The sequence below is a fragment of the Phoca vitulina genome, unplaced genomic scaffold (assembly GCF_004348235.1).
Source record: "Phoca vitulina isolate PV1807 unplaced genomic scaffold, GSC_HSeal_1.0 scaffold11, whole genome shotgun sequence".
Lineage (NCBI taxonomy): Eukaryota > Metazoa > Chordata > Mammalia > Carnivora > Phocidae > Phoca > Phoca vitulina.
Window position 1 is genome coordinate 46,577,132 of NW_022589714.1, and position 214,360 is coordinate 46,791,491.

Genomic DNA, 214,360 nt, shown 5'->3' on the forward strand with positions numbered 1-214,360 from the left:
CAAAATGCTTATTTTCCAATTGTCAAAATGCTTATTTCAGTATCATATATTATGGCATTAGCTAGATCTCCCAGAACAATGTAAGTAATAATGGGCTGTCTTGTCTTACTCCTGAATTTTATGAGAAAAACTTCTTATGTATCTCTATTAAGGATAGTGGTAACTGTTGGCTTAAGATAGACATCATATTTATTCTGTTTTTATTTTTTTCATTTTTTTATTATGTTATGTTAATCACCATACATTACATCATTAGTTTTTGATGTAGTGTTCCATGATTCATTGTTTGCATATAACACCCAGTGCTCCATTCAGTATGTGCCCTCTTTAATACCCATCACCAGGCTAACCCAACCCCCCACCCCTCTCCCCTCTAGAACCCTCAGTTTGTTTCTCAGAGTCCATAGTGTCTCATGGTTCGTCTCCCCCACCGATTTCCCCCCCTTCATTTCTCTCTTCCTATTATCTTCTTCTTTTTTTTTTTAACATATAATGTATTATTTGTTTCAGAGGTATAGGTCTGTGATTCAACAGTCTTACACAATTCACAGCACTCACCATAGCACATACCCTCCCCAATGTCTATACTCTGTTTTTAAAAAGTATTTTTCTAGTTTACTAACATCCTTATCAGGACTTATATTAAGACTTGGTATTGAATATGTCAAAATTTTTTTCTGACATCTAAGCTAGGAAGCCTAAGAGAGGAGCAAATTCTACTTTGGATGTATTAAATTCAAGATGCCTGGTAAACATCCAAGTGGAGATGTCAGAATGGAAATGGGTATATGAACGAGCAGATCAGGGGAAGGGTTATAACCAAGAAGTCATTGGCACATAGATAATAATGAAAATATGGGACTAAATAAAATTGCCTATGAAGGAGTGTAGGTGCAGAAGTTCCCAGGATCGAGCCCTGGGGTTTACCAACATTTAGAAGTCCAAAAGAATTAGAGGAGACAACAAATAGACCAGAAAGAAGCAACCAGGAAGGAAGGAGGAAAAGCAAAAGAGTGTCATATGGCTGAAGAGAAAAAATTGTTTCAGAAGAGGTGAAAGTTGTTAATTCTATGGAATGCTTCTGCAAAGCTGATTCACCAAGCCTGTGGGGCATCTGCTATGTGACAGGCTCAGTGCCTGGTACTGGGGTTATCGAAAACCAGGCACTGCCTTACCTCAAGGAGCTTAGAGTCTAATAGGGGAAATAGATTTGTAAATAAATAAGGCAATACATTATTGGCACTGTGATAGAGGTGTGAGTGAGGTATAGTTGGAACGCAAAGGAAGCTATGATCCTGGTTGGTCATCTTTGATCTGAATTTGGAACGGTGAATAAGTGTATGTGGACAAGGTGGAGAAGGACAAGGCAGGCACAGGGAGCAGCATGAGCAAAGGTAAGCAGAAGTCAGACATCTTTGGTTATCTTTAAGGCTAGAGCAAAGGGTGGAGACTACAGATGTGGGTAAAGCTAAAGAAGATGGCAAGAGGCAAGGTCACAAAGGGCCTTACGTGCCCTGCCAAAATTACACTAGGGGTTGGAAAGACAAGTAAGATCAAGAAGACAAGATGTTTCAGAATGCTGCCAAGACCACTGCTGTTTTAATGGTTGACCATGAAATCCAGGCTAGCTAGGAGAGCCAAAGAAATCAGAAGTTATGATTAATAGAGCCTGAAGAATAGGGAGTAAACAAGGAACTGGCGGGTGCAAAGATGAAAAGCAGATGTGAGCCAGAAATATTTTCTACTTTGCCAGGAACTCATGATTTCTCGTATCTTAAGTCCTATTGTATTCTGAAATTCCTTGACTGTTCAAAAGTTAAATTTAATTGGAAATTTTAACCCATCTAATTGTGTGTATTTTAGAATGGAGAGTCAGGACATAAAATGAACCGCAGTCTTCTAGATGTCTCCAAAAACATAAATCCAGACTACACCATGGTTCAGGAACCAATAACAGGGGAGGAGTTGGAGCTAGACCTGGAGCTGGAGCCCACACTGGAGTCAGAACAAGAAGCTGGGCTGGACCTAGAGCTATACCTGGATCATGAGATGGAGCCTGAGTCAGAGTTAGAGCCTGAATCTGAGCTAGAGCCTGAATTGGAGCTCAAGCCTGAGTCTGAGTCCAAACCCAGACCAAGGGCTCATACTTATCCTCGGCAGCAGTACTGGCCTCTGTATCAGTCCATGCCTCCCAGCTCCCCAAGTCAGGATCGGCCTAGGACACAGTCATTGGAGAGGAGGCATCAACATAAGAATTCATATTCACCCAAGGGCAATAAAACTGTGGATCTTAGGAAATGAACTGGGAATAAGGAGTCAGATTCCCTTGGCAAATCCTCCTTGCCCGAATGGGTTCACTTGGTCAGAAAACCTAGCAATTCTTGTTTTGGGACCCTCCATCTGCTGGCTTCTTGCTTGCTCAGCACTGGGATCTCACTCCCAGATCACAATACTAAATACCAAGAATTATCTCTGAATTCCCTATCTAGGCTTACCTCATTTCACCTTCAGCAGATATTCTAGTGAAAGATTTCCTTCTTTGCATACCCCATACCTCTGGGGATATTGTCCAACCATCTCTAGCTTACTCCTTTCATCTGTTTCCCTTTCTCCAAAGAGATGAGGCTCAAATAAAATATATAAATCTACTTACATTTGGACCTTTCCTTCATCTTTTCCCTTCTTTGTATCCTGTATGCCTAAGGAAATATTGGGTGGGAGAAATTCCAGAAGTGGGTGGACATGGTGAAGAAGAGATGAGCAAGAAAAGGAAAAACTGGGTAGCACTTGTATTTTATATGCAACGTATCTTCACTGCACTGATGGTGGAAATGCAGAAATAGGTAGGTTAAGCTAGGCCAGCCCGTGAGGCTTGGAGCACAAAGAATTGTTAGGCTGAAAACAATTTTGCCATCACTCCAAAGTCAGGATCTTATCCAACCACTGTTTCAGAAGACCAGTCAAGCTGTACCAACTGATGAGAATGTTAGCTTATAGAAGTATTAGAGCTCTCTTTGGTATTCAGATTCACATTCACCACTGCTGCTTTCTTACAAGTTTTTAAGGTACAAGCAATCTAAAATCTGATTCTTGGTGGACCGAACTTAAAAGTCTGTGACAGACACAAACCTCTTAGGAATTGGAAAAGTCAGTCATTACTAGTTTGGTCCAAATCCATGCAAAAAAATTCCCACTCCCCTGTTAAAAAATATCTAGTATTAAGCTGTAAGCAGAAGAGAAATAATGGGCCCCTGGGCAAAGGTATATGGAATCCTGAATTTTATTTTCCGCTTGATAAACAAGATTCCTCTTGCTTGGGTACTCAATTTCTCTCATCTGTTAGGTAAAAGAAATTCTTGTTAAAATATAGGTGTCTCTTATCACAGAGATGACATGTGCAATCACTCATTCTACATTCACTAAGCATCTGCTCCATGCACACCCCAAACTGTGGGGTAGATAGAACGATATTAGCCCTACTTTACATGCTTAAACTGAGACTCAGATAAGTTTTGTAACTAGCTCAAGGTCATATACAATTGTACCCTAAAAGAGGTGGGAGCCCACATCACAAGCTTCATTTGTTCATGTTTACTCAATACATTTATTGAGTACTGTATGCCAGGTACTGTCCCAGGTGCTGAAGATACAAGATGAGCAGAATAGATGACAAAAATAATTATCAATTGTGGTAAGTACCTTGAAGGTAAAATATAGGAAAGTCTGAAGGCATACATCAGGAAGGCCTGAACCTATCTCGGGTGTCAAGGAAGTCCTCCCTATGGCAATGACCTATGACCTGGCACCCGAAGGATGAGTAGGAGTTAGGCCTAAACCAAGTTCCAATGACTGCTAGGAGGGCAGAGCCAAATGGGAGACCAAGAGTGGTGACCATGGGTAAGTACAAAAGCTAGGCACCCAGGAACACAGCCAGATGGTGGTAATTGCTCTGGCACCAAGGACTTAACCAGAAACTGGGTCGAACTCAGAATGAATTGTCAAGGTGGCAGGGACAGACATAGAAATTTGTCAAAACCAAGAAAATACTTCACACTTAAAACAGGAGACTAGAAAGTACATGGAGAGCCCGGTTTCTGTGGGCTGCCGCCCTCTCACACCAGCTGCCTTGTATTGTCACATTTCCATCAGAGGAAGGTCTTTAAACTTGGAATCAGTGGCTTCTGATACTTGGGCAGCAAGTGGTAGAGTTTAGACTCTGGTCCTTTCTGCTGCAACTGCACCAAATCTTGCCTTTGGTACGTGACCTCAGAAGGACCCAACGAGGTGCTTGGATTACAGTCTATCTTTCACATCCATCCTTTCCCAAAGTAGTAAGATAAATGAAAATGGTTAATTGATTGTAAATAGTACAGCATTAAAGAAAATGTAAACTGAGTAACAATTCAAAGGCTGAATCTTCTTCCAAAATGCAAATCACCTGCAATTCTAAGACATTTCAAACCTTATAAAATACTATGGTTCGGGTTGCTTAGCTCACTTTTCATACCATGGTCATCATTGCAGCTTTTTTAAAAAAATATTTATTTATTTAACAGAAAGATAGGGAGAGCAGGAACACAAGCAAGGGGAGTGGGATAGGGAGAAGCAGGCTTCCCGCTGAGCAGAGAGTCTGATGCGGGGCTCAATCCCAGGACCCTGGGATCATGACCTGAGCCGAAGGCAGACGCTTAACGACTGAGCCACCCAGGCAACCCCATCATTGCAGCTTTTATCTTCCAAGGAGAGACCAGAGAAAAACGCTAAAGACTGAAAAACCAGTACAGACTGGATGTGAAAGTTTAAGTGTCTTAGCACAAAGTTTTCTCCCCTACTGAAAAAAAATACCTCAAAGAAGCTTATGATCTACAGTAAATGGGGGTTGGGGTATGATTTTTAAATGTGAAGAACTAAGTGGAATCACTAGACCTGCAGAAAAGTAGGTCTGGAAAAGAAACTGGTCAAAATAGGTAACCTTAGGTAGCTGTGTCTAAATATGTTGAATATCACAAAGCCCAATGAATTGTAACAGGAAGTCTCACCCATATTTGATTTAGATGATACTTAGATGAGACTTTGGACTTAGACTTTTGAGTTGATGACATGTGAGAAGGACAGGAATTTTGGAGGGCAGGAGTAGAATGTTATGGTCTGAATGTATCCCTCCAAAATTGTATGTTTAAATCTTAACCCCCAAGGTGGTGGCATTAGAGGGTGGGGCCATTGGGAGGTGATTAGATCACCCTTATAATTATTAATGGGATTAGTGTCCTTATAAAAGAGGCCTCAGAGAGATCCCTCCTACTTTCCACTACCACCTCCCTTCCACAGCAAGAAGAGGGCCATCTATGAATCAGGAGGTGGGTTCTCACCAGACACCAAATCTGCCAGCACTCTGACCTTGGACTTCCCAGCCTCCAGAACTGGGAGAAATAAATTTCTGTTGTTTATAAGCTGGCAGCCTGTGGTATCTTGTTATAGCTGCCCAAATAGATGGGATACCATGGCATGAGGCTAAAAGGATGAATAAAGTATGATTTTTGCCCTCAAGGAGCTTCCAAACTACAAACAGGCATTGTGGGAGGGAGTGTCATGGACTCCTAAATGAAAAGGTGATGATGAGAGGTAAAGTACTATGGAAATAGAGATGGCAGGAGGGGTTAGAAAGAATGCAGATCAGGGAAAACTACTGAGAAGAAATGACATTTGAGCTGGGCATAAATATGTAGGAATTGTCAACTATACATCAATTAAAAAGTTTTTTTGAGAGGTGCTTGTGTGGCTCAGTCAGCTGGGCATCTGACTCTTGGTTTCAGTTCAGGTCATGATCTCATGGGTTGTGGGATTGAGCCCCGAGATGTGCTCCATGCGCAGCGCAGAGTCTGCTTGTCCCTCTCTCTTTGCCCCTCCCCCCTCTCAAATATCTTTTGAAAATACTTTTTTTGAAAAAAAAAATACATAGGAATTATATAATAAAAGAGGAAATACACAGTACAACCTATGAAATGATCTTGCCAAAAAAATTAAACCTGGATATTATCAATACTACAGATCTAACTGCCAGACTATAGGAAATACAGGGGGCAGAGGAATCTGTTAAATGATACTAAGTAGAGTCAATCAGTGGAATCCAAAAAAACTCAACAGGACAAATGAGCCAGTTTCTTCAACAAATAAATTGAAAAACAAAAACAAAGAAGGATGGAAAATCTATAAATTCAGAGTCTTAAAGATGGAATGTGTGGACCTTGTTCCCATCTTTATTTGAACTAACCAGAAAAGAACATGAGAAAACTTCTGTTTCAGAGTAAAATGTAGTGAGAAGTGACAGAGCATCCCTCCCTCAGTATCAAGAAAAAAATGAGGGGTGCTTGGGTGGCTCAGTCATTAAGTATCTGCCTTCGGCTTAGGTCATGATCCCGGGGTCCTGAGATCGAGCCCGGCATTGGGCTCCCTGCTCAGCGAGGAACCTGCTTCTCCCTCTCCCACTCCCCCTGCTTGTGTTCCCTCTCTTGCTGTGTCTCTCTCTGTCAAATAAATAAAATCTTTTTTTAAAAAAATGAACGAATTATGAAATAGTTCAAAAGATACTAGAAAGTTGTAGAAGCCAAGAAGAGTAAAAGAACTCAAAGTTAAGAGAGAAAAGACTCCTTCCTAGGTAAGTTGAGATTATTGGCCATTTTTTTCTTAAGGGTTATTTGCAGAATCTGGAATCAAGCTTTCCTTAGGCAGAGGGGCTCTGCCAGGAAAAAACAAAAGAAATGAAACTTTTGATGGCCACTTAAGTGGTTATGGCAAGTTGACTGGTTTCCTCTTTGAGACATTGGCTGAGTGCCAGGGCCACTCAGGGGACTAGGGATTGGCCTGCAAAGGCAAAATGAAATCTACCAAGTCTCACAGTACCTTTGTCTAGAAAACAAAGTCATTAGAGGAAGTGGCCTTTAATAAGCATACAAAAGATCTTGCCCTTGAGACATTTGAAGCCAGAGGTGGACTGAGTCTAACTAAAGCCATAACACAGCTCAATTTCTAATACAATTAGGATGATCAGTCCTCACTTTTTTTGCCTAATAAGAAGTATGTATCCTATGTGGGAAGAAATAACATTGACTTCAGTCTCTCTTTTTTGCACAACCTCCAGCATACACTTTTTTAAAACTGCAAGGCATTTGAAGAGGCAGGAAAAATGTCTGACAATTAAGGAGGAAAAAAAGTATAGGGGTGCCTGGGTAGCTCAGTTGGTTAAGCGTCTGACTCTTGATCTCAGCTCAGGTCTTGATCTTAGGGTCATGAGTTCAAGTCCCGCATTAGGCTCCATGCTGGTTGTGGAGCATACATAAGAAAAAAAAAAAAGGAAGAAAATAAAATATACAATTGAAGCAGTCCCACAGATGATCCAGGTGTCATAGTTAGTGGTGAAAGACTTCAAAATGACTATTACAAATAATCTAAGAAAGTGGAGTAAAAGATGGACAAAATGAATGAAAAAATGAGTAAAATGAGTATTTCAAAAGAGAATTATATATATATTTTAAAGATTTTATTTATTTATTTGAGAGAGAGAGCATGAGCAGGGGGAGGAACAGAGGGAGAAGCAGACTCCCCGCTGAGCAGGTCCCCGGGATCATGACCTGAGCCAAAGGCAGACGCTTAACCGAATGAGCCACCCAGGTGCCCCTCAAAAGAGAATTATAACTGATAGGAAAAGAATGAAATGGACATTCTAAGACTGGAAAATGAACACTCATTGGACATGTTTAACAACAGACTGGACATAGCACAAGATAGGACTATATCACTCAAAGATAGTAAACACAAGATATTCAAGATGAAGTACATGAGAAAAACAGAAGAGAACATTGAAGACATGTAACACATAGTCACATGGCCTAATATATGTGTTATAGTAGTCCAAGAAAGAGAGAAGAGAATGGGGGAAGTAACATTTGAAGACGTCATGACTCAGAATTTGCCCAAACATGAAAGATAACAACTTAAAAGATTCAAGAAGGTCAGCAAAGGGCGCCTGGGTGGCTCAGTTGGTTGGGCGACTGCCTTCGGCTCGGGTCATGATCCTGGAGTCCTGGGATCGAGTCCCGCATCAGGCTCCCTGCTCGGCAGGGAGTCTGCTTCTCCCTCTGACCCTCCCCCCTCTCATGCTCTGTCTATCTCATTCTCTCTCTCAAATAAATAAATAAAATCTTTAAAAAAAAAAAAAAGGTCAGCAAACTCTGAGCAAAATAGAAAGAAAACCAAGCACAGGCGTATCATAGTCAAATTGCTGAAAACCAAAGATGAACAGAAAATCTTAAAAGCAGCCAGAGAAAAGAGACACATACTTGTAGCAGTACAACAATAACACTTACTGCTGACTTTTTAACAGAACCCATGGAAAGCCAGAAGACCAAAGGATGACCTCTTTTAAGTTTTGAAAGAAATGAAAAATCTGCAGACCTAAAATTCTGTTCCCAGTGAAAATATCCTCCAAAAATGAAAATGAAATAAAGATTTTCTTAGACGAATAAATTGAGACAATTCATTACCTTCACTCTACAAAAAATATTAAAGTTCTTGAGACTGGGACACCTGGCTGGCTCAGTTGGTAGAGTATGCGACTCTTGATCTCGGGGTCATGAGTTCCAAACCACATGTTGGGTGTAGAGATTAGTTAAAAATAAAATCTTAAAAAAGATAGAAAAGAGAAAGTTCTTCAGGCTGAAGGCAAATTACTGCAGGGGGAAGCTCAGAGCTATAAAAAGGAATGAAGAGCATTGGAAGGGCTATATATGTGGATACATATAAAAGAGTATTGCTTGTGATTGTTTAAAGCAATAATAACTATATCATGTGCAGTTTATCACATGTAAAAGTATGCTATATAACTACAAAAATACAAAAGACAAGATGGTAAATGGAGGTAAGCAATTCACAAAGTGGTAAAGAACTAATTTAAGGTAGATTATAATAAGTTAAAGATGCATATTATTATGTCCAGGAAACTATTAAAATAATAATGCAAAAAAAGATATAATTAAAAATTAATAGAGAAGAGGGGCACCTGGGTGGCTCAGTCAGTTGGGTGTCTGACTCTTGGTTTCTGCTCAGGTCATGATCTCAGGGTCCTGGGATTGAGCCTCATGTCAGGCTCTGTGCTCAGCAGGGAGTCTGCTTGAGAATTCTCTCCCTCTCCCTCTACACCTCCCCACTCTCACATTCTCTCGAGCACTCTCTCTCTCTCAAAAAAAAAAATAATAAATCTTTTAAAAAATTAATAGAGAAGATAAATGGGATAATAAAAATACTTGATTAATCCAAAGGATCACTGGAATAAGAAAACAAAGAATGTATGGGACAAGAAGAAAAGAAATACCACAATGGTAGTCAAACTCAACTATATCCATAAACTAAATAAACTAAGTATTCTAATTAAGATACAGACTTTTTTGAATGGATACTTTAAAAAACCCAACTATATATATATATATATTTATGAGAGACACACTGTAAATATAAATATGCAAATATATACACAGTAGAAGGATCGAAAAAACATAACAAGCAAACAGTAACCAAAAGAAAGCTGGGGTGACAATGTTAATGTCAGACAGAGTATAAGACAGAAAGTATTCCTAAAGGTTAAAGGGGGCCATTGCACAGTGATGAAAGATGAAAGGGTCAATGAAACAGAACAACATAACAATCCTAATTTTGTGTGCACTTAATAACAGTTTCAAAATACATAAAGCTGGCTCAGTCGGTCAAGCATGTGACTCTTGATCTCCAGATTGTGAGTTCATGCCCCACTTTGGATGTAGAGCTTACTTAAAAATAAAATTAAAAATAAACAAAATATGGGACGCCTGGGTGGCTCAGTCGGTTAAGCATCTGCCTTCAGCTCAGGTCATGATCTCAGGGTCCTGAGATGGAGTCTGGCATCCAATATCCAGTTCCTTGCTCAGCAGGGAGCCTGCTTCTCCCTCTGCCTGCCACTCCCCCTGCTTGTGTACTCTCTCTCTCTCTCTCTCTGACAAATAAATAGATAAAATCTTAAAATAAATAAATAAATAAACAAAATATATAAAGCAAAATGACAAAAATAAGAGGAGAAATAGGCAAATCTCAGAGCACAGTTGGAGATTTTTAACACAATTCTCTCAGCACAGAAAGGATTCTGAAGTCCTTGTATTTTTCAGGAAGAGGATAGAGATGGTGATTAACACCATATTTCAGATTAAATATGTATAGCAATATTTTAAGGGTAACCACTAAAATAAAGTATGTAATTTTCAAACCAGTAAAGGGAAAAATGGGGGAGGAGGGACTCAATCAAAAAGGAGGGGAAAAGGAAAAGAGAAAAGAAAGGAGAAAAACATTTTTTAAACAACCAATATGTGAGTGGGACACCAAGAAAACTCTTGAGTTTTGCTATTCTTTTCTTGAGTAAATCTCAAGTTCCCAGCATACGGTAGGTGCTCAGAATATGTTTACTCAGGATGTTAAGCTTATTTATTCATTCATATACCCAGTCTTTTTTTCTCTTATTCATCCATGCATGCATGGATCAAACATTCAAGATAGTCCTTGCCCTCAAAGTATTTCTAATCTGAATGAGAATAAATAGAATAATAAATTACAACACTACAATGTGATATGTACAAACCAAAACTTTAAAAAAAAGAAAAGAGTAGACACAGAGGGAGGAAGGAGGAGAGAGACCAGGTTTTCCAGATTCCCATTCTTTTGGCTGCAGCCCATATTTTATATCACAACACAATACACATACACACATATAACTGAGACAAAAGTTCCAAGAGATAATACTTTCCCTCTTGTTACCTGATATTCTTCAATATTTTCTGTTCTATTTCTCTGAGTGTATGTGTGTTTTAATGGTCATGACCCATCACATTTATTTCATGACTCACTAACTTGATCAAGATCCATGGTTAGAAAAACTGTCCTTGTGGTAGCTAAGCCTGAACTGAGTTCTACTTTGCTGTTTAACTTTAAGGTAGTAAAAATAGGGGCACCTGGGTGGCTCAGTCAGTTAGGTGTCTGCCTTCAGCTTGGGTCATGATCTCAGGGTCCTGGAATAGAGGCCCACCTTAGGCTCCCTGCTCAGTAGGGAGTCTGCTTCTCCCTCTTCCTCTCCCTCTGCCCCTAACCCGGCTCATGCTCGCTCTCTCTCTCACTCTCTCTCAAATAAAATCTTTTTAAAAATTAAAAAAAATAAAACTACAATCTAGGGCTATTGTTTTAAAAAAATAAAATGGTAAAAATAGTTACATAGTTCAAAAAATAAGAACTACTCAAAAAGTTAAGTCAGTGAAAAATCTTGCTCCTAGCCCTGTTCCACACTCCCATTCCCAAATTCCTTTTTCCTTACCCCACCCAGATAACCACTATTATTACTTTCTTTTGTGTGCTTCCAGGTCCTTCTAATATGTCTTTATGCAAAAACAGCAAGTATGGCTATTTTTTATGCAAATAGGTGTAAGTATGAATATTTGAACATATAGTCTTATGTTCCCCTTTTCTTGCCCAAATGGTAATTAAATATATTGGACAACTTTCTTTTTTTAAAAAAACTATCTTGGAGATTTCTAATATCAATACTGTTCTGAAGGAGGGTTTTTTTGTTTGACTAATTTTTTTTGTGCTGGACTTCAGGTCAGTTTTTATTTTAAACAGCTTTATTGAGCCGTAACTGACATACAATAAATGACACATTTTTTAAGTGCCCAATTTGATGTTTTGACCTGTATATACACCCATGAAACCATCACCACAATCAAGATACGCATATTGGTCACCCCAAAAAACTTCCTCATGCCCATTTGTAAGCCCATGTTCCTGGCCCTCCCCTACCAAGTCTCCACTCCCAGACAACCACTGAACTGCTGTCACCATGCATTGGTTCTTATTTTCTGGACTTTGCATAAATGGAATAATACAATATGTGCTTTTTCTGGCAAGGTGGGTGAGCTGGGTTCTTTCACTCAGCATAATTACTTTAAGATTCATGCATGTTGCCGCATGAACCAAAGATTCATCTCTTTTTATTGTTAGTTTTCCATTGTAGAGATAACTCACATTCTGTTTATCCATTCATCTGCTTATGGACATGAGTTGTTTCCAATTGGGGCTATTACAAATAAGGTTGCTATAAACAATAATGCAGAAGTCTTTGTATGAACATATAGTTTCACTTGCCTTAGGAATAGAGTGGCTGAGTCATATGGTAAGTGTGTGATTAACATTTTAAGAATTTTCCAAAATGTTTGTACTATTTTATATTTCCACCAGCAGTGTATGAGAATTCAGTTGCTCCCTATCCTCATCAACACTAGTTATGTTCAGTCTTTTTAATTTAAGACTTTCTAATAGCTATCTAGTTACATCTCACTGTGCTTTTAATTTGCTTTTCTCTAATGACCAATAATGTTGAAAATTCTTTCATATGCTTGTTTTATATTCATGTATCTTTTAGTTTTATTGATTTGCTCTATGGTTTTTCTGTTTTTTATTTCATTGATTTCTACTCTGATCTTTATTTCTTTTCTTTGCTTATTTGGGGTCTCATTTGCCCTTCTTTTATTAGATTCTTTTTTTTTAATATTTTATTTATTTATTTGACAGAGGGAGACACAGTGAGAGAGGGAACACAAGCAGGGGGAGTGGGAGAGGGAGAAGCGGGCTTCCCGCGGAGCAGGGAGCCCAATGCGGGGCTTGATCCCAGGACCCCGGGATCATGACCTGAGCCGAAGGCAGATGCCCAACGACTGAGCCACCCAGGCGCCCCCTTTTATTAGATTCTTAATGTGGAAGCTGAGGTCATTGATTTGAGACCTTTCTTCTTTTTAATACTGGTGTTAGAATGCTATAAATTTCCATCTGCATACTGCTTTTGCGACATTCCACAAATTTTAATGTTATGTTTTTATTCAGTTCAAAATACTTTATGATTTCACTCTTGATTTCTCCTTTGACCCTGGATTATTTAGAAGTATGTTATTTAGTTTCCAGATATTTGGGGGATTTTCTAGATACCTTTATTTCTAACTTAATTCCTTTGTGGTGAGAGAACATACTTTGCATGTTTTGATTCCTTTAAAATTCTTTGAGACTTGTTCTATGATACAAAAAAGGTCCATCTTGGCAAATGGTCCAAGTGCACTTAAAAAGAATGTGTATTCTGCTGTTGTTGGGAAGTCTATTTTATAAATGTCAATAAGGTCAAGTTGGTTGATGGTGTTGTTCAAATCTTCTAAATCATTACTGATTTCCTGTCCACTTGTTCTATCAATATTAAGAGAGGGGTATTGAAAACTCCAACTACTGGGGCACCTGGCTGGCTCAGTTGGAAGAGCATTTGACTCTTGATCTCAGAGTTGTAAGTTCAAGCCCCACGTTGGATGTAGAGATTACTTAAAGTAATATAAATAAAATCTTAAAAAAAAAGACAAAGAAAACTCTGACTATAATTATAGGTTGGTCTATTTCTCTGCCTTCTGTTAATTTTGTTTAACATGTATTTTGACGCTCTATTCTTAGGGGCTTAATATTTAGCTTTGTTTGTTATGTCTTCTTGATGAATGGACCCATTCATTCCTTATGAAATGGCACTCTTTGTGCCTGGTGATATTTTTGCTCTGTAATTTACTTTGTCTAATATTATTATTGCCATTCCAGCTTTCTTTAGAATAGTGTTACCATGGTAAATCTTTTCTCTATCCTTATATTTTTAACATATTTGTATATTTAAATTTTTAAAGTGGATTTCTTGTCAGTGGCATATAATTTGGTCTTGTTCTTTTCTCTGTCTGAAAATCTTACATCTTTATTTGGGATATCTAGACTATTTGCATTTAATGTGATTATTGATATGGTTAGGTTTGAGTCTATCATCTTGCTATTTGTTTTTATTTGTATCATTTGTTCTTTTTTTTCCCCATTTTTCCTTTTTTCTGCTTTCTTCTGGATTAAGTGAATATTTTTATTGATTCAATTTTATCCTTTTTGTTGGGCTGTTAGCTACAACTCTTTGTTGGGTTGTTTTAGAAGTTGCTGTAAGGTTTATAGTATGCATATTTAACTTATCACAGTCTACCTTCAAGTAATACTGTGATTTCATCTATAAGAACCTTACAACTATATACTTCCATATCTTCCCTTCCAGGCTTCGTGCATTTTACTTCCATGTATGTTAGAAACCCCCAAATATATTGCTATTACTTTTACTTTAAACAGTCACTTATCTTTAAGAAGATTTAAATAAGAAAAAAAAAATTACCATTTACCCACATTGCATTCTATTGTTCTTCATTCCTAGGTATAGATCCATATTTCCACCTGGAATTGTTTTTCTTCTGCTTGAAGGATTTCCTTGAACACTTCTTGTTGTGCAGGTCTTTCAGATTTTTTATGTCCGAAGAAGTCTGTATTTCATCTTTGTGGTTGAAAGACAGTGTTACTAAGTAGAACCTAGGTTTGACAGTATTTTAAAGAGGTTGTTCCACTCTTCTGTGGCTTGAATGGTTTCTAAAGAGAAATCTGCTGTCATCTTTTCCTTGTTTCCCTGTATTTAATGTGTCTTTATCTCCCACTGCTTTTAAGATTTGTTCTTTTGTTTGTTTTCAAGGACTACCAGAACTTTTATTTTTGCTTTGTTTTATTAAGGATTTGTTCTTTATTGCTAGTTTTAAGCAATTTGATTATAATGTGCTTTGGAATAGTTTTTATGTTCTTTTTTTTTTAAAGATTTTATTTTTAAGTAATCTCTACACCCACTGTGGGCTTGAACTCACATCGCAGAGATCAAGAGTCACATGCTCTACCAACTGAGCCAGCCAGGCATCCCTGGTGTAGTTTTCTTCATGTTTTTTTCTGCTTGTGGTTCATTGAGCTTCAGGGATCTTTTGGTTTATAGTTTTCATCAAATTTATAAAATTTTTGCCATTCTTCTTCAAATATTTACTGTCCCTCTCCCTTCTTCTCCAGGAATTCCACTAACATGTGTTATTAGTCCACTTGAAGTCATCCTATAACAAACTGATACTCTAGATTTCTGGTTTTGGTTTTCCCCTTTTCTATTTATTTTCTTCATTCTTTCTTTCTGTGTTTCATTTTGGATAGCTTCTGTAGTTATATCTTTGGGTTCACAGTTTTTTTTTTTTCTTCTACAATGTTTACTCAGCTGTTAATCCCATACAGCAAATTTTTTCATCTCAGATATTGTTGTTTTCTTTTCTAGAATTTCAATGTTGGTCTTTTTCATATCTTCCACATCTCTACTTAACATATTTAACATTTCCTCTAGTGTCTTAAGCATACTGAATATAGTTATAGTTGTTTTTGTGTTCTTTTCTACTAATCCTATCAAGGAACTTTCTGGTTTGGTGTCAGTTGGTTGATTTTCCTTCTCATTAAGGGTCATATTTTTCTGCCTCTTTGCATATGAATTAACTTTTATTGGATAGTGGACTAATCATGTTAAATATTGTAAATTTTACCTTTTGGGACATGAGATGTAATTGTATTCCTCTAAATATTCTTGAGCTTTGTTCTGGGATGTGATTAAATGACTCAGAAACATTTTGATCACTTTAAGTATTACTTATTTATGCTTTGTTAGGTGAGACCAGAGCAGCATTTAGTCTAGGGCTAATTTTCCCCCTAATATGAGACAAAGTCTTTCTAAACATACCCAATGCTCTGAACATCGGATTTAACATAGTCAAAGGAGCCCCGTGCTTTAATTAATTTCTGTTATTTTATAAATCTGCAAATGGAGACTTTTTTGAGCTCATGATATAAGTTTGTTAAAATAAAGTTTTTCATTATAAGCATAATACTTACTTTTATTTTATTTTTAAAAAGATTTTATTTATTTATTTGACAGAGAGAGACACAGTGAGAGAGGGAATACAAGCAGGGGGAGTAGGAGAGGGAGAAGCAGGCTTCCCGCGGAGCAGGGAGCCCAATGTGGGGCTTGATCCCAGGACTCTGGGATCATGACCTGAGTCGAAGGCAGACACTTAATGACTGAGACACCCAGGTGCCCCCATATAATACTTACTTTTAAACAAAAATCTACAAAATACTGAAAAGCAGGAAAAAAAATCCTTTGGACTTCTACTCCCTAGAGATAAATTCTGTTAACATTCTGGGGTGCTTCCTTTTCTTTACTAGAGAGCTTGGGCATTCTCATGGTAATGGAAGGATTCTCCGCTCCCAAAGTTATAGAACTTTCTAAAATCTCAGCAAATTAGGGAGTACTTTGATTAAACCTAAAAGAGAATAACCCATGCTAACATGCATTTCTTGTTCTCAGGTTGGCTGATTGATAAACAACCTGGGAAGTGCTGCTGGCTGCCCACATCTGGCCCCAGCCCTCCAGGCAGCTCCCAGGCCTGCAAGTTTGTTTCTAGCTCCCTTTCTTCAGATTTAATAAGCTCAAGGAACTACCAGCCAGTAGACAGACACTATGACCATGACCATTCTCTGACTCTCTTTTTTAGGAAGCCTTGGGTCATGTCTGCTCCTCCAGTCTCAGGGCAAGTTGTCCTGGGCCAACCAGGGATGTCAGCAGTTTATCTCCAGATTTTTTTCACTTAGGGAACATTTGAGTGCTTGCCAATTGCTGAGCCTTATGCTTGTCTGGGTTTTTACAGAATGACTCTCTGCTCTGGAGGAAATCATAGGCGAAAGGAGAAGACAGCATATAACCCAAGGACTGTAACACTAAATACTCTGATACCCTGTTTGAAATTGCTGCTGGGCAAAGCATGAGGCAGGACTCTAAGTCGCCCTCTGCTGGGAGCATCGGGAAAGAATTTTAGTTTTGGTCGGTTGGTTGGTTTCTGTTTCTTACAAGAACACCAAACATACTTCACTGGTACAAAAGTACAGCCATTACAAGGCCCATTAAGTAGGAACATACATTAGCAGTGATAGAGTTAGTGTTATATACAAATATAGCTTTTCTCTTTTGTAGCCTTGGCAATAACCATAGGGATGTAAAATAACATTTTGCAGCAGCAAGTTAGGAAACTGAGAAGCACCCACCAGTGGTTTTGAGCACATTAACAAAAACACACAGGAATGGATTCAACAACTTCAGTGAAAAATGTCTAGGACAGAACTGTAAATTCAATTCAATACTAAGAAGCAAACACTAGAACTCGGTATTACTTCCAAAATAGCTCACTCAAGTAGTATTGCATACTATTCTAAGTGACAAAAATGTGCTAAGTAAACTAATTTACAGATACAATGACTATACAGTACCTTTTTTTTTTTAAGATTTTATTTATTTATTTGACAGAGAGAGCGATAATGAGAGCAGGAACACAAGCAGGGGCAATGGGAGAGGGAGAAGCAGACTTCCCACCTGAGCAGGGAGCCCGATGCGGGACTCGATCCCAGGGCCCTGGGACCATGACCTGAGCCGAAGGCAGACGCTTAACGACTGAGCCACCCAGGCACCCCTATACAGTACCTTTTAAATCTGCAATTTAGGTTTCAGATTTTCCGTGAAAAATTAACTGTACTGAAATTCTATAGATTGTACTTAAGCAACTCAGCTATGAGAGTTTACAAGCAAAGAGAAATACTGCCATCCAGATTATTAATTACAGTTTAACAATAATCTCAACATCAGTGGCCACTGTCGTTACTATTATCTGACTTGTTTGGGCATCTTCTAGTCTCACTTCCTTCATGGTTCACAAACTCATCATGGGAATAGGAGCTCAGCATGGGAATCAATGATTAGACTGCACATGTCAACTTAAAAGTCATACACCCGGAGCACCTGGGTGATACAGTCAATTGATCGTCTGACTCTCGATTTGGCTCAGGTCATGATCCCTGAGTCGGGCTCTGTGCTCAGTCGGGCTCTGTGCTCAGTCGGGCTCTGTGCTCAACGCAGAGTCTGCTTGTCCCTCTCCTTCTGTTCCTATCCCCCACTCCCGATCGCTCTCTCTCTCTCATAAATAAATACAATCTTAAAAAAAAAAATCACACACAGGATTACATTGCAGCAGCTATTCCAAATGTCTGGGTTTTTTGTGTGTTTTGTTGCTGTTGTTTAGTTTTTATTTCATAATCATAAACTTAACTCTATAATCCAGCTAGACTTGGAGGGGAGTAAGGAAAATATGGAACCCATAGAACTGCAGTGAGAGCACAAAGATTATAGGATATTTCAAGCAGATGGGGGTGAAGGGTGCTCTCCTGAGCTACAGAAGGAATGGTCTGGTAGTTAAGAGAAAACACAAGTCAAATGTATTAGATTTGTCCACAGTCTGCAATGGTGATCTTCTTGCTGGTCTTGCCATTCCTGGACCCAAAGCTCTCCATGGCTTCCACAATATTCATGCCCTCTTCCACCTTGCCAAAGATCACGCACTTGCCATCCAACCACTCAGTGTTGGCAGTGCAGATGAAAAACTGGGAAGCGTTTGTGTGGGGTCCAGCAATTGCCATGGACAAGATGCCAAGACCCATGTGCTTCGGGATGAAATTCTCATCATCAAATTTTCCCCCATATATGGACTCGCTGCCAGTGGCATGATGGCACGTGAAGTCACCACCCTGGCACGTAAATCCCAGAATAATCCTGTGAAAGCAGGAAACTTTATAACCAAATCCTTTCTCCCCAGTGCTCAGAGCATGAAAGTTCTCTGCTGTCTTTGGAACTTTGTCCCCCGACAGCTCAAAGGAGACGGGGCCCAAGGGCTCGCCCTCACCAGCGATGTCAAGGAACACCATGATGGGGTTGACGGAGGCCGGCTGGTGTGGGTGGCTCCGGGGCAGTAGCGTCTACAGGGCCCCAAACGTCTGTTTTAAGTTAAAGCACTCATTACACTCATTAATACCTAACCTATCAATAAAATTTTACTACCAACCTTTTAAATCTGGAATTTTAGAACTATTATTTATAAAACCTGGTTTACAAACAGTACCTTTTGCAGAAGAGACAAGGAGACTGAATATAAACTATATCAACACGTAAGGGAACGCCACTATGCCCTTGTGGCCAGAAAATTGCATTTTTTTTCTAAAAGGAAGATAGTCATTATTTTTTGGACTTTCAAATCTTAATTTACATAACTACAAGCATCGCTGCTTTCAGAAGTTCATAGAAAAATTCTTTAAAAAAAACTTAAATATTAAAGTTGAAATACTCATCCAATCTTAGTAATTCACTCTTCGGTAAGAAATAGAATTCTTCATAGCAAATGCCCCAGAGTTGTCTCACTCAATTACCGAAGACGTTAAAAACCAAATTGTCAGTTAAATCGGCAAAATATTTTTGTAGCCTTACCGAACACCTGTACCCGTAGCTTTATTCTCTGTATTCTCAATAGGCACCACACTTATGTAAGTAACCGCAGATCACATCTGACAGATACTATCACCAAGCTTATATATTGTACTGAAAAAAGCCTAAAGGGACATGTGTGCTTATTATAGGTGGACTCTCTGATGCACATAAAAGCAGATCTAGTTAATGCCCTTTGAGAACAGAAGAGTTCTCTCTTAACTTTTTGTTTATAATGATACCTTTTTTTTTTTTAAGATTTATTTATTTAAGAGTGAGCGCAAGCAGGGGAGGGGCACAGAGAGGGAGAGAGAATCCCCAGCAGACACCACACTCAGCTCAGAGCCTGACGTGGGGCTCAATCTCAGCACCCTGAGATCAGGACCTGAGCCAAAACCAAGAGTCTGACACCCAACCGACCAGGCCCCCCAGGCCCCCCATGTAATGATATTCTTTTAAAAAATTCTGTAACATTGATGGTAAAGGAAGTCCATCAATTCCATTTCATGTAGTGCATCTGCAGATTACTGCATGGCAGATACATTGCAGGCTAAAAGGGAAATTCCTGTGATATGGGAAGCAGTGGTTCAAAACACATGCAAGAACTGGGATTGTTTTAATGTTCCAAAAGTCCTGTTACAGCGGAGGAGTGAAATACACACAGGTCATGAACATCAAAACCAAGGTTGTGGTTCAGCTGTTCGGTTTGGGCATGCAGGGATCCGCTGTAGGGACAGAAGCTTACAGAGAAGAGGTAGTCCTCTTGTGCAGAGTCCCTGAGCAAAAATATGCCTGCAGCTTTCCCTTCAAGAGGGGCTTCTGCTCTGTAACGGCCCATCACTCCCCAGTAACAGGGATCACCTGTAATCCGAAGCAAGTCCGACATGAGGCAGTGTATGTAATCAATCTGTGGATAGACTTCCCAAGCTCCCAGTAGGTTAACGTGGGCACAGGTGCCTCCAGATACCTGACGTTGTTTCTGCCTACATGACCGCAAAACAGGGTGGTTGTGTCCTCTTCTGAGTCACAATTAGCTTGTGAAATGGCAAAATTGTCCCCACTTATTTCAGGCATTCCATGAGCTAACTTTGGTCCCAGTTAATATATTGAACTAACCTGTGCAATGGCTTCAGTGTATGTATTTGGGCATTGGGAGGGGTGTCAACCCCTTCCGTAATATTAGGCACCTTCTCTCTCTAAGCTTATCTTTATCCTCTGTAGAAGCCAAATATAGATCAAATGTTTCAAATAATGTTGAATGTGGTTTCATAGAGCCTTCATGCTACGTAATCAAATGCCATTTTGGAGCTAAATCTGAGCCAGCAGATTAATTCAGACAGGTGTATTTTTCTTTTACTAGAAAAGAAGGGCTTAAATTATGGAAAGAGCCAAGATGTCCATCAACAGATGAATGGATAAAGAAGATGTGGTGTATATATATACAATGGAATATTATGCAGCCATAAAAAAGAAATCCTGCCATTTGCAATGACATGGATGGAACTAGAGAGTATTATGCTAAGCAAAATAAGTCAATCAGAGAAAGACAAGTATCATATGATCTGATATGAGGAATTTGAGAAACAAGACAGAAGATCATAGGGAAAAGGAAGAAAAAATGAAACAAGATGAAACCAGAGAGCGAGACAAACCATAAGAGACTCTTAATCTCAGGAAATATACTGAGGGTTGCTGGAGTGGTGGGGGGTGGGAGGGATGGGGTGGCTGGGTGATGGACATTGGGGAGGGTGTGCGCTTGGGTGAGCGCTGTAATTTGTGAAAGCTTTTTAAATAACAACCTTACCCCCCAAAAAAAATAAACAATTTATGTTAAAAAAAAAAAAAAAAAAGAAGAAGATAGTAGGAAGAGAGAAATGAAGGGGGGAAATCGGAGGGGGAGATGAACCACGAGAGATTATGGACTCTGAGAAACAAACTGAGGGTTTTAGAGGGGAGGGGGGTGGGGGGATGTGTTGGCCTGGTGATGGGTATTAAGGAGGGCATGTATTGCATGGAGCACTGGGTATTATACGAAAACAATGAATCATGGAACACTACATCAAAAACTAATGATGTAATGTATGGTGACTAACATAACATAATAAAATAAAATTAAAAAAAGAAAAAGAAAAGAAGGGCTTTAACTATGTGTTGTAAATTCTCATGGAAAAACACAAGCCCATAGTATCTGGCAACTTTTGCCCCGAGACTGAATTCCTTTCAGGGGTCCAAACAAAGGGACATATTGAAATACTGGTGTCTGGATTGAGAAAGTAAATAACTTGAATGACTTGAATGAACACATCTTTTTGCAAGTCAGATGGTTTCCCATTATTTGATTTTGACAAAATTGAATAAGGACCTCCTGGAATCATCAGCTGATAAATGATTACAATAATCTGAGAATTATATTACTATAGCAAAACCCTTACTATTCCCATCTACTTGTTTTATATGGGCCAGTTTTCTTGGCCACTACTAAAAAAAATTAGAAATGGAATGACACAGGACTCTTTGAGAAAAATCACCTACCATTCTACTGAGATGCATTTGCAATAAAATTTCATTTATCAAAAAATGATGCTATACATTATTTTGATTAATCCTGCAATAAGAATACTTGTAACAACAGGTAAGAAAGTTTTTAGAAGATTATGATCTCAGGAAATGTGTTTTTTTTAAGATTTTATTTATTTATTTGCAGAGAGAGACACAGTGAGAGAGGGAACACAAGCAGGGGGAGCGGGAGAGGGAGAAGCAGGCTTCCCACTGGGACCCTGGGATCACCACCTGAGCCGAAGGCAGACGCTTAATGACCGAGCCACCCAGGCACCCAGAAAATGTTTTTAAATTAAATTTCAGGGGTGCCTGGGTGGCTCAGTAGGTTAAGTGTCCAACTCTTGGTTTCGGCTCAGGTCATGATCGCGAGGTTGTGGGATCAATCCTGCATCGGGCTCTGCACTCAGCGCAGAGTCTGCTTCAGATTCTCTCTTCCTCTCCCTCTTGCTCATGCTCTCTCTCTCTCTCTCTCAAATAAATAAATAAAATATTTTAAAATTTTTTTAAATTAAATTTCAATGTAAACGCACATTTATGTGGTAGAGAAGTATGATAGGATGATCAATAAAGACTTTTTTTCCCCATTGTAAATCATTTGGATTTTATTTCCAATTCCAGTATTTTGCAGTTATTTTCTTGCCCAGGTGAGATTTTATTCCTGTTTCATACCTCCTTTTTTTAAATTTAAATTCAATTAATTAACATACAGTTTTTTATTAGTTTAAGAAGTGGAGTTCAGTGATTCATCAGTCTTATATAATACCCAGTGTTCATTACATCACGTGCCCTCCTTAATGCCTATCACCCAGTTGCCCCATCCTCCCACCCACCACCCCTCCAGCAACCCAGTTTGGTCCCTATAGCTAAGAGTCTCTTATGGTTTGTCTCCCTCTCTGATTTCATCTTGTTTTATTTTTCCCTCCCTTCCCCTATGATCCTCGGCCTTGTTTCTTAAATTCTGCCTATGAGTGATATCATATGATAATTGTTTCTCTGATTGACTTATTTCACTTAGCATAATACCCTCTAGTTCCAGCCACATCGTTGCAAATGGCAAGATTTCATTTTTTTGATGGCTGAGTAGTATACCATTGTATATATATATATCACATCTTCTTTATCCATTCACCTGTTGATGGACATCTGGGCTCTTTCCATAGTTTGGCTATTGTGGACATTGCTGCTATAAACATTGGGGTGCAGGTACCCCTTCGGATCACTGCATTTGTATCTTTGGGGTAAATACCCAGTAGTGCAATTGCTGGGTCATAGGGTAGCTCGATTTTCAACTTTCAGTAAAGACTTTAAAGCATAACATTATATCACTTGAGGATAAATTTCTGTGACAGTAAAATGGACTAGAAACACAAGTTCAAGGAGAAAAAGGAGTAATGTAAACTTTCATGTAGTTAACAAAGTGATTTTACTTTTTTTTTTTTACATATATTAATGGATGATGGTGGGTATCAAATTGGCATTCAAAGCTGATGTAACACTTTTATTTCAAAGTGTCAATTTCCTTCCCAGTTTGTATGCTTTTATTTAATTTTCTTGCCTAGTGACCCTGGCTGGTATTTCCAGTACACTACTGAATAGAAGCAGTGAGAATGGACATCCTTGTCTTATCCCTGATTTAGGGGGAAGGCATTCAATCTCTTACCATTAAATATGATGTTAGCTGTCGGGTTTTCATAGATGCCCTTTGTCAGATTGATGAAGTACGCGTTTGCTTCTAGTTCGTTGAATGTTTTGCATGGTGGTAGTTTAAAAGTTATTTCAGCAGGTAAGGGAGCAAAATGTTGGAAGTTTCAAGTTCAAGCTCCTTAGATGCTCTAGCCCTGCTATAGTCCTGCACATAGAAGAGGCCCAACAAACACGTCAGGAGCCAACTCTCTCCCATCCACCCCCTTGCATTTTATTCTCCAGTGGTTCTGTGGTGCCTATGCCCTCCCCCGCCCCACTCCCCAGTACCATGCTGTCTTATCTGGCTGGCGTTTCCTTTCCACTCTCTTCTATTCCCAGCTCCCACCTCTTCATGCTTCCCAACGCTGTCCAGGTGTCATCTCATTCCAGAGAGACATCCTTCCTCAGATCCTGAGCTAAGTGGGCCTCTTTTTTGTGCTCCCATGGTACCTTGCGCTTCTACCATCATGCACTGTGTGAACTATTTATATGTCCATCCCCCACTAAACGAGATAGGTGATATGGTGTGTGGCCAAGAGTGTGGATTCAAGAGTCCGATGGCCCGGATTCAAAACCCTGCCTCTTACTAGCTTGGGTGACCTTGGTTGTGCCTCCGTTTCCTCATCTCTCAGAGATGATGATAATAGCACCAATTTGGTAGTGTTGTTTGACAGCTGAGGGACAACAGTGTCTAGTAAACAGTAATTATTATATGAGTTAGCTATTAAGTCCCATAGGGCAAAGCGTTGGTTTTTTCCCTCCTCCGCTTCTCACAGCCCTGGCCTGCAGCTGGATGCTCAATAAATGTTTGTCACGAGGGTAAGCATGGTGGAAAGTATCTGAAAGAAGGAAAAGTAAAATGGATTCAACATTGCGCAGCAGGTAGAAATCAGAATTCAAGTGCATAAGCCATTTCTATGTATTTCCTACCACTGTTTTTGCTCTGACCCTAAGATTGCCAAGCTGGAGAAATTAAATCCCTGACATTATGTACTTCCTCTACCTGGGGTCCCATGAGAGCCGGGGAGGTTTATGCACTGCTCAGAAAATAGGGAAAATACTTTTGATCTTCAGTCCATTATTTTTCTTGTCCAAGTCTGCACAGCCCCTTGAACATATTTAGTATAGCAGAACATCTTGGCCTGGCCTCCACCTCATGAAGTTTATAATTTGCCTTAAAATATTTTGGGATTCCCCCCTGGAATCAAGGTAAGATTGATCCTCTAGATCATTCTACAGATAGATCCTCTAGGTGAGGATGTTCTTCTGGTACTTACAGAATCTTAGAGAGGATTCGATGTGTCCTTGTTTTGGCAACTCATCTAGAGGGGATGTGCTATGAACTTTTTTAACCATTCCCCTAGTGTTGGACTCCTGTGTTTTTGTTTTTTTTTTTAATTGGCATTTTTCAAGAAACGAATCCACCTTTTCCAAAATAAAATACTTGGGCATATTAAAACTTCTGGCAAAGACCGGATAACATCTGTAGGTGCTCGTTACTTATACTTACACCCAGGTGCAGCTTACACTCTAATCTGTGATTCCCCTGCCAGGAGGGGCTTGCGAACATTCTAATCGGAAGGTGGCTTTGACAAAGGGCTTCAGAGTCATTGATTACCGCAAATTCTGCCAACGGCCACTTTTTTTTTTTTAAATAACATCCATTACACAAATTAATAGGCAACTCATTTCACGAGTCTGATGACACCTCGTGTTGATCAGGTTTGGAACAGCATAAGGAATTATAAAGGAGACTCCATCTCTGGTTCCCTGATGCTGCCTCTGTGGGTGACGGAGTCCTGCCTCTGTGATCTGTTACCCCACCTTGAGTAAAGCAGGAAAGCATTCACGCAGTGGCCAGAGTATCCAAAAGGACAGAGAGACCTCAAAGAACTTAGAGGCATAGGAATTGTTTTGTGCCCGCCTGCTAATGAATGCTTAACAAAGGTTGTTGGGGGGGGGGAGGGCAGATTTTAGTCTGCAACATTTTTCTTCATATTCTGGGAGTGAGGATGAGGAGCAGGCAACTCCTCACCGCTTCAAACTTCTCGGGCGGGTATGGTTACCAACAAAAAAGACGCAGAGTTGGACATGATCAGCTCATTTCAGTTTGCAACATCTTGCTATCTCCCCGAGCACTTGCAGGGAGCAGAGCAAGGGCTCTACCTGCCTCTGGAACCACCAACTTCTGTCACCTCCTCATTGCTAGAGAATCTCCTCTCCCCTCCAACTTTCCTGCTGTGGGCAGAGCACCCAAAAGGACAGAGTTGAGACCTCAAAGAACTTACTTAGTTTCCCATTCCACCAAGTCAAGGTTTTTATTCTTTTCCCTACCCTCCCCAACCCTTCACTCCAGCACAATTTCCTTGTGAAGCTTAAGCTTTTATAGAAAGAAAAAAAAAAAAGGCAGAAAGGGGGTTATCTCCGCGCAGCTTCTGTTCTCAAGCCTCTGCAGGGTCCAGGGAGCCCAAAAAGCTGACTTACTTGCTTGGAAAGTGCTAGGCACTTTGGGCGTATCCTCTAGACTGCCCAGACAGGCTGTGCTGGATATTGTTTGCCCCTCCAGATGAGCCCTCCACCCTTCTCCACCCTCTCTGTGCCCTGGGAGGCTGGCTTGCACTCTTGCCTTCTAACTTCCAGTTGGTTCAGTCAGTGGGAGGTGCTAGCCTGAGAGGATGAGGAGTAAGAAGTTGGGCATTGAATTCCCTGCTGGGCAGTGGTTATCCTTTTACCAAAGAGTACAGCTGCCCTCCGGCAGATCTTTCTTATCACTACAATTCTGATATGGGTTGAATTGTGTCCCCCCTCAAAAGAGAAGATATATTGGCGTCTTAACCCCCAGTACCTCAGAAAGTGATCTTATTTGGAGATGGGATCTTTACAGAGGTTAAAGTTAAAGAGGAGTTAGAAGTAAAGAGATCATTAGAATAAGTCCTAATCCAGTGTGACTGATGTCCTTATGAAAAGGGGAAATTTGGACACAGACTGAGACACCCATAGAAGGAAGAAAATATAAAGAGACACAGAATCCTCTACAAGCCAAGGATAGAGGACAGATCCTTCCCTCAGAGTCCCCAGAAGGAACCAACCCTGCTGACACCTGGATTTCTAGCCTCCAGAACGATGAGACAATACATTTCTGTTAAGCACCCAATTTGTGGTACTTTGTTATGGCAGCCCTAAGCAGACTAATATATAAGGGATTATTGGGTTCTGGTTAACACCTCCACCCCTTGTCCCTTCAGGCCTAGGGGTGGTGAAGACTCCCACTGTTGCTAGTCCTCGGATGCCTCACCATTCCCTCTTGGTTTCCCTTAACCCTACCCACACCTCAATCCTTTCATTCAATTCTCTTCAATTCTTCTGTTGAACGTGCCATGTGATTCCTGAAACTCCAGCCTAGAATATAATTATTTTCCCAATATACTTCACAAAACTATATAAAATTCTGTCGGGGTTCTCCAATTATGCAGACATCTACTGGGAATCTGCAAAATTAAGCATCTGATATATTCTCACTTTGTTCTGTTGTCCATTTCATCTCACAAGACAAAGGAGAAGCTATAAAGGGAAATGATATTTTGGATTTAATTCAGATCAACACTTTGGATAAAGTGTAGGAGTTTGTGGTAACCAAAGTAGGGAATGTTGGGTTTGATGAAATGTGTGTCCTAAACTTTACGTGATCACATTTCAAAAACTTCAAAGAAGCATTAGGGAAGATCCCAGGGAAGTCTTAATAAATTAGCTCACGGGGAATGGGATGTTTTCAGAAAATAAATTCTGACACTGCTCCTGAACAGTTCTCCGAATAATTCTACTTTTAAAAGAACTTGAGAAACACAGTTGTGCAAGAGGGGTATGCATGCAAGAATGCTGCCACTTGAAGAGGAAGGGTGAAATCCAGAATAGGACAAGCCCTGTGAAATTGGGGATGAGAGGGTGGGGAGAGATTTTTAAAGTTACATTTACAGCAAGAAGCACAAAAAAGGCACAAGCTTTATTTTTTTTTTTAATTTTTTCAAGTTTGTTTTTTTTTTAATTCCAGTTCATTAACATACAGTGTTATATCAGTTTCAGGTGTAGAATTCAGTGGTTCATCACTTACATACAACACCCAGTGCTCTTCACAAGTGCCCTTCTTATTACCCATCACCCACCTAATCCATCCCCCTGCCCACCTCCCCTTCAGTAACCTTGTTTGTTCTCTATAGTTAAGAGTCTGTTTCCTGGTTTGCCTTTCTTTCTTTTTTCCCCCTATGTTCATCTGTTTTGTTTCTTAAAGGCATAGGCTTTAGAAAGGGGGGAAACAAACTAGCTCATATGAACAACTATACAGATTTTAGAAAAAGTGTGGAGAACTGAACATGCTGAGAGAATGGGGGAAAAAAAGGGAGAAAGGGTCAATTCAGGGAACTCAATCCAGTGAACTTGACATTGACTCTGGAAAAATTCTCAAATGAGTTATTAAACAGTAAGCTCTTAGAGAAAGAAGCAGTATCAGTCAGAGCCAGAATAGGTGTGACAAAATCATGCTAAGTTAAACTTATTTCTTTTTTGATGAATCTGCAGTAACCCATTTGGGTGTTAGCACAGCTTCACATTGTCCCACTCAGTGTTTTCTCTCTCTCGTCCAGAATTTCTCATAAACTGCACATCATTTATTCTTTGATCAGACAATATTTAAGCACCTCCTAAGTGCTGGATACTATCCTAGGCACTGAGGACACCTCAAGGAAAATCCAAACAGGGTCCCTACCCTCATAGAGTTTACTTTCTGGTGGAAGAGTACTTTGCCAATTCTGGGACTTTTCATCAGCCACCACAGCTCTCCTGTCTTTTCTAAATCACGCGAGGTTTTCCTGAGCTAGTAGAATCCTCAGGCTCCAGGGCCTCACTATCTGTCCCAACTCTCCTTTTGTTCTCAAGTAGAGTGGGTAGGAAACTGGGACGCAGTTTTCCTTGGCCAACAGGTGCTGTCCTCTTTTGCAATATGTCCAGAAATGCTATCATTCAGGTTCCATGCAACAGATATTAATTATCTAAATTTCAAATTTGGCCAACCTGCATTTCTGGCCTCACGTTCCACTGGATCCACTTCAGTCATTACCAGCCCCCCCCCCACCCTTAAGTTTCCAACTCTGTGCCTTTTTGCTCAACTGATTTTCTCATTCAGGAATGCCTAACATCTCTTTCTCCACCTATGGGAACCCTACACATTTCCCAAGACCCAGTTCAAAAGCTGCCTCCTCCCTGGCTGAATTTAATTACTTACTTTGCTCAATAAAATCCCGCCCAATCCCCCCATGCTTCACTTGTGCAGTACTATTATACTTTCATTTTCCTTTCTCAGTCAATTAATTACTTGTCTGTCTTCCCCATAGAGTTTAACTTCTTTTAGGGAAAGGGTCTTCAAAGCTTACACCCTGTTCAGCTTTAGTACTTTACAACAGGGGTTGGCAGGGGCGCCTGGGTGGCTCAGTCGTTGGGCGTCTGCCTTCGGCTCAGGTCATGATCCCCGGGTCCTGGGATCGAGCCCCGCATCGGGCTCCCTGCTCCGCTGGAAGCCTGCTTCTCCCTCTCCCACTCCCCCTGCTTGTGTTCCCTCTCTCGCTGTGTCTCTCTCTGCCAAATAAATAAACAAAATCTTAAAAAAAAAAAAAAAAATACAACAGGGGTTGGCAAACTAAGGCCTGAGCCAAGAATGATTGAAATAGTTGAAAAAGATCAACAGAAGAATAGTATTTCATGACATGTGAAAACTACATGAAATGCAAATTTCAGGGACCATAAATAAAGCTTTATTGGAACACAACCCCTATTTTCTATTTTCCTTTTGAGCTCCAGGGGCAGAGCTGAAGAGCTGAGAGAGATCTTATGGCCCACAAGACTTAATGTTTACTATACGGTCCTTTACATAAAAACTTTGCTAACCTTGCTTTACAATATGGGTTTGATGATTGAATCATTGGATCAGGACACCCAAGATTGGGTACACATACACTCCAACTTCTAGTTTCTTTGTATAGTGGAGGTAATATTTTGCTTTAAGTTGTCATAAATATCAAATGAGATAATGCACTTCGAAAAGTATAAAAACATCCTACAAGACAACTATATTTATCACGTACTGAAAAGATGATAAAGTGGTAAAATGAAAAAACACTTTTTATTCTCCCCCTTCCTTCCTTTAGAGCCTTCATATAAACGTGAAATTTTAAGAGAAAATTCAGTTATAAGGTTTTTTTTTTTAATTGTTTCATTTATTTAAGGTTTTCACTTTTAGAGTGAGGATAAGGTCACAGGCTCCTTCTTTCCAGGCTTTCTTTTGTGCTGCTCCAACTTTCTTTTCTTTCTCACTTGTAATTTTCCCCGCCCGCCCTCATTTTCTTTCTATAGTATCTGAACTGACCCCCACAAGAGCTCAGCAAAGAAACTGGGACATGCCTGATTAAATCCACTTTACAGACCAGGAAACTGAGGCGGGCTCCTGTTGGCTGCGAAGCCCTGACTCAGCACACAGGGAACCCTCAAAGCCACGCTCTTCTCCTTTCCTTGGGCGCAAGAGCCCTGCAGAAAGAACGAACCTGACCGCGCCAGGCTTCCAAGCTGGTTCTCAGCACCTCTTTAGCATTCACACTCGGCGTTCTTTCCTCCTCCCATCCCCCGATTCTATACAGCCCCCCCTCTCCTGGCGAGCAGGTGGTAGGCTCCGCGCTCAACGCGCAGGCGCGCGCCGTCGTGGGGCGGGGGCGGGGCGGGAACTGGGGGGCGGGGTGTGCGCGGGCTTGGTTTTGGGCCGCGGCGGGAGCGGGAGTCACCGCCACTCGAGTGCGCAGGCGCCTGGCGGTTACCGGTCTCGCCATGGAGCGGAAAGGTGAGCGGTGGAGCGGCCTCCGCCACGAGGGGCAACGGCCGGCGGGGCGAGGCCCGGGTCAGCGCTGGAGCTTCGCCTAAGCGCCGCAGTCCGGTCCCCGGGCGTCCGGCGCCCCCCCCCTGAGGTGGCGCCGCCCCTCACCCCCCGCCTCTGGGCTGCGGGTCCGCGCCCCTCAGCCCGGGCGTCCTTCCGCGCCGGCAGTCATCGCCCCTTGTTCCCCGCCAGGCCGGCCCGCGCCTTGGGGCCGCTGCAGGGCCTGGCGCTCGGCGAACCAGACAGACCCCCGCCCGCCGGCCCCCTGACGCGGCCCGAGCCCCCGCCGGCGCACCCCGCCTGGGCGCTGCTCTGCGCCCCGTGGGCCGCCCGCCGCCCGGCCGGCCGCCTCGCCGAAGCCGCGGCGCTCGCCCCGGAGCCGCCCCTCAGGCAGGCCCCGCACCCGGGCCTCGCGCCCCTGCTGGGTCTCCACCCTCACCCTGGTTGCCTCCTTTCCTCCACATTCGCCCTTCATCCATCCCTCTCTCCTGCAGTGCTTGCGCTCCAGGCCCGAAAGAAAAGGACCAAGGCCAAGAAGGACAAAGCCCAAAGGAAGTGAGTCTTGTACCCCAACATCCCATTCTTTGGATTTCCTCCCGCACCTCCTCTCCTCCGGTTTCACCTCTTGAACGTGCGCCGGGTTTGGGCACCGCGCGGCCCCGGCCACATGGCCTCGGAGTGGCCTTGGAGGGTCGCACTCAATGAAGCATGTGGAACGGAGCCGATGTTGCCGAGGGCCAGGCCTGGGTCTTAGCAGCCCCGGGCCTGCTGGAAAGGGCTGTTGGCGGAGGACCAGCGCCCGTCCGGTACATTAGCTCCCCAACTCCGGAGAGGAGGCACCCCTCCCCGAGTGTGGGCCTCCGGGCGGAGCTGGTAGATCATGATCAGTTTGTGGACTGTTCCATACCTGCTTCCCCGAGTCCTAAGTGGACTCCTGCGTCGGCACGGTAGGCCGGCAGGGAGTTCTCAGATGAATTTTCCGCAGTTGGCTCTGCCAGCCCACACGCTCCCGTTCGTAAAGGAGGGCACGGAGCTTTCCCCGGGGTTAGTCAACTTCCTGAGCCTGCTCGGCGCGTCGCCTGCCCTGCAGTGTGCGGGCAGACCACTGTGTATGCAGCCGCCTTCTGCTACTGCTTCTCTTCTCTCGAAACCTCAAGTCCTCGCGCTCGGTGCAGGTACCTTCGGGAGCGGGCCTCTCGGTAGTGACGGGAGAGTTCTTGAGCCCCCACCGTTGGCGATTCTGGTTTGGTGTGTTCAGTGCCACATGTCCGGCTTTATCAGCAGGATGCATAACCGTGGTTTAGCGCTACTGTGGGAAACACAAAAGTTGGTCACATCTTAGAAACGCCCAGTAGAGGGCTTCTGCCAGTGAGGCTTAGTCTAAAGAACTTTTAGCTCCGGCTAACGTTTAATTGCACAGTGTCTTGGAAGTTGTCTTTTAGGCAATTTGTATTGAGAAAAACAAATGCATTATTTTCTTGACACTTTCCCATTTACTTGATGTTATGTGGAGTTGCATGCAGCCTCATTCTTCTTAGGCTGATAAAACGAGTATTTCTGAGGTTTTCTTAGGTTACTTTTCTGAATGATATTACCAGATGGGGTGTGTCTGTCTCGTTTTTGGTGGCTATCTAATGTTTGAGAAGAGCACATAATGACGTCTATCAATAGAGCTAAAGTGGTAGGTGACCTCACGTCTTGCTCCATTTCCATCAGCTGTCTTAGGAAGTTTTTTTATTTTGTAAAGTGCTTGGTAACCTATGCATTTAAATGTGAGTTTATCTATGTGTTTGTGTGTGTGTTTGCCTCTTGATTATCCATGTATGGATTATTTCAAAACCAGTTTTTAATCCCAGATTGGCTTAACGGAAACAGCCGAGGAGCTAACCTGGTTCTTGTCTGCAGTGGGAATTTAAATGTTACTCTTTTTTTGTATGTGCCTTAGTTTTGTTATTCCCTGTGGAGCTGATATGACTGTGTTATAAAACGTTATCTTTTCTGCTGATGTAGGGAGATGGTAATTTTATTATTTTATTATATAATAAAATTTATTTTATAATTTTATTATTACTGTATTCTGTCCTGGTCTCTCCACATGGAAATTAATTTTGTATCAACCTGAATAGCCTATAACTTGGGAAGAAAATATATATAGGTGATCTTATTTATTTATTTAGTTAGTTTTAAGTAGGCTCCACACCCTATGTGGGGCTTGAACTCACAACCCTGAGATCAAGAGTCGCATGCTCTACCGACTGAGCCAGCCAGGCACCCCAATCATATATTTTTATTTTTTATTTTTTAAAAAAATTTGTTTATTTTTAAAGATTTTATTTATTTATTTGACAGAGAGAGAGAGAGCACAAGCAGGGGGAGCAGGAGAGGGAGAAGCAGGCTCCCCTCCAAGTAGGGAGCCTGATGCGGGGCTTGATCCCAGGACCCTGGGATCATGACCTGAACCGAAGGCAGTCGCTTAACCAACTGAGCCACCCAGGCACCCCGGATCATATATTTTTAGCACTTTGCACATAGATATTCATTACTTTGGATTATGTATTTAGACCATGTGCTTTATTTCTAAAGCGGAATATATGTGCTTTGGATTATCTGTTACTCCTTCACTCACTGCTGGATAATTTGTATTCATTATTTACATACTTGCACAAAAGCAAATGAATAGCACAAGATAATCTAGCAGTTATTTTACTGTTTGATCTTGTACAGCTTTAACTCTTGAACTTTTATGTAAATGAGCCACCCTCATTTACTTGTGGTTTCAGAGGTGCTTTATTTTTGTTTTTGTCTGCAGTTAATAGTTTTTCTTGACAATTTTACCTTTCTTTTTTTTGTTTCTCCAGACTCCTTTTAAGTAGCTGAAATGTCTAATTAACTTGGTTAGAGTACTGTGTGAGAAGTTCAAGCCCCACCTGACTCAGGTAACTTGACTCTGCTCCATGACTCCTGACTGCACTCCTGATTTCCAGTTGTTTTGCAGAGGCACGCTGCTAGTTACCAGATTAGTCAGGGAGAAGGTCTGAAGAAGAAGCATGCCATAAAATTTGGTCTTCGGAGTGAGTCAAATCTGGTTTGAATTGTGATTTTGCCACTTTTAGCAATCTGACCTTGGATAATTTAGTTAAGGAAATGGTCCTATATATTGTTATGACTAGTAGCTTAGTCATGATGAAAACTGATTAAGAAGTTACAAAAATTAACCATTTAAATGAAAAATTTTGGAAACTTTTGGAAGTACAGCCATAACCGCATCTTAGTAATTTAGTCATGGTATAGTGGAGGTGGAAAGGATTTCAGTCCCCTAATTTTGTAGATCTTAAAACTAGAACCTACATACATGAAATATGTCCATGGAGCTGGAGCTGGTTGTAGCAGGGTCAAAACTGGGATCCAGGGCTCCTGCCTTCCAGCTCAGTGCTCTCTAGTATTTGTTTCCTTTGGGTTCTTTTGCTGTGCTGAAAGATTTGACTTTGGGGATTTTTAATTGTCTTATTTGAAGAATTTTGTCTCCATTTAACTTTTTCAGACACTGTACTCTTATTTACTAACATTAACTAGTGGATGATAATCTCTGTTTTACTTTACAGATAAAGAAATTGAGATTTTCCGGATTACTCCCATAGAAAATTGTAAAGCTAGGATTCGACCCCGGGTACGATAGACCCCAAAGCCCTCGGTACTAACCATTGCTGTCACCCAAATGACAGTTCTTCTGATGTGTCTGAGGACAAACAAGGTAGAAACTGAGCAAACTGAGGCTTCTGCTAAGGTACCTCAGGATGCCTGGGTTAAAATTTAAGTACCCTTTCATGGCCCACTGGCTGTATCTCTGAAAGGGCACAAATCTCTATCTTTCTTTCGTCATTCAGTTTTCAATATATATATCGATAGGTGTGCCTTTATCTGTTTGTCATAAGCTTTTATAATTTAACACTATGTTTGCTTTTGACGTTATTTCTGTGGAACATGATTCCAGAATGGATTTCATATCTAATAATTTTGTTACTTAGCTTAGGAAGTTAGTTGGGACAGTAATTTTTACTTTCTTTGAAGTTAAAGAACTTTATAAATTTGGTAGTAAAATTATTTGCACTGGAAAAGTGATTTTGCTCATTTTAGCACTCCCTGATCTATGGAGTTAAAGGAAAGATGGCTTTATTTCCTAATTTTCCAAAAAAATTGTTGTATTGAAAATTTAGAAGAAAAGATAGTTGAAAATTTCTAACATTTTTATCCAGTACAGAGTAGAGTACATAAACTTGAATTTTTTAATTAAATGGTATTGGATGCTTTTTACACTTAACAGTGTACCTTGGAAATTGATTCTGTATCAGTTCCTTATAGTGTAGCCTTACTATTTTTTTAGTATGCCTTTTTCACTAAGGCTTAGAAATGGTTCCGTAGCAGGGCACCTGAGTGGCTTAGCTGGTTAAGCATCCAACTCTTGATCTCAGCTCAGGTCTTGCAGGTCTTGATCTCAGGGTCATGAGTTCAAGCCCCGCATTGGGCTCCACACTGGGCATGGGACCTACTTAAAAAAAAAAGAAGAAGAAGAAATGGTTCCATATCAGGACACAGTGAGTAGCTTCATCTAGCATTCCATCATTCCATTAATTGGATGTATCATAATTAATATTTTAGTTCCTATTAAGCATATCTATATATACATCCAAAAGTGGAATCATTGGGTATACTTTTCCCCAGCTAACATTATCATGCATGTTTTTCATAGCATTAAGTATTCCATATCCTTTTCAGTGTTCAGTGTATGTTGTTTCCAGTTTTTCACAATTCACAGCTAAGATGAATAAGTTTTTGGATAACCATTGCTCACATCAGTGATTATTTACTTAGGATAAATTCTTAGAAGTGATATTACTGGTATGTACATTTTAAAGGTTTTTAAATTTGGGGCACCTGGGTGGCTCAGTCATTAAGTGTCTGCCTTTGGCTCTGGTCATAATCTTGGGGTCCTGGGATCGAGCCCCACATCGGGCTTCCTGCTCAGTGGGGAGTCTGCTTCTCCCTCTCCCTCTGACCCTCCCCCCCGCTTGTGCACGCACTTGCTCGCTCTCAAATGAATAAATAAAAATAAAGGTTTTTACATTCATGTTGTCAAAAGTTTTCTACAGAGACATTAACTAGTTTAATTAGGAATTAACTAGTTGCATTTTCCTATTCATTAAACAGATAATTTTTGAACACCTTTCATATCCCAGCAGTTTTCCATCCTCTGATACATCAGTGAAGGAAAACATCTTTGTCCTTGGGAACTTTATTTTCAGGGGGATGGGGGGCAGAGAATAAACGCACATAGTAAGTACATTATGTGGTATGTTGGGCGGTAAGTTGAAAAAATAGAGGAAGATAAGGGGAACTGAGAAGTGGGGATGGGGGTGCAGTTTTAAATAGGGTGATTGAAGCCATATTGAGAAAGTAACACTTGAAGGAGGGGAATGATGGAGGACTGCTCCAATCATAGTGTTGGAAGTGGGAATATTCTTGCACATCCTGCTTGGCCACCAGAACTGGGCAGTGTTACTTTAAAACCTTCCCAAATTTGGTAATCTATAATTGTAATTTTTTTGTGTTGATCTATAATCTATATACCTATAGATAGGTAATCTATAATTTTAATTTCTTTTGTTACCAATAAGGTCAACCATTTGTGGGATGTGTTTATTGGCCTGCTCCTGGCTTTTACCCATTTTTATATTGGATTGTTGATCATTTTTGTGATATTAAGAGCTATTTATTAAGAATATACCTTTGTCATGTGGCAGATTTATATTTCTCAAGCCTTTCTAATTTCATTTATAATGTGTTTTGACGAATTGATTTTTTTAAAATGTGGCAAATGTGTCTTTTCCTTTGCTTTTTATCTTTGAAATTTTCAGTGTCAATTGTCATCTTTAAAAAAGTTTTATATTTGTGATTCCATTAAAGTGCGGTTGCACAATTGCATTTCTAGAATTAGGGTTGTCAGAAATACTTTCTTGTCCTCTTTTCTTCCTCAGTTAGTTTATATTATGTTAGTAAATTTTGTTTACATGTCTTTCTGCTACAGTGAGGCCCAGAGGCTTGCCCCATTACTATGTTCCTCTAGATTACTTGAAACCACCAACTTATAGAAGTGCTGAAGTGGTGGTAGGTACTTAGGAACTCGTTTATCAAAAATGAAGAAAAGACAGGCTGGTCAACTAGATTCAGGTTTTACTATATTTTTACACCTGGCGGGATAACTGTGACAATCATCCCCCGCCCCCCATCTTAGGGAAACTTTTTGCTCCATGCTTCCCAGATCTTCTCGGTTACTGATGCTAGTTTAGGGGCTAATTTTATTCTTATATTGGCTAACGTATTATTTTAATGCTTCTCTCACTGTAACTGAATTAATTCCAAGCAAGTAAGAAAATTCAGATAGCCAAGAGGTTTTTTTGAATTCTTCGTTTCCGGTACAATGCAAATAATGATTTAGTTAAGGAGAGATAGATAACTAGATGTATTTAAAATCTTGCAGTTTTATTTCATTGAATTTGAGACACTATCGGTTTTAAATTACACCATCGTATATGTACCATGTAGAGAAAATACTACCAATTAAACTGATACACCATTTGCTGTAAGATGTGTCTTGATTTCAGAGATGTGGGAATGGTGGGAGACCCTTTTTGTGTTTGAATTTGTGAAATGCAGTAATTCCAGTGATGTGTGGAATTGGCAGCATTTTGTCTTTTTAAGCGTTATTGTGGAAAATTTCAAATATATACAGAAGAGAAAATGGCAAAATAAACTTGTGTATCCATCTCAACTTCAAAAATTATGGTTAATGTTTCATCTTTATTTCCTGCTTCTACTCCCCTCCCATCTTTTTTTAAAGCACACCGCAGACATCATATCATTATGTAAGAAATGGACTCTTAATTTTCTAAACATAGCTACAGTACTGTTATCACACTTAGAGATTTTTGAACCAAGACCTTAATATCAAATATCCAATCAGGGTTCAAATTTCCCTGCTAATTTTAAGTTTGTTTGAATCAGGATTCATAAGGTCATTATATGGCTAGTGTTTGAAAAGTCTCTCTGGTCTTTTTTTTTTTTTTTTTAAGATTTATTTATTTATTTATTTGACAGAGAGAGAGAGAGACACAGCGAGAGAGGGAACACAAGCAGGGGGAGTGGGAGAGGGAGAAGCAGGCCTCCCGCCGAGCAGGGAGCCCGATGCGGGACTCGATCCCAGCACCCTGGGATCATGACCTGAGCCGAAGGCAGACGCTTAACGACTGAGCCACCCAGGCGCCCCTCTGGTCTTTTTATCTATAGGTTCTTCAATCAAATTACTGAGTTTTTTCCCTGCAAATTTGTTTTTGCTAGACTGCTTCATAGGTGGTGGTGTATACTTCTACCAGGAGACGCCTACTGTCGAGTTAAATTTTTGTGATGTTAGTGGCCACTGATCATTGCCTAGATCCATTTTATTTAGGGTTGCAAAGTGGTAATATTCTGTTCTTTAATTTATTAATTGTTCTATAAAGAGAAACTTTACCTCATCTCTTTGGTTACCCAGAGAGACACTTCATATATGTAAGACACAGGATAAATACTTTCCAGTTTTCATATAATGAATTAGATTCCTAGCATCCTCCAAAATGACCAATAAAGATTCATTTTAATACAGCCTCACAGATATAAACATATTTGTGTTTCAGTCCTTTGTAGTTGGGTTTTTTTTTTTCTGTAGTACAGCTTTATGGAGGTATTATATACCATGAAATTTGCCTGTTTAATGTGTGTAATTCAGTGGTTTTTAGTATGCTCACAGAGTTGTGCCACCGTCACCGTGATCTAATAAGTTTGAAACATTTTCATCACCCCGAATAGAAACCCTGTACCCATTAGCAGTCACTCCTCATAACCCCCCAACAGTACCCCACCTCTAATCCTAGGCAATGACTAATCCACTTTTTTGTCTATCTGGACATTTCATACAATGGAATCATACAGTAAGTGGTCATTTGTGACCGGCTCTTTACCTTAGCATAATGTTTTCAATATTCATGCATTTTGTAGCATGTATAGTCTTTTTTTGTTTTTTTTTTTTTAGATTTTATTTATTTATTTGACAGAGAGAGCACAAGTAGGCAGAGAGGCAGGCAGAGAGAGAGGGAGACACAGGCTCTCCCGCTGAGCAGGGAGCCTGATGTGGGGCTTGATCCCAGGACCCTGCCAAAGGCAGCCGCTCAACCGACTGAGCCACCCAGGCGCCCTGTATAGTTATTTTTATTGATTGCTCCATCTTTGGCCAGTTGGAGTCCCTTCACAGTGGCCTGGCCCCAAAGTCCGTTTGACTTAATTTGAGGCATCTTTTATGGCTTTTTTGCTATCTGGTATGACAGTTTGTCCAGACTTACCTTGTGCATTTTCTGCCCAAATCAGGAAATAGGCCTTTCTCTAAGAAGCTTTTTAGTGGGAAATGGCATTTCAGGATCACAATCTAGGCACTTAAAGTGCTTATTCCTGCTGAGTTAGTCATTGTTTCTAGGCCTTGTCTGTGATTGGAGCTAGGCAGTAAGTTGTGTTTTTCCTTTTTAAAAAAAATCATGAGTTCGTGTTATACTTAAAAATCAAATTAGGGGCACCTGGGTGGCACAGTCGTTAAGCGTCTGCCTTCGGCTCAGGTCATGATCCCAGGGTCCTGGGATCGAGCCCCTCGTCGGGCTCCCTGCTCTGCAGGAAGCCTGCTTCTCCCTCTGCCCACTCCCCCTGCTTGTGTTCCCTCTCTGGCTGTCTTTCTGTCAAATAAAATCTTAAAAAAAAAAAAATCAAATTAAATGGGCAACCCTGTGGGAACCCCTCTCACTCTTGAGAGCTTTTTCTTTATCTTCACTTGATAAACTTCATCGCTTTACTCACAAAAAAAAGGGGGGGGGGAATCAAATGACTCAGGGACTTTTTCTTAAGCTTTGATTTTTCATCTCCCATCTCCTGTCTCCCATACTGGAAACCCCTTATTCTCAACAGCACCAACATGATTACTTGTTTTCCTTTTCCCACAGTATAAATACAAAATAGTCTCAGAATGATAATGCGAACACTACCACCAACATATGATTATCGAAGAAAGCTAATGATTTTTTTGTTGTTTTTAAACCTTAGGATATATTTCCCTAGGGATGTAGAGTCAAATTACTGAGTTTTGAAGTTACTTGGGCTAGTTTCTTGCTGTGTAATTATGTTACCCCCTGGTTAGCACAGATTCAGTTGTCATTTTGCTTTCATTTTACATCATCTTTGGCATTTTTCAAGATTCCAAATCTTACAGAATTTGGGTCACCTGTGTTTTTAATTTAAAGTGGATATTGTATGTAATTTGTGATTGTGTTGGTTTGTTTTTAGAATGTGGCTTATAAAGCATCCTCTGAGTAAGCCAAAAGGGAATAGTGATTATTAGAATGTGTGGAGTGGGCCTCCTTGTATCTGAAGAAGAAAAGACTTCTTAGCTCTCCCTCATTGTCCTGTGAGAAGATGAGTCCAGTGTAATCAGATCTTCAGATTTTTCAAGAGACCTTGGAAATCTTTGTTTTCCTGTAATTCTCCAGATTATTTGGTGTTCACAACTATTTTGATTTTTTTTTTCTTTTTCAACCATTGTAAACAAAAGTTTAGGGGCAGGATTTTGCTTACGGTCTGCAGTTTGTAATCTCTGCCATAGATTTTGAACAGGGTGAGGGTTAGGCATTAATAGCCTAATTAATTGGTTTAATACTATCTCAAGTACCCTTTCCTAAAGTTACAGTAAACACAGTTGTGGAAGAGCCCTGTGGTTCTGTGTACCTCTTATTGGAGAATTAACTTTGGGAATTTGGAAAAAAATATGAGATCAGCTATGAAGACTGGCGTATCCGGTTTTTCAACTCTTTTGACAAAGAATGATTTCAGAAAGTTATCAGAAGCCACAAAATAAGTTAAATATACTTTTTCATTTTCAGAGAAGTAGTACTGGACACAAAAGTCAGTTGGCAGGAGCTAGATAAATAAAAATCACGTTCATTTGTACCATGACAAACCTTCAGTTGTATAGATGAAGATTAAAGTCGGGGGTAATTTGTTGCTATTGGGTATTAAGTTTATTGGTGGCTTAAATGCCTTGGACAATGTGGATAGGTATTTTAGGATAGCTTATCAAGAAGTTTGAGAACCTTTAACACATACGTTTTTTAAAGATTTTGGTTTTTTTAAAGTAATCTCTGCACCCAACGTGTGGCTCAGACTTACAACCCTGAGATCAAGAGTTGCACGCCCAACCGACTGAGCCAGCCAGACGCCCCTTAAATACATATTTTAACTACCATATAAGAATTGTCACCAGTAGTGATGAACAAACATCAGTGTCATGAAGTTTGAATCACGTTGATGACCTTTGTATATTTGATTTACTCAAATTCTAAATTCTTAGTTCTGAGTGGCTAGGCATTTTTTAAAAGGCTGCCAGTACTTTTGGGGGTGATTTTGTGAACTTTTGTTTCTTGAAATACCAACGTAGTCTTTTTTTTTTTTTTTTAAAGATTTTATTTATTTATTTATTTGAGAGAGAGAGAGAGAAACAGCATGAGAGAGTATAGGGTCAGAGGGAGAAGCAGGCTCCCCGCTGAGCCGGGAGCCTGACGTGGGACTCGATCCCAGGACTCCGGGATCATGACCTGAGCCGAAGGCAGTCGCCCAACCAACTGAGCCCCCAACGTAGTCTTATTTTGTAACTGATTATAAATGTAATTTATGGCAACTGTATCTTCTCGTTGACTTTGTTTTTAATTATGGTGCTGCTCCAGTTTGTGAATGTTCTTGAATGTCCTTTTAACCAAGGAGTTTGATCCAAGATGTCAGGTTCTTTCTGCACATGAGCTTGGTGGCAAGCTCCCTTGATACTCCTTTTCTCTTCTACAACTCTGTATGCCTTTGAGAATAGATTTAACAGAAACTATTTTGCATTTTTCTTTGCTAATAGTAACAATATAATGTAATTAAATTAGTTAACTTGTGCTCATGGTTCTAGCTGGAAGGTTAGTATAGGTATATGCTTATATGCTGTTTACCAAAAAGAGCTTGTCCTTTTTAATCACACAGCCCCAGGTTCCTCCTTTTCTCCAGCACCATTGCTGGGTGAACTTGGACAATGTCATTTGACTTCCCTGAGTCTGACTTGGCTTATCTGTAGATGGTGAGATCCTGAGGGTGAATTTGCATGTGAGTGCCTAGGCTAGTTTAGCGTTAAGCCAGAGTAAAGTACTGGTTACTCCCTTCTTCGTGCTTTCTTACCTTAGATGGGTTTACCTTTGAGTTTTATGTGACATTTCTTATTATTATTCATGTATGAAACTAATTAATGGTTTTAACTTACCTGTTGGTGTTTCCTCTATATGAATCTGTACATGTAAAGTCTGATTTGGGGTATAATTGCCTAAAGGTAAGGGATAATTTACATTTAATTAACACCTGATAAATTTAGGCACTCAAACTTTTATTTTGATGGTGCCAAACCCTAGCTCCAGTTTAGGATTACTGAGTTGAGATTACTACTTGAGTATGTCTCAGAAGTTAAGTTTAGCTTGTCAGTTTGCAAAAGAAAGAAATACCTGTCAGGAAAAACATATATGGAAAAGTAGTGTAGTGGGAGAATCTGAGTACTTACTGAGCTCTACTGTGTGTAGGTGCTGGAACTTAAAATAGTATCTTACTAAATTTTTGCATCAGGGGCGCCTGGGTGGCTCAGCCGTTAAGCGTCTGCCTTCGGCTCAGGTCGTGATCTCAGGGTCCTGGGATCGAGCCCCACATCGGGCTCCCTGCTCGGCGGGAAGCCTGCTTCTCCCTCTCCCACTCCCCCTGCTTGTGTTCCCTCTCTCGCTGTGTCTCTCTCTGTCAAATAAATAAATAAAATCTTTAAAAAATAAAATAAAATAAAATAAAATAAATTTTTGCATCAGATCAGGTAACTTCAGAAGAGATGCAAAGATGATTTCAAGCATGGTCAGCTCTTCCCCTCAAGGGGCTTATGATCTATTAAGGGAGATGAGTATACAGATATGATTTTCTCTTTATCTGTATTAGTTTTCTAGGGTTACTGTAATAAAGTACCACAAACTGGGTGGCTTAACCCACAGAAATTTATTGTCTCACAGTTCTGGGGGCTGCAAGTCTGAAATCAAGGTATCAGCAGGGTTGGTTCCTTCTGAGGGCTGAGAAGAAAGACTCTGTTTCAGGCTTCTGCCCTTGTCTTCAAGATGGCCATCTTCTCCCTGTGTCTGTGCATCATCTTCCCTCTGTGTGTGTGTCTCAGTTTGTGTCCAGATTTTCCCCTTTTATAAGGATACTAGTAATTGGATTAGGGTTCATCCCAATGACCTCATCTTAACTTGTTCACCTCTATAAAGGTCCTGTCTCCAAATAAAGGCACTTTCTGAGATACTGGAGGCTAAGACTCCAGTGTATCTTTTGGTGGGGACAGGGCGGGGGGCAATACAGTTCAACCCGTAACACAGTCTCTAGACTGCATTAGGAGGAGATCCTACAACTCTTTGTCCCCCACAGTCAAAAGAAATGAAGACTTAAGTTTACAAGTATGTAACCTAGAGTTGCTAGGGTGCTTTGTCTAAGTCAGCTTTTAGTTTGTCTTTTGAAGCCAGAGCTAAATCATTTCTAAGACCCAAAACCCATCATCTTCAAATCAGTTCTTCCTCCTGGATTTCAGTTTTATTTTGAATCATTCCAGATTAAACTCCAGCATCTCTCATCTCTTTACTCAAATGTCACAACCCTATTTAAAATAACATCAGTATGGGGCACCTGGGTGGCTCTGTCGTTAGGCGTCTGCCTTCTGCTCAGATCATCATCCCAGAGCCCCACATCGGGCTCCCTGCTCAGCGGGAAGCCTGCTTCTCCCTCTCTCACTCCCCCTGCTTGTGTTCCCTCTCTCACTGTGTCTCTCTCTGTCAGATAAATAAATAAAATCTTTAAAAAATAAAATAAAATAACATTAGTGTACTCTGTCCCCTTACCTTAATTTTTCTTCATAGCCCTTCTTGTAGCCTGACATTATAGAACTTGTATCTCCTTGAGAGACATTGAGGTAGGACTTTGATGGGACTTTGCTGTCCCAGCTTTAGCTACTCACTGGCAAAAACTCAAGAACCAGATAGATTCAGATTATTTAGGGCTGTTTTTTGTAACCTCATGCTCAAATGTAAACATGATGAAGACCCTAGACTTTTTTTTTTTTTTTTTTTTTTGCTCCTGGCTGCATTTCCGGTGCCTAGAAAAGTGCCTGACACAAATACTTAGTAAAAATTAATTGACTAATGAACAGATAATTGCTTATTCCTTTTCCCTTATTTCCTACATGCAGTGCTACAATTTATGTATCAGGCCCTGTACTAAGCATAGGATAAGCATAATCTCTATAAGGTAGATTTTTATGCTGTCCTCTTTTTACACACTGGGCAGCAGAAGGACAAAGAGCTTCCTGAACTAACAGTTTATCCAAAATCATGGAGCTCTGGTAAACTATAGAGCCAGGATCAAATCTAAGTCTCATGGCATCAGAGGCCTTGCTTATAACTACTGCCTTTGCAATGTCTCCTGTATCTTTGCTTTCTGCTCCTGCTACCTTTTACCACCTTCTTGACAAAGGAATTTTTCTAAAGCGCTGTTTTTATAGGGTTACTTTGCTGCTTACATGTCTTGATGACTTCCACATAAAATAATTCAGTGCTTGACATTTAAGGCTCTTCACAGTCTCCTTCAGTTTGGGGACTGGTTTGGGGTGAGGGAGGTGTCATGGACAATCAAAGGATGGTGAGCACTAGCTAGGGATGAAAGAGAAGATACATGCCTCGTTATGTATTCCTTTTCGAAGCATTTGGGATACAGGCATTGAGCAAAATAAAGTTTGTCCTCATGAGACTTACATTCTGGGAGTGTGGAAAGGAAGACAAGAAAATGTCAAGTGCTGAAGAAAAATATAGCAGGGTAAGGGGGTGGAGGGAAGGCATGCAGCCACCTGCTCTTCTATATAGGAGTGTCAAGAAAGTTCTGAAAAGGCAACACTAAACACAGAACTAAAGAGATGTGGTCAGAGAGATGGGTTTGGGGGCCAGTGGAAAATTGGACCATGAAAGGCCTTGTAAGGCTTTTGTGAAAACATCTGTTTTGAGTCTAGTAGTTGCCTGGTATTGGTGCTTATTTAAAAATCAGTTGTGTTTTTGTTTTCTATGTATAATTAAGTCTAAAATGCTGCCTATGGAAACCTAGGCTGCTGAGATTGGGAGATCACAGAGTGCCATCTAGTGGCTGTTTATCATAAATGTGGGTGAGCCTTCCAGACTAAGAAGACTCTACAGTAGTTTGTTTTGCCGGCTCAGTCATATACGTGGAAAATGTGGCTGCCTGAAGAAAACCTTTGTTTATGAACTATTTGAGAGTAAGTTACAGACATTGTCCCTCGTACCCCTAAATACTTCATGTATTGCCTTAGAATAAGGACATTCCATTATATAACCAGAATTATTAAAATAAATAAAACATTGATACATTATTATTTAATATGGATTTTATTCAGTGTTGCCAACTGTCCCAATGTCTTTATAGAAAAACAGATTTTTTCTGGCTTGGTATCTAATCTAGGATCATTCATTGCATTTAGTTTTTATGTCTCTTAAATCTAGAACAGTTCCATATCCTACCTTTGTCTTTTCCTGACATTGATAGAGTAAAGTACTGGTTACTCCCTTCTTCATGCTTTCTTCCTTACCTTAGATGGGTTTTCCTTTGACTTTTATGTGACATTTCTTATTATTCATGTATCAAACTAATTAATGGTTTTAACTTACCTGTTGGTGTTGACATTGATATTTTTGAAGAATATAGGCCATTTATTTTCTAGAATGCCTTTCATTCGTGTTTGTCTGTTTCCTCATGATTCAGGTTTTGTGTGTTGGTACCACCTAAGTAAATTGTATCTTCCTTGGTGCATCACATCGTATCTGTCCCAGTATTGGTGGTGTTACCTTTGATTGCTTAATTAAGGTGGTGACTACCCAGTTTCTCCAGCATAATGTTATGTTTTTCTCCTTTGCAAATCGTAAGTTCTCTGTGGGGAGATACTTTGACCTGTGTAAATAACTTTTTCCTCATTGATATTTCACTGTTTTAGTTTCTATTGTTGATTCTTGCCTAAATCAGTTATTATTATGACAGTTGCAAATGGTGATTACCTAATTCTCCCATTTTCTGCTATAGTTATTGGTCAGCATTCTGTTAGAAAAAAACTTTCCCCTTTTCCCATTCATCATCATAGTCCTAATCATTGGTATGAACTTAGGGAGTCTGTTTTATTCAGTGAGTTTTAATCCATTACTCTCATTATTTGATGCTCATATTCTTTCACATTTGGCCAGTGTGAGCCCCTTCGAGCTGGCACCTTGTTTTTCGAGGAGTCTTCTGCATTCTTTGAGCACTATACTTTCTAGCACAACAGAATGTTCCAGGTTCATCTTGTACTTTGCCTGCTCCAACCGTGGGATCAATTCTTTCTCTAAGGAGCCCTGGTTCCTTCCTTTTAGTAAAGACTGGTATTTAGAAACCAAGATTTGGGTATCATTTTAAGGTCCAAAAAATTGTATGTTGGACAGTATGTTGGCATAGTAGGAGGTTTCTGTGACATCACAGTCCTTTATTTCCAGTGAAAATCTTAGGTGGCAGAACCTATGATAACCTCCTCACGCCTGTTCTTTTGCATTACCCTACACTGAGTAGGCTATTGGAGCTATGGTAATTAATGTTGTAGTAAAGCTCCATATTTCTATTCTTGAAACAATAACATTGTAGAATTTGTGATTAATAAGTCCCCTAAAATATTGAATACATGAAGACTCATTTAAATAATAATTAGTTCTCCCTAAATTAATACACAAGTGTCCTATCTAATAACAATATTCTGTTAAGAACTGAAGCAGAGGGGTGCCTGAGTGGCTCAGTCGTTAAGCGTCTGCCTTCGGCTCAGGTCGTGATCCCAGGATCCTAGGATCAAGCCCCGCATTGGGCTCCCTGCTCAGCCAGGAGCCTGCTTCTCCCTCTCCCACTCCCCCTGCTTGTGTTCCCACTCTAGCTGTCTCTGTCAAATAAATAAATAAATCTTAAAAAAAAAAAGAAAAAACTGAAGCAGATTTTAAATTTTATGGAAAAATACAAATGTAAAAGTAATAAAAATTGTGAAAAGTATAATAATAAGGATGGGATGGGAACTGTCCAGATATTTTAAATGCTGTGAAGTTATAATAATTAAAATTGCTTGATACTTATACTTGAATAAACAAGACAGTGGAACAGAATAGAGAATCCAAAAAGCAGTAAAGGCATGGGAACTTAACACCATAAAAGTTGTATTTCAAATGAATTCAGAAAAAAATGGATTCCAACTACTGTTGGAAGAACTGGGATTAAAAAAAATATTCTCGTCCTGTTCTTAACACAATTAATTAGAGGTGGATCAAAGATTTAAACATTAAAAAAGAAACTATGAACATATAAGAAAAAATGTGAAAATTAAAAGTGAAATAATCTTGGAGGAAGGCAGGCCTCCTAATAAGCATGACCAAAAGCTGTATCTAAAGATTGAAATATTTTATAAGAATAAAAAATGTATACATGACAAAAGGGAAAAAAAGGAGAGTCAAACCAAAAAACACTGGGGAAAAAGTACTTTTCAACCTGTGCTCAAAGTGTGATGTTCATTTGGCATGCTGTTAGGTTCATTTGTTAGTGTTTGCATTCCATTTTGGGTTCTCCGCACATCGTGGTTGGTTTTATTTTTTTATTTTAGGAGCCAAAGGACACATTACTGTGGTTCTGAAGAGTCAGAGCTATAGGAAAAGATATACTCAGAAGTGCACTTCCTCCTCATCCCGGCTACCCCCTTCCCCTCCTTTTCCACCTCTTTCCCACTTGCCCATTGTTGCTTTAGTTTCTCTATTCTTCCTGTGTTTCACTTTGCACAAATGAGCAGGTGCGTGTATTTTTTTTTAATATCCTCTTCTTTCTTCCGTGGAAGGTAGCATACTATAGCTACTCCTTTGCACTATGCTTTTTCCATTTAGCCATATGTCGTGGTTATCTATTACCCTATATCAGTTCATAAAGAACTTCCTCAGCCCTTTTTTTTTTCCTTTTTTGCAGCTGCGTAGTGCTCAATTGTGTGCACGTACCACACTGTATTCAGCAACTCCCATGTGTGGGCATTTAGGTTGTTTTCAGTATTTTGCAATTACAAACAAGGCTACAGTGAATAGCCTCCTGCAGACGTATTTCCAGTTTGTTGAAGGTGTATCTTTCAGGGTATATTCCTAGAAGTGGAATTGCTGAGTTGGAAGCCACGTAGATTTATCATTAAGTATTACCAGATTTCCTTTCAGCAGGATTGTGCTGTGTGCATTCTCACTAGCAGTGTATCAGAGTGCTCATCCTTCAACAGCTTCACCAACAGAATGTGTTGTTATTTTTTGGCAGTCTGATAGGTGAGAAATGGTATCTCGGTATTTAATTTACATTTCTCTTTCAGTGAGTTTGACCTTTTTTTTAATATGTGTGGAGCATCGTTTTTACCTCTTTTTGTGAATTGTCTGATCTCCATTCAGCTTTTTTTTTTTTAAGACTGTAGCAAAGTTGAAAAAAAATGGTATGATAACCTGTAATTGTCTTCTCCTGTGTTCACTAACTGCTGACATTTTGCCATATTTTCTTCCATCTTTCTATATCAAAGTACACAATTTGATGACTTTTGGCAGCTGTATGCATCCATGAAACCACCACCATAATCAAAGTACAAAAAATTTCGTTGTGCCCAGAAGTTTCCTCATGCTCCTTTGTAGTCCATTCCTTCCTATACCGCTGGCCCCAGGCAATGACTGATTATTCTCTGACACTACACATCAGTTTACATTTTCTAGAGTTTTATATAAATGTAAATACACAGCCTGTGTTCTTTTGTATTTGGCTTCTTTCATTCAGCCTAATGATTTTGAGATGCATCGATGTTTCGTGTGTATCAGTAGCTTATTTCTTTTTATTGCTGCATAATGTTCCAGTGTATGGATTTACCACAATTTGTTTATCCATTCACCTTTTGATGATCATCTGGGTGGTTTCCAGTTTCTGGCCTTTATGAAATAAAGCTGTCTACATGGTAATTTTGTTGCTGAACCATTTGAAAGTTGCAGGTCTCATGACACATTATCTGTAAATACTTCAAGATACATCTCCTAAGAATGACATTTCTTTTAATAAATGCAATAATGTTATTATACTGATATTGATCACACCTAAGAAAGTGAATATTCAATATCTTCTAATACTCTGACCATATTTAGATTTTCGTGTTATCTCAGATATGTCTTTTACACCTTTTTTTGGATCTAGAATTTAGTCAGGGTTCAAGCATTACATTTGGCTATGTCTCTTCAGCTTTAGTTATGTCTAGATTCTACATAAGGAGATACTCCAGGTTCCCTGTGCTTTCCCTTCCCCAGACTGGAATCATCCATTGCTCCAAAGAACCCCCTTGTGTTTTTTAGTGAGTAATTATATTTGGAAACCAAGGTCTAGGTGCTGGTCCTGCTCATTGCTGTTAGGGTTCTGTTGTTTCTAGGCCTTTTCTTTTCAGTGGGCATAGAGGGTAGAGCTAGGAAATATATTTAAATATATATTTTAATAATATATATATATTTCATGGTAGTTCCAATTCAAGTGTACTACGGGTTTTCTTTACTTTCTCTCATTCTATATTGGTATATCCCTTCTTTGTTCTCAATGAATTTGTATTATTCCTTTTTCTTTCCTCCAGTTATACACAAGTACTTTCAAGATTATGTGTCACTGTCAACTGCAAGGTTTCTTTGTAGTTCGTTAGGTCCTAACAATATATCCCACTTAAGTAAGGATGCATAGACAACTGTCCAAAATTAATTGAATTAACTTTTTCCTCTGTTTTATTAATTTAATATTCAGTTACATTTTTTTTCCATCTGTTTACATCCAAATTTAAGGTTTGCTTTTTTCATCATTTTTTTTCTTTCATTTCAGTAATTAAATTACTGTACATGGTTCAGGAAGTCAGTTCCCATCCATTTCCCCTTTTCCCTGTCCCCCCACCCCCCCACCTAAAGGTGACCATTTCATTCATTTTTTTTTTTTTTTAAGATTTTATTTTAGAGAGAGAATGTGTGCACATGGGGGGAGGGGCAGAGGGCGAGAATCTCAAGCAGACTCCACACTGAATGGGGAGCCTGACTCCGGGCTTGATCTCACAACCCTGAGATCATGACCTAAGGCAAAACCAAGAGTCAGATGCTTCATGGACTGAGCCACCCAGTGGCTTTTCTAATTTATCCCTTTTTGTAAAAACAAGCAAATATATATGGTGTTTTTTTTTTTCTCCTTAACAGTATATTTTGGAAGTAACTTCATACCAGTTCTTAGAGATCATCATTCTTTTTATGGATTCCCAAGTTTTTTCAAATTCTTACTTTACTTCAAAGAAACCTGAACTGGAAATTAGAGTCGATACATATGGGTGTGATGGTTGCAAGAAAGGTGACTAGGAACAGGAGTCAGTACACCTATATGCAAGAAATGGCCTGTTCGGGCGCCTGGGTGGCTCAGTTGGTTAAGCAACTGCCTTCGGCTCAGGTCATGATCCTGGAGTCCCGGGATCGAGTCCCGCATCGGGCTCCCTGCTCGGCAGGGAGTCTGCTTCTCCCTCTGACCCTCCCCCCTCTCATGTGCTTGCTCTCTCTCATTCTCTCTCTCTCAAATAAATAAATAAAAAAATCTTAAAAAAAAAAAAAAAAAAAAAGAAATGGCCTGTTCACTTACATGTTTTAGGTTATAATAACTATTTACAGTATATATATGATTCCCTTCTTTACCCAGTGTTTTCACTTAACACAACTACCAGTGTGATCAACTTGAATTATAGGGCTTTTACCATCCTTTGAGATTCTGTGTTTCCCCGTCAGGTTGGCAAAGAACAAAAAATAATATATGGTATTGAAAAGGAAATGAAGAGACACAGTCCTATGTTGCTAATGGGAGTGTAAATTGATATAGCATCTATGAAAGCCCATCGGCAGTATTATCAAAAAGTAATTTGCACATACCCTTTGACCTGAGATTTCCTCTTCTAGGAATTTGTTAAACTGATACAGATATACATGTGTAAAAAAGTATTAAATACAAGATTTAAAAGTTTGTGACGGTAGAGGGAAATGTCCACAGAAAGCATACTTTTTAAGAATTAGGGTATATCCTGCTTCCCTTAAAAATGAAGCACCTGCATCCCTACTTGAGGAATTATTCTAAAATGTTACTGAATGAAAAAAAGAATGCTTTGAACATTGTATTGTATGCTAACAATAGTTAAGAATATGTGTATATGTGCTTATATACCCATACATACATTTATTGTATAGAATGATATAGGAGAAACTGGCTTATCCTTTTGGAGAGGGGAAAAGCGGGATGGGGAAGCTGGAGTAAGAGAAAGATTTATTTTTTACAGTGAGTAACAAAAGATCCAAAGTAAATAAGTGGCTGAAACAAGATTATTTCTTCCCAAGGTAAAACTCTGGGGATGTGTCTTTAGCTGTTTACAGTGGCTCTGCTCCACGAAGTGTCGTGGACCCACAGACTCCTAGCTCACTTGTCCTGCCATCCTGGATTTTGGCCTTTGTGCTTAGGGGCCAAGGGAGCATCTTGTTTCAGTCATGGGAAGGGGCATAGGGTACTTACCAGTTTCTTGAGGGGAGTTTCCCTCTACGTGGCCCATTCTGCAAGGGAGACTGGGAAATGTGTCTCTCTCTGGTAGTCCATGTGTCCAGCTTAAAAACATAGTACTACTGTAGAAGAATGAAATGGAAAGTGGTACAGCAGTCTGTGCCATCATATATCCTATCGTAATAGTTTGAAGTTTTGTTGTGTAAGCGATCTAAGTTGGTCTGATAACCTAAACCTTTTTTTTTTTTTCCAGTCTGAAGGTTATTAAGCCACATGGCAAAATAGTTAACTAGTATAATAAAGCTTTTAGTTTACCCTGAAAATCCAGAATTACATTAGTTCCTTTGAATGGCTCCTGCTTGAATTCATTTGAGATCATAGAGGGATTTCAAGAGACTAAAGGACACTAAACTAAACTTTAGATTTCTAAAAAGTATTAGGTATGGAAACGTTTTCAAGTAGGTTTTATTAAAAGGAACCCCTGAGGTCATAGAAATTAAGTAGACTTCCAAATTTATGAATTTTTCCTAACTAAATTATGGGAAATCGTTCTGCGACGTATCCTCATGAAGGTCTGCACTTTAGCTGACCCACATTTTTGCTCCTACTTGTTTTTGTAGTTAGCATCCCATTCTTTGTGCTCTTTCAAGGGCCCTTGAAAATTAAGTGCTTGTCTCCAGATCTCCTGTTACTGCTTCCTTTGTCTCTATTGCTGCTCTTCTTGCTCTATTACAGGACCTTTCTTTATGAAGAGCTATTAGTTTGCCACCGTTGGCCAGATGGCAAGAACTCTGAATAAGCAAGGAGAATCTCAATTCCCTGGCTTTGTATTAATCCGGGGATAGCTTTAATTTCTATTAAAAACAGAAGGAAGGGAATACCATGGCTTATTTTAAAGTCCACTTTGTTGAGGTGTAATTTACAAACAATAAAATGAACCCATTTTTAAAGTTCAGTATATTTTGACAAACATATGCCTTATGTAATCACTCCCTCCCCATCCTGACCCTGGGCCAGGTCTTCCTTCTGTTACTGTAGATTAGTTTGGTCAACAAACTGAGATCAACGGAATCATGCAGGATGTATTCTTTAGTGTCTGTCTTCTTTTGATTAGCATAATGATTTTGACATTCACCCATGTTTGTTGCCCGTATTAATAGTTTGTTACTTTTTATTGCTGCATACTAATCTATTCTATGACTATACCTCAGTTTTTAATCTTTTCTCCATTGGTGGCCATTTGTGTTATTTTCTGTTTGGGCCTATTATGAATCAAGTTTCTATGAATTTGTGTATAAATCTTTGAACATATCTTTTCATTTCACTAGGATTGGACTTAGAAACATCAAAGTGTTTTCTTAACAAGAAAACATTCCTTTTCATGGAAATCAGTAGATAAAATGAAACCTTTCGTAAAATTGAAGGATGATTAAGTAAGATTTATTAACAGGGGCCAAAGAAATAAGTCTATTCAATTCAGTAAACTTGTGAATGCCTATGAAATGTTAGGGAGTATGTAAAACAAAAATGGGTAAGACACAGCCCCTGTCCTTGTGAAAATTACAGCCTAATTTCAGATTGGTTGAGGGCAAAGAAAAATTAATATATTTACACAGATATTCTACCTGCTGACTAACTGGTTAACCAGGTGTCAGAAAAAAACAGTTTTCATTGAGGCGCCTGGGTGGCTCAGTCAGTTTAGCGTCAGACTCTTGAGTTCAGCTCAGGTCATGATCTCAGGGTCATGAGATCAAGCCCTGAGTTGGGCCTGTGCTGAGTGTAGAGCCTGCTTGAGATTCTCTCTCTTTTTCTCTCTCTCTAAAGAAAACACACAAAAAACGTATTTTTAATAATTGAACAACTATCTGCTTTATAAAAGGAAATCTCTTCTTTGACACTCTGGTGGCTTACATAAATGGAATTCATAGTTTACATAAATAGAATTCATAACTATACCTGTACTAGATTTTTATAAGCCACAAGAAAATCATTTATTAGTTTATAGTTGTACTATGTCAAGAAAGTGGATTTAATGCTTTCCTGTGTACCCCATTTTTTTAAATGTTTGAAGTTGTTAATCACAGAAACCTAAATTTCCAATAAAGTAGAAATAACAATGCATCTGGGTGGAATATTAATGTTTTTAAACATAATGACTATAAAATGTTGAATAAAATACATACAAAGCATAAGAAAACAGTTTGATTCTATCCTAATCCTTTTTCTCTATTATGAGAAATTTCAAAAATCTAGAAAAGTTGAAAGACTAGCATAGTAAATACTTTGTATATTTATCTATCTAGGTGTATTAGATATATATATAAATACTTTTTTTTGACTGAACTGTTTGAAAGTAAGTTGCAGAATCTATGACACCATATCCCCAAATACTTCAGCTTGCTCCTCCTAAGAATAAGATGTTCTTTTATGTATTTGTCTTGGCTGTGGTAATGGTATTATGGTTAACAGTAATTCCTTAATATCGTGTCACAGCCAGTTTATAGTCATACTTCCCCAGTTGCCTTATAAATGTTTGCTGTTTAAGTCATGATTAAAACAAGGTTCACATATTTTGGGTGTGTACGTTTACCTCTTTTCATCTAAAACAGTCCCCCTGCCCACCACCACCCCAATAACTGATTTTTTTTTTTTCCACGAGATCAGGCCAGTTGTCTTGGAAAATATCCCACATTCTGGATTTGTTTAACTTGTTCCGCTCTCCCTTGTATTTCCTTAAAACTGGAAGTTCAGACTAAAAGATTTATTAGGTTTCAGTTAAACATTTTGATGAGAGTAGTCAAGATGATGCTGTATATTTCATATTGAATCATTATTTGTAATGAGAAGTTTGACCATATGGTTATTGGAATCTAGTTTTTGAATAATTTTTAAGGTAAAACCTTGTTACAGTGCAAATCCCCTTTGATTAATTAGAAAATGTTAATATTTGTGAATATATTGAACCTGATGGCTTTTTCTGTCCCCCAAATGGGAGAACAAGTTTTGATTTTGTTGCATGCTTTCTTCTCCTGGACTGCTATTTTCAGTAGTGCATAAAGAACTAGACAGGAAGTAATAGGCTTTATTTCTGGATCAGCGATGCAATTTTGTTCTGTATTCCCATGTACTTTGGTAAAATACTCAAAATAACTTTTCTTCATTATGTATATACCTATTACATAAAGCAGTGGTGGAGCTTAATATCCTTGTGTTTTGAATTAGACTGAAACAAGGAGGCTTGGTCTTTTTGGTATCACTAATTTGAAAAGTAGATGTGTGTGCAGCTTTAAAGTTGGTATTTTTGTTGTTTAAAACCTATTGCTTCTTCCCCAATGTCTATCACCCAGCCGCCCTATCCCTCCCACCCCCCACCACTCCAGCAACCCCATAGACATTGAGGAGGGGGTGTGCTATGGTGAGCGCTGTGAATTGTGCAAGACTGTTGAATCACAGATCTGTACCTCTGAAACAATAATACATTATATGTTTAAAAAAAAGAAGAAGAAGAAGATAGGAGGGGAAGAATGAAGGGGGGGAAATCGGAGGGGGAGATGAACCATGAGAGACGATGGACTCTGAAAAACAAACAGGGTTCTAGAGGGGAGGGGGGTGGGAGGATGGGTTAGCCTGGTGATGGGTATTAAAGAGGGCACGTTCTGCACGGAGCACTGGGTGTTATACGCAAATAATGAATCATGGAACACCATCAAAAACTAATGATGTAATGTATGGTGATTAATATAACAATAAAAGTAAATAAAACCTATTGCTGCTTTTAAATCTGATCCCTCTTTGAAGAGGGGAGATTTTAATGTGGTTTGTGAGTTGAAATTTTTTTTTTTTTTTAAGAGTTTATTTATTTGACAGAGACACAGCAAGAGAGGGAACACAAGCAGGGGGGAGTAAGAGAGGGAGAAGTAGGCTTCCCGCGGGGCTCCATCCCAGGACCCTGGGACCATGACCTGAGCCGAAGGCAGATGCTTAACAACTGAGCCACCCAGGCGCCCCTGAGTTGAAATTTCTAAACTGTATTCTTTTGGAGTGCAGAAACTGTCCTAGATGGGAGCTGTCACTTGCCTTTTTGATAAGGTTTTAGGTGAGGTGTAATAATTCGAAGTCGGGATATTTTAAGGTTATTGTACCAGCAAATAATTGCACAGCCATGAATGAGTTGACTGTTTCCAAATCAAATAATAAAGGGGAGGAAAATCATATAATAAGTTCAGACTTTTTTTCTTCCTGTTCTTTTTCTACTTTTAGTGAACAACTACACTTCCTTGAGAGAAGCAACAGAATTAATTGTGTTTGCTGGCATGTCGGTGTATGATAAGCATTAGGCACAAATAGATGAGCACAGCTGAGCAACTTCATAAAAGCTCCATCTCTCTCTCAGTGTCAGAGTGCTTTTCATGTACATTATTACACAAGAAGCTTTACTGAACTCAGATATTTTTTTTAAATGGCAAGCAACAAAATAAGACCCCTTATTTATTGATAGGGATAGGGATAGAATCAGTGCATCATGGCTTTAAGTATCCTAATAAGTGATGATTCAGCTATGACAAAAAATGCCACTCTAAAAAGGAAAAAAAAAAAAAAACTTCCATCTAACAAATATTTTCTAAGTCCAGATAGTATTTTTATCTCATAGTATCCTATCTTAAAATTAATTGTACTTAGGTTAAATGCAGGTACCTTTCTCCCAGAACTTTTAAGTTGCATTCCTCAGACTTGGCTGCCAGTGTTTGTTAATATCAAACTATCACAGAGAAAAGCTCCAGCCAGAGAGACCATCTGAATTTCTCTACTTGAAATAATAGTATTTATTGCCAGACACTATCCTAAGCCTTTTATAAGTACTACTAACTCATTTAATGCTCATAGCAACCTTATAAACTTAGTGCTTTTATTTTTATGACTTTATAGGTAAGGAAACAGAGACAGAGAAGTTAATTGCCTAAGATCACACAGGGAATAAATAGCAAAGCCAGGATTTGACTGTAGACAAGTTATGATGCACTCCATGCTCTTACACTCTGTGTTATAATGTCTTTCATGAGATATGATATATGTTTGGCATTGAGGTTCTGGAAGAGGGGGGACAGCAGGGCACGTATGTGTCTGCAGAATCAAAGGTCTTATGGTCAATTCATATAGAGGAAAATCTGTTTTCTTTTTCTACATAATCGGAATTGCCATGAATTCCCTGCTTATTGTCCCTTAATCTTACTGGGACTACGAAGATATAAGAATAATGCTAAACTCCTTTCCTTTTGGCAAGTGTTTGGTATAGAATGTTTCTGTTACCATTTTTGTTTTCTTTTGTTTTGTTTTGGAAAATCTGGACTGGAGCTGGAGGTCAGAGGGCTCTAAGAGGGAGGTCTTAGGGAAACACATAGACAGGAAGGTATGCTTGAGACACTGGAAGAATGTGACCGTATGATAAATTAGCTTTTTAAAAGAAGATAGTAATATATATACTTTAGAAGTTTGTTGCACAGAAACATTTTTAAAAATAGTAAACATTTAAAATGGAATGTATTGGTTAAAGGGTACAAATAGATAATCCTTTCAGCAATTATAATTTTTATGTTAAATGTACCAATTGGCAATCAAATTTTACATAAATCGTGATTTAAACAGCCAGTAAACTTACTTAGCCCTCTCTTGTTGGATGTTTAGGTTTCTAGTTTGTCCCATAAGGAATTATGTCTTTTGGTATTAAAAAAAAATAGAATGGAAGCCCTTTGAATAAAAGCTATACAGTCTTCTCTCCTGCTCTTTCCCCAGTTGTGGGCCTGCTTCCTTAAAGCAACTATTTTGACCTGTTTCTTTGTAGTTGGGTGTTCTGTTTTATTGAGATATAATTGATATGTAACATAATTCATTTCATATTCTTTTGTTTAGTGCATATCTCCATCATGCTTACTGCTATTTCTTGATTGATCGGCTTTAGCTATTACCATCAATTTGTGCTATGATTAAAGAAGATTTAATTCACTTATCCCACCTCCACTCTCCCCTTTCCTACAACAGAGTTGTACAGTCTTACCAATCTAAATTTAGAACATTTTCTCCACCTGCCACCTCCCCCCACCAAAAACAAACAAACAAACAAACAAACTCATTAGCATTATACCCTTCCATTATACTCCTTACCATTATACCCTTACCCCAGATTCTGGCAACTAACCTACTTTCTGTCTGTGAATTTGCCTATTCTGGACATTTCATGTAAAGGAAATAATATAATATTTGGTCTTTTGTGGCTGACTCCTTTCACTTAGTATATAATGTTTTTAAGGTTCATGTTGCAGGATGTGTCCGTACTTCATTTATTTTTTATGGCTGAATAATAATTCCATCACATGGATAAACTACCTTTTTATTTATCCACTCATCAGTTGATGGACATTTGGGTTGTCTCCACTTTTGGACTATTATGATTAATGCTGTTGTGAACCATTGTGTACAATTTTTTTGTGTGGGCACATGTTTTCATTTCTGTTGGATGTATACCTAGAAGTAGAATTATTGGGTCAATGGTAATTCTAATATTTCACATTTTGAGAAACTGACAAACTGTTTTCCAAAGTGTTTGCATTATTTCACATTTCCATGAGCAATGTATGAGTGTTCCAGTTTCTCCACATGCTCACCAACACTTACTTCTTGTCTTTTTAATACTAGCCTTCCTAACAGGTGTGAGGTGTTATCTCATTATGGTTTTGATTTGCATTTCCCTGATGTTGAGCACCTTTTCATGTATCTGTTGGCCATTGGTATGCTCTTCTTTGGGAAAATGTCTGTTCAGATTTTCTGCCCATTTTTAAACTGAATTTTGTTTTTTCCCTATTGGGTTGTATGAATTCTTTAATAGTTTGGATATTAGCCCCTTGTCAGATAAATGATTTCAAATTTTTCCTCCCATTCAATAGCTTACCTTTGATTTTCCTTCTCTCTGCAGTAGCTTTTTAGTGTATGATGTAGTCCCACTTATTTATTTTTAAAAAGCTTTTGTTGTATTTGCTTTGGGTGTCAAATTGAAAAAATCATCAAGACCTTTGTCGAGGAATTTACCACCTATGTTTTCTTTTAGGAGCTTCACTGTTTCTGGTCTTAATGTTTAAGTGTTTAATCCATTTGTGTATGGTGTAAGATAGTGGTCCAGTTTCATTCTTTCCCAGCACCATTTATTGAAGAGACTGTCCTTTCCCCATTGTATATTCATGGCTCCTTTGTCATGAATTATTGACCATATATGCATGGATTTATTTCTGTGTCCTCTATTCTCTTCCATTGATCTGTCTGTTTTCTAGTACCATACTGGTTTTTGTTTTTGTTTTGAGAAAGAGAGCGAGCAGGGGGAGCAGAGGGAGAAGGAGAGAGAATCTTAAGCAGATTCCATACTCAGTGCAGAGCCCAATGTGGGACTTGATCTCACAACCCTGAGATCATGACCTGAGCCAAAATCAAGAGTTGGACGCTTAACCAACTGAGTAACCCAGGCATCCCTAGTATGATACTGTTTGACTGCTATAGCTTTGTAATGTAGTTTAAAATCAGGGAGCATGATACCTCCAGCTTTGTTCTTCTTTCTCAAGATTGTTTGGTTATTTAGGTTTTTTTATGGTTCTGTGCAATTTGTAGGATTATTTGTTCTATTTCTTTGAAAAATGCTATTGGAATTTTCATGGGAATTACATTAAATGTGCAGATTGCTATAAGTAGTATGGACATTTTAATATTGATTCTTCCAGTCCATGAGCGTGGACTGTCTTTCCATTTATTTGTATGTTTTTCATTTTCTTTCATTAATGTTTTATAATATACAGGTGTTTCACCTCCTTGGTTTATTCCTAGGTATTTTATTCTTTTTGATACAGTTGTAAATGGCGTTATTTTCTTAATTTCTCTTTCTGATAGTTCATTAGTATATAGGAACACAACCAATTTTTTTTTTTTTTTAAAGATTTTATTTATTTGATGGAGAGAGACACAGCGAGAGAGGGAGTACAAGCAGGGAGAGTGGGAGGGGGAGAAGCAGGCTTCCCGCGGAGTAGGGAGCCCGATGCAGGGCTTGATCCCAGGACCCTGGGATCATGACCTGAGCCGAAGGCAGACACTTAACGACTGAGCCACCCAGGGGCCCCGAAACACACCCAATTTTTGTGTGTTGATTTTGTATTCTGCAGCTGAACTGAATTTATTAGTTCTAGCAGTTTTTTGGTAGAGTCTTTAGGTTTTTCTGTATATAATATCATGTCATCTGCAAATAGTGACAGTTTACTTATTCTTTTCCAGTTTGGATGCCTTTTATTTCTTTTTCTTGCCTAATTGCTCTGGCTAGGACTTCCAGTACTGTGTTGAATAGAAGCAGTGAGGTGAGCATCCTTGTCTTATTCCCGGTCTTAGAGAAAAGGCTTTCTCACTGTTGAATACAGTGTCACTGTGGGCTGTGTCATATATGGCCTTTATTATGTTAAGGTATTTTCTCTTTATACCTCCTTTGCTGAGAGTTTGTATCATAAATGGATGTTGAATTTTGTTAAATCTTTTTCTTTATCAAGATGATCATACGATTTTTAGCCTTCATTTTGTTAATGTGTATCATTTTGATTGATTTGCGAATGTTGAACCATCCTTGCATCCCTGGAATAAGTCCCACTTGATTGTAGGAATGATCCTTTATTGTTGAATTTGGTTTGCTAATATTTTGTTGAGGATTTTTGCATTTATCGGGGATATTAGCCTATAATTTTCCTTTCTTGTGGTATCCTTGTCTGGTTTTGTTACCAGGGTAAGTCTGGCCTCATAAAATGAATTCAGAAGAGTTCCCCCCCCTTCTGTTTTTTGGACGAATTTGAGAAGAATTGGTATTGCCTTTGACTTTTTGGTAGTATTTACCAGTGAACCCATTTGGTTTTTGTTTATTGGGAGATTTTTGATTACTAATTCAGTCTCCTTTCTAGTTATTGGTCTATTCAGGTTTTCTATTTCTTCATGATTCGGTATTGGTAGGTTGTACATTTCTAGCAATTTATCAGTTTCTTCTAGGTTTTCCAGTTTATTAGTATATAATTGTTCATAGTAGTCTCTTATGATCTTTTGTATTTTTGTAGCACAGTTGTAACATCTCCTCTTCCATTTCTGATTTTGAGTCATCTTTCTTTTTTTCTTAGTCTATTAAAAGTCGTGTCAGTTTTGTTTCTTTTCAAAGAATCAGCCCTTAGTTTCATTGATTTTCTTTGTTGTCTTTTTAGTCTCTATATATTTCTGCCCTAGTTTTTGTTATTTCCTTCCATGTACTAACTTTGGGCTTTGTTTTTCTTTTTCTAGTTCCTTGAAGTGTAAAGTTACGTTGTTTGTGACTTTTCTTGTTTCTTAAGGTAGGCATTTATCACTGTGACCTTCCCTCTTAGAAGTACTTTTGCTGCATCCCACAAATTTTGGTACATTTCAATTTTCATTTGTCTCAAGGTATTTTTTATTTCTCTTCGGTTTCTTTGATTCATTGGTTGTTCAGTAGCATGTTTAATCTCTATTTTCTAGTTTTCTTCTTGTAATTTATTTCTAGTTTCATACCATTGTGCTCAGAAAAGATGCTTGATATGATTTCAGGCTTTTTAAGTTTATTAATTTTTTTTTAAATATATGATCTATTTTGAAGAATGTTGCATGTATACTTGAGAAGAGTGTGTATTTTGTTGCCTTTGGGTGGGATATTCTGTATGTACCTGTTAAGTCCATCTTGTCTAATGAGTGATCTGTCCATTGATGTAAGTGGGATATTAAAATTCCCTATTATTATTGGTGTTTTTTTCTCCCTTGAAGTCTGTTAATATATTTAGGTGCTCCTATGTTAGGTGCATAAATATTTACAAATGTTATATCCTCTTGTTGGATTGACCCTTTATCATTTTATAATGCCATCTTTGTCTCTTATTATAGTCTTTGTTTTAAAGTCTATTTTTTTCTTTTTTTTTTTTTTTTTTTAACGATTTTATTTATTTATTTGAGAGAGAGAATGAGAGACAGAGAGCATGAGAGGGAGGGGGGTCAGAGGGAGAAGCAGACTCCCTGCCAAGCAGGGAGCCCGATGCGGGACTCGATCCCGGGACTCCAGGATCATGACCTGAGCCGAAGGCAGTTGCTTAACCAACTGAGCCACCCAGGCGCCCTAAAGTCTATTTTTTTCTGATAAAAGTGTAGCTACTCCAGCTTTCTTTTGGTTTCCATTTGCATGGAATACCTTTCCATACTTTCACTTCAGTCTGTATGTGTTCTTACATCTGAAGTGAGTCTCTTGTAGGCCACATATAGATGGGTCTTGTCTTTTTTATCCATTCAGCCATTGTGTCTTTTGATTGGAGCATTTACTCCATTTACATTTAAAGTAATTATTAGTAGGTATGTGCTTATTATGAATTGTTTACTGTCTGTTTTTGTAGTTCTCTCTGTTCTTTTCTTGCTGTCTTTGTGATTTGATGACTTTTTTTAGTGGTATAATTATATATTCCTTTCTCCTTACCTTGTTTGTATTCACTATAGATTTTTGTTTTGTGGTTACCATGAGGCTTACATATAACAACTTATGTCTAGTAATCTATTTTAAGTTACTGGCAGCTTAAGTTTGAGCCGATTCTAAAGCTTAAATTTTTACTCTCCCACCCCCATGTTTTGTTTTTGATGTCACATTTTATTATGTATCCCTTAACTAATCAATGCAATCAGTTAGTTTTACTGCTTTTGTCTTTTAACTTCCATCTAGCTTTATAGGTGATTAGTCCATTTTCTTTACAATATATTTACCTTTCCAGTGAGATATATTTTTTCATATGTTTACTTGTTACCAATTGGTGCCTTTTCTTTTCAGCTTAAAGAATTCCCTTTAACATTTCTTTTAAGGCTGGTTTAATTGTGATGAAATTTAGCTTTTGCTTATCTGGAAAACTATCTTTCCTTCAATATTGAATGATAACTGCTGGATAGGGTACTCTTGGCTGGAAGTTTTTTTCAGTACTTTGAGTATATTGTGCTACTTCTTTCTGGCCTGCAGAGTTTCTGCTGAACAGTCTGCTCATAGCTTTATGAGGCTTCTTTTGCACATAATTAGTTATTTTTCTCCTGCTGTTTTTAATTTTCTTGTCTTTGACTTTTGAGATTTTTTTTTAAAGATTTTATTTATTTGAGAGAGAGCATGAGAAGGGGAGCACCAGCTGGGTGAGGAGCAGAGGGTGAAGTAGACTCCCCACTCACTGAGTAGGGATCCTGACACAGGGCTCGATCCCAGGACCCTGGGATCATGACCTGAGCTGAAGACAGATGCTTAACTGACCGAGCCACCCAGGCGCCCCAGCTTTTGAGGTTTTAATTATGTGTCTTGGCGTGGCTCTCTTTGGATTCATCTTTTTTGGAACTCTGGGCTTCCTAGGTATGGATGTCTGTTTCCTCCCCCAGGTTAGGGAAGTTTTCAGCCATTATTTCTTCAAACAAGATATCTGCCTTTTTTTCTCTCTCTTCACCTTCTGGAACCCCTATAATGCAAATGTTAGTCCATTTGATGTTGTCCTATAAGCCCCTTAGGCTATCTTCACTTTTTTTTTCCTGCTCTTATTCATTGTATTACCTTTGAGTTGACGGATACTTTCTTCGGCTTCATCTAGTCTGCCTGTTGCATCTAGTGTATTTTTCAGTTCAGTTATTGTATTCTTCAGCTTCGTGACTTCTATTTGGTACTTTCTAGTATTTCCTATCTCTTTTAAACTTCTTACTGCGTTCATCCATTTTTCTCCCAAGGTTGGTGAGCATCTTTATGACCATTGTTTTGAACTTATCTCTGTTTCATTAAGCTTTATTTTTCTGAGGTTTTTATCTTGTTCTTTCATTTGGAACATATTCCTCTGTTTCATCATTTTGCTTGGCTCTCTGTTGGTTGGTTGGAAACAGCCACCTCTCCAAGTTTTGAAGGAGTGGCCTCATGGAGGATATGAACCTTGTTGTTTAACCCTGCCCCAACTCTTTGTTGTCTTTTAGACCTTTGTGGTTGTCCAAGCAGCCTATTATAATCTTAATAGATCCCAGTAGTTGAGGATATGCCAAACAATTTTTAATAGCTCCCAGTAGTTGAGGATAACCCTAAGGGGAGGATTTAAGCACCTAGAATCAGGCTCTTTGAAAGCCAGACCCTCAGACAGCAACTTCTAAATGTGTGCAGATGTATACATTTCCTTGGGACCACAGGCATAAGCCTCACTGGCCAGGCAATCTGGCAGTGTCCCCTGGGCAGCAGTTGAAAAATCAGGCCTCCAGATGAGTGTATAATCTCTTTTCTGGGAGATACTGACAAGCTGGAGCATGGCAGAAGAGTGCCAAGAGGTGTCCACAGCTGTCCTTGAGAGCAGCTACATAGTCTACTACATGTTTGCCAAACCTGAAACCTACCTCTCAGACGAAAGCTCCAGGACAAGCCAAGTGTCCTTCACAGAAAGACTGGGGGTTGTGCCTGATATGCAGTCTGCACAGTGCCCTGGAGGTAGCTTCCTACCAGGAACCATCTCTTTGATCCATGGGACCCAGGAATGCAAGCCCCACTGGCCACCAGAACCAGGTGATGATGGAGCATCCTCTGGGTGGCAGCTGCAAAAACCAGGGTGCGAATTGCATATAAAATTCCCCTCTAGGAGGTAGTGGTGCTCCAGAGCATGGCAGGAGAGTGCAAAGGTGTAATGCCCATCCTCTGAAGTCTCTGGGAAGGACGAGTCAGCCCCTAGATTCATGTTTAATTATGTTGGTTTTGAAAGTAGAAAATCAATAATCTATTAATGACTTATGTTACTTTAACTATTATGCCTGTAATTATATATACTTTTTTGTTTGGCTTCTGGTGGTTTTCTAGAATTTTTATTATTTTCGCCTTTGTGTCATCTCCTCTTATCATGTATCTCCCATGTTTCAAGTATACTTTCCTGTCTGTGTGTTTTCCCTGAAACCTCCCTCTTAGAGCCCTCCAGCCTCTGACCGTAGATTAATCTCAGAGTAAATGCATTTCCAGTATAGTTAACATACCCAGTGTGATTAGTTTCAGGTGTATGATACAGTGATACAGCAATTCCATACATGACCTATTGTTCATCACAAGTGCACTCCTTAGTCCCCATAGATTTTCTTTATAATTGTTCTCTTCGAACTTTTTTTTTTCCTGTCATCTGTTTTAGATTCACTGTTTACCTGGATCTCATGTCTTCTATCTTTAACCTTTTGTTTCCTGCCCTCAAGTAACTTCTTCAGAAAAGGTGAATGATAGATAAGTTCTATATCCCTCCATATTTAAAAGACTTTGCCCTCAGGGCGCCTGGGTGGCTCAGTCGTTAAGCAGCTGCCTTCGGCTCAGGTCATGATCCCAGGGTTCTGGGATCGAGCCCCACATTGGGCTCCCTGCTTCGTGGGAAGCCTTTTTCTCCCTCTTCCATTCCCCCTGCTTGTGTTCCCTCTCTCACTGTGTCTCTCTCTCTCAAATAAATAAATAAAATCTTTTAAAAATAAATAAATAAAAAATAAAAGACTCTGCTCTCAAATGCTATTCAGAGCTAGATTGGATTAAAAAAAAAAAAGGTTATTTTCCTCAGAATTTAGAAGTCATTGTCTCATGGTCTTTTCATATCCTGGATTTCTTTTTTTTTTTTTTTTTTTAATTTATTTATTTATTTGACAGAGAGAGACACAGCGAGAGAGGGAACACAAGCAGGGGGAGTGGGAGAGGGAGAAGCAGGCTTCCCGCGGAGCAGGGAGCCCGATGCGGGGCTCGATCCCAGGACCCTGGGATCATGACCTGAGCCGAAGGCAGACACTTAACGACTGAGCCACCCAGGCGCCCCCATATCCTGGATTTCTAATGAGACATTTGATGCCAGTGTGATTATTGCTCTTTTAAACCTTTTTTCCCCCTAGATGCTGTTAGGCTCTTAATACTGGATTCTAAAATTTCCCTAATAATATATCTATATGTAGGTGAAAATAATCCTGTTTAGCACCAGGAGGGCCATTTTGATTTAAATGGAAATTCCATTTAATCCCCAGACATTTCTTTTTTTTTTATTTCTTTTTTTAATTTTTATTTATTTATTTATTTTTAAAGATTTTATTTATTTATTTCACAGAGAGATAGCGAGAGCAGGAACACAAGCAGGGGGAGTGGGAGAGGGAGAAGCAGGCTTCCCACCGAGCAGGGAGCCCGATGTGGGGCTCGATCCCAGGACCCTGGGATCATGACCTGAGCCGAAGGCAGACACTTAACGACTGAGCCACCCAGGCGCCCCTCCCCAGACATTTCTTGTATTCCTTTAATAATATCCTCCCCTCCAAATCGAAAACTCTTGTTCTGCAACTCCCATTATTCAGATGTTGGACCTTCTGAATTGATTGTCTTTGTCTCTTATCTCTTTTTGGTGCATCTTTCATCTCCATAGGTGATTTTTCCCCCCACACTTAGAAGACTGTTTATATTACAAAGCTTCTTTCCCACATTACTTATCTTTTAGAGCACCTTATTCCATTTGGAAGTCAATATCATTTAAGATATTAAATCTCTCTATTCACATAAATTATGGTTGACCCTTAAAAAACAAAGGGGTTTGGGATGCCAACTCCAACACTGAAAAATCCATATGTGTTTTGACTCCCCAAAAATTCAGCTACTAAAAGCTTACTGAAGCCTCACCTTGCCAGTTACGTAGTTGACTAACACGTATTTTGTATGTTGTATGTGTTGTATACTGTATTCTTTTAATACAGTAAGCTGGAGAAAGGAAAATGTTACTAAGAAAACCGTAAGGAAGAGAAAATACATTTACAGGACTATACTGTATTTATCATAAAAAATTTGCATATAAGTAGTCCCGTGTAGTTCAAACGCATGTTGTTCAAGCGTCAACTGAGGTTTTTTTGGTTTGTTTTTAAGATTTTTATCTATTTATTTGAGAGAGAAAGAAAACGAGCAGGGAGGAAGGGCAGAGGGGGAGAGAGAGAGAAGCAGACTCCCTGCTGAGCAGGGAGCCTGACATGGGGCTCGATCCCAGGACCTGGAGATCATGATCTGAGCCAAAAGCAGACGCTTAACCAACTGAGCCACTTGGGCACCCCCAACTGTAGTTTTAAAAATTGTCCTGAGATCAAACCCTGTGTCGGGCTCCCAGCTCAGCAGAGTCTGCTTCCCCTCGCTCTCCCTCTGTCTCTTCCCCCACCCCCACCTAACCCCCTGCTCGTGCATTGTGCTCTTGCACACTCGCTCTCAGAATGAATGAATGAATGAATGAAAACCTTTTTTAAAAAAATCGTGTTCTTCCTGAATGCACTTCTCTCAGATCAGTTTTCCAATTATTTATCTTGGTCTCTATCTTTGGGGGTTGGAGGCTTTCCTCAAATGTTTACTAATACTTGGTCAGCTTGTCATATTTATGAGATGAGCCGTGAGAGAACTGATTGAAAGCCTTGTGTCCCCAGAAAGGATTTTTCTTTAAGGTGAATAAGTAGAGAGTCATCCGTGATGCTGGGCACCAGAATCTGGAGAACTTTACTCTGGAGTACCAGCATCCACACTGATAGTCTTTGTTATTCCATTTGTGTTCATTTTCTTTAGAGAATAGCCCTACAGGATAAATGCCCGGCTGTCTACTATGCTCTGTTAGGGTGTCAGTGTTATTTTACAAACCTTCAGTTAATTTCTTTCTTTATCCCTCATCTCATACCTGCATTCCATCATACCTATGTATTACAGGTTGGCTGTCTCCCTCCACCACTGTAGCTCATCCTACCTTTGTCTTTCTGGGTTACCAGGACATTGCTCTTTCTGTCTCCACATCGTTTTAGATTTATAACCTTATTCCTTTATTTTAGTTTTGTTGGCTTGGAGCAGGAAGATGATATAAATAGTTGTGCAATCCGTCATCTTAAAGTTTGTTTCTAGTTTTTGGCTATAATAAATGCTGTGATAACCATCATTATGTCCAAATCTTTGTGCATATCTTAATTTTTTCCACAAATTTTTAGAGCTTTTTAGATTTTAAAATAGGGGCGCCTGCGTGGCTCAGTCATTGGGCGTCTGCCTTTGGCTAGGGTCGTGGGATCGAGCCCCACATGGGGCTCCCTGCTCGGCGGGGAGCCTGCTTCTCCCTCTCCCACTCCCCCTGCTTGTGTTCCCTCTCTCACTGTCTCTCTGTCAAATAAATAAATAAAATCTTTTAAAATAAATTTTAAAATAATTGCAGATTCACAGGAAGTTGCAAATATAGGGAGGTTCCAGTTTCCCCCAATAGATTGCTGCTTTTTTTTTTTTTTAAAGATTTTATTTATTTATTTATTAGAGAGCGAGCGAGAGAGAAACAGCATGAGAGAGGAGAGGGTCAGAGGGAGAAGCAGGCTCCCCGCTGAGCCGGGAGCCCGATGTGGGACTCGATCCCATGACCCTGGGATCATGACCTGAGCCGAAGGCAGTCGCTTAACCAACTGAGCCACCCAGGCGCCCCCAATAGGTTGCTTCTTATGTAACTATTAACAAAACTAGGAAGTTGACATTGGTATAAAGTGTGTGTTTATCTTAATTTATAGGATAAATATTTAGAAGTGAAATAATTTAAAATTGTTGTGATTATTGTCTAATTATGTTTATGTGTCTTATTTAGAATGCTTCTTGTTATAAGTACCCAAATTCAAACTCACTTAGGCTATATCCAGAGGGATTAATAGGTAGGGAGTTGTCTGTGGACCCTGGAGATAGATTCAGTGCCTATTTTTCTCCACCACTAAGCCAATAAATATCTTAGCTTTATTTTTCTTTATTTTGACTTCATTCTCAGAATTCTCTGCCAGCTTGGCAGCAGTAATCATTTTGGACAACTCCTTGGTCCTTATTGCTTAAGATTTCAGAAATAGAGCTCCCAGCATCCATCATTTCCCCCTCAAAAGGATCCTAGATCTTGCTTGGATCATGCATCCACCCCTGTAGGGAGATAGGGTGGATAGGGCCATATAATTGCAGCCTTGGCAAATAGTAGAGGGTAATTTCCTGAAAGGAAGTGATGCTGGACAGATGAAGCAGAGTATGAAAGTAGCAATCTTGTCCCTGCACTCTTACCAACCTAACAATGAGTTGTATCTTTTTAATTTTATTTATTTTTTAAATGATGTGAATATTTCATGAGTAACAGCTTTTGTTTTATAATTGGTATATTCATGGTTACAAATTTTTCTCAAGTGAAACTATCACAGATTTTAACATGTAATATGGGGTGAGGGGCAGAGGGAGAAGCAGACTCCCCACTGAGCAGGGAGCCTGATGCAGGGCTCAATCCTGGAACTCAGGGATCATGACCTGAGCCGAAGACAGACGCTTAACCGACTGAGCCACCCAGGCGCCCCTACTTTGAAATTTTAAATTTCATTTCCTCTTTAAATCAAGATCTAAGATATTTTTATTGTGTTTTATGGTATGCCCAATTTGGGGATCTTTTTTTGGATGTGTTTGGGAAACTAAATATGAAGTTACACATAGAAGTATATCAATATAATGTATTAAATTATCATACAGTTGATGAGCATGTGTACTCCTCCTTGATCATATCCTTGTATTGTAGCTCCACTGTAAAATTTATAGTTACCCTGAATTTGTTTTTTTTATCTTGTTTTAATTACTTTTTTTCTCAGCTTTTTTTGAGATATAGTTGACATATAATATTGTGTAAATTTAAAGTGTAAAACATATTTACTTGATACATTTGTATTGCAGTATTATTGCCATTATAGCATTAGCTAACATCTGTTGTGTCACATAATTATCATTTCTTCTAGTGGTGGGAACAATTAAGATCTAGTCTCAGGGCACCTGGCTGGCTCAGTCCTAGAGCATGGGAATCTTGATCTCAGGGCCATGAGTTCAAGCCCCCATGCTGGGCTAGTTTACTTTAAAAGAAAAAAAAAGAGCAAAAGGGTACTTAAATGTTTTAAATTAAAAAAAAAAATTTTTTTTTTTTTAAAGATCTTGTCTCAAGGTGCCTGGGTGACTCAGTTGGTTAAGCTTCCAACTCTTGATTTTGGCTCAGGTCATGATCAGGGTCATGGGATTGAGCCCTGTGTCAGGCTTGGCACAGAGTCTGTTTGAGATTCTCTCCCTCTCCCTCTGCTCCTCGTCCCACTCATGCTCGCTTGCTCTCTCTCAAATAATAAATGGATAAATCTTTTAAAAAGAAAAAAGATCTAGTCTCTTAGAAAGTTTAATGTTTGGGGACACCTGGCTGGCTCAGTCAGAGCATGCAACTCTTGATCTCGGGGTGATGAGTTCAAGTCCCACATTGGCTGTAGATGTTACATGAATAATAAACTTTTTTTTTTTAAAGAAAGTTTAATGTGTGTAATACAGTTTTGTCTGTAATCACTCTAGTGTATATTAGATCTTTACTAGTTGCAGTTCTGTATTTCTTTATATTTTAACTATATATTGGCCATTTTGTGTGTGTTTTAAATTTGGTTAAAGTGATGTATATATTCTGCATCTTGCTATTTTCACTCCATCTTGTTTGTGCAATTCCTTCATGCTGTTTTATGCATGTAATTCATTCATTTTTTTGGATATAATATTTCATTATATCAAAATACCATGACTTACCCATTCTTTAAAAAAAAAAAAGATTTTATTTATTTATTTGACAGAGACACAGTGAGAGAGGGAACACAAGCAGGGGGAGTGGGAGAGGGAGAGGCAGGCTTCCTGTGGAGCAGGGAGCCGGATGAGGGGCTCGATCCCAGGACGCTGGGATCATGACCTGAGCTGAAGGCAGACACTTAACGACTGAGCCACCCAGGCACTCCTATCCATTCTCTTCTTGATGGAGATTTAGTTTCCTGCTTTGGGTAATTACGAACAGTGCTGCTGTAAACATGGTCACATGTGCTTCTTCTAGGGTGCTCATAGCAGTGTGACTCATAATAGCCAAAAAATGGGAACAACCCAAATGTCCATCAGTTGATGAATGGATAAATGAAATGCGGTCTAGCCATATAATGGAATATTATTCATAAAAAGTAATGATGTACTGATACATCCCGCAACATGGGTGAACCTAGAAAAACGTTATGCTATGTGAAAGAAGTCAGTTAGAAAAGACCATATATTGAGTCGTTCCACTTACATGAAATGTCCAGAAAAGTCAGATTCATAGAGACAGAAAGTAGAGTAGTGGTTACCAGAGTCTAAAGGAAGAGTAGAATGGTGAGTTACTGCTAATGGGATTGGGTTTTTTGTCGGAGTGATGAAAATTTTCTAAATTCAGATTGTGGTGAGATTGTACAACTCTGTAAATATACTAAAACCACTGAATTATATGCTTTAGATTGGTGAACTTATGGCATGTGAATTATATCTCTCTAAAGAAGTTAAAAATAATTTCTGGGACAGTGTTTTTCAAACCAACCCACTGGTAGGTTATAAACCAATTTAGTGGGTTAGTAATAGACTTGGTAAAAAAAAAAAAAGGCGGGGGGCAGTGGGAAGCTCATGTAGCTAATGTTAATATATAAATTCATGAAATGTATAAGTGAAAACTCACAAGTAGCATATTCTTTATGGCAATTATGAATATATAGTATTTGCTCACAAAAGACCGTAAATTTTTGTTTGGCACTTTGGTTTTACTATTTATTTGGGTGATTCAAGATTGGGGTAAAGGATGGTTAGGAATGAGGATTATACCAGAAATGGAATCTGAATTGAAAAGATCCTTGAAGTAAGGGGGAACACCCTGACTAATATGGTTTTTATCATTTGTCTGTTCTTACTCCTTCTGTGTCAAGTCTGGCTTGGAAATATGAGAGGAGCAAAACTGTCAAACTTTTCCACTACTTTCTGCCTTCCTCACAGATTTTTGCCTTGGCTTCATTCTGTACCCTAGCCAAGTATATTGCTATTTCTAACAGTACTGCTGTTTGGATCAGGTTATCTCTTTTGAAATCATACTGCTATTAAAATTTGATCCATTGTCCATTTCAACTAATATGAGATTTTGTAGATGTACTGGGTTAAATTTTATATGCTTTGAGAGCTTTAAAGTTCTTCAAAGTGCTGACATAATTTTTTTCTTCTGCACACGAATAGCAAAATTTGAGACCTGAAGTGTAGGTATGAGGAATTTAAAAGCACAGACTGAAACTATTTTAGAACTCCCCTTTTTTGTTCTAGGAGGAATGGGTTTTAGTTCCTAATATTAATAAGCTGAAATTTCTTTCTGTAGTATTACTCTTTATTCTTAACGCCCATCGTCAATGAAAGTTTCAGTGATTCTGAATTCTTTAATCATATCACCATATTGTCCTCATTATCTAATAGTAACTGTCTCTGTTTCCTCAAAATTTTTCTTTTGTTTTTGTCTTTTTATGACAGAGACTTTTTTCAGTTGTCTGATACTCCATGATGGACATCATTTACAAAAGTATGGCATTAGTAAAACATGGGTAGTTTGAGAAAGCCAAGATGATACAGGATCAGAAGGAAACATAAAACTATTAACTAGTATCCTTAAGGGAAAAGACAGTGCGTCATTGAAACTATGCAGGAGTCTGTGAAAAAGGAACATTCAGGAGCAAAAATGGGGTGCCTGGCTGGCTCAATTGGTAGAAATAGGATTTTTGATCTCAGGGTTGTGAGTTAAAGCCCCATGTTGGGCATAGAGTTTATTTTTTTAAAAAGTGTAGGAAATTAAAAATACGGTAGAAATGTAATAGACAACATAAGTTAGATAAATCTAGAAAGTAGAACAACAACACAATCTAAGGAGATAGAAAATGTAAGAAAATTAATGTGGTGAGTCAGAGGGTCCAGCGTCTGAGAAAACATGCTCCAGAGAGAATAGACAAAATGAAGAGGATTAAATTTACATTGAAATACAGGAAATTTTCTCAGAACTAAATCTCTGTCTTGCAAGTAATTACACAGAAAGTACTTTGCAAGCTGGATTTTTTAAAAGCCATTCAGGAAATTTCAGAACATGGGGATTAAAGAGAAACTCCTTAAAAAACAAACAAAAAACACCGAGGGAGGAAAACAAGTCCTGTTTGGAGACTCAAGAAATCAGAAGGCATTGGTTGGACTTGTCAACAGCACCACTGAAAGCTAGAAGGCAACAGAGCATTTATTTTATACCCAGACCAGCAATCAAGGGTGAGGATAAAATAATAAGAGAGATCTTAAACTTAACCTACCATGCGCTCATTCTCTAGAAGTTACTGATAAATGTGCACTATGAAATGAAGGAGTAAATCAAGAGAGGAAGACTGTGGGACTGAAGGGACGGGACATCACCACAGAGAGATGACTACATATTAAGACATTATATGTTTGAAATTAAAACTTAAATGTAAATTTAGTATATTTTTAAAATGACATTTAAAAGTTAAAAAATAGGATCCCCCCCCCCCCCAGCCTTAAGTAATCTTTCTCTATTGTTTTTAGAGTAAGGAGAGTTTCTTCTGTCCCAACACATGTCAGGGTAGAGACTTGTATTTCACATTGTGACTTGCAATTCGTAACTCTTGAACCTGGAATCCTTTAACTGGGAATTCTACTTATACTAAAATACTCTTCACAAATATTTGCTTCCAAGAATGTCCAAATCTTTTAAAAATAATTTTTTAACATTATGAATCCCATGATATTTGTAGGATTCTAATATTTCAGCATTTTTATGTCTGGTTTTCCTACTTATATTTCACTGCTTTTCAAAAGTTTCACAATTGTAGTTCTCATAAAATTGTAATTTTATTTTATTTTTTGTAATTTTAATTGTAAAAGGCACAATTTTGAAATCAGAGAATCTGTTTTAGAAATTCATCTTAATCTTAAATTTAGGAATATTCATTCAGACTCATTATTTCTACCTAGGAAAGTGGGCCAGTTAGTTCTTTACTAAATAAGTTTTCCAAAGACCTGTTTTCACTAAAAATGAACACATTTTGAATCGTGTGGTTGATAGCTACTTTTGCATTCCTGGAAGACAAAAAAGTACCAAGAATTGAGGCAGGTTGGAAAGGTCACCAAAAATCTAAATCTGAATCATTAGTTATGCTTGCCAAGGTATTTCTTATGTCTCAATAGCCCATATAACTGGTTTTGCTATTAAAAATTTTTTTAAGTTAAATTGTATCTTTTGAAAATCTGATGAAACAATGATGAAAAGGTAAAATATTGAAAAAATAGGGATTAAAATTCCTTTTCCTGCAACTACTAAAAGGAATGTTGTATACCCTGCTTATTTTGCTTAAAACTATAATTTATAAAGCAGGCAACTAATAAGTGTCAAACCTGAATACAAATCCAAGTCTTTCTGCCTCTGACCTTCGTAGTGCACAAAAATTTTGATACAACTAATTGATGGCATGTAGAGAAAGGAATTAGTAAAAATTTTTTATTCATTATAAAATGAGAAACCCATTTTTACCTATCAAATAAGCTAAGTTTCCCAAACCTGTTAGTACTGAAGTACCAAAAGCCCATATATGGCAGGAAATGTAACTCAGCTCTTTAGAAAAGTCATACTTACATAATAATTCTAAAAGCTGTTCATGGCCACAGGCTGGAAGGAAATAGTTTAAAATATTAATTTGTTCAGAATAGAAGTGTTTTAAAACAAAATAATTATTTTCCAAATTTTCTATATTTAACATGTTGTTTTTATAAATAAGGAGAATGTTTCTATCCTTACCTGGTGGTTTAACTTCAGGGAAGTAATTCTGAATGCAGAATAAAGATTATCCAAAAATACTCATCAGCTTTATTTTTAGTGGTAAAAAATTAGAAACAAGTTAAATGTCCATCTGAGCAGAATGTGCCAAAGTAAGTGGTGATACATCTAAGGAAAATATGTAAGATTTAAGAGATTGCATAGGAATGAGGAGAAAACTTTAAAATATAATAGGAAAAGCAGGATACCAATTTGTTTATATAGTATGTGATTACAGATACATATTTTCATAAAAATATAGGAAAATACTGAAAGAAAATATAATAGTTTATCAGCAATTTTGTTTGGATATTGAGTTTCAAGTAATTTTTTTCCCTTTGTGCTTTTATGTATTTCCCAGATTTTATTTAATCGTGTACTGATTTTTATTTATTTAGTTAGTTACTTACTTACTTATTTTTTAGTATTCTTTTCCTGGGGCATCTGGATGGTTGGTTAAGCGTCCAACTCTTGGTTTCGGCTTAGGTGATGATCTCAGGGTTGTGAGATCCAGCCCTGCGTCAGGCTCAATACAGAGTCTGCTTGAGATTCTCTCTCCCTCTCCCTCTGCCCCTCTCACTCGTGCGCACTCGCTCTCTCCCTCTCTCTTTCAAATCTTTTTTTTAAAAAATACTTTCCTAACATAAGATAAAGTGATAGCTAATATTTTCTTAGGCTACTTTATCTGTTAAGTGGGGAGACATTTTGATAATGACATTTTCTTAATGTCCTATTTTATTCTGCCCATATGGAATGAACATATTTGTATTATTTCTTAGATCTGAAACTCAGCACCGAGGCTCTGCTCCCCACTCTGAAAGTGATCTACCAGAGCAGGAAGAGGAGATTCTGGGGTCTGATGATGATGAGCAGGAAGATCCCAATGATTATTGTAAAGGTAAGGCTTTGATAAGGAGATACCAAGTAAGACATGATTCATGTATATATGTATAGTATATATATATTATCTCAATACAACACTTATTCTTATTCACTTGAATATTTGGTCTGTGAGTGTAAGCTGTTTTGATGTTTTCTGCTTTTTGCATCCTTTACTTGAAGTATAAGAAATAGTATTTCTTCTCACTTCAATTTAATTTAGTAAACCTTGGTTTTATATTAATCTATTTTTACCCTTTTTTCTACTTAAAAATGATAGTGCATATTTACCGTAGAAAATTTCAGAAATACATTAAACAAAAAGAAAATAAAAGCCATCTGTAACACTGTATCATCCAGAAGTAACCAATGATATTTGGTATATAGACTTTTCAGAAAACCTTTCATTACTTTTTTCTCATAGTGATGATTGCTAAGATAAGTTAAACGGGAATTATAGATACTTAATATTAATAGCAAGTGATACCAGAATGTATCTTACGATCTGGGAGAACCTGGTTTGTATTATTCTCAGCAAGCAAAGATGTAAAAATACCTTGATTCCTGCCACTGTTGGCAGCCTTTTCAGGCTTTCCTTGTTTTTGTTTTGTTGTGTTGTGTTTTAGAAAACAAACTATTTTCTTTTTTTTTTAAGTTAAATAAATGGAATTCATTTATCTCCCTCATAAAAATACATCCTGAGACTGCAACTATAAACAGATTTTATTTATAAACATTTGTATGTTTAGATAAATCTATTAAATTATTGAGGGGCAAGAATAATTGTGATACATAACCTTATTTTTGTTTGAGAATGACTTATTTCGGGATGCCTGGGTGGCTCAGTCAATTAAGCATCTGCCTTCGGCTCAGGTCATGATCCCAAGACCCTGGAATCGAGTCCTGTATCGGGCTCCTTGCTCATCGGGAGCCTGCTTCTCCCTCTGCCTGCCGCTCCCGCTGCTTGTGCACGCACTCTCTCTCTCTCTCTCTCTCTCTCTCTCTCTCTCATACACACACACAAATAAATAAAATCTTAAAAAAAAAAAAGACTTAATTTTTTAAGTAACTTGGTTGTTCAACAAAACATCACTTGCTTACTCTAAATCATTCTTATTCTCTAAGATTTTTTTTTTAAGATTTACTTATTTTTAAAAATGAAGATTTATTTAGAGAGAACACGAGCACACACGCACGCAGGGGGTGGGGCAGGGGCAGAGGGAGAGAGAATCTCCAGCGGACTTGCTGCTGAGCGCAGAGCCCAACGCAGGGCTCTGTCTCACAACCCCGAGATCATGACTGAGCTGAAATCAAGAATTGGGTGCTTAACCAACTGAGCCACCCAGGGGCCCCTAAGATTTTTTTTCATAACATGAGTTCAGTAATACTGTGTGGCTTACTTAAAATTTTTTTCTGTTCAATTGATTATGTAGAAGAAACCATTTTTATTTGATAAATGGTGTATAGATGTTGAAAAATGGAATGTGAGATATCTTTTCTTACTACTTAAGTGACTGTTTCCTTCTTGTTGTTTCTTCCAGGAGGTTATCATCTTGTGAAAATCGGAGATCTATTCAATGGGAGATATCATGTGATCCGAAAGTTGGGCTGGGGACACTTTTCAACAGTGTGGTTATCATGGGATATTCAGTAAGTTGTAGTGGTCCTGCAAAAGAATTAGTTAGGCAATGCCTAAGGGTTTTCATCTGATTTTCCAGAGATGATCTAGCCTTCAGTCTAGCTCTAGACCAATTTCTTGATCAGAATTTTGTTGTTGATGATCTTTATGTTCTTGAGCAAATTTGTCTTTCCTCTGGGGAAGAAGCGCCTCAGAGATAAAAGATTGATTAAATTAGTATCCATAAGGCACTTGGAACTCGGAAATTCAAAACATTACAAATATTCAATGGAAGTATGGTATGTAAATTCATAGGGTATTTTTGAGTTTTTTTAATTGGAGTAAAGTTTTAGATGATGTCTTATACCAACCTATGTGAAATTATTTTCTTGTAGTTTGTTCTGGTAAGAGATTTGCTCGACCATACAGTCTAAAATTTTTCCTACATAAAAATCACATAATGAACATGGGATGTTTACCTACAAGTGTACTGTCTGTCTTTGATGAGACAGTAATTGAGAACTATGCACTTTGTTTTTTATCAGTTTGGTTTCACCCCAAGTATTTCTTCTGGCCTCTTCTAAACTTTTAACCTTTTAGCTTTTGACATGCAGATGTACAGGACACTTCTGGTTTGATAAGGTTTTCCCCCTGTATTTATTACCATTTCATGGTTTTACTTGGATTCAGAGAGGCATTCAGAAGGTAGACTTTAACTCGGAGAAAATGTGTGCTGACTGAGATTACCCGAGAACAGATTTTCTTCCTCCTATAAATGAAATCTGGCCAGTTAGTACAGTTAACAGGTACACATGATTGCATAGAAATAGCCTATGTTTAAGAACAGGGATACATGGAATCAGTATTTGTACTTTTTGTCACTGCCTCCCAGTTATCACTAAATTTTACCTTCCTAAAGTGAGGATAGGGCATTAGTCTTAACTGCCTGTGTTTGTTTCTTAGGGGAAAGAAGTTTGTGGCAATGAAAGTAGTTAAAAGTGCTGAACATTATACTGAAACAGCACTAGATGAAATCCGGTTGCTGAAATCAGTGAGTATTAATTAGATCATATGTGTGAACGGAAAAACATCGTAAGTTTTACTGAATTAAGACATACCAAATGTAGACTCTTTGGCGTGACTAATTTTTATTGTAAAGTTCCAGTATCCTTAAAGAGATAGAGGAAGATAACAGTATTTTTTTTTAAAAAAAGATTTTGTGTATGTATGTATGTATTTGTCAGAGAGAGAGAGAGAGCACAAAGCAGGGGGAGGGGCAGGTAGGGGGAGAAGCAGGCTCCCTGCTGAGCAAGGAGCCTGATGTGGGACTTGATCCCAGGACCCTGGGATCATGACCTGAGCCGAAGGCAGATGCTTAACTGAGCCACCTAGGCGCCCTAGAAGATGACAATATTTATAAATTCTGTGCTTGTGGTAGGGGAAGTGGTGGATTCCCATCATAAACACTAAAAAAAACTTTCAAATAAGTGAAAATATTTATCGAGCATGTTTTATGTACCAGATAGCACAAAAAATGTTTTACTTTCCTACTATGGTTAAAAGTAAAGTTGTCTGACAATAGCCAAAATATCCAGATGTCCATTAACAGTTGAATGGATAAAGAAAATGTGAGATAGATAGATGGCTATAATGGAATATTACACAGCCATCAAAAAGAGTGAAATCTTGCCATTTGCAGTGACATGGATGGAACTAAAGGGTATTATGCTAAGCAGAATAAATCAGAGAAAGACAAATACCATATGATTTTAAGAAACAAAACAGATGAGCATAGGGGAAGGGAAGGAAAAATCAAATAAGATAAAAACAGAGAGGGTGGCAAACCATAAGAGGAAACAAACTGAGGGCTGCTGGAGGGGAGGTGGGTGGGGAGATGGGGTAACTGGGTGGTGGGCATTAAGGAGGGCTTAATGAGCCTCCTTGATGTGATGAGCACTGGGTATTACATGCAACTGATGAATCACTAAACTCTACTTCTGAAAACTAATGAAAAAAGTAAAGTGTGAATAAGCATATAACATCTTTTTTATGCTTTAAAATATTATAAAAATATATAACATAAAATAAGCACTGTTTAATTCCTTCTTTATATCTTAAAACTTAAATTTTAGAAAAACTTTTTGTTTTGTTAAAAATTAGGAAGTTATGGTAGGAGGAGCTTAAACTTAGAGTAAGAAAACCTGGGCTTTAAGACCAGCCCTAGTCCAGTGTATCCTCCAGCTCATCACTCCATTTCTTCTGAGCCCTTGAGTTTTCATTTGTAAAGTGAGGATGTTAGACCAGGAGAGCTCTTAAAGTAATTTTCAGAGTGCCAGTCGGACAAGATAGGAGCCTGTGCCAAAAGTTAAGTCAATACTGCTTGCTTCCTTCGTTGAGAAGGTTTTTTATGGAGGGGAAAAAAGTTTAGCTGAGTAAACTGTGATGAATGTTGGTTCAGTGGTTGTTTTGCATCCTATAAAAGCTCCTTAATTCCTCATGGTCTGGTAACCAGCAATTAATTTGAGAGTCACACTTTTAGTAGAAAAATGGTTGAATTAGAGCAATAGTCTTTGTCAGTTGTATTTCCTTTTGTGCACTGTTTATTTCTTTGCCTATTTGAGCTATTAAAATTTTAGTATGTTTTTCTCATAGATGTGTGTGAGCTCTTTCTTGGGAGTAATTAATCCTTTGTTACATATGCTGTAGGTTTTCCCTCCCCCACTATTTGGCTTATTTCTACGCTTTCCCTGTTGCTAAATACTGTCTCTTTCCCACTGTAGGTTCGTAATTCAGACCCTAATGATCCAAATAGAGAAATGGTCGTTCAACTACTAGATGACTTTAAAATATCAGGAGTTAACGGAACACGTATCCTTTTAAGAACTGTTTGAAAATCACGAAATAACCTTATCTCCAAGAGAGGAAACCAGATTTATATAAATAGCGTTTGGCTCTTTTCTCAAGGCAAAGTATAATGAAACTACTTTGGGTTATTGTAAACTTCTGAACACTAAGATGTGAATAGTGTTTATATGTTGTGACTTGTCAGGGGATTGCTTTAGGCTTTTTTTCCCCTTTCCAGGCAAATTAAACCAAAGTCAAAAGAAAATCTTTTTTTTTTAATTAGCCTTGTATTAGTAAAGGTTCTGTGATTTTTATCAATTAGCACAGAAATTTTAATGGAAGTAATTTTTCATGATAAACACTGGATAAAGAAAAATTTAACACAATGTGTTATCTACCGGCCTTCAACATTGAAGAGGCTGTGCATATAGATTATGCTTAGAATCTAAACAGGTGTGATTGTGTTCTATTAAGATGAAAAAACTGACTTGTTTAATGTTTTTATCTGGATTTTTAGAGTTTCTAGAGTTGAAAGGAACCTTACCTGATTTTTTTCATAAGTTAATATCAAAGTGACATGTGGTGAACTGATTAAGAGGTTGTTGCAACAGCCTTGCTTATGAAGGCTTATCAGACTTTTCAGAATAAAAGAGGAAGTAAAATCTCACTTGGATTGGAGAATCTAAAACCACCTGTTCATAAACTATTTAAAAATGTAAAAGGAAAGACATTTCATCTCTCATTCTACTTTTCCTGCATATTTAGCTTCTCTTAACACACACTGTTAATTGCCAATTATCTCTTTCTAAGGAGGTGGGCTACGTATGGTTCTGGCATCATGTGGACTATGGTAAGAGATTTGAATGGAGGAGAGAGAACAGGTGATAATGTGAAACGTTTTTATCTGTCATTCTGAATTTAGTTGCGAGTTATTTCCTTGGAGAAGTACAAATCACATATCCCTGATGTCTGAAGAAAACTGCTTCAAGAATCATCCATTTTAAAAGAGTCTTGTGACTATTGTGGTCACTTTGTAGGTGGCTTACTCTGTGTGTATATAATAAGGCTAATAACCAAGACATAAAAACATACATAGGATGCCATTAGATTCTGTTTCCCTGTTGTTTGATCTTGTAATGTTTGTCATGCCAACTCTCTCTGCTAATTTGGGAAAGTTACAAATAAAACTAGAAATATTCTAAATAATCTCCTCAGTAATGCTTGAGTACCTTTATTTGACTCTGATGAAGAAGGGTGGTTTTTTTTTTTAACTATTGAAATCTTAGTGGGTTTGAATTTCAAGTTCCAAGGTATTTTCCAAATATTACCAGGTGGTTTCTCTGTAGTTTTATCCACTGAGTTCCTCTTTGCCCTAAGCCCATTTCTCTCTGCTCTTCCTCCTACTTGTCTCCCAGCTGTCTTGGCTACTGCATTATTTGCTGCTACTAGAAATTGAAAAGGATAAAAGTCAGAGCACTGAGTTAAGGGTTAATGGATTATGCTATTCTCTTCTCACAACATAAGCATGTCTGCATGGAGCCATGTATCTGTATTTTTCTTTGTATCTGAGCATCTCCAGAGCACTGTCCTTCTCATACTGAAATATAAGGGGCCCTGAACTAGAAAGTTATGTAGACTTCAGTATACTTCAGTATAGTTGGTTCATTCTACTTCTATAGGTGGTAAGGGGTGGGGAGTGATTAAAGAAGGACAGCTGTTCTATATATACTATTGACATTAGCCAGTGAGTATTCTTTTCGGCCATCTATGTGACCACCTACTATGTCTTTAGGATACTTCTTATTTCTAGTATGTATTTTACCTCTTTTCCTAGCTCCTCTTACTTATAACGTGCTCTAAATGTGACCCTTATTAGTGTTCAGCCCTTTGTGTTTTTTCTTTACACCATCTACCCAAGAAAATTTTTTCATGTATCCTTTTATCCAGTTCTTTTTGTTTCTTAAGCTGCTAAATGCTTGGTCATTTTTATATCACTGCTTACAGATTAAAATACCATTGTCAAATTGTAATGCTTCTCTCAACAAATCAAAGATTGAAACTAGGAACATAATAGAGTAACTTAAAAATTCTGTTTTCTGGGTGTGTTTTTTTTTTTTTAAGCAATCTGCATTTTTTAAAATCCTGTTTTGGTATATTTCATGTATACAAAAGTAGAATAGTTTAGTGAATCTCCACAGACCCATTACACATTTTAGGATCTTGTTTAATCTTGTTTTGTCTCTACCTCCTGCTAATTTTGTGGGCAACCTTAGATATATTATTTCGCCCATAATTCTTTCAGATTGTATCTCCAAAAGACAAGGACTTTAAAATATAACCTCGGGGTGCCTGGGTGGCTCAGTCGTTACGCGGCTGCCTTCAGCTCAGGTCATGGTCCCAGGGTCCTGGGATCGAGCCCCGCATCGGGCTCCCTGCTCGGCAGGAAACCTACTTCTCCCTCTCCCACTCCCCCTGCTTGTGTTCCCTCTCTCGCTATGTATCTATCTGTCAAATAAATAAAATCTTTAAAAAAAATAAAATAAAATATAACCTCAATACAATTACCGTACCTAAAAAAAACTGGGACCAGTTTTTAGTCATCCAGTATCTAATCTGATAGTGTTTCAGTCTCCAAATGTCGCATACTTCTTTTTCTTTCAGTTTTTCATTCTTACTTGGGTGTTTTATAGATATATAGATGTATATATTTTCTGTGTCTCTACTTTTTAATATATGGACTATAGCTGTAACTGCTTAATTTCCTTGTCTGCTAATTCTGACATCTATGTCACTTCTGGTTTAGTTTTGAATGATTGATTATTGTAATTTTCAACTATGTTTTCGTGCATCTTTCCTGCCTGTAATCTTTGATAGATACATTGTGATTTTTCATTTGGCTGCTGGATATTTTGTATTCCCATAAGTCTTGAGTTTTGTTCTGGGATGCAGGTATATCACATGGAAACAGTTTGATCCTTTTCGGATTTTACATTTATGATTTATTAGGTAGATCCAGGGCAGTGTTCAGTTGAGGACTAATTATTGCCTGTACCGACGCAAGACCTTCCTGAATAATCTACCCAGACACCCCATGACTATGAATTCTTCTAGTCTTTATGTTTTTTTAATTGAGATAAAATTGACGTAGAACATTGCATTAGTTTTGGGTGTACACATATAAATGATTTGAAAAATGTGTACATTGCAAATGGTTACCACAGTAAGTTAACATCCATCACCACTCATAGTTACAGGTTTTCTTCTTGTGATGTGAACTTTTAAGATCTACTTTCTGAGCAACTATCAAATATACAGTTGGTATTGTTAACTGTAGTCACCATTCTGTACATTATATCCCCAAGACTTACTCATCTTAAACTGGAAGCTTATGCACACACACATCTTTATCCATTCTTCCATCGGTGGACTGTGTCTTGGCTGTTGTAAATGATGCTGTAATGAGCATGAGGATGCTGGTAACTTAATGAATTTGGGGTAACAATTTCATTTCTTTCAGATAAATACTCAGAAGTGGAATTGCTAGATTATATGGTAGTTCTATTTTTAATCTTTTGAGGAATGTTTGATACTATTTTCCATAGTTTTCTGCACCAACTTATGTTCCCACCAACAGCACACAAGGGTTCCCTTTTCTCCACAGCCTCACCAACACTTGTTATCTCTTGTCTTTTTGATAGTAACCATTCTAACAGGTGTGAGGTGATACTTTGTTGTGGTTTTGATTTCTGTTTCCCTGATTAGTGATGTTGAGCACCTTTTCATGTCCCTGTTGGCCATCTGTATGTCTTTGGAAAAATGTCTATTTACATCCTCTGCTCATTTTTTAATAAAATTTTTTCTGTTGAGTTGTGCAAATTCCTTATATATTAACCCCTTATCAGATATGTAGTTTGCAGATACTTTCTCCTATTCAGTACATTGCCTTTTCATTTTGTTAATGGTTTCTTTTGGTGTGCAGAACAGTTTTAGTTTGATTTAGTCCTATTTGTTCATTTCCGCTTTTGTTGCTTTTGCTTTCTTTTGGTGTCAGATCCAAAAAATCATTGCCAAGACGAGTGCCAAGGAGCTTACTGCCTATTGCCTATGTTTTTGTCTAGGAGTTTTATGGTTTCAGGTCTTAACATTCAAGTCTCCATTTTGAGTTGATTTTTGTATGTGGTGTAAGATAGTGGTCAAGTTTCATTCTTTTGCATGTGGCTGACTAGCTTTCCCAGCACCATTTATTGAAGAGACTTGTTCTTTCCCCAGTGTATATTTATGGTTCCTTTGTCATAAACGAATTGACTATATGATGGGTTTATTTCTGGTCCACGACTATGACTTTGAATTTGTCTAGCCTTTTTGATGAGAACAGACATTGTTGGAGCCCTTTGGGAATGCTGGCCACTATTCCCTCTAATCCCCTCAGATGATATTTTCCCCCTGCCTCCTTGTGTTTCCTTGTATACTTATGTTGGTTAGTACTCTGCTAAATTCTTGAGGGGATCCCTTTGCAGATCTCCAAAATTCTGTTTTTCTGTAGCTGCCTTGGTCTCCCAAGACTCTTAACTCCTCTTAAACAAGGAATCTGGAAAGTCTCAAGGCAGTAACATGGGGCAATCATAGGATTCAGCTCATTTGTTTCTCTTTTCTCAAGGACCACTGCCTTTATTGCCTGATGTCAGGGTCAATAAATCTGTTGTTTCATGTATTTTGTCTGCTTTTGTTGTTGTCATTTTAAGCACGAGGGTAAATGCATGCCCTGTTAACTCCATCTTGACAGAAGCAGAAGTTCCTAGGTATGTTTAACTTTGAGAAATTGCCAGCCAGTTTTCCAAAGTGGTTGTACCATTTTACACTTCTTTTTTTTTTTTTTTAAGATTTTATTTATTTATTTGACAGAGAGACAGCTAGAGAGGGAACACAAGCAGGGGGAGTGGGAGAGGGAGAAGCAGGCTCCTGCTGAGCAGGGAGCCCGATGCGGGGCTTGATCCCAGGACCCTGGGATCATGACCTGAGCCGAAGGCAGACGCTTAACGACTGAGCCACCCAGGCGCCCCCCATTTTACACTTCTATTAGCAAATATGAGAGTTCTAATTGCTCCATATCCTCCCCTACATTTGGTCATGTTAGTCTTTTTATTTTAGTCTAGTGAATTTGAAACGCTATCTTATTAAAATTTTGATTGTGTTTCCCTGAGGTAGTATGTCCCTTTAATGTTCTTTAATTTAGAACACGGCCTTCCTTTAATGGCATTGACTTTTTTTTTTTTTTTAAGAATCCAGAGCAGATATTTTGTCTCTTAATTTGGATTTGTCTAATGGTTTCCTGAAAATTAAATCCAGGATAATGATTTTTGTCAAGTATACTACATGGATGATGTTCTATTCTTCTCAGTGTATTACATCAGAGGGTACCTGACATTAGTATGTGCTTTATCATTAGTGGGTAATAAGTTGGATCACTAGATTAAGGCACAGTCTTCCAGATTTCTGTGTTTAGAAGTACCTTTTTCCTTTCATAATTAGTAAGCAGTCTGGGGTGATACTGTGACATTGTGATTTTATTCCCAACAATCTAACACAGTAGTTACGGTGTTCATTGATTCTTACTTGAATCCATTATTACTATAGTAAGTATAAAATGGTGATTTTCTATTTCTGTCTTTCTTTGTATATCTATTACTTGACTTTTTCTTTAAAAAGGATATTTCCAGGGGCACCTGGATGGCTCAGTCTCAGGGTCATGATTCTGAGCCCCATGTTGGGTGTAGAGATTACTTAAATTAAGATTAAAATCTTTAAAAAATTAAAAAGATTTTCCTATCCACACACATACTTTTTAAAGTATCTGTTTGGACTCATTCAGTTTTTATTTTTTATAAGTTAATTCATAACTTCATTTTTAAAAATGTTTTCAACTTGGCCAGTAACGTCCTCTCCAAACTGTTCCTCTTGACATGTTCCATTACTGTTCACACAGCACGGTTTCTAGGTTCATCTGGAATTTGGCCATTTCTTCAAGGAGTCCAGGTTTTCCTTTAGTGGCGAATCTTATTTAAAGGAAAAGTCTAGGGGCGCCTGGGTGGCTCAGTCGTTAAGTGTCTTCCTTCGGCTCAGGTCATGATCCCAGGGTCCTGGGATCGAGCCCCGCATCAGGCTCCCTGCTCCGCGGGAAGCCTGCTTCTCCCTCTCCCACTGCCCCTGCTTTTGTTCCCTCTCTCACTGTGTTTTTCTCTGTCAAATAAATAAAATCTTAAAAAAAAAAAAAAAAAAAGGAAAAGTCTGGGCACTAGGTCATTATTACATATGTATATCTCAACTTTCCCCCTATGTAGTAATTTCTGGAGGTGCAAGGTAGCAACATACAACTAAAATCCCAGCAGTGCCCTGCACACTCGTAGGCTCATAGAGTTATTCCTGCTTATGGTGATTGGGATGTTGATACAGAGAGAGAACACACGGTGGCACTAGAATCACGATTAGTTTTGTAAACTACAGAGCATAAAGCAAGTCATTTTCCTATTTTTAAAAAATGTTGGCCTTCACATTTTTTTAGGTTAAGTTTTGGTACATTATCTCCTGTAGTTAAAGCAGAAGTTATTTTTTTCTTGCTTTGAGACCATGAGAGTAGGAGTTGTTACCCTGAGCATTAGTTTTCCATCAGGGAAAAGTAATCAACAACTTAAGGCTAGTGCTTTCACTAATTGAATGTGCAGGTTTCACTTTTCTTTTACTACTGTTTTAATATGCATAGTTTTATCAGTAAACCGGCACCCCCGAATTTTCCATTTCTTGGGTGTTTTCAGTAACTTAAGCATTCTTTAACCTTTGGAATTCAGAATATTGACAGCTAGTTATTTTTTTAGTCATACTGTATAACTTTTTATAGTGAAAGAATAATACAGTAAATTTCATTGGGGTAGAACACATTTTATCTTGCCTCTTCTCTTGTGCCTCCTTTTTCCTTCCTTAACAAACTCCTAGATATCTGCATGGTGTTTGAAGTTTTGGGGCATCATCTGCTGAAGTGGATCATTAAGTCCAATTATCAAGGGCTTCCACTGCCTTGTGTCAAAAAAATTATCCAGCAAGTATGTATCCTAATATTTTCTCTGTGGTGATTGTTTTATATTCTTAAAATGTCAGGGGTTTCCTATATCAAATAGAATTTTTTTTTTTAACTAGAGATTTTTTTAATTGCTAAAATTAGGTGTTTTATTCAGTCCCTAGTGTTCATTCTGTCTTTAAGTGTTTTAGCAATAACCATTTTTCCCAGATTCATCTCCTGTAAGAATCATTAGAGGGGAAGATGTGTTCAGTGACTGGTGTTGGAAATTTGGAGCCCTTATCTGGAAGTTCTGGTTACAAATATTGATTATTAATAGAGAATTGCTATGTCAAATTACTACTGTCTCTTTATAGAACATTATTCAAGGGTATTTTCTAATATTCTAAATAGCTTTCAATATACAGTAAAGTTTACTCTCAGGAAAATATACTTCAAAGGGCAAATAACTTGTTTGGATAATGTGTTTTAGTGGAAAGAGCTCTAAACTGGGAATCTAGAGACCCAGTTCTTTATCAACAAGGAAATTTGAATTAAGAGATACTAAATCTCTTTCATCACCTATATTTCAACATTTAAAGAGCTTATTGACTTTTATTCTCGGCCTTTATGTTCTTCATTAAATATCTCCAAATACAATTAGCTTTTTAACTTTTTATTATAGGTAAACTCTTGCCTTTGCTCATAGTTTACAAGTAATCTTTCTGGGGAAGTTTCTTTGTGCCTTATCAAAAGTGCTTTATTCTCTGTTGAAAACTACCATATTGTTTTTATATTTTTATTTTGTAAAATGTTATATTGTGATTTTCTCCTTCTCCAGAAAGACTTGTATTCTGTGTTTGCAAATCTACTGCTCTATTCCTATCCAGGTGTTACAGGGTCTGGATTATTTACACACCAAGTGCCGTATCATCCACACTGACATTAAACCAGAAAACATCTTGTTGTCAGTGAACGAGCAGTATATCCGAAGACTGGCTGCAGAAGCAACAGAATGGCAGCGATCCGGAGCTCCTCCACCTTCTGGATCTGCAGGTATGTTTTCTTTGAGGACTTTGGTCTCATTAGAAGTTAAGAGAAGTTCCAGGGCACCTGGGTGGCTCGGTTGGTTAAGTGTCCGACTCTTGATTTCAGCTCAGGTCATGATCTCAGGGTCCTGGGATCAAGCCCTGTATCGGGCTCCCTGCTCTCTCTCTCAAATAAATAAATCTTTAAAAAACAAAAAAACCTGAGAAGTTCCTATTTTTATTCTATTACCAGGCAGTTAAGTAAAGCATACTCACTCATTTAACAATAAGATACAGTAAGTACTTATGTGTAAGAAATAGTCTCAGGCTTCAAGACTTTAATCTTCAGTATTGCTCTCCTGTAGAAAGAAGTCTAGAAATTGTGTCTTCTGGGTACAGATATTTTGTATACTATAAAAGCTGATTTATGTTCTTGTTTTAAAATATTTTCTCTTGTGATTCAATGGCCATCTTTGATGTGTTTACCTCTTACCATGATCATACATACATACATGCTTGCTTATAGATCAGTGTGATCTGTGCAGGGGCAAGATAACTTTGCTATCAAGAACTTGAGTTTAAGCACTGGAGTGGACAGAGCTGGTTTGAATCCTGGCTGCATCATTGGCTAGGTGTTTTTGAGCAAGTGCCTTGACTTCCTTTTCCCTCGTGCAGGAGTTCTTGGGATTAGTTCCATGTTAAAGCAGTTAATAGGTTGCCACATAGTATTATGTGGTACATAAATGATGGCTATGATTATGATGATTTTTTTTGCCATTTGGGGTATAGATTTTAATTTTAGTAGTTTTATTATATTTGAGGAACTTTTTTTTTTTTTGAGGGACTTTCTTGATCCTCAAGTTGAAATGTCAGTTATCATAGGCTTCCTTTAAAAAGGAAGACTAAAGAAGCAGGGGAAATGAGAAGTTGTTTAATGGGCATAGAGTTTCATTTTTCCAAAGTGAAAACATTCTAGAAATATTACACAACAATGTGAATATAAATAACACTGTTGAACTGTACACTTAATGGTTCAGAGGGAAATTTCACCTTGTGTGGGTTTTACCACAATTAAAAAAAATTTTTTTATGGAAGATTCTACCTCCCGCCTAATCTGTGCTATGCTATGATACAAATTACTGTATAACTCTTAATGCCATGCTCCTTTTAAAACTGACCAGTGCCAAGGGGAAGAATTAAGAGATGGGGGTTCTTGGGGGGTTGTTGCCTATCATTTTCTATTTTAAGCATACATGGGAATGAGATTTTTGCAGCATTAATAGTGGAAACCAGAAATGGGGACTTGGCTCCTTGCATATATGGATTTCATCTGGAGAAGAATTTAGTTTATTTAAATTTATTTTATGTTTGCCAACTTTTATATGCATTATTCTTTTTTAAAAGATGGTACTTCTACCAAAGTTGCTTTTAAAAACAGTAGTTTTCTCTATAACATAAACTTATATGGCTGCTGAATGCCAGGATTCTTACTTGGTTTTCTTTTCTTTTCAGTCAGTACTGCGCCCCAGCCTAAACCAGTAAGTATAAGGTTTCTATGTTTAATTCTGATCTGTGGGCAATGGGCAAGGGATTCTTCTGTTAGGGATCACAGTTTGTGTAGAGTTTGAAAACCAAAGAAAAAATATTCCTGCGCTTCTATATTTTCTCCTATAGATGCCCATGCATCTTTAACAAGTTTGTATTGGTGAGGCTTCTATAAACTTGAGTGTGTCTGAGAATACACCAGCCCCACAGAAGGCTCAGAGGACCAAAATTTATTGTTTGTTTCTATTTGGTTTCATAAGAGTATCCACATTGTTTAAGTTAATGAGAAACTTAAGTGCTATCTTAGGAAAAGAGTGAAATTTAATTAGGAAATATTAAAGTTAACAGTTATCTCCAACTGGGGGTAATGGATTAGCCACCTGAAGGCTTTATCTGTTTGTAATCTCCGCCCAGGCTGACAAAATGTCAAAGAATAAGAAGAAGAAATTGAAGAAGAAGCAGAAGCGCCAGGCAGAATTACTAGAGAAGCGAATGCAGGAAATTGAGGAAATGGAGAAAGAGTCGGGCCCTGGGCAAAAAAGACCAAACAAGCAAGAAGAATCAGAGAGTCCTGTTGAAAGACCCTTGAAAGAGAACCCACCTAATAAAATGACCCAAGAAAAACTTGGTATAAATAGAGCATACACAAAAATTTACTTTAACATTAATTTATCATTGTTCTATAATATAGTGGTTTCATGCATACAACACATCTCTGGGGGTGTCCTTATACAGTAAGAGTACAGAACCTTCATAAATGTCAGGCAGATAATAGTCAAATGTAATTTCTGACTTTTCTATGGAAATGCAACATAGACTTCATTTTGCACTTGAGTAAGGATAAGAAGATCTTTATCCTTCCATAAATAGGTCTTAGATGTTCAATCATGTTTTTATGTCACCCTGTATAAGTTCTAGAAAACGTTTTTAATCTTGTGGAGAAATTTTTTTGTTCTTTCACTCATACACATACACATACATCCTTTTTGTCTGTTTGTTCCTTAGAAGAGTCAAGTACCATTGACCAGGATCAAACACTTATGGAACGTGGTGTAGAGGGTGGTGCAGCAGAAATTAATTGCAATGGAGTAATTGAAATCGTTAATTATACTGAAAACAATAATAAAGAAACATTGAGGCTTAAAGAGGATCTACATAATGCTAATGACTGTGATGTCCAAAATTTGAAGCAGGAACCTAGTTTCCTAAGCTCCCAAAATGGAGACAGCAGCACATCTCAAGAAACAGACTCTTGTACACCTATAACCTCTGAGGTGTCAGATACCATGATGTGCCAGGCTTCACCAAATGTAGACCAGTCATTCAGTGAGCAGGACATCAGCCAACTTCAAGAAAGCATTCGGGCAGAGATACCCTGTGAAGATGAGCAAGAGCAAGAACAAAATGGACCATTGGACAACAAAGGTACTTAAACAGACATACTTCCCCAGTACTCCTTCCCTAAATAGCATATTCATGAATTTCTAGTCTAAATCTACCATTGTTTTTATAAATAAAGCTTCATAGCAGGTTTCCAAGTTACCTTCAATGTGTAAATTTTTAGCTAATTTTTTGAATTGTATTGGTCATGTAGTGGGTGCACAGCATTTCACTTGCTCTGAAGGCAGAAGTAGGTTTTATTGTGTAAACTGAAGGTATTGCTGTATTCTTTTTTTTTTTTTTTGGTACCCTCTTATCTTACAAAATTTAATGAAGTTTGCCAGTCGGAGGCCTGGGTATATTGCTTCAGAGAGTTTTATTAACCTTTAGGTATTTCTGTGTTCACTAAACAGTCTTATTAATGATACCCTTTGTCTATAGGAAAATCCACTGCTGGAAATTTTCTTGTTAATCCCCTTGAGCCAAAAAATGCAGAAAAGCTCCAAGTGAAGATTGCTGATCTTGGAAATGCCTGTTGGGTGGTAAGTTAAACTTAGCTTAGTGCTGTGTTATGAAGTGACTAGGAATGAATGAAAAGTTGAACTTTAATTGTGCTAAGGAAGAAATCATCTGCAGGTCTATACCTAGATTGCCAGTTAACATCTTTGAATATTTTTTCACTTTTTTCTTTGAATATTTTTTCACTTTTTTCTTAATCTTCTATTATAGAAAAGTTCAAATATACTTAGAAAAGTAGAGAGAGTGGTATAATAAAACAGCCCCCACTCCCACTCCAGGTACCTATCACCCAGATTCAGTAATGTTAACTCCTGGCCAATCTTGTTTTATCTGTATCCTAATTCACTTTCATACTCAATGATGCTTATGTTCATACTTCCCTGTTATTTTCAAAATTGGTATCTAACTTATTAATTGTAAACTTTTAACTCATTTAACATATTTTGGACACTTTTCTTTGTCAACCAGAAAGTTTTATCAAATTCAGTTGGTTATATAGTATTCCCTAATGTACTTAGTTTTTACACATTTTTGATAGCTCTTTGTGATGAGCATCTTTGCTCATGAATCTTTGTGTGGTTGTCCTTAGGACATGACCTATTGTGATGAGCATCTTTGCTCATGAATCTTTGTATGGTTGTCCTTAGGACATGACCTAAACATAGAATTCCTAAGTCAAAAGTTGGGTTCTTTTTTAAAATGGATTTTTGATGTATAGTGTCCTGTTGATACTGTTGCTTACCTAGCTAAGAATTTGGGGGAGGACATTATTTTTAATGGACACCTCAAAAATCTACAGTAGAATGATTTGCACATAAATGACACTACTCGGAGTCATATACTTTGTAAACAGGAATGTTGAAGATTGCTGAAGCAAAAACTATGCGTTATCGAAACTCCACTTTAATAGGTTTTACGTTTCTTTTTATACTTCAAATTCTCTATTCCGTATGGCATCCTGTACCTAATGGTTTATACTAGAAGGATCTCACTTCTAGGATATTGTGATAACCTTTTAGGAAAAAAAATGAAGTCAGAGCTTAGCACTGACTGGTAGGAATGGGGTAAAACTTTTCAAGTAATTAGAATTACTCTACCGTACCATGGTCTGGTCTAGGCCAGCCAGTCTTCACCTGGATGACTGCAGTAGCCTACTCAACTCTCTCCCTTCAGCTGCCCATGCCCCCTACAGACTGTTGTCAACACAGCTATCAGAGTGATCCTTTTAAGTGTGAGTCGCAGTGACTTCCCTCAAAATGAATGCCAAAGTCTTTACCATGTCCCACACACCACCAAGCAAATAGTGTCCTCCTTCTGCCTGGAATTCTCTTCCCAAGATAATGTGTACAACTCACTCATTTTCTTCAAGTTCCTATTCAGCTGTCATCAGGGAGATCTTCCCCTGAACACCTAACATAATTAGCAAACCACCACTCTCCAAACCCATGCACCTTTATTATATGCATTCATGTATTGTCTCTTTCTTCCTCTCCCCCCCTCAATTTTTTTTTCTCCATAGCACTTATCACAGTCTGATACTGTATAGTTGTTTGCTTACTATCCCTAAATGTATGTCCCATCACAACAAATTTTTTTGTTCACGGCTGTACCTACAGTACTTAGAACCCGGTACCTAGGAGGTGCTCAATAAATATTTAAGTAAATGAATTGTGAGAAACTCATTGGCTCTGTCACAGATATCACATGGTACAAACATCAAATGCTTCAAGCTTCTGGGCCTTTGTGTTTAGAACACCTTCCTCCATTATTTTCTTACCCAGTTGGCACACTTTTCTTTATTCTGCTACAATTTTTCATGTCACTTTTACTACCACAATTACTCTGTTTTTGTCCGCATGTCTCTTTTTATTTTATTTATTTATTTATTTTTTAAGATTTTATTTATTTATTTGACAGAGGGAGAGAGAGCACAAGTAGGCAGACAGGCAGGCAGTGGGAGAGGGAGAAGCAGGCTCCCTGCTGAGCACAGAGCCTGATGCGGGGCTCGATCCCAGGACACTGGGATCATGACCTGAGCCGAAGGCAGACGCCTAACCAACCGAGCCACCCAGGGGCCTCTCTTCTCTTTTTAAAAAATGTGCCCTATGCTAAAATGACTTTACTTTGTTTTCATTCATTCACTCCTTCAGCCAACATAGGCACATGCTCTGACCTTGGTACGAGGACACAGTGTGAACTAGACATCAGTGTCTTGTCCTGCTGGGTCCTAGTCAGGACTAAATGTCACATCTTACTGATCTCCGCAGCAGAACAGCATCTGGCATTCAGTAATAAAATTGTATATGATTTTCAGATTGCTTGATTTTTTAAAGTATTATATTCTTTTCAGTTATGCATGTATATAATTTATGTCGATTCAAAAATCTGTCCCCTCCCTTTGCCAATTTTTTTACTCCCCACACATCAGTATTTACGATCATATTGCTAATAAATAACTTGGCTATACTGCTCCCAATTTTTTTTTTTCCAATTTTAGGCATTTTACTACAGGATTTACGTACCATCACTGCATCCATCCCCCATGTTCCCAATTTAATATGATTTTGGCTACTTAATCATTCCGTGTTTGCATTATTGGGACCCAGTGCTATCTTGAGCATAAATTGTACTGATTCTTTTTCTGTTTCTGCCTAACACTGTGTTTCATTTGCTTAGTCATCTTTGTACTATTTATTAATTAATTCAATCCCACGCTTTCACCCAGTGGTATAAATACGTATACTTTAATGCATACAGCTACCTTGAGTACTCTTTCAACTTCTTCCCGAAGAGCTCTATCTGGAACCTGGAGTCTTCTAACCTGTGTTCGCCTGTTGGATCGCCCCGGAGGCCTGCGGCGTCACCGCCGTTCAGATTTCCTTTCACCATCATCCTGGAGATTATGTTTACTCTCGCTTTATATCCCCTACTTTCTGTCTCTTTGATCTTCTTTCTTGGTTTACTGTAAAATGATTGTTTTCTTTGTTTGTGGTTTTTGTTTTGTTTTGTTTTTTGTTTTGAAGTATATACAACTTGTAGTGGCTTCCTAAGAAGGGGTGTGTGAGACTGGGAGGGGGGCACCTTGCATGTCTGCTAATGTCTCTGTCCTACTTTCACACTCAGTTGGCTGCATGCAAAGTTTTAGGTTGAAAACAATTTTCCTTCAGAATGTTTGTCATTGCTCTATTATCTTCTAGTTCCCTGACTTGTTGCTGCTAAAGACCAGTGCCATTCTGATTCTTGATCCCTTGTATGCAGCCTTTTCCCCTCTGAAAGTCTCTAGGATCATTATTTCACAGTGCTATGCCTCACTTGAGTCTGTTTTTATCCATTAGATTAAGGACTTGGTGTGCACTTTTTTTTTAAGTTTATTTATTTATTTAAGCAATCTCTACACCCAACATGTGGCTTGAACTCACAACCCCAAGATCGAGAGTCAAGCTCTTGCATCTGAACCAGCCAGGCACCCCTGGTGTGCACTTTTAATTTTGAAACTCTAGTTCTTTGGTTTTGACTTTTTCTTTGTTGTTTGTTTGGTTGGTTGGTTGGTTTTTTGTTTTATTTTCTTTCTGTCCTCTAGCTCTGAAATCTCATTATTCAAATGTTAGACCTCCTGTGCAGGTATTATCTTACCTGTCTCCTATTTTCTGTCATTTTCTTTTTGCTTTATTTTCTGGGCTATTTCTTGACTAGTTATTATAAGCTTTATTTTTTCTCATTTCTCTTACTACATTTTTACTTTTCAAGAGTTCTTTGGTTCTCTGATTATCTCTCAGAGGCTATAATTTACTATCTCATTTTTGACATTTTTTCTTCCTATGTGATGTCAGTTGCCTTCTTTCTGCAGGAAAACAGGGTTCAACATGCAGTTACATAGTCACTTAACTTCCCTGTTTTCAAAATGGTACTCTCCCCTCAATTATGTGGCGCATCCTTCAGAGACCCAAGCTGTTAGATTGCATCATGCCCTGTGTTCTGGAGCCCTGTTTCTTTAAAAGATGTTGTTGTTGTAAAATGTTATTTAGTTGTTTTAAGATTTTATTTATTTACTTTAGAGAGCACGCTAGAGAGCACAAGGCGGGGGGGAGAGGGACAAGCAGACTCCCCGCTGACCTGGGGCTTGATCTCAGGGTTGTGAGATCGTGACCTGACTCGAAACCAAATCAGATGCTTAACTGATTGAGCCACCCAGGCATGCCATCTTTAAAAGATGTTTAAAGCAGTGTTTCTGGGTTAAATCCCACCCTCACTTGGCAGTGATAGCCGACACTGCCAAACCCCAAGCCCTGAGGCAAGGAGTACTATGGTTTACATCCCAGCGCTTCTCAGCTTTCACCAGTGGCGTATTCAGTTTTCCTGGATCCACTAAGATGTTTACCAGTGATCTGTTTTTCAACTTGTAAATTTTATTGCTCTAACTTCTTTGTCATTCTGTGTCAGTTTATGCTTTAAAAATTAACACTGAATTCTTACTAAGGTGGAGTTTTAGGAGTGAGTGTGTGTTTGTATCTGATCCACCTTCTTTACTTTTAGGATGTGTGTTTGTATCTGATCCACCTTCTTTACTTTTGCTGATTCTTGACCTCATCATTTACAGCATCTTTTTAAGGCAGTAGTGAGGCACAAGGAGTAAAGACAACTCCCTTGAACAGCATATCCATTTTTCTAAATGTATCACTGAAAAGGATGCCTGGATCCAGTTGTGTGTGTGTGTGTGTGTGTGTGAAGGCTTTCCCACACCAAGCAATTCTTGGACACTAGTCTGAGAATTCAACTCAATTCTGACATTATCTACCTGGAGAAAAATAAGATTCCACAGATAAAGGGCTCAGTCCCACAAGACCTCCCTCCACTTCAGATGCCAGTTGCAAGCCCAAGTTACCTTTGCTTTTGACCAACCAGCTATAAATTGGAGGTTCCAACAACCCCCTCCAATTCAGGATGCCAATCACATGTCCAGATTATCACCTGTACTTCTGACCAACTGGCTATAAATCAGATTCCACACCCCTTTCCTTGGGTCTGATTGATTTGCTAGAATGGCTAACAAAGCTCGGAAAAGCCCGTTTAATCACTACATTGCTGATTTATTACAAAGGATATTAAAGGGTACAAATCAATAGCCAGAGAAAGAGATACATAGGGTGAGGTCTCAAAGGAGCTTGTCCTCATGGAGCTTGCAAGGGCCTGTCCAGTGGCATGTGGAAGCATTCTGGTTCCCCAGTGTGGAAGCTTCCCAAACCCCCTCCTTTTGCGTTTTTATGGAGGCTTCATTACATAGGCATGATTGATTAACTGACTGACCATTAGTGATTATTCAATCTCTAGTCCCTCACCCCTCCCCTCCCCAGAAATCAGGGAGTAGGAATTTTCAGTCCCACCCTCTGTTCATGGTTAGTTCCTATAGCAACCAGCCCCCATCCTTAGGTGCTTTTCAGAGTCAGCTCATTAACATAAACTCGGTTGTGGTAGAAAGGGGCTTATGAATAATAAGACACCCTAAGTTTTACCTTTACAGCTCTGAACGATTTTCAGGAACCGAGGACAAGAGACCATATATACAAATATACTCCCTCATTTGCTCTTACTGCTCCAGAAATTCCAGGATTCCAGGGGTTTAGGGAGTTGTAGCCAAGAAGAGTGGATAAAGACCAAATACATATGGATATAGAAATGCATTTTGAATGACGCATACACCTGAATGTTGTATATGTGTTACAGTATCAGAATCCCCTGCAGTATATTTTCACTTCAAACTAAATATCCGAGCCCATTGTTTTCCTGTAAATCCACTTCCCTAAGTCTCTCACTCTCTGTTTTTGTCAGCAAACAGCTAACCCATTAGGCCTCTGCCACGGAGTTCCTTTTGGCTGTTCCTACCATCTCCCACATATAGCCATTGAATTTTTAAATTCTGCTTATTCTTTCTTGGCTCTCCTTGAGTTTACTCTTCCCTCTCCTATTTCCGCAGTCAGTGTTCAGATTTTCATTCCTGGCCACCAACCAGAAAATGACTGGAATGATGTTCTCAGATGTCTTGTCATTCTTCCTACAGCATACACTTCTGTGCATTAACATGGAGTGGTGCCGAATGAAATCCAGACTCTATCCTAGCAACTAGCTGTATGTGGCTTTAGCAGATGTCTTCTGGCCTTTGTTGGTGATGCTCTCTCTACCAGGAGTACAAAAGTGGTGCTTTTTGATCAGTCTTTGTCTCTTTGGAGCTCTGGTCAACACTGGTTTTCTACCTGAAGCTTTCTCTGCCTAATATCTCCTCTTCACAAATGTTCTTCCTTGGGGCGCCTGGCTGCTCAGTTGGAGGAAGATGCGACTCTTGATCTTGGGGTCATGAGTTTAAGCCCCACCTTGGGTATAGAGATCACTTAAATAAAACTTTAAAAACAAACAGAAACAGATGATCGTCCTTGTTTTTGAATTCCAGTAGGATTAGAGAATCATCCTCCACACTTTTTTGTTATACGTTTCTTAATATTATCTGGATTTTGTTTTGTGTCCATGACTCATTCTAAGCTTTTTTCTGCAATATTTTTTATTATGGCCAACTTCAAACCTATACCCAAGTAGAGAAAATAGAACCCTGAAACCCTGTGTCATTATACTAGCGCCACCCAGTTATTATCAACTCATTGCCAGTCTGTTTTCATCTATACCCCCCACTCTGCCACCCACTCCAGATTATCTTGAACTATATCCCAAGTATCTTATTTTCATTCCCAAATATGGCTTTCTAAAAGATGATTCTCTCAGGTAACCATGACACTGTTGCTATACCTAAAAAGTTGGCAATTCTCCGGTATCAAGTATTCAGTCTATTTTACCAGTTACCTTGTAAATATTCTTTTGTTTGTTTGAAACAGGATCCAAATAAAATCCATGAATGCAAAATCGGGTACTATGTCTCTTAAATTGCTTTTATTATAGTTTTCCGTTTTCTTCCCATACAGTTTTTGTGTTCAAGAGATTCCGATTGTTTTGCTGATTGCATTCCCATGGTACTTAACATGGTCTCTGTTTCGCCAAGAATCATGTTTGAGTTTTTTGGAGGAGTGAGGGGGATGGAGGAGAATGGGGCCAAGAATTCTTTATAGATGGTGCTTTTAAGTTTCTTGAAACTTGAAGCCTAATCTTTTATTTCTTCATAATGAGCACATAACAAGGAAAGTTTGAATTGAACGTAAATTGGTGTCATTTATTTGTTGACGCACTTAATAACTATAGACAAATGACCAGCTTAATTTTTGCTTGGGGTAATAGTTTTCCATTTCTTAAAAAGTGATTGTTATTCCCTAATCCGTGTATCTATATTAAGGTTAAATTTATATGTTTGCAAAAATAATTTGGAGTAGACAGCATATTAAAGCAAAGTACTGTTTGGAGCTAATAGCATCAAACTGATACTTTTAGGAAACTAGCTAAATGAAGACTGGTTTGAGGCAAACTTAAGAGACTTATTTTAATCTTTTTTTTCATGATTTGTTACTTTTTAGAATAAGTGATTTTTAAAATACTGTTTCCTTCTCCATTTACTCAGCACAAACATTTCACTGAAGATATTCAAACAAGGCAGTATCGCTCCTTGGAAGTTCTGATAGGATCTGGCTATAATACCCCTGCTGACATTTGGAGCACAGCATGCATGGTAATGTTTTTTCCCCCTTGACCTTCACTGTTCGCTAATTTCAGTAGACCAGCAAATTTACAAACAGGAAAAGAAATTTTTTTGTGATGTACCACTGGCACTCTAAATCTTATGTCTGGAGAGGTAGGAATATAAAAGCTAGTTAAAAACATCTGGCATTCTGTGGCACCTGGGTGGCTTAGTCGGTTAAGTGTCCAACTCTTTGATTTCGGCTCAGGTCATGATCTCAGCGTCGTGAGATCGAGCCCCCGGGTTGGGCTCCATTCTGGGCATGGAGCCTGCTTGAATTCTTTCTCTGTCTCAAAAACAAAAACATCTGGCATTCCATTTTGTTGTGCCAAATTGCTATTGGTTGAAGGCACCAAATGTTTCTTAGTACGGGCTTCAGTGGAGGGGATTAAAATAACTGCTCTAAGGTGATGCCACTTTTGATGTGGAGATTACCAGTACCCTTGCCCTTTCAGCTCTGATCTGTTTTCAGATTAGGAAAACCCCTGGAAACTACTTCATTCTGTATAGTTTGACAGTTCCTCAGGCATCTTTGCACCTCAAAAGATGTGAAAGAGTCTTAAATTGCTGCTTTGTCCCTGTCAAACAAGTACTCAAGTAGTCAGATTTAGTTGATATTGAACGATTTCCCACAAGTAGCCTTTGTTGGAATGTGTTATATTGTTTCCTGAAATGGAGTGTACTCTTCAATTTGTAATTGTGTGTTTCTTTACTTGTTTCTCTCCCACTAGGTTGTAAGTGCCATGCTGACAGGAACCATGTCTGTGAACTATAGCTAAGTGTCTGGGTCAGGGCCTGGCACAATCTGAGGGGTGCTTACAGGGCAATTCTAATGCTAACTACCCAGAGTTTTGGCAGACTTCACAGGTTAAGGGCATAGTTTCCCAGGAGCCCCCTCCCTTCAGACACCAGCTGCAAGCTCTGGAGTCCACAGGCCACCTGCATTTCTGACCACCTGGCTACAAGGGGGGTTCCATCATCCTTTCAGATTCAGTAACTTACTAGAATGACTCACAGAACTTGGGAAAGTGTTAAACTGCTATTGCAGTTTTGTCATAAATCAAAGAGTTGGACACTTAACTGACTGAGCCACCCAGGTGCCACAGAATGCCAGATGTTTTTAACTAGCTTTTTAATTCCTACATATCAGAACCAGTCAAATGAAAACATGCGTAGGGTGAGGCCTAAGAGGGTCACAAAGGTGAAGCTTCTGTGTCCTTAGGACATGTCACTTTCCCAGCACATCAGTATGTACCACCAGCCAGGGAAGTTCACATGGGCTTCAGGTGCCAATTTTTAATTGAGGTTTCATCACTTAGGTATGATTGAATGAATTGTTGCTCGTGTGGTTGAGCTCAGTCTCCAGCCCCCTCTCCTTCCCTGGAGGTTAGGATAACACTGGCTCAAAGCCCCAATCCTCACACAGTTGGGTCTTGTCCAATTAGAGGCATATCCAGCCCTCTTAAAACTCTCTAGGGAGCCCACCATGAGTCACCTCATCGGTGTAATGATAAGGCGGTAGGGGTCCAACGTGAATGACAAAAGACATCATCACTTGGAAATGCGAGGCTTTTAGAGTCTTCCTCTCAGGAAACAGGAACAAAGACCAAACAAATTCTTTATTATATAGCAGTACTTAATAAATTTTGGTGGACCATCAAGTGAGTAAACTAAACCAGAAACCTATTAAACTGTCATTTCAGTTAACATTTTTCACAGTCAACTTGGGGGAAAACTTGAGAAACTACAAATTAGAAACCCCAGCCTTTTTTAGGTCATAGATTTCTTGAGACCCACATTCCTAAAAAACTTTGTCTTCCAGAGGTAATAGAGTTAAAACCGTGTTAATATGGCATGACCTTGTAAATCATTGTGTTATGGCATATCAACAGTCTGTTAAGATGGTGGACTGTGTGAAATGTAAGGTTTGGTACTGTGTGCACAAGATGAAAGAACATTGGAATAAAATCTAAATTCTTTCTTGCCGTACTTTAAAGCTTTGTATTTTGAGGAATTAGATTTGCTAGAGAAAATAAGCAATAGAGATGCCACCAACTACAAAATATAACTAGTTTATAGATGACATCTGATTTATTATGATGTGGTTCTTAGTAGTGGGTTAATTGTTTGGGGGCAGTAGGTCCTGCTTGCTATTTAGTATATTAATACTAAGGCAAAAAGATAAAAGGGGAATTAACCTTGTCCCCTGTTTGGACCAGCTCACATGTAGGAATTTTCTTGACTGAGGGAGGGAAAGCACTTCTCTCGCATGAGACAATTATCATGAAAATTCGAACCCCCCTTTGTTCCCTTAAGTTTCTCTTACTTTGCTAATAGACATAGAAATGTTGCTTTCCATTTAGCCATAACCAGAAATAAAAATAAATCTGGAATATCAGAAGTGTCTGGAAATATGGATCATCCTGCATCCAATGCAATTAATTGATGGAAAGATTGGAGCCCTTTCTGAGAGAGAGAGAGATTGCCTGCCACCTTAGTGATTGAGACTACCAAGTTAGATGGCAGTTATAAAAAGGGAGGGTTCCATGAAGACCATTTTAGAGTGGATAAAGAATAGATGTTTTTAAATCCTCCATTCTATAGATTTTAACAAATGTATAATGACTTGTATCTAACCACTGTAGTATCATACAGAATAGTTTCACTGCCCTAAAAATCCTCCAAACTCTGCTTATTCATCCCTCCTTCTCTACCCCCAACACCTGGCCACCACTGATCTTTTTATTGTCTTCATAGCTTTGCCTGTTTCAGAATGTCATAGAGTTGGAATCATAAAGTATGTAGACTTTTCAATTGGCTTCTTTCACTTCATAATATTCATTTAAGGTATGTCTATGTCTTTTCATGACTTGATAGCTCTTTTGCATTTTTAGCACTAAATAACACTGTGTTGTCTGGATATGTACCAGCACACTGGATTTCATAACTGGTGTTGCCTCTGGTTGTCAGCATGACCCTGACTGTGGCAGAACAGGCTCTTTGGTCAGTGTGAGGCCAGCACAGGAGTGGGAATCAGGGACCCTGGATTCTAGGATGGGCTTCCTTGCCTGTCAGTTTGGGTTACAGTTTTCTCATCTATAAAGGGAAGGGTGTTCAACTAAGTGTTTTGTTTGTGACTAGAGCTTCTGCTAGTTTTCACTTCTGACATTGTGATTGTTTGGTTTGGTTTGTGTTTTTCTGCTGTTATCTTACTTATAAAATTGTAACTACTAGCAACTATCATATATGTTCCAAAAAATAAAGTTCTCTCAGAGAACTTGAGGTAACTAGTTATAAGCGTGTAGGTGAAAAAATTTAGAAAATAATTAAAATCTTAGAAAATTTTCTTTATTTCCTCAAATTTTAATTTCAGTGTTTTTACTGAACTCCCACTATGAGGCTTTGAAAAAGTACTGGTTTCAGAAGAGATTAACAAATTCTGATGAATGAGAATCACAGTTTGTTTCTTTTCTGCTTTGGGACTATAAGCCTCAGGACGATTAGAGGGTAGAGCAAGTACCAGCTTCAGTTCCGTAATGAACTGCTAGAATATAAAACCAGCTAGGCCTGGTCCGGGATAGTACCGTTCAGGTAATATAGTTTTGAGAAAAGCTGTCCTCTCGTGAAACTGCAGAAGCCGACTCTGGCAAGCCACTGAGACCTAAACCTAGGACTGAATTAGAGAGTGTGCTCCAGAATCCACCCCACAGTTCCTGAAATTGTCTGGACCATTGACTTAATCAAAATTGACCTGTGACTGGCACTTGACTAACAACTGTACTTTTATACCAATATGGTCCTTTATAAAATTGCTGTTACATTACTTTTTTTAAACCCATTTTTTAATCAGTGAAAGATTAATATAGCCCTGTCACTCAGATGCTGTCTTTCCATAATGCTTGGCACATATTCTAAAGGAAATCACTTTCTCATGCTTCTTGAACACTGTTTACAAGAGGTTTTCGTGTAGAAGACATGTGCCTTTCTTTTCCTGGTAGGTGAATGCCAAACCTGCCAGTCACATAAAACATGAATGGCTCTTGACTGCATTTACACTTAATCTTTTTCTGATTTTCCTATAGACCTAGGAATTGGGGATTCTACTGGAACAGTTTAGGGAGTGCTTCCCAAAGCAAAACTTAAAAATATACTTTTTGCCAAATAATTAAGTCATAGGTAGAGAGATGTCTGTCTTGAGTTTTTTGGTTTTGATTTTGTGTACAGAATCTTAATTTCTAGCCATGTAAAATTATAACAAGAAAATAAGACCTGCTCTTCTCACGAATAATTTAATAACTTAGAATCACCTTAATATCCACATGTGGCCCTCGCTAAGCAAAAAGAGAAATTCAAGAGCTGAATTGCTGATAGGGGGATGGAGTGGAAGAATCCATATGTTGATGTTAACAGTTTTTGCTGTTTTCCTGCTCCATTTTACTAAGAAACAGGTATGGAAGGAAAACTCCTTAGGAATAATTGCAGACATTTTTTTAAATGATCATCTGCAGCTTTTTCAAAGAAGAAAAAAATTACTTCATATTGAGCCACATAGTAAGCAATAAGCTTCCCAAAGGCTGCTTTTTTGTTTTTGTTTTGTTTTGTTTTGTTTTAATGCTTTCATGTGGTGTCCTCTTTTTCTTAGGCCTTTGAACTGGCCACAGGCGACTATTTGTTTGAACCTCATTCAGGGGAAGAGTACACTCGAGATGAAGGTGAGTCTCCTTAACCGAGGATCTCTGTGCATGGCAGTTACACTTTCCACGCGTGGCTAACACGGTTTGTTAGTACTGAAGAGCTTAGTCTTTTTAGTGTGCTAAGAATATATAAATCCCAGAAAAGATAGAAATATAGAATGTTTTATATTAAGTATTAGATACACTAGATATTTTATAATAGCTATTAAAGAACTATATGAGGATTAGAGAAAAGCCACAGTTGGTTAAACTAAAACTTGTATTTGCCGGGTAATTTCTTCTAAAACCTCTGGTTATCTTCCTTTCTATATAGATCAGTGCTTCATTCTTTACCCACTTTGAATTACCTGTTCATCAGCTTGTTGCTCAGTTAGGCCTGCAACTTTATTTGGAAATCAGTAATTTTATATGCAGACTACTTGAGTGGTGTTTGTGAATGCAGGCACTATATCCTATTTGTCTATATAAATTCTACAATTTTTAGCATTCTTTTTTCCCTTTCTAAAAATTAAAACCATACTCTTTTCCTTGTAAATGATACTTTTTTCTTTGTAAATGATTACATTTAGAATTCCATTTTAAAACAGTGTTATTGGGTCTCCTGGGTGGCTCAGTCGGTTAAGTGTCTGCCTTCAGCTCAGGTCATGATCCCAGGGTCCTGGGATCGAACCCCCGCATCAGGCTCCCTGCTCCATGGGGAGCCTGCTTCTCCCTCTGCCCCTCCCCCTGCTCGTGTTCTCTCGCGCTCTCTCTCTGTGTGTCTCTCTCTCTCTCAGATAAATTAAAAATCTTTAAAAAAATAAAACAGTGTTATTGATTTACATTCTGTGATAGCTGATGGGAAAGGCCCAAGCTGTCAGTTGCTCCATCTGAGAGGCTGTGAAAGCACACAACTGAATATGTGATTTTTTTTTTTATTATGGTGATGTCCAAATAACTTAGATAATAATGGGAATGAAAGAACAATTAAATGTTTTACCTTCTTTATTATACAGTTTCGGCAGGTTTTGCTTTCAGGATTAATGGGGATTGCTTTGAGAGAGCACTAGCAATGTACCCTCCCAATGTGGAAAATATGTCCTTTACTTTCTGTGCTTTCCTCAGTTCTTAGGGGAATCAGGTTGGTTCTGTGGAACCAAGAATGCTCTCCATTTCTTAAACCCCGGTCCCTTGGGATATTAATAGGCAATGTTAGTAGGGCCTGCCGATATTCCTAACACATACTGTTTGGAAAAAGTTACGCTAATTCCGATCACCAAATGCCTATTTCAGTGGGTACAGTTTGGATGTGTTTTCTATATAAGCCCTTTTAAGAATATATGTAATTACTATCTGTGTATACACTTAATTTTCCCTAACCTCTGCTTCTTTTTTTGCCAGTTATAAGTTTGGGGCTTTGAACTTTCTTAGAAATGCTCTACTATAACTGTTTGAGCAAGTAATTGATTTTTTTCTCTTTACTTTCCTAGACTCCCTGTAAATAGTGTGTGGTACAGAACACATATAGCAGCTGGAATTACACTCTGTAGGGTCTTATGCTACCAAAGTGTATATAAAAAGTCCCAAGTAAGGGGCAAGGGAGAATTGTCTATTCTAGATATTTAGATCCAAATTTTATTTCCTCCTATACTAGTCAGCACTAATAGTCCTTAGATGAAACTTCAGACTACTGCAGTTTGGCCCATAAGAGCAGAAAAAAAGCAAGCCCTTATCCCCTAGCTAGTATATGCATAGTTTGTTATAAGTCATGGTAGGGCTGGGGCCTACCTAAGAAGCATTTTTTCTGATGTTGTTGATGTTCTACAGCTCTAACTCGGAATAATACTTGATAATTTTGCCTATCAGGTATATCAGTCCTATGATTAATTGATAAGCCAGAGACAGGCTGCTGGAATTAAATGTAAAATAACACATTCAAGAGAAAAATAATTGGGGCGCCTGGGTGGCTCAGATGGTTAAGCATCTGCCGTCGGCTCGGGTCATGATCCCAGGGTCCTCGGATTGAGCCCCGCATCGGACTCCCTGCTCTGCAGGAAGCCTGCTTCTCCCTCTCCCACTCCCCCTGCTTGTGTTCCCTCTCTCGCTGTGTCTCTCTCTGTCAAATAAATAAATAAAATCTTTAGAAAAAGAAAAAAAAATAATTCCTTGGTATAGGAAAAATATTAAAAGAACCAATATTTCACTTGGAAGTTTACAGTAAGATAAACTGTAGTCTCATTTCTACAAAGACATTTATTTGCAGGTTTTGCCTAAAATGGGCAAAAATTTCATGGTGGCCAAGTCTTGTTAGAAAACCATAAATTCAGTCAAAACTGCCAGAAGGTTGTAGTGACTTGATGAACGTAAAGCTGTTTTAAAATGACAGCACTGAGTCCTTTACTTGAGAAACAGATAGGACCTGAGACCGTCACAAATTCCCAGATATATTAATGTCTCTGGCATATTATTATTATTCCCCTGTAAGATGATATTATTGGAAAGGTTATAGTCATTCCTTTTGACCTTAACGATTCTATAACTACAGGATTAAAGTCATTTATAAAGCTCTTTTGTGGCTAACAGCCATCGCTTTTTAAAATTTCTTCCTATTCTTAGTTGCTGTCACCTGCAGAGTAAAAAGCTAGTAGAGTTGCCTGTGAATGTGGATGCTGCCTGGTCCCAGGCTCCCCGCGTGGTGCACACTTCGCTGGCAGTGCTCATAGTCCGTATTCATGCAGTGACCGTTACAAGGCACTGCTATGATATGGGTATCTTTTAGTGGCCTACAGAAGTCAAGTAGCTGTATTTTAAAATGTCTGTGCCAATTTCTACTTTAAAAGTGTGATTTATTTTAAAACAAACACACAGCTCTCAACTACACATGATAAGATGTGGGTTCATTTTGAGTTCTAGCTCCTGGTTAGCCCTATACCTTCAAGTAGGCCATTTATTCTCTCTGAGGTTCTGTTTTCTGATCATTAAAATGGGGTATCTGTTAATTTTGACCTGTTCTACAGGGTGATTGTAAAAACTCAAATAATTGTATGTGAGTGCTTTAATTGTTGTGAACTTTGTTATATATAAAGTGATATTATTACTACTTGAAGCCCAGAGCAGTACCATAAATAAATAACAGTCTCTAAAGCATATTGGTACAGTTTTTTACCTTATCTGAAAAACCCACCTGAATCTAGATGTATAGACAAAATAGAAGTAAAGATATAGATAAGCCTCCAAACTCTAGAGTGGGACTTGCCAGCTACTATCAGGTGACCAACCACCTGAAATAATTCTTGACCTTCCCAGTCTCCCCTGGAGTATCCTTGGTTATATTTGTAGTTACTCTTAAACAGCTAGGCCTGAAAAAGCTATTCATTAAAAAAAAAAAACTTCTACAGCTTGTCCTTGATCCTGTTCTTCTTACCCTTCTATTTTAGACCACATTGCGCACATTATAGAGCTGATAGGCAGAATTCCAAGACGCTTTGCCCTCAGTGGGAAATATTCACAGGACTTCTTCAACCGCAGAGGTAGTATTATTAACACGAGTTTTCATCTAGGCCCCAGGGATACAACTTCAGGAAGCAGAGCATTCACACCAAGATTGTTTTTAGTTATCACTCAAGTCCCACTGGAGTGGGTGCCTGATTTTTTTATGGTTTTCTGGATTCTCCATTAGATGGATAGAGTCCTCTTCCTATTTAGGACAGAAAGTAAGGCTGAAATGTTTTACAAAGAGGTGTGCATGCTACTCTTTCTGCCATTGTCTAGAACTGCATTTGTTACTCCTGTTATGTATGTCTTTTTTTTCCCCTCTCCTGAAATGTTTGAAACATACAGATCACATTGCATTGATCATAGAACTTCTGGGGAAGGTGCCTCGCAAGCTCATTGTGGCAGGAAAATATTCCAAGGAATTTTTCACCAAAAAAGGTAAAATGAATGTGTTTGTTCCCAGCCATTAAGGGGGCAAAGTGTTTAAAAGTGAAGAGGTAAGTACAGCCAGGTACATGTTCCCAACACCTACAGAAGAATGGTCCTGCCTTGGATGCTGAGCTGTAACAGCAGAGAGGTGAAATAGTGTGGTCTAAAGCAGAGACTGGAGCCACCCTATCTGGGTTCAAATCCCAGCTGCTACACAACCTCAGTCTGCTGATTTCTAAATGGGGATTTTAAGTGTTTACTTAACACTAAATAAGTTGCTGTGTATGATAGTACCTGGCACATAATTGGTTGATTACTCCTACTTCTGAAAAATGGGCAGATTTTTGCTATCATTTGATCTAAGAACTGCCTCTGTCAAAGGGCAAGTAGTTTAGTTTAAGCTTCCTAAGGGCAGGACTCACTCATCTTGTAGCCCAGTGACACCTAAGATAGTCACTTAAGCACATCAGTCCTACAAATTAACTTTACCCTTTGCAGTTTTATAAGTTTATGTTATCACCGATTAGCGAAAGAAACAAAGATAATACTCTCACCTGAAATTTTGACTCGATAATATATGTTGGCATACTTAAGTGTGTATTTAAAAGCTGAAATTTGAAAACCTGACCTAGGAGGGACTAGAAAGGAGGGACCTTTTTTCCCTGTTAGCCATGGTTCCCTTTTTCCTTACGACCTCTACACTTGACAGCAAGCATCCTCAGAAGCATTTCTTAATGTTTCTTTTTGGCAGGAAAATAGTGAAGTGTTTCATAGGAGTTCCTCCTTGTGCAAAGACCAATTAATGGCATGTATATACCGAGTGGGTAATTAATCAGGCACTCGCTGCACACAGAAAGAGACTTCAAATAAGTGTTGTGTAAGTTAAAATGGTTATGTCAAAGAAGCAAGAATTAGAATGACATTTTAGAATAGTACAAAGTGTTGATGTAGCTATATCTGAAAGCTGTATGGGGTTTGTTGTTTTAGTCTTGTTGCTTTTATATAGGTTGGACATGGTCTTAGCTCTTTATTTTTAAATTACTGCCTTATTTGGAAGCAGCATTTACTAGAATGTTAAGCCAAAAAAAAAAAAAAAAATTGTTCTTGGTATGTGATGATAAACTGTCTTTGAACACCACATGAGACCATGTTGCATATATAGGCATTTAATATTCATTTTAGTGAATACCTAGTTCCTGCTAGGCCTATCCAATTTGACTGGGACAAAATATCCTAGAATGGTGGAGCAAACAAATCAAGATTTTAGGCCCTCATGGAAAATGGAGACACTTCCAAGGAATGTGTTAAAGAAGAGCTTTGTGAATAGAAAAGGATTAGATTCTGATGGCAAAATTTGGTTCTTTATAGAGCACCTGGATTAGTTCCTGGATTTCCACAAAAGGATCTTGTCACTTGTCAATGTCGGTCAGTTTCTTTTGTATTGTCTTTACTGTAGGTGACCTGAAGCACATCACGAAACTGAAACCCTGGGGCCTTTTTGAGGTTCTAGTGGAGAAGTATGAGTGGTCTCAGGAAGAGGCAGCTGGCTTCACGGATTTCTTACTGCCCATGTTGGAGCTGATACCCGAGAAGAGAGCCACTGCTGCCGATTGTCTCCGGCACCCTTGGCTCAACTCCTAAGCCCCAGCCCAGCGCCGCAGCAGAGATCACATGCTGACCCTTGCCCCTCCCTGCCAAGCATTTCCCTCTTCCCTTTTCAGGGTGAAGCTCTTCCTTCAAGGGTTTCCTAGGTTTTTTGTTATTGTGGGTTTTTTGTTTTGTTTTGTTTTTTTAATCCAACATGTTCATTTGGGTTTGCTTACTTGACCCTGTGGAGATTCCCCCACAGCCATTGGGCATCCTAGGTGAATTTGGCCTTGATTGGGCTCTGCCAAAGACTAATATACTAAGATGTGGAACAGCCTCTCACCCTGTACCCTTGTCTTTCCATTAAAACACGCTTTGAATTATAAGCATCCTTTTTAAAAAGAGCTATGAAGATGATGAGCTCATCCTTTTATTCATTGACTCTAAGAGTCAAATTTTCTAGTGCATCTCCTATTGCCAGCATAAGGATGAGAAGGGGAAAGGGTGTTACTTCTGTGTACAGCAGAGACATTAAACTTGCTGTGTCCAGGCTGCATCATCTTCCTGGATTGTTTCTGTTGTTCTCTATGTTCACATTTTGTCCCATGACTTTGAAGTGACTATCTTTTTAAATGAGCTGTATCAACACCAAATTTGGATACCATTTTATCACTGTTCAAAGCACTATCAAATTCCTTTCATCGTCCCATAACTCTAAGATCCTTGAATCTTTGGTCTGATTTTTGGTGGAAACAGACAACGGAACCATTGACTAGTGATTTCTTCAGAACTAGATGTTCTGCAAAAACAGTCCTTTCCTGTGTATCTTCTGTCACCCTAACTGCAGAGTTATTTTGATTGGCTGTTTTGGTTTTTGTTGTTTTAATCCCTGGCTGGCACTTTACTCATTGCACTTGAGTTTACTGCCCCATAACTAAAGAATTCAGGATGACTCCAGAAAGGAGATCTGGGTTTCAGAGATTTCCCCTCTAAGAAGAAAATTTCCTAGAATTCCCAGTTCTTTTCCAGTCAGTCCCCTACTTCTATTTACAGCTTTTTCTTTACCTTGTCCAAAATTTAACCTTGAAGCAGTTTTCCTCTGTGGCTTTACCATTCTCATTTTCTCAGAGGCTTCAGGTCTTAAATGAAATCCCAGCATAAAAGAGCCAAGGGAAAGGGTGGGGGGATGGCACTTTTGGGGTGGGGTGGTTTTTTTGGGGGGGGTTGGTTTTAACATTAGCCATTCTCTGCTGCTATTTCTTTGTATAATGTAAGTTTTTAACTGCAATTTTGAGATAATTGAGATGTACTTGAGGCTTTTTTTTTTTTTAATGAGGAAAGGCTTTGTGAATCTTATTTTAGAAGGGGCCTCTCCTAGACCTGCCCTAGACATTACATATTCCTCCAGTCATATTGAAAAGCAAAAGAGGGGCAGGTTTGGGGTCACAGCCACTTGTTCAGCACGGACCAAGTGGGCCTTGGGGATTACAGCATTCTGCGGAGACGGCTCCAGGACTGATCTACAGAAAGCCAAGGAAGTGCGACTTGAGGCTCTACTAGCCAAGCTGCTGATGAGACTTTCAGGTAGCTGACTCTCTGTATGGGAGATTGGAGTCCAGATTCTGCCATTTTTTCCACCAACAACAGCAAAGGAAAAAGTGGTGCAATTATGCAATCCATTTAACTCATAAACATAGAACCCTGTTGGCCAGCCATTCATCGGATCCTTGATTGGGTAGTCCTGAAATCAGACATGTTCCTGTAGAAAGAATTTTAAGTGAGGCTGTCTATGCACCTATCAAGAATAAAGAAAATAGATTGTATCCAACAACGGCAGGGAAAATCCTTCGGCAATTCTAATCCACTTTGGCTTTTCAGCTATATATATATATCTAAAGCAATAGCAGACTAGAACTGAATTCTTGTCTACACTGTAAAATAACAATTGCGCAATTACAGGAATTCTGGTGACGATATTAAAATGAAATAACCAAAACACAAATAGAAGGCCCCATTTTAACAACTGATGTGAGAAGAAATTTTAATAGAGAATCTTACAACTTCTTTCTGGAAACGTTTTCCCACCAAATAAGGGCTTTCCCCCCTATCATTTAAGGAGCCACATGAATTAGAAGCCGTAGAAAGAGGCAGCTATAGAATTTGATCTTCCAAGTACCCCATGTACCTTTATTGAACTTAATCATAATACTGTCAAATTGCCACGATCTCACTAAAGGATTTCTATCGCTGTCAGTTACAACCCCAAATGCATTTTTATTCTTTCTACTGGGTTCATTGTCTGTTTTCTTTATAAGTGCAGTACAATAAACAAATTATTTAATAACCTATGTGTCTCCAGAGCATTTCTGTTCCTTTAAAGGTTGCCCAAGTTGATCTGACCCAAGCTTCAGAATGGAGGGAAGGATTGGTTGAGTATGCTTTTTGAACTTAAATATGCAGTGAAACTGGCTGGCTGGAACACAAGCCACCACTTTATGGCATTTGTAGCTTTGCTTCTGTCCTTTAAATTGGGGGTAGGTGAGAATAACAGCACATTTCTTAGGAAAGTTGTCACTCCCTATATCTAGTAGTATTTTCCCAGAATATTTGTGGTGTGTCTTTTACCACTCCCCCCTCAGATTACAGTCACAGCACTGTAGGTGCAAAATGCCAAAGATTTGTGAACTCTGCCTAAGGCACCGGCATGACAAACCCTCGTACACAGGCTTTCATGGATTTGTCTGATTCGTTCCTTAGGATAAAGTCTTCGAAATAGAATGGCTGGGCCAGAAAGTAAGCACATTTTCATGGCTTGTAATAAATGTCAGGTAACTGATGTAGAGAACGGTTAGGGACTGTTTTTGCTGTGACCAGCAGTGCTTGAATGGGCCTGTTACAATCACACTCGTTTTATTCCCAATAGCCAGTTTGATTGCCAAAAAACAAGAGCGTCTTGTTTTAGTTTGCATATTGGATGAGTCGTGAAATCAGAAACTTGTTTCATGGGTTTTATTGGCCATTTGTATTTTCTGGTTATTTGCTACATTGCCCAGCTTTCTTTTGGTGTACTTCCCTATTTATTTGGTAAGGATTTGTTCTCTATTAAAGATAATGCATTTTTGTCGTTTTTCCATCATATATTTTCCAGTTTTTAATTTGCCTTTCATTTTTATTCGTGGTGTTTTTTAGTGTTATTCAGAGAAAGTCTTTCCCCACCCCTGAGCTACATAAACTCTTCTAGTTAATTGCATCATACTTAAGACATACGTAGTGTGTACATACTGTGGTGTTGACCAGAAGAAAATGTAACACCTTTATAAAAACAACCTAGGGGCGCCTGGGTGGCTCAGTTGGTTAAGTGTCTGCCTTCGGCTCAGGTCATGATCCCAGGGTCCTGGGATCGAGCCTCACATCATGCTCTCTGCTCAACTGGAAGCCCACTTCTCCCTCTCCCTCTGCCTGCCGCTCTCCCTGCTTGTGCTCTCTCCTGCTCTTTCTCTGTCAAATACATAAATTTTTTAAAAATTGCATGTACTCCAAAAATAAGGCCTAATGACACCAGAGGAGCTTGAATAGTCCTTTGTGTTTTGCCCACCAATTTGGTGCCTTTGGAGTTAGCAAGGCATTGGTAACTACTAGATCTCTTGCATAGTCTTCAGTATATGAAGATTAAATATATAAACTTTTATATATAGTCTATGAGCCTTGGAGACCTCCTGAGGAGGAAGTTTGTTTTTATGTCACTAAAGTCTTGGGGGTTTTTTTGTTTAAGATTTTGTCAGAGCGAGCACAAGTAGGCAGAGTGGCAGGCAGAAGGAGAGGGAGAAGCAGGCTCCCTCCCGAGCAGAGAGCCTGATGCGGGGCTCGATCCCAGGACCCCAGGATCATGACCTGAGCCGATGGCAGACGCTTAACCGACTGAGCCACCCAGGCACCCCTAAAGTCTTTTTAAAAGTTGGAATTTAGAAACTGCATGTATGATACACATTTGTCTTCAAGTCTCTGCACAGATACTAATCCACACCAAGTCCTTGTGACATCAGATATCCCAGTTAAAAAGCCAGAAAATTTGAGATCATTTTAAGTGTTTGGAAGTTTTAATTAAGCAAGTTTACATTAGTATGTCGTTGTGTTGCTGGCTGTACCTTCCTTATACGGGAGGAGGCTTTTTTATCACAATCTTTTGTCATTAATTCAGATCTAGTTTCTGCCCACTTTAACACAATAACAAGCCTTGCCCTGCACTTGACAGAACTGGACTGTTGTACAAGCGCACCAGTTGCCCGCAGCTGAGCTATGTCCTAGAAGTTGTGCCCCTAAGACCGTGCACTGGTTGCTTTGGATTTTGTAAATGTAGAGCAAAGTACCATCGCTGTGGGAAATTAGTAGACCCTACTACAAATCTTGAGGTTAGATAACAAAAGTGGGATGAGTTTCGAGGGTTAGGGCCCTTGTTTGATCTTTAGGCAAAAGTACCCCAGTGATTCCCGCCTGATACTAACACACTTGTATAATCCCCTCATCTTGAAGGTGGGCTGGACTTGCTGACTGTTCTAACAGATTAAGGCAGAAGTGACGGGTGTTACGTCTGAGGTTGGGTTACAAAGGGCTGTGGCTGCTGTCTTCTGTGCCCCCTCTCGCTCTTCTGGGGACGCAAGCCACCGTGTGAGTTGCCTTATGGGGAGGCCTGCAGCCCAACTGCCTGTGAGAAACTGCGTCCTGCAGACAACCACTGAGCTTGGAAGCAGATCAACACCTTAACTGCAGCCCTGTGAGAAACCTTGAGACAGAGGCACTTAACTACCCTCGCCAGATCCCTAACCTACAAAAACTAAAACGTTTTAAGCCACTGAGTTCTGTGGCAATGTGTTATGTATACAGCAATAGGTAACTAATACAGGGATGTAAGACAATGAAAGCATTTAAAATATCCTTCCCCTTCACCTCTCGGAAATGATTAATCCTCTCTTGACCATATCTGCTCAGGCCTAGTCATTGTTGGTAGAGTGTGGGCATCACAACCGTCCCAACAGCCCAGCCCAAGGCAGAGGCAAGCCAGAAGAGAGCAAGGAATAAGGCGACTTGGTTAGAGGAGTGCTGATTTTATTGATTTTCTATATACTTTCAAAGATGAGATTCCTGCCTTTAGGAATTTATGTAAAAGTAAAGCCACTTGAGCTGATAAACAGTTACTAGATAGCAACCAAAATCAATACTGTGATTGGAGAGGTTGAATTCTGAGTTTCTTTGAAGATAAAGCAAAAGGTCATCTGGGTCATCTGACTCATAAACAGATTTGCAGATCCTTCCCCAGCACCGGGTCATTGGTAAACCCACCCTAAGCGCTTTGGTGAAACATGCTATCCCTGGCAAGAGCAAGGTGCAGGCTGTCGGCAGATGCACCCTAAGTCCCCCAAAAGCTTCTGTGGAACACCATAGTTACTATTTTAGCGAGAGATCTTTAGAAGGTAGGACTTTTAGAAAAGTTACTTCTTATAAAAAGTAAAATTATGAGAAGTAAACAATTACAACTAGAAAAGGCACTAAGCTACAGAATTTGTCTGATTCTGTCATTCATCAGATTTGCATAAAGTAAGTGCTTGACTGAAATAATTTTATCAACACAAGAAAATATGAATGTAATTATTAAGTCCCATTCTAATAGTTCCTGTTACCAACAACAGGACAGTGTTGGGGTACTCATTCCTAATCCATCTGAACTGTACAAGAAACCACCCTCACTGGGCAGTTGGTCAAGGTATTGGTTAAAAACCATGCTCTACAGGGGCACCTGGCTGGCTCAGTCGGTAGAGAATACGACTCTCACCTAGGTTGTGAGTTCAAGCCCCATGTTGGGGATAGAGTTTCCTCTAAAGAAAAAAAAAAAGCATCCCTTACGGCCCAGGAATGAGAAACCTACTGTTTACTGTGTCAGTGACTACTCCTTGATCAAGTAACAAGATCCAATACATTTTTTTTTTGTATTTTTTTATTTTATTATGTTATGTTAATCACCATACATTACATCATTAGTTTTTGATGTAGTGTTCCATGATTCATTGTTTGCATATAACACCCAGTGCTCTATTCAGTACATGCCCTCTTTAATACCCATCGCCAGGCTAACCCATCCCCCCAACTCCCTCCCCTCTAGAACCCTCAGTTTGTTTCTCAGAGTCCATAGTCTCTCATGGTTCATCTCCCGCTCCGATTTCCCCCCCCTTCATTTCTCCCTTCCTACTTTTTTTTTTAACATATAATGTATTATTTGTTTCAGAGGTACAGGTCTGTGATTCAACAGTCTTACACAATTCACAGCGCTCACCATAGTACATACCCTCCCCAATGTCTATCACCCAGCCACCCCATCCCTCCCACCCCCCACCACTCCAGCAACCCTCAGTTTGATCCAGTACAGTTTTGTTCAGCGTTTACCTCCTCTCCTCTCTACCAGCACCCACTTTTTCTCTTCACTGGGTGAATGCACAAGACCAGGAGAAAAACACCTGTTCATCAGGTTTATCCACTGCGGATGATCAACAAAACCTGGTTTCTATGCACCATCCCCAGGCAGGAAGTAGCCTAAAGAACCTGTTTTTGTCTTGGCATTTGCTACAATGAGGTATCACCTAAACTGAGTTCCCCTCTGGAGGCTGGCAGAAGATGCACCATTTAGAGTGCCAAATCGCGAGTATTTTTTTTTTTACAAGAAATGTAATCTAACAAATTACTTGGACACAAGTAAATTTCTCAAGCCAGTGGCCAGTTCTGATTGGGTCAATGTAGGTACTAAGGGAATGTAATGTTGGGGTCCAAAGAAGAGAGAGTCAGTTTAGTCTCCTGAGTTTTTAGATCTTGTATTCACCCAATCTTTATAGGACTTCCTGAAGGATTCAGGTTCTGGTGGCCCCTCCATTCCTTACCCACCCCGATCATCAATAAGACAACAAAATGTGAGAAAGGAGAAACAAAGACCCCCAAACCTCCACTGAAATGGTCTAGCACGCTTACAACCCCTTCCTCAGCTGCCCCTTTAGAGCTGGGTGGCAGTTTCTAGTGTGCCTTCAGACAAATGTATCCTCAGGCAGGCAGGCTGTGGGAGACTCAGACCTGGGAGGTCCCAGACGTGGACTCATTAGCCCTCTCGTTTTACAGAGGAGAGGCCTCGAGAGGGTAAAGTGATCGCTGGTGTAAAGGGGATACAAAGAGACCTGGGGCCCCATCAGGAGAGTACCACCCGTGTCTCTCTGAATCTCTCTGATGTGGGTCACTGCAGTTCTGCTTCCCCTGAAAGTCTTCTGTATACAGTAGGAGGCCTTGTCTCAACGTCAGGTTCTAATCCTATAGTGAAAGGCTTCAGAACATCACATCTACAGTAGCCAGGGACAGAGAAGCATGGAAGGAACAAGTTTTTATCTTTGAAGAATTCGATTTCTTAATTTTCCATTGTCAGGGAAACAGTTGACCTGTGGTATTAAAAAAAAATTGCAAGAGTATAAAATCTGACATTTAAAAAAAGCCAATCAAACAAAAAAACCTTACCCATGTATGCCTCCATACGCTCTAACAGTTTGCTACTCAAAGTGCGACCATTATGAGAAGCAGGTTAGAAACACACGGTATTTCCCCCCACTCCAACTGAATCAAAATCTGCATTTTAACAAGATCCTCAGGTGGATTGTATGCATATTTGAGTTTGAGAATCATCTAATAAGTATGGGGGGGCAATGCTAATTTATAATTATTCAGAAAAGTGTATCTATGTGGTCAAAGATCGGATTAATTTTTACTTTGCAAAAATTAAAATAGTTGAAATGGAGATAATCCCTCCTCCCCACACAAAGTGCCTGGCCTGCTGGAGGTCCTCAATAAAAGGCAGCATTTTTTTTTTTTCATGTATTCCTTATTATTCTTGTCAAATCACATTTTGGAACTTAAAAGACAATAAGGAAATTGATATGTTATGCTTCCTTTTCAACCAGACATTAAAAGGGGTTACATCATATTTTTCTTTCTGCCTTGGCTATCAGGAAGCATAAAGCTAAATTTAATACTCAATACAGTATTATTATTAGCCTAGCTTTCTGGAATATTTGTTTTCCTCTCCGTGACTTTTATTTTTTTATTTTATTAAGTTCTCTATTATGTTTCTTACAAATCACTTAAAATCTTTCTGAAAATAAAGGCCCAAATTAGAATGCCAACTCGTAAACAGTCTGTTCTTGTTTGCCAGGCTCCAGAAAAAGATGGGTTTATGAAACCACCTGCCTGTTTTAAATTATTTCTTCCTGGTTTTTTTTCTACTTCTCAAGACAGAAGTAGAACTAGAGGGTCTCAGATGCCAGCTAGCTCCTGCCAGGGTCCTTGCTCCTCTTCCCAGGCCCCACCGCAGCCCCTACAGCCCACCCCCCGACCAGCCACTCAGCCCGATGAGTCAATAAGGAAACAGGGAGGCCACAGCCCTTCCAGAGGCACGCAGACCACCCAACAGTGCAATTACTTACCGAACTTCAGCTGCTTCAGACTTCCTCTGCAAGGAGAAAGAGAACACTATTTGTTTACAACCCAGCCTTGTTTTCAGGATAACCCCCTGCACACTACTCCCTCTTCAAACTAGATCAAATTTCTTTTATTCACTGTCAAGAAGGTTGTTTTTTTTCATAACGTTTATCAGCTTGTAATTCCATATTGCATGTGGCGTCCCTTATCAGGTGGTAAGTCCCAATGAGACTTCTTCCCTCACTGCTGTACCCCCCGTGCCATGTCTTTTGCACTGCTGTACCCCCTGGGTCGGTGGGCACGTGGAGCACAGGAGCTGTTACTGGGTGGGCAGGTGGATGATGTCAAAAGTTGGAGATCCTGGAAGGACAACAGGGTGAGGGAACTAAGAGTTAGTAATCAGCTGTCTAACGTGCACGCACTGTTACTGCCTTACACACACTACCTAATCATTCATACTATCTTTTATTTTTTTATTGAGGTATAATTCACTAACAAAATTTACTCATTTAAAGTATACAGCTTGGTGGGTTGTCAGTATAATCACTGGGTTGTGCAACCACCACTGCTATCCAATTCTAGAACATTTCCATCACCCCAAAAAGAAACCCTATGCCCATTATCAATCACTCTCAATTTCCCCCTCTTCACAGCCCCAGGCAACTGCTAAAATCTACATTCTGTCTCTATGGATTTGCCTCTCCTGAACATTTTATATAATTGGGATTGTACAACATATGGTCTTTTGTGCATGGCTCCTCTCACTTACAACATCTTCAAGGTTCATCCACATGGTAGCAATTATCAGTCCTTCATTCCTTTTTAGAGCTGAATCATATTCCTCTATATGGATATACACATATCATCTATCCAAGTCATCAGTTGATTCACATTTGGGTTGTTTCCACTTTTTGGCTATTATGAATAATGCTGCTATGAACATTTGTATACAAGTTGTTGTGCAAACATGTTTTCAGTTTTCTTACATACATACCTAGGAATAAATTGCTGAGCCACATGGTAACTGTATGTTTAACCATTTGAGGAACTGCCCTTCTGTTTTCCACAGCAACTGCATAATTTTGCATTTTCACTAGCAGCGTATGAGAGTTCCAATTTTTCCACGTGCTCACCAACACCTGTTACTGTTCATCATTTTTTTTTTTATCCTAGTGGCTGTGAAATAATAGCTCATTGTGGTTTTGATTTGCATTTTCCTAATCACTAATGATGATGACTATCTTTTCATGTGCTTATTGACCATTTGGATGTCTTCCTTGAAGAAATGTCTATTCAAATCCTTTGCCCAGGGGCGCCTGGATGGCTCAGTCGGTTAAGCATCTGCCTTCGGCTCAGGTCGTGGTTTGGGGGTCCTGGGATCAAGCCCCACATCGGGCTCCCTGTTCAGCGGGAAGCCTGCTTCTCCCTTTCCCACTCCCCCTGCTTGTGTTCCTGCTCTCACTATCTCTCTCTCTGTCAAATAAATAAATAAAATCTTAAAAAAAAAATCCTTTGCCCACTTTAAAAATTGGGTTATCTGGGGGCGCCTGGGTGGCTCAGTTGGTTAAGCGACTGCCTTCGGCTTAGGTCATGATCCTGGAGTCCCGGGATCGAGTCCCGCATCGGGCTCCCTGCTTAGCAGGGAGTCTGCTTCTCCCTCTGACCTTCACCCTTCTCCTTCTCTCTCTCTCTGTCATTCTTTCTCTCTCAAAAATAAATTTAAAAAATTAAAAAAAAAATTTGGGTTATCTGTATTTTTATTTGTTAAATTGTAGGAGTTCTTAATATATTCTGGATACTAGAATCATGATTTGCAAATATTTTCTCCCAATCTTTGCATTGTCTTTTCACTTTCTTGTTGATGTCCTTTGAAGCAGTTTTCATTTTTTATGAAATCCAATTTATATATTTTTTTCCTTTGGTTGCTTGTGTATTGGGCATCCCATCTAAGAAACCTCTGCTTAATCCAAGGTCACAAAGATTTTTTTTTTTTTAAAGATTTATTTATTTATTTATTTGACAGAGAGAGACACAGCGAAAGAGGGAACACAAGCAGGGGGAGTGGGAGAGGGAGAAGCAGGCTTCCTGTGGAGCAGGGAGCCTGATGCAGGGCTCAATCCCAGGACCCTGGGACCATGACCTGAGTCAAAGGCAGATGCTTAACCACTGAGCCACCCAGGCGGCCCGGTCACAAAGATTTATACCTATGTTTTCTTCTAAGATTTTTATAATTTTACATCATACATTTAGGTCTTTAATCCATTTTGAGTTAATTTTTGTATATGATGTGAGGTGAGTAATCCAACTTCATTCTTTTGCCTGTAGATATCTGGTTGTTCCAGCATCATTTATTGAGAAGACTATTCTTTCCCTCCACTGAATGGTCTTGGCACCCTTGTTGAAAATCAATTTGCCAGAGGCGCCTGGGTGGCTCAGTCAGCTGAGCATCTGCCTTCAGCTCAGGTCATGGTCCCGGGGTCCTGGGATTGAGCCCCATGTCCATCTGGCTCCCAGCTCAGCAGAGAGCCTGCTTCTCCCTCCCCCTCTGCCCTTCCCCCTCACTCGTGCTCTTTCTTTCTCTCAAAATAAATAAAATCTTTTTTTAAAAAAAAGGAAATCATTTGCCATAGATGCTTGGCTTTATTTTTGGACTCTCAATTTTATTCCATTGATCTGTATGTTTGTCCTCACACCAGTACCACACCATCTTGATTACTGTAGCTTTGTAGTAAGTTTCAAATCAGGACATGAGTGTCCTTCAATTTTGTTCTTCATGATTGTTTTGGCTATTCTGGGTCCCTTGCATTTCCATATGAATTTTAGAATCAGCTTATCAATCTCTGCAAAAAGCCAACTGGAATTTTGATAGGGATTGCACTGAATCTGTAGATCAGTTTGGGGAGCATTGCCATCTTAATATATTAAGTTTTCTGATCAATGAATATGGATGTTTCCATCTATTTAGGCCTTTAATATCTCTCAACAATGTTTTTTAATTTTCATGTACAAATCTTACACTTCTTTTGTTAAATTTATTTCTACGTATTTTATTCTTTTTGATGCTATTATAAATGAAATTGTTTTCTTAATGTCATTTTCCGATTGCTCATTGCTCGTGTATACAAATGCAATAAATTTTTGTATACTGCTTATATCCTACAACCTTGCTGATGTTGTACATTAGCTTTAATAGTTTTTTAGTGGATTATTTAGGATTTTCCATATGCAAATCATGTCATCTGCTAATAGAGATAGTTGTACATCTTCCTCTCCAAACTCGATTTCTTTTCTTTCTTTTTCTTGCTTAATTGCCCTGGCTATAACCTCCAGTACAATCTTCAACAGCAGTGACAAGAGCAGACATCCTCATCTTGTCGCTTAGCCTTATCTTGTTCACGATTTTTTGAAGTAGGTATTTTTTACAAATGAGAAACCTGCCACCTATCTCCATAAAAATGAGGCTCAGATGAGGAAACTGAGACTCAGAGAAGCTGAGTAATCTCTGCAAAGTCACGGCTAGATAACAATGGAGCCCAAATTTTATTTTTTTAATTTTTATTTAAATTCAATTAACATATAATGTATTATTGATTCCAGTGGTAGAGGTCAGTGATTCATCCGTCTTATATAATGCCCAGTGCTCATTACATCCCATGCCCTCCTTAATGTCCATCACCCAGTTACCCCATCCCCCCACCCTTCACCCCTCCGGCAACCTTCAATTTGTTTCCTATGCTTAAGAGTCCTTTATGGTTTGTCGGAGCCCAAATTTTAAACCTGGGTCTGAATCCAAAGCCCACTCATTCTCTGCCTCCTGAACCCTTAAGCAGTGGATCAACAACTATGTACTTGTGCAAGGTTTCATTTCTGCTTTCATAGTTTCGTTCATGCCACACAATAATGGAGGTGGCAGAGCAGGAGTCTCCCTTTTTACCTTGAAGAAAGTGACTTGAAAGAACTAGGACTCAACCTCTGCCCTCCTGATCCAATTCTGTGCTTTGACAGAGACAATAACTACTTCACTGAGTAGTTAGATGTATTCAGAAAGATTATGTGGGTGTTTTCTAACAGGTAATAAAAGGATGAACTAAATGCTGCATGATAGTGAAGGAACTAAAATATGGAGAGAAAAAATCTGAAAAGATTGAAGACAGGTGCATGGGATATGAAACGAGAAGGACAAGGAAGGAGAAGAGAGCCGATTGACATTTTGATTTGTAAAGAAAAGTGTCAAAGGGACAAAACCATCACTTCATAAGAAAGCACTTCCCTTTAGAATTATGTGGGGGCGCCTGGGTGGCTCAGTTGGTTAAGTGTCTGACTCTTGATCTCAGCTCAGTTCTTGATCTCAGGGTCGTGAGCCTTGGGCTCCATGCTAAGCGTGGAGCTTACTGAATGAATGAATGAATGAATGAATGAGTGATGTCAATAAAATTTCTTTCCAGCTGAAAGAATCCCTTCTGAAAAGGAAAGAATACAAATGAGTAATGTAAAAATATTCTCTGCATGTGTGCAGACAGATTTAAGGTTGGCCCTGTCTTGAGGCTGAGAGCTGAACAAAATGCTTCCAGCAACTCTGCTAAATGAAGCCTCCCTGAGAAACCCTCCATCACTGGAGAAAATGCTGGTCATACAAATTGCTGCTGGACTCCCCCATCTCCAACCTGCCCTCACAGGGTTGCTGTGCAGATTAAATAAAAATGGCTCCTATGAACAAAACTTACATCACTCCTGCGCATGGAAATGGCTCAGTAAATATTAGCTCCATTTCCCTTCCCTTTATGGGGTTTGCAAGGGACCCAGGCCTTAAGTGTTCTCAGAACCTAGAAGCTATAGGCCCCTCCTACAATGGAAAGATACCTCTGTCTTCTCTCCTCCTTGACCCAGCTCATTCTAGTAATTTGCTTTTCATAACTTAGGTGTGTGAGTCACTCTTCTTCCACTTCCAAAGAGGGCAAGATGTTTGATTACTTCCTTATGAAGAAGTGGGCCCTGGGCTGAGCCAGAGAAGACCAGAATTCCGGGTCCTCCTTGCCACCACCTTTTCGTGTACCTCTGGGTGGGTCTCCCTTCCAGGCTTCAAGTTCCTTATCTAAGAAAGGTCCTTGGTCACAGGGGGCAAGGGAGTTGACCTCTTTCTTCTAGTTCAGGTCAATGGGGTGAAGACAACTGTGGGGAAAGGTGACTGGAGACGTCTCTGAGGTGCAACAGGCCCCTCACAGTGGCCACCTGCTGGGTAGGCATTTTGGGATTCACAGTGGTGTGAGACAGGACTTGCCCTATGACTAGGAGATAAAATTTATGCCCCGAGAAAGCCCCTTAACACAGGGGAAGAGCCTAATGACAGAAAGGAGCAGAAACTACCCTGGGAGGAAAAAAGGTCAATGGGAAACAGTCAGAAAAGGCTGAAGGGTCTGCCTGGGCTTTGGGTCAGCTACATCTGACTCTTAAAACTCAGGGATAGGATTTGGGCCAAAGGAAATTGAAACAGGATGGCATACAAAGAACCCCAAGGCTCTCTCCCCAACTCAAGGGAGCACCCACCATCTGTACTCCAGGAGCTGTCACGTCTGCCCCCAACCTGCCTTTCTCCTCCTGCCCCAACAACTCAGCCCCTCTGCTAACCTGTTGTTCCTCTCTCCACCAAACAAACCCCCTGTGAACTTCCAGACCCAGCCTCAGTGCCACCTTCTATAGGAGGCCATCCCTAGCTCCCCAGGCTGGATCAGGGTTCTCTCCCCTGTAGACCCTGACAGGAGTGGGGGTTTGAGGGAGGCAAGAGGACACCCTTCTGTCACAGACAACCTCTGTCATTACCTCATCACCTGCTGGCTTGCAAAACCCCACTGGCCCTTGGCCTCTGGAATAAGGGCTGTGTCTAATTGGTCTTGATGTCCCCAACCCCTGGCCAGGGACCAATCCTCTGGTGACTGGCTGAGAGGAAGCCCCACCTCCCTGGGGGATGGCGAGTTACCTTTTCCATCTGCCTTGTAGTCATCAGGAAGGAGCTTGTCCTGCCGGTAGCCCAGCACAAAGGCCAAGAAGGAGAGGATGAGGGCGTCTCCGATGCTGAGGATGGCCAGCATGAAGGCCCAGCGGATGGTGCACTGACCCAGTGTGTACTTGCCCGTCTGCTCCCCACACATGCGCCGCACCTCACTTGAGTCCCAACCATCTGGGTAGACCAGGCAGCCGATCATCAGGCCTGTGGCTGAGGGGGTAGGAGGGGGTGCAGATGGAGTCAGGCTGGGTGTGCTCAGCCTTCTACCGCCCACCTTGCACTACTTCCGTCTTGTCACCTCCCTTCTCTTTGTGTTAACAGCCTTGAGAGGTATGGGGCAGCTCCTACCAACATTCTAGTAGAACCCAGGGGAGAAAATTGAGGATCCAAGAGCTAAAGCGACTTGCTCTTGGTCAGGAGTAGAGGCAGAAAGTGGAGCTCCTCAGCCCAGGGAATATTCTGCCATAGCACCAAGTGGTCCTACCAGGCCCTCAGCCTTGCCCCTCTCTGGCTTCAAACCCCTCCAAAATCTGATCCCAGCCCAGAGAACTCATCATTTCTAAGATGTACAATTATTCATACTCCAATATCTCTGAAATAAGTATAATAAGAAAGCTTCAGGCCATGGTTTGAGTAGAAGTATTTTTCCTAGGCGCCTGGGTGGCTCAGTTGGTTAAGTGTCTGACTCTTGATATCAGCTCAGGTCTTAATCTCAGGGTTGTGAGTTCAAGCCCCGCATTGGGCTACTTAAAAAAAAGAAAAAGTATTTTTCCTTTTTATAGCACATAGAATAATGGCATGTCCTACAACTTGGAATCTTAGATTTAATGAATACACAAAGTTTTCCAGCCCCATCTCTGGCTGCTTCCTTCATGAACCTTTCATTCAAGCAAATAGGTCTCTTCATCCTGAGCCAGTACAGGTCAGTGCAGTTGCTCACACTTCCCTGAATTTAAGAACCCCTAATATTTATTTAAAATACTGATTTCCAGGCCAGGGTTGGGCTCAGGAATCCCTGTTTTTAAAAACCTTCTTTCAGGTAATTCTCTCAATAGGAAAAGCTGGGAAACACTAGCACAGTCTGCCTGGATTTCAAGCCCAGCTCTTTGCTAACTGTGTGGCTCAGAGCAAGCCACTTAAGCTTCTTTGGCTTCAGTTTCCTCATCTATAAAGTGGGGATGTGAACAGTCCCTATCTGTCTGGATTGAAGTGAGGTTCAAATGGGTTAATACTGGAAAAGTGCCTGGCGCATACTTAGTACTTCATGAGTGTTAGCTACGATTATCCCATCCTGTGCTTTTATTGACTTAGTATTTACAGCCAAAAATGTCATTTTCCCTACCTTCTCCTCACTTCTCCCATGCCCTCCCACCAATGACCACCCCACCTTCGCTGCACAGATAGGTGACATAATCCTAGAATGTCACCAAGGCGACCCCAAGGACAACCACCATGTAGGCAGGGGGTACCTTCCATTATCTGTGCCACTTTCCCATTCCTCACCCTCCTTCCACAGGCCTGGAGGCTCTTTAGTTCCAAGACTCTGCCCCACCCAGGAGCACCTGAGAAGCACCTCACAGGACCCAGTTACCTACCTTGGGCTCAGCTTGCGCTTGCAAGGAAGGTCAGCAGATCAAATGAGCGCATAGAAAGTATAAAGATCAGGATCCCACCTCCCCACCTAAATATATCAACTCTCCTTTCATTTTATACAGGAGAAGATTATTTATATAGTTCTCTTATAGGTCACAAAATATTTCATGTACCATTTTTCTCTCGATCCCGACAACAGTTCTGTGAAGTAGGCCATGTATTAATATCCCATTTTACAGGTTAAAAAACTGAGGTCTCAGAGAAACCAAGTGAATTGCCCAGTCATCCAGCTACAGCAGAGCCAACACCTGGCTTCTGACTTTTTTGACCTCAAAGTTAATTCCCTCAACTCCCAGACACACCTCTCCAAAGAGCTGAATGTATTTAGTGCTGACATTTCAGACTTAGTGACAAAATGAGAAGTGTTTCAGGAAGATACTTAGGGGAGGGGAGCAGGAACCCTCCCAGAGCTTTTTGGTAAAACCTATGGCCTTCCCCAGTTGGTATAAGACCAGTACTTTGGTGCCTTAACCGTGGTGGGGGAGGGGAACAGTTCAATGTGGAAAGGAGCTGCCCTTTTGGACTTTCCATTCTCCCCATCTCCTCCCCTTGGCCCCATTCTCCTTCCATAGCATCTCTGGAAAATAGCCCAGGGCCTCTAACCTGGAAACAGGTTGTTACTACGGGTGCCACGGCCCTCTGTGAGCACCTGACCCAGGGGCCTGGGCACAGTGGGGGTCACCCCCATTGGTAGTATCTCAAGACTCTAAGGGGAGTTTACTTACCCTTTCTGACTTCCAGTCTCTCATCTGTAAAACAAGGATAACAATGCCTGACTCATAGCAGAGTTATGAGGATTAAGTGTGGTCAGGTAGAGAAAACGCTCACTGCAGCGTCTGGTTCATGGCAAGCAGCCAGTTACTGTCAGTTGTGATTATTATTATTGGCACTGAAGCCAATGGAAGCAACCTCAGTGGATGTGGGTGTCATTAGAGGTGTTCACAAATGTTTCAGGTACATAGTAGGATTATACTTCCTAGCTCTCCTCTTTTCAAGTTAGGCAAGGCCATAAGAGTTCCCTTAGAAAACAAAACGTGAGTGGAGGGGCGCCTGGGTGGCTCAGTTGTTAAGCATCCGCCTTCAGCTCAGGTCATGATCCCAGGGTCCTGGGATCGAGCCCCACATCGGGCTCCCTGCTCCGCGGGAAGCCTGCTTCTCCCTCTCACGCTCCCCCTGCTTGTGTTCCCTCTCTCGCTGTGTCTCTATCAAATAAATAAATAAAATCTTTAAAAAAAAAGAAAACAAAACGTGAGTGGAAATGTGTGCATTTCCAGACCAGAGCATTTAACTGCTAGGGAGAGAGCTTTCAGAGCTCCCTTTCACTCTGCCATGATGACAGCCAGAGGACAGCTGATGCTCCATCAGCCAGGGTTCCAGGAGGGAACAGTGAGAGCCAAGCCCCCCAGCTGATCCTCAATGAGCATGTACCACAAGCAAAAAATAAAGCTTTGCTTTAAGCCACTAAGATTTGGGAGTTATTTGTCACCTCACCCATCCTGACTGATAAAGTTGCCTTTGTGTTTTTCACATTAACTGAGCACCTACTATGTGTCAAGCACTGTAGAAGGTGTTTTATATGCATTAGACATCCTATCCTCACCAGAACTTTGTGATAGGATGTCCTGTTGCTACATTCTACAGATGAGGTTACCAAGACTCAGAGAGACAAGCAACTTGCCCTACCTGTGTTTCTAGGAGCTGGAACCACACACAGCTTACACCTGGCATCCAGAAGCTCAATTAACATTGTTAAATTACTGCCCCACACTGCCCCCATCATCAATCCTCTTTCCTTTCTTCTGCTCCCCTCCCTGGTCTCAGGCTTCTTGGCAAGGTTAAACTAACTGGTTTAAGCATCTTCAAATGGATGCATGTCCCAGCTGCTGTCTGCAGAGCACATAGCCCTCTTCATCCCTCCCTTTGGCTCATCTTCCATTCCCCTACACTAAAGAATGGAACATGACACCACCTTCACTCTCCCCCATCATAAATGTTTCATAGGGTGGCATCTGGCCACCTCTGCTATCAGTGTCTCCAGCTCCATGACCTGGAGTCTAATTCAAATGGCCTGCCGATGCTTACCCCACCCAGGCCTTCCCAAGCACTGCCTGTTCACCAAATGGTACCTGTTGCCAGAGGCTGTGGGAGGGGACAGTGTGGAGAATGAGAGGAGTGGTTGTGTTTCCAGCATTCCATAGCTCTGATATGGAGGACCAGCTGGTAAGCATGACAGGGTCCATTCTACTCCTCTTTGTCACAAAACTGCCAAATCTTCATTCCCCCTCCTACTCCCCACTGCTCACCAAGATTTACCTCAGCCTTGCCCCAGCCTCTCCCTCAATGTATAGAAAGACGAGAGGAGAGGGAGATGGTAGATGGATTGGGGAGGTAGCTCTGGAGCCAGGTGAGTGGCCTGAGTACAAGATTTTGAATCAAAGGTTCTGTCTATCACTACCTGTGCTAAAAGACAAGTTACCCACTAAGAGCCTTATCTATAAAATAAGAGTAATATCTCCCTTGCTAGGTAGGGATAGGGCTCCTCCAGATGATATATGTGAAAGTACTTTGTAAGTCATTATACTTACGTAAATGTGTGGCTCAATAAAAATGTCTTTGGAATACATCTAGTTTCTTGGAACCCACTGCCTTAATTCTCCTTGGTCCTTAGTTGCCAGTTGATTTGCTATAGCCTTGGTCAAGTCGTTCCCTCTTTCTCAGTCCCAGATTCCTCATCTGTAGTTGGCGGGGGTACTTACAGCTCTCTGGGGTCCCCCTCCAACTCTGACAGAGTGTTGAGTCTATGTGTTTGGTTGTCTGGGATTCTGATCCCTGCTCATTCCCCCTGTTATGGATAATACTTCTCATTTTAACCAATAATGTCAGGATGATTTTCTCTCTAGTCTGCAGTGCTAGCACTGCTCCTGGACATTTCCTAGTATGGACAGCCTGTGCATGGCCCTTGGGGTAGGAAGGGACCAAGGGCTGCTGGACAAGGCTTTAGAGAATAGGACCAGCTGGCTCAAGGACTGAGAGGCCTGCCTGGGCCAGGAGAAAGACAAAGGGACAGGGAAGGCCTTATTTCTGGGCACCATAAGTAGCCACCTACCCCACATAGTTTTAAAAGACCCTAGCCACCACCCTACTCCCCCACCACAAAATATCACTCCCATTTATTGCCTCAAGTATGGAAACCTGTAACTAGGGAACAAAGACTTTCACTCCACCATGAAAGAGGGAACTTAAATGCAAGTTTCTATGGGAAAGGTCACAGCATAGCACTCCAAATCAATGACCTGGGGTGGGAAGGAAGGAGTGAGGGCAGGGATCTGTGGATCCTTAAAGGAGAAAGAACAAATGCCTAGAAGTGGGAGATGGAGACATCTAGGATGTGCTTGACTATTTTGCCCCGGGTTGGATCCTATTCCCACAGGGCCAACAGTGGAGGTTTCCTTCTTTTTCCTTCCCAGAGCAACAACAACCTCTGATGTGGTGGCCTGGGAGTCAGGACACCTTCTATCAACTAGCTGTGTCCTCCTGGGCAAGTCACTTCCCCTCTCTGGACCTCAGTTCCCATCTGCAAGATGAGGGGGTTGAACAATTCGATCTCAATGATCCTTTAGGTCTCAGCCATTCTAAAATTCTCTACTCCTAGAAGCTTCTGCAGAGTACTAAGTAGGGCTGGGCTAAAGGAGAACAGCTGAGGGGCGCCTGGCTGGCTCAGTCGGTGAAGTGTGTAACTCTTGATCTTGGAGTTGTGAGTTCGAGCCCCATGTTGGGAGTAGAGATTACTTAAAAAATAAAATCTTTGAAAAAAATATAATGTAAAGGAGAGCGTCTGGGTAGGAGACCCAGAGCATCCACAGAGGGTGGAATGGTGCAGCTTCCCCTATGGCCTGGGGGGGTGGGGGTCCCTGCTTGTCTTCCCATTAATCCTGCTCACCTGCAGCCAGCTGCATCCATGCGCAGATCTTGTAGACAGTGGCCGTGTTGCAGACGAAGAAGAGGCTAAAGCAGATGATGGAGCCAATGATGAGGAACATGGCCAAGGCCACAAAAAACATGGCAGTCTTGAAGGCTCTAGAGGGAATGGAGGAGAAGTCCAGCGGGCCACCCTTGCAGATGAGTTCAGAGGATAGCACGTTGCCCACACAGTAGGAGAAAAGGCCAAAGTAGCCTGCCTGGGGTGTGTTAACACTGTCACCAATCCAGTAGGGCTGGATGAAGAGGGCCATGACCAGTACAGAGAAGCAGATGGTGAGCGTGCCCCACATCACACCCACAGCCCTCGAGTTGCGCACATAGTTGGTATGGTAGATCTTGGCTGCCTCCTGGGCAGGCAGCAACTTCACCATGGTGAGGATGTAGGCCCTGGGCTGGGGTCCTGTGGGCTGTAAGCCAGATGCTTTGCAGACAGAGGCCTAGGAGTGGGTCACTCCTTAGCCAGGTTTGGGGAGGAGGCTGAGGTAAGGGTACAAGGTGAGGGTCCCTCCAAGGTAGAAGAAAGAGGATTAATAAATAAGACCAGTAACACAACCTTGGTTTCTTCAGGGGAAGCTTGTCCAGATGCCTTTGTCCGCTCTAGCCAGGCTGTCTCCGGTCTCCTGCCTCCTCTCCAGCCTGCCAGGGTCTCAGGCCTACTGGCGCCGCCCTCCCCCTCCCCCCGTTTCCAGCTTAGAGCTCCAGAGAGCTCCGCCTCTTCGCCGCGGCCCGGCCCCTCCTTCCTCCCTCCTTCGAGAGCGCTGTTTCAGCACCGCGGCCAGCGCCTCGGGACTCCGGTCCGAAGAGGGAGTGGAAACTGAGACCCCGCCCGGGGAGGTGCGGGGAGCGCCCGGCCCGCCCACCGCGCACTCCCGCCATAGGGAACTGAGACCCGTCTTCACCCTCCTGAGCGCGAGGCGGGGGGGACGACAAAAATTGGAAGGCTGGGCCTGCGACTGTCGCTGTCACATTCCTCCCGCTCAATACCTGCCTCAAAACCAAAACCTCCTCCTGAGCACTGTCGTCCCCCCACCTCCAGCCTCAGCCTCAGCCTCACCCCCACCCTCACTCCCACCCCCACCCCCACCCCCACCCACACCCACACCCCGTCCCCATCCAACCCCTCCCTGGCTCCTTAGTCGCCCTCTCAGAACTCCCAACCCCCTGGAGTCCAGCAAAACCTTTTCTGATTGTGTCTTCCGGTCACCGGCTTCTCGTCTCTGTGGTTTCTCTCATTCCACAATTACTAAGAGAGTATTATGTCCTAAGCCCTATGTTGGAGGATATCTTCCCTAAGCAAAACCACAGAGATAAAAATGACAGGGCCCCTGCCCTCAAAGACAGTGAGATATTTACATATATGTATATGTGTATTTGCAATGCAGACTGATAGTGTGATAACAAACAACTACAAAGTACCGCAAAGGAAGCTCCCAGACCTTACACATGTTTTTGTTCAATACAGTATCTTTCTCCTGTTTATATGTTTTTGTTGCATATTTCTTTCTTAACACTCTTTTTCAAAATATGTATTTCTCCTGACTGCATAGGTAGATACATGTTTGATGTAGAAAGGACAATTCAGGAAAGTTACATAAAAGAATATAAATCACTCAGGGCGCCTGGGTGGCTCAGTTGGTTAAGCGACTGCCCTCGGCTCAGGTCATGATCCTGGAGTCCCGGGATCGAGTCCCACATCAGTCTCCCTGCTCAGCAGGGAGTCTGCTTCTCCCTCTGACCCTCCTCCCTCTCATGCTCTCTGTCTCTCATTCTCTCTCTCGCAAATGAATAAAATCTTAAAAAAAAAAAAAAAAAGAATATAAATCACTCATAGCCCCAACATTGGGAGCTCAGGAGAGCCAAGATCATCTTAAAAACACAGACTTTGGCTTTAGACCGATCTGGATTGCGTTAGCCACTTACTACCTATGTGACCATCCATGGAGTTAACCTACCCAAGCCTCAGTCTCTTCATCTATAAAATGGGGAGGATAGTATCTATCACAGGGTCTCCTGGGTAGCTCAGTCGGTGGTTGAGTATCTGACTCTTGGTTTCAGCTCAGTCCTGAGATCAAGCCCCATGTGGAGCTCCACACTCAGTGGCGAGTCTGCTTGTCCCTCTCCCTCTACTCCTCTCCTTCCCTCAAATAAATAAAATCTTTTAAAAAATAGTATCTATCACATAAGGGTTAGGTAAAATAATATATGTATTGGCCTCAAGGCCTCACATATAAAAGTACTCAAAATGTTTATTTGGTGTATTTCCCTCTTTCTGTATATACTGCTTTACACAGTTGGACAATTTAGTATCCAATTTTTTTCACTTAGTATTACACCACTAATATTTTCTCATATTACTATTTTTTCAAAAACCTGATTTTAATGCTTGTATATTGATACAGAGTATGTAATCATTTAATCATTTAATTATTTAATCATTTCCCTTTTTTTAGGGTATTTTAGCCGTTTCTGGTTTTTCACTACTAAAAAACCCCAAAACCCTGTCTTCTTTTTTTTTTTTCCAAAACCCTGTCTTGAACATATCTGTGCCATTACCTACATTTCCTCTTTCTCTTAAATCTCTTTAGTTTTGTAACTAGTCTTCCCATCAGACTGGAGGGTCATTGAGGGCACGGGCTGTGTCTCCACCATCGGACTGGCAGCTTCCCTAGAGCAGGGACCGTGTCTTTCCCCACTCAGAGAAGGCCAGAGGCTGGGGCCATATTTGGCCTGCCCAGCACAAGTTTCCCTGCCTCTGAGAGCAGCCTCTCCTGCTTCCTGAGGCTCTGGTGAGACAGCCAATCACAGGGCTTGCAGATTCTAGAGACAAGGATGGGTGGGTGACCCAAACTAGGCCATCTGTCTCTCCCTGGAGAATCTGAATTGGTGGTTAGACTGACAAAAGGAAAACAGCTATTGCTTAGTCAGGTCTTGGCAACATCCTTTTTTTTTTTTTTTTTAAAGATTTTATTTATTTTTGACAGAGAGAGAGAGTGTACAAGCAGGGGAAGAAGCAGGCAGAGGGAGAGGGAGAAGCAGATACCCCACCAAACAGGGAGCCCGATGCGGGGCTCGATCCCAGGACCCTGGGATCATGACCTGAGCCGAAGGCAGACGCCCAACCGTCTGAGCCACCCAGGCGCCCCAATCTTGGCAACATCCTTAACAAACGATCCATGAGCTCCTATTGTGGGAGCTTCAGAGCCACCCCGATTCCCACTCCAAGACAGGTTACCCTGTTCCTTCCTCAGCTCTGTGACCCACCCAATATCCTTCTATTTCCTTCTCTTTTTATTTCATTAGCCAGGGTAGGTTTTGGCTGTTGGCATCAAAGAGCCCTAACTGATCCAAGTATTGGCACCAGAAAGAGGGCTTCAGGCCCAGGCTTTAGGCAAAAGTTTCTGAGATTCCTGTTTATGGTCAGTATTGAGAAAACAGCATCCCACAGCACACAGAGGAGAAATAGCTAATAAAATTATCAGTGCGAACACCAGAGATCATGTGTCCTCTGAGGGTCAAGTTCTGGGAGCTGAGTGGCTTTGGTCAAAACAGATTTGAAGGGAATAAAGAAGGGGCTCCTGGCTGGCTCAGTCCATAGAGCATGTGACTCTTGGTCAAGGGGTTGTGAGTTCAAGCCCCATGCTGGGTGTAGAGCCTACTAAAAATAAATAAATTAAATAAATAAATAAATAAATAAATAAATAAAATAAGGGGAATGAAGAAATTAGGAACACAGAGTGGGGTGGCTGCTTATAATGGCATTGAATAATATCAAGCAAGGTAAACTTAAATAATCTAGATTATTGATTCAAGAAATAAAATAAGGGGTGCCTGGCTGGCTCAGTTGGAGGAATCTGCAACTCTTGTTCTCAGGGTTGTGAGTTTGAGCCCCACGTTGGGTGTACAGATTACTTAAAAATAGAATCTTAAAAAAAAAAAAGAAAGTCAAGACCTTTATGTGCTATAGCTCAAAGAATCTTTTAAGGTCTGTTGCTACAAGGCATAGGACCATTAAAATAAGATTCAGGGGGTGTGAGAGTACAGAACTGCAAGGCATGAAATCCATCCTATGTTCCTCAGGAACTGGTCAAATCCTCACCTGGGCCCCCTGACCCTTGAACTAAAGGTTAATGTACTAGGAAGAACTAAGTGAAAGTCCTTGGCTCCCTCTTACTCCCCAAATAATAAATCAAAAACAGTTTTATGTCCCAGGAGAACTGTAGAAATGAGTCACTATCCGTGACTCAAAAGATGCAGGCAGAGGTGGGGGGGACTCCTATCTCTAGTGGGCATCTGTCACATTGTTTATTTTTGGTTTTGGCCCACCAGCATCTTAACCCCCTTCCTATGTGGGGGTGATACCCTGCTGTTTGAGTCCTGGGAGACAGTGGAGCCTCTTCTCCCACTCCAGAGAGAGTTCTGATGGTGTGCTGGCCAGATGGCAGTGGCCTGCTGGGGCATGACAGCCTCACGCAGGACAGCCCTGGGGACAGCGAGGAAGGGAAACCTTCCTGGAAGGTAGAACTTCTAGTGCTATAATTATCTACCCCCAAAGAACCATATCCTAATGCCCAGAACCTGTGAAATTTACCTTATTTAGAAAAAGGTTCTTTGCAGGTATAATTAAATTAAGGATTTTGAGATAACGAGGTCCTACTAGATTATCTAGGCTGGCCCTAATTCCAATGACAAGTGTCCTTCTAAGAGACACACAGAGGTGACATAGCCATTGAGGTAGAGACTAGAATGATGTGGTTTCAGCCAAGGAAACTGGCAACCACCAGAAGCTAGAAGAGGCATGGAACGGACTCTCCCCTAGAGCTTCTGTAAAAAGCACAGCCCTGCTGACACCTTGATTTCAACTTTTGGCCTCCAGAATTGTAAGAGAACAAATTTCTGTTGTTTCAATCCACCAAGTGTGTAGCCATTTGTTATGGCAGTTTCAGAGAGTATACCACCTCTCCTGTAAGGAGAGAGACTCAGCGGGGAGTCTGCTTGAAGAGTCTCTGCCTCTGCGCCTCCCCCAACTCTCTCTCTCTTTCTCTCTCAAATAAAGAAATAAATCTTTAAAAAAATTTTTTAAAAGTCAAAACCAAAAAAGACAAAAAACAAAAAACAAAAAATCAGCAAAGCCAAGTGCTGGTGAGGATGTGGAAAGCAATTAGAACATTTTTACTTTGCTGGCAGGAATGCATATTGGTTCAGCCCCTTTGGAAAACAGTCTGACATATTTTGGAAATTAAAAAAACATTTGCCATGAGACTCAGCCATCTCACTCCTATTTGTCCCAGAGAAATGAAAACTTGCACACACACAGAAACCTACACATGAGTATTTACAACGGCTTTATTTTCTCTCTCTTTTTAAAGATTTATTCTATTTATTAGAGAGAGAAAGCGAGCATGAGGGGGAGGGGCAGAGGGAGAGAGAGAATCCCAAGCAGACTCCCTGCTGAGCGTGGAACCCTATGCAACACTTGATCCCACGACCCCGAGATCATGACCTGAGCCAAAATCAAGAGTCCAGTGCTCAACCGGATGAGCCACCCAGGTGCCCCTTTTTTGTTTTGTTTTTTTAAGTAGGCTCCACACCCAGTGTGGAGCCCAACACAGAGCTTGAACTCAAGACCCTGAGATCAAGACCTGAGCTGAGATCAAAAGTCAGATGCTTAAACCACTGAGCCATCCAGGCGCCCCTATGTATAACAGCTTTATTAATAATTGCCCAAAACTTTTCAGAAATAATCCAACTGTCCTTCAGCCTGGGAATGGATAAATGCACTGTGGTTCCATTCACACAACAGACTACTAGTCAGCAATATAAATGAACTCCCTAAACCTGCCACAGCATGCGTGAATCTCAAATGCGTTATGCTAGGAAGCCATGCCAAAAAAAAAAAAAAAAAATTTAAGTACATACTGTGTGATTTCATCTCTATTACATTATGGAAAAGGCAAAACTATAGAAAATAAAGCATATTTGCCTTTGCCAGCATGGCTCTGGCAGTCCAAGGAAATTTTTTAGGACAATGGAAGTGTTCTGTATCTTGGTTGTGGTGGTGGTGGTGACATGATGTATGCATTTGTCAAAACTCATAGAACTGTACACTGTAAAGGGTGAATTTTTCTGCGTTGATAATAATGTAATATTTTAAAAGAGATTACTACTTATGGTAGGGTGCTGAATCCTGACAAACCAGTGGGGGAGAGAGTGCTAATACACAGAGGGAGCAGAAGGAGTGCACGTAGAGCTCAGGAAATGCCTGGGCTGCCTCCTGTTACTGTCACATGCAGTTGTAAAAATTAATGGAAGTAAAGAACAAATTAATAAAGACTTCAGTAACCCAATACAGGGGCAGGCCCATCAAGACCCAGATATCTCAGGAATAGAAGGTCAGGGCCACCGTACAGCCCAAAGAACTCTAATCAGCAGAGATCCTGACCAAGAGCAAAAGGAACATGGGATCTGGGGCTCCTGACTGTCTCAGTAAGTTCCAGCCCCACCTTGGATTACTTGGATTACTCAGCCCCACCTTGGATTACTTGGATTACTCAGCCATCAAAAAGAATGAAATCTTGCCATTTGCAATGACATGGATGGAGCTAGAGTGTATTACGCTAAGCAAAATAAGTCAGTCAATGAAAGACAAATATCATATGATCTCAATCATGTGGAATTTAAGAAACAAAACAGATGAACATAGGGGAAGGGGTGGGGGGGGAGGGAGAGAGGGAAATAAACCATAAGAGACTTTTTTTTTAAGATTTTATTAATTTATATATTTGCGAGAGAGGGGTGGGGAGAAGCAGACTCTCTGCTGAGCAGGGAGCCCGATGTGGGGTTTGATCCCAGAACTCTGGGATCATGACCTGAGCAGAAGGCAGACGCTTAACCGACTGAGCCACCCAGGCGCTCCCATAAGACTTTTTTTTTAAGATTTTATTTATTTATTTGAGAGAAAGAGCCAGAGAGCACAAGCAGGGGGAGCAGCAGAGGGAGAGGGAGAAGCAGACTCCCCACTGAGCAGGGAGCCCAACTCAGGGCTCGATCCCAGGACCCCAGGATCACAACCCGAGCTGAAGGCAGCCCCTTAAGCGACTGAGCCACCCAGGCACCCCAAGAGACTTTTAACGATAGAGAACAAACTGAGGGTTGATGGAGGGAGGTGGCTGGGGGGTGGGCTAGATGGGTGATGGGTATTAAGGAGGGCACTTTTTGTGATGAGCACTGGGTGTTGTACATAAGTGATGAATCACTGAATTCTATTCCAGAAACCAATATTGCACTGTATGTTAACTGAGTAAAATTTAAATTAAATTAAATAAAAAATAAAATCTTAAAAAAAAGGAACATGGACTGGGGGATAGAGGATGAAAATCATGAGTATTATTTACAGCCACGTGGCGTCTGCAAAAAGGACTCTACTATCTACCCAGATTTTCTTCCTTGCTGTGTCACGTATATTTTTATATCTCTTACCAACAATCTTTTCTTTCTTCTTTGACGGTCACAAACTTTACAATTTAGTCCCGAAATTTCAAAATATCGAGATGTGATCATGACCAAACTAAAAGAGGGGTGACATCACACAGACATGCAGGACATAACGCTGGGGCAGTGGCTGGTGAGACCCCGGGGCCACCTCCCTAGCCACCTCCTAGGTCGGACACAGGAGAGTTGCAACGTTTGAAGGGAGCACTGGCAAGGGGTGGGGGTTATAAATATGGAAGAAAAAAAAAAGGAGTTCACATGGTTGTTGGCCAGACAAAGGGAGGGACTGTACTAAGAGAACAGATCACAAACTCAGCAGGACCAGAAAGATGAGATGGAACCAGAGATATGCTCATAGCAGCCACTGAGGGCCCAGATCATAGAGCCCCCTGCCTCTGCTTCCTTGAAGCCACCTAAGTTCCCTCTATTCTCCATCCCACCTTGGTCAGGAGAGAGGGATGGTGAGAGGAACCCTAGAGGCTGAGTATGGAATTAAAGAGATTGCCAACCTGACAGTCACTGCATGCCTCACTTCCTACCCTCACCTAAACATGATGGAGATTGGATAGCCAGAGAAAATTTGGAAGTCACAATTGTCACACACCCCAGTTGTAACTTGAATCTACTTCTTGGGATTATCTGTGGGCTAGGCAGCCACCAGTGGGATGGAGGGGGTATCTATTGTTCTGATTTGTCCAGAATCCTTCCCCTCTCTTTGGTAACAAAAACCCACTCTCTGTTTGGAGGATTGTCCCTCCCCATTTCATGAGGACCAGGTGGGGCTGTCCACCTTAGGGCTCTCCCCAGTGCAGATCATGCGTAGGGGGTTGGAGGACACAAGCTAAGTCTCTCAATGGGGAATTTGAATCTTGAGTGGATTGCACATCTGCTCCCTGCTCTGACCCCAGAGTTGTCGCACATCTGACCTTGATCCAGAGCTCTGAGCCCCTTCACAGAATTGAGTTGTCTGTGCTTGTGGCTTAAGCAAAGGGGATGTGTTACAGGAATACAGGGGAGTTTCAGGCCCCACAGGGGCAGGGATGCAGCCAGCCATGGAAATCCATCAGAAGTCAAGGTATGGCTGCCACCGCTTCTTCCTGAATGGCTGATCCATTCATCCACTCCTCTGCAGACCAGCTTTCTCCATTTCTTCATCAGCACATCAGAAAACTGCCTTCCTGGGCTTCACTAGTTTCATGTTCCAGATCAGCTTGAAGGCGAGCTATTGGATGCAAGTCTACATCCCAGGAGAGGCGCTTGGGTCAGGTGTCCATCCCTTGTACGGTCCACTATGGTGGAGAGCAAAGACGGGCTCATTTATTAGCATGGCTGCTAGAGACCCATCCTTGTGTGTCTGGGGAGATCTTGGAGAACGTAGAGCAGGTGACACCCAAGAGAAATTGGCCACATTTTTAGGTCTACAGCCACTGTGCCCCAACCCCACTCATCAGGAGGCATGACACCACCTCAACCCTCACCATCCACGTGGTAGGACTTGACCAGGGGGAATTCTCCTTTTTAAAAACATTGAGGTGTGGTATCTACATTACATACAGTAAAATACTCAAATCTTAAGTGAATCACTAGATGGATTTTTACATATGTGTTACCAACAACCCAAATCAAGATTTACAACAGTTCTAACATTCCAGAAGTCTTCCTCCTGCCCCCTCCCTGTCAACTGCCCTCCCCAGGGGTAGACCTGCAGACTCTCATCACCGAAGGATAGTTTTGCTTTTTTTTTTTTTTTTTTAGATTTTATTTATTTATGTGACAGAGAGAAGCAGACTCCCCATTGAGCAGGGAGCCCAATGCAGGACTGGAGCCCGATGCAGAACTCATGATCCCAGCTGGGATCATGACCTGAGTAGACGCTTAACCAACTGAGCCACCCAGGCACCCAGTTTTGCCTTTTCTTGAACCACATGTAAATGTAATACACAGTCTGTATGTTTTGTCTATGGCTTTCCTCACTCAACATTATGCCTCTGAAGTTAATCCATTGCATGTGGGGTTCCTTTCTGAAGGGGACAAACCCAAAGCACAACACTCTTTAGATTGGGAAAGGGGTGGTTAAACCTTCTTAGGTTTTGGTACAAAAAGCATCTAATTGGAGCACCTGGGTGGCTCCATCAGTTAAGTGTCCAACTCTTGATCTCAGCTCAGGTTTTGATCTCAGGGTCGTAAGTTCGGGGCCTGCGTGGCGCTCCACACTGGGCGCGGAGGCTCCTTAAAAAAAATCTAATTTTTGCTTATGTTTTGGAAGCACTAACATTGGTCAAAGTTCTCTTTGCTATACTCTTCCTTTAAAAGGGAAAAACCCACTCTTTCTCCTCTGGGAAGCTGACTGTGACCAGTTGGGGACAGGACTGATGCATTTTTCACAGCTCCCTTCACAGACGGAAATAGCTCCTCCAGTTCCTTCCCCAGCCTCCCGGCCTTGAACCTGTGAGAAGGAAAGCGTAATTACCCTCCCTGTGGCTCAGCTCACAGGGGTATTGGGGGGGGGTAGCGAAGAAGGGGCCAGAATGAGCTCATGGGGGAGAAGTGGTTTTAAACACTGAGATCCACAATATAAGAGAGAACAGTGTTTCTTTAATCAGTGGTATTTCTGTGTCTAGAATTGATGAGTTTCTCCCATTTTGAGGGTCTCCTGGCTGGTTCCTCGAGCTGCTCCCCTATATTCCACCCTCTCGTGGTGTAAGGGGGACGGGAGGGGGCTGGTATTACATGGGCGGAGCACCTACTACCCGCCAGGCACTCCCACATACATTGTTCAATCCTGACCTTACAGAGAAGGAGCCATCATCTTCCTTGGGTAGATGAGGTAACGGAGGCTCAGACTGCTTACAAATTAAAATGACTTGCCCAGGGCCACATAGCTTGTGAGTACTGAGTTTGGGAGCCAAGTCTGTCTGGATCAAAGCTTTGCTCTCAGCAACCCAATCTGGGGCCTGCGCAGTGGAGCGGTCTTCCACGCCCTGGGATGGGGCGGCGGGGGGAGCTCCTTGGCCACAATGACCAGTCCTCCAGGGAAAGCCGCTCTGGTCCCACACCTGAGCACACTCTGGCAGCTGCGCCCTTCCCAGCCTCCAGCCCGGGGCCACCTGAAGCTCACCAGACCTCCTCGTTCTCAGCCAGGACTGACTACTGTTCGTGCTCACATGTGGCCTTGGGTAGTGGACGGGGTGAGTGGAAGCCTTCACTGAAGGGGTGAGTCTTTAATTCTGGGATTGCAGATATTAAGGGAAGTGCAAAGGAAACAGGAAAGAATCGTTTGAGGAAGACTGTTCTAAGGGCCCCTGAGATCACTCATGGAGGCAGCCCCCTGGTTGAGGGCAGGAGGGAAGTACACCCAGAGTGAGATATATGTGTGTTAAGATATATCCAACATATTCATTCCCTCAGCCTCCCCCCTCCAACTCTTGAAATGATTCCCAGTTGACATAAGGAGAGACTGAGACTCAGAACAGATAGCTTGCCCAGCTTATAACTTATACAAGTAAAAGTGTTCCAGAGTCCACACACAACCACGATGCAGTATCACCCCCCACACACACACACAAAAGGTGCCAGGTGCTGCCCAGTCTCTTTATCACAGACACTCCCCCCAGGTGACTGGCCACAGCTGGGCCTCTGCTCACGTCAAGCCCTGTGGGATGGGGAAGGAGGGTCACATGTGGACAGGGCCCCTTTTATAGCCCCACCACCCTAGCTGGCTGTCTTCTGCCACCTGACCTGCCAGTGGCTCCCTTATCCAGCTGTGCCGTTCATCATGGAGAAGGTCCTTGCCCTGCTGCTCGTTGCCCTCGCCGTGGTCTACGCAGTTCCTGACCCTCGGGGGATCATTATCAACCTGGTAAGACGGACGTCAGGGGAGGAGTCATCTGAAGATCCAGGTGGGGATTTTTGAAACTTAGATCTTCACCTCTAATGTCTCCACCTGGGGCTGCCCGGAGGCTGAGAGGTGAGCATCTCTCCCGTTACTGCCCGTGTCTGCCCTGTGCCTCTTCCCTGCCCCCGGAGGTCCTCAGACAAGGCTGATCAGCCGGGAGTATGCGCAGAGCAGTGGTTTGACCTGGCTGAGGGAGGCTTCTAAAAATCCAGAGCCCTAGGCTCCTGCCCTGGAAACCTGGCTCCAGCAGTTTAAAAAGTTCCCCCAGTGATTCTGGCTTCTGACCTCGAGTGACACACAGACACAGCTCTAAATGCCTCAGGAACATTTACTCACTTGGTTCTCGTACCAACCACGTGAGACAGGTACCGTTAGCATCTAACCCGTATTCCGATGGAAAGCAGTTGTAGAGAAAGGTGAAGCCACCTGCCTGCCTGAGGTCACGCGGCTGGAAAGCATTGAGCGGGGATCGGAGCCCGGACTGGTGGCCCCAGAGCCGCGCTCTCCCACTGCCCCATGCCGCCTCTCTACCCAAAGGTTCTTAACTCAGGGCCTTGCAGGGCTCAGAGGGGCCAGGATCCGCCTGAGGTTCTAGGTACAAGTCTTCCAGGGAGGGAGGGAGTTTTCCAGGGAGATGGTGTCCACCTTCACAGGCTCCTCGGTGGACTGCGGCACCCAGAGACGTCTGGAGACCCTGTTCTGGGTCACCTGGGCACATTCCCAGGGACCACTGAGGCAGAGGGTGGGGCAGTGACTTGCCCGGGTCACCCCGGGAGTTGGTAGTGCGGCGGGTACTAGAACCGGTGTCCCGTCTCGCAGCCACGCCGCTCCCCGCGTCTCCCACGAGGGCGGGGGGCGGTGGGGGGAGGCAGACGGGCCGCCGGCCCCACGGGCTGGGTTCCCCTACACACGCCCGCGCCAGGGGACGCACTGTCAGCGGGAGACGGTGGCGGCGTGGGGGGGGGGGGGGGGGGAGCAGGGACCACGGGGAGGGGCCCCGGGCTAACCGGCTGCCGCGGCAGGAAAACGGCGAGCTCTGCCTGAACAGCGCCCAGTGTAAGAGCAAGTGCTGCCGCCACGACGCGTTGCTGAGCCTGGCCCGCTGCGAGCCCAAGGCCAGCGAGAACAGCGAGTGCTCTCCGAAGGTGGGTGCCGGCGGGAAGAGGGGCAGCTCGCAGGAGGAGGGCCCTCCGGCTTCGGGGGAGCATCAGGGAGGGAGGAGGGTCAGCCTGGACGCTGAACGCTGAGACTGAGACAGGGAGATTAACAGGCTGCACTTCCCCAGCCTCTCGTCTCTTTTGAGCCTCCCAACTGGCCAGTGAGATGGGTGCGGTCGGGGATTTGTCACCCCCATTGCGCGGATGGGTAAATAGAGGCTCTCCAGAGAGCTCTAGTTAGTAAGCGCAGATGAGGCTCAGAGTGGGAACCAGAACCTGGGTCCTCCAGGCCCACAGCGCCCCCTCGCGTGGGAGTCGGGAGGAGACAGACTGAAAAGAGAGACTGGCCTGGGGCTCTCTGGGTCGGGCCCGGGGGCAGGCTGTGCCCAAAGTGGCCCCCCACAGCCTGTGACTCCACTGGCTCTGTGTCTTTGCAGACGCTCTATGGGGTTTACAAAAAGTGTCCCTGTGAGCGGGGTCTGACCTGCGAGGGTGATAAGACCATCGTGGGCTCCATCACCAATACCAACTTCGGCATCTGCAACGATGCTGGACGCTCCAGGGAGTAAAACCCTGAAGGACGCTCCTCCTCCACCACCTCTCCCTGGCTGCCCGCCCCCCTTGACCAGCACCTGCCTTTTCTGATGGGATTCTCTGCAATTAAAGCTCTTCCTGCAACCTTCCCCCGGCTCCTGAATATTCTTGCTGAGTCAGTGTCTTCCTTGATGTCACATCAAGCCTTTGCCTCATCAAGGCAGTTGTCAAATAGGTCAGAGGAAGGACGGATGGGTCTGGGACCAGGTGGAATGAGACTGGGTAGCCTGGAGACAAGGTTGTGAAGCAGCCATGCTGGGAATCTCTCCATCTGGGGACCAATCACACCTTCCTGGGATGCCCTTCTTGGCCCTCAAATTCTCAGACAGGAGCATGTGCAGGCACACACATGCACACACTTCTAGTGGGGAGTTAGAACGGTCCATATTCCTGCCCTGCATCAAAACTTCCCAGTCCTTGTCCTGGGCTCATACCTTCGTTCTGGGCCCAATTCCCAGATGTGCCCCCCTAGCTGACACAACCCATGTGTTAAGGGCTCAGACCACTAACAATTGCTTCGGGCTGACTCTGTGCTAGCAAATTCTCACAATGATCCAGGAGGGAGAATTTATTTTCTTTATAGATGAACTATTGTTCAGAGAGGTTCAGTGACTTGCTCAATGTCACATAATTAGAAAAAGTTGGCTCTACACCCATCTAACTCCACCCCCCTACCCTTTCTACAATTCCTCGTTCTTTCCCAACTACTCAGACAAATGGGTGGAATTGTAGGGAATTTGGTTTTGGTTTAATACAAAAATGTTATACCCCCTGGAGCCACCAAACCTGGGTTGCCTTAGGCAGTACTGAGGTCCCCGTCACCGAGATATGCAAGTGGGGGTTCACTGACCCTCAGTGGGGATGCAGGAGAGAAGATTCACACAAAGAAGGAAGAGAGTGAACTAATTAAAACTGAGATGCTCTCCCAGCCCCAGGATTTTGTAGTTTGTGATCAATGAAGCCTCAGAGTAACCATTAGGTTTCTGAGTTAGGACTGGATTTACCTGAAAGGAACAAAAAATCCATGTCATTATGGCTTAAACGACTAGGGACACACATCTCTCACAAACCCAGAAGTCTGGAGATGGGAAGTGCTGGCGTCTGTTTGGATGCTGGCTGCCCTGCAGTTCTGGAACCTCCTCCCAACTGGCAGATGCCTTCACAGCAGCTCCTAACGTCATGTTCTCTCACCATATTCTAAGTTAGGAAGCATGGAGTAGAGGGTGGGTGCATAGGGGGGGTGAGGACAGAGTGTTTCTCCTAGCATGCCTTATCTCACCCGAAAGCCTCCAGGCTGACTTCTCCTTATCGCAATGGCTCCAACTGGGTCACATGACCAGCTCTGGCCACAAGGGAGGCTGGGAAAGCAAGTGCTGGGCATAAGGAATGGGATCGCCATGGATTGAGCCCTGTGTCAGCCTCCGAGCTGGGCATGGAGCCTGCTTAAGATTCTCTCCCCTCTCCCTCTGCCCCTCCCCCCCCCCCCCCACACCCCCACTCCCGCATGCTCACTCTCTCTCTCTCTAAAAAAAATGTCCCATAGGTTGTAGCCTTGCCATTGACATGTCCCACCTTAATATCCTAATAATCCTAATAATATCCTAATAATATCCTAATCCCAGGAGCTCCCCATCTTGCTGTAACTTTTTTCCTAGATCTGCTAGAAATTCAGCTATAGAAGCAGGCAGGGGTATTGGCAGGCTTGAATCCATAAAAAAATTCCTAACACTGGACCTTGTAGACATATGCTGTCTAATATGGTATCAATTAGCCACATATTGAGCCCTTGACGTATGGCTCACTTGAATTGGGGTAAGTGTAAAGTACAAACTGGATTTGGAAGACCTATTACCAAAAAAAGGACGTAAAATATCCCAAATGTTTTACGGGTTGAAATAACACTTTTGATTGGGTTATAATTAAATATATTATCCTACGACCCAGCAGTTGCACTACTAGGTTACAAACATAGTGATTTGAAGGGGCACACGCACCCCAGTGTTTATAGCAGCAATGTCCACAATAGCCAAAACAGGGAAAGAGCCCAGATGTCCATCGACAGATGAATGGATAAAGAAGATGTGGTGTACGTACACACACACACACACACACACACACACACACACACACAGGAATATTACTCAGCCATCAAAAGGAAAGAAATCTTGCCATTTGCAACGACATGGATGGGACTAGTGGGTATCATGCTAAGCGAAATAAGTCAGTCAAAGACAAATACCACATGATTTCACTCACATGTGGAATTTAAGAAACAAAACAGATGAACATAGGAAAAGGGAAGGAAAAATAAAATAAGATGTAAACAAAGAGGAAGACAAGCCATAAGAGATTCTTAACTATAGGAAACAAACTGAGGGTTGCTGGAGGGGAGGGGGGTGGGGGGATGGGGTAGCTGGATGATGGGTATTAAGAAGGGCACATGATGTGATGGGCACTGGGTGCCATATGCAACTGATGAATCACTAAATTCTACCCCTGAAACTGGTTTAATACAAAAATGTTATACCCCCTGGAGCCACCAAACCTGGGTTGCCTTAGGCAGTACTGAGGTCCCCGTCACCGAGATATGCAAGTGGGGGTTCACTGACCCTCAGTGGGGATGCAGGAGAGAAGAGGAGGCAGGGAGTCTACTTGTCTCCCTCTCCCTTTGCCCCTCCCTCTGCTCACTCTCTCTCTCACAAATAAATAAATCTTAAAAAAACCCACAAAAACCAAAAACATGTCTTTTCTTGTAGGATTAAATGAGATCATATATGTAAGCATCTAGCACTGCCCCTGGCATATAGATAAATAAATCTTAAAAAAACCCACAATAATACAGTATATGTTACCTAAATTGAACTTAAATAAAAGAATTGTTTTTAAGATTTTATTTATTTATTTGACAGAGAGAGAGAGACAGCTAGAGAGGCAACACAAGTGGGGGAGTGAGAGAGGGAGAAGCAGGCTTCCCGCTGAGCAGGGAGCCCAGACACAGGGCTCAATCTCAGGACCCTGGGATCACGACCTGAGCCGAAGGCAGCTGCTTAATGACTGAGCCACCCAGGCGCTCCTTAAATAAAGAATTTTTAAAAATAAATAAATAAAATATATTATCAAAATTGGTTCCACTTTTGAAATATGGCCATTAGAAAATATAAAATTACCTATGAGGCTCCCATTTCACTTCCACTGAATAGTGCTGCTATTTTAAAGCTGAAGGCATATTGAGAACAGGGTTTTTTTCTGAAGCCCCTTATCTGCCTAAAAGTAGAGCCTCCCAAAAGAACTCAACTCATAAATTCCCTCCTGGGGAGGTTTCTTGCAACCAGGAAAGATTGAATCTTATCACTGGAGTCTTACCATTGGAGAAGTCAGCACCACACCTAAATAGACATTGTCACAAAACTATCGTATCTGTTGTCATCTACTCTCCTAAGGGCCCATTTATCTTTCTTGAAAGTAATTCATTTTCCCCTAAGGGCCCTTTCTTCCCATCCCTCCCCCGCTTAAGAAGCCATTTTCCAAAGTGTCCTTTTCCCACTCGCCTTCTCCAGTTAAGATGGTATATATGCCCCAAATTCCAACTGCTTCATTGAGTCACTTTTTCTGTAAATTCCCCCCACATATGTATGTGAATAAAAATCTGTCTTAGGGCACCTGAGTGGCTCAGTCAGTTAAGCGTCCGACTCTTGATTTCAGCTCAGGTCATAATCTTGGGGTCCTGGGATCAAGCCCCACATCGGGCTTCCCGCTTGGCAGGGAGTCTACTTGTCTCCCTCTCCCTTTGCCCCTCCCTCTGCTCACTCTCTCTCTCACAAATAAATAAATCTTTTTTTTTTTTTTTTTTTTTTTTTTTTAAAGATTTTATTTATTTATTTGAGAGAGAGAGAATGAGAGAGAGAGCATGAGAGGGGGGAGGGTCAGAGGGAGAAGCAGACTCCCTGCCGAGCAGGGAGCCCGATGCGGGACTCGATCCAGGGACTCCAGGATCATGACCTGAGCCGAAGGCAGTCGCTTAACCAACTGAGCCACCCAGGCGCCCCACAAATAAATAAATCTTAAAAAAACCCACAAAAACCAAAAACATGTCTTTTCTCTTGCCAATCTGTCTTTTGTCAGTTTAATTTGCAGACCCCAAAAACTGAACCTAAGAGGGTGGAGGAAAAGTTTTCCTCCCTTGCATGAAACTAGTTGAATCATATCAGCGGCGTATCTTTCCCCTCCCCTTCTAAATTTGAAGACATTGGTATCCTTGGAGCCTGGGTTTCCAGCCTGCAATCTCTCCTTGCAAGGGCGTTTCATAGACTTTCTCCAAATAAGGGGAGCTCGTGTACCACGATGGACTGTAACCCTGTGTCTTTTTGATGTACACATAGCACCGAGTATCTGTCTGATACATCGAGTACAGGAGCAATTTCTACCAAGACATGGGTTACAGTGTCGCTATGACTTACAGGGGGTGCTCTAAGTAAACCTCAGCTTCCATCTCAACTCCCGAGCTCTTGCACCATGAGCCTGGCATCCTGGAGGGCACCCTTGGCTCAGGTCTGGGGCTCACTTAATCAGAAGTGTAGCCGAGTATGGAACTTTGGGTCCAAAATCTGAATTATTTATCTCCAAAATGTCACCCAAATAGAGCAGGGCTGCCTGAAGCCTGCTTCTGCTGAGAACTCACGACACAAACAGCCGGAGAGCTAGCATCTGGCTCGAAAAGCCTCACAGCCTGCCATACGACTTCCTGAAACTCCTCTTGATTCATTCTTTCCCCGCATATCCCCACAGCACAGCAGGTGCTCCAATCTTTCTTTTCCTCAAGCTCTTTCCTTGGCTTTCCTTTCTTTCTCATCCCTCCTTTCTCTTCTGCTTTCCCAGAAGAGTCCGATTCATCACTTTCAAGCTGTGTGACTGGGAGCAAGTTGTTCAATCCGTCTCGGGCTCCCCCTCCCCCCTGTAAAATAGGGGTGATAACCGTTCTAACCCCTCATAAGGTTTCTTGTAGGATTAAATGAGATCATATATGTAAGCATCTAGCACTGCCCCTGGCATATAGTAAATGCCCCATAAACACGGACAAATCTTTTTTTTTTTTAAAGTAATCTCTACACCTGATGTGGGGCTCGTACCCATGACCCGGAGATCAAGCGTTGCATGCTCTACTAACTGACACTGGCAATTCTTTATACACATTTGTCTTGTACATTTCCTTTCACATTTCTGATACTTAAGGTCAGGGGAACCAAGAGTTCAGGTATACACTGAACTTTTGGAGGGTGGATTATGGAATGGGCTGAAGCCCATTGGGATGGGGAGGGGAGCTCAAGTCTTCTTCTCTGGGGGACTTTCATTCATGCCCCAACAGGGGAAAAGCCCGAGCCTAAGCTCTCTGTCTCTCTGACCCTTTAGCCCCAGCAATCTGTGCCATACCCACTCCAGCCCGGCCTCCCCAGCCCCCAGCACCAGGGGCAGCAAACGTTGAAAACCATTTCAATGATGGTGCATCATCCCTCCATCCCACCCTTTCGTGCTGGTGGAGGCTCTGAGGGCCAGGGGCAAGAACATCGTTTTGGGTGGGCATGGGAGTGGATGGAGGAAGAGGGGGAGGCAGCAAAGAAGAGGGAGCATTAGAAGAAAATGTTCTTAGCTGACTTCTTTTTATCAATTTTCTTACAACGGCCATAGATGATTTTAAATGATTTCTCATTCTTCAGAAATACACAAGTCAGGTCCAGCAGACAGGAACAACTCAGTATACAGGTCCAGGAATGTCTGGGAAAGGGAGGACTTTGACCTTGACCTTGGGGGTTGCTTCGCCCTCAGCCCTAAGGAGCAGCCCCCACTCCCACGCGAGTCTAGCTCTGGGGCCCATCTGCTTGCACACAGCAGAGGAGCCTGGGCTGAAGGGAACCCGTCAGACACTGTTCAGTCTCTGCCTCTGGTTGCCTCCTCCAGACTGCCCCCTGGGATTGTTGGTACCCTCCTAGTTCAATCTCTGGCATCACCTTTCCTGTCATTAACCCAAGTGCCTCTCCTGAGTGACTAAACACCCACCCACAGGGGGCCTCCATCTTTTCTCCTTAAGTCCTTTCACGGGCAAACCAACTCCCCTGTCCTGCACACCCAGCTCAGAGGCTACCTCAGCCCACCCCCTCGGGCCAGGAACACCGGGAGCCACAGCAGAACCCCTGGTTGAGAAGGGTAGGCCGAAAACCATGATTAGGACCAGACCTTCCAGCTGTGCCCATTTACAATGCTACTTTCAAAGTTTGCTGAGCTGACCCCTCGAGAGCGGGTACTCATATTAGAAAGAAGCCTCGCCACGCCCCACGCCTCCCACCCGGGATTCCAAACCCTTGGGGTGGGGTGCCACCTTGGGTCGGTCCACGGGCTCCCCCAGGCGGCTGGGAGGTGCAGTCGCGGCAGACAATTCCCGGTTCCGCGTCGTTGCCGCCCACCTCCCGTCCGCTGCTCCCCCCAGGGCACCTCCTTTCCCGGGGGCCCTCCCCGCTCACCCCCCACCCCCACCCCCACCCCGGGCGCCGACACACCTGCGTGCGACACCCGCTGCCCTCGGACCCCTGGGCGGCGCAGTGCGACTCGGACGCCCGGCGGCCGCAACTGCTCTTGCACTTCTTGCTCCCCGGTGTCCTGCGGGGAGACGGCGCCCCCGGTCTTCCTACCTGCAGGCTCCCCCCCTCCCAATCCCTGCGCTGTGCCCTCACCACCGCCCCCACTCCCGCCAGGCCTGGCGGCCTGGAGCTGGGCACGCGGGATGTCCACGCGGGGGGCGCCGGCGGGACCTCCCCTGTGCCAGAAGGGGCTAAAGAGATTTTACAGGTTTGCCTTTAGTGTCCCCCAAATAGGTTACTTCTCTCGCACGCACCTGCTGACCCAGGCCTTCCTGCCTTTGCTCCGGCTGTTCATTCCGCTGCACAACCTTCTCTCTGCGAACGCCTACTTACCCTTAAAGCGGAGCTCGCCTGTCACCTACAGGCTCCCTCCTCCAGCACACACACACATCAGTGATCCCCAGTGCTGGGGCTTGGGACATTATACCATCTCTCACTGCCACCGTCATCTGTCAGACAAATTCTGTAGTCATTCAACAAGTGTTCAGTACTGAGCACCTGCTGTGTCCAGGCAGCGTTTCGGGCACTGGGAATACAGCGGAGAACGAAACAAACAGAAACGCCCAGAAATGCCATGTTCTGCCCTCCTGGAGCTGACGTTCCAGAGCAGCTGTCCCATAGAACTTTTGGCAATGACAAAAATGTGCTTTTTTCTGCATGTTCCAATTTGGTAATCACTGGCCACATATGGCTAATGAGCACTTGAAATGGGGCGAAGGGGACTGAGGAGCTGAATTTTCAATTTTCCTTAATTTTAATTAATTGTGACTTAAGTAACTCGTGGGACTCGTGACTATGCTATTGGACGAAGGCACGCGCAGCTCTAGGGGAGAAGACAGATAATAAAAAAGTGAAATAGATAGGGTGTCACAGACAAAACATTGAGCGAAGGAAACCATAAACAAAAAATACTGTGTGATTCCATTATATGAAGTTCAAAAACAAGAAAAACTAATCTACAACAAAAGAGGTCTGGAGAGTGTTACCTTTGGGACCTAGTGACTGGCAGTGAGTGTAGGGAGCCTTGTGGGGTGCTGGAAATATCTTGATCTGGGTGGTGGTTATGAGGGTGTTTGCATGGGTTTTAAATTCACTGATTTTAATGTGAAATCAAGATTTGGGCATTACGGGGCACCTGGGTGGCTCAGCCGTTAAGCGTCTGCCTTCGGTTCAGGTCATGATCTCAGGGTCCTGGGATCGAGCCCCACATCGGGCTCCCTGCTTGGTGGGAAGCCTGCTTCTCCCTCTCCCACTCCCCCTGCTTGTGTTCCCTCTCTCGCTGTGTCTCTCTCTCTGTCAAATAAATAAATAAAATCTTTAAAAAAAAAAAAAAAAGATTTGGGCATTTCACTGTACATAATTTTTACCTAACATATATGTGTTAGATAGTATTAATTAATAATTACTACTTATATATGTATGACCATATCTATTATGTTTGACTAAGTACTGTAAAGGAAATAAAGCAGGAGAGGACTGGATTGGCAATAGCCTCTTACTGGTCTCCCTGATTCCACTCTTCCTGGTACCCCAGCCCAGGGCTCCTCCACCTCGTAAGGGTCTCCCCCACCCCCACTTTCCCCAATTCTTCCCAGAACAGGAAGAATCTTTTTTTTTTTAAGTTTTTTTTTTATTTATTCATTCGAGATACAGAGAGAGAGAGAGAATATGAGCAGGGGGAGAAGTAGAGGGAAGGGGAGAAGCAGGCCCCCCGCTGAGCAGGGAGCCCGATGCAGGGCTCGATCCCAGGACCCTGGGATCCTGACCTGAGCCGAAGGCAGACGCTTAACCATCTGAGCCACCCAGGTGCCCCAGGAAGAATCTTTTTTAAAAGGTAAAACCCATCACATCATTCCCTTGCTTCAAAACCTCCAAGGACTTCCCAGGGCATTTAGATACCGAAATGCTTTATGGGACTTGCAGGGCTTCTTCATCCCAGGGCTGCCTGTCCATCACTAGCTCTCTTGCTGCCTCACCCCCAGCACACACACACACACACACACACACACACACACACACACACACACCCGGCAGCCACCACTGGGGCTCTGAATCCACCAGATTCACCTGGCCCCCGGCCATTTGCATTTGCTGGTCCTTCTGCCCAGAACACGCTGTCCTGTGAGCTCTGTCTGGCTATCTCCCCCTGAGGGCTCCCTGAACACCCAGCTACCACAGCCCCCATCAGCTGGCCTCACTATGTTCACAACACTAGGATTCTCTGAAATTATTTTCATTTTTCTCTCGCTCTCTTTTTTTTTTTTTAACTTTCTACCTCCTGCTAGAACTTCAGTTCCAGGGGGGCAAGGCTCTTTCCCTATTTTGTTCACTGCCATATTTCTTAGCCCCTAGGGCTAAAATCCTCACACACAGTAGGTGCTGAATGCATAAGTGCTGAATAAGTGAGAATATTATAATATTCTATACCTTTAGGTCTTTCTTGAAATTTCACTTGATCCGTAAGCACCGTGTTTCAAACTGCACCTTCTCCTTACACCCTGATACCTCATGGAGGGGGAAATCAACTCTCATCCCATATTGGTTTGGATGTTGGGACAGATCACGCACATACCAAGATCAAAGGAAAAGATTTATTACTCGAACACAGGAGGAGGTGCAAGGGGGTGTGAGCAGCAAGGATGAACGGGTGTGTGGCTTTGGTTTTTACTGTGGCTAGGCGATGGGGCCAGACTGAGGGTTCCCCTGAGCAGGCCGGGGGTTGTGTGGTCTGCACTGCCCAGCAGCGCCAAGGGAGGGGGCATGTGCTTTTCTATCGGCTTGCCTGGATGTGGCCAAGGGGCTAGAAAGCTGTCACTGGCCAGTCATCAAAACGGAATCTTCCTTTTTCTTGTGTCACACTTGGGCTTCTCTGCTTTGGCCCAGAAGTTACACCTGTCACTTCACTGGCTAGAAATGTTCACACAGCCCAAGCAACCTGCAGGAAAGCAATCCTTCTGGTGCCAAGGATGAAGAAAATGAAATGGGACTTGAATTCATAGCATTGTCTCTTGCCTTGTATTGGAAAAAAAAAAAAAAGAAGAAGAAGGAAACTATGTGGGGTAAAGACCTCATCTTAGAAATAAGGCTTCTGAGAGAGAGGATGAGAGCCCGTGTCTGGGCAGAGAAAAGGCTAATCAGATGGGAGGGAAAAGATGTGGTTATATGAAGGTGGCCGGGAGCTTTGCCTTTTCAGCATTAAGATTATTCCTCTAAAACCTCCATGTGAGGAACATGTTAATATTTGAATGTCCAGATGCAGAAAAACAATGCCTCTGATTCTGCATATTAACTCCTATAAGTCAACAAAGAAAAAAACAAAGGGGAGGTGGAGGAGGGGGGAGAAAGGAGAGGAAGAGGGGGAAAAGGGGGAGGAAGGGAGGAGAGCAGCAGATGGTGAGCAGGAAGATAGAAGGCAGTGGACTCAAGGACAACCTCACCCAGCAGAGCCCTCATCCACCAGCACGTGTGGGAGAAATCATCTACCTTGCTTGAGCTATCATTTCAGCAGGGTTTTGTTTCCTTAGCCAGAAACTTGTATCCTAAATGATTGGTTTGGATTTGGAAATGATCTTCATATCTACCCAGAGAGAAACGGTTGAGCAAGATATGGTCCACATAATACAATAAAATTAGGCAGTATTAATGTTTTAAAGAAGACTTCAGTGACATGGGGGAAATGATGGAGATAAAATAATATAGGAAAAAGCAAGTCCTGATTTCTGTGTGAGGCAAAGGATCTCTGAGCTACACTGTCCTTATGTCAAATGATAGATAGGTGGCGAGCGCGTCCGGGGCAGGGTGGCTCCCAGGACAAACTGAACTTGGGGGCGAGGCAGGGTCCCAGGGTTCCAGTCTCACCCCGGTGAGTGGGTCCAGACATCCAGAGCTGAGGCCAGGCATCTTCATCAGGATCTGCCAGGAACGGGGGTGGGGCTCCGAGTAGGTGCCCTCTCAGCTGTGGGGACACCAGGTAAAACCAGCACCCACCCCCATCAGAATATTCCCAGGGAGGCTGACTCCACCCCCCGCATGCAACCCAGGTGAAGCCTATCAGCTAATTCTCCCACAACGATTGGTTTAAGGGTGAACATGCGGACTGAGCCAATCCAGTCAGAATCAATCTCAGGTGGTTTGCTGCAAAAGTGTGGGACAGAGCTGTTTCCTTTCTCTGGAGGGCATGATGTGCATGTGAGGTGGATCTGTGATTAAGAGCCTGCCCTCTGGAGCAAGACAGCCTGGGTTCAAATCCCAGCCCCATCCCTTACTCTGAACCCCTGAGAAGGGTACTCAACACCCTATTTGTAAAATAGGTTTATTTATTTATTTCTTTTAGTGATCTTTACACCCAACATGGGGCTCCATCTCATGACCCTGAGATGAAGAGTCGTATGCTCTTCTGACTGAGACAGCCAGGCGCCCCCCTATTTGTAAAATAGGGATAATTATAGTACCTACTCTAAAGTTGTTGTAACAATAAAATGAGTTAATATAGATAAGAAAGCACTTTGCACAGTGTGTGGAACATAAGTGCTCAAGAAATCCTAGCTGTTATTGTTAGGAGACACCTGGAACTTTTGTAGCTACTGAGAAGGAATCCATCCTCAGGGCCATGGAGCTGCTGGATTCAGCCAGACCTGAGGCCCACATGCCATTGAACTCCCAGTTCTGACCACCGATGAATTTCCTGATCATCTAGACCAGTTTGGGTTGTTTTGGATACTTGCAGCAGAAAGACTCCTCATTGATTCCCCCATGGTGTGACCTTGAGAGTCATGTAGCTCTCTGAGCCTCAGTTTCTTTACCCATAAAATGGAACTGATAATATCTCAGAGAGTGGAGACCTCAGTGCACCAGGTCTTTCCTACCATAGGCATGAACATTTTTGCATTTATACTTTGCACACATTCTCATCAACATTCTCTCAATGATCTCCACCCTTGTGCTCCCCTTGGAAAGCATTTCAATATTCCCTTCCAGTCCTTTCTACCACATACTTATCCATGGGCACCCCACCATATTCCTCAACCCTGCCTTTCCCATACAGCCCTCCATGCCCTTCCTGGACCCAGCCTCTTCGCTCGCCTACCTCTACCCCATTGCCTTCCTGCAGTTCCGCCCTGAGACCACCCCACCTCCAGATAGAACTGAACTTTCCCGCCCCCAGACTGGAATAATCCCTACCAGGTTCCCTTTCCCAGAAAGTGCAGACAGAGGCCAGAGTCAGGAAGTGACTTTAATGTCTCAGGAGCTGGACTGTGAGCAAGATGGGGGCTCTTCAGGCCCCTGGCCCCGACGGAGGGAAGGGGGTCAGCAACCAGCCTGTGTCCGCCTCTAAATCAAATGGCACCGGCGGGAACAGACTGGGTCCTTGGATATGCAGCTCAAGCCGCTTTGGCAGGGGCATATGATATTGATGGCTCCCTTGGTCTGTGGGAAATGCGAACAAGAATTGGGAGGGACCAAGGTGCAGGGAACAAAGGGGTTGTCTCGGGGACAGAAGCACGAGTGAAGGGGTGAGCCGACCTGAGGTCTGTCAGCTCTACAGCAGATAGCTTTATGACCTTAGGCAGGTTAATGAGCTTCTTGGTTTCAGTTTCCTCATCTGTCGAATGGGGATAATAGTAGTAACCTGCCCCACAGGGTGACCATGAGGACTAAATAAAATAGAGCAAGGGCCCATAATGAAAAGACCCTCTGGCCACCCCCGCTGTAGAGTCAGGGCCCTGGTTGCTTCCCTGGGCATTGGCTGCTCCCCAGACAGGGACATGGAGGCCGAGCCCATTCTTCTAGAAAGGTCTGGGCCCAGGGCCAGATAAGAAATGACAAGCAGTCACAACATGTACGCTGCATTCTGCATCTCTGCCGGCTCATAACCAAGCTTGGATGAACACTGTCGTTGCCAGGACAACCCGGTGAGGTTGTCGCTTTAGCCCCATTTTACAGATGAGGAACCTAAGGCTCAGAGAGCAGAAGTGACCTGGCTGAGGTCACAAAGACAGGGAGTGGAAAACTCAGGATTTAAACTCAGATCCAGGGGCGCCTGGGTGGCTCAGTCGTTAAGCGTCTGCCTTCAGCTCGGGTCATGATCCCAGGTTCCTGGGATCGAGCCCCGCATCAGGCTCCCTGCTCAGCGGGGACCCTGCTTCTCTCTCTCCTTCTGCCTGCCGTTCCCCCTGCTTGTGCTCTCACATTTGCTCTCTCTCTCTCTCTCTGTCAAATAAATAAATAAATAAAATCTTAAAATAAATAAATAAGCCAAACTCAGGTCCCACTCCAAAGCTGTGGTCCAGCCACCACAGCGCCGTGCTCCTCTCAAAAAATTAGGGAGGTGGGGATTGGTAGGGAAAAGTCTCTTCCCATCTACTTTGCCTCAATGCATCAGAGTAGAGGTGTTCATTCAACAAACATTCGTTGAACACCTACTATGTGCAGATACTAAGTTGGGAGGTAGGGTGTTCAAAGATGAACATGCTGCAAGCCCACCCTGGAAGAGCTCCAGCCGGTGGTGGAGGCAGACAGAACACAAGGCAAACTGGGGGGAGATCCACACTGCGCTGAGGGTATGAGCTCAGGGGAGCTCCGAGGAGAGAAGGCTTCCCCGAGGAGGTGACTGGAGTTGGACTGCGGGACGAATAGGAGCTGGCCGGGTGGAGGAAGGGGTGAGGGCACTCCAAGCAGAGGGTGGGAAAGCAGGGCAGCCACGTGGGCTTCTGTAACCTCCCCGACCCTTCATGGCAGAGTTGGCCGCCCCCGCCCAGAGCCTCACCTGGAACAAGCACAGCATGGCGATTCTGGCCTTAGGGGCACAGAAGGCACCAGCACGGTCCAGGTCTATTAGGCAGCAGTCACTGGAACACTCAGAGTGGTGGGAGCACTCAGCCCCATTCACCTGTGGGGACAACTCTTGTGTCACCAGCTCTCTGGCTGTGTGGGAAGGGGAGGGAGGATGCGTGGTATCGCCAAGGCCCCAGGGGTCCAGGAAGAGAAGCCACGAGATGGTGACCACCAGGTGCCCACCCCCCTGCACCCGCCCCAGAGGAGCTTGAGAGGAGGGGGGGGTTAGTACTTCCTTCCCTGGGCCCCCCCCCGCCAACCTGTGCTAGGGGACACATGCTCCCAGATCACACTTTGGTGGGGTGGGTGGAAAGAAAGGGAGGGCGAGAGAGATGGGGAAGGGAAGGAACAGTGATTGTGCTCAGGAGAGGGGGGAGAGGGGATTAGGGTGGGTAAGGCACGGCTGGGGGGCCAGGTCTGAGACAGCGGTGTGGGGGGGGGCGTTGGCTGAGTGGGGAGGGCATGGTGCTGGTCATAAGACCACTTTCTTTTACCTCCAGGGCCATCAGGGAGGTGAAGCAGGGTTTTGAAGCCCTTTAGGGGGGACACATTAAGCTTCCAGCCCTGGGAACCAGTCCCCATTTGGGGATGGTATCCACACCCACCCCTTATTTGCTCTCCAAACCCGACTGGTGCCTCCTGGCTGCTCTATGATGCCGGGGCCATCACCCTCGACTACAGTGGAAGGTTCGAAATGCTCTTTTGGCTCACCTTCATGAACTTCTTTTTAAAGGGCAGGAACTCGCCCCAGCAAGGGAGCAGGACCCCCACGAGGAGCACGAAGGCTGTGGCCATGGGCCTGGGCATCAAGGTTCAGGTTCGAGGCTCTGCTGGGGATCCAGGGGCCCCAGTGATAAACCCCTTGCCGGGCACGTGACCCGGCGCCCCAGGGGCCCGCCCTGGGCCGCGGGTGGGGGGTGAAGAAGTTAATGGTCACAGGCTGCTCAGGAGTGGAGGCGGACTGAAGCCCTTTCCAGCACCGCCAAGGACTCTCTCAGGCCCTGGGAAGCAATGGAATAAGGAAAAGAGCTCCGGTGACACCCTGATTCAAGCCCTGGACAGGCTGGATTGTACATTTTAGGGGTCCTAGGGGCCTCCATGGGCATTACTTCCAAATTGAAAAAAAACCCACCTGTGAGGGACGCCTGGGTGGCTCAGTCAGTTAAGCGTCTGCCTTCAGCTCAGGTCATGATCCCACGGTCCTGGGATCGAGTCCCACATCGGGCTCCTTGCTCAGCGGGGAGCCTGCTTCTCCCTCTGCCTGCTGCTCCCCCTGCTTGTGCTCTTTCTGTCTCTCTCTCTCTGACAAATAAATAAATAAAATCTTTAAAAAAAAAAAGGAAAAAAAACACCTGTGAAAGAAAATTTTGTTTTGAAAAATTATGCAGTAGATATACTGAAATGAAATGAGCTTCCTTCCTAACAGTCTGACTCTCTCTTTCTCTTTGTCCTTGGTGCCCCCAATTGCCCCCCACCCTGTATCTTTTGGAGGAGCTAGTGCCGACTTCTGGTGCTTCTCACGCCCTCTCCAGGTCCAGTCTTGTTGTCAGTAAGAATCAGGAGGTAAGACGAGATGGCCTCCAAGACCTAGGACTTGTCGGTCTTGATGAGCCGAATAATTGTCTAAGAATTTGTTTGTGAAATGTATGAAAGTCAGGGCTGCAGACAAAATGGAGGGGAGGAGAGAGGAAGACTCAGAAGGAAGAGGGGGTTAAGGGACAGTGGAATGTAGCAATCAGTGGAACTGTGGGGGAGGTAGGCCTTCCTCAGGATGTCCCTCTCCATGAAAACCCCACCTCACCTCACCTTTGCCCGCTTCTGCTTTTAAAACTTTGCTCTTGGGGCGCCTGGGTGGCTCAGTGGGTTAGGCGTCCCACTCTTGATTTCAGCTCAGGTCGTGATCTCAGGGTCGTTAGATTGAGCCTCCCATCAGGCTCCGTGCTCAGCGGGGACTCTGCTTGACATTCTCTCTCTCCCTCTCCCTCTGCCCCTCCCCCTGCTTGCTCTCTCTCTCTGCCTCTCTCTAAAATAAATAAATAAATCGTTTAAAAAATTTGTTCTTAAGAAGAGATGTAAGCAGCCCTGGCTTAGTAGGGGGGCTACAGACTTAATTATGCCCCTCCCAAATTCATATGTTGAAGCCCTGCCCCCCAGTGTGATGATATAGGTGGAGATGGGGACTTTGGGAAGTGATTAGGTTTAGATGAGGTCATGGGGGTTCCCCCCTAAGGGGTTTAGTGCCCCCATAGGAAGAGACACCAGAGGGGCACCTGACTGGTTCACTTGATAGAGCATGCTACTCTTGATCTGGGGTCATGAGTTTGAGCCTCACATTGGTGGTAGAAATTACTTTAAAAAAAAAAAAAAAAGACACCAGAGAGCTTGCTGTCTCTTTCTCTCTGCTATTCGAGGACACGGCACAAAAATGCAGCCATCTGCAAGCCAGGAAGAGGGGTCTCACCAGAACCTGACCATGATGACACCCTGATTTAGGGGTTCTAGTTTTCAGAACTGTGAGAAATACATCTCTGTCATTTAAGCTACTCAGTCTATGATATTTGGTTATGGCAGCTGGGCTGACTAATATAGGGGTCTTAAGGCTTTTCTCTGAGAATAACAGCCTCCACTGTACTCAGAGGGTTTTGGATCCATAATCCCATTTAGCTCTCGCTGTTTCAGTCAGGGTAATTAATACTCGCTGTCACAACAGAGAGCTCCTGAAATTTCAGTGGCTTGGCACAATAATGTCTTATTTACCACCATGTAAAATCTGATATGGGACAGAAGACCTCTCTTCCGTCTTGTAGCTGCATCATCTGGAAGACTGGCCTCCAGGGTCATGCTAGAAGGTGGAAGAGAGAGATGGAGGAAGTACACGGACACTTAAATGCCTCAGCCGGGAGCGACACACACCTCTTCCACTCACAGACCCTTGGCCAGAACTAGTCACATGACCTCAGCCTTCTGCAGGGGAGGCTGGGAAATTCAAGGAAGTCCCGGAGTATTCAGTGTATTCTATCATTTCTGCTGCATAACTCTTATCCTCATTTTACAGACGAGGAACCCAAAAGTTCAAGGCACAATAACTTGCCCAAAGAACACAATTAAGTCACAGAGCCAGATATAAATGCAGGGCATTCTAGCTATTGAGCCCAAGCTCTTACCACTGTCCCACCCTGTGGTAGGTGGCCAGAAGGCTTTGTTCCCAATAAAGGGATTCCTGTCATTACTGTGTCCTCTCGCTCCAGGAGTCGTGATCTACAGCTCTCTTCAGACCCATAGTCTGCTGCTTGGGGCAGCTAGTTACCTATCCACGAAGCTCACCATCTCTCCCAGCCCCATTGTGAACTAGAGGGGATCCCCAGGCACTCATAATTCTTTGTACAGAGTTCCCTCCTTCCCTGAAGTATTTGGTCATGCCCTTGTGAGTGTTAGAAAACTGGAAAATACTTTTAACTGCTCAGAAAAGGGCAGATCTGGAGGCAAGAGGCCAGCCACTGTGTGTCAGAATTGGCAAGCTGGGATTCTTGATCTGGGGTCCAAGGGCCCCTGGGAAGTTCACTGAAGGCCCTGAGGGGATGGTGGAGCCCCTGAAATTCTATGTGCCTGGCTTAAAAAAAATTTTTAAGACAGAGAACCCCTGTTCTCTGTCCCTTCACCTTCCTTCCTCTGACATTCTCCAGTGTCTTTCTTCTTTCCTGCACCTTTCTAGTGGTTTCCATGACAATGTTGTCACTGGTCTACAGCAAAATGATGAAAATGAGGGTAATGTAGGGTTTTTTGTTAAAGATAAATTTAAAGAATGCTTCTGTGTTCTAAAATTATGCCCTTCCTACTTTTTTGGTGTTCAAATGTGTTTTTATGAAACAATGGCAATAATACAATGGTAGTTTTGTTTGATTTTCCCTGTTGTTACATGGTTGTTATATACACATTGTTAATGTGCAAAATCTGTCAACCCCCAAAGTTTTTTGGAAGTTTTTTTTTTTAAGATTTTATTTATTTATTTTATTTATTTGAGAGAGAGAGCTGGAGGGGAGAGAGAATCTGAAGCAGACTCCGAGCTGAGCGCAGAGCCTGACACGAGGTTGATCTCATGACCAAGAGATCATGACCTGAGCTGAAAACAAGAGTCGGAGGCTCAACTGACTGAGCCACCCAGGGGCCCCAGAAGTTTTATCAGTCTGTGAAAATCCAAAATAAAATTCTGGAAAAAACTGTAGTGGAAATTGTCTGTTACTCAATTCATTCCTGAAGGAACTCTTAAGGTAATCTGGGGAGAATGATGAATAAGGAGGTGCCCGAAAGAGTTTGAGATGTGGAGACAGCCCAGCCAAAGCTTCCTAGAGAAGATGGGCAGTGGGAAATATTTGGGGGTGAAGGGGTGGAGACACCAAGGTCCTATGTGGAATGCCCAGGACAGCCCTGGATGCCAGCAGGAGGGGGCAGTGCTCTTTTTCAAAGCCTTGAAGAGAGACTAGGATTTAGGCAAGCTGAGAATAAAGGCCTTCCAATCAGGGGTCCAGGGTGCGCAAAGATTTGGAGGTAAGAATGAGCACAGCACAGTGAAGACAGGCTGTCTGCTTGTGGAAGGACATGGTGCAGTCAGGGCAGTCAGTGCTTTGGGAAACTTGCAGGGCCATGAGGGTAACCCCAGTTGAGGTGGCTCCTCAATGGACACATGGGCTGGTGGTGGCAGTGGGGAGATGGGGAATTGCTGGTTCCTGACAAATGGGGATGGATGTTGGCAGGCAGAAACACAGATACCCAGAATAGCCCAAGTTGTGACACGTGAGGATTGCTCTAGATCCAGGAAATGCTCCCCCAGGGGCAGGAGTGAGTCATGGACATGTTCCTTTGGCCAGGGACAATGCCAAAGAAAGGTTGCGTAGAAACCTGTGCCCACTGCCTCGCATTCCCCAAAAGCATTAGGCTACAGTTCATAGACCAATGAATTTTGCTTTTTTTTTTTTACTAAAAGAGATACATTTTATACTGGTATTCAGACAACCAGTAGATATTGTTAACATCCATTCCAACCAGTTGATGTCTGTGTCATGCTGGTGGTTGAATATTTGGATTATCATCACTGTAAATGTGTGTGTATGTGTGTGTACACATATATGTGTGTATGTGTGTATGCAACTAAAGTTTCACAAAATAACACTTACATTTACTATATGTGATCTGTTCTGAGATTATTTATTCTATCCCATCTTTTAAAAATGTTGGTTAGGGGGCGCCTGGAAGGCTCAGTCAGTTTAGCATCTGACTCTTGGTTTCAGCTCAGGGTTGTGAGATGGAGGCTCCCCACTCAGTGTGGGCTCTGCTTGGGATACTTTCTCTCTCCCTGTCCTTCACCCTCTGCCCCTTCCCCCACTCGGGCTCTCTCTCTCTCTCTCTAAAATAAATAAAATCTTTAAAAATGTTGGTTAGAATCCACCAAATTGATTTCACCACTCTATTGAGTCCAGCTGATTTGACTGTAGACATCTCTCAGTCTCCATTTGCCCACTGATTCATTCATTCACCAAACACTTAGTGACACATGCTTTATGTTAAGCACGTTATCATCAGGCTTCAGTTGCAGCTAACAGACACCACTGTACCTGTTCTAAGCAGAAAGGGATGTAAGACAGATAATTGGGGACTTACAAGGTCACTGAAAGGACTGGAGAAGTGAGATCCAGACTGAGCCTCCAGGAATGAAACCCCCAAAACACTGCAGAACTGAGCTGCCAAGGAAGCTACTACCTCAGTCTCCATCAGGAAGGTAGGAGTCAGAAGGCCATCACTGCGACCGTCAGCACTAGGACCACACACCTTAGCTGTGATCTAGGGATCAGGGAGCGGCTGCCAAAAATGACTGCCTGTGTCATGTCTACGATATCTGCCCTAGCCAAAAAAAAGAATGCCTCCCACACAAACCCTTCTGCCCCACTTACCTCCGTGCACGTCAGTTCTTAGGCGGTGCATGTGATCAGTGACACCTAAATCACATCTGGAGTCCTGGGTGCGGTAGTCTAACGTTTCACTTTCCAGCCCAGCTATACAGGAAGTCACACCAGGAGGAGGTGAAACAGAAGCTAAACAAGCCAACTGACAGCAGCTCCGCCCCACCCCCCCAAGCCAGGGACAAAATGTCTGGAAGTGGTACAGGTTACCTGGTGTGAAGGTAGGTTTCTACTCCCTGTTGGAAAACTTCTCAAATTTTACAGCTGCATGTTGCTCTGAACACCAACCTATGCCTGATATTTCTATGCTTCTCTTTCATATGTATTTAATATGTTGGGTTTTTTAAAATCACAAATTTGTTGGTCAGGGTTTTTCCTCTCCTCCGGCAATTTGGTGAGGAAATCCCATGCCACACAGCCTTCCCCCTTACCAACTGCGCTGTTCTTATGCACCCATCCTGGTCCACTCTCTGGAAGGTCAGTGGAAGCTGCTTTGTCACTTTCTTCTAGCAGCCATCAAGAGGGAATGCTCCCTCTGCTCTGTGCCATCATCAGCTTTGCTCACTGTAACTTGAACTTGCTCCTCCCCTCTCGACTGCCATGGTAATCATAGTTCCTCTCCCTAAAAACAGTTGCTTCACGGACAAAAGATGATATCTGCCACTTGTGGAAACCAAGGCAAGAGATGGTCCTGGGAAAGACAGGCAGATAGATGAGCTCACCTCCCCTTTCTGTGTCCCTTGATGGACCAAACTCGCTCTCCCCTCTGGTACCCAGCTCTGTGCTCAGCTGCCAGCTCCTATTTAAGAGGATACAATAAGAGCACTCAGAGCTCAATCAATGTCTGTCTAATAAGTAAATTGTAAAACAAATCACTAATAATGTAATCTCATTTACCAAGACAGGGCTATAGGATATACCAATAGGTGTAGACATGGTAAAAGAAACTGCAAAATAAATGGCTTAATATAAGACAGAGATTTATTTCTCTTCCATGTAACATTCCAAGCATACATAGTCCAGGGCTGATATGGCAGCTCCAAAGCCTCAGTGGCCCAGGCTGCTCTGGCATCTATGAGTATTGTTTTAATCAGCAAGGTCCAAGATTGCTTATCAAGCTGTTCCTGTTTCAGGCAGCAGAATGGAGAATGGGGGAAGAAAGGGTTTGAATCCTGCCTTTAAGGACTCTTCCATTCCTTTGGCCAGTCATAGTCACATGGCCAAACCTAGCTGCAAGGGAAGCTTGGAAATGTAGTATCTATTCTAGGCAGCCATGTGCCCTGAAAAAAATGAGGCACGGCAGCAGTCTAGCAGTCTATGTCGTGTGTGTGTTTGCCAGGGGTATGCTTTCTAATCCCACAAGGTAATTCCCATTCGTGCCCAAGAGTCCTGTCTCTAATCTCCTTAATCATGCAATCTCCATACCACACCTTCTCTACCTCCTGGACTCACATTTGACTCCAGCATCCCCCAGCATACAAGCACCCAGTGTGATAGGAGAATGGAGAGGCCTTACAGTGAGGATTCATTTGCCTTTGTCATTGTGAGCTCAGACTGACAGGGCTGGGCCAAACACAGTACCCACATTTACACCCCTTGGAAACAACAAATATTTGCCAGCCATGTGCCCAGAAGATGGCACTGGAGCTCTGCACTTAGCCTTGATGGTTTCCAGCCTTAGGACACAGGATTCGTTACATAGTGCCTCTTCCCTGCCTTCCAATAATGTGACCTGGGGTACCTCCAGCCTCGGCGAATTTCCCCTGAGGTTCCACCCTGGGGTCAAATCTGAGGAATCTGTTAACTCTCGTGGAAGTAGCTGAGGTTCTCACACTTGCTCTGACCACTTGGACCTTCTGGTGCTCTCTGTAGAACACCAGGAAATGGCCAAAGATATAATCCAAGTTCATGAACTCCGCTCTCTTTCTCTGCCTTCCTTCCCTCTTCTCACTCTATTGTATGTATCTAGGTCACTGCTTCTCAGACAACAATACATAAACTATTTTAAGAAATCACATTTCTGTTCTTCTATTATTATTTGTTTGCTCTGTTCTCATTCATTTTGAAATCTCTTACTCATCAGCAGATAAGCTGTAGTAAGTGCCAAACATTTAGGAGAAAAATATCTATTCACTTACTTTTTCCTCCCAATTAAGGAAAGACATGCATCACTTAGCTTTGGCTATGGGACTTCCTGGCCCAACTCAAGGAAAAGAGGTGTTTTAAGGTGGCAATGACTGAGAAGCTCTGGGGCAGACGGTTAAGAGGAGGGGAAGACAGCAGAGAGGAAGGGGGACCTCCCAGGCTGGGGTGTTGATTTATCTTTTGACTTAGTGGGGCCAGGTGTCAGAGAGGAGGAAAGCTCTCTATCCACTCACTTCTTATTCCTCTCAAAGGAAACCATATCATGTTCCAGGACATTCAAATGGCTATAGTTTCTTGTGGGCAGGGATCACAGACATTAAGCTCCCACACTTGAGTGCACTGTTGCAGATTTTTTGTTCTCATTCTCGTTTTGAAAGAAGAGAACCGACCCAGTGACTGGACCCAGGCAACAATCATTTGTTATTTGTTACCTATCGTTGCATAATGAAATACCCCAAAGCTTAGTGGCTTAGCACATCATTTCTTATTTCACAGTCTCTGTGTGTCAGGAATCCAATCACAGTGTAGCTAGGTCCTGTGGCTCTGGGTCTCTCACAGGGTTGCTGTCAAGGTGTTAGCTGAGGCCGCCGTCATCTCCAGGCTTGAACGGGGTGGATCTGTTTCCAAGCTTCCTCAAGTGGTGGTTGGCAGGCTTTGGTTCCTTGCAGGCTGTTAGACTGACAGTCTCAGTTCTTCACAGGCTTTGGCCTGAGTCCTGCTCAGGTTCCTTGCCACATAGACCTCTCCATAGGGCAGCTTGTAGCATGGCAGCAGTCTTCATGAGCATGAGCAAGTGAAAGGCAAGACAGAATGGAAGCAAGATGGAAGTCATAGTCTTTTGTAATCTAATCTTAAAAGTAACAGTCTCGGGGCACCTGGGTGGCTCAGTTGGTTAAGCATCTGCCTTTGGCTCAGGTCATGATCCCAGAGTCCTGGGATTGAGCCCTGAGTCGGGCTCCCTGCTCAGCAGGGAGTCTGTTTCTCCCTCTCTCTATGCCCATCCCCCCGTTCGTGCTCTCTCTCTCTCTCAAATAAATAAAATCTTAAAAAAAAAAAGTCTCTTCCTTTGCCATCTTCTGTTGGTTAGAAGCAAGTCACTAGGTCCAGGTCACATTCAAGGGGAGCAGATTACACAAGGCATATTTGGGAAGTGGGGGTCACTGGGGTCATTTAGAAGGCTGTCTACCACACTTGCCATCTATTATTATTGGAGAGATATAAATGTTATATTTGCTGATGATTAAAGGATTCCTATTTCACAAAAGATAAATCAATCTCTCTCCTCTCTCTTGTTTCTTCACTCATAACAGCAACTCTGAAGTTCTTATTGCTTTGAGCTCAGGGAGCAGTTAGTGGTAACATGTGAGTTGAGAGAGAAGGAGAGGCTCTGCTTTAAGCCTTAGGACAAAGCCAGGGACCCCAGTCCGGTTTCCTTGAGAACACTGTGCCAAGATCCTGCTGGAAGTCATCTTGTGGGGACAGCTGAAGTTCCCTTGTCTTATAATTGGCAGTCTGGCTGGCTAACTGTCATCTACCAGCAAGCCAGCCCCTACCATAGTCCCATCTGAGGGAAACTGATTAGTTTCCTTTTTGGTAAAATTCTCTGCCTTCCTTCCCTCTTCTCACTCTATTGTATGTATCTAGGCCACTGCATCTCAAGCAACAATACATAAACTATTTTAAGAAATCACATTTCGGTTTTCTATTATTATTTGTTTGCTTCTTGCTCATTCATTTTGAAATCTGTTACTCATCGGCAGAGAAGTTGTAGTGAGTGCCAAAGTTTTCCCACCCTGGAGAACTCCCTCTCTTTCCTCTCCTCCCCCCTCCTCTTCAGAGATTCAATGCAAGCCCCTCTCTTCTATGAAGCCTTCTCAGAATCAACTGAAAAGATGGAAATTTCCTTGGAAATGTATTGCCTGAAGGTAAAAAAGGTAAAGAAAAAAGCTAACCATCTGAGAGGAAGCCTGAGGGAAGAGATATGATGGCAACTATCAGCTATGAAATTTCTCTTCTTTGAAAGCGAACTTCTGTAGGGGGAGATAGATGCATCTAGCTGCTAAGCACACAGTAGGTATTCCATTAGTCCTGGTTGATCGATGCCACCTGGGGTGGTTCTTAAATGTTCTTAAATGTTCACAAATTCTTTGCCACTCTTCCCTTCAAAAGGTAGAGCCTAGGGGCACCTGGGTGGCTCAGTCAGTTAAGTGTCTGACTCTAGATCTCAGCTCAGGTCTTGATCTCAGGGTAGTGAGTTCAAACCCCGTGTTGGGCTCCACATTGGGCATGGAGCCTACTTAAAAAAAAAAAAAAAAAAGATTAAAAAAATTTTAATGTAAAAAAAGAGCCTAATTCTCCCTTCCTTAAATGTGGGCTGTATCAGTGAATCACTTCTAATGAATAGAATGTAGTGGAGTGATAATGTACGACTCCTGAAGTTAAGTCAGAAAAATTATTGCAGCTTTTCCCCGCTTTCTCTTGGATGATTCACTTCTAGGGGAAGCCAGAAACTGAGGCCCCCTGCCAACAGCCAGCATCAACCTGCCAGCCAAATAAATGAGCCATCTTGAAAGTGGATCCTCCAGCCCCAGTCAAGCGTTTGGATAACTGCAGCCCCGGGCAAAAGTTTGACAACAACCATAGCTTGACCGAATCAGCAGCGCCCAGCTAAGATGCTTCTGGATTCCTGTGAGAGCTAACAAATGCTTACTGATCTTTTAAATTGCTAAGAGGAAGAGAGCTGGAGGGACATTGCAGGAGGAAAAGGTTTTTGCTTCCTGGTTCTAGTGTGTGTAATTGGCAAGCTCCTGCAGAGCAAGCACCTTCACCAGTGCCCAGTGCCTGGAGCGACCAGCAGCACCAGCAGCTAGCATCTTCTCCTGGCACTGCCCACCTTGGGCAGTCATGTAAGCAGAGTGCCTCCACCTCCTGCAGCGTTTGCAGCTTCTCCAGCACCCAGCACCTGCTGTATACTTGGCTTCTCCGGCATGAGGCTCCTGCAGCACTCACAAGGTCTTGAGCACCAGGCTTCTGCAGTACATAGAGGCCAGCAGCGCCCAGTGGGCAGCAGCTTCCTGGGTACCCTACTCAGGCAGTTTTCTAGACTTCTTTAAAAAAGATTTTTTAATTTATTCATTTCAGAGAGAGAGAGAAAGCATGTGCGTGTGAGCCAGAGAGCATGAGCAGGGGGAGGGGTGGAGGGAGAGGGAGAAGCAGACTCCCCCCTGAGCAGGGAGCCCGATGTGGGGCTCGATCCCAGGACTCTGAGATCATGACCCGAGCCGAAGGCAGACGCCCAACCATCTGAGCCACCCAGGAGCCCAGTTTTCTAGCCTTTGATTTGGCACCTCCTTGTGAAGAACTCCCTGGCATCCTAGAGGCCAGATTTCTGGCAAGTTCCACTCTCATGAGAGTACAGCGACTTTTCTGCCATCTGGTGAGCCATAGGCTATGTTCTCAACAAGGTCTGGATTTCAGCTTTAGTGGGGGTGAGGGGTGTCTCTCCCTTGGGTACCCTATCCTAAGCCTCAGCCCTGGGGGGTAGGGGCTACTCTGACATCTACTATTCATGTATTCTTTACTCCTTACTAACCAAGTTTTTTGTTACTCTAATCCCCTGTTGTCATAAATAATTATATTAAAATTTCCCTGTTCAAATCACTGTGTGGTTTCTTTCTCTTGATTGGACCCAGAGTGACACGCTAAATTTGGTCATAGTTTGTTATACAGCAACAAATAACCGAACCACCCCTCCCCATCTCATTGCCCACTGCCAACTCCCCTTTCATTACCATCAGCCAATTTTTACCATGTGCCTATGCAGAGCAGGTTCTTCCCTCAAGGCTTTTATAAGGAGTCAGATATGACCTACTACAAAAAGAACAAAGTTTATAAGATCAAAGATTTAATTTGCCAAACGCTAAATGAAAGGTTCAAGTATGAAGTGCTGCAGGAAGCAGCAAAGGCCGGTTGAAGAAGGCTCCAGGCTGCAGTAGGTCGTAATTCAACTCTGATGACACTATAGGACACAGCCCAGTGGAAAAGAGAGAAGGGCACTGTAGCCAGGGGGAACACTGTACCAAAGGCTTAGAGGCAAGACCACACGTGGTAGGATTAGGTCAGCAGGGACTACTAGTTCACTCCAGTTTGGCTGGAGAAGGGATTTTATATGGTAGGCTAGTGGCAAGCAATATGACCAGATCCTGAAGGGCCTTAAATACAAAGCTAATTCATTTGGTGCTATCATGTTAAAAAAGGGGGCCAGTGACCATGTCTTTGAAGCTAAAACTCAACCTACTTTTGTTGTAAGTACAATTATACTTGTCAGATCTTGAGACTTAGCTTTGGGGCTGAGAAGAAGTTCACCATGACAGTAGGAAACCCCTGAATGTTTTTGAGAATGATGCAATGTGGGGTTCTGAGATTAGCCTGGAATGTGTTGGGCTGGAGAAAATGGAGAACAGAAGTAGAAAATGATACCCAAAAGTCCTGATGTAGGGAATAGGGTAGCAGCAGTGGAAAGTGAAGAACTTGGAGAGATGTGGGATGTTCGGAATGGCTGGTTGGATGTGGTGAGTTGAAGGTGATGCCCAATACTTAGCTGGTGACATGGAAACACAGGGAGCTGAATGAGGGGTAGATAGGATGATGTTGGCTTTTAACAAGTTCCATTGGGGTGACTGCAGTGTATCCAACAAGCAGGAAGGAACAGCCTCAGGCCTGAACTCAGGAGAGAGACAAGGGCTGATGATTCAGATCTGGTAGTGATGTCTACTCAGGGTGACAAGTCAAACTTTGGGAGATGGTGATGAGGCTGGCTCTCTGTTCAGCCTATCCTCATCAACAACCCCCCCCGACCCACCCAAGGGATGAAGTCCTGGGTCAGGAATTCAGTGGGGACAAATATCCTCAAGTAGTTCAGTCCTAAATGGACTCCTAAAAGCCAGAAGCACTGTCTTTCTCACCTACCACAGATTCTGGCTTACACTATGGTCCACTCCCATGGGCCTCAGGCCAAAGAATAGGAAAGCAAAAAGCCCAAGACTAGGGGGTTCTAACCCTATTTCGGCCCCAGACCAATCATGTTATCTTGAGCAAGTCACTTTCCCTCTTTGGGTTTGTTTTTTCCTTCAGCAAAATGCCAGGGTTGGCCTTGGACTAGACTGTGGTTTTTAAATCCTGCCCCTGAAGAACAACAAGGTTCCATAGCTGGGCCAACATGTTCTTCCTCCTGAATCAAGTAGTAGCAGATGGAGCAGCTCCAATTTTAGGGTTTTCTCCATAATGTTTTCTTAAACCAGTAGCAACCACTACTGCTTGTTTTCCAGCAAGGGCTCACAGATAACACAATGAATGAACAAGTGGGAAATGCAATGAAAATAGGTGAAACCAGGAAAATCTGAAAATAGGTGACCATATTTTGTTTGACAGTCTTCTTGTTTCTGGAGACTTCATGGTTATGGTTTTATATTACTCACATAGTCACTCTGGTTTCTAAAGCTAAGTTCCAGTGGCATTTCAGGGTGCTTTCATAGAGGGTTCTGAGACTCCCCAGTGCCTGTAACCCAAAGAGACTGGAGAAACATCAGACTTGGTGCTCTAAGGACCTTTCCAGTGTTAATCTTTCACTCTCTTAGTCTTTGATCTTTGCACGCAGAACACTGCGCCTTACATTCATTAATTCCTATAATCCCCATATAATCCTCCCAACAGCCTCATGACATAAGTATTCATTTTACAGGTGAAGGGAGCACTGAGGCCCAAATAGGGTTAATGGCTTGCCCAAGGTCACACAGCTAGTAAGTGACAGAGCTGGGATTTGAACCTGAGAGTCTTATTCCAAAGCTCTCTCTTCCAGTATGCCTGTAGTCTCTGTCATTAAGGCTGTCACCAAATACTTTCAGTTCTTCCTTGGATACATGGTAAGACTGATCTTCCCTACCCCCTTTGGCTAGTGAAATGTGAGCAGAAGTAGTGAGCATCATTTCTGGTGTAACTTTTAAGAGCCAGGGATCACTGCCACATTCCCTGTTCCTTCTCTAGGAGTTGAGGATACACAATAAGAGCCACTCTCAGCCTTGGGCACTGAGAGAAGATGATTTGGAAAAGACACCTGTCCCCCCACCCCCAGCTGACCTGCTAGGGGCTATGATAAAGAAATAACCTTGTCATTTTTTACCACTAAGATTTGGAGGTTGTTTGTTACTGTGGCACAGCCTAGCCCATCCTAAGGAATCCAATGCAATACCATGTCCTGTTGATTATCTTTGGTCTCAGTTCCCCCAAACATGCCTTCTCTCTGAAACTCCCTGAAAGCATTGGCTCCACATTCAAATTTGAAAAACAGCAAGAGGAGAAGGCAATCTGTCCCCAAAACAGGGAAGTGGGGATGTGTTTTGGGAGATGTGCCCATGCTTCACCATGCTCTGGGTAGGGATTATGCTGGATGAAATCTACACCCAGCCCCTGGAAGGCCCTAGACAGAAACTTCATCAAGCTTTTCTCCCATAGTCATTTATTGGCTCTCCTTAATTTTATTCCCCGCTATTGAAGTAGGAATGACTGGGCCGGCAGGAGGAGGGCCGGACTCCCACATCCTGGGAGCACTGCAGGCTGACTATGACCCTGCAGGCCTGGATCTGAACCTCCTCCTCAGGGTGGATGACCAGGGCGAGCAGCCGGTCTGCCAGTCGGGACTCATCCCCAAAGAGAGCTTCATGAAGAGATTGTTCATTGTAATGCCACCTCACAGCACGGTAGTGGGGTGAATTCCGGCCCTCACTTAGCCGCTCAGCAAACACCAGTACCTCGAACAGCAGACTCCCTGGCTGGGTGGACTGAAACAGGTTCAGGAAGTTGGAGTGCACCTGTGATGGGAGTAGAGCGACAATGGCAAAGAAATCCAAGACAAGTTCTGAGGTTCTTCTTCTTCCATCTTCCTATTGCCGCAACTCCCCAGTACACCCAAGTTTCAGATTCAACTGTATAGGAATTTTTTAGTTTTCCTTTCATTATCATTCTCTAACATAATTGCACTGTGGTCATAAAACATGAGAGATAGGATCATAATATTGATTCTGGGAAATTGGTTGAGTCAAACATTAAAGCTTAGCATGTGGCTGATTTTTATAAATATTTTGTGTGCTTGAGAGGAATATACGCTTAACTAATTGTAAAATGTTCTAGGTGTGTCTAATGGCTCAGGCTTATTTATATTATTCCCAGTAAATATACCCTTACTGGTTTTAGGTTTTTATCTATTAATTGCTGAAAAAATACATCTCCCAAATCTTCCATTGTGATGGTAGATGTGTCAATTTTTCCTTATAATTATTCAGCCATGAGAAAGAAGGAAATCCTGTCATTTGTGACAATATGGATGAACTTTGAGGACATTATGCTAAGTGAGATAAGCCAGACAGAGAAACGCAAATACTGCATGGTATCACTTATTGGTGGAATCTAAAAAAAAAAAAAAAAAAAGTCACACTCGGAAACAGAGTAGGAAAGTGGTTGCTAGGGGCTGGTGGTGTAGAAGAAATAGGAAGATTTTGGTACAAGGGTATAAACTTTTAGCTATAAATTGAATAAGGTCTGGGGGTGCCTGGGTGGCTCAGTCGGTTGAGCGTCCGACTCTTGATTTTGGTTCAGGTCATGATCTCAGTGTCCTCTGAGATCGAGTCCTGTGTTGGGAGCCACACTGGCTGTGGAGCCTGCTTGAGATTCTCTCTCTCCCTCTACTCCTCCCCCTGCCGCTTGTGCTCTCTCTCTCTTAAAAAAAAAAAAAAAAAAGATGAATAAAGTCTGAAGATCTAACGTAAAACATAGTGATTAAAGTTAATAACACTGTATTAGATAATTGAAATTTGCTGAGAGTAGAAACGTAAATATTCTCACACACAAAAAGATAAATATGTGAAGTGATAGATGTGTTAATCAACTAGATGGTGAGAATCCTTTCACAATGTATATATATATATCAAATCACCACTATGTACATTTTAAATATTTTACAATTCTATCTCTTCATTATACCTCACTAAAACTGAAAAAAAAGAAAAAAATTTCCTTGTCATTCTATCAAGTTTTGCCATATAAATTTTGAGGTTATGTTATTAGATTCATAGAAGTTTAGAGATCCTTTATCCTTCTGAACTGTTATTATGTAGTGACCCTGTCTATTCCTAATAATGGTTTTTTTATAAGTAATTTTTCTCTAATATGAAAATACTTATATTTACTTTTGTTTTATCACCTGGATTCGTGGCTCTCAGAGTTCAGAAAGCCCCTTAAAGGAGAACCCCCCTCTCAACAAAATTAATTCTCATTCTATTAGGAGAATTGAAGAGGGGATAGTTTTCAATATATCTAGTACAAAGGCAGGAAGAGAAACAAGACGATCTTGTTAGGACTAAGTCTGCCTGGAGAATCCATGATTCTTCCTTCCTCAGTATCTGAGTTGGTATCCATTAATCCTTCTTCAGTTCCTTTCTCACCTGGCAGTTGAGAATATCATACAGAAGGTCGTTCTTCTGTGCTAGGTAGCTCAGCAATCGTATGGCTTGCACCTGAATAAAAGAACGAGTAAAGCATGAGAAGGCAGGTAAATGTGGGCCTGAGCAGGGAAGGCACAAATCTCTGCTCCTCCCTCTAGGTGCTGTGCCACGGCTGGTAGGAGGGGCAGGGCCTGGGCCATGGTCCTTAGGCACCTGTGCCAGGATATATTCTGACTGCAGGATCTCCATCAAGGCAGGCATCACCCGTCGCAGCTGTGGATGTACATAGTCAGGCAGTGGGAGGCTGTTGAGGAGTCTGAGGCTGGCAACATGCAGCTCCGAATCCCAGATGGTGGAGATCAGTTCCAGTACCTTGACGGTGTGTTCCTGGGGGATTGAGGGGATAGGGGGATAAGGGTCTGCTTTTATGTGGTGATCCCCACCACTATCCCAGCCTCTGAGTTCACTCTTCCCTCCCCCTACCTATGATGCCCAAGCCCAAACCCAGTAGACAACTCCCTTTAACTTACACTCTCAACATCACTTGACCTAGTTGGCCACACCTGCCTCCTTCCTGCACCTGGCTTCTCTTCCACAGACTTCTTTCCTGGTTCTTCTGCCCGACCTTTTCTTCTCTATCCTCCTCACTCTCTTAGTGATATTATCCAGACTCAGTGTTAAACACTGTTGATGCTGAGGCCTTTCAGATTTCTGTCCCTAGCCCAGACCTCTATGGGAAAACTCCAGACTCATATATTCCAGTGCCAATTCCACTTCTTCCCATAATGCTTTTTTCTTTTTTTTAAGATGTTATATTTATGTAATCTCTATACTCAACGTGGGGCTCAAACACACAACTCCGAGATCAAGAGTTGCATGCTCCACTAACTGAACCAGCCAGGCGCCCCTTCCCAGAATGCTTGCTAGACCTCTCAGAGTTAACACATACCCAGCCCCCAAACCTGTTTCTCTCACCACCTTCCCTGTCTCTGCTTTTGGTCACACCTCCCTTCCCACTACTCAGGTCAAAAATCTGTGGTCCGGGGGCGCCTGGGTGGCTCAGTCGTTAAGGGTCTGCCTTCAGCTCAGGTCATGATCCCAGGCTCCTGGGATCGAGCCCCGCATGGGGCTCCCTGCTCCGCGGGAAGCCTGCTTCTCCCTCTCCCCCTCCCCCTGCTTGTGTTCCCTCTCTCATTGTGTCTTTCTCTGTCAAATAACTAAAAAAAAAAAAAAAAAAAAATCTGTGGTCCTCTTTAACTACTTTGTTTCTCCTCACACTGCTTTTCTAGTCCTTCAGAAAATTCCGTTGGCTCTACCTTCAAAATCTGTCAACAGTCAAGCTGTTCCTACCACCCCGTTCCAAGCCACCATCAGTTCTCACCTGGACTTCTGCAATAGCCTCCTGTCTCCCTGCTTCCATCCTCCCCTCTGCATCCACTTTCAGAACAGCAGACATGTCAGACATGTCACTCTTCTGCTCAAGTCCCTAGCTCATTCAGGGTAAGAGCTCAAGTCCTTACAGTGGCTTACAAGGTCCAATCTGCTCTGCCGCTCTCCCCTCACAATTTCTTTGACCTTATCTCCTATTCTCTTTTTTGCTCCCACGGTTGACATCACAATGGTCTCTTAGTCATTCTTTGAGCATGCCAAGTACACACTTATCTTGTTTTTGCACAGCCTGTTTTCTCTACTTAGGATGCTCTCCCTCCAGATAGTCACAGCTCACTCTCTTACCTCCTTCAAGACTTTGCTTTAATGTCACCTTCCCAGTAAGGCCTTCCCAACCACTCCCTTTTTTAAGATGGCAACCGCTCCCCACCCAGCCTTCCTTATTCTCTATCTTTATTTCATTCTTCTCCACAGCACTGTCACGGGCAACTCACTTTTTATTTTGAAACTTTTTATTTTCGAATAATTATAAGTTCTCAGGAAGTTGCAAAAATAGCCCAGAGACATCCTGTGGGCGCTTCACCCAGATGCCCTCAATGGTTAACCTTATGTAATTATATACAGTATCAACACTAGGAAATTAGTATTGGTAGAGGGTGTGTGCACAGCCTTTGTCATTTTGTCACATATGTGGATTCATGTAACCATCACTGCTTTCAACAGATTATTCCGTCAGAGTTGTCCCCTCACCACAGAGATCTCCCTCACGGGACTCCATTATAGTCACATCTTCCCCCCCCCCCCCCCCCCCCCCCCCCCCCCCCCCCCCCCGTTTACCCTCACCCCCCCCCCCCCCCCCGCCCACCAAAACCAGCCCTCTCGATTGGTAACCACTCATCTGTTTTCCATCTCTATATTTTTGTCACTTTGAGAATGTTACATGTTGAGTCCTACTTTGTGACCTTCTGAGATTGGTTTTTCACTCACAATAGTTCATTCCCTTTTATTTCTGAGGGTTCCATGGTATGGATTAGCACAGTTTAACCATTTATCTATTGAGAGACATTTTGGTTGTTTCCAGTTTTTGACTAGTACAAGTGAAATGGCTACAAATAATTGCATACAGGTTTTTGTGCAGACATGTTTTCATTTCTCTAGGATAAATGCTTCAGAGTGCAACTGTTGAGTTGTATGATAAATGTATCTTTCATTTTTTATTTTTTGTTTTTAAGTAGGCTCCATGCCCAGCATGGAGCCCAATGCAGGGGCCTGAACTCATGACCCTAAGATCAAGACCAGAACTGAGATCAAGAGTTGGATGCTCAACTGACTGAGCCACCCAGGCACCCTGATAGTTCATTTTTTAAAGAAACGGCCAAACTATTTTCTGGAGTGGGTGCTGTACCATTTTATATTCCCACCAGCAACATACGAGAGAGCCCATTTCTATCTTCACCAGCATTTGGTATTGTCACAAATTTTGAGTTTGGACTATTTAATAGGAGTATAGTGCTGTCTCATTGTGGTGGTAATTTGCATTTCCCTAATCCCTACTGATGTTAAACATCTTTTCATGGGCTTATCTGCAACTCTTAGATCTTCTTCAGTGCTGTATCTCTATGTCTTTTGCCCATTTTCTAATTGGATTTTTAAAAATATTGAGTCTTGAGAGCTCTTTATATGATCTAGATAGGAGTCCTTTGTCACATATGTGCTTTGCAAATGTTTTCTCCCTGTCTGCAGCTTGTCTTTTCATCCTCTTAAGAGGTTCCTCCACGAGGCATGTCTTTAGTTTTGATGAAGTCCAATGTATCCATTTTTTCTCTTACAGATCATGCTTTTGGTGTTATTTCTAAGAACTCTTCACCAAGCTCTAAGTCCCAAAGATTTTCTCTTTTGAAACTGTACCACCACCCCCATACCAGCTTCCTTATGGTCCTACTTTATTTTTCTCTAGAGTTAGTCTGGGTGGTGTTTCAGGCAGAGGGAACAGCAGGTGCAAGGGCCGGGGAGTGGGAGAGCATGAAACATACAGTGTGAATGGCTAGGGCTCGGGCAAGGAGGTGGAGGATCACGCACTTTATGCTGAGAGCCCTGAGGAATACCAAGCAAGGGGTTGATGGGATCAGATCCCTTTGGACAGAGTGGTGTGACTGAGAGAATGGGGGCAAGGTAGGTCCACTTTGGACATGCTGGGTTAGAGGGCCCCTAGGATATCTAAGTGGGGCAACTGGCCCTGGGGTTGGGGGAGTTCCCAGGCTATGGACAGAGATGCAGGAAAGCACATCTAGACGAAAACTGAGGCCAGTGAGTGGCTGCTTTTACCCAGAGAGAGAACAGGGATCAGGTCCCCAGGACACCCTGGGGAAAGTATTGCCCAGGCCCGCTGCATCAGAGTCTCCTGGGAGGCTTGTGAAAAACATAGCTCCCCTGCTGAACTAGACTCTCTAGGTGTGGGGCCCTGAAATCTTCATTTTTAACCAGCTCTGTGGGCAATTCTGATATGTTTGAGAATTACAGACTTATGGAAACTCAGAGACTTAAGGGATAAAGTAGAGGTGGCCAGCAAGTGGAGACCTAGAGACCTTTTTTTCCCAAAAAAAGTTTTTTTTTTTCCTTTCTATTTTTAAGTAGGCTTCACACTCAACATGGGGCTTGAACTCATGACCCCGAGATCAAGAGTCACATGCTCTACTGACTGAGCCAGCCAGGTGCCCCTCTCCAAAAAAGCTTGATGCAAAAAATCAAAGTGTGAAAATACCAAGTTTGGGGGAGGAAATATAATGCAACGGGAACACTCATGCAGAGCCGATAGAGCGTGTAAATTGATACAATCCTTCCTGAGAAGTCGGGCATACATTTTCACCCAGCCATTCTACTCCTGCATACAGATCCTAGAGAGTCTCTTATATCCTCAAGGGAGATGTGTACAAGAACACTCATGGCACAATGTGGAAACAATTTCAGGGCCTACCCATGGGCAAATGGATAAATAAAATTGCAGGATATTCATGAAGTAGAATACTATACAGCGGTGGAAAATAAGGAAACAGAGCTATCCACACCAATACAGGTGAATCTTTCAATGTTGGGGGGAAAAGGCAAACCACAGAATACAAACTGCATACTTCCAGATATATGGAGCTTAAAAACATCCCAAACTACATTTTGCCCATTCATTTATTATCTGCCTTGCCTTGCTGGAATATGATACCTGAATATATGGCAAAACTATACAGAAAATCAAGGAATTGATGCACAACATGCAGGAAATAATTGCCTCTGTTTGGGGGAGAGTTTGGGATTGGGGAGGGGCATCGGGAGCATCCAACCTGTTGATCACGTTCTATTTCTCAGCCATGCATTTTGTTTTATAGTTCTTTCCACTGTACACATATAAAATGTAAGTTTTCAATATTTTACTTATTTTTAATTCAGGAGAGACCATTTGCTAGAGAGAAATTTGGAAGTCAAGGAAGGAAGGGGGGTTCTTTTTTAAGATTGGAAGGATTAGAGCATGTTGAATACTAATGGGAAGGAGTGGGAAGGAGTTCCTATCAGACAAAGAGGCTAATTAAGGAGAGAGGCTATTAAAGAAGGGGATGGGATCCAGGACTGAGACTAACGTTGACCCTAGACAGGAAGAAAGCCATTTTTTCATAGCATTAGCAGGGAAGGATGGGTGTGGAAACAGGTAAGCCTGGGAACATTTCGTGGCTTATATTTTCTCTACATGGTGGTAATGAAGGCATCAGTGGCCCAGCCACCAAGTATCAGACCAACACAGCACGGGGGGTGGTATATCTGATCCTTGTCCCTGGTTCTAGGCACAGAGCTCCTAAAATCCATGCATTTGTGGGGTGCCTGGGTGGCATAGTCGTTTGGGCATCCAACTCAGTTTCGGCTCAGGTCCCATCTCAGGATTTTAGGAGCTCAGCACAAGAGTCCGCTTGAGATTTTCTGCCTCTCCTTCCCACTGCCCCTCCCTGTGTGCTGTCTCTCTCTAAAATAAAATCTTTTTTAAAAAAATCCTTGCAATTGCCCGATAGAAGGGCCCTTTGTTATTCATAATAAGCTCCTCTCAGTTACCCCAGAGCTTATGCTGATTAGGTGACTCTTGGTGGATGGTAGACAGCTTCCGGATGGGGGCGCTAATGGCCAGAAAGGCCAAGCCATGATTAGAGGGTTGAAGAAGGAAGGGAGGGGTTAGAGATTGAGTTCACTCACCAATGGCCAATGATTAATCAATCACGCCTACATAATGAAACCTCCATAAATACCCGGAAACGACAGGGCTCAGCAAACTTCTGGGTTGGTGAACACATCAAGGTGCTAACAGGGTGGCTTGCCTAGAAAAGGCCCAGAAGCTTTGCACCCTTTCCCCAATACTTTACCCTACATGACTCTTCCATTTGGCTGCTCCTCAGTTGTGTATTTCGTAATAAACTGGTAAATGTAAGTACAGTGTTTTCCTGAGTTCTGTGAGTCATTCTAGTGAATTACCAAACCAGAGGAGGAAGTCCAAATTTATAGCCAAATGTACTGGCACTTGTGACTGGCATGGGAAGTGGGGGGGGGGGGCGTCTTGTGGGACTGTCCTTTGTCCTTTACCTGTGGGACCTGCACTCACCCTAGGTAGACAGTGTCAGAATTGAGTTGAACTGTAGGACACCCCCATTGGTGATGTAGAATTAGTTGATATCAGAAAGAACCTCAGTGCTTTCTGCTGTTTGGGGCTCAGAGATACTCCTAGCACCCCAGTTCAGTTTCGGCCTGAGATTCAAAGATTTATGACCCTTGAGGACGGTCTCACTTAATTACAAGGAAAAGCATATTTCTGGATTACAAACACAGACCCAAACAACTTCTGGAACATGACCATTTATCCTATGCCCATTAAAGAACCCATGGACTATGGACATCCTGGGCGCTCTACCCCACCACTTGCCTCTGGACTCACCTGGATTTTAAGCCTGAATTTTCTGATGCCAGAGAAAGCTTTAAGTGTGTTCAGAGCTTGGATTTTGACACTGTTGTCCTTGTCATCCAGCATGGAGCCCACCAAGCTGATGTCATCAGTAGTACAAGAAGAGGCCTAGAGTGGGCCAGGAGAGACGGAAGAGGCAGGAGAAGCGGGTGTCCTGGACCCACTGCCCCCCATATCACCAAGACCCCTCAGCACCAGCCCTCCCGCCATCAGCCAGAGAAACAGGTCCCAGGACAGGGTCTGGCCAGCCAAGGGGGTAAGGATCAGGTGTAGCCCCCAGGGGTTGGGCTGGCTGGGAGGGACCTCCGGCTGTCTTTCCCTCACCTCAGCCTCCAGCAAGTACACACAGCGCGTGATACTGTGCAGGATCATGCTCTTGGCGTACTCATCCTGTTTGTGCTCCAAAGAGTTGAGGAGCCTCCGGAGCTCACCCGAGTCCCGCCCGTGCCGCTCTCGCTCGACTGCCAGGCCTAGACAGCCACCCCAGCCCAGTTCAGGCTGTGGACTCAGAAGTGATCAAAGAATGGGGTTGGGAAGTGGGGGAGAGGGACCTGGGGACAAGGCTGCCTTGCCTTTTCTGAAAGGGCTTCTTGCTCTATGCAGGACCACCAAGTACAGCTGAGCCGTGTGTGTGGCAGGAGGGGTGCTATGTCTAATGAGGTATCATTCAGATCGTAAGTGTCCTAGTTTTGGATATTTACTATAACAATTTTCTGGCCTACGGCAGTCATGTATCCTATCTCATCATAATCAGTACATGGCAGTGATATCCCAACAGACGGCAATAACACATCTTGCAGAAGGGTGCCTTTTTCTACTTTGCACAAAGTTGTCGTGTGGACTAGTGGAGGCTCTGGGCATGCAGGTGGCCCAATGTTCCCTTAGGGAGAACTGCTAATGCCAAGCCTCCGAGCAGGGGCATCCTGGGAGCTACAGTGAAGGCAGAATCTGGAGACCTGCCAAATGAGTCCTGAGGATCCACTCAAGTGCCAGCTACTCCCTGGGGACTCTGAGCTAGCATCTCTATGGTGGGTTGAGGCAGATGGAGAAGAGGAAGGAAGGACAGAGGAACTTGGAGGAGTCACCTTTGGGCCCTCCCACACTGGAGGCCTCGGGAGCAGGTGCCTCCTGGGGCAGAGCCCTCTCCCCAGGGCCCGTACACTCACGGGCGATGCAGATGGGTGAGGCAGTGTAGAGGGGCGGCTGGCATTTGATACCAGCCCTGATGGCCTTGTAGAGCAGGTAGATGAACCCAGCACCTGTGGCCAAGCCCACTACACCTTTTCGGATGTCCATTTGCCCCAGGTACTGGGGGATGCTCATACCCATGTCTTCAGTGTGGCCTTGCGCCCGGGTGGGAGCTAGGCCCAAGGCACCTGGCAAGGGCCTTCTGGAACCAGAACTCTGGCAGGGCCAGGAACCAGGATACCAGAATCAGAACCTGGGCAACAAAGGAAACCGGGGAAACGGGATAGAGGGCGGTGATCAGGAAATGGGGCAGCCAGGAGTGCTGGGAAGGGGAGAAGGTTCAGCTTCAGAGGCTGTCGGAAATGAAGCTCAAGACTATGGGAATAAAAAGTCTGGGGGGGGGGGCAGGAAGGTCCTTCACATCCCCTTTTCCTTAGGGAAGCCAGGTTGGTTGGGCCCCAGCAGGCAGCTCTAGAGGCTGATTTCCTCCATTAGAGGGCAGCAGAGGCCCGATTTCTGGGCTGGTTCCTTTGGAAGTTTCTGGGAGGGGTGTTTGGGATGTGCCCATAGGCAATACCATTCTCTCACTCTCTGGCCTCCCATCTTTGATTTCTTCACCACAGATTCACTGCTGGGCCTCGGGGTGTTTCTGCAGGCAGGAGCCCCGTCCATCAAGGGGAGCACTTTATGAAGTTTTGCAGTCCTCAGGCAAACCCATCATCTTCCAGAAACTGTAGTTCCCCTGTAGTGGGTAGGATCTACCTGTCTGGCCAGAAGCTCTTGAGGGCAGCTCTCTCTGCATCTCCAACATCCAGTAGAGTCTTGCACTTAGTAGGTGCTCAAATCATGACTTCTGTTATTCTTTGAGGACTTGAGGAATCTGGTTACGGGGGTTCCAGGCCCATTTAACCAGTGTGACCCTGGAGGAGCGACTGCCCTTGCTGGGTCACAATCTGTGACTGTTTGCAACCTGGGGGGATCCACATTTACCATTCTATAACTCCAAGATTACAATTTGGGTAGATGTATGCCTCTACATGATGGGGGCCTAAATCTGGGAGTACCACAGTCCAGTGCCCCGCACCCAAGTGCTCGGCACCCCACCCCACGCCATCCCTACAGGATGAGATGAGGCCTGAAGGCCTCCTGTGGAGTCAGAAAATGCCACCATCCCAGAATCATGAGAGTCCACCTTTGGAGGACTTGGTCTCCCCCAATAGGATGGGGCAGGTGAGAGCAGACCCTTCTCTCTTTCTCCCCTTCCCCACTTGTCCCCATACCTGTGGCCTCCTCGTACAGAACAGGGAGGTGACAGGCCCTGAGCCAGGCTCAGGCCCAGGGCCAGCATGGAGCATCGTTGTACCAGAATAGGTCTTCACCTGCCTGGCTTTGAGCTCCTGTTGGAAGGTTCTAGGTCATGGGCTACACCTGGGCTTGAAGGAGGCGGGGAGATAGGGAAATAGCATCCTCAAGGCTGCTGCAGCCAGCCAGGCCTGACTGCTCAGAGCCTTCACCCATCACACCCCAGGCTGTAGGCAACACTCCCAGGTGGCTGTTCTTTTCCTTTCCTCTCCACTGTCCTCGGCCCTCCTCAAGCTCATTTGTAGCACTCAACCCAGGCCCAAGGTGGATGACTACATGGACTCTGCAAGGAGGGGTAACAGAGGCCCATGGATGCCCCATCAACTCCAGGCAGGAAATGGCTGCCTGATGGGACTGCTTTAGGTTCCAAGGCTACCCTAGTGGATCTGAGGACAGGTCCTTCAGAACAAGGTTCCCGCCCTTCCCTGGGGTAGAACCCACAGCTGCTGACCTCTCCAGTCCATGGACTTGATTCTGCAACCCTCTTTTCCTAAGCAAATGCAGTGCTCACCTGTTCTTTAAAAGCTTCCAAATGAGTGTTCCTTCTTGGCTTTAACCTAACTCCTTCCTGCTACACCTAAAGCCCACTTCTTCTGGTTCTGCTCTCAAATGATGCAGAGGGATGAAGAGGCCGAGGCCATCCCCAGAGTGATATTTCATTAGTCCACAGCACAATGTAAAAAACACAGAGGGAAGTCCATTTGTTGGTGTGAAGTCAATGACTGTCCCTTCTCGGGAATGACTGCTTTTGATTTATATGAGGTCTTTCTTATTTTTAGAATTCAAATGCACTTGCTTTTATTAAATGATGGTGCTAATAGATGATAGTTGTGTTCTGAGTGTTCTTAGGGTGCATAAATTAAAGCTGCAACTTTGTAGGCACGTGGCTTTTGTTTTCTTGCTTTGTTTCGTCTGTCAAATCCAAAGATCTGGAATCACTGACTAGAGAGAAGTCTGAGATTCCATATACACACAGTCAGCCTCCAAGTTTCTTACCTGTCCTCACCAAGGCAAAAAGACCTGGGTTGCCCGAGTGCACACCCCTCTGTCAAGTGCACTGGCTTTCTACATTCAAAGCTGATATTCCCATCATGGTAAGTGCAATTTACTTTAGTGAAGGAGAGTGTGGGCTCTCGCCAGACTGCCGGGGTTCAAAACCAGTTCAGCCACTTAGCTTTGTGCTCTCTTTGTACTTGACTTTCCCCACCTGTAAAATGGGAATAATAATGTCTGCCTCATGGGGTTGTTTGTGAGGATTAAGTACTTGAAACAGTACCCAGTATGCGGAGCCCATTAAATGTCAACTGTAATAATTATTATTACAAGCAGGTTTCACCTAGACAAAAATGTTGGGTGTGGGAAAACAGTGAGTACACAGATGGTGGGCCTCAGTGACATCCGAAAGACACATTATTCTTCTGGTCTACCCCTCCCACTCTGCTCTTCTTCAGACTAATCCCTCTCCACAACCCTAATCCACTTAATTGCCTTGAGCAACTCTGGAGCCCTCTTTGAAGCCCTCCCCCCCAAATACTTACCAGCCCATTCCGCAGCAATGAAACCTCAGACTCCCAGCTCTGGTAATGAGTGTTTCAGCCTAGTTAATTAGAAAAGCCTAATACGCTACTGGGGGCCTACCCTGCAAGACACAGTGCTAGGCCATTATGGTGGGTGATTCTGGAGAGGGGCGGCGCTTGTATGCACAGGAGAAGCCAAGGGGAAAATAGCGTACTCTATAGTGAAAAGCTCACTGGAGTCCCTGTGGGCTTGGGTTTGGGCAAATTCCATAATCTGAGCCTCAGTTTCCTCCTCCGGAATACGGGTCTATTGACACCTACAGGAAGTGCGGCTGTCAGACTGAAGGAAAGAACGTATGTTGTGACTCTCGGTGAACGGGGGTGGGGGGGGGCAATCCATACCTGCGAGCTCCCCCTCCACCCCCGGTAGAAAGCCAGAAAGTAGAGAGGCGAAAGGCTGGGGGTGCCGCCCGTGCCCTGACATGGACCCCACACTCTCCGAGACCGTCCCCTCCCCAGCTGGCGCTTACCCCGGCCTAGGAATCAGATTCGGGGGCCTCTTGGCAGCTCGTTACTCCAGCGAAGGCGTGGGGACGGGGAGAAACGCGACGAAAGCACTGGGAGCGGCGCCCCCAGAGGAGGAGAGCCGGGTGGGGGGGCGGAGGCCGCGCCTTTCCCCGCCCCGGGCCTCCCCCACTCTTGCCCCCCCTCCCCGGACTACCTCCTCCCCAGGCGCGCATCCGGCGGCGGGCACAGGATGTTCTTTCGCTCCCGTCCCCCCCGCCCGCCCCCGCTCTCACTTTCCCTTCGCTCCCTTCCCCCACTCCCGCCGCGCCCGGCGCCGGCACCTTGTTTAACCCCTCCCCTCCCGCACTCCGCGGCGCCCCGGCGCCCCCTGGGCTCCCACCCTTCCCGCCTACCCCCCAGGACGCGGAGCGTGCCCTAGGGCTGCCCGGGAAGGGGCGGGCCTGGGCTCAGCGCCGGCCCGCGTTCTCGGGATCCATTGGCCCGGCGGGGGTGAAGTGGTGGAAGGGAATCCCAAAGGCTGAAGCCGGCATTCTCCGGACCCCCGCCAGTTCAGCGGCGCCGGGTGGGCTGGCCGCCCTCGAGCGAGCCACGCGCCTGCGGGAGGGGGGCGGCCAGGTGGGCGTGGTTAGCTCCAGGCCCGGAGGCGGACGGTAGGGTCGAGGACCCCAATCTCATCCTCTCCCCAGGTCGGGGTAGGAAGGGGCCAGGGACTCCGGGAGAGGATGGAGAGAGGTCACGCCCCTCACGCACACGTCACTGTTTCCAAGGCAACCGAGGGCGGGGAAGCGGGCAGGAGAAGACCTTGGAGAAAGGAGGCTACCCGAGGCTTTGGGACCCGGGTGCGGGTGGGGAGGCGGCGGGGGCGGGCTTTTCAATCTGTTTCTCCACTCGCTGCTGCTGCAAGAAACTGAGGGGAGGACCGGTACTGCTCATTCAACAAACGCTCATTGAGCTTGAGCTCTGCTTGGCGCCCTGCTTAGGCGCTGGGCTACGGCGGCTGGGGATCCGAACCCTGCCCTCACTCGTCATTGTGCGTTAGGGTAGGATGGCCTTGCGCTCCGGGTCACGTCTGTGGAACCGGTGTAATGATTACTAGTATCCTTTTTCACGCTTAAAAGTGTTCCAGTATGGGGGGGACTAGTTAAGGAACTTTGTCCCCCAATACAGGAAAGGCTCCAACCATACAGGGAAGGAAGACAAGCCATTGTCTGATCAGTATGCAACAGGCACTTTCTTGCCCCTTTGTAGTCTCTGTGTAGTCTTTGCACCTCGTTCTGCAAAGTAAGTATCACTAGCGACTTTTATAGATGAAGAAACTGGCTCAGGTTGAGAGACTTGCCCAAGGCCAAACAGCCAAGTATTGGAATCCAGATCCAGGTTTACATGGCCTCCAAAGTTGGAGTATCCTACCTCATGCTTCCTTCTCAAAATAAATAGATTATATTAAATAAGCAAATGAGAGATTCTATCACTGCTGTGAAGGAGCTTATAATCTATGGGGTTGAAAATACTACAGGACATAAGTAAGCAACAGAATAGAGAAGAGATTGAAGGCAGCTCCTAAGGCTCAGAGGGAAGCTGACAAAATGATCAAAATTGGGTGGAAATTATCAGAGCCTTCCTGCAGGAGGTAGATTTTGAAGTGCTGGGGCCAGGATCACGGGGACTGTGTGTGTGTGTGTGTGTGTGCGCACGCGCCACGCGCACGCACAATGCAGTGCCAAGAAAGAACAATCTAAGGGCATCAGACCAGGGACCAGAGCTACGCAGGCTGGACTCTCCAGTTGTGAAAAGATCCCTCTGTAAACCCGAAGTCACTGGTTGGGCCACTCACCTTTCGGCCTTCCCCCCTCCTCTGTGGGTTTCGTTTCTTAGGGAAGCTTCCAGCAGGGCAGCTGCACTCATTCCACTCTGCACTCAAAGTCTCTGCAGTTGGCATTTGGCACAGACTCCTTGACGTTAACTTGGATGTCAGCTTCTCCCTTCCCCCCCCCTCTGAAGATTTGGTAGATAAAAAATTGTGACTTTTCAAAACCAAAGGGCCTGAGCAAGTACCAGGAACCAACAGGTTCGATGGGAATGGGGAGACCGAGTCAGGAGAGAAAGAGGAGAAAGCACAACCAAGTGGGTTGGTCACTTGACTAACATCTGCTGCCCTTCTGCTAGGTACCAGGCCCAGAGCTGGCCTCTGTGATCTGGGCACACCACGAATGAGTCCGGGTCCCTTCATGTGGAACACACAGCTGAGCAGCTGGTGTACCCAGTGTGCTTGGTTGAGGAACTTGAAGCTGAAAGCATACACAATAAACAGCGTTTGAGAAACATTATTCCAGTAGGCTAGGCAAGAGAAAGGAAAAACGTAGGTCAGAAAAGTGTGGCAGAGGCTGTGGGAATTTGAGCCAAAGGTGGAACCTATGGGGATAGAGAAGAGGCGAATGAGAAAAATAAGGAACAATAAATACATCTTGTAATAAAAACAACAAAGGGAGGAATTTGGTAGATCAGGTATAGGATGGTTGAAGGAGAGAAAATAGTTAAAAATTAACCCACCTTCGTGGTGAGTTTGGGGGATGGGAGAGTCATAGTGGGCAATGGGGAAGAGCTGGTGTGAGCCACATGAGGACGAGTTCAGTCACTTCCAGGTCATGTGAGGGCAGGTGTTCCGTGGGTGACTGGACTTGGAGATAGGGAAGTCCAGAAGGGCAGTGGGCTGCCTTGTGAGAATATCCCTGTCACCGTACGTATGCAGACAGCTTCAGAACAATGACTGACCTGGGATATCATGGACAGATTTCACACATTAGGTAGAAGGTTGGAGTTGATGACAGTTAAGGTACCTCCTGGCTGGGAGACTCGGTAAGCATTGGCTGGGTGAGCACGTATATGGGAAAAATGACTATCTGTGTGGGAAGGGGGTCCATGGCCCAGGCCTGCATCAGCATCCATCTCCTCAGAGGATGCCAGAGATGCCATCAGATGGCCCAGGGGCATGAGACCCAGGTGAGGCACGTCAGCTGCCTGGGGTCCCTCCCCCAGCCCCACCCTCCACGGCCCTGGAGCCCAGGCCTGCACTGGCTGCCAGGGCTTTCCTGGAACTCAGCAGAGGACGGAGCCCCTCCCTGCCAGCCCTGGCACACTCCAGGCACAGCGTGTCCCCTGGGGCACCTAGCAGACACCCCAGGAGGCTAGGGTGTGGGACAGGTCTCCGCCTCCAGGAAGAGTCCTGCTCTGGGCTGCCATCTGAGCTCCCTGCCCTGGGCTGTCAGCCTCAAAGTGGCCCCACCAGGACAGCAGGCACAGAGGAGGAAGGAGAAACTTTGTGGCTGGGTGGCAGGATTCATGGGTCTTTGTTGTGGCTTTGGGTGGGAGGGTGGGTAAGGCAGAGAAGCAGGGTCTCAGGCTTCAAAGCACCTCCCCACCTGTTTCTCCCTCCCTCTGAGGAAATCTTCAGGGGCCTAGTGGTTTTGAGGGGAGGGGAGGGGACAGGAAGAGACTCTAAACTCTGGGTCAGCCAAGGACAGAGGTGGGGGAAATCTTCTTGCCCTATATCCCATTTCTCTCAGCATCCTCTTCCTGTGCTCCCCAACACCCTCGAACAAATTTCTACCCCCATCTGCCGCGACGAGTTACATCCCCCACACCAAGACCTCCAGAGGCCTCCCAGAGTGGTGGGCTTTGGGGGAAACGGGACTTGTACACAGAAGCTGCAGGCCGGGCCACACCTGCCCAGTGGCTGGAGGACAGCGCCCCTCCCGGGTGGGCCGAGCCTGCTCCGCTCGGGCTGGGGGCCGTGCGACGCTGGAAACGCAGCGGCGAGAAGGCAGAGGGATGCGCAAACGGGCCACGTGGAGGTCCCGCGCGGCAGGCAGGGGCGGGAACAGGGGAGCCGGTCGTGCGCCCGCCTTCCCCCCTCCCGCCCCCCAGTCCCCCCACCCCCCCCCCCGCTCGAGGAAGCCTCCGAGAGTTGGGTCGTCGCTGACCGCAGGCTGCAAGAGCGGTTGATCTGGTGAGCGAGCACACCCACTTACCCAGCTGCTGAGTCAGGCTGTTCTCGCTCCCCGCTCGCCCGCCCGCTCGGGACATTGTGTTCCAGCCCCGGCGCGCTGGCACCGGGCCCAGGCGCTCACACCAGCCTCCTCGCCCTGTTTGTGCTCGCGGCTTGCGCTCGGCGCGCAGCCTCCCCGCCGCCGCAGCCCTGCGAGTGCGCGCTGGGGCCGGACTAGGGGCGGCCGGGGGCCGGTGCGGAGCCCCGGAGACGCGCGCCCGGCCGGCGGGGGGAGGGGGGCGCCGCCCAGCCCGGGCTCCAGCCTTACAGCACTCAGACCTCTCCATCCCCCACCTGCACCCCGCTGTGGAAGCCCAAGCGTGTGCGAGGCCCGAACACCACAGCTGGCGGGGGCGGGGGGGGGGGGCAGGTGTTGGTAGCTCCCGGAGGGAGACGGAGCCGCCCAGGCTGCCGCCCGGCCCCAATACCGCTCGGTCCAGTCCGGAGGATAGCTGCGAACGCGCCAGCCCCACACTTGGAAGACCTGGGATGCAGTCACGTGACAACGGAAGCCCGCTGGAGGGGGCCAATGCGAGCGATCCCCCGGAGGAGCCTCCACGGGCCTCGGACCCCCTTCCCGGACCGCTCTTCACAGCAGCCTGGAGACTCCAGGGATTCCCAGGGGCTGGCAAACCAAGCCCAGCCCTCTGGGATAGCTTGGGAAACCCCTGGCGGGGCGCCAGGACTACGAAGAGCCCAGGACGGCGGGGTGGAGGAGACGACCCCAAACTGGAACGTGACACCTCCCTTTGTTCCAGCCCCAAACCCGGATTTATTCAGAGCCATGTTTTCTCTTTACCCATCCGTCTACAGAAAGACGTCATTGAGTGCAGTTCCTGAAGGTTCCACCGTCTCCAAACCGAGGAGGGGACAAAGGACTTATCTCCTGAGCACCTACCATATGGAAGGCTCTGTTGGGTCCTGCTAAGGACGTCATTAGAAAGTTGAAGACACAGTTCTGAGAGCCCTTTCATCTCCCACCTTCCAGCCTCCACAGTGTGCTGTGCCATTTCTCCTGCCTCCAGCGCCCATCCTCCGAGTCTACCCATCTCTTAAGCTCCAACTGCTAAAGCCTGCTTGAAACAGCGCCAGCCAAATCTGATTCCTCTCCCCTCCCAATGCCCAGCACATTCAGTCTGTACCTTTCTCAGGGCACAGCGTGTTGCCTGTCTCATATTCTAGTGATCTGTTTACTAATCCTGTTCTTCTAACCAGATTAAAAAGTCCTTGAGGCAGAAACAAAGTCTGCCTCTTTGAGGCCTCCCCCCATCACTTGAGCTCATCCCCCACAGGCCAGGCTTGGCACTGGAGTTGATGTTCAGTAAATGTTGGGTGTATTGAAATGATTTCCTGCCCTTGGGCAGATTGCGGACCAGTTGAAGAGACAAACACACAGCTCGTGAGGTGAGGTTAAATAATAACCCAAGGCAGCAGGTGGTGAGTACCAAACGTTAAGAGCTATAGAGACTCAGGAAGGAGGTGGTGATATGGGAGAAAGATCCCAGGAGGTTCTAGGCCTTGAGCTGTGTGTGTGGAGGAGGAGAGACGAGGCGTGGAGGTGACTCATTCTAGTTGACATCACCAAAAGCCAGCCTCCGTGCTAGCCACTTTCCATGCATTATCTCTAATATTTAGATGGGGGAGGAGGGTAGGTTTGGAAGGAGTGGAGGGGCTGGTGCCCGAGTCAGACCTGCCCAGAGCTAACCGGAGCATAGAGGCAGCCTTGGATCTGGGCTCCCCACCCTCGGTTCCCGGGCACTGCCTGTTCCCTGGCCTGCCACGCCTGCACAGTACACCCAAGAGAGCTGCCCAGTGCTGCCCAGCTCTGGATGCACTCTGGTCCCACCCTGGTGAACAACTGGCTGTGTGATCTTGGGCAAGGCACTTCCTTCCCTACACCTCACTGCCCATCTGGCCCTTCCTTGCAGGGCTTACCGACTGGGACTCTGTGAGTTAGTGTCCCAAGGGATGCTTGCCACCTCCCTCATGTTACCTGGGCTGCTGTGGCTGCCTACATTCCCCACCCCCCTGCCAGCCCTCTCTCCCTCCCCCACGCACAGCTCCCTCCCAGTCTGGAGCTGCTGAGAGGAACACTGGGTACAGAGTGTGAGCAGGGATAGTAGGTTTCCTGTGGTTGCAAAAGGAACATCGGGACTTTCCCTGTGGTGCCCGAGCTTGTGGGAGAAGTGGGGGAGGAGGAGGCAGGGCCAACCTCGAAGGAACCTCTGCTCTCTTCCCTCCCCTCCACAGTGCTCCCAGCTCTCCAAAAGCCTGGTACAGTTTGTTACGCTGGGGCCGGAATGTACCGTGTGTTTCATATGGCCTCTGTCCAGTCCTACACTGGCCACTTTATATTTATACTTCCTTCTTCAGCTTTGGCATCCTGCTGTCAGTCAGTCACCCCTGCTCTCATCTGCCCACCTCCCACCTGGGCCCTGCACCCCACCTTGAGTCAAGTGGGGTGCAGAGAACACCCTGGAGGAGAAAAGTTGGGACTCCGAAAGGGTAAAACCCCCAGTCCCCTTTCTCTCTCCCATCACCCAGCCCTGCAACAGCCTCCAAGGTCATGGACCCTCCAATTTGGGTCTGATGGTTCTCTGGGCCCTTGAGGCCGATCCTCTACTCCTTGCCACTCTTGTTGCCCCAAGCGCTTCAAAAATATTCCTGAGTTGGGCTGGACAAGTGAGCTGAAGGCTCTATTTATGTTGCCTCCCCAAAAGCTTGGCAGACCTGTTAATCCGTGATCCTCCCCCATCAGTCACAGAGAACACGACAGAGGTGGGGCGGGTGGGGGATCGGAAACCCCCCCTCCAGGAATCACACATTCCTAATAGAAGCTGCAAAATGGAATTTGACACTTGGTGACTTAATGATTTTCTGAGTCATGACCAGTTTAACTTCCTCAGAGCGGCTTCAACAACGTTCAGAGATTGATCGGGCCTTCCTCCCCCAGGAGCTGGTGATATTATTATTCACAATAATAGCGAATATCGATTGCTACCAGGGACCAAGTGTTGGGCTTCAGGCTGTATACACACAAGCTCATTTATTCTTCGCAACCACTCAGGGGGGTGGGTGCTATTGTTAGCCTCCTTTGACACTGAAGGAAACTGAGGCTCAGAGAAGTGACAGAGCTGGGACTCACATTTAACTCTACCATCAATGCCAGCATTTCTCAATGTTCTGCCAGACTGCTTAGATCCTGTACCTAAATTGTAAATCTTCCATTTCTCAGAGTCTTATTCCCTTCCTCCTCAAATGATTCCAGGAAGTTTGCCTCCTCGGAGTCCGTGCATGCCTTGAGGTATATAATATGACAGCCAGAAAACTGTTTTCAGCCCATTTGACAGGCTGAAGTGTAGAGGCCCCGGAGGATACTCAGTGGTGGAGCTGGATGGTCAGGTTTGCTGGCTGAGGGCATCCTCAGTTGTCTCTCAGGCTGCCACTCACCCCCTCACCTGGGAATAAACTTTGCCTTGTTGTATTGATCTGGCATCGAATCCAAAAACCAGAGGCTGAGTCTCTGAACTCGGGTCTATCTGTGGCACTCAGTGACATGGAACCATGTGAGCATAGGGTCCTCTCTTAGGACCCTTGCACAGCAGGACTTTGGGAGAAAGCCCCACCATCATGTCAATCTCTGGGATTTGTGTCAGGCCGTGTACGTTTCACTGACATATCCTAACTCAGTGTGATCTTAACGTTCTTCTAAAGTAAGGAGAATAGTACTCGCTTTCCTGATGGGCAAACTGAGGCAAGAGCAGCTCAGCTGCTCACCCAAGAGCAAGAAGCTAGGTTTGTGACTGTGATATCTTGGGTGCTGCATTTCATAACACAGGGCCTCTTCTGAGCTAAGAGAGGAAGAGTTTCTCAAGATGTCCCAAAAATCTTGTGACATGTGTCCTTTCACCCAGCCCTACCACCCTAGGAAGGGACCACAGCACCACATGGCCTACACCACCCTTATCTACCCCTGGAGGCTGAAGCAGGGGCACCAGACATCCTGTAGCGAGTCGGCCTGTCCCGGTCTCTGGCTTCCTGTCTTCTGCGGCTCTCACGGGCACATTTTGTCCCCTCTGAGCCCGGTTCTTCCTCTTTCATCCTTCCTCTCTCATCCTTCTCACTGAGAGCCCTGTTTATATGCCTCCATCCATCTGTGTTTGAGCTTCATTTTTGCTGTTTACGTGTTCGTTCTCCTGGGAAGTGTCCGAGGGTCCCCTCTGACACCGACTCGTTTCCAAGGAAGCATCTTCCATTCCTACCCTCACCTGCCCACCTCACCCCTTGCCTCCAGCTCATGCCAGTGTCAGATTGCCGAGGTTCATGCATTCAGTGGGTACTTAATGAGCACCTACTGTGTGTTCCAGGAATTGTATTAATTCCTGGGGACCCAAAGTCTAAAAGCTGTGCCGGAGCATCTATTAATCACCTACTGTGTGCACCAGGCACTGTGCTTCATCCTGGGGGGCACCAAAGCTGGTCATTGCCCTCAAGAGATCTCCGGGCTTCTTGGGAAGCGGCACAAAAAAAGATCATTACGGTGCCCTGGGAAGTTGGGGACTGGGTTTGGCCAGAGGGGTCAGGGAGGACTCTTCTGAGGAGGCTAGTCTTCAAGTCTGAGAGGAGCTAGCCAGGCAGAGCCAGGGTGCAGGGTGTTCCAGGTAGAAGGAACGGTGTCTATAAAGACACACCAGCGTGAAGCAGCCTGTGTTCTCCAGTGGGCACTTTGAGTTGTTTGGTCTGGCTTGCTCATGGAGCACAGGTTGGGGAACCCAGGGAGATGAGGCCAGAGACAGGCAGGCCCAGATGGTGCAGAACCTCATGTTCCAGCAAAAGAGCTGACCTTTATCCTGGAGCAGCCGGAAGCCCAAGCAGCCTCATGGCTCCCTGCAGCCTGGGAGCTCCAGGGCTGGGCCTGGGCCAGGCCCAGAGCCCTCTCTCGAGCCCTCATTAACCCACATTTACTGCCCTTTGGCTTAGTGAGGGCTGTGAGAGAGTCAGACACTGGAAAATAATGCTGTTTTTAAAGCACGATCATTCATTCATTCATAAATATTTAGGAAGCTCTGATGTTTGCCAGGTGCTGCTTTGAGCATTGGGAATGGGTCCTTAAACCCTACAGAGATCCCAGCTCTCAAGAAACTTACATCCTTGGCAGTTGGAGAGGGAGGATAGGCCATAAACAAATAAACAAATAAAATAAATAAATTAGCAAGATAATTTCAGATTGTAAAAACAGAGTGCTGCAGTTGGGGGTAATGGGGTAGTCTGGGTAGTCAGGGAAGGCTGCACTAAAGAAAGTTACATTTGAGCTGAGACTGAGATGACAAGAACAAACCGGTATGTGAACATGTGGGGCTGAAGAGTCCAGGCACAGGAAACAGCACATGCAAAGACCCTGAGGCAGTAAGGAGCTTGGCGTTTTCCAGGTTTAGAAAAAATGCTGGGTTCAAATTCATTACTCTACAGCAATTCTATGCAAGGATTATTGTACCCATTTTGTAGAGATGGAGACTGAGGCTCAGAATGGTTAAGTTTCTTGGCCAAAATCATAACTGGTAGTAAAAATTTGGGCTCTAAAGCCACTGTTGTTGTTGTTTTTTTTTTCTACCAAAGTATCAAGTACAGCAACCATGTGTCCTAAATTATTTGGGAAGGTCCAATTTCCAAAAATTTGTTTAATTGTTCTCTGGACATTCATCGTGGACATTCTCTGTTCCAAATCATGACTTTGAGCCCTGTCTCTGCCATGTAGTACCAGTGGGATCCTAGGACGAGCACTTCATCACCATAAGCCTCAGTGTCATCACCTGTAAATAGGCAGAGTAATAATTCCAAGAACATAGGCTTGCTGAGAGGATTAAATAAGATAATCCATGTAAGACAGTACAATGCAAGGAACACAACACACATTCATTTCATTCAATTCATGATAGTTTTTTATTGTTACCTTGGGAAACTGAGGTCACCTGCCGAATGGTCTTGTCACCATGGGAAGCCTCTGATGCATGAGACAGCCAGGGGAGCTGTGGGAAGAGAGAGAGAGCAGGAGAGGGTGGCCAGGGGTGCCTCTTGCCTGTGCTCAGTTGCTTACTCCTTGAGCTGGGATCCCACACTGACACATCTTGTACTTCCCGTTTCCAGGGAAATTCCTCGCCACTGGACCACACCCGCCCTTGAGGACCTCCCCATCTCTTTGGGCAGAGCAGAAGCCAGACAGAGCCCGGGACTGGGAAGTGACAGTCTTCAGCCCTGTGTGTGCCAGGAGCCCCCAAGGGGCAGGCGCCTCACAGCAGGAGGACAGGGGGCCGCAGAGGGAGCCAGGTGTGGGCTGCTGGGACAGAGCTCTTCTCAGAGGAGGTGGGGACCCTGTGGAGTACGGGACTCCTGCCCTTCCAGCCTACATGCTCCAGTTAGCAGGAAAGAGACCCCTCCCCACCCATCTCCAACCTTCCCCAGCTTCCTGCTCTGCTGGGAGGCCCTGTCACCATGCGCGCGCGCACAAACACACACACACACTCACACACACTCACACACACTCACATTCATACTCACACCCCCCTCCCAGGCACCCCTGAGAGGACCAGCTGCAGCTGGGAGGTGGGGGTGGGGAGAGTACTGCCAGGGTTCTCAGATCCCCAGCCTCCCTCTCCCACCCCTCCCTCGCCCCCAACTGCTGAGCTGCTTCTAGGTTTAAAGCAAAACATGATTCTGTCCTTCCTGCTGCTCAGTGGCAACAGCACCGCCTGGGATTATTTTTAGCATGGATGCAGGGAAGGCACATTTCTCCTTGACTTTCACTGGGGACATCCCCCACCCCCCAGCCAAGACTTGGCCTGGGGAGGCCAGTACGGAAACCCCCCTCCCAGAAAGGGGAAATGGGTGTGTTTTCTGTTCCTTCAGCTCACCAGAACAGGAGCTATAGTCAAGCTTGGGGTTGTACTGATGGGAAATTCTAGGTTCCAAAGCCCACGGGTTCCACCCCATCTCTGTCTCTGTGTCCCTATACATCTGGGGAGCAGGAAGTGTACGGTGTCTGCAGCCAAGATGCCCAGTCTGTGGGTGCTGGGGCCCAAGGGGAGCCACTTGGTTCCAGGCGGCACTGTGGACTACATGGGGGCACCAGGCATTCTGGGTGGTGTTTACACGGGTGCTTGCTTTATAATTCATTAAACTGAGCATGTCTGTTCTATATATTTCTCTGTATGAGTGTCTTTTAATTTAAAAAAAAAAATTTTTTTAAGTAGGCTCCACACCCAACATGGGGTTTGAACTCACCACCCTGAGATCAAGAGTCCCATGATCTACTGACTAAGCCAGCCAGGCACCTCAAGTATGTGTGTCTTCTAGATGCTAGCATTACTTTATTGAGGTATAATCTACATACAGTAAGAGCACAAATCTTAAGTTTACAGCTTGATGAATTTTGACAAGTATATAGACCTGTGCAACCGTCACCTAGATCAAGATTTTGAACATTTTCCATACCCCTATACTCCCTGGGACCCCCTCCTAGCCAGTCCCCACCCCCGGGGGCAACCTGTATCTGATTTCTACACCATAGGATGGTTTTGTGTATGCACCCACATTTGTGTTTTACAAGGTTGAAAGAAATACAGCTGCTATCATAGAAGAAGGAAGCGGGCAATACAATCTTTAACATGAAAAGGGGGTCTCAAAATAGAAGGGGTATTTCTATTTGAAAAAACTAAGGAATCACTGGCATGGGAAATGGGAGATTCTAGGGCCAGCCCAACCTCTCAGGATTGGAACAGGAGGTCTGGGGACACTTCTCTGAGCAGAGAGGCAGTGACGGGGGAGAGCAGGAGTGAGGGAGGGAGAGGCTTCCCCGGGCTCCCCCTGGGTCCATTCCCCCCACCTTGTTCTGCGTGAGGTCCTTGCCCCTCCTCCAGCCCCCTCACCACAGCAGTTTTCTTCAAAGCCAAGGCGCTCTCAAGGGCATCTGCCCAGAGACGGGCAGAAGTCAGGGCCTCCGTGCAGCTATGTTATTTATCTCTCCTGCCTTCCCTTTCACTGTCTTTTTGATTTGGGCCTCCTTCACCCTATGTCCTGCCCGGGGAGAGGCTGAGGCTCTCAAGGTAGGGTGGTACCAGAGTCATGGAGCTCGTCGTTCCTTCTTCCCTTCATTTAAAAACACTTATTTGAGCTTCTGCTTGGCACTGAAGAAAGGAGGATGACTAAGACAAATGTCAGCTCACAGGGAGTGAAAGGTAGCATTCCCAGGTGAGGCAAGGCCTTCCACCTTGCCTGGAGATGAAGGGCTCAGAGAGGCAAAGTGACTTGTGCCACATCACACAGCAAGCTGCTGACAGAGGGAGGCGAAGAACAGGGACCCTTGACTCGGGCCTCCCTACTGGGGATGAGAAAGCGAAGGAAGCAAAATCAACAGCCTGACTCCCTGGCTTTCTTCCCCGCAAGCTTTCTGGAGTAGCAGAAAGAGCACTGACCTGGAAGTCAGGAGACCTCATTTCTGTTTCTAGGTCTTAGAAGCACTTCCTCTCTCTGGGCCCCGGTTCTCTTCCATGTTCTGGAGGAAGGCAGCCTCCAGAGGAGCTTTACATTTCCTTCAGCTCTTGTTTTCTCACTTTCTTGAATGTACCCTGCATTTCCGCACCTCAGTGCCTTCGCTGGGGTTTCTCAGCCTCCTGGAATGCCCCTTTCCCTTCCCCTCCCTTCCTCTGATATTCTCCCGGTCATCTATGACCTAATTCACACGCTGCACCCTGAAGTCCCCCACAGCATTTGGGATCTATTGAGTGGTCTCCCCTATGTCTCTGCTACCAGAACAGACAGAGCCTCCCTCATGCTGCAACTCTCCTGTCCTAGGGCAGGGCCTCTGCCGCCAGGAAGGTAGTTGTTTTTGTCAGCCACCCCTGGAGGAGTGGGGTGAATTCCTTGCTGCCCCCCAACCCCACTTCCACGTGCCCCTTTCAACTTTCCGAGATGGAGCTCATCCTTCCTCAGGGCCTCAAAGAGATCGTGCCTTCCTGCTAGGCAGATCAGCCCAACCTGGGGCATGAAACTGGGGCACTTCCGGCAAAGGTAGCCACCCTGGGAGGTGACCCCAGGAAGAATGAGGACAGCCAGGGCCTCTGCCGGAAGAACGGCTGCCCCACCTCATCTGTCCCGTCCTCCTTCACAAACACCTGGGCAGAAATCCTCCCTCACAACAAACATACGGCTCCTGTTCCCACAACCACACCCAAACCCACTCCTACCTACCTGCCCACAGACGGACTAGCAACTTTGCAAAGATGTACCCCCCTGCACCCCCTGCTCCCCTGCCCCTTCCTTGGGCGGCACGGCGCACGCGTGCACATTCATCGCGCATGTGCACATGGGCACACGCAGCCGCACACAGGGGTCCCGGTGCATACACACGGGTGTGTACACGGGTAATACGAGTGGGTGCGTGGGCAGGCAGTGGTGCCCACATGCGCCTTGGGTGCACACACTCTCTCTCCCATGATGTGGGGCTCTTCTCCACCTTCAGCTCTCAGGTGAGCTAGCTCGTACTTGCCAGCTGAGGCTCCTCCAAGGTAATGTGGGGGGAGGACAGTGCTCCATTGTTGGCTTCTGGCTGCCTCGGATTTATCTCAAGCTAGGCTCTTTTGTCTTAATTTCTCTTACTATGGGTAGCCGAGGTGTGGTGGGTTCGCTCTGGGCAGCACCTCGCTTGGCTGGCTGACGGGAATGGGGGGGGGGGTAAGGTTTCCATCACTTCTGCGAACAGATGTCTCCAAGGAGCCATCGTTTTGCGGGACCGGTAGACTTGAGGCTGAGGCTGATCTCATTGCTTCCACTGTCAGGCTCTTGCTTCCATTCCATCCATTCTTCCCGATGCTGCAGGAGCCTTAGGCTCATAGTCTCTTCCTGCAGAGAGGTAGGAAGGCTTTGCAGAGGGCGGAGTCCCAAGGTTGATGTGGCAGTTCTGGGGCTGACAGCAGGGTCCCAGGCAGGCTGGCCCCCTCAAGTGGAAGGGGGGAGCTTCTCTTGGCCGCCTCCAGGGCAGCACAGCAGTAATCCAGAGAATGGTGAGGTGGAGTGGTTGCGTTTGACACAATTACCTAATCTAGGGGTTGGGCAGGGAGCAAGCTTGGATTCCGTGACACCCAATTTGGCTACTGTCACTGAGCATACAACATGGGCCTGGCTCGGTGCTGGGGTGGCTGGGGAGGGTGAAGGGGTGGATACAGAAATGAGTAAGACACAGCAACTGTCTTCTAAGAGTGCATGTGTGCCTGGGTCTCATGGTACCACCACGCGGGTGGAACAACCCAGAGAGTGGAACTGGGGGGCCGCCCCAGATCTGTCCTCTCCTACCCCATCCAGTCAGTCCCCCATCCCCAGGGTGATTCTTGTTCCATCCTTCTCATGCATTCTCTCCTTTCTCACTACCACAGCTTCAGCATTTCTTACCACCTCCTTCCCGGGGCTTCTAGTTGGGGGAAGGGGGGTCCCACCTCCAGCCTTATATCATCCCTCACTCTGCTGCCAGAACCAGCTGCCTCAAACACACAGCTGGTTCACCATCACCATCAGAACAAAGGTCTAAAGGCCTGACATTCGAGCACAGCATGCATGACCCCTGCATCTCTCAGCCTGCCCTCCACTGCACATTAGGTCCCAGCCTCCCGGTTCCCCTAACCAGCCATGCTGGTGTACGCATCTGAGACTTTGTATGTGCTGTTCCTGTTGCCTGGAATGCCCATCCCCTCCTTGACCTAGCAAGGACCTCCTCATCTTTCTAGACTGAGGGGGTCTTTCTCATTCCCTATTAGAACACATTTTAGGGAGGCCTAGATGGCTCAGTCAGTTAAGCGTCTGACTTTTGATTTTGGCTCAGGTCATGATCTCAAGGTCATGGGATAGAGCCCTGCATCATGCTCCACACTAGGTGTGGAGCCTGCTTGAGATTCTCTCTCTGCCCCTCACCCCCCTCTCTAAAAAAAAAAAACGAAAAAAAACACCAAAAAAACCACATTTTAACATAATGCTGACAATAATGACTTAAAAGCCAACATTTCTACATAGCAGGCACAATTCTGACTGATTTATATATTACATGTAGACAGATAATTATATTTATTAATATATATTAGCTCATTTTATCCTTACAACCTTGATAGGTACTGTAATTATCATTTCCATCTTATAGGCAGGAAAACTGATACACAGAGAGTTTAAGTGACTTCTTTACCTAAAGTGGAATGCCTGGGCTCCTGGGCGGCTCAGTCGGTTAAGTGTCTCCCTTTGGCTTATAGGTCATGATCCTGGGGTCCTGGGATCTGAGTCCACACTGGGCTCTCTGTTCAGTGAGGAGTCTACTTCTCCTACTGCCCCTCCCCCCCCACTTGTGCGCATGCTCTCTCTTTCTCTTTTGCAAAAATAAATGAAATCTTTAAAAAATTAAAAACAAATAAAGTGGCATGCCTAATAAGTGATAGAGTGGGATTTATACACAGCCAGTTCAGCTGAAGAGTCCGTACAGTTCAGCCCTGCACTACACTCCCTCACTCACTGTCTTAAATATTTGCCATCTAACTTACGTAGCTTTTGAGCAACCAGATTCAGTTAATGTTTGATGAATGAATGAATGAATGAATGAACTCATTAAAATTTAATGAAATGAAGAAGTAGGGCTTATCTTCATTCATGTAAGATGTCTGCTATGCCAAAACTATTTTATTTCATAGGACATAGAAAAAAATTTTTAAAAATATATTTTGAGAGTAAAATCCCATACATCCTATTTTCATTTTATCTTCTTGCCTTTTACATGGAATTTATATGGATTTCCAAGCCTAAGTTTTTTCAAGTCAGTGAAGAGAGAGGTCCTCAAGACCTTCTAATGACCTGCTTACCATGACGTCCTGCCCATGACACAGGCAGGTGTCAGCTCCATACTGAGCAATCTCTATGCTTAAGTCGCCAGGGAGACAGATCCACTGAGAAGTGACCTAATGCCAAGTGAATTATGGCCGATGCTGGAAGAACATCCTATCTCTGCACCCAGGCCAGGGACAGAGTTGTTCCAACCAGGGATGTCTGTGAGGGCTTTCTGCAAGAGGTGAGATCTGGACTGAGTCTTGAAAGATTTTGATAATTGGAGATAAGGGAGAAGAGCATGGAAGTCCAGAGAACTTTTGGACCCCCACGTTTGGTGGTAGGAAGAGTCGGGCAGCCAAGCAGGGGGCAAGAGAGGATGTGGTGGGAGGTGAGACCACCAGGCCGGTAGGTAACCATCCTTAGTGGGGTGGCAAGAGGCTGAAATTGCCTTCATGTTCATCCTGGTTGACTGTACATTTTTGGACAAGTGGTTGATTTTTTTATTTTCATTTTCTGTCCTATATGTAAATTAAGCATTCAAACCTGGGGAAAAGCTCAAATGAGAATCCCCAGGGCAGGAGAATGTGCTGATGCTACATGCTGATGCTCACTAGCTTCACCACCCAACCAACCAACATCTTCAGTCTCCCTATGCTCACTTCTGAAAGGTGGTGGAGCTCTGCTACTTGCTGGCTTGGCAGATCATTTGACTTCTCTGTGCTACAATTTCCTTAGGTTGTTTTTGAAGATCAAATTAGTGAAGACACATAAAACATCTAGAACATGGTCCAGCTTCCAATAAGCGCCTGGTAGACATCAGCTAAAATGAATACTGTAGCCAAGGATCTTCCTAACGATGCAAATCTCACTGGGTTATCCCTCTTTTAGGCCACAGGATTTGGCCTTCAATGCCACCTCTCTCTAGTCCCAGAGATCTCCCCATAGGTGTGGTTCCTGTTGACCTAAGCAATACCCTCCTCATCCACCAAATGCCTGAGTCAGTCTCCCCCTCTTTTTGCCCCTGCCCACATAGGCCCACTAGGCTGATACACTGGTTTCTTGGGATACGATTAATTCTGATCTGTGCCAGTTGGGCCCGGACAGGGGAGCAAAGCTGCAAAGAAACCTGAGTAAATGCTTTCTGGGAGTTCATAGGGCACAAGGCCAATTTCAGTTTGAGGGTCAGCCAGGTTCCAGGCATCAGAACTAGGTCCCCAGAGAGTAGACATTGGTGCCTCTGTGTCTCCTCGGGGGCAGCCAGCTCCTAGTCCTGCATGTACCCAGGCTTGGGAAATACCTTTGGCTGTTTGCACGACAGGGTCAGAGCAGCATCCAGCTATGCAGTAACAGCCCAAAGACCTCTGAGAACTAGGTTGGGATAGGATACAAATCTGGCTCTTCCCAGCAAAGGGGCAGGTGGAGAGGGATTAGCTTATAAAACAGAGCCTTGGTGGCTCAGCTGTTAAGCGTCTGCCTTCAGCTCTGGTCATGATCCTGGGGTCCTGGGATCAAATCACGTCAGATTCCTTGCTCAGCGGGGAGTCTGCTTCTCCCTCTTCCTCCCCCCCACCTCCCCCCCTGGGGTTATGTTCCCTCTCTCGCTGAAAAAAAAAAAAAAACAGAGCGTGGGCCCCTTCCCCATGCCAGGCCCAACTGGTTGCAAACCAAGAGGGCCTTGACAGTTCTCTTTGAACTCTTAGGTTCACCTTCCCCCCTATCTTGCCCTTCTCACCCACTTCTGGGACTTTCTGCCAACACCTTCCACCTTGCAAAAGCTTTCTCTTAAATCCCAGGAACCAAGAGTTTCCCTCGATTGCTGTGTTTTTGTTTTTTGGCTTTTGTTTTTTTTGTTTGTTTGTTTTGTTTTTTTTTTTAAAGATTTTATTTATTTGACAGAGAGAGACACAGCGAGAGAGGGAACACAAGCAGGGGGAGTGGGAGAGGGAGAAGCAGGCTTCCCGCGGAGCAGGGAGCCCTATGTGGGGCTCGATCCCAGGACCCTGGGATCGTGACCTGAGCCGAAGGCAGATGCTTAACGACTGAGCCACCCAGGCGCCCCGATTGGCTTTTGTTTTTTAACAACTTGTGCCGTGGTGAGATTTCTCGTGTGTTTATACTGCTGTGGTGCATTCATCAACTTTGGAACAATTTCAGCCATAGCTTATTCTAAATGGTTTCAGTATCTCTTCTGTCCCAGCCACCGTTTCTCAAAGATGGTCTGCACTGGACCACTCAGGAGTTTGCTAACAGGGCCCCACCCAAATAAGAATCTCCCAGGAACTCAGGAGTCTGTGTTTCCAGCAAGTTCCAGGCTGTCTCAGTCCCACTGTACCAAGACCGCTCAGCCAGTGCTGTGGGTGCTTCAGTGGCAGGGCCTGGATGTCACTCACCTCTGTGTCCCCAGTCTCCATGGGGCCTGTTTGTTGAATGGAACATTCACTGGGGACTGAAGTCAGCAAAACTGGGGCCACCTCCCTTCCCAGGCTCCTAAAGTCCTGATGCCTAAAGGATGACACTCGCACCATGAATTTTAGGCATCAGCTGGCAGAGGAAAGAAACTCTTTGGGGGCTTTGAGGGACTCCCCCAAATTCACTAAAGAAGACTTCAGGGAAATCACTCGTGCTGACTTAACCACACTGGACCTCTGTTCTCTATAAAATGCAGATGAACATTTCTGTGGTGAGGGCTGAGGGGATGAAGTCAGCCTCAAAAGTTAGAAGTTCTGGGTGTCACACTTCTCTTTGGGGTTAGGTGTAGGGGAAAAAACAACTGAGCAGGTGAGAAATTATTACTTGCAAGCTACTTCCTAGAAAATACAGAAAGAAACAGACAGATAATATACCGGGCTAATAAATAAGCACACACCTTGTGTGTGTGGGTTAGATCAACTTTACTGAGGTGGAATTTACATACAATGCAGTGTATCCATATAGGTGCATTGTTTGATGAATTTTGACAAATGTGTTTACTTGTGTAACCTCTATCACAATATAGATCATTTCCATCAGTCTAAAGTTTCCTTGTTGGGGTGCCTGGGTAGCTCAGTCATTAAGTGTCTGCCTTCAGCTCAGGTCATGGTCCCAGGGTCCTGGGATTGAGCCCCGCATCGGGCTCCCTGCTCTGCGGGAAGCCTGCTTCTCCCTCTCCCACTCCCCCTGCTTGTGTTCCCTCTCTCGCTGTCTCTCTCTCTCTCAAATAAATAAATAAAATCTTTTTTAAAAAATAAAAATTAAAAAAATAGAAGTTTCCTTGTTCCTTTTTGCAATCGATCTATCCCCACCTGGCCCAAGGAGCCCCAAATCTGCCTTCTGCTGCTTTGGATTAGATTGGCATTTCCTAGAATTTCAAATACAAGGAATCACCCAGTATGGACTCTTTGTCCTTCCGGCTTCTTTTGCTCCACATAAGAGCACGAGATTTGTCTGTGTTTTTGTTCCTATTAGTAATCTGTTCCTTTTTTATTGCTGTACTGTGTTCCATTGTATGGCTACACCGCAATTTGTTCACTCATTCTCCTGTTGATGAAGATTATGGTTGTTGTAGTTTGGGGCTATTGTGAAAAAGTTGCTGGGAACATTCTTCTACAACTCTTTTTGTGAACATGTTTCTCTCTCTCTTGGGAGCAGAATTGGCGAGTTATATGGCAAGTTTATGTTTTCGGTTTTGTTTTTTATTTAAGTGGTCCCCCCCCCCCCATGGAGCCCGATGCAGAGCTTGAACTCACAACCGTGAGATTAAGACCTGTGCTGAGGACAAGAGTCAGCCACTTAACTGACTGAGCCACCGGGGTGCCCTGGTAAGCAGAGGTTTAACTTCAAAAGAAACTGCCAAACTGTGTTTCAAAGTGGAAATGTATGGTTCCCACCAGCAAAGTGTGAGAATTCCAGTTGTTCTACATCTTTGTCAGCTCTTGGTGTTGTTGGTCTTTTTTAATTTTAGCAATTCTGGTTAGGCGTGTAATGGTCTCTCCCTGAGGTACACATATGCCCACCCCTCCAAGTTCATCTGGAACCATTCCTCCTGCCCGCACACTTCTCCCCAGTTGCTCCAACCATATCTCTGTTTCTCCCATGCTCTAGGCTCCTTTCCCGGAATACTCATCCTCTTGAAGTTTCCATAACTGACCCCTTCTCATCATTCAGATCTCAGCACAGATGTCACCTCCTCGAAGTCTTTCATCATCCTCTCTAATGGTGTCCTCAGCACTTTTTATCCCATTTACCCTGTTTGTGTTCTTTGTAGCAGTGAGCACTATCTGAAAGAATCTTATTTGTCTACTTGTCCTCTGCCCCATGAGAACCTTAACTCCATGAACAAAGGAATCTTGTCTGTGTTATTTACCTAGAACATTGCCTGATAGATAGTAGATGTTCGATATATATTGCTGAATGGCTTTGCAGTCCAAAATATGCATTCAGCATATTGGCCTTTGAGGTCCTGGGATTTAAAGGGTATGCACATCAACAAAATACAAATATTTAAAATATAAATTATTTGTGTTGTCTGGGGCTTATTCAATTTTGCATGTAAATATGCTTAGAAATCTAAAAATATAGAAAAATAGAAAGAAGAGGAAAATTGACCATCGTTTCACCAAATTACTGTGATTTAAAAGTGTAAAACATTTCACATTATTAACTAGTTTTAGATTTTTTATTTATTTTATTTTTTGTTTAAAGAGTTTATTTATTTGAGAGAGAGAGACACAGCGAGAGAGGGAACACAAGCAGGGGGAGTGGGAGAGGGAGAAGCAGACTTCCAGCTGAGCAGTGAGCCCGATGCGGGGCTGGATCCCAGGACCCTGGGATCGTGACCTGAGCCAAAGGCAGACGCTTAACAAATGAGCCACCCAGGCGCCCCTAGATTTTTAATTTTTTTAAAAGTTAGCTTTTGAATAAGTAATATTTGCACATAGAGAAAATTCAAACAGTATATCCTTCCGGAAAAGGCTGCTCATATACAAACTAGGTATATCTATTTGCATTTTTCCCCAAAATAGCACCATACTGCATACATTGCTCCGCACCTTGCTTTTTTCACTTAACAGTTTATCTTAGAAATCATTCCACATCAATAGGTGTATCATTTAAGACTATATTCAGCTGTGAGTGACAGAAAATTGAAAATATCAGTGCCTTATAAGATTAGACATTGAATTATCTCTCATTAATAAAATCTAGAAGTAAGTATCCAGGCAACACTAGGACCCAGCAATGATCAGATTCCTTCTGCCTTTTGCTGTGACATCCTCAGCATGGGGCTCTACTTCGTGGTCCAAAATGGCTGTCTGAGCTCCACGCATTAAGTCTGCATCTAGCCAGCAGAAAGAGAAAAGGAAAGAGAGGGACATGCTTCCTCCCATTAGGGATACTTCCTATGACATTTCTGTTCAGCTCTCATTGGCTGGAACATAGGGACACATCTAGCTGTAAGGGAGGCTTGGAAACATTTCTTTTTTCTTTTAAGTAGGCTCCATGCCCAATGTTGGGCTTGAACTCATGACCCTGAGATCAAGACTCAGAAACTCTACCAACTGAGCCAGCCAGGTGCCCCTGGGAAACATTCTTTATTCCAGGTAGCCATGTACCATTTGAAAATCAGGAGATGAGGGGAAGAGATATTTTTTTTTTTAAGATTTTGTTTATTTAAGAGAGAGCGAGAGAGAGCATGAGCTGGTGGGAGGGGCAGAAGGAGAGGGATTAGCAGAGTCCCCACTGAGCAGGGAACCCAATGCGGGGCTTGATCCCAGGACCCTGAGATCACGACCTGAGCCAAAGGCAGAGGCTTAACCAACTGAGCCACCCAGGCACCCTGAGGAGAATGGATATTGGGGGATGACCAACAATCTCTTCTATAGCATACATAGATTTGCCTCATTTTTAAAAATTGAATTTTTTATAGCCAGCTGTCCAACAAAAAGTGGGAGCCCTTCAGCAAGCCTCATGTTCTGCACTTCCAAATTGAAGTCTCCCTTGGGTGTATGATTGGTAGAGTTAGGTTACATGTCCATGTTCTAGTTGCCAGGGAGGCTGGGAATTTGAGTTCTGACTTTCAGGTTGAGGACAAAACTCATAAGAGGGGAATTCTCCCAAATAGATAAAAGCCACTTAGAATATGGACCAATCCTCCTGTCAAAGACAACTGCCTATGCTAGATTTTGAAATCATAAAATATTTTTTAAATCTTTTTTTTTTTTTTTTTTTAGATTTTATTTATTTGTCAGAGAGGAAGAAAGAGAGAGAGCACAAGCAGGGGGACTGGCAGGCAGAGGGAGAAGCAGGCTCTCCACTGAGCAAGGAGCCCGATGCAGGACTCGATCCCAGGACCCTGGGATCATGACCTGAGCCAAAGGCAGACACTTAGCCAACTGAGCCACCCAGGCATCCCAAAATATTTTTAAATCTTAAAAGCATCAAAAATCTAACAAGATAGTGAGGAATTACTGAACCAAGATACATGAAAAGATAGGAATGCAGAGAGATCAGAGTTGCCAGATAAAATACAGGACTTCCAGTTATATTTGGATTTCAGATAACCAACAAATATTTTTTTTTAGTGTGTATCCCAGTCAAATTTGAATTTCAGATAAACAATAAATTATTTTTTAGCATAAGTGTGCCCATGCCATACTTGTGAAATACTCATACTAAAAAATGGTTTATTTTATTTGAAATTCAAATTTAACTGGATGTCCTGTATTTTTATTTATTAAAGCTGGCAACCCAAGCAGAGAAGTGAGTCCAGCACTTGGGGCTGCTTTTGTCCACAGGCGTTTGCCAATTTGAGTCATCAGAGAGGTTGAGCTGTGCTTTCGAAAGCTTATTAGGATTAGGGGTACAAAATTGGAATGCAGGGCTTACCAAGGTTGGAGACTCTGATAAACCACCCCTATGGTAGACTATTACTTTGATAATCTGCAGTGAACCATGGCTATGGGTATTCACGCTCCGTGTACTCCCCTTGACTCTGGGCTGGCTCCATGACCCATTTTACCCAATAGAATGTGATGGAAGCAATGTTGTACCTGGTCTGGTTGAAGCCTTAAGAAGGTGGCTTCCATATTTTGACTCTGGGGGAAGCCAGTTGCCATGTAATAAGTCCAACTACCATAAGAAATGGGAGCTAACTAAGGAATTGGTGATGTGTAGCCAGCTGGATTTCAGAATTGCTATGGGCTTGTGGCTGCTACGTGTCTGCCAGTTCCTCCTTTTTGAATAGGAATGTATTTTAGGATTTTCCTTTCTCTGCCTCACCATTTCCTGTGGTGAGCAGGTCACTTGTCTCTTTAGTTCAAAGGTTGTCAGGTCCAGAGGAGGATCACTTAAGAAATCTCATTCAAACCTAGACTTGATTTAGATGATGAAATTGTGGACCTCGAACCCAATCCTGGTAGAGCAATGGGGTGAGATTTTGGGGGATTAAAGGGTGGTGAGAATATTTTGCATAGGGGAGAAAATGAAACATTAGGGGACAGAGGGAAGACTGATAGGTTGATATTTGGTGGCCCCCAGTAAACCATGTATCTGTACTCACATCATTATTAGTTCCCTCCCCTTGAATTTGGACTGGCCTGTGACCTGCTTTCACCAACATAACATGGTGCAAATGACACTGTTGGTTCCAGATCTAAACCTTTAGAAGGCCTGGCAGCTTCCACATTTGCCCTTTAGAGGAAACCAGTCACTATGTAAAAGTCATTATCTTGAGACAACCATACTGTGACAAACCCAACCTAGCCTCATGGAGAGACCATATGGAGAAGAACCCAGGACCCTCGCCAACATCCCAGCTGAGGTCCCACTTGCCCTCCCATGTGAGTAAGGCCATCTTAGAAGTAGATCATTCAGGACTCCTCAAGCTGCCCCAACTGGTGCCACACACAGACCAGTTGTCCCTGCTCCAAACTGCAGAATCATGAGCAACTAAATAGTTTTTAAAAATTTTTTTTAATTTTAATTTTATTTATTTTTATTTTTTTAAAAAGATTTTATTTATTTATTTGACAGAGAGAGACACAGCGAGAGAAGGAACACAAGCAGGGGGAGTGGGAGAAGGAGAAGCAGGCTTCCCGCGGAGCAGGGAGCCTGATGTGGGGCTCGATCCCAGGACCCTGGGATTATGATCTGAGCCGAAGGCAGACACTTAACGACTGAGCCACCCAGGCACCCCAATTTTAATTTTATTTTTAAAAAATATTTATTTATTTGAGGGGGGAGGGGTAAGGGGAGAGGGAGAGCGAGTCCCAAGCAGACTCTGCACTAAGCACAGAGCCCGATGTGGGGCTTGATCTCATGACCCTGAGATCATGACCTGAGCTGAAACCAAGAGTCAGTTGCTTAACTGACTGAGCCACCCAGGTGCCCCTAGAATAGTTATTGTTTTAAGTCAGGAGTAAGCAAACTATGGCCCATAGATGGCTGCCTTTTCTTTCTTTCTTTCTTTTTTTAAACAGCTTTATTGAAATACAATTAATTAACATACCATATAATTTACCCACTTTTTTAAAAAAAAGATTCTATTTATTTGAGAGAGAGAGAGAGAGTGAGAGAATGCACAAGCAGGGGGGAGGGACAGAGAGAGGAGAAGCAGACTTCCCACTAAGCAGGGAGCCTGATGTGGGGCTCAATCCCAGGACCCTGGGGTCATGACCTGAGCTCAAGGCAGATGCTTAACTGACTGAGCCACCCAGGCACCCCCAATTTACCCATTTTAAGTATGCAACTCAGTGGTCTTTAGTACGTTCACAGATATATGCAACTATCACACAACCTTAGAACATTTTTACCACCTCAAAAAGAAACCCTGTACCCTTTCCCTATGATCTTCCTATCCTTCCTTCCCCTACACTCCCAGTCCTTAGCAGTCACCAATCTACTTCCAGTCTTCTGTCTTCTCTGTTCTGGACATCTTATATGAATGGAATCATTTAATACGTAGTCTTTTGTGATTAGCTTTCTTAACTTAGTGTAACGTCTTTGAGGATCATCTATATCGTATCTTCAACCAGAAGCCATTTTTAATGGCTAAATAATATTCCATTGTATGGATGTACCACATTTTTGTTTATCTGTTCATCAGTTGACAGACATTTGGGTGTTTTTGACCATCAGTTGCTAGACCTTTTGGCTATTATGAATGATGCTAATATATATATTGGTGTACAAGTATCTGTTTGAGTCCCTGTTTTCAGTTCTTTTGGGTATATATCCAGGAGTCGAATTGCTGGGTCATATGCTAATTAGATGTTTAACATTTTAGGAAGTGCCAAACTATTTTCCATAGAACTTGTATTATTTTACGTTCCCACTGGCAATGCACAAGGCTTCCAATTTCTCCACCTGCTCACCAATGCTTAGTACCCTTGTTGAAAATCAGTTGACCACAGATGTGTGGGTTTATTTCTGGCCTCTCAATTCTCTTTCATTGATCTAAATGTCTATCCTTGTACCAGTACCAAATATTAGTTACTGTTGCTTTGTAATACATTTTGAAATCAGGAAATGTGAGTCCTTCTTATTTTTCTATTTACTTATGTTTTTTTAAGTAAGCTCCACACCCAATATGGGGCTTGAACTTACAACCCCCAGATCAAGAGTCACATGCCCTACCGACTGAACCAGCTAGGTGCCCCTTGTTCTTCTTTTTATTTATTTGTTTGTTTATTATGTATTTATTTTTAAAGGTTTTATTTTAAAATAATCTCTATACCCAACATGGGGCTCAAACTCCAAACCGTGAAAACAAGAGTTACATGCTCTACTGACTGAACCAACCAAGCACCCCTTGTTTTTCTTTTTCTTTTTTAAAAAAGATTTATCTATTTATGAGAGAGAGAGAGAGAGAGAAAGGATGTGGGTGGAGGGACATGGGGAGAGGGGGAGAGAAGCAGACTCCCCACTGAGTAGGGGAGCCTGACTCAGGGCTCGATCCCACAACCCCGAGATCACAACTGGAACCGAAATCAAGAGTCAGACACTCAACCGATTGAGCCACCCAGGCACCCCATTTTTCTTTTTAAATACTGTTTTGGCTATTCTGGGTCCTTTGTATTTCTGTATGAATTTTAGAATCAACTTGTTGATTTCTATAAAGAAGTCAGATGGGACTCTGATGGGATTGCATTGAATTTGTAGATAATTTAGGAAGTATTCCCATCTTAACAACGTTAAGTCTTTTGATGCATGGACATAGAATGTCTTTCTGATTATACAGGTCTTCTTTAATTTCTTTCAACAATGTTTTGTAGTTTTCAGAGTATAATTTTGGCACTTCTTTTGTTAAATTTATTCTTCAGTATTTTATTATTACTATTTAAGATTTTATTATTAATTAATTAATTTATTTATTTTAAATTTTTTTTTAAATTTTATCTATTTGAGAGAGAGAGAGAGAGAGAGCGCTAGCAGGGGGAGGGGCAGAGGGAGAGGGAGAAGCAGGCTCCCCGCTGAGCAGGGAACCCAATGTGGGGCTCAATCCCAGGGCCCCGAGTTCATGACCTGAGCCAAAGGCAGACGCCCAACCAACTGAGCCACCCAGACTCCCCAAGATTTTATTTTTAAGTAATCTCTATAACCAACATGGGGCTGGAACTAATGACCCCAAGATCAAGAGTCGCATGCTCTACCAGGACTGAGCCAGCCAGGCGCCCCAGTGTTTTATTCTTTTTTATGCTATTATAAGTGAAATTTTTTCTTAATTTCATTTTTGCATTGTTCACTGGAAGTGTATAGAAATATAATTGATTTTTATTACTGATCTTGTTTCCTACAAACTTGCTGAATTCACTTATTATTTTTTTAAGTAAGCTCTACACCCAGTGTGGGGCTCAAACTCACAACCCCAAGATCAAGAGTCACATAATTCTACTGACTGAGCCAGCCAGGTGCCCCTGAATTCACTTATTAGTTCTAACAGTTTTTAAGTGAATTCCTTAGTATTTTCTTTTTTTTTTTAAGTTTTTATTTTTTCTTTTCAAAAAAGATTATTTATTTATTTATTTATTTTAGAGAGAGAGAACGAGTGTGAGAGTGTGAGCTAGGGGAGAGGGAGAGGGAGAGAAGCAGACTCCCCGCTGAGCACAGAGCCTAACACAGAGCTCTATCTCAGGACCTTGAGACCATGACCTGAGCTGAAATCAAGAGTCGGACACTTAACGGACTGAGCCACCCAGGCACCCCTCTTTAGTATTTTCTATACACAAGATCATGTTGTCTGTGAGTAGATGTAGTAGTTTTATTTCTTCCTTTCCAATCTGGATGCCTTTTACTTTGTATTTATTGCTTAATCATCTGGCTAAAACCTCCAATACAATATTAAATAGAAGTGGCAAGAGTAGACATCCGTGTCTTGTTCCTTGTCTTTTTCTTGGAGAGGGTTATCTAGTCTTTCACCATTAAGCATGGTATTAGTTGTGGGTTTTTCACCAATGCTTTTTATCAGCTTGGGAATGGCTGCCTGGCTTTGTAAATAAAGTTTTATTGGAACACAGCCATTCCATTCATTCATGTATGGTCTATGGCTAATTTGAACTATAATGACAGAGTTGAGTAGTTGTAACAGAGACCATATGGCCTGCAAATCTAAAATATTTACCATCTGGCCCTTTAAGAAAAAGTCCACTGACATCTGTTTTAAACTGCTAAATTTGGGGATAGTTTGCTGTGAAACAATGTATAACTAAAACAACTCCCAATCTTTTGACTAGAACCTAAAAGAACTGCAACATTGGGTAAGGAGGAACCATAAATAAACAAACCCTCCCACAGACTGTTGTCCAGCTTCAGGTCATCTGGGAAAAATCAAAAGCCCTGAAATTGAGTTAAGGTGATCCTAGCTTGCTAGTGTCCCCAAATGCTTGCAGAAACAATGGAAATCCTTTTGGGAGGAAGATATTGTTATTGTGGGCTCAAATGATTTTTCAAATACAATGTCCAAAATATAACCAGGTACATGAGGAGATAAACCAACATGAGGAAGAACCAGTAGTAAAAACTGACAATTGAAGCAGACCCACAGGGTCTCTAGATTGAAATTAACAGACACAAGCCATAAAACAACTACACTTTCTCTTTTTAAGGAGATGAAAGCTGAGACTTGAAGATTATAGCAAGTCACAAAGAGATATAAGAAGTGACATAGCAGATCTGAAAAAGACTCAAATAGAAATTTTAGAACTAAAAAAAAACCAAACCAAAAAGCAAATTAAGAGCTTGATGGATGGGGTTAAAAGGAGAATTTTTTAATTTTAATTTTAATTAATTAATTTATTTTTTAAGATTTTATTTATTTATTTGACAGAGAGAGAGACAGCGAGAGAGGGAACACAAACGGGGAATGGGAGAGGGAGAAGCAGGCTCCTTGCTGAGCAGGAAGTCCGATGCGGGGCTCCATCCCAGGACCCTGGGATCTTGACCTGAGCCGAAGGCAGATCCTTAATGACTGAGCCACCCAGGTGCCTCGAGAATTTTTTTTTTTTTTTTAAAGTAGACTCCACGCTCAACATGGGGCTTGAACTCATGATCCTGAGATCAAGAGTTTTATGTCAGGCGCCCCAAGAGGAGAATTTTTTAAAAACCTGAAGACAGAATTAGTGAAGTGAAAAACAGTCACAAGAAACTTTTAGAACAAGGCATTGAAGGACAAAAGATAGAAAAAATAAATAAAAGAAAGGGATGTAGTGAGAAGGTCTAATAGGTATTTCAACTGGGGGCTCAGAAGGAAAGAGGTACAGAAACAGTGAACATACAATGGCTGAATTTCTTTTAAAATTAATGAAAAATTATGCAGATGCGATAAGCAGCCATGAAATGACATATATTCACTCCACTATGTGTTCTGACTCTTAAAACAGTGCATCCTCGGGGTGCCTGGCTAGCTCAGTCCCTAGAGCATATGACTCTTGATCACAGGGTCGTGAGTTCAAGCCCCATGTTGGGTGTAGAGCTTACAACCCCTAGTATATCCTTCCTGTACAAATCTGCCTTTGAAAGGATTCTGAAACCAACATAAAGGTAGCTCCATAGCTGATGGAATAGGGCTTGTGTGGGCTGAGTTCAAATACAAGCTTTGCCACTCCCTGGTGCGCTACCTGTAGAAGGTTGCCAAACTTCAGTTTTCTCGGCTAATAAATAGGACTACAGGCCTACCCCACATTGTCATTGTGAGAATCAAGTGATACAGCGCACGTGAATAAACCTAGTGAATGCTAAGTGCTTTAAAAATGAGATATGGTTTGAGCAGGATCACAACATTCCCAGGGGCACTAACAGTGACAGGTAGGACTGGCTACAAAATTTGCAGGTCCCAGCGCAAAATGAAAATGCAATCCTGAAAAATTATTAAGAATTTCAAGACAGTGACAGCAGAGCATGAAACCAAGCGCAGGTCACACGCCCCTGAAGCCAGCCTTGGTAACAGGCCCTGCAAAGAACCGCTCTGTGCATTAGGAAAGGGCTGTCCGTCCCACACCCAGGTGTCTGCAGCCATAGCCCACGTTATCTTTGAGTTCTGAAGGGCAGCAGTGTTTGGGGAAATTGCAAGCACACGTGTTTCCAAATGCCAAGGAGGGCAAGTGCAGTGACCGGAGTGGTTTTCTGAGAGAGTGGGTGGGGCCAGCCAGGCTGCCATCAGAACTGTGGAACTGACTGTTCCCCACAGACTCTGGCCTAGAAAAAAAAGCCTGCAGCTGTATCTACAGGGCCTGTTGTTTGCTGCGGTGTGTTACAACACAGCCTGGCAGCCTCCGGGACCTTTCTGTCTTCCTCCTGGAAGAGCCTGGTCCCAGAGCATGTGACATGACCACACTGCCCTGCAGATTTGCCCATATTGCTCCTCGCTGTTCCCTCAATTACCAGGCTTTTCCAGGTCTGTGTGCTTTTTGCTCATGCCATCCTCTGCAGTCTGGGAATCCCCTTCCTTCCTCTTCCACATCCCTCCATCTGGCAAACACCATCTTTGAAGACTCCATCTTTTAGGACTCAGCTCTAGTGTCACCTCTTCAATGATGCCTTTCCTGCCTTTCCCAGGAAGAGCCAATTGTTCCTTCCTTGGAGCTGTCCACTGTAACCCAAGTGGTACTGACAGGTAATGTGGATGTTACTATCTCCTTGGCTAAAGCCTTCAAGGGCTGGGACAGTGTCTTCTCACCTACGTATACTCTGCACACAGTTCTTGCTATTAGTAGATTTTTTTTTTTAATTATTTGAGAGAGCGCATGCGCACGAGCAGGGGGAGGAGGAGAAGGAGAGGAACAAGCAGACTCTGTGCTGAGCCCAGAGCCTGACAGGGAGCTCAACCTCACAACCCTGAGATCATGACCTGAACCAAAACCAAGAGTCCCATGCTTAACCGAGCCACCCATGCGCCCCTATTAGTAGATTCTTAGTCAATTGGTGTTGGAAACTTTTAGAACAAATCATTGAAGGATAAAAGGTTGGGTTTGGATTTAATCAATGTGTTGTTGAATTAATGTATGAATAAATTGTTGCAGTGCCATCTGGTAAAAAGGGAAACTTTTGGCATTAAGTCAGGGCCCTTGCCCTTGAGGAGGTTTCAGTGTTGGTTCTATTTGTCCTTTCTGCAGGCACTACCTCCTGAAGGCGGGGAGGATGATTTGTTGAAGAGGCTCTTCATAAATACCTAAATGACCAACATGACATAAGGCAGAGAGCAGATGTGGAGATAAGAGATGTGGTTTCTGATCTGGTTATGAGACATCAGGTTTCCAAAGGTGACTATTAAGTTCCATACCTATGGGACTTTAGGTTTGTTTCCTCAAAAGTGAGGGGATTGAGTTAGTTATCCCCTAAAGCCTAGGTGCAGCCTGCTCAAGCCCCTCTCCTGAATCTCTCTGAGGAACTACTCAGGGGCAGCCAGCCTTCTGGCTGGAGGAATTTGGCCACTCCTGAATCGGAGTTTGCTCAGCAGGTCTACCCTTTGCGGATGACAGGGGTGGGGTGGGAAAGGGGGATCAGAAAACACAAACGTTTTTTTAAGGCCCTTTGGCATTTCAGTTGCCTCGTATCTCATGCTTGAAAGACAGAAAGCCACGGCCAAGCACGGTCTTCACAGTCACTTAGTGTCCATGGGAAATGCTACGTGCTAAACTCATTCTCAAGATGGGATTTCCCCAGGCTCAACTGGGCATTTTTGACTTCCTGGCGCTAACCTAGTCTGCTTAGCTGACACAAACAGCCCGGCCTACCCTACTCCATCCTCTGTCGGTCAGGCCGGGTAAACAGACCGGAGGGCAGAGTTTTCAGAGATGCGATTCAGATGTGAAATCAACTAGCTTGTTTAGGCATGAGTTTCTCTGGAGGTGAGAGATGGTGTGAGGGGGCGTCGGTCAGTTTCCTCCATCCCTTCCCTCCGGCCCCACA

The 214,360-nt window shown here is 43.0% G+C and overlaps 5 protein-coding genes and 1 pseudogene across 9 annotated transcripts in view; 3 read left to right on the forward strand and 3 right to left on the reverse strand.

Moving 5' to 3' along the window:
- Positions 1–2,301, forward strand: part of SLC26A8 (solute carrier family 26 member 8) — a 77,407-nt gene extending 75,106 nt beyond the window's left edge. Inside the window, exon 19 of the mRNA XM_032410120.1 lies at positions 1,864–2,301. Coding sequence (XP_032266011.1) covers positions 1,864–2,301 — 438 coding nt within the window. The remainder of the gene's footprint in view (positions 1–1,863) is intronic.
- Positions 2,302–18,288: 15,987 nt separating this feature from the next.
- On the reverse strand, positions 18,289–21,699 carry LOC116635815 (annotated as a pseudogene).
- An 8,653-nt stretch (positions 21,700–30,352) lies between these two features.
- SRPK1 (SRSF protein kinase 1) lies at positions 30,353–111,870 on the forward strand. Of its 2 annotated transcripts, XM_032409944.1 has the most exons (16): positions 30,353–30,443; positions 30,971–31,031; positions 74,857–74,975; positions 76,498–76,606; positions 77,538–77,625; positions 79,355–79,442; positions 86,406–86,512; positions 87,357–87,522; positions 89,007–89,032; positions 89,454–89,667; positions 90,045–90,464; positions 90,861–90,961; positions 98,491–98,598; positions 103,250–103,319; positions 107,121–107,213; positions 108,661–111,867. In XM_032409944.1, the coding sequence occupies exons 1-16, from the start codon at positions 30,431–30,433 to the stop codon at positions 108,843–108,845; spliced, it is 1,968 nt and encodes a 655-aa protein (XP_032265835.1). In that variant the 5' UTR covers positions 30,353–30,430; the 3' UTR covers positions 108,846–111,867. The 2 variants fall into 2 exon arrangements, with proteins under 2 accessions (XP_032265835.1, XP_032265836.1); XM_032409945.1 differs by lacking the exon at positions 98,491–98,598 and having other exon boundaries at positions 108,661–111,870.
- Positions 111,871–115,188: 3,318 nt separating this feature from the next.
- LHFPL5 (LHFPL tetraspan subfamily member 5) lies at positions 115,189–149,131 on the reverse strand. Its single transcript, XM_032409947.1, has 5 exons — positions 148,943–149,131; positions 128,885–129,430; positions 123,265–123,501; positions 117,296–117,321; positions 115,189–116,257 (listed from the first exon to the last, which is right to left on the reverse strand). Exons 2-4 carry the CDS (start codon positions 129,294–129,296, stop codon positions 117,311–117,313), a joined length of 660 nt encoding a protein of 219 aa, XP_032265838.1. The 5' UTR covers positions 129,297–129,430; positions 148,943–149,131; the 3' UTR covers positions 115,189–116,257; positions 117,296–117,310.
- Positions 139,054–142,147, forward strand: LOC116635661 (colipase-like). The gene is made up of 3 exons (XM_032409948.1): positions 139,054–140,272; positions 141,331–141,453; positions 141,903–142,147. The coding sequence occupies exons 1-3, from the start codon at positions 140,189–140,191 to the stop codon at positions 142,032–142,034; spliced, it is 339 nt and encodes a 112-aa protein (XP_032265839.1). The 5' UTR covers positions 139,054–140,188; the 3' UTR covers positions 142,035–142,147.
- A 20,987-nt stretch (positions 149,132–170,118) lies between the features above and the next one.
- On the reverse strand, positions 170,119–187,266 carry ARMC12 (armadillo repeat containing 12). 4 transcript variants are annotated; one of them, XM_032409952.1, is made up of 10 exons: positions 187,116–187,266; positions 185,638–185,859; positions 184,922–185,499; positions 181,554–182,876; positions 179,578–180,650; positions 178,817–178,962; positions 178,466–178,600; positions 172,330–172,503; positions 172,117–172,188; positions 170,119–170,487 (listed from the first exon to the last, which is right to left on the reverse strand). In XM_032409952.1, exons 5-10 carry the CDS (start codon positions 179,819–179,821, stop codon positions 170,155–170,157), a joined length of 1,104 nt encoding a protein of 367 aa, XP_032265843.1. In that variant the 5' UTR covers positions 179,822–180,650; positions 181,554–182,876; positions 184,922–185,499; positions 185,638–185,859; positions 187,116–187,266; the 3' UTR covers positions 170,119–170,154. The 4 variants fall into 4 exon arrangements, with proteins under 4 accessions (XP_032265843.1, XP_032265841.1, XP_032265842.1 ...); XM_032409950.1 differs by lacking the exons at positions 178,817–178,962; positions 179,578–180,650; positions 181,554–182,876 and having other exon boundaries at positions 187,116–187,252; XM_032409951.1 differs by lacking the exons at positions 178,817–178,962; positions 179,578–180,650; positions 181,554–182,876; positions 187,116–187,266 and having other exon boundaries at positions 184,922–185,375; positions 185,638–186,098.
- Positions 187,267–214,360: the final 27,094 nt, after the last annotated feature.

Coding starts and splice junctions, on each gene's coding strand:
- SRPK1 (XM_032409944.1), top strand. Junction 76,607..77,537: donor TGGTTATCATGGGATATTCA/GTAAGTTGTAGT, acceptor TTTGTTTCTTAG/GGGAAAGAAGTTTGTGGCAA. Junction 89,033..89,453: donor CTGCGCCCCAGCCTAAACCA/GTAAGTATAAGG, acceptor ATCTCCGCCCAG/GCTGACAAAATGTCAAAGAA.
- LHFPL5 (XM_032409947.1), bottom strand. CDS start 129,296: ATGGTGAAGTTGCTGCCTGCCCAGGAGGCAGCCAAGATCTACCATACC. Junction 123,502..128,884: donor ATGGATGCAGCTGGCTGCAG/GTGAGCAGGATT, acceptor CTACCCCCTCAG/CCACAGGCCTGATGATCGGC.
- LOC116635661 (XM_032409948.1), top strand. CDS start 140,189: ATGGAGAAGGTCCTTGCCCTGCTGCTCGTTGCCCTCGCCGTGGTCTAC. Junction 140,273..141,330: donor GGGGGATCATTATCAACCTG/GTAAGACGGACG, acceptor CTGCCGCGGCAG/GAAAACGGCGAGCTCTGCCT. Junction 141,454..141,902: donor ACAGCGAGTGCTCTCCGAAG/GTGGGTGCCGGC, acceptor GTGTCTTTGCAG/ACGCTCTATGGGGTTTACAA.
- ARMC12 (XM_032409949.1), bottom strand. CDS start 185,551: ATGTATTTATTGTTCCTTATTTTTCTCATTCGCCTCTTCTCTATCCCC. Junction 172,504..178,465: donor AATTCAGGCTTAAAATCCAG/GTGAGTCCAGAG, acceptor TCAATCCCCCAG/GAACACACCGTCAAGGTACT. Junction 170,488..172,116: donor ATGATATTCTCAACTGCCAG/GTGAGAAAGGAA, acceptor CTCCCATCACAG/GTGCACTCCAACTTCCTGAA.